The sequence below is a fragment of the Rhinolophus hipposideros genome (genome assembly GCF_964194185.1).
Source record: "Rhinolophus hipposideros genome assembly, chromosome: 26".
Lineage (NCBI taxonomy): Eukaryota > Metazoa > Chordata > Mammalia > Chiroptera > Rhinolophidae > Rhinolophus > Rhinolophus hipposideros.
In genome coordinates, this window is record NC_138072.1 from 12,243,899 (window position 1) to 12,532,256 (window position 288,358).

The 288,358-nt window shown below is 41.2% G+C and overlaps 4 protein-coding genes across 17 annotated transcripts in view; 3 read left to right on the plus strand and 1 right to left on the minus strand.

Moving 5' to 3' along the window:
* Window positions 1-2,333, plus strand: part of BROX (BRO1 domain and CAAX motif containing) — a 26,771-nt gene extending 24,438 nt beyond the window's left edge. For all 5 annotated transcript variants that reach the window (XM_081039226.1, XM_081039225.1, XM_081039228.1 and 2 more), the window contains exon 13: window positions 131-2,333. In XM_081039226.1, coding sequence (XP_080895352.1) covers window positions 131-217 — 87 coding nt within the window. In that variant the 3' untranslated portion in view covers window positions 218-2,333. The remainder of the gene's footprint in view (window positions 1-130) is intronic.
* Window positions 2,334-7,412: 5,079 nt separating this feature from the next.
* Window positions 7,413-10,476, plus strand: FAM177B (family with sequence similarity 177 member B; the record flags this gene model as incomplete). Its single annotated transcript, XM_081039188.1, has 4 exons — window positions 7,413-7,583; window positions 7,877-7,943; window positions 9,475-9,572; window positions 10,090-10,476. 4 exons carry the CDS (start codon window positions 7,413-7,415, stop codon window positions 10,318-10,320), a joined length of 567 nt encoding a protein of 188 aa, XP_080895314.1. The 3' UTR covers window positions 10,321-10,476.
* Window positions 10,477-44,247: 33,771 nt separating this feature from the next.
* DISP1 (dispatched RND transporter family member 1) lies at window positions 44,248-206,860 on the plus strand. 10 transcript variants are annotated; one of them, XM_081039015.1, is made up of 11 exons: window positions 44,259-44,377; window positions 70,197-70,385; window positions 105,300-105,423; window positions 108,774-108,836; window positions 156,150-156,675; window positions 181,552-181,581; window positions 187,639-187,762; window positions 189,109-189,236; window positions 189,593-189,690; window positions 192,098-192,195; window positions 199,248-206,860. In XM_081039015.1, the coding sequence occupies exons 4-11, from the start codon at window positions 108,791-108,793 to the stop codon at window positions 202,857-202,859; spliced, it is 4,662 nt and encodes a 1,553-aa protein (XP_080895141.1). In that variant the 5' UTR covers window positions 44,259-44,377; window positions 70,197-70,385; window positions 105,300-105,423; window positions 108,774-108,790; the 3' UTR covers window positions 202,860-206,860. The 10 variants fall into 10 exon arrangements, with proteins under 10 accessions (XP_080895139.1, XP_080895140.1, XP_080895143.1 ...); XM_081039013.1 differs by lacking the exon at window positions 105,300-105,423 and having other exon boundaries at window positions 44,248-44,377; window positions 70,197-70,291; XM_081039016.1 differs by lacking the exon at window positions 105,300-105,423 and having other exon boundaries at window positions 44,267-44,377.
* Window positions 206,861-260,207: 53,347 nt separating this feature from the next.
* Window positions 260,208-279,919, minus strand: TLR5 (toll like receptor 5). Its single transcript, XM_081039244.1, has 3 exons — window positions 279,822-279,919; window positions 270,638-270,804; window positions 260,208-263,751 (listed from the first exon to the last, which is right to left on the minus strand). Exon 3 carries the CDS (start codon window positions 263,745-263,747, stop codon window positions 261,171-261,173), a length of 2,577 nt encoding a protein of 858 aa, XP_080895370.1. The 5' UTR covers window positions 263,748-263,751; window positions 270,638-270,804; window positions 279,822-279,919; the 3' UTR covers window positions 260,208-261,170.
* Window positions 279,920-288,358: the final 8,439 nt, after the last annotated feature.

The following is a 288,358-nucleotide window of genomic DNA, read 5'->3' on the forward strand; positions in this document are numbered from 1 at the left end:
ACAGCTTCATTAATCTCAGTGTTGTGTAATTTAATGTAGCATCTTTAAAAAATCTGAAGTGGAAAAGATCTAGTGTTTGTTTTCCAAATCTTAGTTTGTGTTCTTACACTGTATTTTTCTTTCTCTGTAGACCAAACCCAAGCCAGAAGAAGTGGTAAAACCTGTGAAAGAACCAGATATCAAACCTCAAAAGGACACTGGGTGCTACATCTCCTAAAATATATCCATACAGAGTGCACTTGGCATTTCTCTAGTAGTAGATAAGATTAAACCATGAACTTTAGTTCACATTTCTTGAAATGATGTCTTTGAAGCCTGTAGAATAATGTAGTACATTCAGAGGGAATCTGCCTTCAGTCTATTTGTTCTTGATTTTTAATATAGTCAATCTTTGTTTCCACACTCCTTTTTCACCAGGGCAACGTGTGAAAGATTTTATTGTGCTTCTGAAGGGCATATTTGAGGGTTTGGGTTTTTTTCCTCCCCCTGAACTCTGGGCAGTAATAAGTCACAGGTTAATATACTATAGGCCAGAATCATGTGGTTTCATTTTTCTGTCTTCACAAAAAAAGTTTATTTTCCTTCTTATTTGATACCAATAGAATGACAGGAGTCTGTTTTTGACAGTTGTTTCCTTCATTTTGTTAATTGTAACAGACTTGTTATGTTCTGAGTCAGTTAACTTTTCTGGGGGGAAAAAGAAAGTTATTTACAGTTAAACATCAGAAAATCATCGTACCAAATCCCTTGCATATTTTTTAATCTATAATTTACTCAAAAATTGTTGTTTACAGGTATGTTGAGACCATATTTATAGGTATGTTATTCCTATATTTTGTTGCCCTCCACTTTGTTTCAGTTTCCATAAACCTGCAATGATTTTACAAGTACCTCTCTCAAGGGCTTTTTACTTAAAGGAGAGAACTTTGTAACAGCTCACAATGTTTCTATAAGAGAGAAGAAAGAATAAAAGATTTTTGCAGATGCCAAATAGTGCATGATGTGAAGACAAAACTTGAAACTTAACGGAGATGGGTTGTCCTGGAATACACTGGTAACTCTATTTCTTTGTTACCTGGTTTCATTGTACATTGTTTTTATATAGTTTTCTAATATCCACTTCCTGTTAGAAATGTATTGCTTTAGGCCGAAGGTCATACAGAAACTTAACAGAACAAACAGACACAGTATCATATTAAAAATAGTTTGTAATATTTGTAACAATTAGTATATATACAAACTTGGCATATGGTGGATGCTTCACACGTTAACAAAAGTCATGCATCTGTACGTTTATCTTCTTTTGATTGTTCTCCTGGGGCATTAGCTAATTTTCCTATTAAAAATGGATTGGTTCCTTAGCAGAAATAATAGTAGTGTATATTAGGAGCTTATAACATGCCAGGGACTGGGCTGAGCACTTAAATAAACAAACCCTTGAATCCACACAGCAACTCCGTGAGAAATAAGTAAAATCTGCATAAAGTGTTGAAATAGGAATAAACACTTCATTATGAAGAATGAATAGATTATGCCTTTCTAAATCAATATTGTGTTCAAATAAATGATTACATAAATCATAATGTACATTCTTGAAAAAAGCTACATAGAATCAGCATATTTTTTTAATGTTACGGAAATGCTACCGAAAATAATATATGGAAATACTCCTGGCTGTAAAACATCTCATATTTGAAGCTGCAGTTTCCAGAATAAGTGGAGTGATAACTGAGCAGACAATTTAATTTTGCTGTTTATGGAAAAAATATTTTAATCAAATTTCACTGTATTTTGCTTACAAAATCATTTGTTTGTTATATGCCAGTTACTGAAAACTTGCAACAGTACTTGATGCCAACTTATTACTCTTGGCCTATAGGGTCTGTTTATCTTAGACACTAGTGCTTACTAACCTAGTTACTAAATCTTCACATTGACGTGGATCACACTACCTTATATGGAATGAAAACATATAACATGCTTAGTGCTTCTGTAAAATGCAGTAAATACTGGTATTTTAATCCATAATTGGCAACTTTGACATAAGCAGATAGTAAATATTCTGTTGACTCAGCAAAGGTGATACTTTGGGACTAAAATATCCCATTTTTATCATATTCTTTGAAATAGTGTTGGAAATTTTGGAAAGTTAACAAATGTAAAGAAGTCGCATGAAGGTTATAGAGAGATGTAACTATTTGTGTTGATTAACTATTGCAGACATTTCATACTTAGTTTGAAGTGGATAATGACAGCTAACATCCTCAGCTAAAAGTGGTGTTTGTATAATGAATTATCTTTTTATTTATGAAAATAAAATAATTTTACTTACAGTTTCGTTGGATTTTTATTTGCTTTTCGATAAATATTTTTACATTTATTAAGCCAGTAACAGAGTTAATGCAATGCAGAATCATAATTGGCCGGTACATACCTTATTCTTAGTATTTATCCAGTATGATCCAGTGTTGTGTTCTGTGGTAGGCTGAGCCAAAGAGCTTGTCAGTATCCCTTGTACCGTCCTCTGTAGAAAACTTTGTACTTTGGAAACTCGAGGTGGCATTTGCAGGGTTCCATAAACGTACACAGAAATAAAACCATATTCCAAAATATTTCCTTATTCTCCAGAGTAATTATGCTTTAGAAAAGACCACATTTCTTATCTCTCTTCATATGTCCTTAGAAATAAACTTGCAGTGTCATTGGCAGTGAATACTGCTCTGTGGGGCTCTGGACATCCCCTCCCTGCTTTATAGAGGCTTGACGTTCAGACCACCTCGGGAAGAGGGGAGAGTGGAAATGGAGTGCCCTGGCGGCCCCCAGGTGAGCAGTGCTAATTAGCTCTTGTGTAGTTACCCAGTGCTCGTTTTTTGCTGCATTTTAACCTGGTTCATTTACAAACATTTTTTGATTTATGAACACTAAAAGAGCTCCACGACATTTTAGGCATTATAACCTTCCTGAAGTTACCTGCCAAGATTAGAACAAGATTCGTGTGTTATTGTGTGGATACAGATTACAATACTGCATTTCGGTGAAGGAGTTAATTTAAACGAAATGATTAGTGCAAATGTAATGAGAAATACATTAAAAAGTAATTATTTTAACAGTAAATAGAGACAATTGCACGTCTTTTTATTTTTCCGATCTATTACATAGTGCCTTACCCCACCCATTTAAATAAACTGAATGTATGATTCATTTATTAAACAAATTTGAGCTCTAGCTCTGTGTCAGGCACTGTAGGGGCAGGAGATACAGCAGGGGGTACACAGGTGAGAACCCCTCCCACTGTGGCCAGAGGGCAGGGTAGGGGGCTAAGGGGCAGAGGGAGACAAGGTAAGTGAAATACTGTGTGGGGTCAGTGATAAGTGCTAAGGAGGAAACGAGGGGTAAGATGCTGAGTGCTGGGGGTGGTGAAGGAAATGGGAAGTTGCCTTCAAAGAAGGTCTCAGAACAAACCATCTGAGTTGAAGACCTGAAGGAAGCCAGGGGACAAAGTCTAAGGGAAGAAAGACTAGTCCAGGGAGAAGCCAGCGCAAAGGTCCCTGCAAGAGGAGAGTCTGTGGTTGGAGTGATACAGGGGCCGGGAGTATAAGATGAGGTCAGAGGAATGTTGGGACCTACAGACGTGGGGGCCATTGGAAGGATGTCGGCTTCTACTCGGTGAGGTGGGAACCCACTGGAGAGTTTTACGCAGAGGAATGACAGGCTCTGATCTCGGATTTAACAACGCGGGCTGCTAAAAAGCAGAGTATAGATTGTAGGAGGTCGCCGCAGTCTTCTAGGTGAGAAATGATGGCTTAGACCAGGGTGGTCACCGTGGAGGGGTGGTATCAGGATTCCAGAAATATCCAAGAGAATTTCCTGATGGGTTTAATGGGAGGAGTGATTAAAGGAGAAGAATCAAGAATGACTCCAGTGTTTGGTCTGAGCAACCGGAAGAATAGAGTTGCCATTTATTGCAATGGGAAGACTGCCAGAAGCGTAGATGTGAGTGTGGTTGGTGATGGTGGTGGGGAAGGCAGGAAGGAAAAGGCCGCACTGAAGGCGTGAGCAAGGATTTAGACATGTTAGGATTGACAGGTCTATTAGATATCCAAGAAGAGATGCTGAGTAGACAGTAGGATCTATGAATCAGATTCAGGGGGAAAGTCTGACCTGGAGATAAAAATGTTGCCTATAAATGTGTGTAGATACGTTGAAAGCCGTAAGGCCAAATGAGGTCATCAAGGGAATAGATCATCAGGGGAGTAGATAAAAACATAAGAGATCCAATCACTGAACCCCGAGGCACTCCAGTATGAAGGATCAGGGAGATTACAGGTCTGTTAGTTACATTGCATACTTAGGAACCATCTTTGATGAACTAGATTTGCGGTTTTTAAGAAACAAGAAGTAGAGGCGCTCATAAGAAACTGAGGTAAAATTAAGCATGTGGTGAGGAGTATCTGGCTCTCTGAAAGATCACTTCAGAAACGGTCATGTCTAGGTACTTGATGTGAGGTTGGCAATGCTCTCAAGATTTTTGTAGATGAAAGTAAGTAGATTCCACACTGGGGAATGTTGAGCCCCGTCTGTGGCAGGTGACTTTTTCATAGCACATCCTAAAATGTCCAGTAGGTGGCAGAAAGCATCCACTAAACAACTGCATTTCTTTCTCACTCTCTTGCTCTCTCGCTCTCTCTCCCCCCCCCACCCTTGGAGCCCCTCTGAATTAAAAGATGTATATGTCTGTTTAATGCACAACATTATTATCAAGAAAAGAAACTGGTATTTCAGAAAGCCAACAGGTCCCTTAGTCTGTAAGATGATAGGGGAGCCAGGTGTTGGGATGGGGTACTTCATTTGGTTTGGAAATGTATGAGTTGGGTGATGGTTTTGAGAGGCGTAGATTGACTATGCTGACACTGTTAGGCCTTAATCTTTTAATATTTAAGCCTTTTAGCTTGGGGCAAGGCAGGGAGAGGGGCTCAGAAAGCAGAAAGCAAAAAACCTTGAAAAAAAATAAATCACTGAATCACAAGTCTCTGTTTCAATTTAGAAGTTACATCCTTTCCCACTCTCCTGAGGCCACTGGTCCCCAAACTTGCCTGCACATTGGCATTACTTGGGCAGCTTCCAAAATAACCAATGCCCATGTCCCACCCCTAGAGATTGTGATTTATGTCATCTGAGATGGAGCCTCGCCTTGGAATTAAAAGGACCAGATGATTCTAACATGAAGAAAAATTTAAACACCACTAGATCTAGTTAATGGTGAATGTGCAAATACAACTCACCTTCCCACAACTCAAACATGTTCCACCCTATAAGTGACACGCAAGAGCACACTTCCACGTCAGCATATCAATCGGAGATCCTGTATGGCCTCAGCCCAGCTTTTTAGTAATTTATCATCTACCCAACAACTTCTAGCACCAAACTTCATACTCCTTTAAAAACCAAACATAACCAATTAAAGCAATGAAAGACAAAGCAGAGGGATTTTTGTAGGTGAGTTGCTTTTTGAATGTGTTTTATTCGCTTTTGATTGTTGTAGAATGTTTTATTTCTCATGGCACTGACAATATTTACTTTTGCAATAGTATTATGCCTAGCATATTGTCGGTCTTCAATTCCTTCCTTCCTTCCTTCCTTCTCTCTCTCTCTCTCTCTCTCTCTCTCTCTCTCTCTCTCTCTCTCTCTCTCTTTCTCTCTCTCTCTCTCTCTCTTCCCCCCACTCCCTTAGTGCAGCTTGATTTAATGTTTTGCTTAATTTTATCCAGCATGTCCGTGTATTTGGAAGAAGTGGAATTTTTCCACATCAACTCAGTCTGCCATATTTGCTGATATAATCTTAAACTATATTAAATATTCATTAAGACAATAGTGTGCTTACCACATGAGAATAGTCTCGATCCATATATATTATTGAGTAAGTGGTAGGTAGTTAACGATAACTAGCTTTCATGGAACACGATTTGCTAAGAATAGTGTTTATGTGTGTTTATATGTCTTCACTCCTCAATTTTATAAGGTTGCTACCACATTCACACAAATAGTCAAACTATATCATTCTTATTTTATAGATGAGGAAACCAAGACACAGGGATAATAAGTAATAGGATTTTGAACCTAGGCAGTCTGGCTCCAAGCTTGTCAACTTTATTGAGATTTAATTTAAAGACAATAAAATCAACATTAAATCTAGAATTCATTTTGACAAATGTATACAATTGAGTACCACCACTACAATCATGTTATCTATTAGAACATTTGCATCATGCCTGAAAGTTCCCCTTTTGTCCCTTTGGAATTAATCTCTTCCCCCACCATCGTCTCACCCCGAGCAAACACTGATCTGTTTTCTGCTACTATAATTTTCTCTTTTTAAAAAACTTCACATAAATGGTATTTTATAATATACGGTGTCTGGCTTCTTTTACTTAGCATGATGCTTTTGAGATTTCTTCCTAGTGTTGCAAATATTAATTGTCTGTTACTTTTCATTGCTGAGCAGTATGTCATTGAATAGCCACATTTTGTTTATTTTCCAATTGATAGACATTTGGACTGTTTCCAAGTCAGGGCTATTACAAATAAAGCTGTTAGATGGATATGTTTTAATTTCTCTTGGGTAAATAAATATCTAGGCATGGAATTACAAGATTATATGGTAAGGATATGTTTGACTCTTCAGAAACTGCCCAATTGTTTCCCGGAGTGGTCATACCAGTTTGCATTCCTAGTAATAATATACGAGAGTTCCAGTTGCTTCACTTACTCAACCCCTCATATTGTTTGTCTTTTTAATGTTAGCCTTCTAGTGATGATGTTATGTTACCCCATTGGGTTTCAGTTGGCATTCTCTAATGACTAGCACATTGAACATCTTCTCCTGAATTTATATGGCATCTGTAAATCTTTAGTAAAATGGCTATTCAAATCCTTTACCCGTACTTTAATTGAATTGTTTGTGTTTCACCTATTGAATTGCAATAATTCTTTATATATTCTGAAAATAAATTCTGTACTGGATGTATACTTGGCAAATACTTTCTCCCATCTGGGCAAAACCTGTACTGTTAACCACTGTATACATTGCCTCTCAATACTTACTGAAATGGTTGAGCAACTTCTGCAGGGCGATGGCCACTTCCTACCAGCAGTTGTGGGTTTTAAATAATAAGGGGTAAGAGAACCGTGTTGAAATTTTTTTTTTAAGACTCAAGTTCCACTACTAAATGACTCTTTCCCGTTTTGGTACAGAAATGAACAGGCCTCTCTTGGATTTGAAGAATTGATGAGATCACAGCTGTGATTACATCTGAACGCTCTTGAAAATAACACCTCTCAGCTATATAAACACTGCCCTGTGCAGCTTGCTCTAAGGTGTCCTGTTTTTAATTTACTAGTTTTTTTTGTTCCTTATGGAAAAAGACAGTTTCCAGCAGTTAGAACTAGAGAAAAGTGGACCTCCGAAAAGGACTACTCCCAAAAGAATTATCCATTTTGTTGATGGAGACATCATGGAAGAATACAGCACCAAGGAGGAAGAGGAGGAAGGCAAAGAACAGAAAACAAATTCAACACTTGACCCTGTAAGCTTAGAATGTCATGTCAATATTAGTAACATGAGGGCTGAGTGGATGAGAGATTAAGCCAGACAAGGTTTGTAGAAAATACAGTTTTAAGGGGACTCCTGGGTCTCCTTGGTTTGCTTTCTAGATCCATGTATAGTCAACTCATAATTTTGATAATCTTAGTTTTCTCATTTATGAGAGAGAAAATGGAACATATTCCAAAGCATTTTGAAATGTCAACATGAAAGACTCTGTAGTCACCATACCTGTTATTCGTGGCTCAAACTTGATTTCTCTTTTTTTTTTTTCAGTCAAAACTTTCATGGGGGCCCTACCTATGGTATTGGGCAGGACGAATAGCAAGTTCCTCATTTTCTAGTAAGTACCACTAAGGTTATTTTTTCTGTCCTACATATAGACTTACAGACCCTCTGAGTTAGAGGGGACTTCCAATGGTTTAATCCACTCCATGGCATTCTGAACAAGTGATGATCTGGTCTCTTCTAGATCTATGCTGGAACATTCCCAAGAGCCTAGACCCTCACATCTTCAGGCAGACCCCTTCCATCTTTTACCAACTCTTGTTAATAAATTCTATCTTATATTTTGTCTTCTTTTACAGTTCTTCTCATTGATCCTAGTTGTCTTAAGGCCACACAAAACCAGTCTACATTCCTCTTCCGTAGCGCAGTTTCAAATATTTAAAAGCAATAGTCAGTTCTCCCTGAATTGATTCTTCACCTAAAGAAACTTCCAACTTTATTTTAACTACTGTGTTTCCCCGAAAATAAGACCTAGCCAGACCATCAGCTCTAATGCGTCTTTTGGAGCAAAAACGCATATAAGACCCGGTATTATATTATATTATATTATATTATATTATATTATATTACATTACATTACATTACATTATGTTATACCTGGTGTTATGTTATGTTATGTTATATCATAAAGACACGGTCTTATATTAAAATAAGACCAAGTCTTATATTAATTTTTGCTTCAAAAGACGCATTATAGCTGATGATCCTGCTAGGTCTTATTTTCGGGGAAACACGGTAGTGTTCTGTGACAGAGTTCCAAGTTCCCTTGCCATAATCACGCTATTGTAAAGAACAACTTTATTGACCCCTCCAAGAGGCATGATGCGTGGCCTAAATGGCTATTTATAACAGATGAAATACTAAATCTTATTTTGCTTCCTTTTCACCAATTTTCTTTAAAACACGATTGGCAACATCTATACTCATTTCCTTCTAACTTGCATATGCTTGTGCATATGAAAGGGAGGAAAATAACTTCAAAAATCTGAGAAATTATTATACAGAATACAGGTCTTCGGAAGTGATCTTCATTCATTCACTAAATAAGCATTTATTGAGCACCAGTATACTCGGTGCTATGCTGCATTCTGGGACACAAAGAAAAATGACAGTCTTTGCTTTCAAGGGACTCCGTATTCAATGGATAATATGGGCCAGAAAACATGCCTATAATGATAATGTGTTGTCACCATTGCCAGGGTAGGAGGAGCACAGGGTTTATAGACTGAGATACTCAGGATGCTGGCATATGGAGGAGACTCGTCAAGAGCGCTATGAAAGTATGTCTGTCTAGGCCAGCGTGGAGACCATGACCGTGACCAGGGTGGGTCTTTAAATTACAGTACATAGTAATGATAGGGGTGATCTAGTCAGATACTATGAGTCTTAAAGGAATAAGTAATTTTACATAAGGGTAGAGGGTTAGTGATTTGGAAGTTACTTTGGAGACCTACATGAATACCAAACTTACCTCGACGATAAGCTAAGTAGGGTTTACAGACCAATTGCAGGCAAGGCAAAACTCTTGACCTCTCAACTGACTCACTGTGAATTCATTTTACCCTAGTGCTTGTTCTTTCTTTTAGCATGTGAATTCCTGGGTGGAAGATTTGCTGTCTTCTTCGGTCTTGATCAACCCAAGTATCAGTATGTGTTAAACGAGTACTATAGAACACAAAATAAGGTATGTGACATCCTGAAGGGGACACCAAGAGCCCTGGAATGGGAACGTTGGTGGCTCCTGCTTGGGGCCACATGAAAGAGTTTTTTCCCACCTGGTACTCATGTACAGCAGATCCTGGAATAACATTTCATTATAACATTGATGAAAAGCAGTAGTGACTCACCTCTTGTTTCTATCAGTTAGCCGCTGGTAAAATTGATTTCTTTATACATCAGTTTGCTTAAAGTCGCAGAACTATCGATGATCTTAAGTGAGGATTTACTGTACTACAATTTTACGGAGCTCCCATGGTTAGACTGACTTATTTTTCTATTGCCCCTTACTCCCATGACACTTTTTTGTATTTGCCTCACTTCTGTGCAGTTAGAATGTCATGCGAGGAGTCGTCGGAGTTAAATGAGTGTAAAGCCTGAGATTGCTTACAGGAGAAGCTTCTCACAAGGATGTCTTTACAAAAGGGGGAGTTCTGAGGTATTTGGCTTACAGTTCAAGTTTTCCTTATTTCTCTCCATAACAGGAAAGTGACAAGGAAAGCAAAGGGAATGAATCAAAGGCCCAGCCATCTAAGGTTCCTAATGAAAAGTGTCACCTGGAAGCTGGGGGCCCAGAGTATGGAACCAGATGGCAGGACAACACAGAGGGAGTTTCTCAGGGAGCACCTAATTCAGGGAGGGCCAGGTGGTGGATTCCAGCTCCTAATGGGAATCAGGGTTGTAATTCCCCTGGATCTCTGTTCTTGGACCATTGATTGCCATGGCAACAGCACCACAGGTAGCATTTCTGAGTCAGTTCTGATCTTCATCTTCTTGTGATACATTCTCCAACATCCAGGAATTGCAATCAGTAAGGAGAATAATTGTGGATCCTGTCTCAATATAAACTTTTATTTATAAGCCCTTAACTCAACTCAACTCAACCCAGTTGTCTCTTGCTGGAGGAACCCCGGCCAGACCTATCTCGTTCCACCCTGGCAAGACTTTCGAGTTCCCCCCAGAAATGCCTTCGGGGCAATAGGCGCCATTGGTTAGGTTACACCTTGGAGTTATTCAGAGAGTGTGGGTCCCCCTAGAGCCCGCACCGGTGATGAGGCCACTCAGGACCCTTGAATTGTTCCGGATCCGGCAACTCTGAACTGCACCGCGCACGCATGGGCAGTACACCCGCCCTGTCAGCAGGCCGTGGGATGCGGGCCCTCCAGGCCTCTGATGCCATAGCGGGGTCTAACCACCTGCATACCCACCTCTTTGGAGGGGCCCACTCGAAATGCAATCTGATCCTGGAGCAGCAAACGTGGCGACAGGAATTCATTAGTTGGTCTTGCTGCTGCGGGGGACCCCGGCCTCCCCTGGAACCAGGGCTCCCAGTTGCCTCTCATTCCTGGAAGCTCTGCTCCTGCCAATCAAAGGCTTCCGAGTTCAGGCTTAATTGGAGCCTTTGTGCAGGTGAGTTTGGACACTGACAGAGTGTTTGTACTAGATGACCTTCCTCCAGCTTGCATGTGACTGCAGCTCCAGCCAACAGCAGCTGCCTACCACCTCAGGACAGGCACCAGCCAGAACCTCCCAGGGAAGCCACTGCTGGATTCCAGACGCACAGAAATTGTGAGGTAATGTTTCTGTTCAGCTGCTAAATATTGGGGTAATTTTTTACAAAGCAATGGATAACTAATATATTTTTTTATTCCTAAAGACTCATAAGGACTCAAGGACTCATCCCAAAATTACCATGCTCTCAGAGAGCCAGAATTTTGTCTTACACCTTCCGGCAAGACTGAACTCATTGAGCTGTATCAACTGTGCCGCCTGCCTTACTGTGTTTTGTTGGGGCCCAAACAGGCAACTATCTCCTGTAAATTCAGTGTGTCCATTTCCTTTGGCACCGCTGTCAATTCCCCTGTTTTCCACTTGCTTATTCACCTAGATGGGTGTACCAGGGAAACAATGTACCAGGGAAACACTTCTCTGTAATACTACTCATGAACATCCCTTTAAAAAAATAATAAAATACAATTCTTTAGTGATAGAACTCTTTTACTCACATATCCGTAGCCATTTTCCCCAAAGCATGATGATAATATCAAATTGATCCTGTAGGAAGGGATTCTACCATTAGCCATGACCAGAACCAACACTCGCCATCAACAATTGAGAAAATGGTATAGTTCTTGTCACCAGTCCAGACTCCCCCTCTTTTTTAGTGGGTTTCCTCTTGGACCTTATTGTCCTTTCATGTCACCTAGCCTTGGTCAGTGTCACCCTAGTCCATCCTACTTCATTTTTGTATCTTTGAACTTGGAGAAGGAGTTGCAGTCCTAGTTCTTTTCATCTCAGGAGGCATCTCTGCCTTTTGTAAACTTATGGATGTTAAACAATGTGTGGAAGTTTCTATGACCCAATGATATGTTGGGAAAGGGGTAACTAACTTCCCCTTCTAGCAGTATTAAGCCCTGCGTTCTTGCCAAGCCCAAAATATCCCCAATGAAATTATGTAGCAAAAAGTCTTTTGAATCAATAAACTAAATTTGTATGAATTTCTGATTCTCGATGTTTTTAGGTTGTCATCACACTTCATTGTGTGAACTGTAGGTAAATTAAAGTTAATTTTATTATTTTTCTTTCTAATGATGAAGTCACCTAAACCTTAATCTTTAGAGTGGAAATTCAGGAAGTCTGAAGTGATCAGAGAAGCTCTTTGGCAAATGCACACAGGTACCCACTCTTTATCTCCATTTAAAAATCATTTGAATGTCTTTCCCTGAATGAGCAACCTGCCAAGAATTGTTTGGGTCCTTTCATCTTTGTAGCCTTGTTGGTGAGGATGCCCTTCAATTATTCCTGTAAAAGTTTCTATCCTCTGCCAAATTGCAACACCTCCAACCACAAGATATAATTATACCTACAGCAAAACTAACCACACCTTTACCCATTTTTTATTCTCAGGGACCTTATGCAGGCTTGCCAAGAGCTAGGAAACACAGTAGTCAGATTTTCTGGCAAAAGAGGGAGAAAATGGTGAAATTTCTTTCGGGAAAAATCTTTCTTGTATGGTCTCGTTTATGTTAGGGACAAGGTGACAGTGACCTGGTTTTATCAATCTGAATTTAATTTAGGTGGGCAGTATTTACACTGAGAAAAAGAAGATGAAGGGTTCCCAGAAAATCACTCAGAAGGTAGTGGACATTACTTCCCTGGCACATTTACTTTGTCATCTTCATGGCTACTTTCAGGTTGACCAGTTGTATAAATCAGGGATAGAAACAAGTTCAGAATCGAGTGAATTTCTGTAGTCCCAAGATAAGTATTTCATGATGTCTTTAGTTGTGTTGGGAAAAAATTAGTTTCACTGACAGAGCAAGATGGCCCCCAAGAGCAAGATGGCGCCCAAGAATGTGTTGATGGTGGGAGAACCTACTTCCTCATCATCAAATTATAAGAAAGGTAGCTCTGGAAACATAGAGTTTATTAATGCTGATTTTAAGCAGTTGATTGAAATATCAATTTTTTCTCCTTGGCTAATATGATGGTTAGTTTTATGTGTCAACTTAGCTAAGATCGAGTACCCAGTTATTTACTCAAACATTTACCTAGGTGTTGCAGTGAAGGGATTTTGTGGATGTGGTTAACATCTACTACGATCAGTTGACTTTAAGTAAAGGAGACTACACTTGATAATGTGGACCTCCTCCAATCAGTTGAAAGGCCTTAGAGAAAAAAACAGTTTTCCAAGAAAGGAAGAAATTCCACCTCAAGACTAGAGCATCAAATCCTGCCTGAGATTCCAGGCTGCTGGCCTGGCCTACAGAATTTGGGGTTGCCAACCCCCACAAAGGCATAAGCCAATCCCTTGAAATAAATCTCTTTGATGCTTTGGTTTCTCTGGAGAATCCTGACTGATACAGCTGGTACCCAACATACATTGAGGAAGTTACCACTACCATATTTAGCTAAATGTTATGCTGGCCAGTTGGCCCAGTATTATGTTATGTTATGTTGTTATGTTATACTATACTATGTTATATTATACTATACTATATTATATTATACCTGGTCTTATAGTAAAATAAGACTGGGTCTTATATTAATTTTTGCTCCAAAAGACACATTAGAACTGATTGTCCAGATAGATTGTCCAACTGTCCATGTTTCGGGGAAACATGGTAGAACAGCATAGATGAGAACTAAAAATCCTCCATTCAGCTGGCTGTGGGACAATGAGTAGATGAAAGACAGGCCCGACAGTTTCCAACGGAGGCTGAAAGTGAATGCTTGGAATCTGAGAAGGGCCCATATCTTGGAGTTTAAAGGAAATGTATAGTTAGTATTCAAAACATTCAAGAAGTGTTTTGGGTTTTATTTAGAAGTTTTGTGATGTTTTTGTGACCAGACATAGGCCATAGGAACTTAACTCTTGTTCCTATCAATGAGCCCAGGGTAACATTGGTTTCCTTTTGCATCATTTTGCTTCAAATATTGCAGTTTCTGAGGACCAATCAAGGACGACGTTAAGTGGGGACTTACTGTGTCAGCCTAATGGATTCTTAAACCCTCTGGCTGATCTTATTTTAGGAAAGATACACAAATCACATTTATATGAATTAGAAACCTGGAGAAGAAGGAAGAGTACTAGATAAGGAGTTGTGAAAACTAAATTCTAGTCCTCACTGCCACTAGAAAGTGATGATTTTGCAAAAGTCATTTAATATCTCTGGGCTTGGTTTTCTAATCTACGAAATGAGGAGTTTGGAATAAATTAACTTTTCCCAATGTATGTTCTTCCAAATGTTATTAGCTTTTCTATTTTAAAAAGGTCTGAGAAATTTAATTTTTTAGAGGAGTTCGGTTAAGTAAAATGAAGAAAGTTTCTTTGCTGCAGGACTTTTCAAGGTGTTTAATATGCTAATGTGCATTGTTAAGCTCCAAAAGACAGATATAATATACACAATATTTCCCAACGTATTTGCTTATAAAATCACTTGTGCATGGAGCATTTCAATAAGTAGCAGTTTGAGGAACTTTCTTTGAGAAACACTAAACCAGATAACCTGTCAAGTGTCTTTTAATTCTAGTATTCTTATTCTACCAAGCTGGAATGGTACCAAGAAAACAGGCATGTGTCAGGTATGTGAATGACATGCTACAGTGGGAAACATTTTTTATTTTTATCAGCATCTTCTGTAGACTTTTCTCTCTTTTTAATGGTGTCACCATTCTTGTTGTCAGCCACGCTGGAAACCTCAGCACTGTAGGGGAAATCTTGACTCTCCACTGCCAATCTACCCATTGCTAAATCCTGACAGTTCACCCTTTGTGTTATCTCTGCCACTCATTTCCATGTCAGTAACCCTGCTTCCAGCCTTTCCTGGTGGGCCTTCTTCTTGATTATTGTTTTGCTGGTGGAAACACTGAAAATCTAAGTAGTAAGGGCGTGAAAAGGCTCCCTTTCTCTGCTTGTCTATTCTTGACCTTGATGCCAGAGGTTTTCCTTCAAACCATACATCTAATCAGGTAATTCCCCTTCTCAAAAATCTTCAAAAGTCCCACAGTGTTACAGCATTAAATTTGAAATTCTTCAAGGTCATTCATGGGTTAACCCTAACTTATTCTACCTTTCTTATCTCTTATGAGCCAAGCTCCCTGCTCCTTAAAAACATCTTATTTCATGTTTTTTTTTTAAATCTCTGTTAATATAATTCTCTCTCTTTGGGATTCCTACTTATCTCTTGTTATTAAAACATTTATCGCCAATAAAACATTTGTACCGTTCAAGACCCAGCTTTCAACCCACCTGTTCTTTGAAACTTCCTTAGCTCTTTATTTAGATGTGCCCCTTCTGTGTACTTGGTTAGAACCTCCCTTATTTAATGTGCCCCTGTCAGTATTACAGTGATTTTTAAACTCATGCTACTCATTCTTCAGATAATAGATTGATTGAACAGGGGTAATAGTGAGTGACTGGACTAGGCGTAAAAGCTCGGCCGCCAGTTCAGTTGTACCTGATTCCATTCATTTGTTGGCCCATTCAACAACTATTTATTCTGTTCCAGGCCCTGGGGAATATAAACATGGATAAGATCTCACAACCAACCCCTTTGTTCCCCCAGTACAGCTCAGGTGCTTAAGGAGAGGCTCGAGGCGAGGGAGCAGTCCATCACAGGTACCCCACATCCTTCCTGAGCAGTGATGAGCAGAGTGCAGGCCCCAAATGCCACTGCTGTGATTGTTCCTTTGGCCCAGGTGCTAAGACCCTTTCATTTGAGATCCTTAATGTTCCTTAAAACCCATTAAAAAAAACACCTGCCCTTTGATCAAACCTCCAAAGCCTCATTTTCAGAGTCATCCTATTAAGGCTGTGGAACAAGCCTGCACTAAACACTCCACAGATCCTCGTGCACTTACTGGAGTGTTATTTACTGTAACCTCCATGAAGTGTGCAATAAACACGGAGAAGTCCCCAAAGCTGCAGGCTGGAGAGATGCAGCAGAAAGATAAATCAGCTTTGATGCTGGTTTCAATGGATGGTAATTTCTTGCTTCCATGATACTCCACAAACACAGCTGTCAGAAGTGCATTGTGTAAATCAGATGCTAATTAAATTAAAGTCCCACTAGAATTAAGGCAGCAAAGTATTTTTCTTGTTTTCTTGCGAACTAGGCCTCTCCATCAAGACAGCTGGAGCACTGGCATTTCAGGTACAGGGAAGCAACAGCTGCAATAAAGCAAAGCAACTGCTTTCATCATTCAATTGCCATCAGTTACAGGAAAATGGATGGCTTTCTGGACAATATTAGTAATGTAAAAATGTGAGCAATCTAGTGGAAACAGGGCATGGGAGAGGAGAACTGGGTTCTGGTGTAAGTTTTGGCTAAATCATTTTACACTTCCAAGCTGCAGTTCCCTGCTTCCTTTCACCCCCCCTTCCTCCCTCCCTTCTTTCTTTCTATTGAATATTTATTAAGTGACAACTACGGCCAGGCAGGGTACTGAGTCCTGGAGACACAAAAATACAAAAGATACTCCCTGCCCTCTGGATCCTGCCCTCTGGATGCTCCTGGTCTTTTTAGAGAAGCAGGAGGTGGGAGGCTGTGATTTCGGCACCTTCTGTGACCTGCAGCTCTGTCATTCCAAAGAGAGACTTGCATGCAAGCAGCATGTGGGTGACACCAGCTCTGTTTTCAGTTTTCCATCCCACCTGTCTGTTGAAGGATACGCAAGACATATCCCTGCCATAGGCCTTGAGTTTTTAGTCTAATTAGAAATAAAAGCACACATGACTGAAACATTTGAAATAGTTCACAGCTATTCTATAGCCGATATAAGAAAATATTACCTAAATGATGTAGAAAAGCATCGAGGCTGAAACTTGGCTAAGGAAGTCATTCAGTGAATGCTTTTTTTCATTCACTCATTCATTCACGAAACATGTAGTAACTACGTACAATGTGTCAGGTTCTGTGCTGTGTGCTGGGGATACCGAACGGACAGTCTCTGCCATCAGAGCTTCCAGTGGATTGGAGAGGCAAATACCTAAAAAGTTAATTACAGTAAAATGTGGTGACAGCCATGATAGAATCATCAGACTCGAATGCACAGGGGAGAGAAGTATTTTTAAAAATCAAACCACTTCAAAGGACTTTTGAAAGTATTCTATCTCCTTTATCCTTTTAACTGTCTCTAGGGTTTGTGTTCACATTTCATTCCCCATCAATTCTAAGACTTAAAATCCTAGTGGAAGGGAATGGTGTGCGGTATATTTACAGAACAGATCCCAGCACAGGGTAGTGAAGTCTCTCACAGATACAGGCTGATACCAGTGATTACTTAAGAATACACGATGTTACAACAATAGAAAAATAGAAAAATAAACCGGTGTATTCCTAAAACAGAATATCACCCAGCAGTAAAAGGAATAAACTACTGACACATGCAACAACAAAAATAAATCTCAAAAATATAATGAGTGAAAGAAGCATTAAAAGAGTACATGCTATGTGATTCCATGATTGTAAAGATCTGGAATGGGCAAAACTAATCTATGGTGGGAATAATCAGAATGGTGGTTGCCTCTGGGAAGTAGAAGAGGGGATGGATGGGGAAGGGCGTGTGAAGGAACTTCCGGGGATCATGGTCATGTTCTGTACCTTGATTGACAGCAGGGTAGACAGCAGGTGTATGCACTGGGTCACACAAGGCATAGCTACAATTTATGCATTTCATTTAATACAGATTTTACTCCAGATGGAATAAAAAACAAATACTGACTCCAGTGAATGATCTGCATGTTGAAATATTTAGAAGGACGTATATTGATGTCTGCAATTTACTTTCAATGTATAGTCTGCAAGTGAATGGAGGTGGAGGGTGATTTTGTGGTGTCTCTTTCAGCTCAGGAACTGTAATTCCACGTGCAAGGCCGTGCTTAAGGGTGGAAATGAAAAGAGGAGAACTGGTTGAGAGGTGATTAGCCTGGCTCTAGGTTTTTGGTGGCTTATTTTTATTCTCTGACTTCTAAGTGGAAGTAAATTCCTCACTCAATTCCCTCGTCTTGCTTTTCGTTTCTCCTTTTCCTGTCCTCTGCCCTTGTCACCTCTCCTCCCTTTTCCTCTGTAACTTTTAAATGCAAATACAAAGCCGTTACATATCTAGGTCTATGTCTCTGTCTGCTCTCTGCCCCTTTCCCTCCCAAGGGGTCTCTGGAAAGCTGTCCTGCTCTGTTCAAGCTTGTAGCATCTGTAACCCCCAGCGCAGGACCTATGCAAATAGCAGGTGCATAAATGAATTTAATTCAAAGGAAGGACCAGGTTAAGGTTGGAGGTGAAAAGTAGATGGGGACTGTTTTCTACTTCATCTAAAGATTGAATGAACATTTTGACAGTTTCCCATGGCTCTGCTTGTCCTACTATGTCAGTTCTTTATTATCAGTAGCTATTTTTATCCCCATATGTCACATGTTTTTGAAGATATAACCACTCGGAAGTTAGCTAGTAGTAGCATTTGGTGAGCTGACTTTACCATGTGAAGTTGGCAGCTTTTTTTCATACACAGTCTTTCTGAGTTTCCAAAAGAGCTGGAAAAAATGTGGCTCTGAGTTGCTATTTTTGCAGGGAGAAACTTGAGATGGTCCATATTACTCTAAAGGAAAAAAACAACACACTAATCTACCTATAAAACCCAATGGAGCAAGCCATGTCCAGTGGTTAATGAGACTCCAAGACCACACTTCCCAGTCCACTTAAAAAGTGTCTTTGCCTAGGACTCAACCTCCAGAAATATTACACACCGTTTCACTGGCCATAGATGGATTCCCGTGGTGAACATCTGGAAACGTGTTCCACAATGACAGGGGTGGGGTGAGGGGACCTTCCATGGCCACAGCAGAAACAGAGATGCAAATCTTTAACTGGGGAGCCATACATGAGAGGGTGAATAATATGGTAGTGTATCAAAGGATAAAGTGAATTTAAGGAAAGGTAAGCTACTGCCAAGAAACAGCAGAATAAGTGATTCCAAAATTACAGATACAGTTACTAACTCCTGTAGCATTTCCTATAGTGTGATCCTTAGAATACCAGTTCCATAAAATGCTCCATTAACACACACACCAGTACCACCATCATCCTATCTTGGTAAGATTGGGAAATGCTGCACATCACAACCGCCTCTTGGAGGTGTATTGTGTCATTTTAGCTCCAGAGATGCCCTACAGTAAAGAATCGTATTTCATTTTGTTTAACTGAGTGTCCCAAACTTATGTGACCACAGGGTAACAGCTATTAACATTCTGTGAAACTAGTGTTCTAAAGCGTTGGTGCTCCACTCTTTGGTCTCATGGCCCCTGTATCATGTTGGATCCAATCAGGAGAGAGAACCCACATGGTGATTTGAAGAAGGTGTGTTTAATAAAAGGAATGATTAACGATAACATGAGACTGGCTGGTAAGAAGTAAAGAGAGCGCTAAAGAACGTAAGAGGAGCCGCTATAAGGAGCAGCCACGAGCTGCCCTGGGTCTGATATAGGGCCTCCAAGGAGAGCCCCACACCTCACAGCTCAGATCCAGACCTTACTCGCTGAGTGGCAGAGAAATCGCTGTGATGGCATGCCAGTGGAACTTGCTGGAAACCAACCCTTTGGAATTTGCTGGAGAACTGCCCTCTAGGGTGCTGAGGAGAGCTCTTCATGGAGAGGTGTCTCAATGGAAGCATTCTGCTCCAAAACCACCTGGGGGCAGGCGTGCCAGCGGAAGCTGTTGTCTGCTGGGTGAGGCTGGGTGCACACCGGAAGCTTGCAGCTGAGAAACTACCTGTGCTGGCAGAGTGGGGTGCTGGGGAAACCATGGGTGTGCTGCAGGAGCAAGTGCTGCAAGAGCTGCTCAGAGGGCAGGATCCTGTTGAGAGATCATATTGGAACCAGGAAAACAGAAAGAGAGAGAGAGAGAACCCTTCTTCTGCAGTGTCTCTTTTGCTTCCTCTACTGGCAGAGGTTACTGCCAGCTGGCAAAGGTAAATTTAAAGGGCTCAGATCCATTTTCAAGTGGGGACAAGGAAGGGTAAATATATAACTGAGAGACAATAAACGGATAACTGGCACAGTTGCAAGATTTTGAAATTATACCTTCATTGGTTACTTAGTCGCTACTGTTCATTGATTATTTGTCATGTGCCAGGCAGGCACTGATTACATCGGCACGTTTAATCCTCACTCAGATCTATGTGAAAGTACTATTATACCCAGCAACCATGTTGCCTATGACAAAAACCAAGGCAAATAAAAGTTAGACCACTTGCCCAGTGTCACAGAGCCAGTGAGCGGCAGATCTCAGATGCAAACTGAGAAATGTGAGTTCTCACCTGAGTGTTTCTCACCTGAGAACAGGGACTAGTTTTACTTTATGCGATGCTGTATCTGCTGTGCTTGCACAAAGGAAAACATTTCGTTAACATCTGGTGAATGTGTGACTCAGGCTTTCTCAACCTTTTGACATTATTGCTCCTCAAAGGAACGTTTTCAGACATTTTTTTTCCTAATCACTTCCACCATGAAATTTTAACACCACAGATATGTTTGATATATATTGATGCCCTGTATGTATATCTGAGCTTTATACATAAAATGAGCAAGATTCCTGCCCTCACCCCTGAACAGCGTTTGCTCCCTTGGGGCCAATATTACCCCTTTGGAGAATGCTTAGTGACAGATGTACAAGTGGAATGAATTCGTCCCATGGGTCAGGAGGGGGACCCATGGGCTCAAGACTGTGCACGTGGGTGAGTCCTGGAATTGAGTCCTGGGTCTCAATTCCAGGACTATCAGAAATAGTGAGTTCCAATGTCTACAGGGTCCAAGTTTGTACCATAAATGTATAAATTAAGCCAGTGTCACAACAACGTGGCAAGCTAGGGACAATTGAACATGGTTGGGTTCATGCGCTTTCCATTTTTTAGTAACATACTGACCGCCAAGCAAAACACTTCTGTGGGCTGGGTTTGTCCCCAGTAGCTGCCCACGTGCAGCCTTTGGACTAAGGTCCCTTTCAGCTCTGACAGTCTCGGTTTTTAATTACATAAATAATGATACATGGTACCACTTAGCCACTTCTCAGATGGCTGAGAAGTTGCATCTTTGTTGTTCGAGCACCTTTAAGCATAATTGCCTGTGCAGGTGATCAGTGCGTTCAGGTGAGCGCGGGGTCAGCTCTCACCTGGCCAATCACTGATGGTTAGGGAGAGTGTGACCTAAATTGCACAGTTTTAAAATAGTCTTATATGGCTTTAAGTTAGTTTTGCTTTTTGTGATATAATGTTTGTATTTATGATGAGCCATTTAAGAGAGAAATAATAAGGAACAGTGATGAGGGAAACATATCAAAATAATGCAGCACATAAAAATGATTTAGTTCCACAGGTTTTTCACCTGGCTCGCCAGACCAGCCGAGCTCTGGGAGTGTTGCATAGCGACAGTGATAACGCCCAGTGGAGATCAGAATCTTATCCATACAAAGGTGGGGACCAGCAGTAAGAGTTTCCACTCCCTGGGAATTGAGGTTGGTAACAGCAAGATGGAATGGGGTCTCAGGCCACAGTGTTGTTTCTTTCCCTTGGGGGCCTCAGTGTGAGGGGAAAGGTGGAGTAGGGAAGAGAGAGAGAGACCTTGGGAACCTAAGGAGAGCTGGCAGAGAGGACTAAGCAATCTGGACTCTGGCCAGGCTAAGTTACTAAAATGCACAGAGATCCAATTTGTCACCCCAGGCAGGCGAGGTGTCTGGACAGGGCAGAGATTGGCACAAGTCTTTGATGTCGTTTTGACAATTTACGGATCTCGTAACTGTCTTCCCATCCTCTTGAAAAGCAAAGTAAAGACTCTGTCTCTTGGTTTATTAACCGCCAGATTTTTAAAAATATGTATGTTAAATCTTCATTCTATGATCCTTGATTGTGTAAAGAGAAAAAGAACTAGAACAAACCTGCCGCTAAAGGTGGTACATAACAACGACAATTGAGAGACTAAGAAACACCACTTAAAGGGAAAGCCAACGCTCAGGATTTGTGTCCTGAGTGTCAAGCAGGAACTGCTATCCTTGGAGACACTGACTGATACATTAGCTTTTCTTAAGTGCCTACTATGTGCAGGCAGAATGGCACAGTGCTAGGAGCTTTCACTGGTGAACGATCACACTTGCACACTGTAACCCTTTGTCCTAACCTCGAGGGAGCAAACAACATACAATTGTCCTCTTCCTTTCCAGTTCAGTGTTTTATTTCTGCATTAGGAAGATGCATCTGAAAAGGCAGTCATTGACTGTAGAGTTCTTCAGCCATCAGGGTCTGGACCCAGTAAGTTCTGAAATTGATTAAACGAGTTTCAACCATCAATTTAAAAAAAATGAAGTAGAGTAAAAAAGAAAATATCAGAGAGTAGGTAGTAAAGATAGGTAGTTTCATGAAAATATTTTTGTTTCAGTTTTATAGAAAAGTGTATATCCTGGACCTCCATGGGAAATAGATTTCTTTCTCTGGGTCAAGGTTAAAAAGTTTGAAGAACACTGATCTATTTCATTATCCTGATATGTGCAGAGGTTTCCCTCCCAGGTACACATCAAGAGTGAATTATGTGTGGTAAAGTCTTGTTAAAAGAGGGGGGTCATCTGCTATATTTCTTTAGGGATGTTGTCAAACATGCATGCAGAACAAAGAGATGGCAGAGCATAAGTAGACCGAAAGGCTTTTCTGATCAGGCTGAGTTTTCCTGAATAATCACTTCCCTGAACGGTGCAGATTATGTGCTAGTTGTTGAAGCTCAGAGTGAACCATTTGTTCAAGCATATAGCTTTCCTTCACTAATTACACCCATCCTCATGTCATTTATAACATTCACTAGTTATAAATCATTTTCTGCCTCCTCTCTCAAAAGACGCCCTCACTATATTTCTTAAGCCCTCATGCAATCATCTGCAAACACATTTTATAAGTCTCTGGAGTGAGGAATGGAGTGGTAACAGATGATAGAGTTGTGCTGTGAATTTTGTAAGGCAGCATACATCATGAGTGCCTGAAATGAGAATTCAATTTGTTGAATGGTAGTTCAAAATCAAAATCCCAAGAAAGGGAAAACATAAAGAATGATCCAATTCCTGTATGAGTATTTTTTCAAATGTAATTCTGACTAGGTTGTTTGACTAAATCATTTTCCAACACAGGAAAGCAACAGAATGTTGTGAAGTGCGCAGAACAATTTCTTAGTCTCTTGGCATGTGCTTTTGGGTTTTGAAGAATGGTACTTTTGCAACTTCAAAACAGGTTTTCAAGATCTTGTGTACTCTGCGAGCTCCAGGAAGCTGAAGTGAGCCAGCCCTCCGTGGAGAGAGTGGAAGGTCCCACCCACCACTGCCATCGTCTCAGAGAAATGGAAACCTGAGGCCTGAAAACTGACTTGTGCCAGGTACCTAATAGTCTTTCCTTTTCTTTTCCCAACTTTTAATTTCAAAATATATCAAACCTACAGAAAAACTGAAAGAATATCACAATAAACATCTACCTAGCCTTCATCTATCTTAGTTCACCAACTGTTACCATTTTGGAATGTATTTGTTTTCCCTCTCATATATAATCTCTACGTATATATCTATATATATCCTTATCTGTCTATCATCTATCTATCTATCCTTGTAGATGGATAGATATGTCTCTATATTCCCTAATTAAGTTGTAGACATCATGACAGTTTACCCCTAAATACTTCAGCAACTGTCTCCTAGAGTAAGGATCTTCTCCTATATAACTGTAATATTTAACACTGAATCAGTACTGTCTCCCTAATACAGAGCCTAATCTAAGTTTTCCCAATTGTCCACGCACCTGGTGTTTTTGACCCTGTGCCCAGATTCTATTTCTCAGCACTTCTAATTCCCAGAATAAGCACTTCACTTAAACCCACAGTTTACCTGTAAGGGGTCAGGCCCGGTAGCCAGGACTATACATTGCTATGGGACAGCCCAACCCCCTATCAGCGTTGAGGGATGGAAGGAACATACACGATGGACAAAATGGAGAGGGGCTATTGCTGGTCCTGAAGGCCTCCTGAGGGGGCAATGTTCTTCCTTTAACCCTGAGAGGATGAGCCCGGGGAGCTTTGAGGTGTGAGATTTTCTTTCCAAACAAGGATTTTCTTTCCCCTACATTTAAGATCTGACACGTTTGAGCTTCGTTTACACCTAAACCAAGGCCAAGTCTACCCTCCCTTCTATGACCTACAAGGCCCTTGATGAGCTGGCTTCTGTTTATCTCCAACTTCATCGCCCTCCCCTTCTCACAATCTACGTGCCAGCCTCCCCCTAACAAATGAAGTTCCCTCTGATCACTAGGCTTTTGCATGTTTCTTCTGCTCAGATGACAATTTCTCCCACTTCACCCCCAATGTCCTCTGAACACCCCTAACCTCCTAATCCGAGGAAGCTGCTCTGTGCTCCCGTAGCCCCTCACTTCTCCGTTCTGCGCCCCCACACTCTGCAACGATTGCCTATTGATTTATCTACACCCCCCACCCGCACTGTCAGCCCATGTGGACAGAGCTGCCCCCTCAGGCCCTACGCGGGCCTGCCCATAGTAACCGCTCGAGCAGTGTTTATTCAATGGGTTTATTACATGTGGAGTGAACGCTCCTTGTGGAGGAATTAGGTCCGCTGTAGTTCGTGCATTCCTTCACACCTTGTTTCATGCTAGGTGTGACAACGAGTATCCTATGATGGAGTGCACATCCTCCGGGAGCTACGCTCCAGATAGGGAGGCACGTCTGACAGGCACAAAGGGCCAAATAGTAGTCCAAGAACAGTGGGTGAGAAATGGCTGAAGCCGTGCATTCCAGATCTGATTGTGCATGAGAGACACCAGAAACTTGCTGAAAACACAGGTTCCTGGTCTCTACACGCAGAGGTTTGAATCAAGAAGGTCTCTTGATGGAACTGACCCAAGAGGTTCTAAAACTTCCTAAGATAGAGTCGTCCCAGATATGGTCTCCCCACCAGACCCTTCAGTGCCTTTGTGTGAATAAGAAAAAGATGCCCTTTGGGAAGGATGTCATCCATGGTACTCGGCCTGATCAGAGGCCCAGAGGTGGGATGAAGAGAGTCACTTCTAATCATGCACCATTTCCATGACAAAGAGCAAAGGGTATCAAACCTCGCCAGCCAGCCCAGACCCTCTTCTCTATATCAGCCTCAATTTTATTCAGCAATATCTATGTCAGTTGACAAATGAGATAAGGTTTAGGAGAATGGTTTGTAAATTATTAAGTGCATACAAATATTAGTTATTATTGTCACTACCACCGGCAGAGCTGGTCAGTTTTTATAACTTTCTTCCCTCACATGTCTGAGTGCTGTGGAAGAAACGCTCTGAAAAGTCCCCATGTTGTTTTTGGAACTGGTCACTAGGTGTAGCTATTTGTTAAGATAACATATTATTAACCTTTTCCCCTGGCTCCAAAATGCCTGTATTTTTTGTGAAAGTACTGGGATTGTTTTTCTGTGTTTGATTTTGAGAATTACCCATTGCGTTTCCCATCATTTACAATGTCATAATTCAAAATCAAGTAAGAGAGGCTAAATGTCCTTAGACTTTATTTCTCCTTTTCCTCCTTTTGTGCCCTTGATTTCATCAAGCACCTATCTGCAATACAGATCGCTGTTGATCCCTAGTTCATCCATTCAAATATTGTATTGAACACTATATGTGGGCCAGGTATTGGACTAGATGCTGCAGATACAAGAGTGAATAAAACATATAAAGTGTCGTCCATTATACAGCTCACTCTGACAGCTCTGTTTTGGGCAGCAGACCCACACTTCTAACTTCCTGTTCGGAAACAAATGAAACAGACTCACTTGTGTTTCTATTCTTCACATTGAAAATCTCCTAAGGTAGAACCCAGGTAGGTCACCTGCATCTCAAACTCATCATACTCATCTTGAGAACCAGTTATTGACTTGAATGGAACCATCACTCATTCTCTGAAGTTACCAAGCTGAAACCTCACTTCCTTGGACTTCCTCTCTCCTCCTCACACTCCCAATCGATTGTAATATCCAACCTTTGGAACAGGTCTTCCCCTTCACCTCCTTTCCCAAATCCACCACTAACATTCAAATTTCAGTACCACTTGCCTGGCCATGGTGAGAGACTCCTAACTGGTTTTCCTGACTCCTTTTTCTCTTACCTCAAAAAGCCCTCTGCACTGTTGACAGCGGTTCTCTTGAAGAGTACTTGCTATCATATGTCCCCAACTCCATTCTTTGTTCTAAAATATGTAAACTTCTCCTTAGCACCTGAAGCTCATCACCTCATCTGCTCCAACCTCCATAATCTATGCTCTACCTCTAAATTAACAAAAAGTGGGTCAAGAAATATTTATGTGCCAGGCATAACCAGACCCCTTCTCTCATGATAAGCAGAAGCAAGTTATTGAACAACTGGGATGGACTGAATTGTGCCCCTAACCCCAAAATTCTTATGTTGAAGCCCTAACCCCTAGTATCTTAGAACATGACTATATTTGGAGACAGGGCCTTTAAAAGAGGTAATTAAGGTTTAATGAGGTCACATTGGTGGGCCCTATATATAACTGGTGTCCTTAGAAGAAGAGGGAATGACACCAGTGAGGTACTCACACAGAGAAAAGGCCATGTGAGGACATAGCAGTTTATAATAGAACATATTGTTTGTTATTTTCTGTTGAAAAACAAAAAACAAAAACTACAGGGTTCTTTTCTATTCTCTTGACATCCTGGAGGAAGATTTGGCCACCTCATTGCTTCTGCAGCTTTCTCAATTCCTTAATATATTCCCTCTCCTGCTCATATAAGAAAATATTTGGCAAAATTTTTCAAAACCACGTCATTGTGGCCCAAGTTATAAGACTTTCGATTGAAAGGGGGTAATTAGAGATGCTGATTCTCCAACATGCTAAGTCTTCAGATGTCAGTTTACCTAAATCTAGATAAAGTTTGACTTACACAGACATACTCAGAGTCAGCCTTCATTCAGTAACTACTCTGTGAGTGTGATCATAAGATGTAGCAAAACAGTTGGTACTAAAGAGTTAACTTGGAAGTTTAACTTCCAGAGAATGAAAACTCTTCCCTAGAAGTTTAACTCTTTCTTTTCTCCTGTCCTCTAAAATTACAGCCTTTGCTTCTGAAGACCTTTTTTCAACCTTTTTTGCTAATCTTTCTTACAATCCAGGCTGCAACCTAAAACTTCAGGGCCTCTAGAGAAGTTTGAGGGTTCCCCCACTTACTCTCAATCACAAACAAGTAATCTCAACCCTACATGTTCTTCTTTTCCATCTTTCAGCTAAACTTGTATTTTAGAAGTGTAATGAAAATCTCCCTGAAGAACTTCAATAACTCAAGCATGAGTAATCCTGGAATTAAATAGGAACAAAACAAAACAAAACAAAACGAAACAAAACAAAACGCTGTTGTGCTCTGTTGTACTGTTAATACAATAGGCTTCATACAAACCTACGCTAGGAAATCCTGTTCTTAATTCAGTGGAATTCTACGTCACAATGAAAAAGAATGAACTACAGTTATCTCCAACAGTTTAGATGAATCTCACAGATGTAATGTCAAGTGGAAGAAACCTACTCAAAATAGTACATACTGTATCATTACATAATAATACATTATGTAATGATGTATTATTACATTATTATGAAGTTCGAGACTGGGCAAAACAAATCTCTAGTTACTGTGAGGATTAAATGAATAGATTCATGCAAAATCCTTGGAACGGTAGATTAATTGAAAATAATCAATAATGTGAGCCACTTCTATTATGATAGGGGACAGTTACTAAAACCTCTCTAAAATAAATTGTACTCATTAAATGGTCTTAATGAAGAAGCTTAAGGTGCCCCAAGGAAAGAATGACAAATGAGCCTCTGCTAAGGTAGCTCAGAGAAGTAGAGTATCAGGGTTTGCAGGAAGAGGTGACTTAGTGGTGAAAGGAGGCTCGTTGAAGGGCAGGAGGCAGAGAGGGGCCTGGGATAACCCAATAGGAACCACTGCCTGGCTCAGGCAAGGGGTGAGATGGGGAGTGGCTAGTAAGATATTTCTGAGAGAAGAATGGGAGAGTGGGAGATTAGGAAAGCACATGTAGTAGAAGCTCCTGAGGGGAACTTAGGGGACACCCCCACACCATAGCTCCATCAGCCTTCCTCAGGCCACCCCAAATAAGTACAACCTAGGGCCAGCACTTTTTTACAGTTTGAGAAGCAAACTACAGGTCTGCCTTGGAAACAGCTTCAGAAAAAGTCCCTCGCTCTGTTCTAACCCAATCACTGCCAAAGCCTCCCCACTTTTTATGGAATCCAGAGCAGCCCCTGGGTCCTTTATCTCTTGTTCCCTAAGGCATCAGCCCACTCACTCATCCTGCCTTAGGCTCTCTGAGGCTGATGTGATGTCTAGGTCTGCAGCCCTTCATCTGGTTCCAGAGCTGTCTGCTCCGTTGTACTCAGCCTGGCTATATACTAAGCCCACAAAAACACTGGTAATGCGTGGGTCTCTTCATGATCTCTAGTAAGAATGTATGCATGCTCAGAAGTGTTGAATAACAAAAATACCATTAAAAAAAATTGGAACATTTATTTCTGCTTATTGTTCTCCCTTTCCACCTACTCTCCTTTACTCAGGAATTTTCAGATTCAGAGCCGCTTAGTAGTTTGGAGGTTTATGATACATGTTATCTAGAAGGCGTTGAAAGTGCTTCTTACAGTACTATATTCCGTATACTTATAGTTCAATATATAAATGTAAAAATGTCTCCATAAAGTGCTAAACTGCACTTAAACTGTCATCGTCAAATTAATGGACAATCATAATTCAAAAGTAATTATAATCTGCAGTAATTATAATGGCACCATTAAGTCCTTTACAGGATCTGTTGTACATGAGAATGATTGTAGCTCCATCATACTTCAACAACCGGCGCCATTACATAATTGCACCCTGAAACTTGTGACTGGTGACACCATAGATATTTAACAAATTCTATTGATTTTCTCATCCTGATCCTATTTCCTTCTTCCTCTTCTCTAAAATAAAATTTTCCTAAATATGAAGCAGGGAAGGTGTGGTTACGGAGAAGGAAATATAAACTCTGCATGAAGTCTTTCAAAAGAAAGGACTAAAGCAAAGTATGGTTTGGTAAGAGAAAAATGGAGCCCTGGGTGAAACGTTGTAGACTGGTTGGCATTCCTCTAGCTAAAATAAGAGAGGCCTGACTTTTTCACTCTGTAGACCTTGCAAACAGCCTAAGGTGATGAAACATTTTGACTTGGCTCGGAAAGCGTGGGTTTCTAAAGACTAGTCTCACAAACTTCGCTCCTAATGAACCATACATTTCAAAGACTTTATAAATATAGGGTTTACAGCAGTCCTTCCCTTCTCCGCGAGGAGATCCATTCCAAGACCCCCAGTGGATGACTGAAACCACAGATAGTATAAAACCCTATATATACTGTACTTTTTCTATGCATACCTACCTATGATAAAGTTCAATTTATAAATTAGGCACAGTAAGAGATTAACAACAATAATAAAAAAGCAATTATAACAATATACTGTAATAAAAGTTATGTGAATGTGGTCTCTGTCTCTCAAAATATCGTACTCGTCTCACCCTTCTTCTTGTCATGATGTGAGATGGTGCAACGCCAGACCTCTCCCTGAATCCGTGTAACCATCCTTTGCTTGCAGTAAAGAGCTCGATGTCACGCATTTCAGGGGATTCCTTGCTGAAGTCTTCCTGTAGGCCAATTGCTTTCTAATATGACATGTTGACGTCAGTCAAAACACATTTTCTGTTCATGTCTTCCACCCATACATTTGGAAGGTCTTTTGCATAAATGTAATACCTTTTCCAACTTAACTAAGCACTTGTCAGGCAATGGCTGTAACGTTTGCAGTTTGAGGTGCGACAGTAAAACCAGCACGAATTCCCTTTTCCTTCTTCACAATTTCATGGACAGGAGATTCGTTCCAACCATCGATCTTAGCATACAGTCTTTTCTTCCTTCCTTATGACGTTGAGAACGTTCATCTTTTCACTTACGGGAGGCATTTTACAGCGTCTCTTTGGCAGATCTGGAATGCCAATATCACGACTCTTGGGCTTTGGCGCTATTGGTAAGTAAACGTGGGTGACTGGAACACAAGACAGTGGCTCCAATAGCCAAGATGGCCACTGCGTGACTAATGGGCAGGTAATGTGTGCAGCATGGAGACCCTGGGCAAAGGGATGATTCACATCCTGTGCAACATGGAGCAGGATGGCTCAAGATTTCATCATGCTACTCAGAAGGGCTCGCAATTGGAAACTTAGGAATTTTCCATTTAATATTTTTGGACGGTGGTTGACCACAGGTAACTGAAACTATGGATAGTGAAACCATGGATGAGTGCGGGACTACTGTACTTGTCTCTAATATATTGGATTCACTTTGTCTATACAAAGTTTCCTAATATAGGGGTTCATAGAGCCAAACCCCAGGATTGTCCATGAGCATAGTGAAATTGTATGTAAAATTGTGTGTGTGTGTGTGTGTATGTGTCTACAGGTGGGGTCGCAGGTGTGTGTGCATACTTTTTCTTGGGGGGATAGGCATGTATTTTTATCATGTTCTCAGAAGTGGCCATGACTGAGATAAGGACCTCTGGATGAGGTCCAGAAAAAAACAAGGAGCTTGAAAGCAAAGCCTAATGCTTCTTCTAAGACAGCCCAAGGGGTGGGTAGTGGGGACCGCATTACAACGGTGCTAGAACATTTTACTAGGAATGCTGCCAGGAGCAGAGAGCCCTTTGTCCCCAAAAGACAGGGTTTATTTATTGTAAATACTCAAGCCCAATTTCCAGAATTGATTTTTTTTGGTCATGCTTGCACAAATCCTTCAGGTCAAGACCCTCCACCCAAGTCCTTTGGAGAAAGGGAAAATGGCCATCGTGGACCTTAGGCAGGTGAATACATCAGCCAACATGCAGAGGGTTGATGAGAGGAAGTGGTCTCGCTGAAGTCACAAGCTTAGACCTTAACTAAAGACAGGGAGAGGGGCTCATTGTTTAGATTGATCATATCAGGCCTTTGGGTTTACGGTTTGGCCAGAGCTCACCCTTTTCCAAAGGAGCACATCATTTTTATACATCCAGTTTCAGACTTAAGATGCAGCTACAGGAACATGGAGCAGCTTCAGGAACATGAAGGTGGGAAGGGAGGAGAGGACAGAGGACAGGAGAAGGGGAGGTGGGCAGAGGGAAATGCAATTAGTTCCCCGTGCTTCACACCAAGCTTCACACTGGGAGTGGTGGGAAGGCCTGGGGCTCTAGCACTGGCCTGGAAAATTGAGGTCCTCCTGTTCCAGTCCACCGTCCACTATTATTGCTTCATGTAGTTAATTCTTGAAGGCCTTTTTTTTTAAAGGAATATTTTTCCAGGAAATAAAAACATCCCTGGAGGATCAATGTTTCAGGCCTCTTCAGCTCACACCTCTGTTATTAGTTAGTACCATTACAAGAGTTGGAAACAAGGAGAAACTTTAGGAGGGCTGATGATTGTTTCATAATCTTGCCTGAGGAATCCCTCTCTCTCAGAATTCTTGTTCCAGTGGCATTAAAAGTTATTACTGGCCTTAATGTCAAAGGTTCAATGATCGTATTTTTGAAATAAAAATGTCCTCCAGTGATCGGGCAAGTCTAAGTGTCCTTACGTGGATAATGGGATAAGCTGGTTGAGATTGTAATGAACGTGTAATGAGCCAAAGGTGGCCGCCTCCCATTCCGTTTACAGGGTCGCACCCTTCCCAGCCGCAATTAGATCTGCTGGCTGGATGCCATGTGAACTGTAAGACAGGGCTTTTTCTTCCCTCTTGAAAATTGTAGAAAAACTACTGCTTTAAAAATGTGGGTGATATCATACCCACATTTATTTGGGCACCTTTGTCTAAAGGATCTCATTTTTTTATTAAAAACCTATATTTTATTTTCATATTGGTAAATTTCAATTTCAGTGGTAAATTTCAAGAAAACATTATCACCGGCTCTAATAAGTTCATTTGAGCTGCTCTGAAATTTGTAAAAAGTTCACAGCACATTGCTCTCGGTGTTTGGAAGGGCGTGTGAATCCCTGGAGTTCTGGCCAAGTACTAAGGGATGTCCAGATTTTCAGAGAAACCAGTGCTTTCTAAGGTACAGAGAGGATGCTATCTCCCTCTGTCAATTGAAATCTCATTAGAAGCTTAAAAAGAAAAGAGAGAAAGTTTATCTTTTTCTTTTAGTCTATGAATAAACAGGAAGACGAAGGAAGGTAAAAACTGAGTTAGCTGGGTAACCCAATATTTTAAGTGTTTTCGGCTGATTTGGCCGAAACAGTTAATAATTTTGTTAATTAAAAACCTACATTTCACATCATACATGACTGATTTTAATATTTGAAACATGTACGTACCTGTTTTGGTAAAGTAACTGAGTGTGATTTTATTTTCAGGTTTATTCTTTCACGCCTGCTTCTACAAAGTGGTTCATGTTACACTACTATGTTAAGTACTCTGAGCCAGGGAAACACTTCTCAAATGAAGAGAGGTATTTTTCAAGCCGTGGGTGCTGTATATTTGTCAAGGAAAAACTAGTGTTTTTCCTGCTTGACTGTTTTCATTTGATGTATTATTTAAATAAACACATTAATTTTAGAGTTAGCTTTTCTGAGTCATCTAAAGCCATTAACTGTTCACCTTACCTTTGAATATATATTTTTTTCTCCTGGTTCCACTGGCAGGTCCTTGCTCTGTCCTTACAACACCTACCTTTGTTCGCCTATCATTTTATCATTCTCCTTTCTCTGTATCTGACTTTCTGTGGTAATAGGGATAGAATAAATTTGCATTTTTCAGCTCTTTGAGTTGGAAGAATGATGCCTTGTATGCAATACAAGAAAAGTTGAATTCTTCCTTCTGTGAACTTTTGAATAATTCATTGGTATGAGAACCAATTTTTGGTATGTCATACGTATAAACCCATCTCTTTTTAGTTTAAAAATTGAGTGGGAAGATGAAATGATAACATTGGAGTTTAATTTGAGTTCATTTATGTTAAGCAAAATATATTAACACACACACAGACTCTTCTGGATTTCTCCTGGGATCTAACCATCAGAAGTTAGGTTATCTGGTCCAAACTCTCACCTAGTTCTCATTAAAGTCATGGTGACAGATGGTCACTCAGTTTCTGCTTGAGGGCCTCAAGTAATGGACAACTTGTTCTGCCTGTTTTGAGTTGCTTTTATTTCATTAATTCATTTTTCATTTATTGAACACGTACTATGTTGATCACTGTGTTAAAGCACTGGTGTGAAAAAGGTAGTCATCTTTTCTGGATATTTCCTGCCCTCCCAGGAAGTCTACATTCCTGTGAGGAGAGGCAATAGGTAAATGTGTGAGATGTCATATAGTGTGGCCATTAACACTTAAGAGAGACGGAGTTTTTTATTGGTCTAGAGGACAAGAGTCATTACCTCTTCTTAGAGGACATAGAGTAGCTTCAGAGAGTCACATCTGAGATGGTCTTGAAAGTTGAATAGGGAGGGGTGTATCAGTTGAAGAACAGGCAGAAAGAGGACATTTCAGATGTCGAGAAAAACACATGCAAAGACATTCAGTAAAAAAAAACCAAAAACTGGAAAGACAGTGGCTGTGGTGGTAGTGCCAGTTAAGGGTAGAGGTCCACCTCATGGAACCTTCTTGCAGAAAAATAGGTTTTGTTAGAGGGGGTGAGGAAACAGGTAATTATGGGGAGAAGTAGAGAGGGAAAAAGTGGAAGATGAGTCTGAAAAGAGAGCTGGAGGCTCTGAATGGGAAAACCCATATTTGCTTAGGAATTGGATTTCATCCCATAAGCAACATGAAGCCAACTAGTGTTTTCAGGTGTAGGAATAATAGCTATCATTTGTATTGCAGTTTTCATGTGCTAGGCATTGTCCTAAGTACTTTAGATATACTAACTTATTTAGACCTTATACCAGTCCTATGAGATAGGTACTGTTATAATCCCCATTTTTAGATGATGAAACTGAAGCACAGAGAAGTTAATTAAGTTACCTAAGGCCACATCGCTAGTAAGTGACAAAGCTGGGATTTGCACTAAGAGAGCTTTGGAAAAAATAGCTGAAAGCAATGTGGAGTGTGGTTCAGAGCTATTGGCAGTAAGTCCAGTCTGGAGGCTATTATAATAATACAGAAAAGAATTTATCGTGAGTCAGTGGCTGGGATGGAAAAGTACATCTTAAGTATTGTGTCTTAAGTATGTTGTGTCAAATGCGCTCTCCTATGCTTGCTATGGGATCCAAAGCAGTCTGAGTTCTCTAAGGATGATTTAATCATGAATTAGAACTTTGATAAAGAATGTCAACAGGAGAGTTTCACAACTACTTATTACATGCTCACTATATGCAAGGAAGTCCTCGTGCAATGCTAGTCAACCTTCAGGTTTCATTTGTGTCCTTTTTGTTACAACTAAATTTCCTTGCAGGAATTTAGCCTAGGATTCAAAACATGGCATGGTATTTCCTCAGTGCACGAGTATTCCCAGAGAGATACTCTTTTATAATGTCTGGCCCAAACTAAATAAGTTGCTCTGTGTCTTGCTATGAATCCCTGTCAGTAAGTGGCCAGTGTTTTGGCAGAGTTTGGATGGGCAGTGGGCCAAACGCTAATGATTTTGGTAAATAATTTTAACCCAAACACTCTCTTCTTGTTTCAAAATCTCCATGGACTAATGGTGGCCACCTAAGGACTGCTTGTTCATGATTGCGTTCTCCATGTGTGCCCTCTTCATTCTGCACAAACTCCCTCTGTGTAGTGGATGGAAGCCAAGGGCGGGACTTGCAGGTCACACAAAGACCCTGCATTTGGTCAACTCTGACAAGGCAAACCAAGGCCATTTTCTGAATACTTAATGAGAAAGTGGGGCTGGAGTCTCACGTGTCCAGGCATTGGTCTCAATTGACTTTCCCAGTGAGTAGATATGATACTTGTTCATGATTCCTCTGACAAATCTGGATTGAGCACTGAGATATGCGAGGTTTTGTTTTAAGTACTTGGAGTCAGAAATGAATAAAACATGGTTTGTGACTGCTAGAGTTACACTCTAGCTCCCTCATCAGTCAAGTTCCAGTCAGAAGAAAGAAACTATACTAGTTATCTTAATAGACAGAATTGAGTGTTGGGAATTGACTAAATGGGTGATGGACAGCTGAACAGGCAAAAGGGAGTGCTGAGGTCACAGAGAGGCAGTAGCTGCAGGAAGCAGCTCAGGCCTTTGGAGCTGTGGAAGAAGAGGAAGCACGAGGTTTGCAGAAATGGGACCTGAAACTTTGAGGTGAGGCTGCATCTCCCTAGCAGGTACTCTGAGGGACCTGATGAGGCTGGTTTGGGGAGTTGGGTCACAGCTAGTAATGTGTCCTCACAGCCATTTCCAGGGTGAAGGACCATCTGTAGGTGATACTGACAGGAAGTAGGAAGGAGCCGGTCTTTCTTTGCCTCCAGGCTTCCAGGCTCCCTCTGTCGCCCCCTATTGGCAAAGCCTAACAGTAATTGACAAAGGAGAAATGTCTGCAGGACTGACAGGTGGAGACGAAATGCAAACACATGCATCATTCTAGCAGGGGGTTCAGGCTGAGCCTAAGCTGGCGTGGAGATGCGTTTGAACGTGTTGCAAACTCAGGAGCTGGATATCCAGAATCTGATTTGCATGCTCCTGCCTCAGGGCCTTTGGCCTGGCGATTCTTTTTGTCTTGGAACATTTTTACCCAGACGTGACTTTGTTTCAGTTTTTCCAAGCTTTTGCCTCAGTGTCAGTTCCTGATTATTGTAATTGCAATCCCCACCCCTGCCCCAGGCCCTTCTCTGGTGCCCTATTTTTTCCTAAAGTACTTAATATGTTAAATAAACATGTTAAGTTATAAATAAACATGTATCATCATAATAAATATATATGTTAAATCCTAACATAGTCAACATATTTGTTTACTGTTTTGTTGTTTTATTTTCCATTTCCCTCTCCAGCCATTAGAAGGCAAACTCCACAAGGGTAGGAATTGTCTCTTTGTTTACCACTGGATCTAGAACAATAGATGTTCTCTGGATATTTGTTGAATGAACAGATGAACAAGGGTATGCTTAGTTGAGGAAGAAAAAGGAACATGTTTGGGGGCAAAAGGCTAATAAGACTAATAAAAAAAGATTAATAAGGACAGTCTGGTGTTTGTCTTAGGTATTATTGAATGCTCTTCCATGTAGAGAGAGGTGCTGCAGGACGAAAACAAAGGTGTTTGACAAACAATATTTTCGAGATGGGTTTCAACAGCGCTCTTCTATGCTTAGATGATAAAACAAGACCTGGGGCCAGGGGAGGACATTCGCAAGTCCTGCACATTGAGTTCTCAAGGGTTGGAAGCTTGGGTGACATATGTAGACAGGTTTCTGGGCCAGGGCAGCAGTGATGTCTAAGAAACTATGTGCCGTTTGTCTCTGTGGGAGGCAATGTTGAAGAGGGTATGGAGAGAGTCCATATTCCTTTGGGGATATAGCCTCAATGTTCCATTTTCCAGAAATGCCTCATAAATTCCTCCAGCATTCTTTGGGCTGTACTCCTCTAATACCAAAATTCCACTTGATTGCCATGAGCAAAAAGAGAATAAAAAATATAGAACATGACTCAACATTAATGAAGACCATGAAACGTACTTCAAAAGTAACTACCGGGAAGAGACTAGTTTGGTTCAATAGCACTTGTCGACTCTGTTGCGATTGGAAATTTACCATATGGAAATCACATCACTTTCTCTGATTCAGTCTTACATACTTTTCATTTAATTTTTAACAATGCCCATTGCAGATCTTTGAGCTTGCTTGTTTTGTATTATAAAATATTAAGATCTGTACAAAAGTGGATAGTTTTTATATGGTATATTGACAGTCCAATGCTCTACTCATACTTTTGTGGGAGAAAAGTTGCATTGATATATTTACGAGTAATGACTCTTACCTTTAGAAATATTTAAGGAATTTTGCTTGTGTGTAATAGTATTGCCAGATATAGCAAATAAAAATGCAAGGTGCTATGTTAAATTTGAATTTCAGATAAATAATAATTTCCTATTATACGTATATCCCATGCAATATTTGGGACATACTTATACAAAAATAATCTGAAATTCAAATTTAATTGGATGTTCTGCATTTTACCTGGCAACTCTATGTGCAAGGTATTTTCCTAGGTGGTAAGTATTTACAATGTGGAGAACGTCCATCTCAGGACAAAAATATAAAGGACTCAGAAATAATCCTCTATGATGCTGTCATGTGTACTCAAAGAAGGTATAATCAACCTGTACTGTATTGTTTGATTTTACAAGTTTTTAAAGGAATGCTATAAATAGAGGAAGAGACTTCTTACTTACTAATCAGGACAGTTGTGTAGAAAAGGCGTATTCCTCTTTAAGGCACACACCCAGTGTTTTTACAAGGGAAGTTTTGCCTCAACCTTCCCAGCTTATAGCTCATTTATTCCTGGGAAATAAGTTTGTGTTGTTGAGACTCAGAGCTGAAAGTTCATTCTATTACTTACCTCCTGGAGAGATTTTTTTTCAAGTTAGATGTAGAGCTGGTGTCTATTTCTGTCACCAAACCATGGAATGAACTTTTTATTGACGAGAAAAGGCTTGTTTTACTAGCCATGTTGGAATTTAGCAGGTGAAGCTCTCTCTGGCAGATCATTTCTGCTCCGTTTTGATTTTGTTGGAAAGAAAACAAAGGGAGGTTTTGCACTAGACATGTGGAATGCCCAATGCTTTTGCTGAAAGACAAACAAGGATTGGAATTTAAAGTTACTAACTTGTATAAAAGTCCTTGGGAGCACACTCACCCAAACTTCCAATGAATGGATGTCATGCCAAGTTTCTCTGCTGTGTTTCTTGTTTACATACGGCATTTCCATTGGTGTAGGTCTTAAAGGGGTCTGAAGCAGAACTATCTGATTATTATACAGTGTGTCCCTGGGGAAATCACATGTTTCGTTGGAATTCCACAGGAGAAAAGAGGGGATTAAGGGCATTATTTTATTTCTATTTATAAATATGTTTACTTCAAGAGGGTTGCAAGTATTTTTATGGGATCTACAAACCTATAAAATTAGACCAAAATTAGAAGGGAGAAATGGGGAGTTATTGTTTAAAGGGTATGAAGCTTCAGTTTGGGAAGATCAAAAAGTTCTGCAATGGTGACACAACATTGTGTATGCACTTAAATATGGCTAAAATGGTATATTTTATGGTTTATATTTATTTTACCATGATAAAACATTTGACCAAAATATCAAAAGTTATGTTTTTAGATATTTCAATTACGTTGAAGCATTTCTGGGGCAGCTCTCCTTTTAGGCAGGAAACAGCACCCTAAATGTAGTAAGTGTCATCTTTTACTTCAGTCTAAGCAGTGTTGGGTCACAGAAGATTCAGGTCCTCATAGAAAATAGCTTGCTGCTGCAGTGGAGTTGAGAAATTATTCATTGGAGAGCTCTGGTCGACCTTAATTGTCACTCAATTCAGAATCTTTAATTAATACTCTTTTCCAGCAAACTGCCAGTATTCCAGGGAACGTGCTGTTGAGATTGCCTCCAACTATAGACTAGTTTATTTTGCCACCAATTACCAAATTACAGCCCAGGCAAAGGGGAGAGATGTAGTTTTAGAAGTAACTGCTAATGATGTTGATGTTTATGTTGGTGGTGAAAAGAATAACTATGGATAAGAAAAACGCAGATATGTGAACTAAAAACATATCAATAAACTTTAAACAGTTAACCATATTAGTTCTGTTTATTGACCCATCTATCTGTCTGAGCCAGTTAGTGAGTAGTGGGAAAAAAAAAGAGGACATTTTCCCTACACATGTTCTCTCCTGGTTCAGGACATGTCAATTACCCACTGTCACTCACAAGTGTTTCCTGAACAGTTGTCGTGATTCTGTGGTCAGGCTGCTGCCATTATGTAAACATGGGTAAACTCCAAAGGGCAGGGGGCAGGTGGAGGGAGGTAGCTGGGTAGTACATTTTTAAGGATGTCACAGTAGCTTCTTGGGGTACTGCACTCTCCACACCAGAAAATCAGGTGACCGGACTAGGGAAAAGGAGATTTTGAACTAATCCTCTCTCTGGGATGATTGAACTGTTTGATCTTAGGAAAACCACTGTCTAGTTGTCCTTGAGTTCCCTCCTCTGTATAAGGAAGAGTTTGCAATACATGGTTTCTGGTCTCCTTCCAGACTTATATACATATTGATTGCACGGTTTGCCCAACCATCAAACCCCACTGTAACTGTGACAGTTTTTCTCAAGGGACCAGCAGCAGTGGAGGATCCTCCTGTCATTGGCCTGGGGAGAGAAGCTGGCTCTACCGCTCTGGTGAGAAGAGACAGATGCTATAGAGTGAGCTGCCAATCTTGTGTCTTGTGAATTGATATCTTGGTGTGTCATTGCTAGGAATAGAAACTTACTAACACTAATGCAAGCGAAATGGGAAATTTACTGGAAGGACACAGAATTTTCATAGAATTTAAGGACAAGACGTTTAGCTGGACCTCACAGGGGTCTGGGAATAAAAAACTGGAAAAATGGAAACTAAGATAACCACCTCTCAGATAACTGTCTTCTGTTTTCTCTTCTTTCTCTCCTCCTTGTCCCTTCTTTCTCCTCTTTCTTCCTTCGAGTTCCATCCCCCTTTTCACCCCACCAGCTTTGGATATCTTGCCCATGCCTCATCCAATTCTAGGTTTATATGAGATTTCTGTATCAACATGAAAGAGTGCCCAGTTGGAGCCCAAAATCCATCCATGAAAGACTGTCTTTGCCTACTTTTGGGGTGTGTCTAGGTCTATTCCAATTTTCTGTGGCGATGAGTTGGATGATTTGGCTCAGTTCCCATTCACCAGGGACCCTGGGAGCAGGTTATCTTAAACAAGGATGGGATATAGGTATATACTCAAGATTATTTTGTTTGCAAGCAGCAGAAACCTTCTTTGGCTAGTCAAACATCAACAACAAAAAAAGGTTTTAGAAGTACACAGGGATATCTCCTGCAATCAAAGGAAATAGGGCAGATCCTGGGTCCTTGACAAAGAGGGTTAATACATCTTTAGGGCACACCATTTATGTGACTCAGCTCTAGTGGATGTCTTTTCTCTGTGTTTCCCTATGCCATATTTAAAATTTCTGGGGGGAAGAGTCTAAGTCGCCAGCTTTAGGATGTGTCCATCTCTGGTTTAATCTGTTATATAGGAAATATGACAGTGTGACAGACTTGTCCCAGTTTTCCCAGACTATCCCAGTTTAAGCAAAGACCCGGTGTCCTGAGATCCCCCTCAATCCTGGGCTAACCAGATGGTTGGTCACCCTAGAACTTGGTCATGTGTGCATGCACATATGGCTCTTTAAGGGACTGTCCTATGTATTGGGGTCATTCCTAAAAAAAGAGAAATTATGGTAAGCTATAGGGAAACATCTCCTGAAGTATCTAGTACATTCTACTTCTTGGTGGCTCAAGATACACACACAGAGACAGATAGACACACACATGCACCACATCACACCACTTATGCACACTCTTCTTCCCATTCTGTAAAAGACACACCTGTCCACTACATGATTTGGTTATTTTATGTCCCACAACAAATGGACTGCTCACCCTCTCAATGGGAGAAAACCCAAAGCTATGTCCTTGTACTGTATCCAGAGGTGACATCGTTCTCTCTAGGCACAGACTTTCTACATGATGTCCGTTCTGTTGTAGTCCTTCGCCATATCCTGCAGCATACTCTGTTGCTGGCAAAAGGAAAAGAAAATGAAGGGGAAATTATTATACTATTTCGTTTTAAAGAGGAAAAAGGGGGCTTGCAAGAAGATAGTAAATGCTAGTAGCAAGCAAGAAATAGCAATAGAAACAACAGTCCTCGTGACAGTAGCTGGTAATGGAGTTTCCTCCTCCTGTGCCCATTTCGTGGTTCTGCTTGGCTTCAGTTGGCATCTCAGTTGATTGGTGTGATTTGCCCAATGGAGCTACCTGATGGGTATGAGCCTTGGTGGTCCTGCTTTTATTGGGTTGTAGTAGTCAGCCATTGTTTTTACGTCTGGGTGTGGCAGTTTGAGAATGCACCCTCAAGGGTAAAATATTGTATCCATGATCTTTTCGAGGTTTTACTTTTCTTTGAGGACTAGGTCAATCACCCTAGTCAACCCCATAACTCACTCTTTTGCCTACCCCCCTGGAGAAGCCCCCACGCCTGCCCTGATTTCCTGTTGCACGGAGTCTAACGTCTAAATTCCTTAGCACCATGCACAGCAGTCTGCATGATCTGGCCCTGCTTCCTCTCACTGTGCTTGCTCTTGCCTCTGTGAACTCAGACCTTGCTAAATTAGCTATAGCACCTCTCCCACCTCTGCCACCACCAGCTCCCTGATCAAGCCAAGCTTTCCCTCTCTGGCAGCCTTCACCTCTGCGTGCCCTTCCCCACCTCGTCTGACCTTTAACTCTTATTCATCATTTATATTAGTCCCAACTGAAGGGCCATTATGTCTGCAGGGTCTCTGTGGGGACAAAGCCCCAAAAAGCAGTTTCCAGGCTCTCGGCCTCACATAGAAAGGTGCTGGCTCGGGTAGTAAATGGCCATCAACTGTGATCAGATGGCCAGCAGCTGTGGCTAGTTGGCCGTCAGCTGTAACCCGTAGGCCATTGGCCACTAATATAACGGCTGTGGCTACGCTAGCAGGAAAAAAGAATGGGGGCTAGCGAGAAGATGGTGGCTGGCAAGCGCGGACTGCTGTTAGGCAGATTATGTAGATCCTGCTTCCTGTGTCTCCAGCCCAGCCGCCAGCGAGAATATATTGGTTTGACTCCCCTACTTATGGCTCCGTGGGTGTTCCTTTTTGGCCTCACCGTGTCCTGCGTTCTTGGGCGGGGAGTGGGAGCTGAGACCCTGCACGACAAATGGCACAGTGAGCAGGGTCCCCTGCGTGACACATGGCGTAGTCGGAAGGATATGGTGCTGGCCAAAGCTTTCCGAAGGGCAGTGGAGCAGTTTGTGCGTATGAAAGCTCAGTCTGAGGAAGACCAGGAGGAGCAGCTGCCGGAGAGCTCGATTCCCGTGGAGGGGTGGAAAGACGTGGATGGTTCCCCAACCAGCAGGGGCCGGAGAAAGCAGAGAAAGCGAAGGTTGTTGCCGCCCTGTGGGCTGGGAACTGCTTGCTGAGGCAGCCCGGATGCAGGACTTTTAGTCCCAGGAGGAAATGCTTGCTGAGTCCTCCGTGGGAGATGAGGGTGAGGTCAAAGTCATCCCTCACCCCCAGGACAGCCCTGGCGAATGACTATGGACTATGGGGAATTGCCTTTTATCCCTGATTTAATGGACGCTTGACTGTTTGGGAACATACCACCATGTAGTGGGACTGGTTTGATGTTTGCTTTTGTGTCTTGACTGGCCGCCATTGATAATATGTAAGCACTTGATGTGAGCCGCTGTTGTTCCAGCACGGTACCCCGAGAGGCCCAGAGAGAGAGTGGCAGTGCCCTGAGAGGCCCTGGCTGTGTCCGGGAAGTCTGGCTGTGTCCAGAGAGAGTGGCAGTGCCCTGAGAGCCCTGGCTGAGCCCAGGAAGTCTGGCTGTGTCCAGAGAGAGTGGCAGTGCCCTGAGAGGCCCTGGCTGTGTCCAGGAAGTCTGGCTGTGTCCAGAGAGAGTGGCAGTGCCCTGAGAGCCCTGGCTGAGCCCAGGAAGTCTGGCTGTGCCCAGAAGTACTGTGGTGGTGCCCTGAGAAAACCTGGCTGTGCCTGGGGAGACAGGTGGTACCCTAAGAAGCCCAGGAAGTCTGGCTGTGCCCAGAAGTACTGGTGGTGCCCTGAGAAACCCTGGCTGTGCCCAGAGAGCCTGGCTGTGTCCGGGATATTGCATTCACCTCCAGGCTCCTCGCACAGGGACCCTCGCAGAAGACGCTTGTCGCGTAGATTGTGAGGCGAGACCCTGTAGGGGTGGAGTGTGGGGACAAAGCCCCCAAAAAGCAGTTTCCAGGCTCTCGGCCTCACATAGAAAGGTGCTGGCTCGGGTAGTAAATGGCCATCAACTGTGATCAGATGGCCAGCAGCTGTGGCTAGTTGGCCATCAGCTGTAACCCGTAGGCCATTGGCCACTAATATAACGGCTGTGGCTACGCTAGCAGGAATGGAATGGGGGCTAGCAAAAAGATGGTGGCTGGCAAGTGCAGACTGCTGTTAGGCAGATTGTGTAGATCCTGCTTCCTGTGTCTCCAGCCCAGCCGCCAGCGAGAATATATTGGTTTGACTCCCCTACCTATGGCTCCGTGGGTGTTCCTTTTTGGCCTCACCGTGTCCTGCGTTCTTGGGCGGGGAGTGGGAGCTGAGACCCCGCAGGACAAATGGCGCAGCGAGCAGGGTCCCCCGCACGACAGTCTCTGCCCAGCTTTCTACACCCCACCATTCCCTAGAGCACTGCCATAGTTCCTGCAATGCTTGATGTGTCCATTGCTCCTTTGCTCACTCCTGCATCTGTTCCCATACCACACTCAGCTTTCGGAGCGACAGGCTGCTGACTGACTGATTCTATACCTAGTTCATTGCGCTGAGCGCCTCTCTCTTGCTCAGTAATATGGGGGCTTTGTTCTGTTTGGGTTGATGGATGCGTGGTAGACAGCCGGTGATGACAACTGGAATCAAGGCATGCAACGATATTGCCTTGTATTGTGATGCTTGTATCACACTTGTCCTGCCTAGTGGCGCAATTAACCTCTGTTTCTATTTATGGCAACTTCCAACTGCACGGTGAGGCCAGGAGTCGGTGTCTGAGCCACCTCGCCGCACGGGCGTGAGCACAGATGCGTGGCCCGGCGTTTGCACGGTGGCTGCTGGCTGCGCTGGAAAGAGGAGCCGGGCAAGAGAGAGGAGACTTGGGGCGCCTGGGCCCTCCAGGGCAAGCCCCTCCACTCCCTTTCAGCTGCCCACTGAGTCCCCATCATTTGCAGGCTCCCAGCGAGACCCCGCGGGGCCGCAGGCGCGAGGGGCGGGACTTCCGGGCCCGCTCGCAGAGGACTTCCGGCGCGAGGCGGAAGCCCGGCTCCAGGTCGGGGTCCGAGTCGGAGCGACAGGCGCTTGGGTCCTCAGTGGATGCCTCTCGGCCCCGCCGCTGCCCCGCGCCGCGGGACGGGGAGACCGGGTAGGGACGGCAGAGTCGGGACGCCCCGCGCGGGTGACGGGGGGGACCGGACTCCTGATTGAAGGGAGGGGACCGTGATCGGGGGCCGGGGGACAGGCAGAGCCCCAGGGGCAGCGGTAAGGGGCTGCGGAGGGAGGCGCGGGGACCCTGCGGCCGCGGAGGCCGGGGGACGGGGAGCTGCGGGCGACCCTGGCCAGGGGTGCTTCTCGCGGGAAAGTTGCCCTGCGTGGAGGAGTGTCCTGGGACGTGGCTGCTGGTGAGGCTGGCACGAGATGGCAAAGGGTAGCTTCCAGGGGAAGGCGACAGCGGGGGGTCAGTCCTCTCAGGGGCGCGTGGAGGTTGAGCAGGACGTGCCCACCTCCCGGATCGGGAAGACGATCAGCCACCCTTTGCAGGTTGAGCTCGTACTGCTCCGTTTTCAATTAAGTGTCTGTGTGTGTGCCCGTGTGCACCCCGTGTGGATTTCGGGGGAATTTTTTACATTCCTGGGGACGCCCGATTCTTCTTGCAGGTTGCAAGTTGTGCTGCGCATCTTTGTCAAACCCGTAGGCAAAGCCCATCCACGGTTTCCTTCTGGAATCGTCTGTACCCTGGAGAGTTTAGGTGGCCTGTTTCCTTTGTCATGGAAGGAACTTCTAAATATGTGTAGCACGACTTTTGATAAGCACCTGGAAAGGCATTCCTGAGAGCGTTTGCAGTTCCAGTTCATTGTTTTTATGCCTAACTTGCTAACCCGTTTTCATTGAAAGTTACCCTGTGGAGTTTAGGTTTTCAGTTTCACCGGTAAGGGCGATTTCAGATTAGGGTGCAGCCAGTTACTAGCAATTACCAAGAACTTATTGCTACTTTTTATTTCGGTTACAAGGAAATAAATATATTTGCCATGGGCAGTATTTTAACAAATATCCGTAACCCAAGGTCCGTTGTATATACGTTAGCGCCTTGAGTTTCCATAATGGCAGTGTATAGTATATGGGCTTGTTTTTATCATTACCAGACATTGTAGTTACTTATTGTCTACATTGTATTTATGTATATAATGTATCACTTCAATGTAATTACAAAGACTGTTTTAGCTTCAAGTAGATGGTAAGTGAATTGGAGTTTTGCCTCAGGCTGGGCAAGGTGTCTTGGGAGGATTGTAACATTGTCGTTGTGGAAGGTGATACTTAATTACTGTTTTGCTTGCTTCAGCTGTTTTTAAGTGTTTAAACGTTAAACTTTTTTATGTTTAAAGTTACTGTATCGGTACAGGTAACTAACTTTCAGATCTGATTAGGTGCTCTGGCTTGCACGAATTTATGTAAACTGTAACATTTTATTTTTATTGGTGCCTTGGTTTCTTGCTGGCTTATAAATTATTTTTTCCCCCTGTAGCATCTTGAGGTATAATTGACAAAGCTTTTATATATTTAAGGTTGATAATATGATGATTTGATATACATATACATTGAGAAACGATTACCATAAGCTAATTAACAGAACAAAACTTCACATAGTTACCATTTTATTTTTTTTTTTTTGGTGGTGGTAACACTTAAGATCTACTCTCTTCCAAATACCAAATATACAGTATTATTAGCTATAGCTCACAAACGCTTGAAAATCTGTTCTTGAGTTAGTTATAGTTTCCTTTTGTTTGTGGGCACAGCTGATACTTACCAGTAGAAAGCAGTGCCTAAAAATAAACAATGCTTTAACATGTAAATAAGCACATTGAATACTTTTCAAGTAAACAAAAAGATGATACTGATCTTTATAGTTATTGAATTAACTGCTTTGTAGATTTTTATATGTCGTGTTTTTTTTAAATTAGACGGTACTGTTTTACTAATAAGATTTGGTCTGATTTTTCCATACACTCTTGGTTTTAAAGTGTGTTCTTTCCCCCCTTTTCCATTGGTTTTTGGGAGATAAAGCCCTTGAGATAGCATGCAGGTCTTTAGAGTTCCTGGTAGAGGAAGTGCTCCTCTTTGAAACACAAGAGCCCTGCCTTCTGTGGCAAGTTTCTAGTTACATATCTGAATGGTATGTTTGAAACCTGAGTGCCCTGTGTTCTGAATAATCTTTGGAATTTTTGTTCTTTGTTCTAATTGTTTTGTAAATTTCAGAGCTTTCTCTAGATAAATTCTATGTGTGATTTTGTAAGATTTAGACGTATTTTAGAGTTTAAGCAATCACACTTGTGGCAACTTTTTTATTAGGGTGCAGCAGATTACTAGTTATTCTTATGGATTTTTTACTTCTGCTGTAGTGAAATATCTTTCTGCATTGGAAGAACTATTAACACAGCGAGAACCAAAACTCCATCTTCATATACACATACTTACCTGTTTTCTTTTCCTTAATCATTAGTTTGTAACATATGAAGTAATTTGCTATATTGAACTTTTTTGGTTCTGTACTCTCTGATGATGAATTTTGGAATATATAGTCCATTCTCAGTTATCGGCGTACTCTAGTTAGAAAGTCATTCCCTGCACTTTGATGGAATCAGGAGAATTTGTTAACAGCTGAGGAATACAGCTTATGGACAGGAAGATACTAAGCAGTGGTGGTCAGCTGCTGCCTTACCATGTAGCTGCTGCATTGCCTGTGATGTAAGCATGGCCCTCAGCGAGACTGGGTAAGGCACAGTCAACCCTTTCTTCTAGTATCACTGTCTGTCCTTTTTCTTCTGCTGAGTTTGACCTTTCTCTCATAGTGACTAAGATGACCTGGCTCTCAAAGGGACTCAAGGGGATCGGAGCAGCCAAAGGACTGCAGTCCTGTTAGTAGAGCCTCGTCCATTCTGTTGAGGCTGTTCCTATACATCCTGGCACATTTTCCAGCTTCCAGGCATGTAGTCATGGCTTTGAACCACTGTTTACATGATGGTTTGATAAATAATTTTACTACTAAATTAGAATGGGTCATATAATATAAGTGGACTCTGTTTAGTTTTGGTTAGGGTGAGGCATCACATTAAATCATAAATGAACTTTTCAAGTAAAATGGTGTGATATACCTCACAATTGCAAATACTATAGAAAATACACGGATGGCCCTTAGTCTTTGTTGTTACTGGGGTTTTTTTTTTTGTGTGTGTGTGTTTTGTTTTGTTTTTAATTTGTGACTTTAAGGAAAAGAAAAACTATCGGGTAAAAGACGTGGGCAGAATGGGGGGAGGCTGACCATTCCCAGTGACATTAAGGAGTGGTGGTGGGAGCCATCTGCAGTGGTGGGAAGGAGTTCCTTAGCACGTCGGTGCTTGGCGATCATAAACAGCAGAGAGACTTTTAGTTGGGTTTATTATTGTTTTAAAATACCTGACAGATGGTGCACTCCCTTATTGTCTGCAGGGGTCAGGGAGAGAAATCTACAGTCAACTCCTAATATTTGAAACCCTAAGTGATGACTATTACATAGTAATTGAATAGTGTTGCAGATATAATTGTGTTTCCCGGAAAATAAGACCTAGCTGGACCATCAGCGCCAATGATGATGGTATAATATAATATATACTATATAATACAATATATAATATAATACCGGGTCCTATATTAATTTTTGCTTCAAAAGATGCATTTGAGCTGATTGTCCGGCTAGGTCTTATTTTCGGGGAAACAGGGAGAAATAATACAAGGCACCACCCATATACCCTTTATTTAGATTCACCTGTTGTTAACATTTTACCCCATTTACTTTGTCACTTAACAAGAACATGTGATTAAAGTAGAACACTTGTGTAAAATATATTCCCAAGTTGAACTGCTAACTTTATTTCTTTTCCTAATAAACAGTTATTTATCGGCTGTGATTTGCAGAGTGCTAGAGCTAGAAAGTACCTTCGGAGATAATGTCATTTGACTCCCTTAGGAAAGGTAAATGTGAACCAATCCAGGACAGGTGGGTTTTGATTTCTATGTAGCCTCTTGGCCTCTTCCAGGGTCTGATCCTGACAGGGAGGAGTTATAATTCCTGTCTGTCGGTTGCTTTGTGGCTTACACATCTCCATTTGGTCTCAGCACAGGCATGGACGTGCGCTTGCTTAGACCTACCTGGAATCTCGCTTGCGTTCATTTAAGCTCACACCTTCTTAATCTCTATTCCTTGATTATAAAAAACAACTGAAAAACATCATTTTTAAGATCACTTCACTTATTCTGTAACATATACCTCGTTAACTTTCCTTGGGTGAGACTATCTTATATTAGGTAGGATGTCTACCTAATACTTTCTGTCTCTTCAGTCAATTCACAAGGCCTTAGCTTGGTTGATCTTTCAAGATTCTAGGTTTTTCATACCCTTTTACAGTGTGGTGAGCAAAGCTTAGAAGAGTGTGACTACTGTAGAATAACAACAGTGGTAATTTACGTCTAAATAATTTACAAAATGCTTTTCGTACAGTCATTTGATCCACAGAACAGGACTTGTACCCCTGTTTCAGGGATGAAAAAACCTGAGCTACAGAAAGTTAAGTGACTAGCGCAGCGCCCCATAAACCAGGCTGTGCTGCAAATGGACTGCAACCCCAGGTCTTCTGACCCTAAATCCATACACCCTGTATCCAGATTCACCTGTTTTACTGCACCTCAGGTCCTTACATGTCATGTGTTTTTAAATGTACCTTAGAATCCCTTTAGTTTTCCCTTCTCCCCTTTCACCAGCCTAACCTGCTATTAAGGAAATAAAGTGTTTGCTGACTCAACTTATTTTTTTCTTCTGCACTTAAAATAATATCACTGCAGAATTAGAGTGAACCTGTAGCAGCCACTTACTATAATGTCCCACCTAATTTGGGTACCCTTGTCACCCTTCCTTTCCCAGAGGATTTACGGCCCTTTCAGGAATACTTAGAGCAACAGGGTATTCACTTCTTTTTATGCAACCTTGGTTCATTGTTGAGTGGCTCTAGTAATGAGGTTATTCTTTTATTTATAACATCCGAATTACCTGTGGTGGTTTTTATGTGTTGGTTTTAGTTATACCATCCAGAGCAACGTGGATGATGTGTGTTTTTTCACTTAAGGTGCCTTAAATTATTTTAAAATTTTGTAATAATTTGTTGTTTTGATAAGTTAATGCTCTGGCTCATCATTTTGCATACAAAATTCTAAGAGCTGGGAATTAGTTTTGGGCTTCTTTAGTCTAATTCCCCTCATTTAAGGTTGAGAAACTGGTCCCCGAAAGGTGGAGTAATTTGCCCAGGTAACAGTGAACCGGAGAACTAGGAGTAGAAGCCAGAGCTGGTTTCCAGTGTCCTTTCTGCTACTAGAGTGACTACAGTTAAGTGAAGGTAGCCAAGGGCAGGTTTTCTGAAGAGAGTTACTTGGAGTCTCTACTTAAGGGATTGAGTATGAATTGATGGTGAAGAGAACGGCCGTGATATTCAGGCCATGTAGTAGCACTGGGAGGAGGCCGGGCAGAGAGCAGTGGGTATACCCCAGTGGACAGCATATCCTCTTAGGACACATGGTGACGTGTGACCATGGGGTTTGAAGAGATTTTCCAAGTAAAACCGGCTACCTGTTGGGTGATTCACAGGGGCTATTCCAAAGGACCTGAAGTATAGACAGTGCGTGGACCAAGAGAAGTTACTGGGAGCTTGCTTTCTTGAAGAGGTTAGGAATGGAGAAACATGGAGTATTGGGACCCAAGTGCTTTCTGTAGGCAGCATAGAGCAGGAATCTGGAAATCCTCGAGGAAGGAATTTAAGGTTTCTATGGGGCACAGAGAAAACATTGTAGGAGGTAGATGGATCCTTTAGAAGGCTGTCAGGTTTCAGGCATGATCTGAGTTTACTTCCTTACTTGCTAAATAAGCATAATAATACCCACTGCACAGTAGTTGTTATAGGGAGTAAAGGAGATAATGTGTATAAGGGGCTTAGCATAAGGCCTGGCACGTGGTACTCAACGAATGATAGTATTTATTATATGACATCATGGCAGCTGGCTGAGGGTCTTATTAGAAGATATCACTAGAGTGAGATCTTTTTTTATTTTTTCCTTCCCTTTCCCTTATTCTAGCCACTTGATGTAACCCCCACCGCTCTTTAGCATGTTTTAGCCTTCAGGTTTATTATTTCCCAGCAGGTTCATATCTCTGACTACATATATAGTACTTTTCTAGTCAGCAGACTTGTTCTTTTTTAATAAGCTAGGCACTTTTGGGGGGCCATATTTCAGTTGCAAATTCCATTTCATCAATTGAAAGGATGTACTTACTACAACACTATCTCCAGACAATTTTATTATCCCTGGTTTTTTTGTTTGTTTGTTTTGCTTTGCAATATAACTATGAAGATGTAGTTGGAAAGGGGAATGGAAGGTACGAGAGGTTGAAGTAACTTTCCTTTTCAAAGTTTCTTTCCTTCAGGTTTTGAGTAAAACACGAAATAAAATATTTCGACAGATGCCAACTCTAAAGAGAACTAGTTAAACCAAAAAGACGTTTTCTGTGATAATTGCATCTTAAGCTATGAAAGCACGTAAGGATGTAGACTCAGGTTATCAAATGACAGGTTTTTTTCCAGTGTATGGGCTCAAGGTCAAATTTGATAGCACTAGATATGAGGCTGCTAATGTCTTCCTCAACTTTATAGTGTAATTATTTCTGAATCAGACCTGGAAACCATTTCACTCGGGTTCAGATGATAGGTAGAATTCACAGAGAGACTTGGTGTGTTATCAGTCTAAGAAAGCTTTGTGATGCTTGACGGTCTAGTAAAGGTTCCTTCTGGAACACTTAGGTGGAAGAGAGCTTCTCTGCACAATTTTGTATGTTAGGTTATAAACTTAAACTGAGAAATTTAAGTTTAAGGAAAACTTAAACTTCAGAAAATTAAATTTAAGGAGTTCAGAAAATCATTTTGAAAAGAGGCCTTTAGGAAAAATAAGTAAGTTTGAATGCTTTTTTAGCAGTCCCTGACTGCTTTATTGTTTTTTAAAGATGCAATTAAATAAACATTAATTTTTGAGAGATAATGATTTTTCTGTAGTTTGATTGTAAGGTAGAACAACTTTGCCTTTTTAGACCCCAGTGTTTCAAATTATGTGGTGTCCTGCTTCAGAATCCTACAGTTGAAAAGTATTGATAATCTGTAGTAGCATTTGATTTTCAGTGAGACACACTGACAATTATTGCCTGTAAAAAAGCCAGAGTAGGAGTATTGGTAAACTGATCATTAGTGTCTTTCTCTTACTCCTTGGTGCACACTCTCTCCTGCAGTCTCTTCCTTTCTCTGCTCTGAATTTCCTCCATTGGATAAAGATGCTTTGTCATCTCACAAATGTCCCATGCGTTAAAATACCCATTTCTCTTTCTTTTGTTCTTTAACCTTTCTCTGAAGTGAAATCTCTATTTCTCTCAAAATAGAGAATCCATAATTATTGGATTACGTTAATTCAGAGTGAGGTGTGGAATGACTGATAGACCTAATACTAATGTGCATTATATAAATTATATTTTTTAAAGTGAAACTTGCAACACTAAAGAAAACCCTGTTGGTCCAAAGAATTAGCAAATGCTTTCATATATATAGAGAGAGCACTTGTGTACCTTGTTACTTCAGACTTGTTTTTTTGGACTCCCAATTTCTAAGAGAACATGTTTCTTCCCTAGAGAAGTTGAGAAGAGAAGAAAGAATAATGGGAAGAGACAGGACCTTTTTCAATTTGACAGACAGGGATAGCTACTTCTTGACATTTTTCCTTCTGCAGGTCCTTCCTCTGTAATCTCACTATATATATATTTTTTTGTTTGTTTATATACTCTTTTTATGAACTATAACTCACCTCTTCGTTTCAGGTTCCTATCTCCCAACTTACCATTAGGTAAATACTCCTAACTTATGTTGTCAAGTTACATATTCTTCCATGAAACTTAAGATTTTTCTTGGTTTTTCAGAACAGTAATAAATTCTATTGACTTTATGAATTTTTTTCACCAGGAATAAAAGTCACCACGAAATGTGTCTCTCTTGTTGAAAATGTCTCTAATAAGACTGGCCTCTATTTATTGGTCATACGTTATATGCCAGGCACTTCACTGGGCATTTGCTATATATAATACATTCAGTCCTCACAGCAACCCTTATATAAGGTAGACATTTGCATTTCCTTTGTATGGATGAGGAAACCCAAGTTTGAAGAGATTAAATAATTTGTCAAAGTTTATACTACTAAATGGTGGAGCTAATTCTAAAGCCTGCCTGCTTTTGATTATACACTGTTTTCCTCTAGATTTCAAAAGCACCTTAAATGTTTTGGTGCCTATACATAAAAATGTTTTGGAGAGTGTGAGCGGCATGTTGTTGATTCTGCAATTTTTTTTTTTTGTATACCCACGCAGTCCTAGAAGTGTTTTATGATCCATTTGTTCCACTTTAAACTTTTATTATTGATCAATATTTTTTCCAAGGATGGCACCATAATTAATGTAGCATCTAAAGTAGTAAGTAGACGCTTGTGATACTTGCTGCCTGGATAAAAACAGTAACAGAGAGGTGGCAGTTAATGTAGGGAGCTAGTCACAGAAAAATTCATTTCTTTTGGAATGTCAACCAGGTACTTTTCTCATATTACAGCATGCTGCAGGGCAGGGCTAGAGTCCAAGCTTTGATTAAAATCACCCAAACACCCAAACTTTTTTTTGGTTTTTGCTTTACAACCACAAGTTATTGCCAGCTGAAAGGATAATAGAGAGTAATGATGAATGCATTTTCATCTGCCAAAAAAAAAAAAAGTTTTAGACAGTTTCGTTCTTTCTAAACCTTGGTAAAAAGGCTGCTTTGAAGTGAAGAGTAAATTAGTGGCTACCAAATAAGTAGTTATTAGATTCCTGCTCTAGAAGCCCGCTCAGTAGCTGCCAGTTAACAGTTCAGTCTCAAATCCTTTCTCCTAGTGGGGGTGGTATAAGAATTCAGGCATTCTTAAGGGTCTTTCCTTTTCATCCCCAACTTGTCAGTTTTAGATAGAGGTTGTTGCTTTCCCCGAGACTACTTAGGTTTTCTTAGGCTGTCAAGGTCAAGTGCAAAACCAAACTTTTAGAATGATCTGCAGTGGATCCTTTTACTCATTGGAACTTGACAGAACTGAGCTGTTTTGAATCGCCTCTTATCTCTGATGCCCTCCTTCCCACCAAGGCTGAAGGGAGGGGCATATTGAATTGCTGTGCTTCCATAATAGTTGATGGTTCTTGATTCCTTTTGACTTTATTATGGCTTTTTTAGAATAGTTGTTTCCCAAGATCACTTTAGCAATATATTAAAGAAAAATTTTTTTAGTCCCTTAATACTGTAACCTAATTATTAGTAATTAGATCTCTGGGCTCAAGTGAACAGATTAGTAGTCACCTTTATGCTTGACTACTTTTGAATGATTTAATTTGTGGTTGTTTGGTGTTGGATCCAGGTTATTGTAGTAGCTGAATGTTGTATGATAGGCATTATGAGTAGCTACTCCTATTAGGGAGTGAGAAATCAAAACAGAATTTCTCTACTTAGCTGCTACTTAGGGTGCTTTTTGACACTTCTGCTACTGTGGTGTTATACAATTTTTGAAAACGGATGATAATTATATGGCTAAATAACAGTTATTAAATACTTATGTACTTACTATGGTGCTAAGTGCTTTACATCTGTTATATCTAATTTAATCCTCACTGCAGTCCCATTAAGGGCCATTATTATGCCAACTTCACAGATACCGAAACTGAGGTATATGGAGGCTAAATAGCTTGCCCAAATGAACAGTAACTGGAGCTGGGATTTGAAGCTGACAACCTGACTCCAGGGCCATCGCCCTTAACTACTGTGCTATATACCTCAGGCTGATGTCTTCTGTTTTATACATCACACAGCTCTGTTTAAGACTTCCACTCATAAAATTCCCTCATGTCATTTTCTATTAGAGTCTGTGTATATGTGCAGGATTTTCCATTTCTCTTCTCATAAAACTTTCATCTTTAGGTTTAGCGGTTGCCAGTTGGTTTCTTGCAAAAACATTTTCAGCTTTTAGCATTTTTATTCCAGGTAAGAGGAGTGTGTCGACTTGCTGACTCTTTGGCATATGTCCTGTAAAGTTAGGGCAGTCAAATCTTTGTACTGGTAGAAATGAACAGTTGAAGCATTTCTTCTTTATTTTGGATTATATCACAATTTGGAGGGCAAATATGTCATTTGAGCTTTATTTTCGACACATATGGAAATGAATTCTTGTTCCGTAAAATATGCAGATCTGGACATTCTGGAAGCATCCTGTGTGGAGGAGAAAAAAATCTTCTCGGAATGTAAAATTGGCCATGCAGAATTTAAAACGGGGTGAAGGTATGGGTAATCCATCTGTGGGTTTTTGAATTAAAATTTTTTCATATTTTTTTGTACTTAGAGTAAACCTTTACAGCACTGTTATTAAGAAATACTTGACTTAGTAAACTTTTACTGAACACTTACATTTTGGGAACACAATTTTTAAATCTATGAAAAAACTCTTCATACACAAGATGTTATATTATTGTATTTTGGAATTATACACTCATTCCTAATTTTAATTAATTTGAATTAACTGAAGTGAGTTTCACATCTTTGAGGTGAGATCATTAATAGTCTTTCTTTTTCTTCCACAACATTTGGGGTTGGAGGGATAGGTAGCTATCTAACATGGCAACAACTGGGTTTTCTGTATCTTACATGAAGTGGTAGCCTTCACATTTTGCTATAGAAGGGGCATTTGCTTCAGAGTGAACTTAATATTTCTTCTGAAAACCTAAGCATAGTTTTGGAACAGTAATAAACTTGAGGTACCACACATATTATCATTTTACTTAAGAGCTTTTTAGTCCTGCATATTGAAGGAATATACAGAAGGCCACCGAGGCGGGTATGACTGAATTCTATGTAATAGTTGTAGTGTTCGTGATTAAAATAGGCTAAAACAATGGCTTACTTATTAGTGGCTGTACTTCAGTGTCATGAAAAGGGGGGAGGACAAAGGTATTTGTGTATCTTTGTGCCAGGCACTGTTAGGTGTCCTGTTCTTGCGTGTTAACTTAAGTCCTAGGCTACAAAGTTGTATTATTATCTCTTTCTTAAAGATGTGGAAACTGGAATTTAAGAAGTAGATGAGTTATCTGTAGTTAGAACTGATATATGCAGAGCTAGGATTTAAACCCCGAAATATCTTACTCCAAGGCCTGAATCTGCCTATCACATCATATGCCTTCTGTCTTCTTCTGAATTTTCTTCTTTTCTCATTCCGTGTTTACCCTTGGACTTTGTTGGAAGTTTTCCATTCTATTTCTTTTCTTTGAGTGGTTACTCTAACAAATGTTAATATTACACTTACCAAAGTCTAAATGCCAATGGTATCTCTGCCCTGCTCCTGAACAATAAGATCCACCTCTTTCTGAAATGAACTGTTTTTATTAGATATGAGAGTTCTGGGGCTTGATCTTTGGACCCTAGAGATAACAACATGTTTAGATTTACCCATATACGTGTGTCCTTTTTTCTTTTTCTTTCTGAACATTTCTTCATGCATATCAACTGTAGAGATGAATTGTTTATTAATTTACCCGCCACCCCCACCCCAGGGCTTTATTGTGGGAGGGTTTTGGTCTGGCTCTCTACCTTGTACAGGCCCTTGTGTTTGCCTCCTGTTAAACTATTTCCTAGTGCTTCCCCACCCCACCCCCAGCAAGTTCTTGCCACCAGACTATGAAGATACTCCAAGAGCATGCTGGCTTCAGAACTAACTCACCTCTTTAGACTTGTGCTTTCTTATTGTTTCTGCCCTTGGAGCATTGCTCTTATTTTATTGCTAGCTCTGCCAGACATTTTCAGAACAATTTAGAAGTATTTAATCCAGCTTGTTTAGGTGATCTCTAGCCATTGGGTCTACACTGCCAGAAATAGAAGTCCACATTGTCACTGGGCTTGACTGGAGTGCGTGCGTTGGACCTGGGAAGTGGGCTTTTGAATTCTTTCATTCTAACGCCCTTTTCTAGTAACTGGCAAAACTCTTTCATCAAGAGTCATAAGAAATACACTGTTTGAAGAATAATGACGGGGTTCAGAACATGTTACCTCACAATAAGGTACCCTGGCAGGTTGCGTATTTTAAGCTGAAGGAATCTGAGAAATGGCAGGTGCAGGAAAGACTTTCTGACTTTCCCTTGAAGCAGCTCCTAAGACCCTTAAGTGATATGAGGGGTGCCCTCCCTATACCCAGAGGCAAGAAGCATTCTTATCTCTGAAGACAGAGACATGCCGAGAGGAATCTGTATGAATAGTTCTTGCTAAGTTTGGGTCTCTTAGCTCATACCCTTATTTGTCTTATCACATTTTCCAATGACTCTACTCATCATACCTGATATAAACACATCGAGCTTTAACCATTTTTTTGGCTTTCATTTCCTTATGAAAGGTCCTGTGTCAGGTAAAACTTACATTCAGTAAATTTGTATGCGTTTCTCTTGTTAATCTGTCTTTTGTTACAGAGCCCCAGCTGAGAACTTAGAAGGGTAGAGGGAAAAGATATTTTTCCTTCCCTACGGTTTGTGGCGACTGTGAAAGGATGGCTGGGACAACCTGCTCACTCCAGAGCCGGCAGATGGAATCTTGGGAAAACTGACAAAAGTCAGTGAAAGGTTAAGAATTCGTAGAAAAGTCAGCTCTCCCAGAACTTTGTCTGTAGTGCCTGGTCAAGAGAGGAAGGTAAAATTTTCTTTCTGTTCTTTCTTTGCCAAATTCAGTTTAGTGGAAAAAAACAAACAAACAAACAAACACCAGCTATAAAAATGAGATCTTTGGATCGTGACTCTTGGGGATTTGGGTTCAGGTAGCCATTAATTATTGATCCTCTCCCTCTCGGACATCCGTCGTTCGTTTTGGGTCCTGAAAGCTTGGCTGGGCTTTCTGCCGCCTGGGGCATTAGGTTACTGGACCTGTGTGTGTAAGCGGTCAACTGTCAGATCGGGGGTCCCAAGAATAATGGCTGGACAGAAATGTGGGTAGCATCGCCATTGTGGCTAACGTCCTGCCCACTGCTGCCACCTCTCAGGGGGTTGTCCTAGTCTGTCTTTCTTTTGGGTATCTTAGTGAGTGGCTCTGGGTCCTGGGAGGGCTCTATCTTCTGCACCCATGGTGGGAGCCTGTGTCCATCGGTGAGCCGGAAAAGGCTTGTTGGTTTTCAGTCATAAAAGACTTATCTGTTTTGAGTCACTTAAACTAGGTAGACGTTTTGTTTTTTGTTTTTTTTTTAAAAAAAGGTGTTTAATACTGCTAGGAATATTTACTGCTTGTCGTAGTTAAAACCTGATAAGCTACTTGAAAGGATATATATATATATATATATTTAAAAGATCTCTGTGGACAGAAGTTGGCCTGATTGGAAGCCCGTATTCAGAGCTTGATAGGAGTGCTTTTTAAAAAAAGATCTATCGGTTCCCTCTGTTTGATCCTGCTCCTCCCATGGGAACATCTGAGAAACTCCCTTCTTGAACCCCTGCTGACTGTACGTTCCCCAGCTCTGTCTACTCCCCTTCTTGTTGGCACGATTTTGCTGAGGATAATTTGGAACTTCACTGGCTTCTTTGGGAAACTTAAGGTCTCACACTGGCTCCTCTAAGACCTCTTTCTTCCCATTGCTTCTGCTCCCCCTTCCACCTTCCATTTTCCCTTTAGTTCTCTTGAATCCTTTGATACGTTCCCCTTCAGATGTCTATCTCTTTCACCTCTCTCTCCACCCCTGGCAGAACTTTTCCCACTTCAGCCCCTCAGTTACTTGAACTTTAGGCTTTCTGCTCTTAAGAGACTCGGGGTCCCCGAAAAGCAACTCTCTAAGGCTGAAAACGAAAAAGGCTAATTGGAAATTGATGGAATATTTTATCACTCATGAGCTTTGGAGATGTCTAGGTAGCAATACATGTCTCCTAAGTCACTTGCCAAAACTGTAGTTTACAGCCTCCATAAGATTATATATCAGAGCAAATGGAAATCTTAAAAGCCTTCTCCACAAATAGTGGTAAAAAGCAAGAGCCCCCACATTGAGTAGGTAACCTCAACTTGTCCCATTGGTCAGAAGGACAATTTAGATAACAATATAAAGTGGATAAAAACTAGTGAGTTTGTTTTACTATGTTTTACTGACACATATAGCTAACATTTTAGAATGAAAACTACTATAACACCTCTGTGTTTGTATATATGGGTCTATGCATGTATGTTAGGTATATGTGATATTTTTCTATCTCTGGAAGGTATTAACAAATTAATTTCTAAAATCCTTAAAGGAGTATGAGCAATTCAGGTATAATTGTTAAGAGCAAGTGAATTAATGAGAGTAGGATAAAAGTTTATGGGCGAACTTTTCAATAATAATTATGTTTTCATAATGTCTACTTAAAAATAGTTTCCAAAATCCTTTTGGGTAACTTGAAACCTGAAAGCAGCACTAGGTTAAGTTAAAAAGTGGATATTCATTGAATACCTAGATCATTTCCAAATAAGATAAAGTACCGAATCATTAATTGCCGAACATAAGTTTATCAACTTTTGGCTTCTTAAATTTTGTAGAGAAACAAGGTATTTGGGTCTGTTAGCAAATGTGTCCTTTGCCACATTAAAAATTGTACTAAGAGGAAGCATATGTCTCTAGAAATTGGGAAATGGTGTATTCATACATTTGCTAGTCTGCTACAGAATGTTAGTATGTGGCAGACAGAAACAATTGCTCGCTTCTTAGTTTTCAATGAAAATTAGGGTTACTAAAGGATTAAAAATTCTTACCAGTTATGTAAATGAAACTAGTAGGAATAATAAGGACAAAGAAGAAAAACCTCTGTATATAAAGTATGCAAGGGAAATAGGCTGTGTTTGTGAGAAGGAAAAGTATACAAGTTACGAAGGAGGTGTTTCTGTTAAGGGAATAAGAAAGTAATTCATCCTAGAGTGACTGGCTGTTCCAAAATGAGAAAGAGGAAGAGTAGGACAAAAACAAGGTAGATATTAAAAAAAAAAAAATTATCGAAGGTTTGAGAGAGGCATTTTATGTGTAGGCAAGCTACTGAGATTGAATAGATTTATTTGCAAGTTAAAAATAGATGATTCTTACTATCAAAAGTATACTGATGCAAAACTAGAATGACAAAGTTTTTTTAGGCTTATTGGCCTGCTCTTACTAAGAAATTGTAAAAGATTTTTCTTTATATTCTAAGTAATCTGCCTGGGGAACCAAGATTTTATGTCTTACCAGAATGATATGCTGTGGTTCATGTTGTTTTTCATCAGGTTTTTGATGACTGAAGAGAACCAAATCTTCTCAATGTTAAAAGCGCTAAGGGGTCATTCATTTACAACCACTGTCACTTTAGCTAAATAGATAATTATTATTTTATAATGATCTCACATGCTTAAACCTTTTGGCATTTTTGATACACTTTCCCAAATCAAATTCTAAATAATTTTTGACCTAAACTAACTTGGAGATTTCCCAGAGGGTTCCATGAAAAATCTCCAAAGATTTGTCTTTGACCTTGTAAAAGAGAGATGTTAAACTAATTAGGTTTGTTGGCTGTCGTAAACTGGGAGGCGTTGTCAAATAAGAAATGATGATAAACCTTCTTTAAGGTTAGATGGATATAGATGTTATTAACATAAGTATTTCAGAATTGTGTGGATTATAGAAATGTGTCAATACCTGTGACGTTCCTGATATGTTAAATGACATGTTATCAGTTATAATTCCAGTTATTATGTTAAACTATTATATGTCACTGAAATAAAGAAATTTCCTTGTCAATTACATTATAATGACCTCTCATCAGATCTTTAACCATGGCCATTTTGAAGTCTTTTGTCATCCACAGTCAGTTGTTTTTTATTCCTGATTTATCTCTGAAAGAGGTTACAGCCAGCTATAGGCCAGAATGTTCAATGAGGGCATCACTTGAGTAACCATCACTTGGGACCATGCCAATGGACTGAGTCGTTTTCTAAACTAATGAAGAAGTTGATGGATACATAAAACTGCTAACCCAAGATCAAACAGAACAAGAATTAATTACATGAGACTGTATGAGCAGTTGGGGATGATTATAATTTTTTTAATGACTTTGTTTGAAACGTTGCTAGTTCTTTAATGTTTTGTGTTTCTCTTTTCTCTTAAGCTGTGTATAACTTACAGCAATTTGGTAAAGTGTACCTTTATGACCAAAGATGAAACAGTTTTCTGCCTCCAGAATTTAGAAACTCTTATGAAGTATTTTTATTTTGATGGCAATGTAGTTATTTGCATAAGTCCAGTAAGAATCTGTTTTCCTTGTAATATGACATAATAAAAAACATTTGTTCTATTACCAAACTTTGACTGGAATGTCATATTTGAGAATGATGTATAAAATCAGATATGCCAGATAGTTTTAAGGAACTAACGTGGTCTTTATTGAGCTAATGCTTATAAAAGTCTCTTGGGAAAAAACTCCGGCCTGGTACCTGACTTACAGGGTTCCCAGCCTTCTAGGTAAGGAAGGTCACTTCCTGGGACACCCAGGAACCTTAAAATATTTTGGGAACCTCAAAAAGAGAGGAATGCAGCCAATTCTATAGGTACTGAAGGCGAAGACTAGTGGCAAGTTTCTGGTTTGGCTTCCCAGCTTCGAGAGACTTTTAAAAGTCTAATTTGAAATTTCTTATTAAAAATTCCAGCAGAGCAAACTTAAAAAGAGTCCATACGGTCAATCACTATTCTTGCTGCACTTATGTAAACAATCAGGCCAAATTTAATGAGACTAGATTTTTTTGCCAACAAATTAGTCTTACCCTCATTATCTTGGATAGAAATGGGGGTAACTAGAGAGAGAAAAATAATGTTTCAACAGGAAATTGTAGCACCCCCTTGTGGGTCTTAAATTCTAGAACGACTCGTGGTCTTTAAGGTTTTGTTATCTATCTGTAAATTGGACTGGATCCTGAATCCTTCTCGTTTCCTCCAGTATCTGGCTACACCCCCGCCAACTTAACGTTTCCAAATGTCTTTCTCACACCTCTGACTTGGAATCATTGAGAACTAAAACAGTTCTTTTTCTGAAGCCCTGCAAGCTGGATAACTTGATTTAAACGTCAGAGAAATCACCACAAGAGATCACGTATGGGCACCTCTCAGGCCTGTGTTATGTGGGCCACCGAGAAAGCTCACCGGGATACCTGACGGCCTCACCAGAGACAGTCCACCTGCAGACCATGAATCTCCGTCAGACTGCCACTGCCTGTCCTCACTCCACCATCTAGAGATGCTTTGAGCCCAACATCTAGAAATCTTAATTGACTGCCCTCGGGACCCAAAAATTGAGTTTATAGTTTGTTCTAACATTCACCTTTTTTTTCCTTTTGTTTCTATAGAAATGCCCCTTATTAAATGCCTGATTGCTGATACTATATCGAGACCTAACGTAAGGGGGTGTCGTCTCCCACCTATACCACCACCTCCTGAAACGAGACACTAGTGTTGAAATTACCCATTCTCAGCACTGAGACTGGTTCTGTGGGTTGTGGGACAATCTACCAACTCATCACTTCTTGGGGAAGTTTCAAATGGAATGACAGCGTTCAAGATACGCTATCCTAAAATATGGCACCGTGGCAGGTTGAATATTTTTGAGCTGAATGAATTTGACAAATGGCAGGTGCAGGAAGGACTTTTTCCCTGAAGCAGGTTGTGAGATCCTCATGGCAGAGGTCCCTCCTTGTGCCCAGGGGAGAGGAGTATCCTTCTCTCCAAAAATGGAGGGACACCGAGAGGAATCTGAACAAATATACCTTGCTAAGTTTCTCCAAGTTTATTACTCTTAACTTATCCCCCTTTTTTGTCCTATCATATTTTCCCACAGCTCTCTACTGTTCATCAAACCTAGTATAAAAACTCACGTTCAATCATTTCTTTGGTCCTCATTTCCTTATAAAGTCTCCTTTATCACATAAATTTACATTAAATAAATTTGTATACTTTTCTCTTGTTAATCTGTCCATGTTATTGAGATCCAGCTGAGAACTTAGGAGGAAAAGATATTTTTCCTCCCCTACAAAGAATCACCAAATGACTTCCCTAAAACCGTTTGCAAACTCCCTTTCTGGAGACTTATATTGACTGCCCTCTTGAGGAAGAACAAAAAAAATCTGAAAACAAATCTTTCAGTGAACAGTAAGCGTTGTTTTATTTTGTATCTTATGCTGAGATAAACAGAAGCGAAGAATTTCTTGATCTGAGCATGGATTGCCCTGTGGGAAGCTCAGGTAGGAGCAAACACTGGGGGAAGATTTATGACAGTAAGGCTGAAATTACTATGTCAAAACTAGCTTACATTGAAATTTTGCAGTTTGTTCTGAGGCTTTGTCTTCAAGGGCCTAAGTCATCTTCAAAGAGATGAACACAGTACATCATCAATTCTTTCAATTTTAGGCTCAAAACTGATTCTTGGTTTTTTATAAAGAAAATTTATGCAAGAGAAGTTTTCCTCGTGTATTTTAATTCATTTTTAAGTAAAGAAAAAACCATGCCTTATCAAAAATGGTGCCTATACTATTTTTTCCTTATTCTCCTTATTTGGAGCAAATATTAGGAGGGCATCTAGAAGTAGAAAATAACTCACAGTAGTGTTTCCTGTTTTCTTCTTTCATATAATCTTGTAATGTGATTACCTACATAACATGTATGTCTTTTCCTTTGCTCTCTAGATAAACACTGTTAAAAATAATATTTTCATTGAAAAGGTGCTTAACCCATATATTTTTTAATGGGTTAAGGTTAAAGTTTTATCAAGTTAGTTATTTCTGTAGCAGGCAACGTTGATTTAGTGGGTTTTGGCAGTGGTGTTCACTTAGCTCTAATAGAAAAGATGAGCATTTGAAGGGAAACAATTGCTTGCTTTGTAAGTGGTGCTGTTGAGTAATGACTAAGTACATTCATTTGCACAGCCAATATAAACTCCAGACAGATTTTTCCCTGCCTTTTCCTCAAGTGGATCATGTGATTTGCTGTTTATCACTGAGACTTGAATATCCTCAAGCCTTACAAACCACATAACTTGACCATGAAATCAAACAGCTGTTTCAAAGGACCCTTTGCAAGTAGATTTTATTTTTTATTTTTTTGTCACTGCAATGAAAAGATTGTGCAATTTTTTAATGCATAGTGGAACTCTTTTCCCTCCTTCCCTTCTGCCTTCTTTAAAGTACGTTTCAATGCAAAGATTTCTGCAGTATTTGGTTGACGTCTGCTGTCAGCACAGTTGGCTGTGTGCTAAGGCCAAGAGGCCATTGCATTTAAAAAAATCAAATAGCACATATGGTACTTGGCTATTGTCTTTCAGAGATGACAGTAAGTCAGTATCTGCGAGATTGTAACCTCTGTCTTTTATTTAGAGTTGCTTACTCCTTTTGTTTTAGGGTTAATGGGGAAAGAGCCAATCCCTTAAAGAATGGTATCTAAGCTTGTGAAGAACCTGCAAAGGTTATTTTGGTGGCGCATATGACTGATGGATTTTTTAGATTTAGATACCTGCATTGTTTTCAAAATGTTTACCATTAAAGTTGTTTCTGGGTCCGTCCGTTCTTTTGCAAGATGCATGTACATATTAGTTATATCCGTAGAACCTTTAATATGCTGACCTTTAGTTGTGCTGTTGTGAAATGCTTCTTTTATGATTCTCCTCTTAAAAACTGGGTTGTTTCAACATTGAGAATTTCAGCATTATTATCTGGTGAGAGTGACTACTCCATTTTAAGTATTACTCAGTTTGGCATTTATATGTGTACACACATACCCATATGGAATTATGAAGTTAATTTAAGCAATGGCATGTAAAAAATGGGAAGATTATTTAAGAGGCAATAATGTTTAGTAATAAAGGTATCTCAGTTTAACAAATATATGCTACATGTCATGTACATATGTATGTTTGATGCTGGAGAGAATTTATGAGCACCTGTAAGTTCTTATCCCTTTTCCTTAAAGATGCTGCATCCTATTGTTGCTGAGTGTAAGTGTTGTAGGAGTTCCGATGAGACAGAGACTATCACAGGACAAAGATTACAGAAAACTTGATGCACATAATGACTTGGGTGGGACTTGAAGACCAGGTGTAGATGCAGAGGGGGAAATACCCAGCAGAGGGCGCCAGAGTGAAGGTGGGAAATCAGGCTGCGTCGGAGGGACCAGTTGGTTTGCTTGTACATGGCACACCCATTAGGGAGTAGGGGAAGATCTTATTGGTGCTGAGACATATAGAACATTCAGTACCATCCTGAGGGAACTCTCAGTCTTGTGCAATAGTGAGATGGTTGATCATTCATTTATTTGTGAGCCAGCTGAATATTAACTGTGTGCCAGGTGCCAACGAGGCAGAAGAGTATAGTGGGTAAGAGCACAGGCTCTGGATGCTGTAAACTTTCAGGCTGAAGTCCTGGTTAACTACTTGACCACTTACTGACGTGCAGATTTCTCAACCCGCTCTCACAGGTCCGGAGTGGTCTGTGATGATAAATTTGTTAAATCGCCATATCATTTGATCAAATTTTCTAATGTTTAAGGTCTTAATAAGAACTTTAAGTTTTGGTTACTAATCAGAAAATAGATAGAAAACTGTTTTATGATCACTAACAAAACGTTTACTATTTTACTTAGCAGTTTTTCCGTTGAATCTTTTAAATGAAGGATTGTTTTAGGTCGTTTTGGTTTCTTTTGGATACTGTTGAATTCATTTTAAGTGAAATTGAAAAAGAAAACACATATAAGTTAAATTAGATTTTAAAATTCAAGCTTAAATTTAAATAAGTTAAAAACAATGTTCCAAAGAAATCACAGTTAACCAGAATAGATTTGTACCTGCCCTGTGGCTGGGGAGATGGAATGGCGGCATTGAGGGCTCTGTGTTGACCTCAGTGAGGAAATGATTTTCACAAAGAAAAAGTAGATTATGTTTGTTTGGTCATTGCTGTCTTTTCTTACTCAAAAAAGGGGAGTTTAGAAAGCGTGCTGGACAGGCAGAATTCGTCCCCGCAGCCTGTTAGAGGCCGAGGGGGTAGCTCTCTGTCTTTGAGAACAGACTTTTCCTGAAGCAGTAAGGTTAGTGGACGTAAGTCAGAAGCATAGCCTCACAGGCTGGCAGAAGTATGCGTATGAGTGGGTCCTTCCCGGACACTTCATGGGCTCTGATCTGGGGCAGTGGTGTTTCACACGTGGACATCCCACAACTACCCTGTAGTCCCCTCTTCCTCACCACAAACTACCTTTGGATCTCCGGCATTGTTGGACAGTTCAGTTACACATTCAGACTATGTGGTGAGACTGTACTGGCGAGTGAGAAGGGGGGTTTGGCCTGCGGAGAAGGGGCTAGGAACGGCTCAGGCCTGCTGCTGTGCCTCATTCATCAGAATTTAGGTCCCTTTAGTTGCTGACCGCTTTCCCCGTATGACCACTGCTTTGCCATGACTGTGTGAAACTTCAGTGCGATGTATGGGTTATGAAGTGTACATTTCAGATGTTGAATTGAGCTCTTCGTTCACTTGACAGAAACCAGACTCATCTTTCCTCAGAGACCAGAAGTGTCGTAGAATTGAAGCCAGAAGACCTGGGCTTGAATCTTGGCTCCTCCTCTTAATATTTGTGTCACTCTGAGCAAGACATGTAGTTTATCTTAATCTGTCTTCTCTTTAGTAAAGGGATGGATGGTTCCTCCTATTGTTGGTTGTTGCACTGAGACTCAAATAAGATGCTAAGAGAGCATTTTATAACCTTCTAAAGAGCTATTTAAATGTAAGTGTCATCGGTAGATTGTGAGTCTTTGGAGGCAGGCAGTGTGTCACAAGTACCCACAAGCTAAGGCTGTGATCTGGAAGTCGTAAGCTGGGTGAGGGCAGAACCTCTTCTGTTACCCATTGTATACTCAGCATCTTTGCAGAACTATGCTTGACTCATTTTCTTTATTTCTAAGTTTAAGAACTTCTAATCATTTTCATTCTATTCATCCCGTTTCCTCAGAAATTTATTTCTCTCCATCTTAGAAAAAATGGTATAACAAAACATAATGCCCCATTCCACAGCTGGATAGATAAACTAACTCTTTGTGGGCTAATCCCAAAAGTAAAGAGGCAGCGGGTTAACAATAGGGTTCTCTGAGTTCTCTGTCTGCCTCAAATAAAAAGGAAGATGACCACCAACAGTGGGAATCTGGAGGGCGCAAATACTGAAAAGAAAGATGTTTGTGTAAAGCTAGACAGACCGGAATACAGGCTTAGCAATTGAATGGAGAGTCCAGAAAAGGAGTTTTGTCTGGGTCCAGGGAAAGATAATCTAAACCATAATGGGGCACATGAGACATTCTTCCTACTGAGACATTCTGTCACAGCCAACGAGTGCACACTAAGCTTACACACCTAACACATTGTCCAGGCTGCACGCTTGCCAAATGCTCCCCTGTTTATATTTTTATGTATTTAAATCAGTATTCGTATACTGATAGATGACAGTTAAGACTTTATAGTTTAAGACAATGCCCCTGTGATTCTTTTTAGTGAGCTAAATTAAATACGTCCTTCAAGCTATTTTTTTGGAAAGGGAATTATTTGACTCGTATCCTGGCTCTGTTGCACGAGCTATGTGATATTGGGCAAGTTACTCAACTGCTTTTGAGCGTTCGTTTCTTAAAAGTCAACTGTAACGTAAAATAATACTGTGCACAGTTGTTGGGATGAAAAATAATAAAATATGTAAAGTAGCTAGTGCAGTGGCAGGTACACAGTAGGGCCTCAATTCATGATGGGTGTTATTTTGTGATCTAAGCTTAATGTGTAACTGTTTGTATATCATTGGCAGTAAGTTCCACTGATAGAACGTTAAGTGTTCCAAATGTTGTTCGTCTTACGAGTTTCAATATTTGATTTTAGACTAAATATATATTATGTACTTTCACGGATTTCTGAGCGCAGATACCATATTCTGTTGCATTATGTGCAGTAACTCAAAAGCTATATATCAGTTGCAGAAGCAGCTTCATTGACAAAAAGATACTTTCAAATTTTCAAAGGGTCACTTACTCTTTAATTTTATTGGGTTATATTTGTATCCTTGACAAGAGAATTAGTAGTTTTCTTGAACTAAACTGTAGTCCTTCAGACTATAGGATATTCCAATTATATCATATTCACTCTGTACTGGAGTTGTTGTCTCCTCACCACCACCCCACCCTCCATCCTTGATAATACAAACAGAGACTGCTAATTGTACCCCTATAGCCATTCTTTTCTTTCTTCTTTTGAGGAGTACAATTCCCAAGTGTGAACTAACTACGAGCACCCAACTAACTGTATTTCCCATCTAGATGCACCTTAATGGGGCCCTGGCCCTAAGTTTGGGACCTTGGGATGTGAAAGGAAGAGATGTGGGCAACTTGTTGGGTCATCTTAAAGACAAAGTCATTTGTCCTGGTTGTCCTTGTTTTCTTTTTTTCTCTTTGGCTGGGAAATGACAAGGATTGAAGCAGCAGCCTTGGATCCAGAGATGGGCACTAAATGATGAAGGTGACAAAACCAACTAGTTGCTCCGGGTTCCCTGGAGTAGAGCTGTTTACCACCCTAGATTACTCACTTACCTTTGAGCTGTTACGTGAGAGAAAAATAAACTTCTATCTTATTGAAGCCCTAGTGCTTTTGTATTTCTTTGTTACAGCTGTTACAGTTTGTTACAGACTACCTCGTGGCCTAAATAATACACTACCATAAAGGGTTGTGGCTGCCTATTGAATGGGAGAAAATATTTGCAAATCATGTATCTGATAAGGGGTTAACATCCAAAATATACAAAGACCTCATACAACTCAATAGCAAAAAAAACCCCAAAACAATCAGATTAAAAAATGGGCAGAGGATCTAAATAGACTTTTTTCCAAAGAAAACACAGATGGCCAGCAGGTACATGAAAAGATGCTCAATGTCACTAATCATCAGGGAAATGCAAATCAAAACCACAATGAGCTATCACCTCACACCCGTTAGAATGGCTGTTATCAAAAATGCAAGAAATAACAAGTGTTAGCGAGGACGAGGTTCCACAAAAATAAAAAATAGGACTATCATATGACCCAGTAATTCTACTTTTGGGAATTTGTCCAAAGAACATGAAAACATTATTTTGAAAAGATACATGCAGCCCTATGTTCATTGCAGCATTATTTACAATAGCCAAGACACGGAAACAACTAGATGTCCATTGATGGCTGAATGGATAAAGATGTGAGATAGACACACACATACACACACAAATATTATTCAGCCATAAAAATCACTGAATCTTGCCATTTGTGACAATGCTGATGGACCTGCAGGGCATTATGCTAAGTGAAATAAGTCAAACAGAAAAAGATAAATACTGATGATCTCACTTATGCGTGGAATCTAAAAAAATAAAAGAAAAAAACCAAGCTCATGGATATAGAGAACAGATTGGTGGTTGCCTGAAGTGCGGAGGGGATGGCAGGTGGGCAAAATGAGTGAAAAGGGTCAAAAGGTACACACTTCCAGTTATAAAATAAATAAGCCCTGGGGATGGAATGTACAGCATGGTGACTACAGTTAATAATATGGTATTGCACATTTGAAAGTAGTTAGGAGAGGGGATCTTGAGAATTCTCACCAGAAGGAGAAATTTATAACTGTGTGGTGATGAATGTTAACTAGACGTATTGTGGTGATCATTTTGCAAAATATACAAACATCAAATCATTATGTTGTACACCTGAAACTAACAATGTTTTGTCAATTATACCCCAATAAAAACAAAAACTTGTGAAGATTAGAGATTCTACATTGCTTAGTTTATATGATGCATTTAAGTTTAGAGATTATACATTGCTTAGTTTAGAGACACAGTGCTCTGTCGGTGTTATTTATTATGTGTTAAATAGTTCATTTCTACCTGTTGTGGGTGGGGCACAATGATAAATATAAAGATCATGAAAATGGTTTCTATTATCAGTGGATTTAAGAAAATTAAAAACAAGTATTTTTTCAATTAAAAAAGCATGTAAAACAACCAGTTACAAAAGTTTTACTTATATAGTATTACATGTAATAGTAACCAAAAATATGCTTTTATCCAGAAAGAAATAAGAAATGGGTAAGAGGACCCGATGAGAAAAACTTACAATTTAATTAAAACATCAAAGAATGTAAAAATGGATGGAGAGATATTTCATGTTACTTAATGTTATAAAATGTTTCTCATAAAGGTTAATTAGGGTTAAAACCTCAAATAATGAGGCAAAGTATGTAATGAGAAACATTGGTCCTTGGACCACCGTTTCTCAATCCTGGGTCATTATTCCCCTAGGCAACTGCTTTGAATTCTTTAAGCAGTTTCTTCTGGTATTTACCTCCATATTTTTCAGTATTATGCATTTAAAAATGTTTTCAGTTTAGTCACCATCTGTTGACTTTTTAATGAGGCAAATGAAGATTTAGCTGTTTTATTCCTCCCTTATCAATTCTTTCTCTCTCCCCCCTCAACTTTCTTCCCCCATCATAGTTATCACAGTTTTTGGTTAGTGTCTTCAGTATTATAATTATGTAACATTCATATCTGAGGCATAGTGATTATAATTACATTCACTTGTTTTTCATAACTTGCATCCATAACTCGTTTTTCTTGGAGTTTATGGGAAATTTTCTTGTACTATCTCTTTGATAATTTCTTGTGCTCCCTTTTCTCTTCTAGAATTTCTATAATGTAATATTGGGTCTCCTGGATTTTTACCTTCTAATTTGTTTCTTTTTCTTCTTTTTCTCTAGTGTCTGGGAGATTTCCTCAGCTTCATCTTCCACTCTTACTGTTACAGGCATACCTCAGAGATAATACGGGTTCCGTTCCAGACCACCACAATAAAGTGAGTTGTAGTCTTGCTGCTGGAGGGTTTTGCCTTCAATTTGTAAAAAAACAACATCTATGAAGAGCTGTAAAGCGAAGTGCAATAAGATGAGGTATGCCTGTAATAATAGAATAGATCACTTATAACAATAGACTGTAATAAAAGGTGAATGTGGTCTCTCAAAATATCTTATTTACTCTACTCACCTTTTCACTTAAAGGGGCACTTGGCCACTTCTCTGTGGCATATCCTAATGGCTAGTTTCACGACTGTTATGTTTTGAGGCCATGATTAAAAAAAATTAGGGTGATTTAACGCAATCAGTGAGACTCCACCACAGTCGATCTGATCCCTGAGATGGACTATCAGGCCCATAGTGTGTGCAGAGTGGATATGCTGGGAAAAGGGATGATTCATGTCCTGTAGGATAGAGTGGGATGGTTCAACATTTCATCATGCTACCCGGAATGGCACACAATTTAAAACTTATGCATTGTTTATTTCTTAAGTTTTCCATTTAATATTTTTCGACCGTGGTTGACCACGGGTAACTGAAACTACAGAAAGCAAAGCCATGGATGGGGGGATTACTGTACTGGTGAAAATTTTAACCATTGTACAGCATGCCAGGGGCTAGTAGTATTACATCACCCCCCTAGTAATGGGGAGCTTTGGATGAGGGCAATTCCGGGACTGAGTTTTGGCTGTGAGCCAACAGTAGCCAGCATTGCAGGCCGCTGGGGGATTGAGTTCTTAGGGGCAGGCTCTGGCCATCCACTACAGAAGGGTTTTAGGTATCCTCGTGTGCAGTATTGCCAGAAATAAAAGCTACCCAAGCATGTAGGACATAAATTCTTGTATGGACTCCTTTACCTAATGGATAACAAGTTTGGCTATGATTTCTTTGAGTCATTCAATCCTCATGTTAGCCATAAGTTTCATTTTCAAAGAAGTGTATTAATCATTAATCAGATCACTGAAATGAGAGATTATGATTTTGAGATAAACCTAGTCATTATTGATTTATTACATTACGGGGTAGATGCTACTTTTTGGTGATGGTGATACAATTTCTGTTTTTAGGAAGTTTTGTAATAAAATGTCATATTGCCAGCTTATTTTTTTTTTAAATCCTTTGTAAAGAACCAAGTCCTGTAGCTTTAACTGCTGACATTTATGAAAAAGAAAAGTTGGGACATGTGCTCAAAGTTAATTTTTAGAGCTGTATTGAGATATATTTCACATGACATTAAATATTTACATATTGTAAGTGTATAGGTCAGCAGTTTTAGTACAGTTACAGAAGCTTTTGCAACCATCATATCTAATTTTAGAAAATTTTTAATACCCCTCCAAAGAAACCCTTTGTCCCCTAGCAGTCAGCCCCCATCCTGTTCCTCACCCTTCCCTCCCCAGCTCAGCACTAAACAACTACGAACCTACTTTCTGTCTTTATAGATTTGACAGTTTTGGACACTTCACATAAATGAAATCATATGAGACCTTTTGACTGGCTTCTTTCATTTAAAACTAATATAGATTTTTTCCACTGTATGTTAATCCTAGTAACATTTCTCTTTCATAATAGGAGAGGATTAGAGCATGACAGAACAAAGCTGAAACTCAGCACAATCTCTACTTCATGCCTCCATTACCCCATCAGCTATGGCTTCGTGAGAAGTTTCTAGATGTGGGGTAGCAACCATATTATATGAGGTGGCTATATTTCATTAGTTCAGGGAATTAATCAGTAATAGATGAAGTCATTTCAGTGATTATTCATTGATTGATTCATTCACTCATCCATTCAACCTGACTGTGGCAGGATAGAAATGACATATCTATATTTTAGCCTGCTCTCAGGAAGAACCACATTCCAAGTAGTAATAGGTGGTAGTTTTGACTTTTTAAAAAAGAAATAGCCCAGTTTATAAAAAAGGACAGTTTAGTCCATTTCTTCTATTGCCATCTGATTGTAAGAGAACAAAAAGTGCTTATCATCTTAGTTGTTACCTTACAACCATTTATCAGTTGCTTACAATGTGTTGAAGGTATGCTAAGAAGCATGTTGCAGGAGTTCTCATTATTCTAACGTCCTTGTCAGGTAAGTGGTTGTATCCCCATACAGAGATAAGGAGAATGATTTCTATGTAGGGGGTGACTATTCATAATAATATAGAAGAATAGTGAGTATATCGGTGGCATTAAGACTTCATGGGTGAGCATGGTTAGGGAATAAATGTCTAAATAGCCACCTTAGTGAGATGATAATAAAATGGTGAGAAACAATGATCTGGAGTATAGATACTTGTAGGGTAGTGTCTAATGTGTAGATACGAGTGGAAAGCAGGACTTACCTGTATCAGATAATCATTCTCTCTTAGTGCCTACATTTGTATTCTGGGTGCTAACATGGTTTAAATGGCAAAATATCTGATAATAATAGAAAGCCCTGCGATTACATGGCATCTATTGATTTCATCTCCCAAATCTGCCTTTAATTGTGTGATTAAAATGTTTAGAGTTCTTAACAGTTTTAAAATTTGTTTTTCTATGCTATGAGAGGATACTTATTATACTTGTCATTTGAAAAATCACTACAGGTTTCTTTTTTTATGTAATAGACTTATTTTTTAGAGCAGTTTTAGGATTATGGAAAAACTGAGTGGCAAGTACAGAGAGGTCCTGTATCCACCACCCTCCCCCCCCCTCCCCCCCGTTTCCGTGATTGTTGACACCTTTCAGTAGTGTATGCATTTGTTACAATTGATGAGCCCATGTTAATATGTTATTATTAACTAAAGCCCATCGTTTTCATTAGGATTTACTCTTCGTGTTGTACAATTCTATGAGCTTTGTCAAATGCATAATTCATACATCCGCCATTACAGTTTCGTACAGAATAGTTTTACTGCCTTACAAATCCCCTGTGGGATGTTAAATGAAAATACGAAGTCCTTTTTTCTACCACCTTCCCAGTCTGACTCTAAGAAACTACTGTTAATATTTTCGCGTGTCTTTTCAGAATTGTCTTGCAATTTGGCTTTTTAATGAAACAATGACTTTCGGATCTCTTTCAAGACAGTACCTGTAGATACGCCCTATTTTTCCAGTGGCGGCAGTCAGCAGTCTTGAACATTCTTAAAGGAAGGGATTATTCAGTGACCATGAGCACCACGTCCACACAGCACTGTGGAGCTGTGCTCCGAGACGGAGGGGACTAGAAAGGAGCATATCTAATGCCTCACAATGGTGCCACTTTGGTGTGGAAACTGAATGTTATAATGTATCATTTAAGGTTTTAGGATTATTGAACACATATTATTAACGAGAAGATGAAGAAAGTGCTCTGACATGTGCATCTGTGTATTATGTTCATTTCATGAGTGCCTTTGTCTAAATAGGAAAGCTTTTACTTAATATTGTACAAGACTTAATAGTTCCTCATTCTTGATATTTTAAACCGTTAAGTAGCTTTCATTGATGATGTGATTAAATGCTTGTCAAAAGCAGCTGTGGTATGTTTTCTCTTTGAAAGATGGAACTTGGGAAAAATGTGAATCAGTCAATGGAATAGTAAGAATGTTTCATGAAAAAAACATTAGGCATCGTTTTGAGCTTTCTGTAACGTTTTAAGAGTATTTGCCATGGAGTTCCAAAATATTTCTGGAGTTCGTGTATGATAAATTCTTGGTATATATTAATTTTAGATACCAAAATTCATTATTGTTTAATTGACCTGATAGACTTTTAAAACTAATTGTGAAAGAAACAGAACTTGGTGACAACTCAAATAAATAACTGGGCTTTTGGCTTTTTTCTATCATTTCACTGAATGGAAAGTAGCATGCTTTATTAGAAAACGAAGTAATACATTTATTTTCCTTGGCTTTTTATATTTCTCTTACCTTTCATATGAATAATTCGGTTAATATGAATTGTATTATTTGAATAATTCTGGTAATATGAACTTTTTACCAGAATTTTGATGTATCATTTAATTTACATGTTCATTCATAGCAGCATTACTGACAGCCCAAAGGGACAAGCACCCCAGGTGTCCATTGACGGATGAATAGATAAACAAAATGTGGGATATACACACAGTGGAATATTATTCAGCCGTAAAAAGGAGGGAGATTCAGATACATGTTGCAACATGGATGAACCTTGAAGACATTTTGCTAAATGAAATAAATCAGTCACAAAAAGGCAAATACTATATGATTCTACTTACATGAGGTGTTCAAAGCAGTCAGGAGCCTAGAGACAGAAAATAAAATGGTGATGGCCAGGGACTGGAGGAAGGGGGTAATGGGAAGTTATTGTTTAATGGGGATAAAGTTTCAGTTTTGCAAGATGAAAAGTTTCTGGACGTTGGTGATACACAGTGTGAATGTACTTAACAATACTGAATTGTACACTGAAATTGGTTCAAGATGGTAAATTTTATATGTGTATTTTACAACAATTTAAACATTTTGAAAATCATATATGTTTATTTCCTTCTGCTGACTTTAGGCTTCATTTGTTCTTTTTCTAGTTCTTTAAGATGTAATGTTAGGTTGTTTATTTGGGACTTTTCTTGTTTCTTGAGATGGTCCTCTAATGATATAAAGTTCCCTTTTATTACCACTTTGGCTGCATCCCCCAAATTTTGATATGTTGTATTTTCATTCTGATTTGTTTCTGTGTATTTTTTGATCTCTACAAACACATGCAACTAATTTTGTCCAGTGGAGTAATCTAGCAAGAATGGAGAAATCTAGAAGTTTGAGAGATTTTTTTTTTCCTAAGAATATACTATCTCATTTCTGAAATATTTAGAAATACGTTCCTAATTTCAATTGCTGAGACAGTGCGGGGGAAGAGAATTATTTTGGTAATTACAGTCTGGTCTGACAAGAATTATAGACTTAAAGCTTTTGAAAAATTCTGAATAAAAGTTTTCCTTTAAGTACCATTTAGCCATTCATGTGTATTGATTAAAGTTTTGTGTGCATGGTTTTAGGATTATTGAACACATAATAACATGTTATTAACTAGAAGACGAAAGTGCTAGAGATTATAAGGCTAGATGGGTAAAGTGGCTGAGTTAGAAAGAAGATAAATCGTAATGCTCAGATGCAGCTTGAAAAGTATCAGCCTACCCACAACAGAAATTTGAGGTTATAAGAGTAACCATAAGTCTGCTTCAGAGAAAAGAGGCAAATCGCTTGCTTCCAAGCCATTCCTGTTCATTTTTCTCAGAGCGATCAAATTATTTGATAACACAAAACAGTACTAGCTCCTTTTAAGTTTAGCCACCAAAGCCAGGGTATCATTTCCAACATTCTTTAATTAGCTACTGAATTCTGAGACAAGAGTGAAGAGAAAATGTGATTAGATATGCTTGTCTGGCCATATCACCACCCATCAGCTTTTATTTGTGGTATGTTTGGAAGGGTTCTTAAAAAAAGATTACAACAACAAAACCACATTTCTGTGTATAGTTATACCATTTAGTTAAATGCCCTATACATATAACTTATTTTCTTTAAGTTACTAATACATGCAAAGGCAAGCAGAATATGTCATTCATCTCGGGTCAAAGATTTCATCCTATTTATCTTTGTCATTCGCACTTAGCACAGTGCTGGGCATATATGAAGCTATTAATAAGTGTTTGAATGAGTGAATGACTAAATCAGTGAATATGTACCAATTCCAGAATTGGGCTAGATATCATCTATAAATCTCTCTTTTATGAATATAATGTTGCATTTGCTAGTACTTTTACAAATATAGTGTCTGGCACAAATTGCTTTATGTTCAAGGTTAAAAACAAGCAATCAATAGTGACCATTTTCTATAAATGTTAGTATTTTCCAAAGTATGTTCCATGAGGCACTAGTTTTGGGAGATAATCTGCTAGAATATGGTTTTGTAATCATAAACTCAGGAATAATTGCAGAAATGCTACCCCTTGCAACATACACAGGCGCATGTGTCCACACACATGTGTTGAGGTACAGTGTGTAGCAATATATTAATGTCACTAAGAAGTCCTATAGTATTACAAATGCTTTAGCTTGGTTTAGGTCAACATTTCCTACATTTCTTTGAACTCATAGCCATTTTTTCCCTTAATGTCAGTTGGTCATCTGATGCCCTTTGTACTCCACAGACGACTCTTTGGGAAATAATGTGATATAATACAACAGTGTAACAGAACAATATTTTGATGAGGTTTCCAAATAATAGCACATCAGAAGTCCATTGTTATTTCATTCATGATAAATGGATTTTTGGGAAAAGCATTTAGAAGTTGTTAGAAACTTAAGGTACAGTGAATCTTCCTTGAATTTACTATAGACTAAAATACCTTGCATTTATAGACAGATTACTTAAAAATACTTTTAATCTCTCTACTTGGTATATAATGATAAAATTAATTAATCCCAACTAATTGGAGAAGTTATGCAAATCCAAGATAGCATAATAGAATACAGAATGGTATTTAAAGCAGTGCAATTTTATCCCTGTAAATACCTTATCTAAAATTATGCTAACAAAATATTCCCAAGTGGAAGATTCTGGGTGGAAATTCTTTAAATAATAGTGACTTGTAGTTAGTTCAGGTGCAAATATATAGTTACATCTGTGGTTTGCCTCATAAAACCTTAGTTATTTAGTGAGCTGTATCTTAATTGAGAGTAGAATGAAGTGTGTAAATAAGGCAAAAGAGAGATCTCTAATGATGAAGAAAAAAATTTCTTTTGAGCTGTGATAAAAAAATAACAAGCAAGAAGCAAAGACTTGACTAGGACAGCTAAAAGGAGTGATTAATAATTGATCAACCAAAAGAAAAGGCGCATGCTTGTTGGGTTCTATAAAAGTCCAGGTTGAAGCCAAGTGTCAAGACACAGTAGCAATCAAAAAACGAGAAAGAAAAATGAAAAGAAAGATGAGATTAATAGTGGTGGTTGCAGCAACCAAGACAGATAGATGTGGGAGAGGTTTGAAAGCAGGTGCACACAAGAGTCTGCAGCAAAAGTGGACAAATGGGCTCATGGCCATGGTTGCCACTGAAGATACTGGCATATTACACCCCCGTGGAGGCGTTGTGTTGGGGCCACGAAAGATACCGTGGAATTGCAGTTGTCTTTGGAGTGCTGCCTTTTTACATGCTAAGCGTTCACATCTAGACTATATCCCCAACAGCCCATTCTCTACGCTTTGTTTTTGTATATTTATAATAGTATGTGCACATTTGTTTCTTAAAATCTTGTCACATCAGTGGTTCTTAACTAGGCTTTAATAGACCTGATGTGTTAAGATTTCCTCCAACTGCTTTTTACTTCCTTTGATACTTTGTTTCTTTGCAGCATAAGAAAGTATAATAAAGCATAATAGTATCACTCACTTTATAGGAATAGGGAAATCAAGGTGAAGTCAAGTGGCCTATGCAAGGAATGAAGGGAAGGAGGCTTTCAAGTGTAGCTTAGAACTAGGAGTTTGGTATTTTTATAGGGAAAAAATACAATGGCTAATTGAGCAGGCTTTTTGAATTTTACTTTTTTAATGCTTGATTCTACACTTAAGTATTAAATCTTTTCAAGTATTATCTATATCGGTACTGACTAATCTGCCTTTCGTTATATAACGGATAGCTGATCCAGCCATTCCTTTTAAGAAAATCCTGGATGTATTAGATCGTTAAAACAAATTCTAACATTTGGTGCTCATTAGTGTTATAACCGAAACAAAAACATTTTAATGGTTGATCCCAGAATATTTTGAAGTTAGTGTAACTTTGCTGGAAAGGTATTTAAACTATCATATCAATTGCAAATAGGCTGTGAGCCAATTTTCAAAGCTGTTTCTATGTAAGACACTGAGTTTTTCAGAATGCAAAAGATACAGTATGTGGCACTGTGCCATGTGGCAAAGAAACAGAATGAAACAATTACAATGGGATTTGTATTGATAATTGTATTTCTAAGTGAGTAGTTTAAGATGTCGTGAAACAGTTTAGAATAAATCCCCAGCGTGCACAACAATTGCTTTATTTTAGTTGTAGACCATGAAAGAGGTGTTTTGAATATAGAAAAGGATGGGGATATCTTGATAATGATTAAAACTTCAAATTCAATATTTAGGGTTTATAGCTATTTGACCTTACTTAAAATGGGAGCCTTCAGTTTTTTGACTGGACATTTCAAGAAAACTGCAAATTATCATTTATCTATTAGGTAAAAATAATGTCTTTCTGTAATCTAGAGATTGAAAAGGTAAAATCTTTACTTGAGATTCTTATTTGTTTTTTGGCTGGGCAACAGAACTTGGCATAGAGAATTTTTCTTTTAAAGAGTACTCAAACTAGTTTACTTTGTTTCTGGTAAATGCAAAAGAAAGGTAGTTCTGTATTAAATAATGTTATATGTGAGTTCGAAATTAATTCAGTGCTTCTTTTGTCATGACAATAATTAGATTGATAATAAGTACAATTTAATGGTTTATATGTGTATTTTGACATTTAACCATAGATATAATTGCTTGCAAGCAGTTTTTTTTTTTAATCTCAGGGTAAGTATGTTTTATTCAAAGTTGTTCTAATTTGTGTAATCTTTTAAACACCTAAAAATTACATTGCTATTGGGTATGTTTTCTTTTTTTTCTTCTTTAAATTAAAGTTTACTGGGGCGACAATTATTAGTAAAGTTAGATTTCAGGTGTACAATTCTGTAATACATTATCTATATCTCACATTGTGTGTTCACCACCCTATTATGTGTGTTTTCAATAAGTGTTTTTGAAATGCGTAGATTTACAATGTTACACAGATAGGGAAAACAAACAATTCTTAACACAGTCCTTTATGAGTTTCTGGTTATTTGGACAATATGTTTAGATTACTTTGAATTATTTTTATAATCACTGTGAACTGATTTATTTTTGTACATGTATTTATGTGGGTTTTTTTTTAATCTGGACCTCAACTAGGTAGTTTAATGACAATTCCATAGCAAGATTATTTTGAAGCCTCACTTTTTACTTTAATCACACTCCGTGATACACAACTATTTGGGTGGAAATATGTTTTAGGGTATAGTGTTTAGAAATGCATGAATCACTTGACATGCTTTAATAGTCATAGAATAATTTACAGTGAAACTGAATTTTCAGCAATTAGTGTTCTTTATTGAATATCTGCTACTTTTACTTAAGTAAAGTATAAATATTTCAGGTTTAATTAATAAAATATCTTGAAAATATAAAGTAAATGTTGGTATCCGACCAGCTTAATATTTAATTTTGAAAAAATTCAATTTGATTAAAAATAAAATTTTAATTTTTAATTTATTCTTTTGTTTGTTTTGGTATATTATTTATTTTGTTCTAGATCCACATGGTAGAATTTGGCTCATGGAATAAAATGTTACTAGCTCCAAATAGGTTTGAATAATTTTTTAAATCCTAGTGATACTTTTGTAATTTTCTGTTGTTTTTTGACTCTGTTGTTTTGGGCGAGTGTTGCCTTCTGATTTTTCCTGACTATGCGAGTGATTTGTGTGTAGAAATAAGAATTGTGAGTATTTCTCAGGCAGAAGATAGAAGGCGTTTTAGAAGGCGAGTAGATTTGTTTGGAAGGCGTTTCCAATGATATAAACAATGATATATTGTGACCAATAAAATCAAAACCTCATTTTTTTATGATGATGAAATATAGATAACAAGTCCAGTGAATGATAGATGAGTTTCAGGACTCAGTGTCAGATTCCGACAGTGTTCAGAGGTGCAGTAGAACCGGGAATCTGTACAGCTAAGTTCATTTTCTAATTATGGCAAATATCGCTGTGTTTTACGGGTGAAAGCTTCCATCTATTCCAGGTTACTTTTTAGAATAGATACTGTAATATGTGTGGTACAGAATTAAAAAGGTTTAAAGGTATGAAGCCTTCGTCTGAGCCTAGGCCTTCAGTCACTCAGTTCTTCTCTTGGTGTCAATAGCTGCTTACCCGTTTCTTCCAGAGATTTGATGAAAACACAAGCATACATGTCATGTGTGCATATATTTTAATTTACTATTTATTATGCAAATTAAGTCGTTACCATTCTTGGATGTTGTGAAAAGTGCTGCAGTGAACTTTTTAATGTACAAATCTTGTTTAAAACATTAAAAAACAATTATTCTGGAGGATGTTAAGCAGAATGACACCTTTGAAGGAGAATTAATGATTTGCATCTAAACTTTGTACTGCCGGATGAAATTTTCAGGTACCCTGAATAGCATGGGGGGCGAGGGGCGGGGTAGTATCAGAAACATTGTGTGACCACTGTAGCCAGTGCTGAATGAACATTTTTGAGCCTCTCATTTTTATTTTCTTATAAAATGAACTTGATTGAGATGTAATTCGGGTGCAATAAAATGTACCCATTTTAAGTGGATAGTTTTAGCTGTTCAATAAATCTATACAGCCATGTAACTACCGGCATGGTGAAGGCATAGAACATTTCCATCACCTAAAAAGTTCCCTTGTACCTTGTATTCTCCTTAGTGCCCCCCCCCAACCCCCCCACGCCACTAGTCCCAGGCAACCACTGCTCTGCTCCTGTCACTACAAATGGCAGCACACAGTCTGTCTTTTGTGTCTGGCGTCTTTTGCTCAGCGTAATATTTCTCAGCTTCATCCATGTTGTATATATGAGTAGTTTGTTCCTTCTGATTGGTGAGCAGTATTCCTTTGCGTGAATAGACCACAACACATTGATCTCTCTTGTATTGATGGGCGTTTGGGTTGCTTCCAGCTTTTTTATTATTATGAATAAAGCTCCCACTTACGTACAAGTCTTTGTGTATTAATGTCTTCATATCTCTTGGGTTCATCCTCAGGAGTTGAATTGTAGGATCATATAGTAAGTTGATGTTTAATTTTATGAGAAGTTGCCAAGTAGTTCTCAGAGTTGTACTGTTTCATATTCCCACCAAGACTATGAAAGTTCCAGATGCTCCCCAACCTCTTCAACACTTGGCATTGTTAGTCTTTTTAACTTTAGCCATTCTGGTGGATGTGTAGTGGTCTCTCATTTGGTTTGAATATATATGTTTTCATGTGCTTATGTTCCATCCATATGGTTTCTTTTGTGAAATGTCTGTTCTGATCTTTTGTCCATCTTTAAATCGGATTGTCTTCTTATTATTTTATTATAAAAGTTCTTTTTATGTTCTAGATATAAGTCCTTTGTTGGATATACGTATTATGAATATTTTCTCCAGTCTGTGGCTTGCCATTTCATTTTCTTGATGGTGTTTTTTGAGCATATACATTTTTATTTTGATGAAGTTTAGCTTTTCAATTATTCTTGTCTAAGAAATCTTTGCTCAGCCTAAGGTCTTCAAGGTTTCCTCTAGAAATGTTACAGTTTTTAACTCTTTTAGGTCTGCAATCCATTTCGAGTTAATTTTTGTGTATATTGAGTATGAGTGTTTTGTGTGTAATCAGTAGAAACCCATTGAAAATGTTTGATCATAGAGGCAACGTTAGTGACACTGTAGAGGTTGCAGTGAAAGGGTGAAAAGACACATGGCATGAGGTGACAGTGACCCAAACTAGGACAGCAGTCACGGATATGGAGAGAGCAAGGAACAGGATGGATCTGATGGCATTATAGAGATAGAATGAATTGGATGGGGAGTAAAGATGAGGCTAAGGCTTATGGTTCTAGGAAATAACATAGTCTCTGACCAGAACTGGGATATAGGACGAGGAAAAGATTTATGATGAATGGCGAAGAGTTCTCTTTTCACACTGTTGACTTAACGTGATAGCAGGACATTTAATCCTTCTCCGCATGCACACATGTTGGGACACAGCCATATGCTTAGTGAAAACATTTTTTTCATTAACCCACTATAACCAATTTTCAGTGTTGTTATACAGTTTCCATTATGGTAGTTTTTAAGGCTTCATAATACTGTAGTTTTATAGAGAAGCTACTATAATATGCTACATAAAAGAATGGTCTTTAAAAAAAACAACTACCAAAATGGTTTCCACTGTATTTCTCTCTTGTTTCCATCACAGTGTAACCGTTAATAAGGATATTCTTTCATTCTTTGTCTAGATATGCAGACATCTCATATCATACTTTTCACGTAAGTAAGATTGTTTTATCTTTATTTATTTTGATACTCAAATTATCCCAGCGTGACCAGTGAAAATGGGATACTTCAAGCTGAGTTCATAAGCCCTATGGTGGTTTGAGCACTTTCTTATATTCTGTCATAACAAGATATCCTAGGCTCATTTCGTACTTTCCCTGCTCAAGCCCTGTATTCAGGCATTTCTCTGAGGAGCTCTGTTTCTTTTTAGTGGGGAATGGTATTCAGAAACAGAGGTCTAGATGCTCAGATGTGCTTACTGCTGCCAAGGCCTCATTGCATTTAGGTCCTATCAGGGGACAGAGCTGGGAAATGATATACAAATGTGTGTGTGTGTGTGTGTGTGTGTGTGTGTGTGTGTCTATAGCTCATACATTTCTATACTTCCATATCCATCTATATAAATAATGATAGGGGTGGCCAGTTAGCTCAGTTGCTTAGAATGTGGTACTAATAACACCAAGGTTGCTGGTTCGATCCCCACGTGGGCCACTGTGAGCTGTGCCCTCCTTAAAATAAATAAATAAATACAAATAAATAAATAAGGAAGGGAGGAAGGAAAGGAAGAAAGAGAGAAAGAGAGAGAGAGAGGAAGAAAAGAAAGAGGAAGGAAAGAAGGAAGGAATAAAGAAAGAAAGGTAGGTAGGAAGGAAGGAATGAAGGAAGGAAGGAGGGAGGGAAGGAAGGAAGAAAGAAGGAAAGAAAAGTTTATACTTATATGAACTTGTAATCCAATATCCTAAGTGTTTTTTTCCTAAGCTTTTCTCTTTCCATGCGAGGAAACCTGCCTCCCATTATCACAATACATTTACTTATTTGCTCAGTTCCCTTGTATATAACTAATCTTCTGGTTATAATTGACCAAATTTTTGCTCCAAGACATGCCAACTCCCCGCTCTCCAGCAGCCTCTGCCCAGTGCAGAAAAACGGGAAAAGGATGAAAAAGAAGGGGGAGGGAGGAAGATCTTCATAATGAATTTGGGCTCAATCATTTCATTGGATGAATAAAAACTTGAGGAAGGAAGGTGCCATATAGAATTTTAAACTTGAGAATAGTCATTTTTGTCAGTATCTTTTAAAAAATTGTTTCTGGCTTTCATGTCACCAGCTAACTTCATAAAAATATTTTTTGTAGTACTTTTTATACCTTTTGTTTTTTTTTTGACATTTTAATCTTTAATCCATCTGAGAGTTATTTGGGGGTTATTTTAGGATCTAATTATATTTTATTTTTCCAAATGGATAACCAGGTATTTCAACATTAATAGTGGCTAATCCTTCTTTGCCACATTGATTTGAAATGTCATCTCCATTGGATCCTGTTTACATTGCTCTGTTTCTGTATTCTTATGGTCCATTTAGCTGTTGCTTTTTTTTTTTTTTCATTGCATGCCTGATGGTGGGGCAATGTAATATTACCTCCTAGGGTACTTGTGAGCATTAAATGAGAAATCGATATAAAATGATTAGTGCCAGCCATACATAGTGTAAAGTAGTCAACCCACATTAGCCTTTATTATCATCTCAATGTAAAAGGAATCAATTTTTAAAACAATAGAGGGAACAAATGAAAAAAAATAAAACAATAGGGGAGTAAATTGCAAAAAGACAAAAAAAAAAAGGTAAAAGGTATAGTAAGAAGTACTGGCATATCTTTTTTCCTATAAAAATTTAGACCTAATTTTCACACTGCTTATAAAATGGAAAGAACTCATGTTCTTTATATATAGATAAATTACATTTAAAAATGCAACAAAGATAAGACAAAGTTTGATTATTTAGAATTACAGGTGTTCTCGATTACAGTGTCTTAGTAGGCAGAGACTATGTCTTATTTCATTTAACAAATATTTATTGAGCATCACAGTGTTGCCAGGCTCTGAGCACAGAACAAGACATAATATCTACCTTGGGCAGCACACAGCTAGTTGGAGATACAGACATATAAACAAATAAATGCCAATAGTGTGGAAAGTGCTGATACATCTGTATGTATATATACCAGTGTTTTTAGTTGTCTTCTGCTGATGTGGAAATATTTCTATCAAGCAGCACACATTCACTGAGACATTTTCCTAAACATACAGATGGGATGATGAGAATATTTTAATAGTGTTTCTATGCTAACTTCCCAGGAATTATATCTCAAAGTACGTACTGGTCCCTCCACCCCCTACCCTCAAATCCTTGTATAAGACCAATCACAAAGAAGGCAAAAAGCCACATTTTTGGAAAGCTTCTTTTGTGTATGTCCTGCTTTTAAAGATGTAACTCTATATACTCCATGTTTAATCCTGAATACTGAATGCATATATTCTACATATTAACAAATTTATGGTACTTTCAGTACCTTGTGCTAATATTATTTTCTCTGAATGCTTCCTCTAGTTCTGTGACTAAGATTGTGTAATTACTTTGTATTTTTATACGGTCAAATCGATGCATCTGTTCTATATATACTGTGCACCTGTGACAAGATGATTTTAACCATTCTCTTATAAAAAAGAAACACATTGTCAGGGGCACCCCAGCTTTGAAGCAGACGTTCTCTTTCTCTGCTTGGTAACCATGTGAAAAATACCAATTACTGAAACTCTGAGAAGAATGAAATTACTTGTAAACCTAGTATTCATACCAAAAAGGCCCTCTAAATCAAAACCATCCTGAGATGCAATAGACCAAATCTGTATAACATAAACCTTTCAAGTTCAATATAAACATATCCTTGATTTGGGAAGGCAGTTTTAACCAAACAGTATTGTTAAAAATAACTAAAGGGAGACAGCTGGCAACCAACCTGACAAACATGTATCCTGGCAGGAAGCTATGCAACTCCAAGTACCTTCATGGGTATTCAAAGTAAACATCAGTGGACTGTCACAGGCCATATTTCTAGTACGTTTTTGATAATATTTTAATGCATACAAAGTATTCTGACAAGTAGAATTACAAAATGTCAAAAATCAAAAGCATACATTAAAATTTCAGTTGGAAGGAAAATCATGCATACAATGTTATGTGTCAATTATATCTCTATAAAGCTGGAAAAAAGAAAAACCAAAATCATGACGATGTCAGATTTTGATGAGAGTGAAACTTAGATTCTAGCACTGTGTCTTTTCAGAAAGATAATGTGTTCCAGTGTCACTTTTCATTATTAGAGAATTGTCTTCAAGAGGAGCACAAATACGAGAGGTCTGGAAGTGCCTCTCAGAGTGTTTGGAAGACAGGTTGTATAGTGGGCGTTGTTGTAAAGACTCAGAGGCTGGCTTTGGGAATCAAACAGTGGGTCTCTGTTTACATTCAAGCTCTGTCACTTACTAGTCTATTGACCAGTAATCTTTCTGTGCCTCAGTTTCTTGAGCTGTGAAATGTGTAAGATATGTCTCCTAAAGTTGTGAGATTTAAGTAAGTACATACGTAAAAAATGCTTAGCATGTTATCAGCACACGAGCAACACTTAGTAAATGCTGGCAGTAAGCTTCAATGTAAGCAGACATTTGTCCCATGCATTTTTCCTCCATGTTTCTTTTTTCCTCGTTTACTCTTAGTTTTTCCTTTTCTCTTTAGTTTTCCAGTCCTTCCGCTTTGTTTCTATCCCACTAGCTCCCTTGTTTTTCACTTTTTCTGTCTTTCTTGAAAGTTAAAACTTCTGTTTTCTCCCACTTTGCCCCCAAATCTTTATCATCTTTTTAAATTTCCCAATTCCTATTATTTTCTCTGACAGGCCCAGTGGCCTGTATCACTGCCTCAGGGGCTCTTAACCTAAGGTCTTTGGTTGCTCCTTGGAGCCCTAAAGAACCCCTGAAATTGTACACAGAATTTTATGAAGATGCATTTTTTAAGGGAAAGTTTCCATAGTTCTTTACCCGGGTTTCAGAGGATTTCACAAATTGGCCAAGGTTAAAAACCATTGCTCCACGGATGTCCCTCCCTCCCTCCCAGGTGATTTGTTGGGCCTCTTTGCCAGTTGCCTCATTGATTAGGGGACCTCTGTGGACATGGAAAGGTGCTCACCGCTGTGCTGTCTCTCAGAGAGTACATGAGATTTGTACCACAAAGGAACTCATTAATTGATGCATTGCTCTGTTGTGCTTTAATATTTGCGTGCAACAGCTTTGTTTTTAAATTTTTTAGTGGTTTTAGAGAAACAACATTATGCATTCCATAAAGTTATTTTCCCCATTTCAGATATTCGTGACAAATGGCCAACTCCATTTAAAACAAAGTAGATATTTCTCATTCTAATCTCTTTTCCATTTCTGTGTGATACACCCAAGCCAACTTGGAAACAAAGCATTCAGTATTTTAGAAACTAACTGTCCAATGAAAAAAACAATGTATTTGGAATTAGTTATAAATTCATTAGAAGAAAATTCCAGTTTGACAGCATTTTGGATTTCTTTTAAGCCTTTGAAGGCAGGCATGTCAACTGTAACAAAACAGTAATGTAGACTTTCAGTATTATTTTCCTAGTTAGCCAAAGAGCCAAAGCTGTTTTCTTAACTAAAATCTTCATTCACTTGAATCCTCATGACAGCCTGAAAAATTTAGAACTCCTCCAGGAAAAGGAGATACACACCGAACACATTCTTCACACATCTTATCATGTGTAAAAGTTGAGAGAAGAAAAATATTCCTTTGAAAATACCACTTCTTTCATCTCTGCACTGATAATTCTGACCTCAAAAATAAAACACTCATACTCAAGGGCCTGGATTCCACTGGGGAGTCATCAAACCAAATTAACAAACGCAAACCCCTCCCCTCCTTTTAAAGAAATAGTGATGATGCACCCTGGCTTAGTGTTTGGAGTTGAGCTAATACAGTGCCACGTACATATTTAACAAAAGTGACCTGAGCGTCTGGCACATGCTAGGCTCTGGGGACACAATAGTGAACATGACACTTAAGGTCCTTGTCCTTGAGAAACACACACACACGCACACATGCACACACGTGTGTGTTCATATACAAAGAGTGACAAGTGACGAAGAAATGAATAGGGCCTGAGGAGAGAGGAAATTTTGCTTTGGAATGTCACCTATAAACAGTTATTTGCTAGAAACAATAAGAGCCCTTCTTTTAGTCTTATTAATCTGTTTTCTGTGTTTTAATAATGAAGTTGGTAGCAGGCCATAATTGGTGGCTGTTCAGAAAAGAAGCTCTGGTCATCTAAAGATTTCTGCACCTTGACACGTAAAATTTGCTCTGGAAATGAAAACATACAGATGTACCTACAAGAGGTGTTGGCCACAGTCTATACCGGGGAGTAAAACTGGAAGAACTTCCTTTTTCATAACTCTCTGTTTCCCTGACTCCACAAGGCTGAAACGCAGCAACTGATGCCCTAGAGCCCTTGTCTTAGAGATAGTGCTGATCTCTGGTCTGAGGAATACAGCTTGGCCACTACCAATCTAATCTGACGCTTTCATTCTTTCAGGAGATGAGGGCTTCCGTGCCCTCTTTTTAGCTGAGTAGAGGAGAATCCTATTGTCAAGCCTACATTTTCTAATTCATTGTTTTCCTGGTTTTTTTGTTTTGTTTTGTTTTTCTTTTTCGTTGGGTCAATATTATGCCTACCTAGGAGACTGTTTGGAAACCTCAGTGCTAAGGAGATAAATGGGGATACCCAGCTGCTTGTGATGAACAAGATTTTAGGGGCTAGGAGAGTGGCTTCTGTATAGAATGTTAACACTTCTGTTTGTGCGTTGGGGAACTGAGGCGGTTCAGTCTAAGTCACTTTCCGACTCATCTGGGGAGTTTCGGGGTCCCTCCAAGGAACCCTTAGGGCTGCCAGTGGGAGCAGGTTTGTGAAGAAGGGAGAGGTCTCCGCCCACCCCACTTTCCCTTACCTAGGGAGCGATTGTACTACTAGATACAAAGCAAAACAAAGAACTTGAAAACAATACATGAATTCCTGCTTCTTTGTCATAGAACCTTCCTGAGTGAGTGTGTTTGTGAAGCAACTCTTAAGGATTTCCTTGTACACGGACAAAGAACCTCATGGGATCTTTCCACCTGGGCTCCCCTATTCTTTCCTCCTATCGACCTTCTCCTCACACAGCTCTTTTATAGAAAGGAAAGTAGGGAAAAGAAATAGAACCCTTGAGTTCCACACTGTGGGAGCCATATACGACCTGTTAGCAATGATAGATTTCAACAATTAATTAACATTTGAAAGCCCTGAAAGTTATGTTCTTAAATCTTCTAACTGAATGGAAAACTATATTATCCTCATTAAGAAGACTATATATGGAAGTAACCAACACACTGAACTATTTAGAAAGCAACATATTTTAGCTAATAACGAGTCTTAACCTTTGTAGGATTAGCACATGGAAATGGTTACTATGTACCAGCAGGTAAATTCTTGTCACCATACTTCTTAAGTCAAGGACTGAAAGTCCTCATTATACCAGGGCATTCTCATTTTCACAATTAATCTCATTTAGTTGCTAAATTCCATGCTTAATGAAACAAAATTTAAAGAGATAACTAGCTTAATTTTGCAGTGTGAAATGCTTCCTCCTTTTTATTTCAAAACATGTTTTTCTCCCTGCCTTTTGAAGATATTTTGACTAATTCAATTTTTGCATACTATTAAAGAGTACCCTAATTTATAAGCTGTAAAGGTATGTGATTTGAATGCTTCCTACCTAATGTGACTGGAATTTTGCTCCAATTATAGGGGAGGCAAACCATCGTTCTCCAGTTTCATAAAAAGAATGCAGCTGCTGGAAGACGAGAGCTAAGCTAACAGGACATTTAATATTGTGAAAAATGTGTCCTGTTGGAGGGGAGACTTTTCTGTTTAAAAAGATATTGAATTATTTAGATTGGCAGTTCCAACACGTGAATATTTTGAGCCCCATCAACTGTCATTTATTTTTCACCGAGTTCAAATGGAAGAATCGAAAACTTTATTCTGACATGTAGTTATTAGATTTCATATAAACCTTTGGCTGAAACTGCCTACACGTTACTATGATCTGTACATTCCACTTTTAGTGGATAAGTGTTTAATTTTCAAAATTCTTAGCAAATAGCAGAGCTGCAGCCAAAAATTCCTCCACTGAGATTCCTTCCGGCCCAGATGAAACTAATAGTTCCAGGCTGTGTCGCTGTCACTCATTACTAATCCAGGTAGGGCTGCTCACTGTTTTTAATTTTCTTCTTCTGAACTTAAAGGCAGGGTTGGCCTTTTTCCCACGAGAAGCCAGTGATAATGGGCCTGAAATTCCAGCAATTGGAGAGCTGGGCCTTTACCACACTGACATAACGAGGCTTTGTTTTAGAGCTAGTCAAGATAAGAGCTTGATGAAAGACGTCATACAATGGAGGGCAGGCATGTAGTAGGGTATTAAGGAAAAATAATGATGCATTAGGCATTTTCCCCTAAAATTTCCAAGTTAGTATCACGGAAATCCACTATTTCCTACCACAAGATATCCATTGATGCCACTTGCCCTTTTGGGACAGAATTTTGAAGTGGACGGACAATATATTTTTATGTTTATTATAATTCGTGTAATAAAAATAATAGAACAAGATTGGGATGTCCTCAAGGGTAGGAATCTGTGTTCTGCTCTCCTTTGTCCACTGTCTGACATATCGTAAAATCTTAACTGTTAACTGAGTGACTGCATTTGTGAATGAATCCATGTTTTGTTTGTTTATAACTTAATTTCGATATAATTTCAAACTTAAAGCACAGTTACAAAATTAGTACAAGGAAATCTCATTCATACTGTTTACTGAGATTTGCCAATTGTTTACTAAGTTTTAAATTTTTTATATATGCATGTTAAATTTTTTATATATACATTTTTTATATATGCATAAAACGGTTCATGTTTTTCTGAACCATTGAGAATAAGTTGTGGATGTTGTGTCCCTTCAACTTTAAATGCGATGCTTTAGTGTGTAGTTCCTAAGAAGAACATTCTCTTATAACAAAATACAGTACACTTTCAAAATCTGGAAATTTAACTTTAATATAATACTGTTTTCTACTCTATCTTCAAATTTGTCTACTGTCTCTGTAATATCTTTTGTAACCTACTTTTTCTCAGTCTAGTATCCAATCCAGGATCACACGTTCCGTTTAACGGTCATGTCTCAATCGCCTCGTTTCATCTGGAATAGTTCTTTCGCCTTTTTTTTTTTTCTTTCTTGACCTTAATATAAAATTAATTAAAAATATATATATATATTTTGAAGAGTAGAGGTCAGTTATTTTGTAGAATACCCTCAGTTTGTGTTTGTCTCATGGGTCCTCATGATGAGATGGAGGTTTTGTAGTTTGGGAAGGAAAGCCGTAGACAGGATGTTGTACCCTTCTCAGTACATCATATCATAGGCGCATGATACCAGTCTGTACACATATTAATGATTTATCACTTGCTTCAATTGTATCCAGCAGGTTTCTCCACTGTACCCTTGTTGATTTTCCTTTGCAGTTAATATGTAATTTGTGGGAGATACGTCAAAACTGTCAATGTCATGTTCCTCACCAAACTTTGACCCCATAGTTGTAACATCCATCATTGCAATCCTTCCATATTTATTAATTGACATTGTGCTCTGAGGAAGAGCTTCCCTTTCCTCTTTATTTTTAATTTATATTAATTAGAAAGCATAGATTTTATTTTATTCAAGGAGTTATATCCCATTGCTATCATGAACTATTTTGATGCTTGAATTCTACCAGATTTGGCCTGTGGTGGCCTCTACAAACTGCTCCTCTTCCCTTTTGATATGTCTTCATCATTCTGCGAGAATTTTTGACTTTCTGGCGTAACAAGATGTTCTAGGTCCTTCCTTGCCCCAGCCTTGGACTCAGCCTTTTTTCTAAGGTGCACTGATTCCTTTTAGTGGTGAATGGTATTTTAACACCAAGACCTAGGTGAGTGGTGTGCTGATTGGTACTCGTGTGTCATTGGTTCTAAATCCTCTTAGGTCTCCAATCTCTCAGACTGAGCTAGGAAATGTGTGTGTGTGTGTGTGTGTGTGTGTGTCTAAATTAAAGTTCTAAATCTAAATTAAGTTCATATTCATCATTCTAGTTCAGATCCAGCACCCCAAGACTCATTCTAGTCTTTCCCTGTATGTATAACTCCCGTCTCCAACAGTGAGAAACTTGGCTTTATGGTACTATTTTATATCCCTAGTGTCTTCTCCAAGCCTTGGCATTACGTGATAAATGCATGTTTTAACGCTTTAATGAATGAATGAGTAAATAAAATAGTTGTGAAAATATCCACACTGTTGTGATTAATGCCTGGCATGAAGTAGGTGTTGAACAAAACTTTGTTGAACAAATGGTTCTCTTCTCTCCAGTATCTCCATTGTTTACTTTTGAACCAGAAGAGATATGACTCTGTATGAGTACGCTTATATTTCTACCATTTAAGGCACGGATCCAGATAAATTATTCAGTGAATATGAACGGTCTCTTGCAGTAAGAAAAAGTCATAAATAAAAATCAAATTGCTCTGTAACAAAAATAGTTCCTTTGTTTGGTTTGAAAACCATTGGATACGGGCAGCACCATTGATAAGGTTTCAGTATTTCTAATTACAAATTTTGTAACTTGCAGAGTTTGTCTGGCACATTGTTCACATTTGTCAGCTCTGATGATGTGAAATATGTTTTTCATCTGAATTCTCTTCCTATACCCCCTGCTGTCAAAGCAAAAAGAATTTCAATTTCACTGCTGTTTATTATTAAGCTGCTATAAACAAGGATACTTGAAGATAATTTATGAGCCAGTGACTAGGAATTTCTGATAACCTTAAGACTTATTGCCAAATTATATTAACTTTGTGAGTAATCTGGGGGAAAACAGTAGGGTTTCATTCACCTATGCCCTCAAAGGTTATAGATTGACCATTTAGGACAGCCATTAATGATGTTACCTCTTGAAGTGGATTTTTTTTTTCTTAAACCTCAGGAAATGTGGTCTATTTTTCTCTCTGATGTAATTAAAACTAACAACTCCTTGCTCATAAACTCTTAGTTTATCCCTAGGAATTTGCTTGAAAACTATTCTATTTTTGCTTTTTCTATTTACCTAAAGTATGTTAAATGTAGCATATGCACTGTAACGTCTAATATAGAAGTCATAATGTGTGATTTCTCATGAGTTATACTACCAGAAAAGTGGGAAAGAAGCAAGGTCTTTTGCTGGACATAAAACAAAGCCTTATGTTCAGTAAGACTTTTCCACAAAATTGACTGGGAATTGATTATTTTTTATTTTACAGAAGTCTGTCTCCGACATAGCTTCTTTAAACCTTTATAGTAACATTGAGGTTTTCCTCCCCATACTTATACGAGGGAGTGCCAGGAGTCTGCATGTTTTAAAACGAATAGAAAAATCAAGACATTTAAAGCACTTGTCTTGAAAACCTTTGCTGTTTAAAGAAAAACTTAAGTATCAGTTTACTTAATAATCGTCTTCTTTTCCAAGATTACATTTTTGAAAGCAGAGCTCTGTGCCTTCTTATCTTTTAAGTATAGACGTATAAAGCGGAAATCCCAAAATCGTTGCTTAAAAAATACTTTGGGGGTGGTGGTGGTATCATATCAGATTCCCTGCTGCCTCATTTGGTTTATTTCTATACATAGAAATTGCTCCAGCATCAGCCTAGTAATGCTGATTTACACACACACACACACACACACACACACTATTAACTACTAGAAGCAAGTATACTTGCCAGATTTCCAAAAATATCTCCGTATTCTGAACCAAAGCCATGTTTCTGTTTTCTCTGAATTTTCACTTAAGGGCCCCCTGTTGGGTTTTGTGATAATGCAGTGTCTTCTTTGAAGAGTATAGACAGTCCAAGAACATAACCCACGTGACAGAAGGACGCCTGGTAAAAGGTACTAAAGGAAAGGAAACTCGCCCCCTCCTCCTACCCCCATGGTCAGTGTTCCCTCAGTGGGTGTGGCTAGCTCTCACCTTTTCCCCCTTAAAAAAAGGAAGAATGTCGGGGGGAAGGGAGAGGGTGAGCTGAAGAAACTGAGAGGATTCTGTTTTTCCAATGTTCTTTTTGTTTTTGCTTTTTTGGATTATTTTTGGGGGGGAAGTGGGTAGGGTGGTCTGGAGCAAATGACTTCTCTCCTTCACTGCCTTTATCCACACCCTCATCTTTTTCTGTGGTTTCTTTTATCTTCATTTCTCTTTATTTTTACAGGAGAATATGACTCAGACCTATGATCAGCATGGTATTCTTCCTATAGTTTTGTATTTCCTTCTTTACATGTTTTTAAAGTGAGACAAAGATAAATTAAAATCCAGGTACATTTTAATATCATGTATTAACTAAAGGTAGTCATAGATATTAAATAGCTCATTGCCACCCTTTCCCATACATTTACAATCTGCCAAGCCTTCTTGCCAGTGGAAGTGAAAACTAATGTGCTTTTCAGTCTTGAAGAATGCAGCAGAATATTTGTAAAAAATAATGTGTGAATCTTTTAAAAGACATCTGAAAATGTAACTAAATTAAGTCCGATTATGGAGAGGGCCAGTCTGAATTAGGAAACGGTGTGAGGGACAGGACCGTAAAATTATACATACCATCCTAGCAATGGGCATAGGCCAGGGTGGCCATGTTTCTTCTTTATCTGCAGTATAGTAGCCATTGTAGATGCTCAATAAAGATTTGTTGAATAAATACTTTTTAAAAATGAAGATGCTTAATCTAGAAATGGATTGGCCAAAGCAGAAAAAGAGCCCAAGTTTCCTGATGACCATTCAACACTTCCTAAATTTTTAGAAGACATTTTATTATTTTCAAGATCTGTGATAATTGGAACTAAGCCAACATATGTAATAATAAGAGATTTTTTTAGGTATACTGCTTTAATAAATCAACCTTTTTAGTTGTGATTAGCATATTATTTGGAAATAGATAATTATCATGTTGTTATGAAGGTATTTAAATAGTTTGCTTTCTTGAGTGGTTAAAATATTTTTTCTTTTAATATTGTTTGTGCTGTTAATTTGTTAGTAAACTCTTTGTGGAAGTTACACAAGGATTGTTTTAGTAAACTCCCCTCTCTGGGCTGCCATAAAGTCTGCATTCACTGAACAATATGGCGTCATTGACTTTAGTGTGAAGGGACTTCAGCAATTATTTAGTTCTAGCAATTCGTTCTTTAGAGGAGGAAATGGACCTCCAGGTACTTAAGTAACTTGTCCCTGGCACGTCACTGATTCGTGGCAAAGCTAGAAGTGGAGCCTGGGTTTTATGGTTCCCTGTGCAGTATATCTTTATGGCAAGTAATGGACTTCAAGCTACCATCTGATATAAGAAGTCAGTGTCTTTTGGTGCAGATCTAGCTAGGCAATGATATATGTTAAAATACAGGGCCTTGAGGGGCAGCCTTGCATGTCAAGTTGGTTTACAGAAGCTTTCTCTCCTCCCTAGCACTCAGGCCACTGTGTTGGTGGCAGAGGGAGTTACTGAGGGAGCCTTCTGGGAAAGGAGAATCCTGAGGTGTTAGGTTACAAACACTTGGAAAGAGTCTGAACGTCTATGAAAAGGAGGGAGAGTGATTATGAGGAGAGTACATTACAGTATGTCCATACTGTGTGATGTTTTTGTAGATATTAGAGAGACCGGGTTAGCTCTAATATGCCTACTGACTGAAGGCAAAAGCAAGATGGTAGTGAAAAAGGCACGGTGCAGTGTAATATGTATCCTCTCATCAAAATAAAAACAAACCCCTGTCATATATGTCTATATATAGGAGATGTAGTAATCCTACACACATACCATGTTTCCCCAAAAATAAGACCTAGCCGGACCATCAGCTCTAATGCGTCTTTTGGAGATAAAATTAATGTAAGACCGGATCTTAATATAATATCAGACCCGGTATAATATAATATAGTATATAATATAGTATATAATATAATATAATATAATATAATATAATGTAATATAATATAACATAATACCGGGTCTTATATAAGACTGGGTCTTATATTAATTTTTGCTCCAAAAGACGCATTAGAGCTGATGGTCCGGCTAGGTCTTATTTTTGGGGAAACACAGTAGATGAGATGTTTATATATATTTGGATGAGCATGGAGAAATAACTAGGCTGTTAGCATCAATTATCTCATGGAGTAGGATTTAGAAGACCTATTAACTGTTTCTTCATTTACTGTTATATTGTTTGATTTGTTATAGGAATCATCTATTACTTTTGTTATTAAAGAAATCTAATAAGTACAAATTAAAATCAATCTATAGCTTTGTGTATTTATTATTATTTTAGTGAAATTATAACAGTGAAGTCAGTTGATAGAATTTCCCATAGAAGAAAAATACAGATTATCTGGATACTGATTGGCTTTGCTCTGGTAGTTTCTAATTCCCTGAAATTCTTGATTAATAACATCTATACAGAAGGGAACATCTTGAAGATAATTTTTAGATGATCTTCCCTAAGATCAAAGTTTTCAAATGCTCATATTCTTGGTTCAAATAATTTTAAGCATTTTTAATTTTTATTTCAAAAATTTTTTGTATTTAGCGATAAATTGATTAAATTAGTATATTCACCAATGAATGATGAATACTTTTTCCATGTGAAACCAAGGCTAATAAATTCTCATAATGCCATAGATTTAATTAGGACTCAAACCTTTCTTTTGCCAAGAAATGAATTGCTTCCTGTAATTACAGTTTTTATTTTAAAAGGGAACAAAATCAACTCTTTGCATTTTGTGAATTTTTGTAGGTTTTAAGAGTCTGAGCCTTCAATAACTCCAAATAAGTGTAAATGTCCTTGTAATTTTCCAACGTTAGGGGTGCCTCAGGCCCTAAGAGGCTGTTTGTTTGTTTTAAATCACAGGTACTAATAAAAGAAAAATATTTTTGAATGTAAATATTTACTGGGAGTTTGTTAATTATAGGCTTCACATAGTACTAACAAAGCAGTACTTCACATAAAATATAAAAACTAGTCAATTTAAAACGTAAGAAAAATACCAGTGACAATTTGAGTGTATTTGGGATAGAGAAAATGAAATACTCTTTTCTTGATTAAAGTCGGTGTGTTAATAATTCGTTGCTCTTGTAGCAAGGTTTCATTTTTTTGTTAAAGTAGCACCATATTAATATCTTTAAAACACCATGAGATTGTAACCAATACCTGATTCAAGCACTACATTTTAACAAATGAATTCTTTCTTTCAGGAGCTAGTAATATCTGATGAACATCTCTGATCTAAAAGCTCATGATAATTTTAAGGATTAGTTGATTCAGGCTACAAAAGAAAAAAAATGAATTATACATCATGAAACAGTGGTAAAGAAAAATAGAGGAATCTCATCTTCTTGATCTTTTCTATATATTGAGAGATGTAATTTACAGGCCACTAAATTTGCATAGTAGCTTTTTAAAAAATTTATTGGGGTGACAATTGTTAGTAAAATTACATAGATTTCAGGTGTACAATTCTGTATTACATCATCTATAAATCCCATTGTGTGTTCAGCACCCAGAGTCAGTTCTCCTTCCATCACCATATATTTGATCCCCCTTACCGTCATCTCTCACCTCCCACCCCCCTTACCGTCTGGTAACCATTAAACTATTGTCTGTGTCTATGAGTTTTTGTTTCTCATTTGTTTGTCTTGTTCTTTTGTTGTTTTTGGTGTATATACCACATATCAGTGAAATCATAGGGTTCTCTGCTTTTTCTGTCTGACTTATTTCGCTTAGCATTATACTCTCAGGATCCATCCATGTTGTCACAAATGTTCCTATATCACCTTGTCTTACCGCCAAATAGTATTCCATTGTGTATATATACCACAGCTTCTTTATCCATTCATCTATTGAAGGACATTTTGGTTGTTTCCATGTCTTGGCCACCGTAAACAAAGCTGCAATGAACATTGGAGCACACGTGTCTTTATGTACAAATGTTTTTTAGATTTTTTTGGGTAGATACCCAGGAGAGGGATCACTGGGTCATATGGTAATTCTATTCTTAGTTTTTTGAGGAATCTCCACACTGCCTTCCATAATGGCCGCACCAATCTGCATTCCCACCAACAGTGTATGAGGGTTCCTTTTTCTCCACAGCCTCTCCAACACTTGTTACTATTTGTCTTGTTGATGATAGCCATTCTGACTGGGGTGAGGTGATATCTCGTTGTGGTTTTTATTTGCATTTCTCTGATGATTAGTGATGTTGAGCATTTTTTCATATGTCTATTTGCCATCAAATGGAACTTTTAAAGTTAACCCTTCATGAAGAATTCTGACCACCTCTTATACCTACTATTATTATAACTCTTAAGTGAAAATTAGGTAATTATCAAGTTAAAGAAAATCATTACTAATTTTTGGAGGGTGTAAGGTGAAGATAGAAAATGAGAGAGCGTTTTGGGTTTATACTGGGATGAGGCTAGTGAGTCTTTTAGGTTGGGCCTTACATTCATATCGGGCCTTAAATTTAAAGTTCTTATATTATCCCCAATTAAGGTTACATACACAATCACATGTTTTTTTGTCTCTGTTACAAACATTAACCTATAAAATATACTGTAAATTGTTTCCACTCTGTTTTGGCTTTTTTCCCCCTTTTCCATATACTTGGAGCCTAAAAATAGTAGAATTGACCAGAGCTTCTCTTGACTTCTTAGAGAGGCGGAGTATTTAAGGTAGGAAATAGCCCCAGAAAACACTTATTAAATACCTGCTATAATGAATTAAAATTAAAAGAGTTCTTGATCTTGCTATTGCACTTGAAAATATGTACATGATTCTGAAGTTTGCCTTGAAGAAAAAAATATGTGAGAAAAGCCAGGAACATTCTGAAAAGAAATTACTAAGGGAAATTTGATCTATCAGATAACACAATAGCATAGTAACATACCTACCTCTTAGGATTGTCATGAGAATGAAAAGGTATTGTTTATTTAAAATTCTTAGAATAGTGTCTGACACACAACAAATGTTTAATACATTTTTAACTGCTATTCTTATTTCCCTGATTTTATTTTATAAACAGTAATTGCTTGCTATGTGTATATGGGGAGAGGTATGGTTGATCAGCCAAGATGTGGGACGAAGAAAATGAGATTCAGCTCTTGGAGTATATAATGTGATGCGTCTTCAATCTTTAATAAGTAGATTAAAAGTGAAACTAGAGTACTAACACTTTCGTGAACCATTTTGCATTTTCTATGTACAAATCCTTACCAACAATTTCAATTCTTAGTGAAATATAGTGGTGAAATTCCTGAATATATACAGGACACGTATATAAATAGGTTCATTGCAGCCCAGTCTGTAATTGTAAATTATCAAAACTACCTAAATGTTCATCAAAAAAGGTAAATAAAATTTAATGTCATCAGTAACTATGGAATAGAATTTAGCAGGTAAGAGTGAAATAGAGTTGTATGTGAACATAAATTTAAAACAGCATTGCACTGAGAAAAAAAGAAATTGCAGAATGATAGATATGATATGACAGAATTTATATAAAGTTCGAGAACATGCAGAACAGTACATGTGTTATTATGGACACATATGTAGTAATAGTATATGACATTCATGGAAATGAAACTCCCCAGTTCAGAATGGTGGTTACCTCTTACAAGGAAAGAGAGGGAATAGGATCCCAGAATGCTGCACAGGGACTCCACTTGACTTGTAATATTTTAGTTTTAAAAAAGGCAAATAAGGCAAAAGATTTTTATAAAGATTTTCATAAAGGTGGAAAGCAAGTCCATTGGTACTCATTATATTAGTCTTCCTTTCTCTTACGTTTGAACACAAATTAAGATGCACACAAATTAAGATAAATACGTGGAGCTGTTGTAAAAGAATGAAGAGGAGAGAAAGAAAATCAGAGGGGCATGGAGTGAGTGGTCCTCTGCTGCTTCTTGCCTCTGTGGCCTTGGGCAATTTGCTTTACCTCTGAGCTTGTGACCTCATCTCTAAACTGGGGATAATAATATTCTCCTCCCAGTTTGTTATTGTGAGGAACACATAGCATGCCTAAAAGGCCTTTTGTAGTTCTTGAGGTGCGGAAGTGCCAAGCACTGGGAATAAACTACTATGAGCAAAAGCAGACACTGTCCCTGCTCTTACCTAGCTTAGAGTCTACTGGGGGAGATCCATGATCTATTAATCACCCAAACAAATGTAAATGGCCCCTGTAATGTATGTCATGAAAGCCCAATGCACGGTACTAAGAATCCCTCTAATAAGGGGCATTATGGACTGTATATTTGTACCCCCACAATTCACCTATTGAAACCCCAAGCCCCAATGTGATGGTATTTGGAGAAGGGGGCCTCTGGGAAGTAATTAGTTCTTGATGGTGGAGCCCTCATGATGGAATGAGTGCTCTTAGAAGGAGAGACATGAGAAATCTTGCTTCATCCTCCCGCTCCCGCCCCCATGTGAGGGAAACCAAGAAGGGGGCTCTGGTAGGGCCCAGGGGTGCTGGCTCCCTGGTTTTGGACTTCCCAGCCTCCAGAGATGTGAGAAACAAACGCTGGTTGTTTAAGCCCCCAGTCTGTGATATTCTTGTTGTAGTAGCCCAAACGGAATTGGGACACGGTGATTGGTGCTAGTTGGGGAGGCCATGAAGGCTTCCATGAGAAGTGCCGAGGAGCAGGGTTTGAAGAAGAGCAGGAGCTGAGAGGAGAAGGGAGGGTGGAGTGGTCCAGCCCCGGGGAACAGCCCTGAAGTGCTGTGGGGGAGCGCAGCCAAGAGAAGGAGCCGAGAGGAGGCCAGTGGGATGGAGTGGACAGTTGCGGGGACGGAGGAGGTACCAGAGAATGCTGAAGAAGTGCGTGCGAGCCAGATGTGCAGAACTCTGCAGGCCCTGTTGGGTCATTTGGGGTATGAACAGAGCCGTGGAAGGCACTGCCTAGTAAACTAGAGTTCCTTAAAATCAGGGCGCACTGAAGAAATGCTTGAAGGGCGGTCTGGAAACAACATTAAACAGTGGGACATCCTTGGGGAGTTCCAGCCATCAATGTGCTGAACTGGCCCAGAGCAACCAGAGTTAGTGTTGACGACTTTTTAAAACAAGACTAGAATTAAGAGACAGAAGCTGCATCCACACATCGGCGGGTGGTTTTAACTTTTGCGCAATTGGAAAAGAGTGTTGGTCACCCATGAATCCTTTTTCCTAATAACTACTCACCTAATGTTCATCTTCTTTAAATATAATAGAATCTTTTGGTGTACAGATTCTAAGTTTAACTACAAATACAGTTAAAGCCTAAAATAAATAGTGAACCAGTACGAAGGAATTTAACAGTATCCTAAATAAATTCCACGGGATATAACCACTGTACCAAAATGACCAGTGATACCCTCCCCCCATCCCACTGAAGTACTTCATACATGAGTGTTTTCAGTGTTTCGCATACATTAATGAATGCCTTAAACAATCACTTGTTGAGGGTTTCCTGCGTCCCAGGCACCATGCTATGTGTTACAGGGCAGGTAGTGATTGGTAAATGAGCTCATTGGTGTGGTGTATCTCATTCTGCAAGGTCACCCCCCTCTCTTTCCCTGCTGTGGGGCTGCCCCCCTTGGTTTCTGAGGCATTTCACGAGTCTCCTCCAGCAATAAAGAGTCCACCGGAAATTGGATGAGAGAAGGAGAAGGGTGGGGGCTGGGATTCAAAAATCGGTTAAAAAAAGGGGGAAAAAAATCTCATTTCTCTTTGGTCACATTTAGAGGGTGCTAAGGAACTAACTCATTCTGAAAACTGGTAAGTGAAGGGAAAGAATCAAGGACTTAAAGTATAAGTTTAAAAACAGAACTACAAAGGTAAACATTTGTAATGGCTGCAGAAAATTCTATTGTGTGAATGGACTTTAATTTATTTAGCTGATGGATAATTTGTTTCTATTTTCTTCTCTCACTTTTTCTTCCTTCCCCTCTTTCTCTTCTCTTTCTCCTTCGCTAAATAAAGAATGGTGCAAAAATATTTTTGTGTATATTGTTTTGATGAATTTTTAGGTTTGTCATAGGGTAAACTGTGGCAATGGGATTTCTGGTTAAAAGGCAAATATTTATAACTGAGTTGTCCTCTAAAAAGGTTAGCACCAGTTTATACTACCCCCCACAGGTGTAACAGAGTCCATTTGCTCACACTTTTGCCAGTATGAGGTAACAGCAAACTTCAATTTAGACTATGTGACAAGTAAAAATAGCATCTGAATGTTTTGATTCGAAGGTAATTTAATTATGAGTAAATTAATATGAATGTATCATTATAAATTTTTGTAAATTGTCTGTTTATATTTGTGACTAGTGCTTTTAAGTACTCGTTTCTAACCAGGAGTCCTTAGGTTCAATGCTTTGTTTGGCTCCAAGGTGCTCACAGACATTTGGCGTTATCAGGAGGCAGTAGGTGTTACAGAAAGGCTTCTAGGGGAGGCATTCTGCTCCGTGATTAGCTTTACGGCGAATAATATTTTCTCAGCATAGATGTCCTATGGGAAAGGTGGGGATTATTATCAGGGATTATACTGATCAACTACCACACTTTATGGAGAAAGCATCTTTGTAAATAAAGTAGTGTGGAAATATAACGTGGTTTTTTGAACAATGTTTGCTTATTTTTGAAAACAAAGCCTTCAAATGTCCTGTGTAATTCTTAAAGATCTTTAAGGGAGCTTCTGTAATCTTAAAAAATTAACTTCAGGGAAGCTGCAATCTGCCATTTAGTATGACTAGTGTTGTGATTTTAGTATGACTGGCGTTGTGATTTTTTTTAGCATTATGTGTAAGGAGACTGAGTGTAAAAACTTGCTTTGGGGAGTATAAATAAAAGCAGCATTTTAATTAATGTATGTTTGTTTGGCAGTTTGGTTTTCATTTTTGCTTCTCTCCTTTTAAGCCATTAAAAACCTTGTCCTGTACTAGATTAGGGGGCTCTAACAGTTTTACCTTACACTGAAATTGGCTCTCTCAGAGAAGGACTTTTGAAGACTATTTAGTTTTTTAATTGTGCTTGATAGTGTAACATTTGTTTTAAGAATATAATTATTTAACATCTTAAGTGACAGTCGATTCTCTGGCAGAAAGACACCTGGCTTAGTTGTTTAAGACCTCCCTGACATATTTTTACTTTTCCATTTCTATTGCCATATAAAATATGGTGAAGTGTTTTAAACCCAACCAACCACACTTGATGGCCATTTATCATACTTGAGTATGTTCAGCATTGGTTGTTAAAAAGTGGCGCGTTCTGTGTTGGTGAAAGAGGTAGGAATGATGAAATGAGTGAAATATGTCTTTTTTAAGTAACCTCACGTGATATCATGTAATGACTTGAAAGACTAGTAAAGATATTTTGGAAGTTATATAAGGAATGTCCATATATTATAGAATTTTCAATTTTGGTGAAATGCAATTATCTACATTTCCCCCATAGATTATAAAGAATGTATTTTAAACTTAAAGTCATTTTCTTAGGACATAAAACTTACAAACAAAAGAAGACAAAAAAGCCAGCTAGTAACACCGCAGTTGCATCAAAATGGGGAGATTGATATCCATGAAATATAAATCGTTAACAATACAGAGTGATAAGGAAAAGACCAAAATCTTAATAGATAAAAAGGCCGTTCACCAAAGAGGATCTATCTATCTATCTATCTATCTATCTATCTATCTATCTATCTATCTATCTATCTATCTAACTATTATATGTATAAAAAGATTTAGTTTCCCTAGTAATCAAAGAAATGTGATTTTAAAATAAGGTACTGTTTTCCTCTATTAAGATTAACAAAATCTATTTAACACTCCGTGCTGTTGAAGATTTATTGAAATGAGCATTCCTGCATTGCTTGTAGCATATAGATTGGCAGAACGTGCAAGAGAACAACTTCATAATCCATATCAAGACTCCACTTCCAGGAGTCTTAACGAAATAATAAATATGCAAAGAAGTCATGTATAAAGTTATCCACTGAGGTATTTTTTAAAATAATAACAAAAATCAGAAACAATCTACATGTTCAACCATAGGGGGAATGTTTGAATAAATTATGAGGTATTTACATGGTGGAATGTTATACAATCATTGTAATTTATATTTATGTAATTTAAATTAACTTGAAAAAGTGATTGCTGTGATATAAGTGGGAAGAAAACAGAGAGCACAACCTCAGTTATATTTTACAAAGAGAAACAAACATGGGCCTATGAAAAAGAGTGGAAGTACATGTGCGAAGGTGTTAAGGGGTTATCGGGCATTGGGATCATGGGTGATTGTTATTTCACTGGTCGTGCTTTTCTGTGTGGTCCAGGGACTCTGCAGTGCGCATGTGCTTCTTTTATAATCAGAAAGAGAGTGAACATTACTTACTTAGAATCACATCTATGATGACTTTCCCATGCCAGGGAATGCAGTGTGCCCAGACCTTGGTAGTAGATTCCTTTTCCGGGATGTGGGCTATTTACCACAGGAAAGAACTTGGGTTTTTAAGAGGGCAACATTTTCCTCTTTGAACTACTCAAGAATAAAGATGGTTCTTTGGAAAGTGTAGCTGAGCGTGGAGAGAGACTCTATGTAGCTTAGTGGATAGTCATCCTCAAATAATAATTTCTTGCTGTGTTATATGTATAGGAAAATTGGTTTTAACTTGTTTGACTGAGAAAATTGATAGGCCTACGATATCCCACTAAAGCAGAATTTGTGAATATCCTTTAGAGTTGTCGATTAAGAAACATTTGTTTACATCAATGGATTTTAAGAAAGGAACAAAATGTTCAGACAAGTGCTTTTATTTTGTTTTCTTTCTTGCAGCTGTCTTTACAGTATTGAGGTAAAAGCCATATTTGCAGCTTTGTAATGTATTTATTGACAAGCTATTGGCATTAAGGTATAGTTTAAGACTGTAAAATTAGCCACATAATATTTTCAGTTGTTATTTACAAGTTTTTAAGGTCATTTATACCTTAGTTTTTGGTTTAAAGGAAAAATACTGCTTTGACAATCTTTAATTCTAGATTTAGGAAGGGACACAAAAGATAGCCTTATTTTAAAAAATTGTGTACCTTTCTGTATATTTATGTGTGTTTGTGTATCCAACATGTACACATAAAAGAAGACTATTGTATCAAATTAAAACATTTAAGAGGGAAGTTAACAAGACTGGACCAACAAAGGAAATTTTGAGATAGAATTTGATTTGAATGACTAACATTCAGAAAACAGCAGATACTTTCTTTTCTATAGAATTGGAATTTTGATAAATCTTTAAAGGAAACACTACATGAACACACAAGGAATTATTTGATTTTTGTCTGAAATTGACATGGAGAAGTTTCATGTTTTCTTAATTTTTTTTCATTATGGCCTATTTGCCATATGTATTCATGTTGCAAGAAAATCAAGAATAAAATAATTGTAAATAAAATGTACACTGCAAATAAAAATAACTTTCTTTTTTAATGATCTTGTCTCATCTTTTAGGATTTAGCCTCTGAATTTAATTCCTTCTTGATGGCATGTGAATTTTTCTTTACTTCTAGAGGGTTATTCCAGTTATCTGCACTGCAAAGGAGCGGTTTCTCATTCTATTTTTAGTAATCTGGGAATGGCAAATATTTAGAAAAACTCCAATACAATGGCAGACGGAGAAGGAAATTAAAGTTTGGTGGACTCTTCTCTTGTCTGCATCAGATTTAAAAGTATCTTTGTCTAGAAAGGAAGAAGAAATATTGCATATTTGTCAGGTTAGTGTAAAGAGACTAAATTTTTCTCATTGTAACTTCATGAATGAATAGAGAAAAATATTCTCTGTATGTTTCCTTTGTTCCAGTTTGAAAATTTCTTACATGTTTTACTTTTAGGCCTTTTCCCGTTTCTCTGCCTTAGTTTTCTATGGAATTTGACAAGACAAAGAAAGCATTTCTTGATGGAATTTTATGAATTCTTTATCTTCTTATGACAGGCTAACCCTACTGGAAATAAAAGGTGAGGAGGACAATTAAGGGGATGTTCAACGTCAGCATATCTGTATAAACATTTAGAAATTAATAGACGTTGAAAAAAGAAATCTTGGGGAAGCTACAAAATAAATTTTGCGAACAAATTTTTTTAGAAGGAATGTTAAGGTCTGTTACATGCAAAGACTTTGGTGAAATATGTAAGGTGATTGGACCAGCCTTTAGAAAAGATATATGTAGTATATATACGTATATATATATATATATATATATATATATATATATATATATATGTGTGTGTGTATATATATATATGTGTATATATATATGTGTATATATATATATACATATATATATATACTATATATATCCATATATCAAAGAAACTTAGAAAGGCAGTTAAAATAAGGTAGGAGAATAATTTCATGTGTTTTATACTAATATTTTTTGGTTTTTTAAATAATAAGGCTTGATATTTGTCACATTATAGGGTGTAGAGGGCAATTTGACAGTGCAATTTAAGCACCGTAAATATATTCATACCCTCTGACCCAGTAATTTCAAGCATGAAAATTTATCATAAGAAAATAATGTAAAAGACTAAGAAGAAGAAAGCCACAACCACCAAGTGTGCACATGTGTACAAAGTTTTTTTTATAGAAACATTGCTTTTTTCAACATTTTCCAAAATAAAGATCATACATTGGTCGAGACAGACTACAAGAGTTACAGGCATAAGCAGCCACAGGTCTGTTCAGTGCGCTTGCAAAGGGTTTATTGGAAATACATACCAGGTGCTGGAAATGGACAGTGTGTAGTGTTACAATTCTATACTTAAACAGGGAAAATTGACAGTGTGCTACATTTGCTTACAAGTAGACAAAATGCGAAATACATCTGTACTAAAATGGAGGGCAATCCCACTTTATAAGATGAGAGAGACTCTGATTATAAGGAAAGCTGCTAGGCTGGCAGCTCTTTTCAGACAAGGACCCATCCTGTCTTACTCATCTTGGTCCCCTAATAGAGTGCCTGTCTTGTAGTTGACTCTCAGGAAATGATAAATGTTGCGATCTGTTCTTCTTTTCTCTAAATCCTAAATCCTGATTGCTGATGAGGGTCCCCAAACTCCTGCCAGGTAAGTGCATCAGAATCGCTAGGGCTGTTTAAAAATACAAATTCCTAGGTCTCCACACCCTGGAATTCTTATTCATTCATGTGGGCCCAGGGACTTTATTTGCATTTCAACTTTTTAGTTTGAAATAATTTTAAACCTTAAGAATTCTTAACAGAGAGCTCGCCTTGACCCTTCATCCAGCTTTTCTTCATGTTGTCTTACATAACTGTAAGAGCTGTATTAAAACAAGGAAACTAACACTGTTATAACACTATTAATTGATCTACAATCCTTATTTAAATTTTGCCAATTTTCCTATTTATGTCTTTTCTGTGGCTCAGAATCTAACCCAGGATCCCACATTGCACTAAATTGGCGTGTCTTCCTAGTTTCTTTCAATCTGTGAGAGTTCTTATTTTTACTATAAGACTGGGTCTTATATAACATAGTATAATATATAGATAGTATATATATAATATGATACAGTATAAGACCCGGTCTTATATAATTTTTGCTCCAAAAGACGCATTAGAGCTGATTGTCTGGCTAGGTCTTATTTTTGGGGAAACAGGGTAATCAGTGCCTCATATGGGGCTGGGCGGTGGGGAGAGTGTATCTGATTTCAATATGTCTTATTACTGTGATGGTAATGATGACCACTTGGTTAAGCTGTCTGCTCAGTTCTTTACTCTCTAAAGGGACTGTTTTTCCCTTTGTGTTTAGTAAGTATCTTGTGGGGAGATACTTTGAACATATCCCGTTTCTCATCGAAAATCACCACTAGGCAAATACCACAGTGATAATTGTTGCAGTCAAGAGCCATCCATGCTTTGATAACTATGTAGATATCCTGTTTCTTATCAAATCATAGCGGCTCTGGCCTGCACCAGTTATTGCTGTGGTCTTTGCCCAGTTTCTCATTTCCATCTTTCGTTCTACGTTCAATAATTGGAAAGCTACTGTAAGGAAAAACTGTCCCTTCTCCCCCTGTTATTTACATCAATATGGCCTCATGAATGTTTGTTTTATGCTACTGGCTTTAATCCAGTACCATTATTCATTTATTTCATTGCTCTAATTGTTCCACCCGTGGCTGTTGTGAGCTCCTTTGAGTTGTCTTTTGTCTCCTTCCCACTTTTTTTTTTTTAAGCATTTCTGTACTTTGAAACCTCACACGATCTTTCAGGGTCATCTTATATTTTTCCTGCAATAGCCCTGCAGTTCCAAGGAGCCCTTGGTTCATTTATTGGAGACTAGTATTTAGAAGTCAAGGTCTGGGTGCTGGACGTGCTCATTGCTGCTTAGCTCCTTGCTGCTCCTTGCTGCTCATTGTTTCTAAGCCCTTCCAGTGGACAGAACTCGGAACTACACATGTATATACTAACACATCTGTAACACATGTATATACTCACACATCTGTAACACATGTATAGGTGTATACCTATTGATATACGAGATCGGACAATTCAGTTTGCGAACTTCCCACCATGTAAGTGCAGGGTGGGAAGTTCGCGAACTTAATTGTCCGACCTTTTCCTATATAGTAAATACCTTGAGTTCTTCCCTCTGACTCAAATCCAACAGGATCGGGTTCTTTCTAATGTTCCCCCTTTTCTTGTTTGTCACTTCTTTTTTCCACCATGGCTCTCATTATCTACAATATATTGACTTATTTATTCAAGCCTCATATACACAGAAAGTAGTGGTTCTAACTGCAGGCAATTTTGTCCCCCGGGGGACATTTGGCAATGTCTGGAGATGTCTTAGGTTGTCACAGCTCAGGGTGGCGGACTGCTAATGGCATCTAGTGAGTAGAGGCCAGGAATGTCCTAAATATCCTATAGTGCCCAGGACAGTCCCCCATAACAAAGAATTATAGGGCCCCAAGTGCCAATAGTGCCAAGGTTGAGAAACGGTGATAGAAAGGAGTTTCAGCATTGCTAGGCTGTGCCCCCATGAGAAATTAATTTGCTAACTCGGATATAATATTTGTGTACTGTTCTTTTTTTCTTTGGTCTTCCAGTATTCAGTCAAAATAGTGTTAGCTGGAGTTTGTTGGGGATCGTTCCTCTCCAACCCCTTCGTCCGATTAATTGTGACTATGTATTCAGTTTGGGGGTTTGTTGATTTTGTGAATATTTTACGAGTATGTGAAACAGCATCGCTCTAAGAGTCAGAGCAATCAGTACACAAGGGGTACTTAGAGAAGTGGGAATCTATTTGTTAAAAGTTATTTGATTCTGATATTCACCTGTTTTCAGAACCACTGGTCTAGCTCATGGGCTTTGAAGTCAGACCTGAATTTAAATCCAGTCTCCTGTCAGGTATGTAATGTTGGGTAAGTTACTTTCCCTCTCTGAGCTTCCAGCTCCTTCTAAGGATTGCTTCTAAGGATTGTTGTGAGGATATGAAACAGTAGATGCCATGTGTATCACGGTAGGAGCCCAGATGATAGTCGTATTCATTCTTCCGCATATCCATTCAGCAAATATTAATTGTGTTGCTACTATGTACTGAGGCACTATATTATTTCCTAATGATACAAAATAACTTAAGACATCGTTCATACCTCTGAGTAGTTCATGTTTTATGGGGCTCATAGTGGTTTTGCAGAAAATACAGTGACCGCTTCTTACATTGCTGTGCAATAATAAGAGACTAAGATATTCATATAAATCATGATTTTATGGAAGCTTTTCCCTAGAAAGCCTAACTAATGCAGACTATGTATGTATTTCTCTGGTGAGCTATCATGGTAAAAAGAAAATCTGGAGAAATAGATAGTTATGTGTCTCTGACTCAAATGTAAGTCATTTCAGGCTGTCTAGATATCAGACCATTTGAAGTTGAATTCTCTAGTGCCTGCCTGTAGACAGGCGTTCAGTGTGCTTAGATACTAGACATTAAAGTGGTTTTATTATATATGGAAATGTTTTAGAATAGTGCTTCTCGGTTTTAATGTACATACAAATCATCTGGGGAGCTCGTTAGAAAGCAGATTCAGTCAGCAGATCTGCAGTGGGGCCTGAGAACCAGCATTTCTAACAAGCTCTCAGCAAATGCAGCTGGTCGTAGATCACACTTTAAGTAGCAAGGGTTTATAGCAATGACTTTGAAATTGTACGTCCTGGCTTTGAACCCTAGTTCGTCAACTTACTAGATACGTGTCTAGACTGATTTCACCCTATGTGCACATTGTACCTTGAGGTATTAGCAACTGAAGTCCTCACTTATAGCATTTTAACATTTTTAATTACACCTAGTACATGAAGACAAATCTCTAACAACTGATGGGTGAAACTGAAAAACAAATGGCATGATTTGGACATGCAGCTACAGATGTGTTTCTTTCATTTGAATGTACATGATATTTATGAGAGTTTTTTCCCCAAGTGTGACGGCCACTAAAACTAAGTACATACATTTTTTAAAAGTACATTAAAAAAAAAAGTTAGAACCAGACTTGCAGATCACTTTATCACAAAGGATTAAATCAAGATTTTTTTTAAAAGCATGTGTAATAACACTATTCTCATTATATGAATGTATAAATTAATAAAATAATGTTTTAGTGAAACAATTTTTGAACCATTAATAAATAAAATAGAATAATATGTTATTTACTTCGTCTGTCCTTATAACATTTCTAATTTGTGTGTATTCAAATTTACCTAATTGATATAAAAGTATATTTCTCTAATTTATATTCCAAATTGGGGGTATGTGCTCAAGATTACTTTGCTCATGAGGGGTAGAAGAAAAAAGTTTCGATTCTGCTGCCATATGGCATAACTGTCTTTTGAAAAAACAAATTGAGGGCAGATATTAATAACTATAGCGACAGAAGGGGGTGAGGAGAAAACCTTCCAGGGATACCTCTCCAACGCAAATAAGGGAGCCGATGCTCAAATTCCTTTCATGTTTCTCCTCTACATTTTTCTGATGCCATGGCAGAGAGAGCAGAGAGAGATGGGCTGTGGGACATCTGAACCGTGAGTGCCGAGAGGACACCAGAGGCAGGAAGCAGAGCAAAGTCCTGAGGTTTATTAGGTGACATTCCTGATGACAGGGGTAGCTGATGGTTTGCACTTGTTTTGTGTGCTATCAGATTCGGATATTCGTGCATGCAATAATGTTTATTAAGCACCTACTACATGCTTTAAAATGACTCTGAAAATGTCAACAAAGCACCCAAACTGATTTTCAGACAAAGGTCCACTGACTGTATGAAGACAATATTTAGCTCTCTCTAGTAAATAATACCTGCATTTCTTCCGCAAGGAGCATTAACTTAGTATGACAGGCCACTGAGCCCCACTGTGGCTGGCTGGGGGCCAGCGCTTTGAAGTTGTTGCTTGCACAGACTAACCCTGTCAATTCCAAAGGTATAGGAAGTTGGAGTGTCCTTTGATGTGAGAACTGCTTTCAGAGACCATCTTATGTTGCGTCTCCTTTGAAGCAGATTGACTCAAGGCAAACTTTGCTTGCATAAGGCCAATCATTTGACCTAGAAAGCCTAGAAAGAAAAATCCTTTGCCAAAAGGGAGTTGAAAATAGCTACAAGTGATCTGAAACATCATGTTTACGGAAAGAGTTTCCAGAGAGATCAGTTGGAGTTAATCTGGTTTACCTAAAGGCAGAGGATTACTTGTTCGAAATGATTCTTTCTGGGAATTTACAGTTCAGTGGAATGCATCTCGTAGAATTCTCTGGGCACTGGCATGTTAAACTGCAGACATTTCTGGGAAGGGCCAGTTTATTGCCAAATGTACAACTATCCATAAACACAAAGTGTGTGGTTGGGATATTTTTAAAAGCCAGCTATAAAGGATTTGGAGTGGGAAGACATGGTCAAAGAAGCTGAAGGATCAGTATCAGAGATTCCATATTATCAGGTTTCTTCCCTGGTGTCAGGTTAATGGGAAACTGGAAACTGAAAGCTGCTGTGTGTTACCCTCTTATACCTTAAAATGTTGCTTAAACACGGGCACATTTTTGAAATATTTGTTTGAATACCTGACCTCCAAGCCCTTATTTTCCTGGCTGCTTGTCATCCTTCGGATTGGCTGTTCTTCTGATCATAGCCAGAGCATCTGGACATTTCTCAGGCAGTTGAAATGAAAAGAAACTTGTCAAGGTATTTTCTACTCCCAGTACTCTTAAATTCATAGTTCAAAATATTTGTTAGTTTCAGGCATAATAGTTTTCTGAAGTTGGTAATTATTTATAAATATCATATTGTTTTTTAAATTTAATCTTGTCTTATTTATTTATTTATTCAATTTAAATTAAAAAAACAAAACAAAACAAAATTTTTCCCATTACCCACTTCCCGCCTCTGGCAACCACCAGTCTGTTCTCTGTACCTATGAACTTGGTTTATTTATTTTTTAGATTCCACCTACAACAGAGGTCATATGGTATTTGTCTTTCTCTCTCTGACTTATTTCACTTAGCATAATACACTTGCGGTCCATCCATGTTGTCACAAATGGCAAGATTTAATTCTTTATGGCTGAATAATACACACACACACACACACACACACACACACACACACACCACACCTCACAACTTCTCTATCCATTCATCCATCAATGGACATTTAGGTTGTTTCCATGTCTTAGCTATTGAAACTAATGCTGCAATGAACATGGGAGTGCATATCTTTTTTGGTCAATGTTTTCATTTTCTTTGGATAAACACCCAGAAGTGGAATTGCTAGTTTATATGGTGATATACTTTTAATTGTTTGAGACACCTCCGTACAGTTTTTCACAGTGGCTGCACCAATTTACAATCCCACCCACAGTCCACAAGTGTTCCCTTTTATCCACATCCTTACCAATACTTGTTATTTCTAGTCTTTTTCATAATATCCAGTCCAACAATTGCGAAACCTCACTGTGGTTTTGATTTGCATTTCCCTGATGATTAATGATGCAGAGCGTCTTTTCTGGTACCTGTTGGCCATCTGTGTGTCTTTGGAAAAATCAGATGCTCAGCCATTTTTCAATCAGATTGTTTGGGTTTTTTGCTGTTGAGTTGTGTGAGTTCTTTATATATTTTAGACATTAGCCTCTTATCAGATACATGATTTGCAAGTATTTTCTCCCATCCAATAGGATGCCTTTTCATTTCGTTTATGGTTTCTTTTGCTTTACTATTTATAAATGTCACATTGGGTTTTTTTGTTTGGTTGGTTGGTTTTTTTGTTCTTAAATATTTTTGTGTTCAGAATAATGATATCTTTACCAATGGAAAAAGAGCTTTTGGCCTAAGTTGGCAGGTTGAACTGGGGTTGGAGATCACAATAGCAGAGAGGTGACACTGCTGACCCATTACCACTGAACTATTTAAGTCACCAATCTGAGTCACCCATCATGGGTTCAGACTGGGACTCTCCTGGATCCTCGGCTGCAGATCCCTGAAATAATGACTGTGAAACTTTACGGAGCTCACCATTTTGGGTGGATTTGCTTGAATGTTAGGAACAAGTTGGCGTTTCATACCCCTTGCTTCATTGAAGACCATTTCTAGGAGATGGTTGAGCTTTATAGAGTTACCCTAAATAGCTACAACATGGCCCTGTTTGAGTTCCCTCCATTCACTTCGAAGTGATAGCTGTGCTTCAATGGAGGGAAAGGCCTTCTAGTGAGTTTGAATTCTAGATCGACTAGCCAATCATAATAGGCATCACAGGTGAAATGTGGGCTGCCTACTGCATGGGCACGAATGAGACGGAGCAAATCCCTACAGACATATATACACATATACATTGGGCAAACTGAAAAAGGAAAAAATTCAAGCTATAGCATGTGTTGGACAAGCCAATCTGAAGAAGTAAAGAATTTTTAGAAGTAAAATTTCCTGTGGTATTTTTATTGAATGGAAAGAGTTAAAAGTTCTACTTTTAGTCATTTTTTTTTACTAGAGCAAGGGAATGCTGAAGGTAGAGCAGTATAAAAATTTATGAAATTAGAACATTCAACATAATGGGAGAGTGAATTGTAACATTTGAGTTTTCAGTGTTTTTATCAGATAACAGAATACACTCTGCTGCACATTGAAGATAACAGACAAAGCAGAAAGTGTTCGAATAATTCTTATTTTCTCTCACACAGAGGGAGAGAGTAACTAAATCTTCCTAAACACCGAGAGTGTTAATTTTTATCAGAATTAATGAAAATTTTAAGGTTTCTTTTCATGTTCTTTTCGTGACAACCTTATCTGGAGTAACTTTATATTCAGTTGTTTTTGTGGGTTTTTGTTTTTTTTCCAATTTGAATGACTTTTAAGATATTTCTTAGTTTATTTCATTTTTTACTTGTTTTTAACCTTGAAACATTTAAAATAAATACTTTTTTCTCAATTTTAACTTATTTAAAAATATATTTTACACTTTAAGAAATGTAGATTTTGTATTTCTGATTATGGTGTATTTTGGGAAAGGATGTTGGGATCCTTTCCGAGGGCAAGAATTTTTAAGTTAAGAATGAGAGAAGAAAAAACCCTCAAAATCTAAGTAAACTAGTAAATAAATTGATGTTTAATCCCTTGAAAGCCGGTTACATTGTTTGCCTTGTCTGTTGAACTGATTGATGATAGGTAAATCTGTTTTCTCCCAATAAGTGCTTTTCCCAATTCCTAAAGACTCCTGCATAAAAGGCACTTTTCAAGAGATGTTCTCGTTAAAGGTGACAGAATGCAAACAGTAGGAGTTGGGATGCTATCTCTGTTGTGATTCTATTTTTCTTTCAAATGTAAGTTTTTCATTGGTTTATCATTTTCCCCATGTGACTATTTTTCTCATAGTCCTACCCACATATTATTACAACTGCATGAAATACATCTTGTTTGGGGCAAAGGCTACAAGAAATAAAAAAAAAATAATAAAATACCTATTACGTTAAAGACATGGGATAATGGGTGAATATAATTTTTTAAAATTTCTTAACCTTGCTTCAGCAATATATATCATGACATTCAAAGAGAGACAATTGTCATTTTTGACAATCTTGAAAGAAACTTCTTTTACACCTTTTCCCTTTTGCTGTTTCAGAGCAGAAACCTTAACAAAGAAAGTAATGAACATTTTGTTCATTCCATGAGTTTAAATCATTTTGAGATCAGTCATAGCTGAGAGCTCTGCTTTTTTGAGTTCTTTTGATGGCAGAAAATCAATGGAGTGGGAGTAGGAATGGGTTAGGGAGAAGAAGATATCCAACAGAAGTGTTTTCATGCGGGATTTGCTTCCTTTTTTTCAGATCCCAAATGATGGAGAGATCAGGAAAACGGAAAGTATTATAATTCTTCTGTGAGAATTAAGGTTTAGAAATCAAGGCAGAGATGGCTGATGCAAAGGAATCCATTGATATCAAGTCCAAAGCAAGAGCAGGAAACTGACACAGGGATTTGCAGGTTAAGATAGACATTTCTGGAAACCTGGACAGGAGCCTGTAGGAGACAAAGGTTCACAATCAGTCTTGCTGGTGGCTGTTGCCATGGGTTGGGGTGTATTCTCTCGCCCTGTCTATTGCTAAAGGAGAGTCATTCTTGCAAAGAAAATAAGTATTAGTAAGTTTCTTTACATAGTATACTTTGTATGATTCCAGTGAGTGGTTTTCCCAGAAATAACAAGTTTTGACGGCAAAATAAATTCTTAAATTGGCAATTTGGACATGGATTCTGTGTAATGCTACTAACCTTGCTAAGAGTTCCAAATGTTGCATTACTGAAATACCTAATAATGTTCACTGGTGGTTTCCAGTGTTTGATATCTGCCATAGGCTATAATTATCTGTAAATTCTTTAATAGTACAAAAGCAAAGAGAAGATGTGAATGTGGCTATGGAATAGTGAAATCAGAAACTGATCTATATAATCTCAATTAGCAAAGCAATATTGACTTGAATAACAAAACCAAAGTCAGAGCACGGAGACAAATAACTTTATTGTTAAAAAAGAAAATGAGCTTAAATGAAGTAAAGTGTACCCAAATGCCCAACTTGGAGATCATACCATCTATGCAAAAATAAAAGAAGTTTTTCTATACTAGTGTATTTGTCATGAATCAAAGATAAAAGACTCTCACTGTTTTGTGTGTTTTAAAATTTCATTTAAAAATGGTGACTTTTATCTCAAATATTTGTGGTATTATCTTTTGATTTTAAAATGATTTCTATTGGACACTAGGTTAATGTTCACTTCACGTAATGTTTTCTATTATTAGATGTCTATATCAGGTACAGATCATTTTTACATGTTATTGAAATATAATCTTGTCACAATATATTTTATTGGTTGTTAATAATAAGCCATGTCTTTATTCATAAATATCTTGTGTTATAGAAAAACCTCTGAAACTTTTAGTATAACCTTATCATGAAGCAATTATTCACTGTATATATAATTCTTGTCACTCTTTATTTAAAATCTTAACAATGAAAAATACAGAATGACTTATGATACTGAGAATTCCTGAGGATTCCAGAGAAATTCCTGAGATTCAGAAGCACTGCCTAAGACACTGGTTTGACCCAAAGATTAAGGACACGGTCGAAAAATAAGCACCTGAGTAGGGATACGTTTCTTCTTTCTTCTTCCTTCCTTCCTGGGAAGGAACAAGGATGCCTAAAGATAATAGAAGAATTTCAATATTTAAAGGATGGTCTCCATTTTTTCTGTAAAGGAGTGAACTCATAACTCTTGATTGTGATGTGCAAATGGCTGACCTAGGATGCCAGGGCTGGGTGGTTATGGTTTGGAACAAATGACCGGGGACGAGCCTAAGGAGACATCATCCAGAAAGCCAGTTGGAGCATATCAGGAAATTCTGAAAGACTTATTCACCACTTTTATAGGCCTATCCCCCCTTGATGCTTTTTTGTTTTTCCTCTGTACTCATTCCAAGTAGTTAACTAAAGAACGGTCAACTTAGGAAACTAGTTCAACACATTTCAGTGTTAGCTTGGCTTATATTTATTGTTTAAAAATAACTGATCATTTTAAAAGAATACTGAATACAAACCTTTGCCATTTTTCTCAACCTGTGAATTACCATTCATTTGTGAAGGGATGCTGGATCTACATTAGCATCAGCAGTTGCCCTCGTTCTGACGCCTTACCCCAAGACAGAGGGAATAACGTACAATTTACCCTTTAAAAGAACATGATTTATAGGCAAATAGATAAATGGGACAAAATAAAGAATCTAGAAGTAGGCCCACACATATCTGGTCAATTGCCTTTTCAGTAAAGATGCCCAGGCCATTAAATGGAGAAAGGTTAGAGTTTTCAATATAAGATGCTGGGTTAACTGGATCACTTAGAAGAGAGGAGGAAATAACCTTGACAGCAAATACAAAAATTATCTAAAAATAGATCATGGACCTAAATATTGTAAAACCTAAAACCAAAATTTTCAGAAGAAAACTGAAGATCTTCGTGACCTTAGGCTAGGCAAAGATTTCTTGGTCTGTTCAGCTGCTGTAACAAAATACGACTGACTGGGTGGCGTACAAACAACAGATTTTATTACAGTTCTGGAGGCTGGAAGTCGAGGATCAGGATGAGAGGAAGATCAGGTGAGAACCCACTTCCAGGTCTCAGACTTCTCATGTGTCCTCACATGGAAGAAGAAATTAGGGCTCTGGAGCCCCTTTTATAAGAATGCTAATCCCATTCATGAGGGCTCCACCCACATGACCTTTCACCTCCTAAAGGCACCACCTCCTAATATCTTGGACATTAGGATCTACCATAATCTTAACATTTTTGGGAGGACACATTCAGTTCATAGCAATTTCTTAGGACAAAGAAAGCACTAGTCATAAGATAAAACATTTTGATAAATTGGACATCAAGATAATTCCACATTTCTCTTTAAAAAATACCATTTAAAAAATGAAAACGCAAGGCACAAAGTAAGACAAAATATTTGTAACACAATGTCTGACAAAGGGATTGTATCTAGAATATTTAAAGAACTTATAATGATACGACAAATAATTTTTTTAAATGGGCAGACTTGAAAAGACACTTCAATTATTTAAAAACCACAAGGAGATACCACTTACAACCACCAGAATGTCTAAAATTTAAAAGACTGAGTATAACAAGTGTTGCAGAGAAAGCAGAAGAAGGGGAACGTTTCTAATGAGAGTGTAAAATGGCGTAACTACTTACAAAGAAGGCAGTTTCATAGTAAACATAAATATACCTTATTCCCAGCAATTCCACCTACATACTTACCCCAAAGAAATGGGAACATGTGCCCACAAAATGACTTGTTCATGAATGTTCATAGCAGCTTTATTTATAATATAAAAAACCTGGAAACAACCTAAATGTCTATTTAGGGGAATGGATAAACAAATTGTGATGTAATCATTCCAGGGAATCCACACTCCTCAATAAAAATGAACAAAAGACTGATACACACAACAGTATGGGTGAATCTCACAGACATGTTGAATAAAAGAGACATAAAACAAAAGAGTACATATCATATGGTTCCATTTACAAAGTTCTAGAACACACAAAAGTAATCTGTGAATATAGACATTAGATCACTGGTTCCCTGATGTACAGTGGGGAAACTGGCTGCAAAGAGGTCCGAGAAAACCTATGGTGATGGAAATACGTAGTTGGGTACAGTGGTTACATGGATGTGTCTATCCATTTGTCAAAACTCATTGAACTGTTTAAAATCTGAACTGCTTAAAATCTGTACATTTTATAAGTTACACTTCCATAAAGTTGTTTAAAAATAAGAGCATGATGTAATTTTTGAAAATATAATTAAAATACCATTAGCATCTAGTTTCGTATATTTTTTTAAAGCACATTTGTCAGTGTAACTTATGGGGAGTTGTTCTATATTTCTAGGATGCTTTGTTGAACTTTGTAGGAGGCGATTCAATGAACCTGTCGTGAATAATTTAATTTTGCTCTTAATAGTTCTGGTTAAATCCAGAAATAATGAGGTAGGCTCCATTCCCTCAGGGAAACATTTCTCAACATCTATAGCTTTCACTTTCATTTGAGTGTTTTATATTATTAAAATACGTACCAGTTTTGTTACATTTACTTTTCTATATTTTCAGAGGCTACAGTACTTGGTGTCTTTGTTAACTTACACATGCCTTAAAAACATGGGTATGTTCATTTTGGATTTACTTTCAAAGAAAAAATTCTGTATCTAATCTGAATCCTAAGAATGCGTCTTCTTCCATCTAAGTCTTAAATCTTCACAGTTAGTAGTACATTTTTCCTGTCATTTTTTTTCCTTCTGCTTTGTGTCTTGATCTCTTGCAGATGAATTGCTGCCATCTGAATTTCACTAGCCATGTTCTTTGAGAAAAAACATAAGCTTTCTGATTAAATCCTTTTATTTGTAAAGTTCTGGTCACTTTCTCGGGGGTTATAGCTTAGAGTATATGGAAGAAATTTAACTTCGGGGATATAAACATTGTTTTGAATGGAAAAAGTCTGCACTAGCTGATGTATTATAAAATTTTAAGCCAGTATCAGAATGTTTTTTTCAGAGGTGGTCAGGAGAATTATTTTCTTTAAACACTGAAGTCATACAGCAGGCTGTTGGGAAAAGAAACACAATTATTAAAGTATCAACTTTGTTTTTATGTGGCATACAGTGTTCTTTAAAAAGTGATTCTGTTGAAAAACAAATGGAAAATTCGTAGATAATTTATAACTCTTGAAATCCTTCCTGCTGAATTTTTAGTTTCATAATAACAAGAATAATTTTTTTCAATTAAAGAAATGCCTTGTGGTTTAAAACATTTTCAAATACAACATCTCATATGACCTACATAACAGCTCACTGTGGTTAGCAGAGAAGGTATTGTTTCCATTTTTAATAGATAGTGTTTGAGGTTGCATTCAGGGTTTGGTTATATTACATGACTTTCATTCCCTTACATCTGTATATCTGAGCGCAGCTTTTTGACTAGTTTAAATTAAATGATCTAGTTAGTATACTGGGTCCTGATCTAGTTTATCTAAGCACCCAACTAACTTGAATTAGTTTAACTTTTGTGATATTTAATCTTTACTGTTTCAGGAGAAAGGATTTAAATATCTTTTTAGAAAATAAATTGCAAATACCTTTTTAAGCAGCTTCTGTTTGAAATAACACTTTCTATGAATATACTAGTTTACTTTCTTCAGTCGATTCCTACAAGGCCCTGAGAACACCAAAGTTCACAGAAATTATGTTTAATACAATCTTTCCATGTCAATGTGCTGTCTCCTGCAATTTTCAAACTGTTGATTTTAAGGAGCTGGGATGGGGGTGGGAGGGTGGGAATCAAGAAAACAGACTCTCAGATTCTAATGCTAAGAGGATGTTTAAAACAGTTTTAAGAGTTATTTGCTTTCAATATCTGCCTAAGAAAAATAGAACATGACCTCTTAGTTGAATTTTCATTTTTGATTTGCAAGGTGGTGAACTGGTTAAGAGTAAGAAAATGAGTGATTCAGAGTATTTATGGGTATTGTGTCCTCATTGCAAAGGGTGAGGGTCTTATTTTACATTGTCTGGTGTAAAGGAATGAGATAATTGAACTAGAGCGAGAGGAAATTTAATCTTAAGTAGTTCTATATAGAGCTATCTGTTAACTTAATCCATTTCTTCCAAAAATAATGAAATGTTAAACACCCCCAAAAGGTTTCTGGCTTCAAGAGTTCAAATAATTTTACTATAAAGTTTAAAAAAGGTATAATATATACTGTATAATCAGGTAAATTAGTAAGATTAATTAAAGCAAGTTGTATTCAGGTAGTTTAGTTCTTAAAATCTTAACAGGTTTCCGTGTTGGATAGTGTACATTTCCTTATAAATATTAACCCTTAGAATTGAAATTGGTACAGTGGTTAAGAGTTTGGGCTTTGGATTCAGACTGCCTGGATTTAAATGTCAATTTGGCTGCTTTCTCATTGTGTAACTTGGGATAACTTTTGTGAGCCTTTGTTTTCTTGTTGATAAAATGGCAATAATCATAGTACTTGCCTCTTCATGTAAATGAGCATTAAATGAGGTAATATATGTGAAGCATTATTTATGTTATAAATATAAACTCACGTGATACAGTTAATTTGGATTGTCTGTAACAGTGGATGAGAAAATATAGTTGGTGAGTAGTTTTGACTTCACTGCAACCTTAATTTGTTGGTTTTCAGTGCTTCTGTTTCCTTTCTTCTGTTGGAGATCCTACTGATGAGTGATAACTTCCTCAGAATGTGGAAAATGAATGTCCCTCAACAAATTTGCAAACTGCATGGTAGATAACTGTTTAGTCTGAAAGGCTGAAGCTTGGCGGTAGTGATGCTTTAAATCAAAACAGCAACAACCAAAATAATCCAGAACATACTTCAAGAAAATTGAGAAGGTACAGAGATCTCTCGTATCCCCCCGCCCCGGCACACACAGCCTTCCCGATTGTCAACACCCCCACCAGAGTGGGACATTTATTACAATGGACCCTGCATTGACTTGGCATCACCACCGCAAGTCCATATTCGCGTCAGGGTTCTCGTGGTGCTGCACATTCTGGGGATTTGGACAACCGTATAATGACATTTATTTATCATTGTAATATCACACAGAGTATATTCACTGCCCTAAAAACACCTGTGTGCTTCATCTATTCATCTTCCCTCACCCCTTGGTCCCTGGCAACCACTGAACTTTTTACTGTCTTCATAGTTCGCCTTTTCCAAAATGTTGTATAGTTGGAACTGTACAGTACGTGCCTTTGAGATTGGCTTCTTTCACTTAGTCACATGCATTTAAGGTTCCTCCATGTGTCCTCATGGCCTGATAGCTCATTTCTTTTTAGCTCTGAATAATTTTCCATTGTCTGCATGTACCATAGTTTATGTATCCACTTATATACTGAAATCGTGGTACCTTCTGGGACATACTTTTAATGAAGGATAATTAGTCACCTGAAAAATTAAAAATAGATCAATATGAAAATAGTGAACTGTGATCTCAATTGATTACTTATGATCCCAATTAAATTAACTATGATCGCACTATAAATCAACTATAATCTCAGCTAATATTATATGAATGAAGTGATGAGTGGGAGCTAAACTTAGGTGCTTTGTCTGGAAATCTAGGCAGTAGTTCAAAGGAGGTGTAGGACCAAGAGAGATTTTATATTTGTTTTGTTGTTATTTTTAATGTGATCCAGTAGATGGGGAATGATCCAATAGAGGGGGAAAATTTCACGAGAAGATGAGAATAGACAGTGTTCTGTAGTAGGTGAGAGGGAATGGCATCTAATACACAAGTGTAGGAGTTAGCCTTAGAAGTGAGAACAAATTATTTCTAGAAACAGGCAAGATGGCAGAAAACTTATCTGCATGCAGATGCTGGTGGGTGAGTAGCTGTGATGGTGAGCGGTTGTGGGAGTTCTCTTCTGATAGCTTGTGTATTCTTTGTAAAATGGAAACCCAGGTCATTAGTCTAACATGAGGATAAAGAAGAATTTGTCAGAGGTTTGAAGAGCCAGGAAAAGGCTTGGAATAGGCATCTAAAAGAAAAGGTATTAACAGCAACTAGAGACAAAAGATAGGTTTCCTACCAAGAATGAAAATTAAGACTGACAGCAGACTTCTTAACAGATGCCAGAAGTCTGGGGAATAATACTTTCAAAGTACAGAGGGAAATAATTTAAGAGTAAGAGTGAAAAGAAGACATTTTGGGACCTACAGAGACTAAGGATGTGCACTATTCATAGATTTTTGCAGAGAGAGCTACAAAAGCATATGCTTCAACTAGAGGAAAATTGACCCCAGATGCAAGAAACAATTTGAGCAAAGAAATGAGTAACTACTTCCATCTATCTACACAAGCATTCATTGTATAAAGTAAATATTAAAATGTGAAGTTATATATTTAATATATCTACTAACGTAGTAATGGGAAGAATTTGGAACACATGTTTTAAGATAACAAATTGTTTAAGTTGTTGTGTTTTCCCCTTTAGGATGAGTGAGAAAGCCAGAAGCTCTACACACTTTTTAAAGAGCTCACATTGTTTAAGTTGCCTTTGTGATCACTGTTTAGAAATTTTAGGTGTCATGTGACTTTACTCTCTGAAATTGTAAGGTAAAATTAGAAGATACCAGAGATATTTGACATGACCTTCCCAATATACTGAACATTATTAGTCTAAATCCTTGACTTATCAGATACCAAAGATTCCCAGGCTCTGAGGTGTTTGCTCAGAGGCTGGAGGAGAGCTCTCCTATCATTAGAAGACTTGAGTTTGGGCAGTCGCTCAGAAAGCTGTAGTAAAGTGAATAAACATCGAATTTGTGCTTAAATACATTAGTATCCTCTCTGCTTCAGTGTTTATGTTCAGATCAAATAAAACCCAGCATATGTGCTGTGTACTCCTACAATTCAGATCCCTTTTATAGAAACGAAAAGTCGTCTGCTTGTTCCTTTCCCTAGTCAGGAAGGATAAAGCTAATAGGTGTTGGACAATAGCTGAAAAAATTCTCATGTCCTTTCTGTAAAGGCTTAGATATCTGTAGCAATCACTTCAAAATCATTTGATTGCCTCTCAATGTGAGGTTTTTAATCTATGTTATTTTTCCAAAACTAAAAAGTAATCTCCAAGATGGAAGTCTGAATTACTTGGTAGATGGAAATATGTTTGTGTGAGCTTCCTAAACCTCTGCTCTTCAGTCATCATCAGCCTAAGATCTATCACATCATGATAAGTCATTACTAAGCCATTTGTTCTGAACTGTACGAAAGATGCTGCTTATATACCAACATATTTATAGACTTTTTCAGTGTCATTTAACACATTACCATTCTTGATGTTCAAAAGAGGCTAAAAGTTCATTTCTGAAACATTTTCTCTTAATATACTTTACATTAAATTTAGAAAGGACAATTTATCTTTAGCTTATTTAGGGACTTGTATTTTGCCTAATAAAGTGATTTCTAGTCACTTGATTATATTATTGCAATATTTTACCTTTTTAAACTATATTTTATGGTGTTACTAGAAAAACAAAATATTCTCATGCTGCATGTGATGCTTGCTGGTAAATGCAAGTCAGATAATTTATTTGGAGACTAATTTTATTGGCTTTTTAGATAAATATTTTAATATTAATATATCTTAAAATAAAAAAAAGAATTAAGCTGTCATAAACCCTTTTAGGAACAAGTTGGAGCATAAAAATGCAAAACTAAGATGAATTATGACATATTAAGTGTTCTGTTGGGTTAACATTTTATTTTACAAGTCGTTAAATAATTTCAAAACTATTTCTCCCCTTCAGTGTTAATACTAAATCAAGCTAGTCTGAGATACATATTAGTAATGTTCAGAATGGAAACTATACACCTGTGGTAGAAAACTATACCATGGTAAATATGTTTATACAGCTGTGTGCTAATGTTAGTTATTACAGAGTACAGTTATGGAATCATGTAATGAGCCTCATTCTCAAACAACCATTAACGTTGGCTTAGAAATGGCTAATTAAAGAATAACTTCATTTTTCAAATGCAGACTGTATAAGCAATACATAGGATTGCCGTAACTATCTGCAAACTCCAAATGCATAAATTTGATCATAAGTATATGTTGGCTAATTTCTGAGGCAATAGAGAGTTCTTCTGGTGAGATTGTTTCTTATTTATAATTTATGCTTTCGTTGCATAGAATGCCTACTCTTAGTACCAGACTGAGTTCCATTAAATTTTATTGCACTTACATGGACTCTTCTGTCATGCTTTAATAAAATTATAAAATTACTTAATTGGGTCTGTGTGAAAGCTTCCTTTATCATTAATAATTCCATTTATTCCATGGGGTTATTAGTTTTGGATAATTTGTATGACTTCATTCAGATTTGTACTAGAATATGAATAAATATTATTCAAAAATTAACTAAGCATGAGTGAAAGCAAATTCTAAAATGTCCTCATAGGACTTTCAGAAGTAAAAAAAAATAGCTCATTCAAAAGAATGAATAAAACGTTACCATTAAACATGTATTACTATAATGTTATCTGTAAAAATTTTATCTGAAAAATTTAACAGGCAGTAAGTTTTCAACCTTTTGTCCAGCTTTTGAGCACCTGTTATGTGCTCTGTTGAACTCCAGAAACACCAAGATGGAAGGCTTATTTCTTGCTTTCAGATATTTTCGTTTCCTTCTATCTGGAGAGAATACTAAGCTTCAATTCGTAATTACCAGCAATTACTTTTTTAAAACCTGCATCATGAGAGGAAGAGACTGCAAATCTAGTCAACAAATACATGGTAGCATCTTTATTGTACCCTTAACTTCATTTAGAACTCTCTAGAATGGATTCTAAGTTGTAAGAGGGCCAGGAAGGAGAATATAGAGATTCACTATACCTCTATTTCGACTCCTGGAAAAAGCCAGGTTGAAGTGCTTTGGGGGTTAGTAGTTTCGGCTTGTTGAATTTAATTTCTAAAGTATAGAGTCATGGGGTGTTTGGAGTTGATCTGAGGTGAATTAGGGAAGGTTTTGACCTCAGTTTTTTCCATAGCACTAAGCGTGGTGACTAAGCATAGGTACTTTGCAAATATTTATTGAATTAATGAATGAGTAAGGAAGGATTGATAAACTAGTACTGGCAGATAGGTAGGGAGAGCCTTTTCGCAGAGGGAGACCTGAAGTGGCAAGAACTGTGAAAAGGCGTGCTAGGCCGGACGAGACGAGGTCAGGATAAATGAGGAATCTAATTAACACAGGGACTCACATGCTGAACTAAGTAGTCCAAGCTTTCCCATGAGACGCCTCGGTTAGGACTTGAATTTCTGCTCTGAGGAGGATTAGTTTAACTCTGTAGGATGGATAGTAAAAAGGGAAAGAAGCCAGAGCATTAGATCTCAAAGTGTGCTTCCTCAAGCTAGCAGCTGCTGTATCCCTCTGGGAGCTTGTTGGAAATGCAAATACTAGGGCTGTACCCCAGAACTACTGAATCAGACAGAATCTGTGCGGAGTGGGGAAGGGAGAGACCCAGCAACCGGTGTCGTAATGGGCCTTCCACGGGGATGATGCTGGTATAGCCAGAATCATCAGGTAATTGCTGGAGGGTAAGGTCATTTCCTACTCTAAATGAATGATTTAAAGAGTTGATGATTTAGTACAGCAATGCCAAAAAAAAATTATTGAATGTACAGGTTTTAGAAGAAATAGAGATGTTTGTACATGGGTGGAGTGACCTGTCTTTCAGCTTTACAGCTAGAAGGACACTTACCAGAAGTAAGTGTCCTTTACCCAGAAGTAACTGGAGACTTACTATTTGTAAAATACAGTTTCAATGTGTTATGTTACAGTGTTATTCTATGTGTTATTCTAGCCAAACCAGAATGATACAATTATGTTTGATGTGTTTTTTTCCTAGAAGATAAAATGATAAATCAAAGCAGTTGTATTATGGATAGATAATTAAATCAAAGGTACTTGGATATTCTTAAGCATTATTTATTTTGAAATCAATAACCTAATGATTTTACTTTCTCCATACCAAGAATATTCAATGTAAAATAGATGTTAGGTTGGTGCACAAGTAATTACAGTTTAAAAGGTTAAACATAATTGCAAAAACCGCAATTACTTGTGTACCAACCTAATAGAAGCCTCTTCCAAAATCAAAGACCATTTTCTCTCCTGATCAGTGCTGAAGGCCTCTGAAGAATTTTAATTCTTTAACCTTTCTCTCTCTCTCTCTCTCTCTCTCTCTCTCTGAGATTTCCTGGGGATTGTTACTCCTCTCTTTGTGATGTTAACATACTACACTTAGCAGATGTATGCTGGTGGCTTCATGAGGTGGTTGGGTACACACTATTCTTCCTTGTAGTATACACTGCCTACAGTGAACCTTCTTGGGATGGGTTACTTCTGAGAATGATGTGGGCTAAATGGATTTTCTTTCTTTCATTCATGTTAACTTCAGTTTCTGATTCAAGATAAACTTAGAATGATGTCACCAAAAATACATTGTAGGTAGAGAACAAAGGAAGTCAGGAAGAGATAGGGCAGGCACTGTGTTTATACCTATTAGCTCACTTGTTTTCTTAAAATTATAAGTGTTTCGATCTCATTATGGATTATATAGGAAACTATCACATTCATGTGGCTGACAATGACATTATGGATATTTTTAATTCAAGCAAATAAAACACGTGCCACTCTGCTTGTTTATGAATCTGTTAATGCTCTTCTATTGTGATTCATGATTCCATTAACATGTTTCATATATGCACATTTACTTGCACTTAACTTGTGAAAGTTATTTATCCAAACCTCTTCTGTATCAGGCGGCATGCTGGACACAGCTACAGATGAGGGATGCAGGAACTTTCTGGTCAGCATGGCACCATAGGTCTTGTTTCAACACCTTCCTCCACATGGCAATGACAGAATGTGAAAGAGAAAACTAAAATGATATAGCAAGCCTGAAAATCAAGACAAATATTTTAAAGACCATAAAGTGATTAGGAGTAGAAAGTTGTAAGTGTAGGATGGGAACTGTGAGCCGGCCAAGCTCCTGGGCAGGAGCACACAGTTGTTTAGCTGTTCCATAACTATATCACAGGAGAAGGGCCTGGAGCCGGGCTCTTGGCTCGAAGGAAGGAGTGAAAGTGAGGAGAACCCTTCCCCCAGCCCGATTTCCATCACTGTTACTGGAAGCTAAAACGTTGCCAGCTCTCTGCCAACTTGTTGCAGCCATAGTGTTATTGGGAGCTGTGAACCAAGGGGAGAAAGTAGGATAAAAATATAGTCTAGTGACCAGACACTGAGTCAAGTTTTCTGGTGGCTCTGTAATAATCTTAATACCACCATAATGCTGATGTTTTAAAATGTTATTATCTGGACTGTCACAGAGCTAATAGGTGTACAAAATCATGCTAGGAAAGGGAGCAAGTGCAGGCTTCCACAAAAACAATTTGCAGGAGGGGGTAAGAAAGAAAAACCAGGTCAAAACAACAAAAAACAATACCTCCCATTAAAGAAGAGCCTGCAGGGGTGGCTGGATGGCTCAGTTGGTTAGAGCATGAGCTCTGAACAATAAGGTTGTCTGTTCAATTCCCACATGCATTGGTGGGCTGCACCCCCTGCAACTAAAGATTGAAAATGGCAACTGGATTTAGAGCTGAGCTGCACCCTCCACAACTAGATTGAAGGACAGTGACTTGGAGCTGATGGGCCCTGGAGAAACACACTGTTCCCAAATAAAAATTTTTTTTTTTTAAAAAAGAGCCTGCAAATCTAATTACCAAAGCACATGTTAAAGAAGACAAAAAGAGAAAAGGAACATGAATTCACTACTGTACAACTCTCTGACAAAGATTATAAAATAAGTAGCTTTGGGATGCTGAAAAAGCAGAGGGGAATAATACCCCAAATTTTCTAGAATTGACAAAAGATAGTCATCAGATTAAAAGAGCACTCCAGGTACTAAACTGTAAATAAAGGTAAATCCACACTTAGAAATATTGCAGTAGACCAACACTAAACATAAAGAAAAAATAGTAAAAGGATCAGGGGAAAAAGACTTTACTTAAACGAATGACATGAAACCTATAATGGACTTTTCATTGGCAACATAGATGCCAAAAGACAGTGAAGTAATAACTTCAAAGTGCTGAGAAAAGTAATGGTGCATAGAATTTTATACCCTGCTAAACTGTTGTTCTAGGATGAGAGCAAAATTAAGAAAATGTCAAATATATAAGAGTGTTTGCCATTCACATAACCTCCCCAGAAGAAATACTGAAAAATGCATTCAAGAAGAACAAAAGTTATTCCAGAGGGAGAAATTAGAAAATAATCCTAAAATGGATTAAATATGTCAGATTAAGGAGTCATTTGTCTTTGAGAGTGTGTGAACATGATATGTTAAACAATAGTATTAATTTACTCCAATTACAAAAATACAGGCTCTTAAGACACTGCAAATATCCAACACAGTGTAGACACTGGTTCTTTGGTAATCAGAAGAGAGAGAATGAGTTCTGTAATCCAGAGTAGTCTAAAAAGAGAAAAGGAAATTTAGCTGTATGTACCTTGAAGAAATAGGTAGGATTCAGCTTTGCCAATCTCATAGGAGTTTGAGCAGTGGAAAGGAATAGTGTGAACAAATTACATGTAAGTAATGAAGTTCAAGACTCATTTGAGGGTAGTTCGGCCAAACTCGAGGATTTATGTAAGAGAGAGGGGACATTCTTTTGAACCTTTTGGAACCCTCTGGTAGGCATGGGGGTATTTCTGTATTGAGAGAAATGAGATGGCATCTTTTTTAGCTGCCTTTTTTTTCTAGGCAAACTCTAGTAATTTGCCTTCTATAAATGAGGAATATACATTTCTTTAAGATTTAAGAGTTAGGGCTTAATGTTTAAGAGTTAATTGATTTAGGGCTTTCTTGTTTTGATAAATGTTTATGTTCTCAAGTTGTGTTCTCTTTTTTCCTGACGATTAGTTTAGATAATTTGAAAGTTTCCATCTCCTTGTCTTATTTTAACTGTTCATGAAAACCTGTTTTTCACTTTGTCCCTTAATTGATCCATAGACTGAATAAGGTATTAGTATAAAGTAAGGGTATCAGAGTATTTTCTCTAAACCCAAATCTGTTGCTCTTTCCACTTTGAATTGTCTAGGAGACAAAGATATCTTTGCAACAAAGGGACTGAGAGAACTTGGATTTACTTTGCTTTGAGTATAAGACTGTGTAGAGCGAGATTAAGGAACTCTTAAAAGGAGGAGTGCCTATATATGGTGCCTTTTTAGCTCTTTTACAGATGGAAGAGATTATTTCAATGAGGGGGTGAGGTGGTGGGTGCCAGCTCCAAAGACTAACAAAGAATGGGTGTATAGTGGCTTCAGCCAGCGCTCAGATGATCCTTGTGCGTAGGCCAGAAGAAGCTGAGTCTTGTCTCTCGAATTCCCAGCAGTCCCTTGTTTTTCATAAGCTCTTACTAGTGTGCTTTAACCAAGTTCCTGTGTGTCCAGAGTTATAATAGCTGTTATGGGATTATAAGAAAAAACTAAGTTGAAATCTCAAGAACTGCAGCGTCCAAGAGTGCTTAATCATATTTTTGCAATAACTCTGTAGGTACGTGTAATGTTGCAATTTTCTCAATTTGTGTTTTTTTCTCCCAATAAATTGTTGTAAAAGCCAAGATGACTACTCTGTATTAGATTACAGCATAGCACACCTAAATTTTCTTCTGCCTTACTTATTTTCAGTGTTATGTTTTGTCCTCTCCCTTCAGTTTCCTAGTCTCCCCTCAGATTGCCTTAGTTTCTGCCTTGCTTCTTTTCTTTTCCATTATTTGACATGTATGTCTTAAATTTATCATGTTGATACTATGGCTGTTTTCCATTTCCCATATTCCTTTTACCATTTGCCTCTGTTACTTCCTTTCCTCATCTTCTCCTCTTTTATCCTCAATTGCCTTAGTTTCTTCAGATGTTGAAATCTTTTTCTACAGGGATTTTTAAAATTAATTATAGGGAGTTGATGCACATATTAATCAAATTGCTCCTTTTAACTTTGATGTATTCTCAGGGCTTCTCAGACAACAAAAAAGTAAAAGCCAATCACACTATATTCATAAGCTTCAGTAAACTTTTGTTGAACTTATTTGGTTATTTTAGGTTTCACTAAAGAATGTGAACTAGAAAAAATGGAGTGATAAGCTAGTGCTTTCATGTCTGAGTATTGACGTATGAGGCAGTGGGAGCAAGAACGGAGCCACCATATGCAGTGATGTGATGTTGAGATATGAGACAATTTGCAGGCCTCTCAACCTGCATGACTATTTTTATAGCAGGAATGTTTTATAAAACTACTTGAAAAAAACTTTTCAACTGTACTTTAAAGTTTGGGAATAAAGTTAAAAATAGTGATTGGAACTTAGTACATTAAAAAGATTTATTTTGATGTGAAAAGTATCACCACCACCCTGTGTTCTTGGGTCTTGGTAGTCACTGGTATGCTCTTAAAATGTTTACCAATGAAATGGTTAGAAATGAAATATAAAATTAAGACTGACTCACTTTACAAAATATTAAAGAATGAAGCAATTAAGTTAATGGATGAAGTTTATTTTTCACAGATAAAATAATTAGCTTTCATATATCAAAATATTAGCTTGTCTGTGTGAGTCTAGAGTGGAGATGTTACTGTTAAACCCATGTTATCCAAATATGAATTTCCAAGTTACTTTATTTTAAAAAGAAGTTGGTTCGTAAAATATATTGCTCAAACTGTATTTTATTTGCTTAGCAATAAGATGTAGCACTTGTAGGTTTCCTTTCCTTCTTTCCTTCTGCTTTTACTATTTAACCTTTTGTCATAGAGACAAAGTTACAAGGCATTAGCATAAACATTCAGTAAAAGAGTAGATGAAAAATAGGAGCCTTTTATTAGCATTGTCCTTTGGGATAACTTTTCTAAAATTTGAGATTTAAACACCCCTTGTTTCTGTATAATTGGAACATCTCAGAGCCAAGTGAGGTAACTTGTTTTATTCCCAACTTTGTACTTGAAAGTGGGAGTAGTTCATTTCTTAAAAATACACTCTAAACAAAAAAAAGGGTAAGGTCCAATGTATAAATAATACTGTTATATGTTTCTCTTCCCCAAGACAGTATGGGCTTAATCTGGTGTCAGGCGATCTGAAGGAAATCATTAAATAAAATCTTCGACACTATCAAATTCCTTGTTCCTCTTTTTGAAGTTATTCTTGATCGAAGGGACCAGGATTTACGTTTTCAAAAGGAACTTTTTAAACATAAAAACTCTTTTAGGGAGACTTGTGCAACTCCACAGATTAACTTTCCAAGTATCATACCAGAATCCAGAAATAAATGTATATTACTATATACAAATGTAGTTGCCTTTCAAAATATATTACACCAATGGGATATTAGTTTTATGCTTTGAAGTTGGGATCAGAAAAAAAAAATTTTCTCGTGGGCTGTTGAGGTCTGTACATTATTATTACTTTACATTCAGGGGATTTTTGTTTTGACCAGCTCAAGGGGCTTTGCTGTCAGACAGGATGACGTGGACACCAGGACCTTACCTCCTTTTTCAGTCCTCTCACCTCAACCCTCCACCCCTTTTTTTTCCCCACTTGCCCTCTTAAAAAGGATACAGAGTTATTTATCACTGTGAGAATAAGACTGTAAACACCATCCCCCTCTTAGTAGATATGCTGAGAGATCTAGTAAAATTTAGTCTTGACAGTGTCAAAAATTTATGTAAGAAAATTAAGATCATAGTAGCAAAGACAGAGCATCTTCCCTGGACTCCTGGCTTCATAAAACCTGAGGTCAGCTCAGCAGTTGTCCTGGACATGGTCTTTGAGTTTCAGTTGTCCGTGTATTAGTATCGACAGTAACCATTGTTGCCAATACAATCAGAGATTAGGAAAAGCAGTTATTGCCCAAAGTGGTGCTTCTTTGATCTATGTGAAAGGTACATTTGAGCTTTCTGCAAGATTGGGAATTATTTCAGAAGTTCCTGACAGTTCTACTTGTGTCTGCATAGGGGGTCTGAGCTTGTGCCTTGATGCTGGATTTGACTCCTTGCAAAGCCAGCAGGGTGTGGATACACATTATTACTAAGGCATTCCACTTGGCAGAGGACGGAATGAACACTGCATTGCCTAATACCCCATAGGGATGACCGAGGGGAGTGTAGAATGTTCCTTTGCTGGACTGAGGGCCCTGTCAACTCTGGACCGTGTTAAAGAATGTGGCTTGAGGATATTAAGTAGAGTGCATACTTAGGAATTCTTGGTTGCTGACTGATATACCCAGGAAAGCAGACTGTTGGGTGACTAAACAAAGCAGATGCTTTCACTTAGGAACAAAACAAAGAACTTAACCAGTTTCATTTCTCCAACTCCTCAATGTATGTTTTCATCCTTCTCCTATAATAAGGATAAGGCACTTTCAGCGACAGACCTTTGCAATGTCTAAACACTGAATATTACTAGTAGCATTGTGATTGATACATCTCTTTTCGGTTTCTTCTTAAGGCAGAGGTCCTCTTGGTGACATAACTTGGAAATCTGATTCAGTGACCTGCTTAATAATTTATTGCGTGAGCTTATTTTGTTGTTGTTGCTTTGTAATCAAAGTAACCAAACGCCCATCTATCTCCTTTGTTGTTCCTTTGCAAAAGCAGTGCTTTGAACTAATGCTGCTACATATTAGTCATGGTAATTTTCATTATACAGTTTTGTATAAAAAAATAATTCCTTTGTATAAAAGAATAGAAATGTTTACATTCACTTTAAGTGATTTCCCCCCCTACATTTTTGTTTTGACATCTTAAGTCGTCTGACTGCCTGGAACAGGTTAGCAAAGAAAGTTGTGGATGTTTCTCCTCTAAAGATGTTGAAGGTTAAGGCTGCCTCAAATGGCTGCTGCAGGTTTGCAGGTTTTCTCTAGCCCCAGTTACAGCGTTCTGCATCTTTGGGGATGCCAGAATCTAGCGGCACACATCACAGCACACACATGGTGGCTTGGTGTGGACCTCGGCACCGCTGCTTTGTCATGGCAGCACTTCCCATCAGTGCACCTGAAGCATTTACCAGTTGGTACCCAGGTCTACTATAGTTACCTACCAGTTGGTACCTATAGTTGGTACCAGAAAGGTCTACTATTCACGGTTGACAATGACCAACGTGAACTTGCCTACGCTTTCAGCACTGGGGTTTGCCGTGAATGAAGCAAAGGTACCTTGTGCTTGGGCAGTCTGATCGTGGAACACACCAATCATTGTGATGGTTTTTGTTTCAATGTTTTTGAAGTGGAGTTTGCTGAACTTTGTGACATGCCGTCTCTAAAGATGTTAAGACAAACTTTTACCTTCTGTGACCTAATTCTGGGTTTCTAATGGACTTCATTTATAAATACATTCTTTCAGCCAGGCCTATGTTTTGAGTCTAACAACACTGCTGTGTGGAGATATTTTCAAAGATTTTACTGAGAGGACTAAGTAAAATATTGTAGTCTGTATCTCACATTCTGAAATTCTGATACAAATATCCCTACTCCTTTCTCATTTGTTACATTATTTCTTATCTTTTAACAGCCGTCTCACAGAATTTTATTTCATACGCACAGCGTTCTGGAGCCAGACATAGCCTGAGTTTCATAATGTTGAACGGCTTGAACTTCTGAATAGTAAATGTGTTTTCCACATATAAAACAACTCCTGCTGCATTTGTGAAATACCTAACTCTAATAATGTCTTCTATCTTAGAGTTTGGGTAATTTAAGGTTCTTTCCTTGCCAAAAATAATATTACCACATATTACAAAAAGTATAAATAAATAAAATAGGATTAGAATGTTCATTTACTTGCTTCCATATAACTTCGTTTTATATCAGAAAATGTGATGTATCACTGTGTGACTTAATTTAATCTAAATCTTTAGCAATGATGACAGGTGTTTCTATGTAAGTGACACATATTTTCCTGTAAAGTCTGAGTTTTGGAAAATTAACTAGCAGGTATTTTTATTTCATGACATAAGGAAAGTTGGGGTCACTTTCTCCATAAATATTAGAAAATTTGACTTACAGAAAATTTCAACTTACCGGTCATGATTAACATATGCATACCACATTCATTCAGATTAAGGTTTGGTAACAAAACAATTGAAACTGTTAAAATAATGTTCCACTTAGGCTAGAGTTAAGACACAGTGGTTTTCATTCTGGGAGTATATCTCATGCCAGGAGTATCTGTTGTAAAAGTAAAACAGCTTATTTTGAAATCCTATATCGCAAACCAGAAATGTTCTGGAAATTCTCCAGAGCCCATCGGTGTGGTATGCTTTGCTTTCAAATCTTCGTGCATCACGAGATTATAGTCCTGCATGATCTATATAGTCTGGTTATTTTGTTATGGCCACAATGATCCAACTTGTTTTTTATGTAAAACTATCAAATCTGGGCCTCCTCTCGTCTTCTGCAACATAACACATCCTTTATGCTTTGTGTGGGAGAAAGTCTCCTGCAGCATGCTCTTTGTGCTGCTTTAGGCTGCTCACGTCGAGACAAAATGTTTGCCAGAATTCCAGTGTGAAACCTACAATAAACTAACCTGCTGGTATTACTTTCACATTTAAAACGTTTTTTGTTTTTCAGTAGTAATTGGTTAGATGAAGGAGGGCTCAAATTTTTGTCTATTTTTTGTATTGCCTAGTAAGATTTTCGTTGTTGTTGTTCATGGAAAAAAGACTACCTTTTCTCTGGAAGTTACTAATCTCTGTGCTTTTTGCTTTAAAATGTATACCCCAGCTTTTGATCTTCATTAACATTTTTGGTAGTGTGTAGCGTAATGGTAAATCTTAGTCTGGATGACCAAAATGCTTCCTGGATTACAGATGATTCTTAAACAACATGAGTTTGAACTTTGAGGTTCCACGTACGCACAGATTCTTTCAATAAATACGTACAGTACTATAAATGTATTCCTCTTCCTTGTGACTTTCTGACTAACTTTTTCTTTTCTGTAGCTTACACAATTGTAGGTATACAGTGTATAGTTCATATAACATACAAAATACATCTTAATCGACTGTTTTTATTGGTAAGGCTTCTGGTCAACAGTAGGCTACTGGTAGTTAACTTTTTGGGTAGTCAAAAGTTATATGTGAATTTTCGACTGCAGAAGGGTTGGCACCCTTCATCCCCACATCATTCAAAGGTCAACTGTATTGACAGTGTTTAATCAAATCAAGCAAAGAATGTAATAAAAATGAAGATTTCCCAGATTCACTTATTTCCACGACACTTTATCACAGAAATTATATTTGCTGCGATAAAATCAATTGGCGATTAAGCAGAAAGTCTATGAAATGTAATGGCTCAGTGTGTGGGGAAACTCTTTTATTTATTTTCATTGTTTAAAAATGTTTCTGCTTATGCCAATGACGATCCTACCTTAGAAATAAAACAAAAAGAATTTTAAAATCTGCCCAAGAGTAAGCTTGCTTCTGGAGTGACCTCTACTGGTTTGGAGAAAATCATGAAAAGCCAATTTACTGACATCTCTTATTATTCAGCAGCAATTTAACATTTAGAATTTAAAGCAGACAATAGTGCAACATATTGCAGTCATACTTAACATATATTAAATCTTGGCTGTTGTTTCCTTCCCACAACCACGGTAGAAGTGGTCGTTGGGGCCCATATATATAAGCAGGAAAATAGGATTTGTGTATACTGAATTTCATTTTGCAGACTACATTCCGAAACTACATTTATTTTGTTCAATAAAAGATATATTTAATAGTAACAAATTGTAAAACATCATTTTTTCAATTAATATTTGTCAAGTACCTGCCAGCTACTAGATCTTCCTGAGGGGTATAAAAATGATAATACAGTAAGAGCTTGTGCGGTTAAGTGTAGATTAAGAGGGTAAAAGAGATATCAGATGACAATGATAGAAAAACTAACATGTGCTAAGTGCCATAAAAGAGACCCAAGGTCATAATACTTAGACGAGGATGAGAGAATTTCTGGCTTAGGTAATCAGGGAAGGCTTCATGGAAGATACGTTATTTGTCATATGTTGTAAAAGAATGGATGGGATTGCGGCCGTTGGAAATGTGAACAAAGGCCATTGCAGGTAGATGGAATAGTGTAAGTGCTGAGGAGGGGTGTGCAAGCTTGTCTGGAGTCAAACAAATTCCATTTGGCAAGGGCACTGGGTAGGAAGGGGAAAGGCCCAGATGTTAGGGGTCTTGCACGCCCGCTAAGGTGTTTAAGTTTTACTTGGTAGGCGAGGAGGAGCTTTTAGTGTTTTCTGGACTGGGCAGCAGCATGATCAGATCTGTCTGTTTTGCTGATGAATGTGGAAGCTCTGTGTTGGTAGGACTGGAAACACAGGACACCGTAGATTAGGTCCAATTATGAGACTGTCGCAGAGATTTGAGGGGAAGCAGTAGGTAGAAAGTGGGAGAGGGAATGGAAAAGACATGATGAGTCTCTGTGACAATGGCTGGGTCTTGAGAACCAATGAGCAAGAGTGTAAAGGTTGTGTAAAGGTCAAAGGTGACTCATCCTAGCTCAAGATGCAGCACAGATCAGGTGTTCAATAAAGAAATACTTAAGTGAAAATTTGAGGTGTAAGTGATGGGAGAGAGTAAATAGAAATAGGAAAAATCAAGAAGTTGTTTGAGGATGAGGAGATCATTTATATTTTAGATTTCTGAGTTTGAGCTGCTGGTAGGACATACATATTAAATTGTCCTTAGAAAGCAAAAGTTGGAGACATGGAACTTAGAAAAGAAGTTGAATGTGATAATGTGATAATGTAGACGGGAACCGTAGAACAGAAAGGACAAAAGCTTTGGATATTATTGCCTAAGAATTCAGAGGATCTGTCTAAAAAAAAGAATAGAGGTTAAAGAGACAGAGTATTTTAGAATAATGGAAACTGAACAAGGAGAAAAGAGTATTGCCAGTGGGGTTGGGAAATGAAGACATGTGAAGAAAATGAGTATTATGAAAGGACCACTGAATTTTGTTTTTGAAGGAACCGCTTCGTTGATGGGGGATAAGATTGTAAGAAGTTCAGGAATGAGAAGAGGTGAGGCTTGAGTATTGTCTGGCAATGAAAGGAAAGGAAGAAGACCAGCAGCCTGAACACTAACTAGCAGGCAAGACAAGGCTTCCTGTTTTTAGGCTGAGGGGAACCAAACATTTTTTTGTCAGTAGATAAAGAAGGAGCTGGCAAGAGGGAAAGCTGAAGATGGACTTGGGGGTAGGGGAGAATGAGGCAGAGTAAAGGGACCTGATCTGGGACCACTGTCCAATAAAACTGGCTGCAATGATGGAAATATTCTCTGTCTGCTCTGTCCAGTTCCGTAGCCCAGGGTCACAGGAATTCGAGTACCTGAAATGGGGCTCGTGCAGCTGAGGCACTAACACTGTCATTTCGTATCATTTTAAGTAATTTAAATGGAAATAGTCCCATGTGCCTCCTGGCTGCCTTATTGGGTAGCCCAGACCTAGAGTGTGAGTTAATTGAGGAAAGAGGGATGGACACTGTAAGAGAGAAGGGATGGGTTCCGGAAAAAGTTTGAGAGAGAGATGATAATATTTGAAGGAAGTCATGGTCCGAGAGTTCCATTATTATCCATAAAATAGGTGGCATTATTTGTGGAGAGGGTAAGGTAGGAGCACGGGAGAGAGTCTCACCAATCCCTGTGGGGTCTTCCGATGAAGAATCTGTGACAGATAAGATGACTCTCAGCCACGCTGAGAGCCCTCACAGGTGAGTGAGGCCGTGCATTTGGTTGAGGTCTCCACTTCCCCAGCTGGTGACTTTTTTCAGTAGATCCCCAAACCCGGGGGAATAAGAAAAGCGGGAGAACAAGTTTAGGGGAGTCCTTTGCAAGGCTGGTACAGTGGAAGACTAGAAAAGTAATCAAATGCTGAGCACAAGGTCTGTATGATGTAATTACAAAGCAAGTGAAAATCCAAAGGGTAAGGACTCAAGGGCTGGAGGTCAGTAAAAGGGGAAGAGCAGATTCCTTAGATGTCAGACTGTGGAAGATAAGCAAAGTCATAACATTTTTCGTTTGTCAGAACTGCAGATTTTGAAGGTAGTGTTTTCCACAGGAAATGGGTTTAAAAAGAAGCTGTTAGGTTAAGAAATGTAAATTGTCAGGTCAGAGGAATTTACAAGTGGATGGAGATATTTCCAAATGGATGGAAAGGGATTTCAGCATCCCCCAATTATTTTGTTTTTGCTCCAGTGTGCTGACAGTGGGCTCTGCTCCAAACTGGCGAACTCAACTTTGAAGGTATTGTCTCAACCCAAATGTGAATAATAAAAACTGGGATTTATTGTATCTATTTGCAGTGATACCCAAAATTCATAAAAACTGAATTCAGAGTTGGGAGGGACCTGTGAGATCATCTCATCTAATGTGTGGATTTTGTAAATAATAACGCCGTAATCTCTGGATGAAGGGCCCTCGTTCAAGTTTACCAAGCTAGTTAGTGTCGGGGCTGAGACTGGACTTCAAGACTCCACTGATTCTTGAGCAGCATAATGTTCTGGGCTGAAGTCTTTAGTGTGAACCTGACAATTTGTGCCAGAAACACTGCTATACATTGTAGAGTATTATCTGCAGAACTTCCCGATGGCTACCTTTTCCGAACTTGTACTTTCAAATGACTAAGCTAAGTGACTTGACCGTACTGAAAGAAAAATCTTGCGGCATTTCAAGGTACTTTTCTGTCTACCTTAGACCACAGTTTACTCATTCATAACTGTTTTGACATTTAACACATACCTACAAAGATAGGTGGGGCTTCTAAGTGTTAATAAATATAACAAAATCTAGAATTACATTTTGAACTGAGTTCAGATGTGAAAGACTTTGTTAATCAGGTGTTTTTTTGTTTTTTTGTTTGTTTGTTTGTTTTTAACTTTTTTAAAAGCACTGAGCCTTATGCCTTCCTGTCAGTTGTCATCCCTCTTTCCCTCTTCCATGCTCTGTTTCTACTAATGAAGAAAGATACCTAAATAACGTGCTCTAAGAAAAGGAATGAATATTGCTTTTGGAGAATATTAGAACTTTGTAAGGTTACTGGCATTTTCTGTTTCACTCTAAATAAGATATTGAGAAATATACTGAAGCGATGGGAAATACTCCTGATTATTCTTTATAAAATAATAATGTATTCCACAAGAAAACACCAGAAGTGTACTTTAAATTGTCTATTTTAACATGGACCCAACAGTTTTAAATAAAGTGATTAAATGTACAAATCAGTAATTTTGCTAAAAATGTAAGTGAGAATTTCCAAGTCATAAACTTGGAGAGTGCAGGTCTTTGGTTTCTATGACATCTGAACTCGTTTAAGGGGTTTCTTGGAGTAATTTATGGGATAAAGAACTCTTGAACCTTTGTTTGTCTTTCTTGCAAGGACAAGCACAATGAAATGGGATTAGTTTCTTTAATAAACTAAACCAAAGTACTGTTCAAATCATCAAATTTCCTTCATCAAAATTCCTTCATTTTCATTTTAATTCTCTGATTCCTTTTGGGGGATTTTTAGGAATTATAGCATTTGGCAGGCATATGGCATGACATGGGCATACCCTAATATTTCAGGGACTGAATTTTTAAATATATTTACTTGTATAAATATATAAATATACTTATAAATATATTTCCCTCTATCCCTCTTTCTGTCTTTTTTCTCTCCAAGATCAGCCTTTCTACCTCTAGGAGCGTACGCATTGTCTTTAATACAGAGGATCTCAAAATGCGGGTCCCAGGCCAGCAGCAGCAGCAGCAGCACCTGGGGACTTTCCAAAAAGCAGATCCCTCAGAATCAGAATCGTTGGGGATGGGACAACAATCTGCCTTCTCATAAGCCTTCTAGGACATTCCGATGCACACTCAAGATTGGAAACTATTGGTGTAATGGCTAGAAATCTATACCTCCTTTTTTTTTGAGATAGAATCTACGTACCATAAAAGTCACTATTTCAAAGTGGGCGATTCAGTGGGTTTTAGTTTATGAACAAGGTTATGCAACCATCACCACTATCTAATTCAGAACATTATCACCCAAAAAAGAAATGTCATATCCATTAACAGTCACTGCATGTCTTCTGTCCCTTCTCTTGAGCCCCTACCTTCTGTCTCTATGGGTTTGACTATTCTGGATATTTCATATAATGGAATCAGTGTATGATCTTTTGTGTCTGGCTTTCACGTAGCATAATATTTTAAATGTTCATCCACATTGTAGCATGTGTCAGTGTGTCACTCTGTCTTATGGCTGAAGAGTCTTCCCTTGTATGGATGGACCATACATTTGACTTATCCATTCTTCTGTTGATGGACTTCTGAACTGTTTTCCTTGGCTGTTATGAATAATACTGCTATGAACATTTGTGTATAAGTTTTTTTTATGAACATGTTTCCATTCTGTTGGGTGTGTACAGTTGATTCTCCTTATTTGTGGTAGTTATGTCCCATAAAATCCCTGCCAACACCGAATTAGTGAATACTGAATCATTGCTCCATAGGGAAATAGAGGATTAGGATACTGGTCACATTTTTAATAACCAATCAATACATGACCTTTTTAAATGTGTGTTTCTGTTTAAAGACACCTTATCTAATACATATTTTTGATTCATTAACACTGAACTTGATATGGGATTTTGGTGTGTTCCCGGGATTGTGATCTCACAGTCACTGCCGAAGAATGGGAATGGGGATCATACGGATCGGAGAACCAAGGTTTAAGCAGTACAGTTTTATTGTAAAGCGCAAGAGAACAGCTCTCTGAAGAGAGGGGGGATCTGAAAATGGAATGCCCCCTGAGCTGCACTAGGCTGGGAACTGTCAGTGTCTCTGAGTCAGAGCTGATTGGTCTCCTAACCTGTGCAGTTGATCTTGGTGGGCTCTGCAGTTTGAATTTGTTTGTTAGCTCTTCTAAAGTTATTTTCTTTGGCTTTGGTTATGATTTCGGCCTTAATGCCCTCCACCATGGCCATGTCCCTGACTGCCTATGGTTTTTCTATCTCAAACTCACATCCAACAGCAAGCACTATAACTCAGGCCTCAGTGAAGCTTATCTAATACCTGTATCTTCTCCATAAGGCACACCACAGCCTTTTTGAGTTTCGCAACACTAGACAGCACCACACACTATGCTTTGCGGCCATTTTAAACAGTGAAATTGCCAAAAAGCAGCAGAAAAATGTGAAAAACATGGCACTAAATAGACTGAAAAGAGCATTTGTTTACAGGTGAGAGCTGGAACAAGAAGGCAGAGTCACCGTGTTCGTCCTCACCTGGGAACAATGTGTTGGAGGACTCGAATTTTTCACCACCGCCCATGTGCGTTTCTGATGACTGCAAAAGCATTGTCAGGAAAGGATTATTGGGGGCTTACAAATAAATTTCAGCAAATTTACAAATACAAAATCCACAAATAATGAGAATCGACTGTACCTAGTAGTGAAATTGCTGTCATATGGTAACTCTATGTTTAATTTTTTAAGGAATTGCCAGAGAGTTTTCCATAGTGGTTACATCAGTTTGCATTCCCACCAGTGGTGTATGAGGGTTCCAGTTTCTCCGTATCTTTGACAACACGTTCTTTTCTTTCTCCTTTTTCTTTCTTTCTCTTTCTTTTCTTTTCCTTCCTTCCTTCCTTCCTTCCTTCCTTCCTTCCTTCCTTCCTTCCTTCCTTCCTTCCTCCCTCCCTCCCTCCCTCCCTCCCTCCCTCCCTCCCTCCCTCCCTTCCTTCCTTCCTTCCTTCCGTTTTGTGATTATAGCCATCTTAGCGAATGTGAAGTGGTATCTCACTGTGGTTTTAATTTACGTTTCCTTAGTGATTACTGATGTTGAGCATCTTTTCATGTGCTTATTAGTTATTTGTATATTTTCTTTGGAAAAATGTCTATTCCAAAATTTTGCCTTTTTTTTGGATTTGATTATTCGTCTTTTTATTATTGAATGGTAACGGGTGTGTGTGTGTGTGTGTGTGTGTGTGTGTGTGTGTGTGTGCAATGGATACTAACCTCTTAAATATATAATTTGCAAATATTTTTCCCATTCTGTGGGTTGTCTTTTCACTTTCTTAATAGTGTTCTTTGATGTACAAAAGTTTTTTTTGTTTTTTTTTTGACAAAGTCCAATTCTAGGCTTTTTTTGATTGCTTGTGCTTTTGGTGTTGCCTTCTTTGATTTTGAAAGTGCTGTCTTATATAATTAATCCATACAGCCTGTTAAAAGTTGTTTACACATTTTTATTAAAGGAGTCACGATGAGTTAGATTACATGGTTTCAGTAAATTACCACTTATTTGCCAATGGTTGTCACATGTAAATGTAAAGCATTTGTTTAAATTTACAAGGTTTTTATGTTGTGGTTGTGGCATTTTAAATACTGGCATCATCAGGGCCACACATTTATAAAAAGCAGTGTCACATTCATTTACCAAACTCTGGTTTTGTTTGGGAAAATTGAACAGATACGCATATAACTGCTTTAAACAATAGTTTCCTCTTTAATAAAGAAGACTCTTCCTCTTTTGAAAACTGTGAACTTTCTGCCCTAAAAAGCAGGGTCTCAAGAGCCATTTGTGAGAGAACACAAGAATCCCCGGAACTTGGAAATAAACACGGGTTGGTGTTTATTTGTGTTAGTTTAAATGTAGTAGCCCCGCGTGTCAGAAAACTGAATGTGTGACACTTATGTTCGCCTAAGCAAGCAAATAATATCAGCTAACATGGCTTTAATCTACTAAGTAACTTTAAATCCAAAAGATCAAAGGAAGTTATAACTAAAAACAGTCCTTCGTGCAATTTCCCTGTAGAAGCAGGAAAAGGCTAGAAATTACATGTCACCTTCATATCCTGGCTTGCTGACCTTGTGGGCAGATCAAGCCCCTCTGTGTGCCAGCTGTTACCATTATTAAGACCTAGCCCCTAGGGGTTAAGTAGGAGAAAAACTCCTGCCCTATAGGAGAGCAAACACTGGAAGTCCCAGCCCCTAACATGCCTAATTCAAAGCAATCTGTACGTGCTTGTCATTCAGTCCGTCCTGCCGCTTTGGGGAGCTGCCCCTGCTCACTTACCGTCGCTTTCTGTTGTGCTGTGTTTCTGCAGCCCGTTCTGGCTTTTGCGACTGCCATCATTTGCAAACCAAACTGAACCAGGCAACGTTCTTCTTTTCACATCAAGGTAATACGTTTCCTCATGCTTCTGTACGGGCGAATGTGTTATTTGGGGAGCATTTATTTAAAACCTGCACTTTGTTCTGTGCCTCTAGGACGGAACGTAAAATTCCAGCTCCCCATTTTTTTTCCCAATGTAAACTTTGAATGGCACCTTAGTGCCTTAAAATCTTACAAAGTTGATTTGAATTGTAGCACAGGAAGGTAAGGCAAGCTGTTTCGTAAGAAGGTTTGTTAAAATGTGCTTTCTTTATGAAGTTGGAAGGAAACCTCAGATTTAAAGCAGTTTATGTTGCTTCATGCTTTGAGGTTTTTCTTTAACCACTATCGAAATCAGAGAATTTAAAAAACATGTGCTTCTCTTATTACCAATTAGTAGCAAAATGGATGCAGGATCGTAGGAATCCCTTTACTTACTTTTGTGAATCAAATGTTGTAAGAAAGTAATACAATCTGAGCATCTTCCCACCTATAAAAGTAGAAGTTTCGTGAAGATATCCACTTGGGAGCTGAGCTTCCACAGCAAGTTTAATCCTTATCAGTGTTCATTTCAAATACACAATTTGGTATACATCCTCAGTGGTATTTGAGTTGATTGCATGTTTTATGTACTGTATATATTTTAACTGTAGCAATGGTTATAATTGGATTTTCTCCTTAAAGTACAAGTCTGAATATATTTGCCATATTTACTTTTGCTTCAAATGAGAACAGACCATTTACATGTGACTGGTCTAAAACTTCAAACTAAATAAACTTGTGAAATATTTGTATGTCTGATACTAAAAGGTAAATTTTAAAAAATAAAACAGAAAAGTTTCACAAACTCTGAGGCAAATCAATGACTGACCATAATGACTTTCTTCAGTGAAAGTGCAAGAAATAAGAGCAGACTTTACAATTTGCTAAAATTTTATTTAACAAGTATTCCTGTTAAAGAAAAAGAATAAAATATGTTCTTTTTACCCACAAAGGGGGTATTATAGAGGATGGTATTTATAATTTAAAAATCTCCAGTTCTCTTTGATGGCTGGAAAGTCTCTAAGCTATGTAAATAAGCTCTAAACTAGACTGTTTCTCTTGTACACAGTGGGTTTACTATTTCCCATGGTTTTAATGTCTGCTAATACAGAAATGTAGAAATACTTTTGAAAATGTTAAAATAAGTCTTTTTGCATTATTTGATTTATTTTTAAATTTTGCATCTCTAATAAACTATCTTAGAGTGCTTTCATTGCCAAAATCTTGAATATTGGAGTATTTTATTGGATTATACTTCATTTGTAACTTTTTGTTTTAGTATACAAAGATAAGGCAGAGTATTTATGTATCTTCCATGCTTCATATAGCTTACATCTTAGACTTGAATTATAGAATTGTGAGGATGAGCTATTTGCATGGATTATGAAAACAACGTGTGATGTTTAAGTGTCTGGAAATGATCGACCTAAGACCAGTTTAGGAAATACATGTTAACCTTGCCTCAGTCTGAGAAGTGACAGTAATATAAAATTGATTCATCCAACATTTTAATCTAACCCCAACTGCCTTTGTAGTTTATACTGAACCAGTCAACCCTTTTTTGCCAACTTTGGGAAATCTGTGCACCAGTTCTTTAACTTTCATTCTGTTTTGATTTCTGGGATTGGATCAGAGCCCTCCAGCTGTACAACTCCTTATAATAACTCCTATCACTCAGTCTGGCTGATGGACTGCCTTGCCATACTAACTCTATGAACATTTCCTGTTTTTTTAAAAATTGTAATTTCTGATCATATCCTCACATAGGAAATCAACAAATGAACTGCTTAGTCTCTCAGCCTTTTGGAAAAATATAAAACAAAGCAACCAAAGTAAATTAGAAAAGTGAGTCTTGGGAAAGAGGGTAGCCTTTGTTCTCTCTCTTAATTTCTGTTCTTTTATCATTTGAATCATTATTAAATGGGCTCACTTATTACAGGCTCACATATTAGATTGCAAGAAAACTATTCACAAGGAACACTGTAGGTGCTTATTATAGGCTTGCTAAATAAGGACAGTCAGCTACTTAACTGGAAAATATGATTTAATTACCTTTGTGAGCAAACAAGAATCCCACATGAACCGTAAATGTAATTTCAGTTCATCTAATATAGATGAAACAGCAAATAGCAGAATTCATGAACATTTATAGTGACATGTAAGTAAGGAATAGAAAAGGATTCCTGAAAGGTGTACCCAGGCTCTTACTGAGAGTCAGTTAACTGATCCAATTCAAATAAGAAAAAAAGTCAAGACTGGATCTTTTCCTAAGCTTAAAAATCTCAGAATCCTTTAAGTACAAGGGTGTCTCTAATTGTGTTTCATACAAAAACTTTGAGAGACATTTCTAAGTTGCTCAGTAGACCAGGGGATCCGCTTGAGATGGTATCTGCTGGGCTGCTAGGCAGAGCCCATCTGGGGAGCTGCTCTAGGAAATCTGACTTACTATTTCTCAAACTTCACCAAGCAGGAGGGAGTGGAGCCCGGTATCAGATGCTTAGCATTGTGGGCAAAGCTGAGGTAATCCTAAGGGTAGTATTAAAAACAACACCTTGCCTTCTAAAAGACTTGTAAGTCCTTTATGATGATTGACCTCAGTTTTGACTTTATGGAAGACATCTTTAAAATTCTCTCACGTTCGTTTGCCTCACACACAATAGGTGGGAATAGAATTTTCCTAATTTGATTGACCTTGGTGTTTTTCCTTTAAGCTGCTAAGTTTTGAGGTTTAAAGTATTAAACATTCATGGTGACTTTAGACATACTTGTGATCTGTTCAACAACATTAGTTCAGCTCAGTAACAGGATTCTGTTTCTACTGGGATGGGAAAGAACTCGAGTGGTGCAGATAGATTGCTCAATTGTGAAGTGGCTTATTTTGCGATTTTAGTTGAGGCAAAATAGTTTGAGATGAAATACTGTGGCTTAAAGATAGGCCTATCGTATCTTGAAGGGCCTGTTTATCACCGAAGCACCTTGTAATTCTTATTTGGCTGGGACGTGAGGCAAGAGAGCAGGCCTGGTGTCTGGAGGCTGTCTCATCCTAGACTCAGAACATTTAAGATGCTTAAGATGTAATTAGAAATCTTTTTCTTTCTTCCTTCCTTCCTTCCTTCCTTCCTTCCTTCCTTCCTTCCTTCCTTCCTTCCTTCCTTCCTTCCTTCCTTCCTTCCTTCCTTCCTTCCTTCCTTTCTTTTTCTTTCTTTCTTTCTTTCGCAAGAAACTTTAGGGAACAAGTTCTTTTCATAGAGGGGATTAGGGCTTCATTTTGGACAGTGACAGGAGTTGGGGAAATATTTTTCTTGAGGGTTAAATAAGCTCATTAAACAAATTGGCTATGTCTTAAACTGTATTCAAACTATCCATAAGTAATTGAGGCTATGTGACAACTTGTTTATATTTCTGCAACATTGTTCCACATGAATCCTTCACTGTTGTCTCTCCAAGTAATGTCTTGTTAAGGGTTTCTCTTCACTGCACACTTGTCCCCACCCTTATAACTTCAAAAGTACTGTAGATGAAACCTCTTGTCATTGTAACTTCCCCCCCAAAACAGTGAACATAATCCAAAAATTATAAAGCACATGTAACATGGAGTACCAGGTCCTTTTTTTTTTTTTTTTAATATACAGCAATAGTCTTCACTTTAAGCAATATTTTCTGAATGTTGAATATTTTGATTGGCAGTTGCTTACTCTTATAAACTGATCAACATTAATTATATAAAGTATAAATCATCAGTTCTCAACCCTGGCTGCACATTAGAATCATCTGGGGAACAGTTCTAAAAATGCTAATGCCCACACCCCATTACAATATGAATTAAATCATAACCTCTGGGACTAGGCCTGGTGTCTGTCATTTTTTTAAATATATGAATGAAGTGATTTTAATGCGCAGACATGGTTGCAAGTGCTGTAATAGACTTGTGACTTTGTGACTGTTACATTTATGGCCTTCCCTTCAAGATTTGCAGCAGACTCTAAATAAATTTCTTGGCTGGTTCTTGGGTTAGTTAACTTCTCAGAGGGCTTTCTAGAACTTTCTTAAAAGGCTATTGATAGACATTTCTGATTATAGAAAACTTACCTAGTTTTATTTTGTGTATTCTTAATTGTACAAAGGAACATAAGTCTCCAGACTTAAGGTTCAAAAGAAATTAGTGCTTAATAGAACTGAAGTCATCTGAAATAGGAACTCAAAGATAGAAGAAGCCTTTCTCTGTCTGTCTGTCTGTCGGTCTGTCACTTCCTCCCTCCCTCCCTTCTTCTTTCCCTCCCCTCTCTTCCTCTGTTCACTCCCCTCCCTTCCCCTCTCCTTCTCCCTCAATCACCAGCATTGATGCTTATGTACACAGCACTTACATTCTAAGTGTGAGGAGAAGTGGTGAAGATTTTGTGGAATGATAATTTTTGTGGATGAACTTGGAAAAGCGATATCTGAAACCTGCTTTAATAACTGCAATACAGCAATACTGCTCTTGAAAGATGTATTTAGGAAGATCAGTGTTTATGCTAAGAAGAGGGTGTTATTGACTATCATTTATCCCAGACTGAAAAAGATAAACTTTATTTTATACCGACATTTTTCTTCCCACCTAGACCTGTTCCCAAAGGCACACTGGGCATAAAATAAATGAGAAAAATGAGACTGATGTTTCTACAGTCTGAAATCCCTTCCACTCACCCCTACAAGTATAAAAATCTGTTTTGACAGCCTAACTCACATCTAGCAATAAGGCTGCTTTCTTCAGATTTGCTACAGCACATACACTGTGATATCTTCCTAAGACTATTTAACTTCTTGTTATTGTTGTTGTGAGTGGAAGGGAAACATTATCTGGCAGTTTTCATTTTTCTTCTATATCATTAAGCTCCTTGTAAATATTATGAATTTTTTTTTGTAATAACGAAAGAACATTTACAGTTTATCTTTATCGTTGCCTTTATCAACATATATCTTGTATATAATCACATTAAAAGAGATTATAGAAGATGTTAAGTATATTTCATTTTCAAAGATGGTGTTTGTTATCATAAGTTTAAACTACCTTGTTGATAAGATGAGTTTAATAGAAAAATAGTAAGTTTTCATTGTAAAAGAAGAGTAATCGTTCCTTTCAGATTTTTTGCTTTTTTGTAGTGTGATGCAAAGCATACCAATAATACCTAGTGAGCTCTTATGAAATGCATGTTTAGTGGTGTAGCATAGATCTTCAAATGCATAGCACGTATCTTTGGGCAAAATGGCTTTGAGTGTATTTCAGTTTATGCTTAAGGGGAATAATACCATAATACCATATTTTTGTATAATTCTTTGCAACATATAAAATATTTATAGGTGATTAAGTGAAGATATTTATAAGTGTTCTTTTGGAAGGAGAGTTTAATGGTAGAAAGTTCATGAACTCAAAGGAAAATAAAATTTAATTTGTCTCAGAAAGGGAGAAGATTACGTTCTTTATTTAAGCCCATTGTTTTCAGTTCCCTAAAAGTGCCTGACTCTTTGATTAAAGATACAGATTTTGCTGTTAGGTCACAATTACATAATTTTGAAATAGGCCAAAAACTCCATGACAGTGAAGATCACTCCATTGCCTTACTTCCCAGATTTTCATAATGCAATGCACGGGTGGATGGCCCCTCTTTTTAATTCAGCGAAATATGTCTCTGACACTCTTAAATGCTGGATTGTACCTTTTAAAACTATCTTGGGAAATGTTGAATTCAGAGGCTATTTTTCACATGGACCTTCAGACTGAATTTTGTATCAATAGCCTCTAGTGGTCCTGTAAAAGCTGGTTAAACTTGGCAATGCCCTAGAAGCATCTTGAGGTAGTGGAAAAGCCCTACTCTTAGAGACATATTGGCTGGAGATTGAATTTCAATCATGTGATTTGGATTAGTTATACTTTAATATTTTTGACTCTCAGTTTTCTCCATAATGGGTTTAATAATATCTTCTTAGAGGTAATGTGAGGAAAGTACTTGACATAGTGAGATTTAAAGCAAACAAAAGGAAACAAAACCTTTTAATAGCCTTTTGAGGGGAAAAATAGTCCTAGAGGTAAAACTGGGCCGATGGCTTTCTGCCATGTAACCCCACTACAGAAGATGCCTAAAATACAATTCTTTGTCAGTTTCTCTGGTGCATTTAGAGAAGCTACCTATGTTCTGGCCATAGCACAAAGTGTTACTACGTCAGTTTAGTACCAGTGATCAGAAATAAGACCATCATTTAGGTTAAGCATCAGCAAGTGTGACCTAACAGCAAAATCTGCTAAGAAGGAACTGTTTCCCATTAAAACATGTTTGGTAAATAACGGATATGGTACACCCCAGATGGCCTACATACCTGGGGTGAAAAATGGCTTCAGGTATCTTTATATACTCATCTTCTTGTATCTAGTACCACCTGAGAGGAAAGGATTATCTCACCCAGTTAACAAGGCAAGGTGCTTTAGTCTGGATGTGTGTTGCTCTAAAAAGATTAAAATTTCATCTGTTGTTATTTCTATGCACAGTTTAGGAGTCATGAAATAAGCCGTAATTACACTTCGTTATCAATTAGAACCTTAATTGTTGAAATGTGTTACTTTTCTCTCCCTTAATCAAAAAACTGGCCTTTATTTCTCTGTCAACTTCAGTCATTTCCCTACTTTTTATCCATTCCACTCTAATTGGGCGTCATTTTTCCATGACGTAGGCCTAATTCCCTTGTAGCCGCCCCACCTAGTTTGTGGTTTTGCCTTGCTGCACAAAGTGTGTTCCGAGGACCAGCGGCATGGGCATGTTGTGGCAGCTTGTTGGCCCACTCCACATGGGCCATATCAGAATCTGCATTTTCACATCATCTCCACGCGGTCCTCAATGTTTGAGAAGCACTGGATTCGCGCTTTGTATCTTACTGATGTAGTGCAATTGTGCTATTTAGGGAGCATCACTCTTTGGAAAAAGATGATTCACTGCGACACGGGATCTTTGGGTGACCTAGTCTTGCCGTGTATCGTTGTTGTGTGGTGTTATGAATCTGATGAAGATGTAGCCAAGGGTTATTCTAGAATACATCGTCTGAGTTTAAGGCATGTCGTTTAGCAGAAAGCCCTCCAAACCTTGGCATCAGGCCTTACCACTTAAGACTCTCTCTGTCTCAGCTTTTCTTTTGCAGAATGGAGTGGTAATGCCTGCCACACCTGTTTTTCTGAGGGCTCTTAGGAGGATCAACTCAGGAGAGATGATGTGTGTGAAAGTGTTTGGAAATACCACCGAGGTGTACTATGGTGACTAGAGAGGGTGATGTCCCTTCAGGCTAGATGAGCCCGTGTTTAAGGACGGCTATGGCTTTGCTAAACCGTTACTGTGGTAACGGGAGCAGCTCTGTGTATTCTCTTCAACATTACATTTAGATTTTAACCTCACAGTTTTCTGGCCACCTAGCAATTCTGACTTCTAATTCCAAAGAGTTACCGTGAAGTTTTTGTTAACGCTCATGAGATATTAGACGTTGAGCCACCTAAATAGTTTGCATCCGTTGGGTAAATTGTGTCATTTAGCATATTTTGGTATGTAATATGTTGATGAATATAATTTCCATAGTTCAAACAGATCTTCCTGTGATTAAATAATAGCATTTTCAATGAGATACTACTTTTTGTCTTTGAAGCATGATAATTTCCTTATATCTTATAAGTGGTAAGTTTCCTGAGTCCCAAACCAAAGTAGGATGTAATTACTTGACCCTTCTGATCACATGAACTCTGATAGCTTTTCTTTCTACATGTCATTCAACATGATTGAAATGTGTCGTATTTCTTCTCTTGTGTCTGCTTAACGCTTACTAACTAGGCATGATACTTTTGGTTCATAGAGAGCTTTGGTACAATAAGCAATAATTTATGGTTCCAAAAATTTGGAAGCTGTGCAATATGTTGAAACCCTTTTTCTGAATAGCTTGTATTCATCTGTTCTTGCTCCTCAGCTCTGTTTATATTTTCTGCTTTATCCAATTATTTGAAATATTGTGTAAGGTGTTATTGTAAGAGAGCAGATATATATGAGAAGGTAAATTATTTAAAATGCATCCAGTGAATAGAATAGATGTGTAATTATCCTCCAAGATAAATAAGTTTGTTTCTGTTTTTGCATTTTAATAATAATTACTTTTTGTTCATTGTTAGTCTCTGTCCTAGGAACCTTATATGTTGTTTTATTCATATTTTATTACTATGTAGGAGACATATTTGTAGTAAAAGTTGTGAGCAGTGCAGAAAGTAAAATGTAAAAGTCTTCTCCACCCTTCCAAATGTTCACACCCAACTTTCCAGCAAGAAACAATGTTAGCATTTTCTGTGTCCTTCTAGAAATTTTTTCTGTATATCCTAACCATGTATGTGTATCGCCCTTGTATTTTCAATGAAACCGATTCATACCAGATAGGCTGTTCTGCAGCTAGGTTTTATTTACACATAAAGATGCACTTTGGACCTCTTTCCATAGCAATAAACCTGATCTAACTTATCCTTTTTATTGTACAGAATACCCAGTGTATGGATATGACAGTTTCATTCCCCTATTGAGAATTTAGATTGTTTCCGCTTTTCATTGGTACAAACAGTGGTGCAGTCAACACCTTTATTTATCTGTACATTTATCTTTATACAATTGTTCAAGTACATCCAAAGGATAAATTCCCAGTAGAATTGTTGTGGGTCAGAGGATGAGGGTATTTTACATTTTGACTAGTGGTGCCTTGTTGCTCAAAACATTGAAGCAATTTGCATTTCAAACAAATTTAACTCTAAGAACAACCAAGACTTAGAGACTCTTAAGACCCAAAGTAACTTGACCAGGTTCTCATCGTTAGTAACGAGTAGAATCAACTTTCAATCTCAGACCCACCCAGCTACAGATGTCCCAGCTACCATTTTAAAACATAATTTCAGCTTTCAAACCAAAAAGCATCATTCCATATTTTTGTATATTCTCACCACTCAGTGAAGCAATAACAATGACTCCTCTACTATAAATGCATAGCCCTGTATGGTTTTCAAAAACATTTTTACATTCTCATAGTAATCCCATGAGCTTGGCATTGATTATTATCCTGATTTATACATGTGAAGAACTGAGGCTCAAAGGAAAAAAACTTAAATTTTAAAATGTAATCAAAAGATGCACTTTGGCCAAAGGCCTGATAAGCCCCACACTGCTAAAGCACTCAGGACTTAACAATGCTAGTAGAAAAGGTGAAATAGGAAAAATGAGATTAGTAGCTTTGAATGTATTGATATTGGCATGTTAAATTCATGAGCAACAGGAAATACACTAAAATGTCTGGCAGTGGATCCCGTCACACCTCAAGCCAGTGCCGCAAGAATAGCTTTCTTCTGGCAGCCCCGGTGCATTATGGCCCTGGGGAAAACAGATGATTTCAACATTGCCGTCTTTGAAAGCTGTTCATTATTTTTGATCCAAAACTGAATTTGAACTTCCACCATAAGTACTATGATCACTGCATTTATAATCACATAGCATTACATTTATGACAATAGTTCCTTTTTATGTTGGCTCTTCCTGTAACTCATCTCCTTTCCTGTTCTATCCTGGGCTCAGATCATTTTTTTTTTTCTTCTCATTTGTCTCAGTTCTAAAGAAGTACGATCTTTCCCTACATGGGCTTGGGTCACCTCTTGACTTCCGAGTGAAACTTTGTCATTCTGGTCACCTGAATTCCCACACAAATACATCCACTGAACTTCGTCCGTAGACATTTCTTAGAACAATTTATTTCGGTTTTGTTTTTTATTATTTTTCACTTACAATTCCTAACTTATTTGATTGTTCTCATTTTATAGTTAAAGAAACGAAATCATAGAAAGCTCATGTGACTTACTTCAAATAAAAGCCAAAGTCAGAGTTCAAATTATTCTTTACTATCCACTAGTTCCGACTTCATTGCAAGAAGTCTCCAAGTTACGAAACAGGTTATGTTCCAAAAATTCATTTGTAAGTCAGTTATTTGGCACTTGAATGGCATTTTACCACAGTGGGGTGGGGGTGGGGGGAATGTTATAAATGGTGATTGGCTCGTTCAGTAGGTCTGCAAAAATCTATTTAACTCTTATGTAACTACAAGATGATGCATTTGCAATAAAAATAAGAGGGAATGATAACTGTAATTCTGGTTACAAAGAAAAAGAAAAATTATTTTTTCCTGAGGAAAAGCAGATTCAATTAGAAGATAGGGTAACACGAAATTGACAAGAGTCTACATGGGATTTCAGGCACTTTGCAGGGTGTTAGAGATTGATGGCGCCGTTTTAAGCCCAGTTTCACTTGAAAACTTAGAAGATTTTTGTTGTTTTATACTTCTCACTAGAATAACTCCCCCGGCAGCTGTGATTAGAGTCACTAGGATTGACTGAAATTAAATACTTAACCGAAAACTAGGATCTCTGAGATATTAACCAACTTGGGATGATAAAACCAAACCAACCTACCAGAGAAAGTCTTCCTTCTTCCCATCCTCCTAAGGGAAAGGTCAAGGGGAGTCATTGACTTTCCCATTCATCCCAGCAGATCCTGTCAGCTGAGGTAGCTTGACAGAGGTCTGGAGAGAAAGCTTGAGTCATGGGTGGAAGGGAGAGGTGTGCCTTCAGTGATTTCAGTGGTGAATTTGCAGTGAGAGTTTCTAGTTCTGGGAAATAGCTGCGTTTATCTAGCATTTGTTTCTTACATTATCTAGACTTGTCTTTCATTTAAGTATACAAACATCTGAAATTTCAATTAACTTTTTTAGAAGTCTAACACCTCTTTGGTTGGCCTTTAATTAATGTGTTTTATTATTTTCAGAGCATTTACATACAATTTTTTCTTTTGTTAACAAAAAAAGGGAGGATACAGTCTTCAGTAAACAGCAACTTAAGTAAGTAAGCAGATCTATCACACATTGAGAAAGTAGTGGAAGAAAGGTTAGTGTGAGCCCATTAGTTGGATAACACATTTAACTATCATTGCTTTGTGTTGAGTATATTATATGAATGTTTTATAAAACTATGTTTTAAAACTGTTTTATAATATATATTTCTACCCAGGAGTGTATTCAGTGAAGGAGAGAGCAATTGTATTTACTATCACAATTCAAAATCCCTCTCAATTGTTATTATAAAAGGAAGTTGGGATTGGCAGACTGCTTTCAAAAGTGATGAGAAAGTTGATGAGAAAAGTAACATCTCCTTGACTTTATATATGTTTTGATGTTTATAAATCTTTATTTTTTCACTTAAACAAGTTTTAAAGAAATTTTTTAATGTCCATATTAATTCTTCCATTTCTTATAGCTTTGATGTTTATGTAACTGAATTTGTGTGTGTGTGTGTGTGTGTATGTGTGTGTGTGTAGTTTAGGTGTTTTATCCGAAAAGTAAATAAATAATGCTAATTTGTACCCTAGTACAGTGAGTATCTTCTGGGTATCAGTATTCAGGTGGAAACTTTATGCGTTGTTCTGTCATGCTCTGCTCAGAAGTGCCCCCGTGGAATAGTTATATATTGAAATGCCATGCATTGGAATCGTCCTCGTGGCTGATCCAAGTTTGTCAGATTCAATTTCCATGTACTCAGACTGAAAAGAGATGATCTCTTTCTGGTACCTGTGTGTCTGCAGGAAATGGGGAGTGACTGGAGAGAGATTTCTCCAGAAGCTGTTTTGTCTATTAGAAGAATGCCATGCCAGAAGGGTTAGTGAGCCAGCCTATGGTTTTCTTTTTTTCTTGTTGGCTCTCATGTTAAGGTTAAATAGACCAATCATAGCATTTGATGGCTTATTTTTTAACTGCAAATTTCCAGATTTTATGTATATGTTGGTCAGAGGATGGTGTGTGGGTGAGGAGAGAGGGAGGAGGTTGTCTGATTTTGCTTTTGTTTGTTGACTGGACAGAAACATGCTGCTGGTAATTTGAGCATCAGTTTTTCTTTTTTTTACATTGAAGACCTGGATCATTTGGTGAAAGGAAAAAAATTAAGAACAAAAGTCTCATTTGAAGCAAATCCTATCCATTGTATTATTTTTCTCATGTCCAAGCAATGCGTGAAAACCAATAAGGTCATGGCAACTTATATCACATACTTATGTCGCAAACAGTAAGATCATGGCAACTTATGTTCATTACTTTTTAACATTGTATTCATTGGTTTAGGGGACAAAACTTTCGTGTCTGTTATCTTGGTAGCCACAATTCTTAGCTGATTAGGGTTTTTTTTTTTGGGGGGGGGGTTGTTTGTATATTCTTATTCTAAGGCCCGAGTGATTTACAGGAAAAATCAAATTTTCTTGATATTTTTACTAAGACATAAAAACATGCTTACCATTATTCACATTATTTTAACCTACAGAACTTACTGCCTTCAGAGTGATCCTTCATTTTGCCCATTACCTTTATGTCAAAACACTCCAAACATGATACTGTGGAAAAGTTGAAGGGTGATATTGGTATCCTCCCTCCCTTCTTCCCCTCCCCACCCCCACCCTAAAATGACCTAATTCTTGACTGATACTGCACATCTGGGATGAGGAGAGAAGAAGGGCCCTGAAAGGAGAGGTGGGGTGGGGAAAAGGAGTTAGTAAGGACAGGAGAGGGTTCTCAGAGTCGCCGGGAGGAAAGACGAGGAGAGCTGGTTCTGTCACAGACGCTTCTGGTTTCCCCCACTCTCTCACAACTCCTGAGGGAACCCTTGTTTTCAAGGCACTGTTTTTAAGAATCTTTCCTGTCTTCTCCACATATTGCCTGCCTAGCTATAACTGGTTGATTTCATATCGTTTTCTTTCTCAGGGTCAAGACACTGGAGCATGGCTACGAGCAGCAGAAACAGCGATTTTGTGATTCTGAGCAATGGCAGCATTGCGGCCAGTGCTGCCAACCCCAGTGCCCTCACCTCCTGTGACGGAGACCTTGCAGCCCAGCAGCTCACACCCAAAGAAGCACCAAGAGCAAAAGTGAGTCCCAATGGATGCCTGCAAGTTAATGGCACAGTTAAGTCATCCTTCCTGCCTTTAGACAACCAAAGAACGCCTCAGATGCTGCCCCAGTCCTGCCACCCTTGCCCATACCATCATTCTTTGACCAGCCATCACGGTCATCAGGAGTGCCATGGCGAGGCTGGCGCGGTGTCACCTTCCGCTTTGGCCCCGTGTTGCATGCAGCCCCCCTCGGAGTACTCTGCCTCTCTGTGTCCGCATCACGCACCTGTTTACCAGACCACGTGCTGTCTGCAGCCCTCGCCATCCTTCTGCCTGCATCACCCATGGCCCGACCATTTTCAGCATCAGCCTGTGCAGCAGCACATAGCCACCATAAGGTGAGTGATCCGCAGGTTTCGCACGCCTTTAGCATTCGTAATTCCACAGGAAGGTGACTGCTTCTGTTGATTTCCCCAAAAGGAGAGAAAAACGTGTCAGAGAAAGAAAACCAGTGAAGATGCCTATTGTGCAGACGGTGGACAGCCTACTAAAATGCAAATGAAACAATAGTATATCTGTTTTATCCATTGACTTCTTAGTCACATAAACCCTCCCTCCTTTTGCCCTTTCTGCCAGGTGCCCATGCTAGGTCTTGCGTTATAAAGTTCAGTAAAAGTTTTTGTTGTTAGTAATTTCTGGTCTTAAACATGGGGGATCTATTTGTGATGAGGCCACGTAAACAAGAGTCTTTGATTTTATATTATTGATAGTGATCAACCTTTATGGGGAAAAAAAAGTTGCTTCTTTACACTTCCTTATGTCTGTACTCACAGTTTCTATTCATGGGGTTTGGGTAACTGCCATATGTTGAGATCAGATGAAAGCAACAATTCCTTTGAATTGTTCAATTCCAATGAAATCTGTAGCACAGGACTTTAAAAACTATTTTTTTTTGTAAAGCATTTTCAGACGTGGTAGATTGAAAAGTGCTAGAAAAATCTCTATCATCTCCAGTTCTCCTTCCCATCAGCCTGTAGTTTCTCTTATGCTTTTCAGCTATTTTTTTTTTCCTATGGGTGAGTTAAGGCACATACAGTACAGGTGAGCACTGGTAATGTATTTTATAAAATACTGAGTAGTCTAGAAAGACCAAGTATTATTTCACAGTTTCAGGTAGTTAAAAAGTTTTAAAAGAGCTAGAAGAGAGCATTCTCTTGTTAAAATTGGTATAATTTACATACAGGGAAATGCATGTATCTTATGTCTACAGTTTGATCAGTTTCAACAAATGTATATGCGAGTGTAATCCACACCTTGGTCCATGTCCAAGGTAGGGCATTTCTGTCTCCCCAGAATGTCCCCTCCTGTCGCTCCTTAGTCATTCCTTCTCTCTTCGCCGGAAGCAATCACTGCTTCTGCTGAGTTGTGCTGCTGTGAGCGTGGATGTGCAAATATCTCTTTGAGTCCCTGTTTTCACTTCTTTTGGGTGTATACCCAGAAGTGCACTGACTGGATCATATGGTAATTCTATAATAGGTTTAACCTTTTAAGGAGCCACCAGGCTGTTTCCACAGCTGCTGTACTATTTTACATTCCCACCAGCAGTGCACATCCGTGGTTACACTTATTCTTGGGTGTGTTTTTTCATTTGTTTATAATGACCACCCTAATGGGTGTGACATTACAGATGTTGAAGCGGAGAAGAAATACTGATTTGCATTTTAGAGACACCCATAATCTGCCCCGTGGGGAGCAGATGGAACAGGGTCAGGACTGTTGGATAGAGAAGACCGTTAGAAGGCACGTTGCGTCATTCAGGTGAGAGGATGGTGCCTTGAGGATTTAGAGATAATTTCATGCTAGACAAATTTATGAGGTAGACTCTACTAGCTTTGCACAATTGCATATGAGGGAGGACAGGAAGAAAAACCAGAACTGATTTTCAGTTTCCTGGCTTCAGCAACTGGGTGGGTAGGTGGTCATGCCAATCACTGAAATGGGGAAGACAGGGGAAGACCTGTAAGCAGGCAGAGCCGAGGCCTTGAGCTCTGTGGGTGCGGGGCAGTACCAGTGAGCTTTCTAGAAAGCATGAGGATGCTGCGTAATTCGTGACAATTCCATTGAGGATAACAATACTGTAGGAGGTTTTCTTAGCGTGAATCCTGACGCCTTTAGACTCAGCCCAGCATGTGTTTCTGTATAGAACTGTGCTATAGGCGCGATGTCCGTCTCACACCAGTAAGATATTCACAGAAGCAAATGCGGAGGTGGATATAGCTCCCAGGTATGGGAGAACAGCTCAGTTTGGGATAGTCCCAAAGGGTGTCCTCGCTAAGAAATTCTGAAAATGAAGATGTCATACGATGCTTTACTGCCTTTTATTGGTTCTTCTGCTCAACACTTTCAGGAAAGGTATGAAAACGAAGGTTCTAGAGAAACTTCTCTCAGACTTCTATCAGAAACTTTCTATCAGAAACTTTCTCTAAATCTTTTTCGTTTCCTTTTGTGATTTACTGCCTGTTGCTTTTTTCATTGATGATCTCAAAAACACTTCATGAAGTATTACTCAATTAATGTTTAAGATGCATTCATGGCTTGGTAGAGGTACATGGTATTCTCTTTGCTTTAAGGATATTGTAAGGATCAGTGGCCTTAGGGTCAAATTGTGTACAGATGGCAGATCCTAAGAGCTCTTTACACTTGTGCCACAGATGGGCCCACCTGGCTGATATACTTTTTAAAAAGGTTTTATTGGTTTATAAAGCACTTAACACCATAGAGAATGTGCTAAAGAGTCAATCAAATAGAAAATGAGGTTTTATCCTAGCTCATTTGCCACTTACTTTCAGTTGTTCGTACACCCATTTCTCTTTTTCCCCACCTTTGGTAACACAGCAGTTTTCTTTCATCCCTTCTTGACTCTTTAAGCTATAATAAATCTCTCTAAAAGATTCATTCTGTCAATCACCTGTGGGTGTGTTTTGTTTTTTGTTTTTGCTTTTTAAAATTCTGTGTTAATTTTCTGGTTGATAGAATTAAGTTTCATTGCAAGAATCACATGTCGTATATTCTGTTTTAATTCCATTTATCACCAAATACTGTATTTCTCTGAAAATAAGACCTAGCTGGACCATCAGCTCTAATACATCTCTTGGAACAAAAATTAATATGAGACCCGTTCTTATTTTACTATAATATAAGACCAGGTAAAATAATAATATAACATAATATAATACCAGGTCTTATATTAATTTTTGCTCCAAAAGATGCATTAGAGCTGATGGGTCTTATTTAGGTCTTATTTTGGGGGAAACAAGGTACTAAGTAGTTTAAATAGCTCTCATTTTAAAGCATCTGGCTTTTTCATTTGTAGATTCCTATCCTCAAACCCATTGCTCAGCCATTAATTAACATGACTCATTGTAACACTAAGGAATTCAAAAGGCAGAAAGTAGTCTCTCCCTACCATGAGACAAGGCCTATACCCATAAGTCCTAACCATAGCTGATCACTAGAATCACCCAGGAGTTGAAAAATGTAATAAGTATGAAAATAATCAGAAGTTTCTTTTGCCATAGAAACAATGAAGAACTCTAGGAGTTCAGAGGTGGGGAATGTCCCTGTAGGTGAATGAGGTTCAGGACAGTTTGACTGAGAACTTGAACTTGAGTGACCCTTGAAAGATGGCCAGCACATGACGTAGGACAGGAGGAGGCAGAACATGGAAGGCGTGGGGAAAGTCGCCAGGGGAAAGCGTGCAAAATTAAAAGCCTGTTTAAGGAAGAGTAAAGAGAACAGGACAGCCAGAGTGAAGGGGTCATTTGAATGGCCACGAGACATAGTTTTTCCCAGTTCTCCCTCCTGAACACGGGCCAGTTGTCTAAGAGGCTGCGAGGTAATGATCTGCTCTCTGTCCTACAGAGATCTGGAAAATGTCTCTCAGGAGCCAGTCACGTTCTATGTGTGCTGGTTGAAGCAAACTATTCATTGGGGATCTTCTTATTGCCATATTAAAGGGAAAGGGTAATGGTTTATGACAATTCATAAGGAGTTCTGCATCCAAAAATAGCATACAAAATTTCTAATCCAAACTATACTTACCTTTTAATTTGGTGTTGCAAAGAAATGTGCTTGATTGTAGCAGAGGACTTTGTAAATGATACTTGGCAACACCACAGACTCATTATCATGGTAAGGAACCTGTGATAGTTTTGGGTACCTGCCAAATGCATTTTTATTTCCCTGAAGGTGATTTCATAGACAGATGGTCACTTTGAATGTTCCCCGTGGCACCCTGGAGGAATTACAGCTGTACAGAGTCAGGAATGCTTGGCCAGAGGGGACCAGGGAACCCTAGCATTAGCTCAGCCCCTCAACGGTTGAATAAACATTGTCCCTGCCTCCCCATACATTGTGATTGTATAGTGTGTGAACCTAAATTTCCTTTCTCCTTTGGTTCTGTATTTTCCAATTTTTGACTTACTTTTCTCAGAGGTTTTCTTTTTGTTTCCCCATAGGACACTAGTTACATTCTGTGAAGGGCTCTTTTTTTCTCAAAAAGTAAGAAATGAGAACTCTTGTCTTATGTCATAAGAGAATCTACCACCCACTTGAAATCTTATTCTTTCATAGGTGTTGTGTCATAACGTCCAGGGGTAAAGTTATATAGCTCTGAGCATCATTTTCCGAAGTGTCTTACTTCGCTGCATCTGGCCTGCAGTGATCCACCCTTTCCTCTTCCCTGCGCCCTGGCGATGGTGTGATTGTATTTAGCTGGGATATTGGAACCCAGAACCACTTTGAACATTTCATCAGCCGTGTACCATAAACCTGGGCCGTGGACACAGATCCCAGAGTCTGTCATTTGCCCAAGTCACCAGACTCAACCCAAACGGCATTTCTAAGATGGTGCAGCAATGAGTGAAGAAATTCAAGATTAGTTACTCACTTATTTGACAAGTATTTAATGAGCACTTACTAAGAGTGGACACAGACGCATGGTCTCCAACTTCAAAGCAGTGGCAGTAATGTGGCCAGTAAGACATTTGTATTGAGCCTGAGCCTGCCACAAGTATTGTCTTCTTTGACCAGCAAACACTGGCTGCAGAGCTGCTGTAGTCTCTGGAGCCCAGAAGTTAAATATCAGTGCTTTTGCAGGGGCACAAGCCACGTTTATATATTAATACAGAAAGAGAACAAGACTGTAGTTTTATAAATTCACTTCCCTTCTTTTCACCCCTTACCATGGAAATGTTGCTAATAGCTAAATAATTATTCATTATTATTTATTGATATAAATGGTAGTCTGTCTAGGACTGTGCGACAGGTGTCTTTTGCAAGAAGAGATGGTTAAACTGCATCCTTGAGACCTGCTGTTCAGTGGGGCCCAGTAAATTACAAATTCAGTTCTTCAGTCAGAGTAGGCACATTTCAGGAGCCCAGGTGCCACATGAGATTAGTGGCTACTGTGTTGGACAGATAGATATGGAACTTGTCCGTCATCGCAGGAAGTTCTATTGGACAGAGCGATCTTCTTTGCGCTTAAAGCAACCGAGGTCCCTTTTTAACCTCCGTGGAAGCAGATGGAACACATATGATGTGGAATAACAGCAGTATTTGACAATGAATACCCTTTTTTGTCAACATAATTCTAGTTAATTGGGGTCCGATTGCTTGTATGTAAAATATAACAAGGAAATGACAATCCCTTTTCTTCAAAAACCTGAAGCCCCATATATATATATCATAAAGAATTGTAGCAGGTAGGCAATATCCTTCAACCTCCTCTAGCAGCCACAGTTATAGCCCATAAAACCACTGCTATGTCATTATTTACATCAATCTGAAGGCAAAAGTATCTGCTGATTTAATTTGTAGTTGCCTGGGTTTTTTGGAGGTAGATCTAAAATCTGAAATCTACAAATGTAAAAATAGTTTTTCTCAAAGGCAGATAAGGACAGCTAGCCCCTGGAAGCAATCTTGGGTGCTACATTACAACCTTCATTTTTCTTAATCCTCTGTCCTTTCCTCACTGCACAACTTGAGGGAGTAAGAGCATGGGCTTTAGAAGACATACAGTGAGTACATTTGAGTCCCGGCTCTGCCATTTGCTAGCTTTGTGATCTTGTTTAAATATTTCAGCTCTCTCAGCCTTACTTTCTACCTCAGCAAAAATGGGGGTCATGGTGGCCATTTTGCACATAGCATAGTACCTTCTTTCTTTGTTCTTCTCATTTTCTTCTCTCCTTTTGTTTTGTTTTGTTGTTCTTTGCTGCCTGTGTTAATTCTGTTAGTATTATTTTAGAAATCAAGTTATTACTGAATTCTGATTTCAGTAAGTATTACTTTTTCATTCTTATAAATCACACATGTCACCCTGTCTCCTTCAGGGAAGAACAAGTGGAAAAGATGGTCACTAACTTGCCTTCTGGAAGAGGCAGAAGGGGCCTCTCCAGCCCCACAGACTCAGCCTTTATACTTTATACTAATTATATAATCGGATTATGATAGTTAATTTTAGCAGTCTGGTAAGATTTAATCTTGATTTCACTGAAAGCAAGGTTTATTTTTACATTCCTTAAAGTAGTTCCAAATTAACTTTTTAAAACAGGATAATGTTTGTAAAATTTAAAATGTTCCAAGCTTGCTTGCCAAAGTCAGTTTGGCAGTCAGACTGAGTGAAGGCCTGTTTTATGAGTGGGACTTCTTTTAGAGACTTCTTTATGTTAGAAATGAACAGATTTTAGAATTTGCTATGCCTCATGGAATGCATTGCACACTGTGTAATACATTTTAGAATATGAGCCTTGGTCATCTTTTACTTTAATAATAAATGTCAAGAAACAATGCCCTTTTTATTTCACAAAATTAATTAATATAACATTTTGCGATGAAGTAATATGCTCTTTACCCCCTTTCCATATTATTGCTAGTTGTTTAGTAGATACTAGATAGTAGGGAGAGGGAAAGAAATGGTTCAAATTTTCTCTTTTTCTTTTTGGTTCAAATAGTTTTAAAAAGTAAAATACTTGGCAAACAATAAAACATAAAAGGCATTGTTATGGATCAGTTACATCTCTAATTCCAGGAAAAGAGCAATTATTATCTGTTACATCTTTCCAATCTTAAGTGGACTGTTAAATGTAATTTAAAAGAATTTATAGAACTTAACATTTATAAGAGAATTTTGATTGCTGTACTATTTATTTTGTGTTCTTTTCAGCAAAATTGATTCTGCAAAATTATATCTTTTTTTAGAATACACAAACCAGATAATCAACTGATTGCTGAGTATCTTGGAGTATGAAATACAGCCTGGGGCATATTTGGAACTTAAATATTTGTTGAATGAATGATTATAAAAGAAATTCTCTGGAATTTTTTGGGGGGAAAATTCACAAAGCTTAAATTTTTTAAAAAAACCTCTCATAAAGTTAGATTGGTTACTGCCATCAAGCAGCTTATAGTCTAGTAGGAAGGAGAGAGATGATGGAGGCAAAAATAACCACCCTTTTGAGTACCAAAGTCAGAGTTTAGAGGGTTATGTGAATCCCAGAGGGGGATGAAGTCATAGGAGAACTTAGAGAAAGCATCATGGGACATGGGAGGGGTCTTTCAAAAATGGCCAGGAATCCAACTGTCTAAAGTATGGGAACAGGAGCCCTGGGGGACAGGAGAGTGGCAGCAAGTGTGAGGTGCCCTGGCCAGCAGTCTCCTTTGTCTGGAGAAGGGACCAGGAGGCATCACAGGGGATTGCACCTACTGGCTCATCTCATTTCACCTTTGAAGAAAAAGATACTGTAGTTAGTCAAAGAAGACTAATCACCAGAGACAGTGGGTTCCGAATGTTATATTTTTATTTGTTTATTTATTAAGTATCTAAGTACTTTACATGCAGTAATTACATAGTTCTAATACCTTTGATTCATTGATATTTCCCTAGGCTTGTGGAACCAATTTCTCTGTACTGATGTGTATGAGGTCTGATAAAAAAATGTGGTGAATTTTAAATTAAAAAAAAAAACTACATTAAAAAATGCATTGCCATCAATCCCCCTCAAAATATTCCCTCTCTCTTTGAACACACTTGTCCCATCGTTCTTGCCACTTTCTGAAGCAGTTCTGGAAGTCCTCTTTCGTGAGTGTCTTTAGTTGTGCTGTCGTGGCTGCCTCGATGTTCTGAATCCATTCAAGGTGTTTTCCTTTCATGGTCATTTTGACTTTGGGGAAGAGCCAGAAATTGCATGGTGCCAGATCCGTGAATAGGGTAGATGAGAACACACCATAATGTTTTTATTTGGCAGAAATTGCCGTACCAGAATTATATAAATGTCTAATCACTATGCTATACACTTGAAACTAATATAAAATAATATTGAATGTCAACTTTAATTGAGACATTTAAAAAGGGAGGGGAAAGAGCAATAATGTTGTGATAATGTGGTACAGTGTCAGATGGTTGTGGGATTTATCATGGTGATCACTTCTTTAGCATAGGGAATAAAATCAATAATGTGGTAATAACACTATCTAGTGCTAATTGGGTACTGTTGAATAACCATGATGTACACATGAAACTAATATAATATTGTATGTTAGCTGTATTTTCATAAAAAAAATCTTAAAGAAAAAAAATTGCCATGTACCAGAATTGATGTGTGACATGGAGCATTGTCATGATGGAGGATGACGTAAAGACACTCACGAAAGAGAACTTCCAGAGCTGCTTCAGAAAGTGGCCAGAACGATGGGACATGTATGTTGAAAGCAAGGGGGAGTGTTTTGACGGGGGTTAATGGCAATGTGTCTTTTACTGTAATAAGTTTTTTATTTAACTATTTACCGTATCTTTTGATCACACCTCATAACTCCTGGACCCAGCAAGGTGCCTGGCATTTAGTAAAACTCAGACATTGATTGTGGAACAAACTGAAGAAATAATTGAGCATTGGTCAAGTCCTCCTTCTGAAGAGCTTGATTTTATGATGTTTTACTTTAATAATGTAAATCAGGCACTGTTGGTCCAGTATAGTGAGATGCTTGCCAGACAGTGGGAAAAGGTTTAAAAGGCTTTTCTTCCTTTAAAATGCTGTTTTATTATTGTTGTTTGAGTCCATTTGTGGGGCTACCTCCTCCTGTTCTTTAAGTCTCCCCCAAAATACAACTGGTTTCTGGCATTTGAAAAACGTACAGCCTTGTTCGTGAGGGGAAAAGAAAGAAAAGCTAGAGGCCCAGTCACTCCCACAGCTCCTAAGCTTCTTTCGTATTTGAATCTGGAGCCCCTTTGAGAAATCCTGGGAGGGGCAGGAGACTGCCTCTGAGAAAGTCAGCCTGGAGTAGCCCTTCTGTTTGCTCAGCTCTGGCCACCTCCAGGATATTTGCAAATCTAGTATAAGTGACTTTATAAGCAATCAGCAGATTGTAAAACTGGTGGATAGAACACATTCCTGAATCAGAAAGAATTTGGACTTATCTTCGTTCCTATGTATTTGATGAACTTAGAAGGCAGAATAAATTGAGATGGTCCTGGACCAAACTTAGTGCTTTATTCTATGTGAATTTACAGTTGATGGTTTAGTTAAATCAGTGTTGTTTTCTCCATTTGAGTGGTACAAGGCTCTGAAAGTTAACCAAGTAGGTTGAGTTTCAAGCAGGATGCTTTCTCCAGGAATGTGAGCAATTTATTGCTTGTAAGCATTATTTTGTGTGTCTAGCAAGCAGCACGGGTGGACAGTTAGCACATTCATTCCATCAGACCCTATTTGTGCATCTGTGGTCACTTGGGGCTGCCCACCGCCCCCTCCCTAAAACACTGCTTTCATTATGTCACTCCTCTCCCTGCTCCGAAATCTGCCACCAGTTCCCCAAACTCCTTGAACTGACATTGAAAGTCCCTTTAAGAGATGGAGTGCGTCTTGTGGGGGAAGGAAGGGCTGTTCAGGAAGGAGGAATCTTCTAGTCCTGCACAGAAACAACGTGGCACATCTCAGTGAATAAGATTACTGTAACAGATTTTTATCCTGCACTGGAGACGTTTAAACAGAAATCTGATTAATGACTGTGTCTTCGTTTCCACTTACATTTCACTGACGTCTAGACTCAGATCATAGTTTCGGTCCTGGCCAACACTAAATATGCTGCGTCTTTGTGCTATAGGTGTTAGTCTCGGACTTTGGTTTTTAGCTGTCAGCCATTGATTGGCCTACCATACTGACTACCAGAAACTAAAACTACTTCAGTGTAAAGCTATTTCTAGGAGAAACTTATTTTAACTGTATTATTTGGTTGTTAAAATGTCCCCCTGTAAGGCAGAGTTAAACCTTACATTAAGTTCTAAATTGTATTGATTTTTGTTTTGGTTTGTCTTTTGTTTTTTACTTCCTATCCCGACCTCCTTCTGTCAAACCTTAAAGTCTAGTGAGCAACAGTATGTCGGGTATCTCAGCTTGAGAACTTTAGACTTCATTCCAGCATTCCATGTTCTTAAATTAGTTAAGTTTAATAAGATTTTTCTGGCTTTCTTATGAGCTTTTCTTGGATCTCTTATTAGTGATTATTATTCACATCTTATTAAGAAAAGAGCAGTCTATACTCTCATTTAACATGTTTTGTACAGGGCTCCCAGAAACCATCTGGCACGGAAAGGCTTGAGTTTAAGGGCAAGTGCTTTATAATTGAATATAACTTTAAAATCTAACACATGGGGCTGTTTGCTTTATAGCCTCCAACTAAACCGTGCAAATTTAACTTCACGGGCTGAGGAAGAATGTATTCTTTCAACCCCAGCTATTTCTCAGCCATTTAAAAATATTTTTAATTAACCAGTTGTCCTTTTCAGAATTCTAATTCTTTAAACCTGTTTCTTAAAAAAAAAAAAAAAAAAAAAAAAAAAAAAAAGGCACTTGTAGACTCCTCTCTTTTGGGGTGTACATTGCACAGGACCAGATCCATGTTGTGTTTTGACTTTTGGTACTGACCCTCCTCTCTCCCCCTTCTAAGCGGCAGACACCAAATGTGTTTGAAAATGAATTTCCCATGACCCGCTTCCCTCACCTTTCTGTAGCTAGCAAATAGCTGCCCTTCAACTAGTGATCTGCTGCGCCTTGGAACTCTGTCATCTTAACAAGAAATAATTAATAAGAGAAGAGGAAATGATACCCCTTCCCCAATTTCACCCAGTTTTGTATAACACAGTTCCGTTTCTTGTTTACCAAAATACCTACGGGGAAAAATAGCATCATTTCTTACGTGCTAAGCAAGACTAGGCTCTCCTAATAAGATAATAATTTTTAACTTAAAGCTGTTAACGTCAAACTGTTACGTGAAAGTCTCATTTGTTCCCAGCATTATGGGGCTCTGAGTCTGAGTGGAACAGATAGAGACTCATGTACGTTATGCAAAAACCACATTTTTCTTTTGGAGCATCACATAGAATTGTCTTCATGGGTTACTGGGCTTGGTTGCTAATTGAGGTAACTGTTAGCAGACCCGGTGAGTGTACGGTCTTGATTTTCAGCATCTCCATTGAAAAGACATCCTTTAAGTGTCTGGTATTTTTCTTTTGCCAACAAGTTTGGTTAAGTTGACATGAGGATTTATAAAGATGTACAAAATGCATGTTTTTATCATTGTTCACTGCAGTCTTTTATCACATCTCTGCAATATTTTTAACGTCTCTAGGAGGATATTGTAAATTATTTAAACAGCTAAATTGGAGGTGAGTTTTTCTCCGCTAATCAGTAGCCACTGAATGCTTCAGTGGGCTTTAAAGTAAATAGAAGTGAGAGATAGCCAAGGAAATTCAGCAGCAAGGTTGCCCATAATCCATAAATATTTCAGCAGTTTTCTCCTGCCAGTTACCAAGAGAACATAAATTTTAGTATTTGAAGTGCTGCAGTCATTCGTTAATTGGAGGTAGGACTGGTCATAATAAAGGGTCTAGAGACCTTAAGAAGGAAAATTCAACATGGTTTTGAGTATGATTTTAGTATCACATAGTTTAGAAATTCTTTTATTTTTCCTTAGTTGAAATAACTCACCCAAGACATTCTGTTTAAAAATCACGATTTAGAAGAAAAGCAATTCCTTCTCTTTGCAAATTAAGGCTACAAAATTTAAATTATAGAGTATATGCAAGTAGAACATTTTAAGTGTCCCATTAAGGTTTTAAAATGGGAAGACATGAAGAACATTCTGAAGATGTGTATTTATAAGCAATTAAAAATATTTAGTTTTCCACCAGCATTGCACTTTAGATTACCTAACATTTAAATTATTTCTCATTCTGCTATCATATGAGTATTTCCTTTATGTAATTTTATAACAAAACGACCTTTCTAAGAATTTTAATACTGTTTTATCATTACTACAAAAATTCTAAAATATTCCAAAATAATGAGTAATAGTCTCTTGAGTGTAAAGATTTTTGAAAGTTATGAATTGGAACTTGGTCATGCATTGTACCTGTATCTTTGGTGAAGACAACGGACTTCAACGGAATAAAGTCTCATTAAATTTACAATAAGCAGTAGTAATGATTTTATTGAACCCTTACTACATGCCAGCCATTATTCTATATTTTACATGTACTCTCTGATTTAATCCTGAAAACAACCCAAGGAATTCAAAGCTATTATTGTCATCTCCATTTTATAAATGCAAAAATTATGCTTTGAAAAAATTAAATCGTGTTTAAGAGATTAATGAAATGGCTAATAATAAGCAGGAGAACCCGGAATTGAGTCCTGGTCTGTCTGATTTTGAAGCCTTCTTCTTAGAGAATGATTTTATTTTATTTTTTTTGCTAAAACTTCTTTTTTTAGTTTCAGTGGTAGTTCAAGAACCGTTCCTGGGTGCTTCCTATGTAGTAAGCACCGTGCAAGCTCACTGTTGAAATCACAGAGCTGAGGTTGCACTGACCACAGGTTGTGCTCACAGTCACCAGAAGCACAGATGACGGGCCTTAGGCTGCCCCAGTCACTTTTAGGTCATGCCCATGGCCCAGGCCTGGGGCTGCCTTGTGTAGGCCCCCGAGAAAGATCCCTCTGGATTTCTCCAATCTGTACCGTCTCCATGTTGTACCTAAAAACCACACCTAATGTGGGATACACAGTGGGCTCTCGGAGATACTAGCTGTAATAAGTGTACTTTACACATTTTAAGAGTAACATTTCCTTTTTGGAGGCATTGTCTACAACTGAATTCTCTAGTTGAAATGTCACGCTCCATGCTGTCATCTTCAGGGTGTGTAAAGCTTTTGCTCCAGGCACCAGACCACCAAACGCTGCTTGCTATAAGAAACTGGAAGCTGTAGACATCACCCCTTAAGATTTTGTGCAGTCTGACGTAACTGTATCACTGCTGACTCCTAAACACACATCCTACAGCAGCTCTTTTCTCGTGCTCCTCTCTCTCCAGGTTACATAAACTGTGGTTTACTCTCTCAAGCCCCAAAATGTGGGCCACATCACCTACTGCTTGATGAAAACAATCGAGCACAGTGATTGTAAAGAGTGTGGGCATGGAGTGGGCTGCCTGGGTTTGAATCCCGCCTCTACACTTACTAGCTGTGTGAGTTTGGGCGACTTACCTAATCGTTCTGTGCCTCCGTTCCTCATCTATAAAATCTATCCCTACCTCACAGGATTAAGAATTTTAAAATGTTCAAACATATGTCAAGTGCTTAGGAGTATTTGGCACATAGTAAAGTTCTGTAAAGATATTACTGTACTTAATGTTTTTACTTTGTGTGACCTCTTTCCTTTGTAATGCCTTGCAATCTGACTTTTACCATGACTCCTTTCCTGGCAATACCCGGTCAGTGAGCTCTTTGACAAACTCATCTCATTTCTTCTCCTCCTTAGTTCTAGAGCATGTTGTCCCCATTGGCCACCCATCCGTAAACCGTTTGCTTTTTTGTGTTCCACAGCCCTACACTTTTCATGACCCTGTGCTTCTCTTTCTTCTCCTATGCAATGTGACCACATCTGTCCTCTGTCCCTGGTGATGAAGCGTCCTCGTCCACCCTGTCACACAACTGTCACTTTCATCAGACCTTTCTCGGGGTTTGTTTCTTACCCCTTCCCAGCTGTTTAAATTTCAGATCTTCATTTCTGCGTCTAGCACTGTCATGGCTGTCCCTGTAATGGATATTCACAGTAGCACGTAGGACATCTTTATTTAAATATTCTACCCAAGTATCAGAGGAGCACACTTACTGTAACTAGATCCTGTTGTCTCAGGCAAGATCTTGAACTTCGGAAGAAACTGAAATATAGGGAAGCAGAATGATTGTTAATAATCTATTCAAAAATAACATAATGACAGATCACAGTACCGGGAATAGCTTTGCTGTAGACCTTTGAAGTTCTGTTGCTCATCAAAGGCCTTTTATTAGGTAATCTAAGATCTCTACTTTTATGAGTCACTTGGACAGATATTTCTAAAACGTCAAGAGAAAAGATGAATTAAGACTCATCTAGGAATTACCCATTTAAAACATTACTAAGATTTCATTTTTATACTAAGGTTCTATTTAAACTTTTACTTGAGGCTATCATTAAAAAAAGGTAGTCCTTTAGGCAAAACTAATCTATGGTGATAGAGCCTAAATGTTGGTTACCTCTGGGGGTAGAATATGATTATTGTTTGAAAGGGGTACAAGTGAGCAATGTGGGGTGCTGGCAAATGGCCCGTACCTTGATCTGATCAGATCAAGAGATTACATGATGTATACAAACATAAAAATCCATCAAGCTGAACACTTACACTTTGTGCCTCTTACTGAAGAGTTGGTGAAACAGGAATAGTTTAAAAGAATGACATAGGGAATTTAAGAATCTCTCCTTTTTAGTCCTAAAATTTCCTTTTCCCATCTTGGCCAGTCCATATACACTTGGAAGGCAGGGACAATATTCTATTAATTTTTATATTCCTGGTTATGCAGTAGGAAGGGGGTTGGAGGCACGAGGAAGGCTTAAGGACTCACATACTCACCTTGTCCTGGGAGAGTTTCTTAATAAACCCAGCTCCACTTTGAGCTGCCATCTTGATTTATATATACACGATTTACTTGATTTATATATACATCTTGTTCATATATACATGTTTATATGTGTTTATATGTGTGTGTCTGTGTGTATACACATGTATGTGTATGTTTTCCTTATTTTGAAACAGCAAAGTTAAGTTGCATTTTTATTTCAAAATCTAAAAAGTAAAATATTTTGTGACATCACCTGCTTACACATATCCTGCTTTATTTGCTTTCCCCCTCGCATGTCTGTCAGCCTCTCAGCTTCCTATTTTGGTACTTGAGAGAAGAAACTGTGTCTTTTACTTTTTACTGTTTAACAAGTATGTGGGGAGTTGGAAATTTCAGGGTAGAGAAGAGGTGACAAAGGAATGATTTAATGATGCTGAGAAAAGAAAGGGCTGTCCTTAGGCAGCCTTCCTTCGGGAAGATAGTAATACATCCTTTCTACCCTTCTGCCAAAGATTTTATGATAGACGTAAGTCAGGATTATAAAAAGATTGAAGTTTTCCATACTGAAGAGCCAGATTTAGAGCCAGGAAGAAGGAACAGAAACAAAATGTTTTTAACATTTATGACAAGAAAGAGTTCTTGGATTCTACCTATGGAAAGCCTTTTCCTCCAAAATACCTCAACCTATGACATAAAGTCGGGTTCTGGCAAAACTTGCTCTTGACTTAGAGTTGAATGTGAGTTTACTTTATAAGAAATAATCTATGCACAAGGAAGCATGTGGGAGTCTTGCTGTAATATTACTGCCCTTGAGGCTGTTGAAATTTCCTTTAGGATCTTTGTTGTAGACTATAATTTAGCACGTGCATGTCATCGGAGAATTACAGTTCTCCTGTTGGGTTGGAGGTCCATTTAATAATCCCTTCCAATCTTTCATTAACCGGAATTGTTCTCAAGTAACAGATGCAAGAATAACACACTAAACCCATTAGTTTCTAAAGGGAATTAGGATTTCCTAAACATATTCTGTCCTGGGGACTTGCCTTTCTTGAAGCCAAAATAACTGAAACAGTGTGATTCTGTGAAAAGAATTGGATCCGTGGATCCATTAGAAGACATGAATCAGACCCTAGTATGTATGAAATCTTAATAAAATGAAACCCCTTCATAACTCAGTGGGCTCCTGACTTCCACCTAACCCCCATTCTCAAATGAGGCCAGACTAACGTTCTTATCTTGTGACAAGCCTGGAAATCATAGGCTTTCAGGAAATAGGAAGACAGAAAGCAGATCTCCCTATTCCCATCCCAGCTCCCCCAAATCTGGCCAACAAAATGGGCACCAACTAACAGAGATTTCTGTTAGCACTATTATAGTCCTGGGAGGACCAGGTCTCAGAATCTGCATTTGTCCCATTGATAACTAAACTCCAGGGAACAACTCTTACTAGATGGTGGCAAACAGGCTGTACCAGGATGGGTTTGGATGGTTCAACCAGACCATGGAAATTCAGTCCTCTAGCAGCACAGCTGCGCCAGGATCGGCTCGTCATTCTCACAATATCAGATGCCGTACACTCCATGAAAATGAATTCTCGGACTCTACTTTCCCCCTCAAAACGGGGCTTTACAGAAGATGATAATTGAAGCATCACAAAATGATAGTAAGTGAAACTGGGGAAAAAAACTGACATCTGGATCAATAACTCTTTTATTGTAAAAGAAGTCGTCGAAATTGCAAAAGAAATTTAAAGTGCATGTCCAAAACATCATGTTAAAAAACATGCCACAAACTAGGAAAAAATATTTGCCACAATTGTGATGTTTCATAGCTTTCAGACAGACCTCTTATAAATAAGTAGGAAATATAGATGGATGCATGTAATCAAGAGACAAAATAATGTATTAGCGTGAGTACACATACAGTTGTGTACATAATATAAATAAATAATGACAAATATAATGGAACGTTATATAGCTACTAAAAAACATATTTTCAGAAGATTTTAATTACATGGAAAAAGCTTATTATCGGGATAACAGTTCAGGCATCCAGTATGATCCTAATTGTGTATACATTTGATGTATATATTTAGGCACAAAGGATAAAATACTGAAAGGAAATAGATCAAAAAGAATTGCAGAAGTTAGATCCCTATAGTGAGAGTAAAGGTGATTTTTTTCTTTATAACTTTCTGCATTTTCAGACTTAAAAAAAAAAGAATGTGTTTTATAATTAGAAAACAAAGCCAACAGTGAAACAATATATATCTCCTCGTTAAAGCAGGGCTCCTCCTTTGAAAATTTCAAGTTCATATTTTAGAGTGGACTAAACATTAACCAAAAAAGCCTGTCAAAGGTAAATATTTTAAATAAATGAGGATTTTTACAGTGCCTTTCTTAGACAGTGGATAGGAAACTCAGGAAAGAGGCTTTTGGAAATTTCAAAATGACTTTTAATTTGATCACCGTTTCATGTTTGCTCTTCTGGTAAAATCCACAAGGTTGGTGAACTAGGTGATTCCTTACCACTTCTTACCACAAGCGTCTTTGATAACCGGGCCCAATTTCCTACAGTGTATGTTTCCTCCTTTGACACAAACTAGCACAGAAGTGTTACTGTCATCTCAGTTCATTAGTCTCCTTATCCATCTAAAGTTCACCGACTGTCCCGTCCTCCCACCAAGCACCTTTTAGCACTTTCTCATTAAACCATGTATCTAGCCATTTAAAACGCCTCTCGCTCTAGCTAGTCACATGAAGAGCCAGCATAATTTTTCAAAGCATTTTCAGACACTAGTTCTTACCCCCCTTGCAGGGGGATTGTTTTTGTTGCTTATTCACATGAAGGATTTCGACATAGAATTTTCATTAGAGAACACTGGCTTCCTAGCTTTTGCCATGGCAGAGGGTTAAAATACTGACGTGGTGACGCATATTAGCTGAAATTCCACAGGAGAACAATAGAATTTCACCACAGACCCTAGAAATAATTTCTTCCAACTCTCTTGGCTTTACAGATGAGGATTGAAGCCAGAGAGGTTAAAACCCAAGATTAACACCCATTTCATAACAGGCCTTCTTCCTTCTCATTGTGGTCTTTTTAAGACATTTTGCTCAGCCTGAGTTCCTAAACTTTGGTGTGGCATTTGGGTGTCATTGGAATATATAGTAAGATTTGGGGTTACAGTTGGCATATGCAGTAGGATGGGAGTCTCCATCGTTGTGAAATGAATACACTGAATTTAAGGTTTCAGCCCAACTGCTCAGCACCAGAGTGTCACAAGGACCTCACTACAACTTCAGAACATGTGACGTCACCCTGGTGGGTGTGTCCTCATTTTTCTTCAGAAAGTTCTCTCACTTGTCCTCAGTCGTATTCTTTTAAGCTCAGTTGATTTTTTTCTTTTTTAACCTCAGACTTTTGGCTGAGAAGAAAACCCTTTTCCATCAGTATTCTTTTTATAAAAACTGTGAACAGAGTTTTACTTTGATCTTTATTTATTAACGCTTTGGACAGTTATTTGAGTTACAGAAATTTAATTTTTTAAGCCAAAGAATGACTATGAGAAAACGTACTTAAGGAAGCAAAATCAATTCCCTGTATATTGTTGTTCTTAAAAGAATAACTAAAGAATTTCTGTCAAAGTTGAGGGAATCATCTATTCTCCTGGCTAGTAAAACGAAGATATCACAACAGCTGCAAGGTATTCGTTACACTGTTGGAATTCATTTTGATACAGTGGATTTTTATTAATTTTTTAACTCACCCCCCCAAGTTGTTTTGTTTTTTGTTTTAATAGCAGGTGTGACTTTTAACCTTCCAAACTGAAACTTTGTAAATTACTGAGTAAATTTGTAGGGGCAAAATAACCCCAAATATATGGGAAATGAATTGAAGAAGATTGATATTTTGTATTAAATGCATTTTTTAAGTTTTCTGAACATTTATGATCTGTGTATAATGTTATCTTTTCATCCAATTTAGTTAGCCAGGGTGCCCAATTCTTTCCAAATTCTGTATCAGTGACAGAAATTTTCAAATAAGATATTTCAGTCACATACCCTGTTTCCCCGAAAATAAGACCTAGCCGGACAGTCAGCTCTAAAGCATCTTTTGGAGCAAAAATTAAGATAAGACCCGGTATTACATTATATTATATTATATTATATTATATTATATTATATTATATTATATTATATTAATTATATTATACCCCCCCCCCGGTCTTATAGTAAAATAAGACGGGGGGTGTTATATTAATTTTTGCTCCAAAAGACACATTAGAGCTGTGGTCCGGCTAGGTCTTATTTTCAGGGAAACATGTTATACATAAATGAATACCTATGAAATTTGCCTTTATAAAAATTCTTTTAAATTCTTAATTATACAACTAATTTACGAACACATTTTCATGAAAATTCAGAAATACAAAGTAAAACTCCGCTTTGATTTCTTCCCCCATGGCAAACAAGGGCTATCAATTTGCTGTGTTTCCTTCTGAATTTTAAAAACACATTCATATATTTTGTATTTATTTTTTCCCATAAGCATAGTATGAATCGTTTTGAAACTTCTGACTTTGTCTTGGCACTCTTTCCATATCAGTACCTATGTGTGTGTGTGTGTTGATGTGTTCATTTTATATAGTGTTCCATAGTATGGACGTATCACCATTTATTTAAGCATCTCTCTATAACAGATGGACATGCAGGTTCCTCCCACTTCTCCTTATTGTAAACCTTGGTGAACATCCTTGCCTAGGCCTTTTGGTGGCCACGCGCCATCTGCTCTGGGAGAAAGCCTTCCTGCTCTGCCTGCCTTTCCATTGTCAGTTCACCAGCCTGCATCTGTGTGCTCTTCTCCGGATCGCAGCAATAGTACAGGGTCAAGTCAGGAAAGTGGCCTCTGCACCTCTCCATTGATTCACTCTGTAGTCTAGACCTTTTGCGCCCTTTTTAATGTGGCAGTGTTAGCTGGGATGTCTTTTAGGGTTCCTTATAGTTCTAACAATCTCTTACTCTAATTAGGCTTGTGGGCATGATGCCATTCATTTTTATTATATTCAACTCTTTGCAAGTGCCGTTTGATTCGTGCAAAGTAAATCATAAAGGTTCGCAGTGCTTATGAATAAAGGGACTTTATGCTTTATTCCACATTAGTCTTCCTCATTACCTCTTAACTGAGGCTTGAATGCCATTTCTAGATGAACTAACAGTCATGTTAGTGGTCATAGTAGTAGGAATACCTTTTTTCTTTTAGCTAATGTTCAACAGTTTGCAGAGACCTGTTACTCACACCGCCTCACATTTAGGTTTTATCCATTCCTCACAAATCCTGAGACTTTAAAGGACTTGCTCAAGGTCATTCAACTAGTGAGTTTGAGGGTCCAGACTACCTCGCATCTTTTGATTCAGTAAGTTCACTCTTTTCTTAAACACGGACTCCTCATACTCAAATATTTAACGTATGTTAAATTTCTTTTTATTTTCTAAATTTCTTTTTTAATATTTAAAAAGTGCTCCGTGTTTATTAGATGGTCTTTAAATATTAGTCCTCCACTCCCAACCTTTGCCTGCTGTCTCCTCGGTTATTTTATATTTTATGTAGTAGTTGGGACTCCGTTCGGTTATGACGGTTTCAGACATCAAGATGACGGGTACTTTGAGTCTGCGTCCTGTGGGCATGCGGGAAATGTGTTACGCCAGTAGTCGTGCTTATCATTACTCGTCAAATCACTTGACACACTCCATAAGCTTTTAGCTCTGGTGCATGAAAGATGAATCAGAGGCCAGACATAGCACGTCGGCAGGGTTTCTGTTTCATCTTCATGATAGAACCCAAGTGTGCCAGTGATGGTTCATGGAAATACTTAGTGATGAAGAATGGTGTTGTTTTTGTTGGAAATCTTTTAAAGCGTGCTCGTCAAAGTGTGGATTCTTTATTGTTAGGCACTTTCTTCCTAACATACCAACACTGAACTGAAGTTGTTACTTGAAGAATATTTACGAAAAGGCAAGATGGTGCAATCCAGAGACTGAAAGGTGCTACCTGAAGCACTTTCTTCCTTACATTTGGTTACTACCAGGAAGCGGAGAGCATATTTGCGTCATAGATTTTAGTTGTTCAGACATATACAAAGCTGTTTTTTCCACAGCTTTGATTTTCCTGAATGCTAAGAAGAGCTATTTGGAATTTGTGAAAGCTGATACTGTCCCTTTGTAAATTGTGATGTTAAGCCTGCAGCTATGTCAACAATAGAGTTCTCTAGACAGCTGACATGTTTTCGTGTTTTAGCATTCCCATTTCCCTAACCCTGCCACTGCCCACTCTCTCCCCCAAAATTATTAAAAGAGAGAGAAAAGGTGAGGGAAACAAAGAAACAGACCATTTACATATACTTTTCCATTTTGTTCTGTTTCTTCTTAACTTTTTCCCTTCTATGCCACTACTTTTTTCTTCTATTACTTTTCAAAGAAAAATTCCCTTGCCTCTGTATCTGCCCGAACCCCCCTTATCATGATTATCCTGCTGTGTACCTCCCACCCTCCCTCCTCCTGACAACTTTACAGTCTCATTAGTTGTTCTCTTGACTGATATATGTGCACATACCAGCGTTCACTGGTCATCAGAGTCCGGGAGCCAAGGGTCTCCACTGCTATTACAGTTCTCCAGTGTGAAGTGCCAGCGGCCATTTATTACTTATTGTGAGCACTCGAGTTTGTAAGTGCCTCATTTTTTTTAAAGCAGAGTTGAGCTTAGCCCAGTAACAATGTCACTGTCACCCACTTTCATACAGAAATGCTTTCCTGAGTAGGAAAGGAAGAGTGACACTCCACCTAGTGCTCTGGGTATTGGGCACAACCCAAGCTCATCTACAGCCTGTGGGAGTGTGTTCTAGAACATGCGAATGTCATCTGCCTTGGGGCTTTTTCTCATCAGAAAAAAGGCTGACCATGAAAATCTAACTAAAGAACAGGCAGATGTTCCCACCTAAAATTATCATTGTTTGTTTTCTGGTGTGCTTTGGCCACCAGAAAGATGGTATTGAAAGGTGAAAGAACCCTAGAAAAACATTGTCTCTCCCTATTAATTGAGGGTAGATTTATTTGTTTTTACTAATTGTTATTTGTCAACACAAGACTGAAGTTAGTGTGAAAAATCATCCTGCAGGTTTATTAGATAGATATTAAAAGGAGCAAATTGGAAAGATTTTTACAAATGGAGGAAGACTACTTCTGATCGATGAAACTGTGTGGTGGATACCCTGGCCTGCTTCCTTTCTCAGATATTGTCCGGTAAGAGATTGCAAGGGAAGAATTCAAGATGGCGAAGTTGTGACTCAAAGAGGTTTCATGTTTTACCTGTAGTTGTGGTTTGGGTGTTTCAAACATCTGTTTGTCGTGTCCATTAGTATAAAAACTTCAAAGGGATCTAATGTTTTCCCAGGAGGTGTCTTTGTGGTAACCTCAATTTTTCTTTTTCAATTGATGTCAACAATCTTTACTTACAGTCTCAAATTTAACATAAAATGAAGTCTTTACACAAGCAGAAAGAATGTGGTGAATCTATAGTTGTTTCTCTAGGGAGTAAACTAGGCACAGATCCATGAATTTCTCCGTGAAAGACAAAAGTTAGTGGGGGTGAGTAGGAAGAAAGAGAATATATTTATCTTTGTTACAACCCAAAATAAAATACAATTTCTTTGCAGCCGCTTGCTGTGATCTATTCCAGTGGCTCTGGGGATCACTTGAGACATAAAGATAGAAAAAAATCTATGAATTTATTATGGAAATCCGAGAGGTAGTTTTGAGCATGTGTAACTTGAAAACTGGGAATAAAAATATTAAGGTTTTGTGTGCAAGTTAAGTGATTTGCTTCTTTGTTCAGTGCCTTACTCTCCCTCTCTGTAAAAATAAATTTTCTCTTACAGCTCAGTAATACCTTCATCATTGGTGTTCAGATAGCATATTCTTTAAAAATCAATAAACGGTTATAATGGTAGATGCACAACTCTGTGAAAGTACTAAAAACCAGTCTTATACAGTTTAAATGGATTAATTATGTGGTATGTGAATTACATTTCAATAAAACTGTTACATTAGAAAAATCAATATTTGAAAATATCATAGGGTTTTGGGGTTTTTTCCTTGGTAGATTTACCCTCAAAACTGAATATTCTTTATGACTTCTTCAGTAGTAAACATTTTTGTTGAAAGCCCCTTTTGTTCACCAACACACTGGTGTTGTCCCTCCCCTCTGTGCTCACTCAGGTGGCCGGGCGGGCCAAGTGCTCGGGGGTGGCAGCCTGTGCTCTACATATCCACACACTTCCACTCCTAGCATTTGACACGTGTGCTTTCCAAACCTATGCGTGCCAGCTCGGCTTGTTTTTGTAATTATGTCATTTAATTAAAGTTTTCAAACAATCCATTCATATATAGATTCTAAAAGAAAGAGTTATGTTTTTGAAAAGAAAGGCATGGGCTTTGGAAAGACTAGATAAAAGTAATTGCTATGAAAAAGTCGACATTGAGTTAGGCACGAGAGAAACACTTGTAAAGGATTTGGGGGGAGATCATTAAAACTGAGATGGGTATTGTAGTCAGTGTATTCAGGATTCTGGAAAGTAGTCTAAGTCCTCCTGAAAACTGGAAATCCTAGAGGATGCAGTGTGGCATGGCTTATGTCAGAGAGGGGGCAGCGGAGGGGCATGCGCGTTCAAGTTACAATTAGATATTTAAGGCATGTATTTGGCACTTCTTTAGAATTTTTCACTTTGATAAACCTTTCTGATTAACTATCAAATCAATAGTTCCTGCAGCACTGAATAAGAGGCCGTGTACAGGTCTCAGAAATACAAACAAAAACTTACAAAATGTAGTAAAGTGGTAAAGGAGCTTTGGATTGATGGAGGAGAATGGGCTGAAGTTACAAAGTTGTGTGTGTGTGTGTGTGTGTGTGTGTGTGTGTGTGTGACAGAAAGAGAGAGAGAGAGAGAGAAACCGAAAATAAAACTAAATTTACCTGTGTTGATATTTATGTCCCCATATTCTTCCTACCCAATGACCACGGAGAAAAGTAACAAAAGATGCTCATTCATTAAGTTAACAGGCTCTGGTCTGACATCTCAAAGGACCATATGTTATCCTAGGGTATGGAGATGTGAACACAAATAAGATATGGTCCCTCTTTATACCTTTAAAGTCTTTTTTCACTTTTATAAATGAATTCTCTTTACTGCACATATATAAAAAGAATGCAATTTTTAGTATTCTTTCTTAATGCTATGAATATTTGGTCTCATACTTGTTCTTAAAGCAAAAAGTTCTCTGATGCTCTTCTTACCGGAAACTTGTAAGGATCCAAAGAGCTTGGTTGTATGTGTTATATCTGATATTTTCCTATAGAGAATATATGAATTATATAGGAAATCTAGACTTGCCCAGCCAGGTATGGAGTTGGAAACGGGAGGCCCTCCAGACCCTGGGAAGGGTCGCAGGAATTCTCAGGGGTCTTCAGACTACACTGTGAAAACACTGTGCTTGGGAATAGCGAAACACGAGTAGTGAATTTTGTTTGTTCACCAAATATTCATGAAGTGCTTACCATGTGCCAGTTAATTGGAAAAAAAATAATCTGGTAGGAATAAAGAGTTTGGACATTGAGGCTGAGTTGGAGTTTGGAGTTTCTTTAGATGGCTTACTATATCTAGGGGGCTCGACTGGGGTACGAAGGATGAGAGGGAATGATAACAGTATGGGGGAGAGTTGATTGAGTACAGAGCCCATACTTGTTAAAATGATGGTGGACTTAGATACTAAGAAAATGAAAGATGGAGATGCAGTTCCTCCATCTTGAAGAGGGAATCGAATACTTCTAGTACAAGAAGGTGTTGAGATCCTAGTTTTTAAAAAAAGGTGTTGGAGAATCCTTGGTACATAAGAAGCAGCTTAGACTGGATACGGATGTTAATTCTTGTAAAAGAGACGAGTGAATGAGTAGCTATAGATTTGGAGAGTGTTGTATAGTATGACTGATTCCATAGGGAGGGTCTGGAAGGTGCGGTCTCCTTACCAGCCATTCCAGCGCTCACCTATCTGGTGTGCAAGATAGTCAACATTCATTGTTAAATCCATGTGTGTTTAAAATCTCAGTTGTCTTTTTTAACTCTTCCGCAATTCTTCCAAAAGGAGAGAGAGCAAGTAAAATGTTAAATACGTATATTAAGCTTTTGTTTATGTTATGGTGCCTTGTTTCTGACGGTTTTTCCTTTGCTTTTTTTTTTCAGACCATCCAGACCTTTCAAGTTACCAAAAAGGTAAAGTTATCTGGGTCATCTTATTAAATAGCAAACTTACTTGCATGCTGTTTCCTTCTAGTGGTTTCTCCACATTTTCTGCTGTTTCCGTTTTCCTCATTTTTTATGAAGGAAAAAAATTTCCCCTGCATTGACTGTTTGAGGAACCCTATATCTCCAAAAGCGGTTTTAATCTCTAGGTAGATTTTGAGTCTTTAAATTCTATTTGTGTTTAATTACTTATGTTTGCCTGATTATTTTGCATTTCTTCCTGTAATGGATTGGCTCCTCAGTGTCCTACTTGTTGAGAAGAAAGATACTAATTCTGCCAACTTCCATGACTTAAATTCATGGCACTTTATGTCAAATAGGTTGTCTTCCCAAAATTTTTGTTATTGTATTAAGATGGAGGTATTCTTTTATATGGAAATTTTTAAGTTTTATCTTTTCAGTAAGAAAAGCAACATTTTTAAATGGATAAAAAGTTTCTGGAAAAAAGCATTGTCTCACCAGATGTCTTTGTATATTGTGATTCCAGATATAATATTATTATATGTTAAGAAACTCTAAGTGATCTCTGAAATTCACTTCTTAAGAAGTGCACATGCTGATAACTAAAGCTTGCCTCAGGAGAGTTACCTCTTTTTGGAGTAAAACTACTACATAAATTTTAATTAGTAAATTCCCCTTTCATTTAAAAAAATACTTGTGGTAAAATATACACAGAATAAAATTTACCATTTTAATCACTTTTAAGTATATAGTTTTATGGCACTAAGTATATTCACATTATTATGAAACGATCTTCACCATTCTTTTCCAGAACTTTTTTCATCTTGTAAAAATGAAACTCCATACCCATTAAACAATAACTATATAGTTTTCTCCCCTATCCCCTGGCAACCACCATTCCACTTTCTGTCTCCTAATTTGATCACTCTAATACCTCATGAGTGGAATCATACAGCATTTTGTGTGATCCTGTGACTGGCTGATTTCACTTAACATAATGTCCTCAGGTTTCATCCATGTAGTAGCATGTGCCATAATTTCCTTCCTTTTTAAAGCTGAATGATATTCTATTGTATGCATTTACTACATTTTGTTTATCCGTTTTTACAGAAAAAGTATGGAAAAAGATAAAGGGAAGAGGTGATACAAGTAAATATGGCATATTAAAAAATGAATTTCCATGTTTAGAAGTAATAGAGCCTTCTCAAATGACTGAAACTTTTGCATTTTGAAAAAAATGTGTACATATATTTTCTGTTATTAGATTGGTATTTTCAAAAGTCCTAATTTCTGCTTTTCAGTATATATACATATAAACACAACTTCTTCAAAATAGCCTTCCCTGGCTCCCCTCTCCCACCCTAGCTGGAACTAATCTCTTCCTTTGTTGAATTCACAAAACGTCTCATCCATATCCCTCTGAAAATACAGCTCTGCTTACCTGGTTTTGTAGATATTTGTGTTCCTGTCTGATTTTATGTATTAGGCTCCAAGTTCCTTGTAGACAAGATCCATGTCTGCCATTTTTATATTTCTAGAATGCCCTACATCCTTACTATATAATGCTAATTGTTGAATGAATTTATTATTTCACAAGAAAAAAAGAATTCTGTATCCTGTTTTCTTTTGTGAAATTTTCCAAATTTCAGTCATTCCTCCCACTAAATTGATAATTGATGCCACTGGGTTTGTAGGGAAGAATGCATAACTCCTGATTCATTTGAAAGGAAATCTATCCATTTAAAATAAAGTATAATGAGTAATTGTATAACTGGAAAGTTAGGATTACTAACATTTTGAAATGCTTGCCTTTAAAGGACAGGAGGAATAAGAAGAGTTATTAAGGGAAATTAGAAAGGAAGAAACTGAAGATGAGAGTTTTTTCGAAAGAAAGGGGTAGCTAAAGTGTTAAATATTGCTCAGGTCAAGAAAGATGAAAACCAAGATGAGTTAGTTGATTTGGGCAGTTTCAGAAGAGCCGTGACAGCAAAAACCCGAAGGGGATAAGGATTGGGTGGTTGGTCAGGAAAAGGAGGTCTCAAGTCCAAGGCACTTAACACTCTCAGTATCCTTGCTTTCTGCTCTGGAGGAAAAGAAAGAAAGAGAGTGTGTTCCTAGAAAGGCATGGAAGGGCAAAGGAAAAAATAATCTTTGTAATAAGCTAAGGGAGGAAAATTTACTGTGGAGGAGTTTATTGTAATACAAATGGCCCCTTTAAAAGCGGCCCCTCCCCGCCCAATGTCACTTGAACATAAGTTAGTCCTGTAAGACTCTGAGTTTATTTATTTTATCAGTTATTTCTGATCTGGTGCCAGAGCAAAGCCCGTGATAAGGTGGCTGAGAATCTCTGAGTATATGTGAGGGACTTCCCACTGGATATTCATGAGAACTTCAGCATGGCAGTGAAAAGCTAGACCGGGGTGCTCAGGCGGCCCAGTAACTCGGATCCACAGGTCACCCACAAACACGTTGTGTTCACGCTGCCCCTTCTGTTTCCTCCTGTAAAGGAAGACGAGCCCTTGAGATCTGTGTGCTATTTGAGACTTACTCTGCTGAGAAGACGCTGTGCACTTTTGTACAGCTGTGCTCGGAACCTAGGCAGTTGCTACAGCAGTAGGGGCCTCAGTGAAAACTGTCACCGGGTCAGTCGTTGGAAAATGACTGCCTGCTGTAACCCAGGTGTTACAGGGGCAGATTCCATTTACACTTACGCTGGGGTGTTGTCTAAAGATTTCCAAAATTCGATCAGGCAGATGAAAGACAAGTAGTACATGATATGCAGAAGAACATATTAGGGTGAAAGGAGTGGTCCTTTGGAAAATTCTTCTAATATACACGTGGTCCACTTCTCAAAATAATGGGCAAGTGCTTTATTCTTTAAACTTAGGTAGACCATATACGTTGAACTCAGACTTACCAGGAATGGAATTAGCGAAAAAACATGGCAGTGAAATTTTATAGGCCATTTTTAATTTCCTTTCCTTCCCCAATTTTCCTGCTTTATTAGATGTTTATCTTAATATGACAACCATTGTCTGAGTTTCATATTATACATGAAACTTTTGTTTCCCACGTGGTGCCCTTTAGCTCTACGGTATCTCAGTATAGAGAGCAGGAAGAACAGAAATATCCTCAGCGATATTGTGGGATTTAGGAGAAATGCTTGTCTGAATCAAATCTACTCAGAATGGCTGGGGCTTTCCCCCAGGCTGCTTTACATATTCAGGATGGTGGTTCCATTTCTTCAGTGGGAACAGTTGTCTGTAGGAAAGGTTAGCACGTGAAACAGCTGTGTGAGGAAATGGAACTGTAATATAGTGAGGTTAAACCAGTGTGGAAGAATTGTATTGAGAGCACTAATGCCATAAAGTCTCCCTATGTAGTCAATGCACGTATATGGTCCATAGCAGTGCTATAAAATCAAAACCAAATATTTTCAAAGGGAAGAAAAGCAATTATTGAGGCAGGTTTCTAAGGTGGTTACTCGCATGTGTGCGGATTTTTTGAGAACACAAAACAAAAAGTCATTATATGGGTAAATGAAACCACAGTATGAAAACTAAGCAATTTGGGGCCCACTGCTCTCTATTGATACCATGTTTGTAGGTAAAAATGAGTGACTTCTGGTTCATTTGAAAGAAAATTGATCCATTTAAAATAAAGTATAATGAATAACTATATAAGCCTGCGGCCATTTTCATTTCATAGGGCTGATATTTTAAAGGTCTAAAAAATAAAGGACTGTTTTTAAGTCTGAAACAATGAAAAGACAGTCTCATGGGTGCTATTGACAAAAGACTTTATTGCTTCACAACCAGTTACTTTCATCTTAGTTTGCATTTGGTGGAGGAGGAAATAAAGTATACAGAATATAAGTATTGGGTGTGTTCTAGAGATTCGAAAGCGTCTGACCGCTTTGTATTTACATACGAACAACCACAATCAGAATCCTGTGATTTATGTTTTCATTATATTCAGAATTATTCTTAATCTATTTTCCCTAGCAAAGTGTTCCTTAATGATTTTTTAAATTCAGAATTTACAATCTAGTGAATGATATTTGGACTTGAAGTCCTATGGGTGTAGGTGGTTTTGCGTGGAGAAATTAACTATTAGTGTGGCTTAGGAATTTAATTTTAAAATGTGAATTTGGGGAAGCACATATTTGTGGCAAGTTGACTTATTCCTGATGTCTTTTGTTTCGCTAGTGTTTGAAGCAAGATGATATCACAGTGGTTAAGATGCCAGACTCTAGAACCAGACTACTGGGTTCCCAACTTTGTGACTTTGTTTTTTTTGAGGTATAATTGACAGTTAACATTGTATTAGTTTCAAGTGTACAACATAATGATTTGATATTTGTATATATTGCAAAATGATCACGACAGTGAGTCTAATTAACATCTATCACCTCACATAGTTACAAATTATTTTTCTTGCGATGAGAATGTTTAAGATCTACTCTTTCAGCAAATATACAATGCAGTATTATAACCATAGTCACCACGCTGTACATTACATTCCCATGACTTCTTTATTTTATAATTGGACTAGTTTTCAGACTTTGAACAAGTTATTTGAACTGTCTGTGCCTCAGTTCATCCCATAAAGTTGTTGTGAGAATTGAATGTGACGATAATCTATATAAAGGATAAGAGCAACTGGAACATCTTGGAAGTGCAAACCATCATACTTTATTTTCCTAAGATTACTTTTAAAAGAACAACAATGAAAAAATACCTGTGTAAATGCTCTTTTAAAGCATAATTACATTATAATTTCCTTATTAAAATTTAGTTTGAAGTAAATATCCCCACAAAACCCAATCTATGAAGTTGAGAGATCAGAATATAAACATCAACAATATCTTGTTCTTACAGATATAAGTAGCTTTTTCCAGAATGACATTTCGAGTCACCAGCTTTATTTCAACTGTTAGCGTCTAGCATGATGTTGGAGAAAAAACTCACAAATACATGAGTAAGAAGCCTATTTCATGAGTGAAGAATAGTCATCATAGCAGCCAAGTGAGCAAACATTGATGAGAATTTGAGAATACTTGTCCACAAGTAATTGTTCCTTTTTTCTCTAATAAAATTTAAGAAATCTGAAGTTGGCAAGGTGGATTTTAAACGTTAGAAAAGTTCAGTGCAGTCAACTTCTATTGAGCGGTCAGTGCATGTCAAGGCCTAGAGGTGTCAAGATAATAAGGCATGGTCCAGGATCTCATGGAAGGGACACAGAAATGGGTCTTTCGGTCAAAGGTGGTACGTGAGGGTGTGGGAAGGGTGTCTGGAAGAAATGGCTTGGTGGTGGGTTTCAGTAACAAAGAGGGTCTCGGATGTTTACTAAGGTACTAAAGCCAGGCTATAGTGGTTGGACGGTGAAGGGAGGGTAGTAGGTACATGGGTGTTTGTTCATGAAATCAATAGATAGTTATCCAGCACCTTTTAAAAGATACTGTTCTGGGTGCTGATACTGCACTAAATAAATAAACCAAAACTCTCTGCCCTCCCGGAACTCACAGCCTAATGGATATGTTCATGATAGTTTTTAGCTAGAAGGAAAGTTACAGGTGTATGGGAAGTTTTGGGGATTCTTAAGATTTACACCATGTGAACCTGATATGGGCTGTGTTCTTTTTCAAGAACTGATAGAGTAAAAGTATGGAGAAAGGGAATAACCAGAGAACCACTCGTTCTGAAAGAGATCGCAAGGAGGATGGATCATCTGTTAAAATACGTGTTCTTTCCACCTGGGAGGTACACGTTGTAGATCTTCTCTTCTCCAGGCACAGTGGGAGATAGAAAATGTTATTTGTCAGAAATAGACAGTATTCTGACTCTCCATAACCTGTGGCATCCGATCACAGCTACTTTATCACAGAAATGAGAGGACACTTTCTGCGACAATTACATATAAATACCTGCCTCGTTAGGTCTTTTATTGGCAAATACCTGGACGCGGTCGGAAATAGGAGGATTGGAAGAATTGTTCTCTGAGGTAGCAAAGAACTCTGTGTTGCTCCTAAGAGGCCTTCTTTGTGATTTCTCTCTGCTCCTGCAGTTATGCAGCCCTGATAGCCGACTGGCCAGTGGTGGTACTGGGCATGTGCACAGTGTTCATTGTGGTCTGTGCCTTGGTTGGAGTATTGGTGCCAGAGCTTCCTGACTTCTCTGATCCATTGCTGGTAAGGAGAATTGAGCCAGTAGAATTTCTCTATTTTCTTTAGCCCCCAATCATCTGTAACAGTGAAGTATGTTAATACATGTTGCCTTATGTTATTTAGTATCTCATATTTTTTAAAAAAAAACCTTCTCAAGCAATCAGGAAGTACCATATTTTGCCATGTGTAATGCACACTTTTTTGCCCAAATTTGTGAGGGAAAAATAAGGATGCGCTTTATATATGGGTAGTATTAATTATGTATTTATAAAAATGTTTTTAATTCTTTTATTTATGCTGATGAGTGTAACTCTAGAAATCAATAACGATATCTGTATGCAAAATAATACCCTGGAATACAATAATCGGTTTTGTTGAGCTTACAATGAACTTGCAACAACGAAGACTTCTTGGCCTGCTATGATGAGTAAATATCGTAAACTTGTTACCGTATATAAAATTTCTTGTACCTTGTATCTGTTCTTGTGTTTTATAATTATTTTTTACATAAAATTTTTTTGTACCATAATATGTTAAAAAAAAGAAATTCTAAAATTCATTTATAATACAAAAAAGTACCTAAATGTAAACAAATAAAAATTTGAATTAAAAAATTAAAGCGAAAGATATTTTTTTCCCTTCAAGTTTGGGCCAAAAATGTGGGTGCACATTATACACAACAAAATACAGTATACAATACTCTTTCTGCAAAGTAAAAACATGTCTCATCAGTATTCTCAGGTTCCTAAAAAGTCAAGGAACTTGCTCACCATCAGAAATCTGGGAATTTTGCTTCTTGGCCACCAGGTTTAAGCTAAAAAGCAACTGGAGAATCTAAATATATGAAAGTGTTTTCATAAAGTCTTTAAGACTGAATATCTCTTTTTTCCCCAAAGAAGTTATAGGAATTTCAGTATTACTAAAAGAAAGCAGAGTCTGTTTTTAAGTAAATGTTTCTCTGGAGTGGAATAATGAGGAAAATATGAACAAGGATAATGACATCTTCTTTGTAAAACACTGTAACATGCACAGCATAATTTAATTTGATGATAATTGTTTATAGCATAAAAATAAGTATTCACTAAATGCTTAGGTATGAATTTAAAAGAAGCTTCTGATACATTTTTTCCCTCTTTCTTGAGACATGTTACATACCAAAGAATCAAACTGTTTTGTCACAACAAATAGGTGATCATTATCATGTCAAGTGATCTTGTTTTAATGAAGTTCACCTCTGGAGTAGCTGTGAGGAGCGTATTTTCGGTTGAAAGCTATACATCATCACCTTGACATTGCTTTCCCAAGCCGCTATAACTATCCTTAGCCTCAAATGAAGTACACTAATGGGAATTTGTACTATTTCGCCTTAGGGTTTTGAACCAAGAGGGACTACAATAGGCCAGAGACTGGTCACGTGGAATAACATGGTGAAAAATACAGGATACAAAGCAACATTAGCCAATTATCCCTTTAAATATGCAGATGAGCAAGCCAAAAGGTAATTGTTTATTAACTTTCAGACAAAACATTGCTTAATGAATTCTACTTTTAAATATCACCTGAGCAGAAAGATTAAATGTAATTAAAATGTGTGGTTGAAAATCTTTGCCATGGAATTTGTTTGAATTGTCATTGCCTTACAAAATTTTGTTATTTTAGGATGAAAAAGTGAGGGTTTAGGAGCTTTGTTTTTCAGAAGTGAGAAAATTAATGTTGGTTGCTTATATTAATCCTTCCAACTTAATTTCAAGTGCTAAATAGGTCATGATTTTTAGGGTGTACTGTTACAGGTATGCTTCTTGACCTTAAAATACCTAGTATTTTACTGAAGATCAAATTGTTGTTTCATTTCAGCCATCGGGATGATAGATGGTCAGATGACCATTATGAAAGAGAAAAAAGAGAAGTTGATTGGAACTTTCACAAAGACAGCTTCTTCTGCGACGTTCCAAGTGAGTGGCATTCATAGATACACAAACCTCTTAGTGGTTTCCTAGCCCTTGAATTTGAACAGTATTAACATCTAGACTGATAGGGTATGTTGCTAGTCACACAGCTTCCCTGTTTCCAGCTTACTTAAAGAAATTTTAGCTTAATTAGCTTGTCATTTGACTCCTCTGGGCCAGTCATCCATTAATCTGAATTTGTTTACCTAAAACAATAATTCATAAGAAAGAGATGATTGAGTTAGATTCAGTTTTGAGGAAGATATAAATCTAATAAAATTCTTGGCTTGGCCCAAAATTTCAAGTCATTTATTTAAGTTCCTTATAGTATTTTAAAAATATTCTAGATCAAGTAACAAGGACATATTGTTGGATCGAACCCTAAAATAACCTGCTATATGATCAAATGTTCATTTTTTAAATTTTGATTCAGTCAGAAAGCATGTATTACTAGCCTTCCACATACCTGCTTTGTCATTAGCCATTAGAGATGGAGCGATGAACACAATAAAGTCCAGTGGTCCAAAGCTTGAATGCCTCAGGGACCAAGCTCATAATATGAGTCAAGCTAGTGGGATGTGAGACACTAAGAAGTGATGGTGGTTTTGGCGAACTAAAGAGCGCCCATGGGAAGAGATCAACTGCTACTTTCCAGCAGAGGCCTTGAAGAAATGAGAGTCCAAATACTGTAAGAACTTCCCTGAGGTCAGGAATCCAGATTTTAATGTTGGCAGCAAATTCACTAAAAATTACTGTTGCCTGGAGTCAGCCTAATCACTGCAGCTGCCACCGAGAGAGTACACGGCCTGGAGGAAATACATGTACATATGTAAGTCATTGATTAGCCCTAGTGATTAGCAGTGAGGAATTGTGGGTAATTACAGTCTCTGACAGTGAATGTCGGCATTAAAGCTCTTTTGATTTCAGCTTTTGTTGATTGTTGTTGAAAATCTCTCTAACATGTATGTATTCCTATCTTATGAGATCACTAGGGGACCTGACTGGATCTTTGATGTTTCTAGAGCGTGCCAAGCCTCAGGTCTTTATTTTGAACACTGTTTCACAATATAGTAATAGAGAGATAGAAAGTAGGAGATTAGGAAGAATTTCATACTGATCCCACAAAGCAATGCAAGTTTCTTTTTCTGTCTTTTATTAGAAAAGTTGAGCTCTGGTTAGTTTATTTCTCTCAAAGTGATACTTGTATGTAGCCTAGCCAGCCTCAGGAAGAACATTAACAAATTCATGAAATATAGTCTTGTTTATATTTCAGTAGTCAACACTAAATATTTGTCTCATAAGTAATGGATTCTGCCCTCATAAAGCCACTTCTGACTCTGCTAGAATGAAATGTTTCAGTTTCCACAAAGCTTATTTGTGTGCAAAACCAGTCAACGTAAGATACGGCCTTTTGATGAAAACAAGAGTTTCCTAAAGAAAACTTCATAATCATGAATAAAAACTCATGTAATCAAGCTTTGTTCATAAATTTGCAAGTTGATTTTTTTTGTTAGCACAATTAGGCATCTTAGATAATGTAATGCTAATCTACTTTGTTTTGCTGGGTTCCAATTTTTTGCAATGGTTGCGGAAGCAGAAACAGTACTTACTGAGCAGCTATTTTTCATTAACTCCTTCAATTCTCACAACTATTTGAGGTGGGCGTTGCTGTCTCTGTTTTAATGGTGAGAATCCTGTGAAGTGGTTAGTTGCTCAAGGTCACCCAGCTTGGAAAGGACAAGACCTGGTTACATGCAGTTCTAACTCTGAAGGCCATGCTCTTTCCGGTATATCAAACAACCGCCCTTATTCAGAAACGTATTTTGTATTAGTGTGACTTTCAAAATCTTTTTCTAGACTGATGTACCCAAGAGACCGTGTGCTCAGCTGGAATATGGAGGGAGTCTGTGATCCTGGCCAGCAGTTATACTTGACTGTGTTTAGAGCTTTCAAATTGATCACCTGCCATCTTTCCTCTCTAGTTAGCTGCCAAAGAGAACATCCTTATAATCCATCCTTGATATTCCCTAGTGCATCGTTCTTTGATTTTATATACCATTATGGTGATGTGTTGCGAAATTAAGAGGGAGGCATTTAATTAACTGCCTGCTGAAAGGTCTACGGATTGTTCTTCCTAATTACAGTCTGATCCGAAATGCGTTTGTTAATGAAGTCCTATGATTTTTAAGATGCACTGAGTAGACAAAGGCTTTCATCTAAGGCAATATTATAGCATTGCTTTTTTTTTTTTTTTTTTAAACATTTGCTCCTGGAATTTCTTGAAGGGAAGGAGCCCCCGCTGCTAATGAACTGTCCATGTGGTTTCCCAGTTTGAACTGCTTCTGGATGCTGAGTCTTATGAAATGCATGAATAATTTACAATCCTTTTTCTTTTCTTTTCTCATATCACCAGGTGACCGATATTCCCGAGTAGTATTTACTTCAGCTGGAGGAGAGACATTGTGGAATTTACCAGCAATTAAATCAATGTGCAATGTAGATAATTCAAGGGTATGTAAAGTAAAACTAAACTGTGTTTAGCACAAATAGGGTTATATGTTTGAAACTCCTCTTACTGCTGAGCCTGTGTCTGATCAGAGGAAAGTCCGTAAGTGGCTTACCTACCGAGGAGTAAACACCACCAGGCCAGCTCTGCGGTCTTGTAGATGCTGGGATCAAAGTGTCTCTGTGTTTCCCCACCTTGAAAACATACCATCTTTCTTAATAAAGAACTCTTTTTCTTCCTCACTCATATTCTCTGTCCATGATAGTCTTTTGTATTCTTTCACAGCATATTTCCTTTCAAGATAATAGTTAAGACTTTTTTTTTCTTTTGTCATATTTTCTCTTTCCTAATCTATTTCCATTGTTCAACACATTTCCCCCTGAGGCAACTGTCATCATCTTAATTATACATTGAAAGGCCTGCCTCTCTAGCAGCCGGTGGGTCAGGTGGGCCTGTGACCTCAAAGGAAAATTTAGGGCACTGGCTGGGAAAGGGGACATCAAAGGGCAGGCATAAAGACATATCTGTGTAAATGGCCAGAGTAATCCAATCCAGGTTGCCCTGAACTCGAAACACCTTGCTGCTTTAGAAGACAGAAGGATGCAAGAAGACAAGCACTTCCTCGCTTAGTCTTCTCTGGACCCAAAATGATGTCAGCATCAGAAAATGGAAAGGCAGCCTCTGGGCTTAGAAGAGCTGTCAATTTCAGGGGTCCTGAGGCAGCTTCTCCAAGTAGAAACTGCTGTCTGATGTCACTAATGGGCCTGTCCGACCACAGTCACCAGGCAGAAAAGGAACTCATTGCATTCTTAGCATAACTCTAAGGTATGAAATCACTGGTTTGTTGAAAGTCTACTCACATGCAATGCTAAGAGCTAGCCTGACGATCCCATGTATCCTCCTGTTCTAACAACAACGTTTCTAACCGACTAGGAGGCAGGCTCATTGTGCTGCTACCTTCAGAGAACTAAGTGGCTTATCCAGCTCACCTCGTTAGTTGGTCCCAGATCTCCTGACTTGATTCTTCATTCTGAGAGGCTGTTCATGTGTTTTGAAAATAACTTCCCCTTTGATTGAGCTATTTGGATTTTCTATGAGTGCCATCTTTTCTCTGTCCACCTCTAAATGGACCAAAGGCACAAACCACCTAGAAACAGACCACAATTTCGTCATCAGTGGTCAGTTTTCATTTGCCACATTTTCTTCCCTTCTGCATCTCTCAGTTCATTATTTGGAAGCTATGTACTTATTTCTCCTTGTCATGGGTTAGCACCCTTCTTACGTAGAAAGTTAACTCCAGAGTAGTAGATATGTAGAGTCCTCGCTACATGTAAGACTGTGCGCAGTACGTTCCATCTCTCACACTGAGACTGTGACCTTGGAATTGACAATGCCATTCAATGGATGAGAGGTTAAGCCAGTCTGATTACTGTATAATCATACCTTGGATGCGCACAGCTCATTAACTTCTATGCCTCTGCGTCTTCATTCTACCTTCGCAGTTGGTCTTTAGACCTTCCTTGCCCTGAAGACCCCGAAGTGACTGAATTCACTTATTTAATGAATAGCTGACATTTGCTGAGTGTTGTTGACATTTGTCAGGAAGTGTTCTGAACACTTGAATGAATTGTTTCATTACTCACTGAATTATTGTTACTCATCCTCATGACAGTGTTATGAATTAAATACTATTATCTTGGCCACTTTATAGACGAGGAAAGTTCACACAGGTGGTAAGTGGCAAATGCAGGATTTGAACCCCGCCACGTATAACTCCAGCCTATGCCTTATGCTTCCAGAATGCAGAAAACAACCCCCTCATTTTGTTTTGTTTTGTTTTACTATAAATGTCATCTCTCACTGAAGTGAACCTCAAAGCGTCATCATGGTCTAGAAGAAGTATCTTTTATTTTAAAGAGCTAGCAATTTATTCTATGTGTACATGTTAGACTCTGAGTGAACTCAGAGGCTCAAAAGCCAGTAAGCCGGGCTGTGCCGTTATAGCTTTCATAATTGAAAGCTGTATATTCTTTCACACATATATCCCATAGTCACGTGTCTTATATATGTGTGTGTATGTATATATGTGTGTGTTTATCTGCATCAGATGATTAAAATCAGCATCAATAGGTAGCTTACAAAAAGGCCTATCGAAAGGATGAGGTAAATAAGTTGAATGAATTACATGAAGGGAAAATAATGGGAGGAAACTCATAAAACTAAGGATGAGATTAAACATGCAGTAACCCACACCCCGCAATCCTGTACATTTGCTGGTGGTGAGCGACATACTTGTCTCTCTCCTCCCTGGCAGCCAAAGCTAAAAGGAATTCACAGTCAGTGACAGAAGCTATGTAAAGAGAATCACCAATTTGTTTTAAGACAGGAGAGGATCGTTCCTCCTAGCCTTCATCCAAAGAGTTGTGCTGTGTACAAAGCTCTACACAGCCTCTGTTTACAGGAGGTACAGTATTGATTCTTAGCTGGTTAATAAACTGTATCTCAGGTAGGTTGGTAGCAGGCACACATAGCAAAAGCATTTCTACAAGGGACTAAGGCAAAGAAATCTAAATAGGTGGCTTTCTAGTGACTTGACGCATTTGCAAAATGTAGACCACCTAAAGGAATGCATGTACTCTGCTTTTTGAGTATTTTTTTCTACTGGGCTCGTAATAAGGGTTGGAGAGCTGTGAGGTCAAGTTTGTAATCTCTGGCAAGAAAACAAGCATTATGATCCTCTTGTGAAAATTTGAGGAACAGACCCAAGACACATGCCTGAATGCATGGTTAGGCCCGTTATAGACCCACAAAGGAACAGATAACCAGGGCCCCCAAATTCTACCTCAGAGAGCATGGTTATAATTTTAACTAGTTAAATTAGATATTATTTTTACCCATGGCAAATGCTTTTGCATTCTAGTCTCAAATTCTTCTATGAATCTGGAATAATAAGCCTTCCTCATAGAGGTAATATATTCAATGATAAGTAATAACTATCGGTTAACAGTTCAGATTTCAGATTATTACTGTATCTTTTCCTCGTCTCCCAGCTCAGGACCCTCTATAGGACTTTCGTTTGTTGTGGTGATTTGAACAAACTGTTCCGAGGCTACACGGCAGTGTTTCCCTCCCCGACCCCCACCACCCCAAATCCTAGCTATTGTACTTAAACACTTGAGTATTAACAACTATTACGTTGACAGGGACACACACCAAATGACACAGAGCAGAGGAGCTTAAGTGTTGGTGGGGTAACTCTAGTGTAATATCTCAGTGAGACCACATGCTTCAGTTGTAACTGCCTGTGTGGACAGCACATTGAGTTCGAACTCCAGATTCCATTTAAATGGCATGCCACTTCAACTCATAATTCAGACAGACCTGTTTTCCAACGTGCAAAGCTTCCGTTTCTGAGGCTGCTGTTTGCCTTCTAACAGGAACGCTGGTTTCTTACACTCTGTCCAGAGGAGCCTCAGCTGACACCACTGTCCTCTCTGTCACTTTTGTCTGCCCTTTGACAGCCTCAGGGACACACTGGCAGTGGTCATAAGTGCCCAGAAGTGTGTTTCTCAAATCTTCACTCTGCTGGAAACCCTTTACCCTGTTTCTTAGTCTTTGCACATTGTACAAGTTGAAGCTGAGGAGTCAGTGGATAAAAGGGATTTCAAATTTGGTCCCTCAGACTCTATTTCCTGGGGTAACTTATAAACAGCTGGAACTCCCTGAAGCATACAAGTCCCAGAAATGTATTACCTGATGCTTGTTTTCAAGAGGACTATGGAGCCCTTGCTTTTTTTTTTTTTTTCTACCGAGGGTCCCCTAAACTTTTCGCACATGGGGAACTTGGTCACATGGGGAAGGAGAGACCAGCGGTCATTGGAAACTAATGTTAGGGGTTAATTTTCTTCCCTTTACTCTTTTCTAAGCCTCTTAAAATAGCTCCAACTTAACCAGTAGTTTTAAAAGTTAAGGTATCATTTAAAACTGCTTTCTCTTTCCTTTCTCTTCCTTTACCCCCTATTTTAAGCCAGCTCCACCTCTGCCACAATCTAACTAGGAAGTGTGCAAAGGCACGTTACAACCACATAAGCAAAATGACTTTCTAAAACACCCCATTTGTGAATACCTAGAGTTCATTTATGTTCCTCATGAGAGGTACAAGAAGTTGCTCTCACTAACCCCATTCTTAGTTTTAGAAACGTCAAAGATTTTGAAATCATTCCTAGAAATTCCTGTCCTAAAAATATGGCAAAAAATAGAGCTGTCTTCTGCATGTAGATACACCTGCTTGCCAACCTCCGTAAACCCCATAGGATCATATATGCTCGTGTATTGAGCTGTCTCAGCCACAGGCAGCTGAGTTATGCCCCTGGCCCATCACACTTACAGGCTTTGGCACTTGCCCCTCAGCCTCACAGAGACCCTTACTTACCGCACGATACGGTGCTTCTCACATTGAATGAGAATTACTGATTTTCTTGTCTGATTTCCCTGCCACACTCTGAGCAACTTGAGGACAGGACCACTGTGCCTTACTCACCTTGTAAAGGTGTCAGCAAATACTATTTTTTTTTTTTGAATGGATAGATGGGGACACACAGCCTTCCTCTCTGAAAACCTAGACACTTCCTTGCACTTCATTCCTTTAGCCTCCGGGCACTAGTTACCAACTTCAGATAAAGTGTACTAGTCACAATGTCTTTTCTCTGTCCTTATTTCTTTCCCTGAACGGGCCCTCAAAAACTGTTTTGCAAAGGTTGTACATCAGCCAGCACCACCTTTGAATCTGAGAATTGGCTCTCCAGAGGCTTAAGAGCATTTATTTTTGATAGCAGCCGTGAAAGCAGTATTTGGTCTAGTGTTTATCATGTCCAACTTTTTAATCTTTGGTCAAATACACACATTAAAAACCGCTGTTATTATCTGAAAAGGTTATTCAAGGACAGATTTCTGCACTTGTGTTTCTAGTCTCAGCTGGCAATCCTGTTTCCTTTATCTTGCACATTTGATTATTTCATCCACTACAAATGTGTTCCTTCTAGCTGATAGTGGTTTCATAATGGGTACAATTCATTGTCTTCCATTTGAAAACTGTCAAACATTGGGGTTGCAGTACTTTTCTTTCAATTCCCCAAGGTATTACATGGGGCTTACATGCTATTTCTTTGGTGGGGGGGGACTGGTTCTCTGCCATGAAAACCAGAGAGTTGCTCTTCCAGAATTTTCTGTTGTTTGTTAGGTGGTTCTGTTTCCCCTAACTTAACAGGTGTCAATGTTTTGACCTTGAAACAACTACATGTGAATTATCCTATTTTATTACTTGAAATGTCAAGTAATTATTGCTTTTTAGAAATGAGCTTAAAAATTAAGGAGTACACTTGAATAATAACCCTTTTGTTTCATTTTTCTTTACTTCTAATAGAGCATCTTTAAAAACAACAACAACTTTTTATGATTGAGATTTTCAAACATGTGCAAAAGTAGAATAGTAGAATGATTTCTTCCCGGGCAGGCCTCCCAACTTCACTTCCCAATATGTGGCCAATTTTGTTTTATCCACACCTCATCCCCAGGATTAGTCCCAGTAAAATATAGTTGACTCTCGGGGGTTAGGGGCACCCACCCTACCCCATGCTGTCAAAAATCCAAGTATAACTTTTGACTTCCCAAAAACTTAACTACATATCTTGGTAGCCAGGGCTTAGGGCTTATAAATAACTTGGTTCTTCGATAAGTCTAAGTTCCAAAGAAGTGACTTGTGCCAACATCTCCTCTACTTTGAAAAGATGTTTCAATGCATGATTGATAAAGCCCACTTTAATAAAAGTCAAGGGTGGTTTTAATCCTAGAAAAAAAAAATTCATGCTCTTCTTGAAGTGCAGAGTTCCAGGGAGGAAACTCTGCAGTTCAAGAGCATGAATTATTTTTTTCTAGGATTAAAACCACCCTTTGGCAAATGGAGATGAGGGAAAGTAATAGGACTGGGTCATCGTCAGTGTGGTACTGACTCAAAAGAAGGGGAATATTTCTTATTCTCACCCTTGGGGAAGAAGGGCCACTCCTGTAATTTACGGATTTTCAAGGCAATGCAATTGTTCAGGCTTCACTAGAATCTAGCAATGCTGGATTTGGCATTGGAGCAATTTTTCAATTTTCTATAATAAGAACAGCCATCAGAAGAAAAGCCTTCTCCAGTAATAATGTTCTAAATGAAACACTGCCCACATGAAATCCAGAATTGTCACACTTGCCCCTGTTTATCAAAAAAGAAAGTTCCCCAAAAAGGGTTGTAGCCAACTTGGATAGACTTTTTAGGATTTGGAAGAAATAATTAAACACCTACTTATTTATTTTATTAATTGTATATATTTATTTAAAATCATATATATATATATATAATGTTTTAATTTAGAAACATTGCCCTCTTCTATTCCTATTTCAGGAAACAGTTTTATTCCAGGCCTTTCATGCAGTTGATATCAGTGCTTCTGATATCACCAGAGTCGCTTTTTGATTCACTGAGTTTTCGACCGAATAAAATATCATCTTTGGTTCCAACTAAGTTGATTGAGATATAGTAGTACCTTTGTCACCAAAAATTTCATGCTGATAACCAGAAATCTTAGGCAAAGCCACAGATTTGTTTTCTATATCAACTGCACAATTGTTCTCATAATCGGTCCTGTAGGTGTACGTACAGAAGCCCACAGCCTGTCCATTTTACTGCTTATTAAAGTGACTCTGAAAAGGCTTCTGTATGAAAGAGGTGTTAATGTTGTCTCCTATTTCAAACCGAAGGAGCATTGGCTGAAGTTGTTTCACACCTGGATATCATCCCCAAACAGTAGTTCGTTGTTCCAAACAAAGCAACCCCAAGAGTACTCTGCCATTTGAGAGCTTTGGGGGGGACTCCCTCCCTGTATTCAAACTGCTAGCTGACTCAAGAAGATGATTCTTTAACTTCTGTAACTTTCCCGCTTCCTCCAGTCCACCTTAATTCAGACCTTTGAGTGAACACGTTTTAAACGCCAGTCCTTCTACGTCTCTGTCTCCGCAGATCAGGGCTCACCCCCAGTTTGGTGACCTCTGCCAGAGGGCCACAGCCGCTTCCTGCTGCCCCAGCTGGACGCTGGGGAACTACATCGCCATCCTGAACAATCGATCGTCCTGTCAGAAAATCGTGGAGCGAGATGTGTCCCATACCTTGAAGCTGCTTCGGACCTGTGCCAAACACTACCACAACGGCACTCTGGAGCCAGACTGCTGGGACATGGCGGCCAGAAGAAAGGATCAGCTCAAGTGCACCAACGTGCCACGGAAATGTACCAAGTACAACGCTGTGTACCAGATCCTCCATTACTTGGTGGACAAGGACTTCATGGCCCCGAAGGCAGCTGAGTACGCCACACCAGCGCTCAAGTCCAGCATGCTCTTCTCCCCCACCGAGAAGGGGGACAGCATGATGAACATTTACCTGGACAACTTCGAACACTGGAACTCCTCCGACGGCGTCACCACCGTCACCGGGATCGAGTTCGGTATCAAGCACAGTCTGTTTCAGGATTACCTTCTGATGGATACCGTGTATCCCGCCATCGCCGTCGTGATCGTGCTGCTGGTCATGTGTGTCTACACCAAGTCCATGTTCATCACTCTGATGACAATGTTCGCCATCATCAGCTCCTTGATCGTTTCCTATTTTCTCTATCGCGTGGTCTTTAACTTTGAGTTCTTTCCCTTTATGAACCTCACCGCGCTCATCATTCTGGTGGGCATCGGAGCCGACGACGCGTTTGTCCTGTGTGATGTCTGGAACTACACCAAATTTGACAAGCCTCACGCCGACACCTCGGAAACGGTCAGCGTCACCTTGCAGCATGCAGCTCTCTCCATGTTCGTCACCAGTTTTACCACCGCGGCTGCCTTTTACGCCAACTACGTGAGCAACATTACAGCCATCAGGTGCTTCGGGGTGTACGCGGGGACGGCTATCTTGGTGAACTATGTTTTCATGGTGACGTGGCTTCCAGCGGTCGTGGTATTGCACGAGCGCTACCTCCTCAACATATTCACTTGCTTCAGGAAGCCCCAGCAGCCAGTCTACGATGACAAAAGCTGCTGGACAGTGGCTTGCCAAAAGTGCCACAAAGTACTGTTTGCCATTTCAGAAGCGTCTCGCATTTTTTTTGAAAAAGTATTGCCATGCATCGTCATTAAGTTTCGCTACCTTTGGCTGTTCTGGTTCCTGGCCTTAACGGTCGGTGGGGCCTATATCGTGTGTGTAAATCCGAAGATGAAACTGCCCTCGTTGGAGTTATCCGAGTTTCAGGTGTTCAGGTCATCTCACCCTTTTGAACGGTACGACGCTGAGTACAAAAAGCTTTTCATGTTTGAACGTGTCCACCACGGAGAGGAGCTCCATATGCCCATCACAGTGATCTGGGGAGTGTCCCCGGAAGACAACGGCAACCCACTGAATCCCAAGAGCAAAGGGAAGTTGACATTAGACAGCAGTTTTAACATCGCCAGCCCAGCTTCCCAGGTCTGGATTTTGCACTTCTGCCAAAAACTGAGAAATCAGACGTTCTTTTACCAGACCGATGAGCAGGACTTCACCAGCTGCTTCATCGAGACGTTCAAGCGCTGGATGGAAAACCAGGACTGTGACGAACCGGCCCTGTACCCGTGCTGCAGCCGCTGGAGCTTCCCCTATAAGCAAGAGATTTTCGAATTGTGCATCAAGAGAGCCATCATGGAGCTGGAAAGGAGTACGGGATACCATTTGGACAGCAAAACCCCAGGGCCAAGGTTTGACATTAACGACACAATCAGGGCAGTGGTTCTGGAGTTCCAGAGCACCTACCTCTTCACACTGGCTTATGAAAAGATGCACCAGTTTTATAAAGAGGTGGACTCCTGGGTTTCCAGTGAGCTGAGCTCGGCCCCCGAGGGCCTCAGCAATGGCTGGTTTGTCAGCAACCTGGAGTTCTACGACCTCCAGGACAGCCTCTCCGATGGCACCCTTGTTGCCATGGGGCTGTCTGTGGCTGTCGCATTTAGCGTGATGCTGCTGACCACTTGGAACGTCATCATAAGCCTGTACGCCATCGTTTCAATAGCTGGGACTATATTTGTTACTGTGGGTTCTCTCGTCCTGCTGGGCTGGGAGCTGAACGTTCTGGAGTCTGTCACCATTTCGGTGGCAGTTGGCCTCTCTGTAGACTTCGCTGTCCATTACGGGGTTGCTTACCGCTTGGCCCCGGATGCCGACCGAGAAGGGAAGGTGATCTTCTCCCTGAGTCGCATGGGCTCTGCGATTGCCATGGCCGCCCTGACCACCTTTGTGGCCGGCGCCATGATGATGCCGTCCACGGTTCTGGCCTACACCCAGCTGGGCACCTTCATGATGCTCATTATGTGTATCAGCTGGGCTTTTGCCACCTTCTTTTTCCAGTGCATGTGCCGGTGCCTTGGGCCACAGGGCACCTGTGGTCAGATTCCTTTACCTAAAAAACTCCAGTGCAGTGCCTTCTCCCACGCTTTGTCTACAAGTCCCGGTGACAAAGGACAAAGCAAAGCACATGCCCTGAATACTTACCATGTAGACCCCAGGGGCCAGAAATCCGAAATGGAGCATGAGTTTTATGAATTAGAGCCTCTGGCTTCCCACAGCTGCACTGCCTCTGAGAAGACCACTTACGAAGAGACCCACATCTGCTCTGAATTTTTCAGCAGCCAGGCAAAGAATGTCGTGATGCCTACGCCGGCAGCTTACAACAGTGAGCTCCACAAAAGCGCCCAAAATGACTCCAGATCCGCCTTGCTACAGCCCTCTCCTGAACAGCACACCATGTGTCACTTCTTCTCTCTGAATCAGAGATGTAGCTGCCCAGATGCCTACACACATTTGAAATATGGCCCACACTCTTGCCAGCAGATGGGTGACTGTTTGTGCCACCAATGTGCCCCTACTGCCAGCAGCTTTGTGCATGTCCAAAATGGCATGGCACCTCTGAAGGCGGCACGGCCAGCCCCTGATGGCTTTGTACATCCCGTCCCGCACATCCACCGCTGTCCCTGCCTACAGGGCAGAGTGAGACCCCCTGGGATGCAGAATTCTCTGCCCAGGAGTTTTTTCCTCCATCCAGTGGGGTCCATCCAGGCCCAAGAAAAAACTGGTAAGACCAGCGTACACAGTCTTCAGAGCACAGAAGACCATCTTCCAAAGATGGCAGAGCCCTCACCATTTGTCTGTAGAAGCACAGGGTCTTTATGCAAAGCATGTTGCCATCCTGAGAATGACCAAAGTGGACCCTATAAAAATAGAGACATCAGGAATATGGAGGGCAGTGGAGGGGCTGAAAACCAGGGCTCCAGTTCAGTCAATCCGACCGATGGGGCGGAAAGGGAAGCTGAGCCCAGCTTGTCACAGACTGATGTCATTGTGAACTCAGAACATTTAAATCAGAATGAACCAAAATTTATATCGAACCATTTCATGGGGGAGGCTGGTTATGGGTCCTGCCCTAACAATCCACCAAGTTGTGGCAGAATTGTGCGGGTGAGGTGTAGTTCTGTGGACTGTCCAATGCCAAACATGGAAGCCAATGTGCCTGCTGTCTTCCACTCAGAACTTTCCGGTGAAAGTTTGTTAATAAAAACACTTTAATAAATACAGTATTAAATTCAGAACCAGCGCCTCAGTTGTTCCTTTGAAATGGAAGTAAAATCCAGACGTTTAGAAAGGGAGCCCAAACACGCAGGAATAAGAATGTTTCACTTTGTTAAAAATCATGGACAATTTTTATATTCCACACGAACAATCGACAAATTCATATCTAATGAGCGTTGACTGATGACTGGATTTTATGTTTTCAAAAATATAGTTTTTTACATTTATACCCAGCTAGAAAAATAATTACGTCTTTCTCTCCCCTCTCAAAGAAGCGAATCAGAGGGTTAGAGTTCGAATGACCCAGAAGTTTCCATTGTCCCTGGGAATAATATTTACCTGACATCTTTATCCTGGGGCACTTGGTCGTCAGTAATTAAGACATTTGATCGTGCAACATAAATACGGATTTTAACAGTGTCACTTCAGTTGGGATCCAGGAACTACACAATATGAAAATTTATATTTTGGGCAAGGCCACATTTAAAAACTAGTTGCCAAGTATTTCAGTAGTATGTCCCACCGGTCTGCATGAGTAGACTTTACATGAAGCCACTGACACATTTATATCCAAATCGGTGTCTTTTTCCACATTCGTCAAGAAATCACTGGCATCATCTTGTGTCAGATGACAGTTATGTGAGTACCACAGAAGGATGAGAATAAAGGATACACTTCTTAGGATAAGTTGCATGTTAACAAAGGTAGACCCAGGTCAGGGGAATCCTAGCCCTTTGAAGTAGAGTAAGGGAACTGGTTCTATGCAGTTTGCTTCTGTCTCTGCCCCCAAGGAAACGTGTTCAGACAGCTGCCTCCTCCTGTGTTAGTGTCTCAAGCTGTGGAAGGATGATTTTATTATGCAACTAACACCTGGAAATGCTAAGCCTTCAGGCGGCATCTTAAATGACACTTGTGTGTCTTGTTAGATCAGTCTACAGTAGTTGAGCTGTTGGAGCATGCTTTCCGGGTTAGTACTTCAGATGACACAGCTGTCCTTCACAGGGTGTCATCTGATACTGACTGTGCATTCCTGCCCTGTCCAGGGAACCCTCCCAACTGCATTCTGCTTCCTCCAGGACACTGCCTCCCGTTGGGTCCTCTGAAGAAAACTGGTGAAGATATTTCTAAATACAGTGTTCTTTCCAAAAGTTATATTCGTTGTTTTCTAAGAATAGTTTTCCAAATTAGATCTGTGTATTATTCGGAGCCTGAAAAAAAGCTTTCAAGAGTTGCAAGGGGTCTCATGTTTCATTGACTCTAACCCATCTCCACCAAACCACATTTTAAGCAGCTTTCCAGCTTTCACTTGACCACTTCAGTGACACAAAACTCACTACACAACTCCCTTGGATGAACCCAACTCTGTTATCCTGTAGTTTTTCTACAGTTTTGGTCCTCATTCTGCTCTATGAAGTAAAAATAAACATCTCTGATCACTTTGCCACATGGCATCCTGAGAGATACTTGGAAACAGTAATTGTCTCCTCCCACTAACATCCCCAGTACACTGCCCTGGTTTTCCTAGGACTGGGTTTTAAGCAATTAAAACCCTGAGTAGGAAGTTATGGTCTCTGGGTAAGTAAGGTTGTTGTATTCCCTGCCCAAGTGTAGGACCCAAAACAGACTGATACAGTGCAGAAAGGAGGGCCAGCCCTAAGGAGACTGGATGGTACTCCTGTGAGCTCACTTCGAGATGGAAATTACTTGGGTTCAAGCATCACAGCTGATGGTCATGTAGCTTAGAGGAAACGAAACCCACCATGGCTCTCTCACAGGTACTGCTGCTACGCTGCCTTTGCAGACCAGTTTCTGACAGCAAAGTTCAAGTCTATATGTCTACCCGCATTGCACTTAATACTGTTAGAGAAATCTGAGGAATCGGGGAGGAGATGGGAACACTTGGAAATAGGATTCACAATCCCAACACTAGATTGTTGGTTTTCCTTATGAAATATGTAACCATAACGTTGGCTAGTGAAAATTTAGGGACACAAATGCACTTTTATTTTTATTTTTGCTGGCATGAACACAAATTGAACTTCAGGGTGATAGGAGAAGCAAGTTTTTTACAGATAGCCCAACCTGAAAGACGTCCACGTGAGTCAAGTGTCACTTAATTTAGAAAATAAAAATTTAGAAAATAATTATCCTGCACCTTGAATGTGGCAGGAACATTTTCACATTGATTTCATCTAGACTTTGGACTTTTAATTATTTTTCATGCCAGAATTTTTAAAAAAGCAATTTATTAGCTGTGACTAGAAGGCTATTTTTTAAAAATCATTACTGGGCAGCAAAATATTATTTCTAGTTGTGTTTCACAAAGAAATTTCATCCATTGGCCCCTTCTAGAGAATTGCAAAGCAGATAACAGGTTAAATTACACAGAAGAGGAAAAAGCCCTTTCACTGTGAAATATTTGTAACTTGGAAGGGTTTTGCTTATGGAAAGGATTTGCAGGCTATCACTACAATAGAACACGTTTGAGGTTTGTTCCTGACTTCTTCCCAGCTAGGTCACTTTTAAATCCCTACTTGATTGAAGAGTGGAATAGGCAAGAGCACAAAGTTTTTCACGGAGAACAGCTGTACTGTTTGAAATAACCACATAGCTTCATCTGTATATATTAATTTCGTGCATGTAATTGCTGTAAAATGCACATCCTCCCCAAACAATATTCTTTAAAGTGATGCTAAGTTGTTATTATATTAAATTTTATTACAATAATCTACGTCCCAGTCTTAATCATTTCAAATTTTAAAACTTTTGCAATGCGTAATGTGAAGAATAGTTTTACAAATGTGGTCTTACAGAAGATTAAGAAATATTCCTGATTTGCGTCGTTTCACATGGAAACCATCTTTCCACTAGCAGTTAGGACAGTTTCTGAATGAAATATGAGGAAACAATCACTGAAAACAGCTGTGTCTTTTCTCTTTAAAGAGGATGGTCATTTTAGAAGAAAAAATTAACCCTAAAAAAAAATTCAAAGACTCAATTGGGTTTTGTGTCATAAGATTCAGACACAGCCAGGAAAGTTGAAATTTGTTGAAATCATGAGGGGATTTATTTTTTTTTTAATGCAGAAGGAACCGTCATGTTCAAATACCCTTTACACTATAATGAATTTTTCCAAAATGTTTCCTGGCATTTAGTTTGTTCATCTCCAATTGTTGTTATATTAATATCTACAGTGTTTTTTGTAAAACAGCCATGTTCATCAATTTTTGATTTTGTTTACTAAGAAGTTCCATATCTTTAAATATGTAGAAGAAAAGAATGAGTAACCATGGTTGATTAGTAGAATCTTGTGTCTTTTGTTCTTAATAGTGGTTTAACTGCCCTAATTTTGGATTTTTCGTGGAAAAAAAAAGGAGTAATTTCTCTTTCCATTCGCTGTAGAAACCACAGTGCACACATACAAGCTCATGAAGGAACTGGGATATTCCTGACCTCTGACTGTCATAGTGAAACAGGAGTTACATACACTTCATGGTCTCCAATCGACTGGAATAGCTAACCTTTGACGCTTCCCCTTCTACTCATAGTTTTACCACATAACTTTCTGTAATGTAATCTACATCTTCCTAAAAAATGAAGGGGGCAGGTTATTTTCAGCAAGACTTTTTTTTTTTTTCTTGGAACCCGGTAAGATTCTTATAAGGTCCTTTTTTTATTCTTATAAAACCATTCTTATGGTTTTAATTTGCGGCAAAGTGACAATCAGTGAAATTTGCTCAACCTGTATCCACTAATTGGACATATTTGGTCCGTGAACTGAACTTTAGCTCTCCACTATTTAAAGGAAAAAGCATTTGCGAGGTAAATCAATAAATGAGATTACAGAGAGCCTCTTTGCCTTCCTATGAAAACAAACCTCTGGAATTTAAAAAGCTAGAATAGTTTTTGCAACATAATATGATCATTACAAAGCTCACTGATAAAGAAAGTTCCAGCAGGATTATCTAGACAAATCTTTACTGGATGTTTCAATACTAGTTGAGAATAAAAAAAAATAATAATAATAATAATAGAAAAGCATCTATTTTTAGTCTTAAATGTGATCTTTCTTGGATGCTCTTTGCTCCCACAAGGGCCATTATTCTACCTTGCAAAGCTCTCTGGTCTGCAGGGTGACTCCGATTCTCTGGATACTGGCAGCTGTCTAGTGCTTCATTCAGTGGAGACTTAAAGGATGGGATATGTACAGCTACAAGCTTTATCCTCCCTCCAGCAAAATTTCTTTTCATGCAGAGATCTGAAGAAAGGCCTTGGGAAACATGAAAATCTCTGGCAACATCCTCTCTCAGGTTGAAGTTCACCAGTGTTTGCTCTTTTCTATAGTTTGATCTCTTTACCTTCAGTTTTTTGAATAGTGTCTGTGCTATTAGTTGTACATATCAGATGGGAATAGATATATACTAAATAATCTTGGATTGTTGAATAATTCTATTACAGATCCCAACTTGAATTTCTTTGCTCTGCCCTGGAAAGAACACTGGGCTCTGATTGGCAGATAAGGGAGAATTTCCTTGAGTGAATGCCTTCCCTGCCAATCATGGCAAATTATACAGCACTTTGATAAATATCTACGTGTTACCATCGGGGATTAAATAGAGGTTAGAAAAGCCAACTCTAAGACAAAATTAATCCTTCCCCTAAATCCTCTAAATCATTCAGAAAACCAACAGGCATAGATCCTGCCCCAGAAACAAGAACTGTGATTTTTCTCATCTGTGGGTTAATTGTTACAAACCACATGAGGGTGGGCGAACCCATCTCAAGCCCCTTCAGAGGGGGAAGGAAGGTTTCTGATATTTTCAGCGTTTCGATGTCATATGTGGGTCTTGAGAAAATCAGGCTGATCAGTCTTTTTAAGCAGTTTGGGTCATCCTGAAGGAAAGTACAGGTCATGTTATGCGCTTGAACTCCACAATTCATAGTAGGGAGTCCGACACCAAGGTTTCCCATCAGCATTCATCTCCCAGTGTTATAATTACCTGTCTTTCTCACATGCTGAGTCCTTGAGAGCAGGCATGCTTCAACCCCTTGCTGAGCTGAAGTTACAAAACTGCTGAAAGCCCATTGCAGTACACCAGCCTTCTGATGACATAGAACCTCTGCCTTCAAGAAAGCGACAGTCCTTAAAAAAGGAAAAGCAATACCCTTCAAGAAAAAGGAATTTGCAAAGCAAGAAATTACACAAGTAAGAACTTCTTTTTTTCTAATCAGAGACATGAAAAATGCTGAAACTGCAATTCCAACAGTTTCAAGCATTTCAGAATCACCACAGTCTGAAGCAGCAAGGCCTTAAAAAAAAGGGTGGTGTCTTGGATTTCAAAAACCAAAGACCTAGGTTGAACACCAAGACCAGCCACTTTCTAATACCTCAGGTTGCTCCACTATAAAGATGATGATACCTATCTCACAGGGTTGAAAGCAATAAAGGAGATGAGACCAGCTAGAGATGCTACAGTGTAGCTATTTCCATCCCAGTACTTGTTCGGCTTTTCATATCATTCTGTTCTACTCCTCAAGGCACGACCTGCAAAGAGGGAGTAGGCCAGCCTTGGTTAGCTGAGCGCGTGTCACACAGATGCTATCTATGTATATGACTCTATTGCAACTAGTGTGTATATTGTATAGTATAGACGTGTGTTCATATGTGTTTTCAGTGTATACATTTGTGCAAATACTTCAATATAATAAAAGCTTTATCTCACTCCAGTCTGTCACTGGGACTCACTGAGTTACATTTACCTATGTTCCAAAAGTTGTGTTGAAGTTTTCATACACTCTATTCTTGGGTACCGCAGAGCATTTTCTACTCCAACTTGATAAGCTGAATATGTTTAAGGTTATCCTCCATATTATGGTAATAGAGTATTTTTTTATAGTTTACAAGTCACTTTTCTATGCATTCTCATTTAAATTAAGTCAGCCTACATTGTAAAATGTCTGCTGAGTTTTGAATAAATGAATGAGTAAAAGGATGAGAGGATGGATGGATGGATGGATGGATGGATGGATGGATGGATGGATGGTTGAAGTAGTCTGAACAGATATCTTTCCCCTAATTTACAGATGATGAAATTCAGGGACTTAACTGATCACTCAGTTGACAAGTGGCATGCTAGGATTCCAGGGGTTTTTTCCGTGATATAAACCTACCATGATTAAGTCATTTTTAAAATGATGAATGATTTCATGATAGTATCTTGATTTTAGCAGTCTGTGTCATCACTGTTATGATACAAGTATTCATTAGCCTGCTAATCTTTATTTAGTTCTTATTCAAGGTAGATAGATACTTATTTTTCTATTTTTTTATTTACTGTTTATACATATGAATACTGCCACATAATATTTGTTTCATATTCATTTTGAGGATCTCATCATGCTCAGGAATTGAAAAAGCAAAACTCATGACCCACAGTTCATGTTTATTGAAATGAACTGAAGATGCAACTTTTCAAAAACAGACACAACTGACATTTTCCAGAATATACATTTTATTTTAAATCCCCTAAGTTTTTATTCATGCAGACACTGACTTTCCCTTGATTTGTCTGCCATCCATGTGTAGATTCACTCATTTATGCAAAAGGTAAAGCACTGAACCAGCTACTTACTGTCTCGGGTATTGGAGCCTGATTAAAATGATAAGACATCCTGCCTTCCAAGAGCCCAAAGGCATCAACAAATCATCACAAAACCAACGACTGCCAAAACAGGTTTACAACACCTATAACAGGATTAATTATCATACAAAACTAAAAGAAAATGAAACCCAGTAGTAAAATGGGCAAATGATATCTATCGACAGGCACTTTACTGAAGGAGGCATCCAAATGGGCCATCTACTTACTAGGTGATTTATTCATTTAACCCATCAGAGTGGCCAGAATTGCAAATATTGATAACATCCAGTATTGTAAAGAACGTGGGGAAAGTAGCAGTTTGGATGAGTGAAAATCCACACAATATTTTGAAAAGTCAGTTTCTGACAACAATTGTAAGTGTTTAAAGTCTGTGACACAACAGTTCCATTTCTAGGAATCTTTCCTGCGGAAATGACAGCATGAGTGTGTCAAATATATGTGCAGGGATGGCAAGAATTTGAAACCAGTAGACCCCTCGTTAAATAAAATGGGAATATTTTGTGTAGCCCTTGAAAAAATGATGCAGATTTATAAGCTGACCTGTAAAGATACTCATGGCACATTATTAAGTGGGGAATAAAGAGTTGCAAATGTGAATGACATACACACAACTTTCAGCAGAGGTTCCCTCTGGGACATAGAGTTGAATGTGGACCTAATTACTAATGAAGGAGTAATTTCACATTACTTACGTGATTTTTTTTCAATGTGTTTGAAATATAGGTAATTTGAACTTTGTTTTAAATATCTGTAAAATAAGAAAACCATTAAATGTCCAAATGACACAATTTAATGTAAGTGCCGTAATCGAGGTGTGTATAAAATGTTATGGGACCAAGAGAAAAGGGGGAAGGAATCCTGAGGGTTTATCAATCTGCATAGCTAGCCCCTTTTCATCTCTTAGCCATTAATCCCTTAACAACTTTCGGAAGTCAGCAATATTATCCCTGTTTTATAGATGTGTAAACTGAGGATAAGAAAAATCAGGAAACATTCATAAAGTCACAGCTACATAGGGGCAGAGCTAGCTTTTAACCCAGGCCTGTCTACCACGCTCCCAGGCCCCCCAACGAACGTTCGGTCTGAGAACTGTAGATGATGAGCAGAGGCGACAGGTATAACCAGCAGAGGAAACTATAGGTAAGAATTCAGACTTGAAAGAATGTAGCCCGATTAAGGGGCTTTTTTTTTTGACAACTGAGGATTATTGTTAAAAATTTATCACGTATAACATAAGAAGACAGAATCTACAGGTCACAACAAAGTCAAAATCTTTTTCTCTACAGACTTCCTCGTATGCTCTGAAATTAAAGGCTGAACAAGGAAATGCAGATCTGAGTCTTAGCATTACTGTCTCACCCAGGGATGAGCGGAAAGGAGAATTTGCAGGCCGTTCATGAGTACTCCGAACTTGAACAGCCCTATTTTGAAAACGTCCCCCATGATGTGAAATCTACTCTCCCCCTCTATTATCCAAAACACTGATTCCCAGGCTCCCTTGCCACAAAGCTGCAGACACGTGACTCAGGGTCTACCAATCAGATGGGTTGACAGTGATGACACAAGGAGGGTTCAGGGCGTTCGTTTGCAAATGCATGTGATTCTGGGTTTTGTACATGGCGGTGGCTCCCTTCCCTCCACCTTTTTTAGTGAAGTGCCTGCGTCAATCCTGGAAGCTGGAAACAAGTGCCTCCAGCCCTCTCAACATTTCTCAGTTTTCTAATATCCCTGAGTAAACCCTCTCCTGCTGCTGAATTCTGTCCTCTGCAACTCAGAACCCTGATCAACAGAACATGGGAACTCTAAGGAGAGAGGAAAATGTTTCTTGTAATCTCATTCGTCCCCACATCGCCGAAGGGATGGAGAAAGGAGTGAAATGAAGGTAAGGTATGTTGGCCTCTCTGCGAACACCGATGCTCTCTTCGTTAAGGTCAGTGAGTTTTAATCACGTTTAGGATTTTTCCTGGAGTTTTAAATTCTACTCAGAAGCCAGTGCATCATCTATTGATGTATAAGTTCTCTGAATCGTCTAGTAATACTGTCTGGACCTTGTAGCCTCTGACACATCCACTTCCCAGCAACAGTGGAATTCACAGTGGAAACTTCCCAATTAACAGTGGCAACAACCCTGCCCAAATGCCTGATTGGTGGGAGAGAGGCCGGGCGGTGCCTAAGCGTCCCAGTGATTTCCCTGAGACCTGCCCATCTGAAAAGAATGTGAACGGGAGCCCGTGGGTGGGTGGGGGTAGGATGAGAAGACAACTTGAAAGTCCTTTGATTTCCTTACAAGAAGATGACCTTTTAATGCCAGAGCTGGGGCATAACGTAATTCAGACAGAGGTTCAGCTGGAGTTCACACAGCCTGTCGGACTCTTCCTAGGCCCTTTGTCCACATTAATATCGGGAGGTGGATTTGCAGGTCTGGCATACAAAGAAGATTCTAGATGTTGCAGGGTGCTGTGCACTACGGGAGTCAGATTTGAAGGGAAAAAACAACCCTGAGATAGCTTCCCATCTGCCCCGGACAGTTTAGGGGCCGGGCCTGTCTGCTGGAAGGTTAGCATTGGGCCTGGCGGGGGGATTAACCCACCCAGGCCACGTGAGGCCAATCTCGTGACTTAATGATGCCCTAGGTCTGCCATCTTTGGAGTCAGAGGCAGAATTATTTTTCGTTAGGTATTGAGCGAAGTTTTGTTAAAGCAAAAGTAAAGACTGAGAGGCCAACAAGCGAATGTCGAGTGGGAAAGTGTTACTGTCCAATAAGAAACCCAATCCATCCAGCTCGGCTCTGGAGGACAAGGTCGGAGAAGAGAAATGGGGCAGGTCTTTGAAGCGGACAGCGTGTGACCTGTCTCGGTGCCACATTCAGAAAGCAAAGCCTGAGAGTGGTGATGGGTGTGAGGCAGGCACTGGGCTGGCTGGAGGAGGCTTGCTGCTGGTAGGCAGACCCTGCGGTGTCCCCCCCCCCCCCGGGGGTCACGGCGGCGTGGCGCCTCTGCTGCATCCAGGAGGTACCGGCCCCGCATACCACCTGGCAGGCAGGTGAGCCCAGAGTCAGCTGGCTGGGTGGCCAGTGAGGTTAGTTAAGCTTCTTGTTTGGGTTCCCATAAAGTGCGGAGGCAAGGGGGCCATGGACAGAGAGAAGGGGCCTGTCTCCTGCGGAAAGGAAAGCGGCTGTCTGAGTGGTACAGGCGAAGCATCTTCCGTCTCAGGCAGGCCTGGGCCCCCTTTGGCCACTGTCCTGCCTGCTGGTATTTCTCTTGGGCTCCCTCTCCCATGCTTTCTCCCAGGCCGAAGGCCCTGTGGCGTCCACTCCACCCCCTGGGAAAAAGTCTAGCTGGGAAGGTGCTGTCTGGGGTGGGCAGGAAGCATGCGCGGGTGCTGGGGGAACAGGGACTGCACTTCCTTATCTGCAGGCCAGAGCAGGTGGAGAGGAGTAAACAGGAGGTTGTCTCAGCTCTGGAAATTCCTGAGTGAGGTATTTCTTTTTAACTGGAAGGAAGGGATATCCTGACATTGATCCGTGAGATGGTCCCCACTCAGCATCTTTTCCAGACCCACAAGAGGAAGGGCTGGGCTGCGTCCTGTGAACCCATGGCCAGGACCCAACCAGGCCTGGGGCAAAGACCTGAATCCTTCTCCCGGCCACGCTGGGAGGGACAAAGGAAAAGCAAGGTCCTGGGAGCCGTGGCTGAGGGGACTCAAATCCAGCCCAGCCGCTCACTAGTGCGACCTGAGGCTGGTCCTTCTGCGTATCTGGATTGGGCTATAGGCGTACTGCACCCTCCGTGGGCTGCCAGGGGTACGTGTACACACCCCTCATGCAGTCCCCTTGGCCCTGAGTGGACATTCTCTAGGAGACGACACAAGCTTTGTCCACCATGGTCATTCAGAACTACAGTTGTTTGTGAGGATGGAAACATGGATGGAGGCAGCCTGTCCCAAGGTGCTCAGTCTTTTGACACTGACCCCTCTTCTGCAGAGACCCAGGAGGACAGGGCCTAAGGAGACAGAGTGGCCACTTAATGACCCGTGTTCCCTGTAAGTGGCCAGGAGCTACAGGTCTGGTTGGAGCCCAGGTGGAGCTGGGGACACCAGCAGGGAGTCTGGCCCATATCATCAGCCATTGTTAGCCGCGTGTAAGATTCCCACCAAATCTGCCATCCGCCAGGCATGCACTCAGTGGTTCTCAAATATTCACAGGCACAGGTGTCACCCAAGCTGCTCGGTGAAAAGTAGACCCTCAGAGACTCGGTTTCAGCAGGTCTGGAGAAAAAGCCCTGAGTCTGGTGTTGGTAAGCAGTCCAGGCAGGTTAAGGAGCCACGTGTCCACCTGCCCCCTCTTCCCTTCTCCTGACTTTCTCCCCTGGCCCAGGCCTTCTTTTTTACTCTCTTTTTCTTTTGTGCCTTTCCCTTCATCATTTTACTTCCGTTCTTCTCTACAAACCTAATTAAACAGATGACTGAGGGCTGAAGGACTTTATAGAAGGCTGCATGGTGAAAAGGTGAGGTAGGGAGGACAGCTGACGTACATCAGCTTAGGGTGGTGGCATGCGACAGACCTGTGAGTGTGCTGCGTCCAAATTAATTCTGTGGCCTCAGTTTCCTCCTCTGCAAAGCAGGGTGGGAACCCTTACAGTGTGAGAAGCCTGAGGACTCAGGGGCACGTGGGGGGATCCAACGTGGCACGTTCCTGTCTGCACCCCTCCGTCCCTCGCTCTCTTCTGTTCCCGTCCAACTAGTGCCCAGAGCCAGACCTGCAAATTAACCATCGCACTCCCTGTCTTTGCTGGGATCACAGACCCACCACCCAGCACCCTCTTTTGCCTCACTGTAAATACTGCCTCTGCTTGCTCCTCAATGTCTCTGAATTCTGAACTTTGGGGGTTTTCCTAAGAAAGTGCTTAGCAGGTAAACTGAACCTTGGCTTGGGAAAGGTCCTGACTAGGGCTTTCTCCAAGAGGTGGGTGCGTGCCCTCGTTGTGGGAGATCAAGGGAGTCTGAATATTCTAAAGAGCCCGGGTGGGGGGGGGGCGGGGAGTGGTCAGCTCCAGCATTTGATGAGGTAAAGTCAGGACTATCAAGGGTTTTCAGAACCTACCAGCAGCTGCGTGGAGCTCCAGGACCTCAGAAATGGCCACTGCGTCTCAGAAGCAGTCTGGACCAAGTTGACGACATACCCATCCAGCCCCTGCTCCGAGTCCCTCGGACCCACGTTCCCTGAGTGAGAGAGAAATCACGCTGGGGTGGGGGGATGACTCTTTAGTCCCAGCACTGCCCCCTCCCCAGGGACACCATAGAAGCCGGTGGTTTCTGTCTGCCAAGCTCTTCTCAGCTTTCTCAGACTGATCTTATGACCCCTGGTGAGTTTCAGGTTTAAATAATGTAGTCCCGCTTTCCTGGAAACTGGGTATTGGGCTATTCCAGGGCCAAAGCACAATTGTTCCCCGATGTTGTGAAGGAGCCGGGGGTGGGAGGTGGCGGCAGGCCTCCTCTCTTCTGAGTTCCTCAGATTGCTGGGAGTGGGCTGAGGTCAGCGGGCCAAAGGAAACCACGGATTCCTGAGGGAGGAGGCAGCTTGCAAGTCTCCTGGGATCCAGGCGTTCCTCCCCCCTCAAGTCAGGACCGAGTTGAAGCCATTCTGTGGTGCCTGTGCTCCTCTCGGCTCACAGGACCCATGTGGGGCCATGACAGGCCACCCTCCAGGCCCAGAGCTGTCCTGCTGCCTGGCCTTGGCTGTTCCCACAGCCTGACCTTAGTGAATTCTGTGTCTCCACAGAATAGAAACCACCTCCATCCATTTTAAATACAGTGGGGAAATGTCTGTGAAAGGAACTGGGGTGCCCCATGGAACCCTAGGACAGACTTCCTAAGGCGTTGGAATCAAGAAACTTGCTCTCCCCCAGTCTTGTCTCTGTCTCTCTCTGGGGTGACCTCTTATGCTCACTTGTCTCTCTCGCCCTCTCTATCTCTCTGTGACTTCATTTTCTTTGCTCTGTTGGCACATGGCCTATCAAGCCTGCTCCAAAATGGCACCCTCCACTCTGAGTCCACATCTCCGAGCTCCAGCAAATCCCAGACCCAGCCTCTCAGTCTCAGGGGCAAAACTTCAAAATCAACAATCTGAACGGCCCAGCCCGCTCTCTGGGTCAGGCGCTCACCTCCTGTCCAGGCAGTAGCGGGAGGAGTCAGGTCACACAGGACATTGCTCTGGCTTCTCCCTGGGCAGAGGGAGGAGGGCGCAGGGAGGCAACTCCAAAGGTGTCTGAAGCAACCAACGCCCTTTCAGCTCTAAAACCAGAGTGGTTACCCACATTCACGTGTTGTGTCGGCACACAGGGCCAGGCCTTGATGGGGCTGGAAGAGAAAACAAAGACGTGGGGTAGATGGTCCTGGTCTCTCCTTACAGGCAGCAGGAAGCTCCCCGGCCCTGGCCTGTTGCTCCCTGACGCCCACCAGGCCCCTGTTCAAGGAGTGAGTTCCGTCCTGGGTCACTGGAGCCCAGCTCTCACAGCGCCAGGTTCTGACAGGGGGCCAGCAGGCATTTCCTCCTGGACAGCAGTTCGGTCAGGGTTCAGGGGAGCCCATCTAACCTGCCTGAGACTCCCCTGGAAGCCGACTTTGCCCTCCCCTCTCCCTAATCCAGCCTCAGCAGCTGATCTGCCCCAGCCGACTCCCTGGCTTGTTGCCTGGCCTGGTTGGGCTCTGTGTCCAGACTCACGATTGTGGGGCTGGCTGTCTCCCCGGGGTCTCCACTTCCCAGGGAAGCAGCTGCTCCTGTCCATCCCCCACCTGCCTGGTCTGCAGCCCAGAGGCCTGTGAAACTCACAAGGGCAGGAAGGCAGAAGTGGGAACCCCAGGGGCAGGAAGAGGCAATAGGGAGAGAGGGGCAGCAATGGGGGCAGACCCATAGCCTCAGGAATGGCTGGGCTAGAGGCACCAGGCTAGGCTCTCCCCAAGTGTACCCGAGCTTGGGGTGTCCCTCCCCTCATTTATCAATGGTTAGACCACAGCAGCATCTCCTGCTGCTCTCCATGGAGCCTTCTGGCTATGACAGGCTGGGATTGTGGCTTGATATGAAAAACAGCTGGAACCGAGGCATTCGCACTTGCTCAGATTTCACACTGTTGTGATTGAGGATTAGCAGGAAGGAGAGGCAGATCAGATGTTGCCAGCATTAGAGGCTTTTCTCCCCAGAGGCCAGCCCCCAGCCCTGCCCTTTCCTCCTTCCCACTCCTCTCCCCTCTCCCAGCTTCCTTAGGAAGCTCCAGGCAGCCGCAGCTGGTGTGCATTTCAGCCTGCAGCATGAGCCTTCCTGAGTTCTGGTAGCCTCCAATCTCCTGGCCCCAAGGGGTCCAGGCACCAGCCAGGCGGGCTCTGGGTTGTCCCCTGGAGAGAACTGGGGTGCTATCAACAAGCAGTAGGCACTTGGGTCTGTTTGAGGTGGGAACGTTTGAAGGAGCATGTATTTGGACCCTTTGCATTTCATCCTATTCATTCAATCACTGCATTCATGCATGTGTGCAACAAATGGAAAAGTGCCTTGTGCTGTCACTAGGGGAAACAGCCGTGGGCGAGATGGTAACCTGGCCCTCAGAGTCCATCGCGAAGGTAATCAGCAGTCACGAAAAGCGTGAGAGGGCCAAGCTGGGGTTGTACAGGGAGCAGTTCCAGAAACCTCCAAATACAATCTGGCACCCTGTTATTCAAAGTGAGGTCTGTGGCTGGGCAGTGGCAGCACCATTTCCGTCCTTGTCTGGAATGCAGAATCTCAGTCCCCATTTCCTCCCTACAGAATCACAATCTTCCTCTAACAAGACCCCCACGAGATTTGCACACGATATGATTTGAAACGGTACTGGCCTGGTGTGTGGGTTCTCGGTCTTGCCTGGGGAGCTTGAAGATGGTAACCATGCCCCACAGAATCTGATTTAATTGGTCAGGATATGGCCTGGGCATTGGGCTGTTTCAAAGATCCTAAGGTGATTCTGACATGCAGCCAAGGAGAAGAACCACTGAGGTCTGGAGAAAACACCTTCTGGAGGAAATGCCATTCAAAATCACTGACTCACCCATATGCTAGCTCACTCCTTCATTCAAACACCACCACTGATTCAGCTTTTAGAGGGTCGAGAGGCTTCAGGACACTCCAACCCTTTACAGCTCAGGCGTATAATACAAGCGCAACCAGTCACACAAGTAGAGAACAGAAGATAGTGACAAGTTTTACAGCACCAGTCACAAAAATGTGAAAGCCCCCCCCCGAATCATGCTGTGGATTAAGGGGGGGTCAGGTGGGAGGTGAGGGTGCATTGGGTCAGAGGGTATGTGTGTGGAAGGAGGTAGGGTACCCCGGTCGTGTGTTGGTGATCTGGGACTCTAGGGGCACGGGAGGAGAGTGGTAGTTCATTCCTCCCAGTCTTCAGAGGCTGGGAAACCTCCCAGTGGGAAATGTCTCTGGGCCTGGCCTGTATGAGATGGAATACTGGGATCCTGGCCTGGGTGTGTGGGCTCATTTCTCTGGGCAGAGTTGGTCAAGGAGTCTCCATTCGTCACCCAAGATATTCTGCCTGGTTGGTAAGGAGCAGCAGACAGAAGAAGCCACCTTCTGCGGAGGCTGTGCCCAGCCCCTGACTTTGATGCCGGGGTGACAGTGGTGTCTGTAGGAGGCTCCTTAGTCCGAGCTGGTGGACGTGTGGCCTCAGGTTATGGAGGTGGTCACTCCAGAGCGCTGCCTCTCTTTGCTCTTCCCTGCAGTCACCCCGACCTGAGCTCAGAACACAGCCGACTCCACCCACCGGTGGCTCCAGGGCATGAGTTAGCCCTGGACAGCTGTTTTGTCATGGACAGCTGTTGACAAAATCCAAGTAGCAGACAGAGTCTGATTACCTCCTTTCCTGTAACTTCCTTGGGCTTTCCTTCGTCCCTGGGGACAGGAAGAAAGTTGTATTTTTAAACTTCACATGCCAGTAGCCCTTCCTTCCTGGAAGGAAATGCTCTCATCCTATTGTGGAAAGTGAAAGTCAAGATCAGCTCTGCGGCTGGGGGAGGGGTGGGGGGATGGGGGGCCTGTGGGAGGGAGAGGTGCTGCTGTGAGCTCTGTACTGTCAGGGAGCAGGGGTGCCCAGGGAGACTCACGTTTTGGGCACAGCAAAAGTGAAGGCAGAAGGTGCCCTTGAGACCTGTGTCGTGTGACTCATTAACCGCCCTCTGGTGTGTCGGCCTGCCTGGGGCTTCCCGCGGGCTCCTGGCTGTCCCAGTGGAATCCTGGGCTGAACACATCGCGGGCCCCACGTGGATGTTCTGGGATCTAAGTTCATGGCCCTAATTGCTGGTCTATCCTCTCTCCCGCTGGGGAACTTCAGATAGCTGGGATGATTCCCTTCCATATTTCCGGAAAACATAATTAAGCACGTTTAGAGGAGGATACTCATATATGTTCAAATTAGAGGCTATTTTGGGAAATTATAGCAGCTGCTGCCAAAAAGAGCCAGCAGGCAGAAGTTGTGCTCAACCCAGATATGAACGAAACCACTTTGGATCAGCAGGGAGGGCATGTAGTCCCGTCTCAGCACCGTTGCAAATTCCAATCTTGTCTCGGGAGAAACAGATCCAAGGGCAACTAGAAGCTCACCCCTGAATCCACTTGGGAATCCTGGGCGTCTCACACAGCAGACAGGGATGGGGGCAGGGGTACAGGCCTGACTGTTCCCTTCCATGGCCAGCCCCCTAATACCAGGGCAGGGTCATGACGCTGAAATGACACCTCCATAGAGAGGTGTTCGCCAGGCACCAATGAAGAGAAAAGTCTCTTCATCTTCCCTAAGGTCCTAGACCATGGAAATGCCTTCCCCAGGCCTCTGGACTCGGAGAGACACACATTGGACAGCTGTGGCCCTGGCAGGCTCTATCCAGGCACCCAGCGCTGGCTTTCAGGGCCTCGTAGGAGTTCCTGCAGTTCTGGGATCCTCGGGGACCCGACCAACACTTGGGGGTCAGGGGAAATGGGTTGTGAGGTCTTCTCTTTCCTCTCATCCCTGCCTGAGGGTGTGAGTGGCAGGCACGTGCTCTGGTGATAGCATGAAGCATCACTGAGTGATTGTCCACACCTTCCAGGCCCTCCTGGGCAGTCACAATGGCTCTGGGATGCTTTCCCCACATCGGCCAGCTCTAGAGCAAGGCCTTGTCAACCTTTGTCCCCAGTGCCAGGCTCAAGGCCTGCTGGCCGAGCAAGTGTCTTTCTGTTAGGTTGGTGCAAATTAATTGTGGTTTTTGCAATTATTTTTAACTTTTTAAAACGCAAGTACTTTTGTACCAACCTAATATATCAATACTGCTTGTTGTCTCATCTTCCCATAGAACCAATAGCTCCTTGAGCGAAGGGACAGTGCTGGATCTTTACACACCTCATTCGTCTCAAGGCCAGTCATGGGCATGCTGGTGGCTACTGTTTGTCCAAAGTCTACAGCAACTTTGACACTTTCGATACATTGCTTGTTATTCAACTAGACACCAAAATTGCTGTCTCCATTGAGGAGAGGGAGGCTCAGAGAGGTTAGTGACTTCCTTAGACTGAGATAGTGAGAGTCAGAGCTGTGCTTTGAAGCTGGGTTTGTCTTCACCACCCATCTGGTTCCCACTCACTCGCTCCCCTATCAAAGCCAGTGGATGCCGCCCTCCCTGCCGCCGCCCTCCGCCCCCTCCCCAGTCTTACACCCATTTCCTGTGCTCACCTGGTCTTCTGGAAAAAAAAAACACTGTAAATATGGTGCCTCAGAAGGGTCACTGGAGGACAAACATTGTCCAGTGCCTCTGTCACTAGGCACCGGGCTGAGATGGGTAGAGGGGCTGGGGGCCCTGGGGCTCCCTGCTGGCAAGCCCCCCGCCCAGCTCTCATGAGTAGGGTTGCCACACTTATCAAATAAAATATAGGCCTTACTTGTACCAACAAAAATATGTGATGTATTTGGATATAGCGGGGAGTCCTAGATTTTTACCTGGCCTCCTGGCCACCTGGCTCAAACCCCCCAGCAAGTAGGAGTTCTGGGGAGGAGGTGAGCCCGAGGGACAGGCAGGGGAGGAGATGAAAAGAACTGGCAAAGGAGAGAACTGGGGAGGGTGAGAGGAAAGAGAGAGGGAAAGTCCTGGCTCCCCGTGTCAAGGTCTCAGTTCCCCAGGTCTTATCTGGGGACCATTTTCCTTCTGTGTCTGTCCCACCAGCAATGAGAGCAGGGGGCTGAAACCCCAAGGCAGGCAGGGCTGGTGGTGGAAAGAGTGCCGCCTCCCACTCCTGTGGTTCTGAGAAGGGCCCGTCTAGGACAGAGGATAGCAAAGGGGGACTCCGGCAGGTGACCTCTGGGATGGGCGCTCTGGGTGAGCCCAGGAAACCAGTGCCACCAAAAAGGAGGGACCAGGACCTGTGTTCACCTCACACCTCCAGTCCTCGGGGCAGAGAGGCACTCAGGAGAACAACGATTGTGTGTCTTCACAGCTCATCATTTCTTGACTGGAGTCCTTGGTCCTTGGCAACTGTCCCTCCCTGCTGAGTGGGACTCACCCTCCGTGGGGACAGAAGCGCCATCTGAGTGTTTCTGGCCTTTACACCCGAATTTTCCTAAAGCGCCCAATTGCTCCTTCTACTGGAAACATGGTCTCTGTATTTTTTTTGTTTTTTTTTTTTTAAGGAGCAATTGCAGGTTTTGCTCTGTGGCTTTTTCAAAGGAGTGTTTCTCCTTTTCAACAAAATTTGGAGGCTTCTGAGCCTGGGGCCATGCCTCCCTCTTGATGGCTGTGTTTGTGGGATTCCTATAACCAAGCAGACCTATTTCCAGATTCAGGAAAGGATGGCAGCCTGCCTGTTCAAATGCCATCGTGTGACGTGGCCCGAGCATTTCCTGTGACACACACAGAGCAGCCTTTGTACGGCCCGTGGCCTCCCCAGAGCTGGTTACAGTGATCACTGGCTGGGGCCCCAGGAGCAGCCCAGTCAGTGGGGTATGGAAGAGGGTGTGGTGTCCGGCAGAGAGCTGTGATCTCCAGGTCGCTTAGTAAATACCAGGCAGGAGGACATAAATACCAGGCAGCAGGACCTCAGTGTCAGATGAAATTGGCTACTGGAGAGGGCGGCAGTGGCAGCATCTAACGAGGAGCTGACCATCCCTCAGGCAGGGAGTCCTGCAGGGGCTGAGTCTGACACTGGCAGGTGGAAAATAAGGCCCCTGGGGAGAGCGTCTCAGGTCCAGTGTGTCCTGCTTGTCAGGGCCGAGATTAGGGGGAGGCAAGTGAAGTACAGGGTGCCAAATCCAAGGAGGCATCACTCCCAGGGCCAACCCTGCACTCGTGGGACCCGGAGACCTGGGAGCAGGCACCTCCTTTCATATTGCACCTCACACACTTCACCCTAACCTGCCCCTGCTGGTGGTGCTGGGCCAACCTGGCTGGTGGCCCCTTTGGTTCCATAGCACAGGTGGGGTGTAGACATGGACTCTGGAATTAGGTGGGGTCTTGGCTCTGGTTTTATGCACCTAGCCTGCCTTGTGGAACCTCTCAACCGTCCCACCGTGGTTACTTCTCCACATCCTGATCTCAGGGAAGGGCAAATCCATTCACCCAATTCCCCAGAACAGATCCTTGGAAGACCTCTTCCTTTCATCTCGCCTGGAGGGAGAGCTGTGTCAGGTTCCTAACTGGTCTCCTTGTCTCCAGTCCTGCCCACTCCAGTTTATTCTGCACACTCACCAGAGAGGCCTATCTAGATCTCAGGTCTCATGGCACTTTGCTGCCATGGGTATTCTGCTTGCAAATGAAAGGAAAGAATGGAGCCAGTCTTTGGGGGAGGGGAGCCATACAATTCTTCATCCAATGTAGCTTCTTTTCGGACTATAAAGGTAGTAAATAGGGAACACTGGAAAGTACAGAAAAATAGAAAGAGCAGGATTACTCATTTCCACCCCATGAAGCTCAGACTCAGGCATGTGACTTACTTTGGCCACTGAACTGTCAATGCAGGTGACATGTCACTTCAGGCAGAAGATTCTAGAGCCAGCACAGGATTTTTCCATGCTCTCTTTTCCACACTCTGAGAATATAGAGCAGGTCTTTGAATAATGTCATTTTGTTTAATGTCATTTTGTTATAATGTTGATAAGATGCCAAAGGCACTTAACTCCTGTATCTATCAATGAGCCTATGGTAAAATTGGTGTCATTACACGTTGTTTTGCTTAAAGTCGCAGAATCTGTCAGCAATGTTAGATGAGGACTTGTTGTATGTGTCTAACAGAGGCAAGCCCTCTCACTGGTACAACCAGCCTGGACGGAGGGTAATGAGGCCACGTCTCTGACTGGCCGGCCTCCTGCCTCAGCCAGGTAGCTTTGTACACAGGTAATGCCGTCCCAGTGCACGCACCCATCCTGATCCAGTAGCAAAAGAATGTGGATGACTCCCTTCATACCATTTCCCCTTCTGGAAAGATAAACATCTACTGTGTTACCAGGCAATATCCCAGCTTCAAGGACACAAAGCTGATCAAGACAAGCAAGGTCAGGTTCCCCAGTTATGGAACTTACTTTCAGGGTCGGGTGGGGTGGGGGGTGGGGACACAGACACGCAGGTAAATAAAACAATGCGTTAACTGCAGACAGTGCTCAGTGCTTTGAGGAAGATAAAATCAGACGAGGAGCAGCGTGTATAGACAATAGGAGACTAGGAAGGGTGGCCAGGGACGACCTTGGTTGAGGAGGTGAGCTGACCTGAGATTGGAATCAGGACAAGGACGCTGCTATGTAAGGAGACTGGGACGAGTGCCCCTGGCCCTGGGACACATTTGGGCCCAGTGTGTTGCTGGGAGTCATACACAAGGACCAGGTGGCACGATGGCAGGGACAAGGTAGATGGAGGCAGCAAGGGCATATCATGGCGGGCCATGTGCACAGTTGGTATTTAACACTGAGTGTTGTTGGGAAGGTATCAGGAACCTCATAACTGGAGAGGGACCTACTCTGACTTACCCGTCTTAAAGCTGAGTGTGGCTATTGGTAGCAGACTTGATTGTGGGGGTGGGGTAGAGACAGAGAGAGGTGGGGTAGATATTGGTGACTTTGGCTAGAGCGGTGGCAGTGAGACGGAGAGATACACCTACCTGGGAAGGACTTTGGAGGTAGAGCTGATGAGACTTGCGAATGAATTGGTGAGACAAAAAGAAATGAAGGATGACGCCTGAGTTTTCACCTTGAGAAGGTCCAAATGCCACTAAAATATCTCCAAATGGAAATAACGAGAGTTTTTTTTTTATTTCCTGAGCAGTTTTTCTAAGAGGTGTTTCTTAAAGAAGTAAGGTGGGGGCTCAGGTCGTTGAGGTTTTCCCTCTCCCTCTATTGTATTTTGACTGGAGGGGTGAACACAGGACCCAGGGGGAGGTGGACAGGGCCGGGCTGTCTGTTTCCTGCCACTTGCCCAGGGCTGTGATTTATTACTGCTGGTTTTGACACTAGTCTTCCTGGCATCTGATCAAGCTTGAGAAGGTCAGGGGGTTAATTTTGCCCTGAAGGCAGGCATTATGCCTGGCATCTACGCAAGAATTTGGAGTATGTTGAGAGCCTCTGATGTCAAGCTTTGAGTGGAAGGGTACCTAAGGCTATGCTGGAAATAGGGCTTGCCCTACTCTCCAAGGCATGGGACACCCCCAAGCTGACTGGCATGGCAAAGGCTGCTCTAAAAATATCCTTAAAGTCCCAAGTGAGGTGTTTGTGTAGGTGGAGCTGCTAAGAAACACGGGGTCTGTGCCTGGTGTGCTCCCTAAGGATTTAAGTCTTATCTCAGCCTCAGTTTCGCCTTCAGCCGAGAGGGAGAGTACCTGTTCTTACTCCTCAAGACCTTGTAGGGAGAATGATTAGAGAACTAACAAATCTCTTGGTAAAGATGCTGGGGTGGGATGAGGGTGGGGCTCAGGCAACCTATAGTTCTGTTGAGATTTGAGATTCGTTATCATTGGTCCTTGGTACCAATTCCTAGACTTTGTTGCTGGCTTTAATGTACGTGACATAGCTGTGGGCCGGCTCTGTTTTCTCTTTTGAGATCTCTCATCCTTTCATCTTTAAACAAACAAACAAACACAATGAACAAAAAATCCTTAGGTTAAAAAGCAGGTATTCCCTTTTTAAAAACCAAACAGTTCCAATGTCCCACAGCTATTTGGTCTCATTACCCAGAGTTAACTACCAGTAATGAAAGTATTCTTCTAGACGTTCTCATGCATAAATCAGTATGTGCGCATGCGCGTGCACGCACACACACACACACACACACACACACACACAATATTTTTAAATGTAGATGTCAGCAAAATATAAGGATCTTCTGCAGCGTGTTTTTTTCCTGGCATAACAACTCCTTAGAACATCCGACATCAGCATATGTAGATTGGTGTCATTTTTTCAGTGACTAAATAGTACTTCATCCAATGGTTATACAATTAACTTAGCGAAAATTATACAATTATACAATTGTATAATTGTACAATTAACTCCCCTACAATGGAGAGTTAGGTTTTTTCCCGTTTTTTGATGCTGTTAGAATCAAATCCATGAACACATATAAAAACACACATAGGTAAAGAATATCTTTTTTTACAAGTAAAATGAACAAAGATGCCATTTTACTCATTCATAAGTGAAAGAACCAGTAAGATGTGGCCTTACAATCTTTAAGAACTAAAGCTGAAAAATGATCAGTGGTTGGTAATGCTCTTGGGGTGTCTGACGGAAGCCAATACATATACCTTTGGAAGGATGATGCTTTGACTCCAGGCAAGTGTCCTCTGAATAAAGCATGTAAATACTCAAAAATTGCACACTACAAAAATAAGCGACCAAGAACAAAAATCAGCAAAAACAATAAACAGAAGAATAAAATCCCCCAGAAAATCAGATATTAAAGTTATCAGATATAGATTTTTAAATAGATATGTTTTATTACAGAAACTTAAACACGAATTTGAAACTATCAGGAAAGAACAAATTTACTATATTGAAAAAATACGAGATCAATTGAAAAATAAAATACTTCCATAAATAAAAATAAAATAGCCAGGGAATTTAAAAGCACCACAGGAAAAATAAATTTAGTTGCAAACAGAAGAGACAGTTGGTTACCTGGAAGACAGGTCTGAAGAAATTGCTAAGAACTTGACGCAAAGAAGCTAGGAGATGGAAAATATGAAAAAGAAATTAATGACATGGAGAATATCATGAGCTGATATAATATGCATATAACTGGAATTCCAGAAAGAGACAATAGAGATTGGAAGAGAGGTAATATTTACAGAGATTTTTTTTTTTCTGAGAATGTTTCCAAACTGATGAAAGACATGAATCCTTAGATTCAGGAAATAACGAATCATAAGCAGCATACATAAAAATAAAATTACACTGAGATACACTGTAGTGAAACTATGTAGAGAACCCTCAGTCTCACTCATGTCTTTTTTAAGTTTGTGTGCTAAATGCATTCACAGCAGCAACTATAAAAATACCTTATTTTCATATTCTATTTTTTTCAAAGTATTTTATACAGTCTATAAAGATGTCAAAGGTAAAGACTTTGACTGATGACAAGTTGCATGTCATAGATTAGGGGAGTAGTTCAAGGCCAGCTTGCTGGGCAGCAGATGGAAGACTAAACACCCAGTCTCTGAACGGAGACCCTTCCTGCTTTGTACTCCTAGGAGAGAGCGTCTAGGGCGTCTACCCTAATATACAGAGAGTTGTTAGAGGTGATTTAATGGGGGCTGGGAACAAGAAGGATTCCTGATGTGGGGTGGGTCCCAGGTTGCAAGGTCAGCTACACCCAAAATTGCCCTTTAGGCTCAGGATAATTGGAGATGGCTCCTGCTTCAACTGGAAGAAGCTGCCTATTGGGGTGGGGAAGGGGCCAGGGGGCTGTGACACATAGATCCTCTTTAGCTACTTGGGCTGTGGGCCTGGCTGTTTCTCTTCAGCCTTTAAAGTTCAAGTAGGATTGAGTGTGTGGACAGAGTGCATGCTAAGTGTCTCTCCTAACTTCCTGAGGCCTCTGCTGCCTCTCTGGGCCATCTTCCTACTGTTGGGGAGACTGGCAGGCAGGAGCATTTATGATTAGAGAAGTACTAAGCTGATGAGTCAGACTTCCAGCTCTTTCTTGCTTTCTGTCTAAGAGATGAGATGTGTAGCTGTGGTTTGTGCCATAGGCGGTGGGACGTAGTGAAAGGACAGAGGTCGATAGGAGTCACAAGTTATGGCTCAGGTCCTGCTTCTGTCACTTGGCGTCTGGGCTTTGTTTTCTTCTTAAAAATGTTGTTTCTAACCAGGAGCAGAGTCTGTGTGTTCAAAGGAGGTGGGGCCGCTTGTAGTTTGCAAAAGTGATCTCAGAGAAGACTTTGAACCTGGTATTGAGGTTGTCACTGAACACTTTAAAATTTCTCTAAATAAATAAAAAATAAATAAATAAAGGCAGGAAAGTGTGAACTTTTTATGTTTGTCAAAATGCAACATGGGTGGAAAAATATTTTTAAAAAAACATAGTAGGAAAATCTGGTTGGTGGCCATGATGGGTTGAATTAGTCCCCTCAAAAAAGTCATGTGGAAGTCCTTACACCCAGTCCCTCAAAATGTGACCTTATTTGGAATCAGAGTCATTGCAGATGGATTTCATTCTGTTAAGATGAAGTTGTACTAGAGTAGGCTAGGCTTCTAATCCTATATGACTGTGTCCTAATAGGAAGATGGCCATGTGAAGAGAGAGGACACGTGAGGACAGAGGATTGCAGTGAGGCAGCTGCCAGCCAGGGAACACCAAAAGTAGCCCAGAAAATCACCCGAAGAGAGGAAGAGACAGGAAAGCTTCACCTATAGTTTTCAGAGGGAGCTTGGCTCTGCTGACACCTTGATCTTGGATTTCTAGCCTCCCAAAGTGTGAGACAATAAATTTCTACTGTTTTAAGCCACCGAGCTTGTGGGAGTTTTCTATGGCAGCCCCTCCCAACCTGGTTCTGTCCCACATTGCCAGCGGCTGTGCCGGCACACATGTGGACCACCAGCCCCCAAGTCTTGGCTCTGCCCCCATCTCCCACAAATGGCTGCCTTTGGGCCACCCCTTGGGAGAGACTGACCTGGAGAAGAGTCGCATACAGGTCCTGGAAGCAGCTCATGGCCATTTGGGAAGGGAGTTTGCGGGTCCTGGTTCCACCGAGCATGATCTGGATTCTATCAGGCCGGTCACGGGCCCCTTAGGGACATCCCATTGATCCAACTGACTCTGCCCCGTGGGGAGGACTGGGGCTGACAAAGCCCAGAGGAGGGTCCCCTGAACCACAAGTGGCAGGGCAGGAACCCCTTTCGTCGAAGGTACTAGGGTCTCTAGGCCTCATCTGGCACGAAGAGAAAGTGGCTGTGAGGTGGGCAGTGGCCGATATCCCTGCAGAGGGTTTCACCCCTTGGACCCATGTCACTAGGAAAACTCTTCCACTTCAACTTCCACCTCACACCGCTTGGTTTAACGCCCTCCTGCGTGCGTTACCTGTGGTGGGGTCTGTGGAATCCCAGTGAGGCTGTCTACATTTGGTGCTGTGGGGCTTCTGACAGGAGCAACAGAAGGAGGAGGGGGTCACTGCCCTTTCTCCTCCCTTGTGTCCCCCTTTAAATCTGTATATATGCCTTCCTACCATTTGTCCTTTCCTTCCACGGACCTATTTTTGAGGATCTGGGTAACTAACCAGGGCTAGGCAAGGACAGCCAAATCAAACCGAGGTTTATCTGCCTCCCCAGGCCATAACCACTGCTTATCTTCCTGCTCCAGGCTCCTCTCTCTCCTGGAAGAATGGGTCCTGTCTTCCTGCTCTGGGCATCTCACCAGAGACAGACAGATGGTGGGTGGGTGCGGCGGAGCCTGAGCAGGAGGACAGCTTGGTTGGCCCTTGGAAACCGAGAGGAGATTTATTCCGTCTCCTAAAATTGAAATATTTTCCCTGGGTTCTCTCTTTGGGAATGCTTGTGAGTAGGATTAATTTATGACTAGAGCCCAAACAAAAACAGTCCCAAAGCCCAACACCCAATAAAGCCCCCGTCTAGTTTCTCCTCACGTTTCTGCCCCACCTGGGGGGCCCAGGCACACCGGCTCCTGGTGTGTTTTCCGGGCGTTCTGCTGGCCGGCCTCCCCCAGGCCTCCACTGGGCTGTGTGTCTGGCTCTCTCCGCGGCACAGGTCTGTGCTATGTTTGCTACCAGGTCAGCTGGTGTCCTGCCGTGTTCACAAATACTCGTTTGTTCCCTGCTCTACACGTATCAGCTAGTTATTATGCTTGTGGGCTTTGATTCTGTGGCTGGGAGGCTCTGAGGGGGGTTCTGGGGAGCCCTGGCTGGCCTTTCTTGTGTGGCAGACCTCAGGGAGAAAGGAGATCCAGAGACACGAGGAATTCAGCCTTAGCTGACTCAGGCTGTGTCGCCTTCACAGCATTCAGACCCTTCAGCTTACACGCTCACCGACTTGGAATGTCAGAACTGAAAGGACCTTGGAAATCACCTGATCTAAGGTCCTCACCTCACAGAGAGGGACAGGAGAGAGAAGTGAGTTGCCTGAGGTCATGCTTCAAATGCTTCCTCCTGTATCTGTTATATGTTTCACTGTCTTTTATAAAAGGCTCACGTAACTTTTTTTCGGTAACTGTTGTCGCTGAACTAAAGCGGGTTCGGGTTCGTTTGCCTGCACACCTCAAAGTCAAAAGAGACGCAACAGGAGTTTGTAGCAAAGAAAGGAAAGGTGTATTTAAGGAAACGGTGCCAAGCCTGGGGACACAGGTGAGCTACTGCTCAGAAGCCTGGCTCTCCCATGGCTTGTAGTTCAGATGACACAGGGCAAGAGCCTTACAAGACACTGTGGCTTAGAGGTTTGGAGACGTGCTGGGAGCTGATTGGTCGGAGGTGAGGTAAGGGTAACGAATCATTTCTTCAGGACAGTTCTGAGGTCTTTTCCAGAGTCCCTCTGTCTGATCTCATAGAAAAGTAGCTCAGGGGTCATTCCACCTTAGGGCTTAGCAACTGAAACATAACTTAGGTGAAGACGTATCTTTATCCTGCCAGAGGGCCGGACTGTGTCCATTGGTCAGGTCTGGGCTACTGTCTTCTGCTGCCTGGAAGGTTGCTGATTATCTGGGGGAAAGGCTAGGTCTCTGAGGGACAGAGAGAGAAAGAGGGAGGTGATTTCTAGAGCTAGGATTTAAAACTAAATTTAATCAAAATCATAGGACTCTCGGTTTCACTTTCTTCTTAGAATTTAGTATTGGGACAGTAAATGCAAGAAAAGCAAAAATAAACAAGTGGGACTACATCAAACTAAAAACCTTCTGCATGGCAAAGGAAACCACGAACAAAATAAAAAAGAAGATCTACTGAATGAGAGACAATACTTGCATATTCTGTATCAGATAAGAGGTTAATGTCCAAAATATATAAAGAACTCATACAACTCAATAGCAAAATACCCGAAACAATCTGATTAAAAAATGGGCAGAAGATCTAAAAAGATATTTTTCCAAATGGCCAACAGGTACATGAAAATGTGCTCATCATCACTCATCATCAGGGAAATGCAAATCAAAACCGCAGCGAGATATCGCCTCACGCCTGAATGTGTGGCTGTGTGAGAATGGCTATTACCAAAAAGACTAGAAATAACAAGTGTTGGTGATAATGTGCTGAAAAAGGAATCCTTGTGCACTGTTGGTGGGACTATAAATTGCTGCAGCCACTGTGGAAAACAGTATGGTGGTTCCTCAAAAAATTAAAAATAGAACTACTATGTGATCCAGCAATCCCACTTCTGGGAATATATCTGAAGCAAGTGAAACCAGTGTCTTGAAGAAATAGCTGCACTCCCTTGTTCACTGCAGCCTTGTTTACAATAGCCGAGACATGGAAGCCCCCTACATATCCACTGATGGATGAATGGACAAAGAAATTGTGATAGATACACATAGGCTTACACATCTTTTGTTAAGCGTATGCCTTGATATCTGAGGCGTTTTTTGTTTTTTTTAAATCTCTTTTTCTTGCCTTATAGTACAATGTTAAATAGAAGTGGTGACAGGGAGTAGCCTTGTCTTTTTCTCAATCATAATGGTTAGAAAGGGCTTTGACAATGAAAGCACTTCTCTTGTGCCAGGTAAAGTAATTGCATTTGACCTCACTCCAGCCTGTCCTTTTTGTACTGAGACAGCAATTGAATCAGCGTTGTTAGGCCCAGCCAAACACTGCATTAGTGTCTTGGATATAGCGAGGCGGCTTTGTCTCCCAGCGAGGAAAGGAAAGGAAGATATTGTTACTACTGTATTCATGGGGAAACTGGGTCACAGCGTTCAATCAAAGCAGAACTAGGACCGGAACCCAAATATCCTGCCAGCTGACCCACTGGCCAGGCTCTCCTAAGACCTTGGATGGGTAGGACTAGGGGAAGACTGTGCTTGGATTCAGGTCTAAAAGTTCAGTTTTGTAATCAGAACTTTGGGTGGAAAGGGTCTTGTTTTCTGTGATGCTCCTCATTGCAGACACTCTCAAAACAGAGCACTGTCTCCAGCAGAGCTGGGAAGAATGTAGACACTATTCTGCCCTCTGACCCCTGCCCTCTGACCCCGCGTGGGGAGGGGGACATCAGTCCTTGGCCTACGTTCTTTGCAGTCATTTTGGTCTTCAGATCTGTAAGAAGGCTGCTCGTCGGTCCTTGGCTCAACTAGGGAGTGAATCCATTTGGACTGTAATAGTGCCTCTACCTTTGTTTCTGCGGTGATTTAATAGTTTGTTGGGAAAATTTAATAAAACTCCGACATCTCATCATTGGTGTCTTTCCAAAGCAGCACCATTGGCCCCATTCACGATGGTGTGGTTGATTTTGCACTAACAAGCTGGACGGAGAGAGACTGACCCTGTTTTTTATGTCTTCTGTCCCTTTCTAGACTAAATTGAGAGCAAGTCTGAGTCATTCCTCTTGCCATCTGTTGGCTCCACGTTCGGCGTCTCTTTGATGTAAACACTTCTCACCACCCCCACTGCAGGACCCAGGTGCTGGCTTCAGCCTCTCCCTGGAATTCCTCTGGAGCCTTCCAGCTTTTGCTGTCATTTGCCCTGCACACAGCCAGTGTGAGAGGCACCACAAACAACCGTGCATGGTCTCCCGGCAGAGCAAAATTCCTTCCTAGAGCCCACCAGGCCTGCAGGAGAGCACCTCCCCACTTCTGCACCAGACCACATCTCCCCACACAAAGGGGGTCTCTTTGCTGTTCCCTGTGTATGCCACGTATTCTCCCACCTCGAGCATTTGCTGTTGTATTGGCCTTGTTCTCTGCTCTTTCCCAGACACTTGCCAGTAGGACCCACTCTCCCGGGTTCTCAGGGACTGCTGGCCTTTCCCTCTGCCCCGTAGATGGTGGGGAGGCATTCCCTGGACCTGATAGTGGCCATGGTCCGTTGTTGGTGATGGCCAAGGCCTCTGGTGCTGGCTCTGTCACACTGGTGCTTTCACACTTAGGCACTCCAGTACTTGAGGGACACAGCTGAGACCCAGTGCTATTCATGCAGCCACCGTGAATGTCACATATGCTGCTGTCTTCGTCCACTCCTGGGTCATTGATATTCCTCAGCAATCATTGTTATTTTGTTCTTATTTGGAAACATTCAAACATTCAAAAGCAGATGAAGCTGAAGTTTCCCTTTGACCTCCACAAATCCTACCTTCTTCCCAGAGATACTGTGGTCAGATCTTTTTCTAGGCACACACCCAACTTACAGAAACACACAAGTTCACTTTACAGAATTTTTTTGTACAAATGAGGAGGATACTATTATTCTGTCATCGGCTTTTTGGTGTCTAAGACTACACTTGAGAGATTGTTTCGTGTTAGTAAAATGGGAAACCACCTCCTTCTTTCTTACTGCTGTACACTGTCTTAGCATGAATATCCCGTGATTTAATCATTTCCTTCTTAGTGGTCCTGGTTTCCAGTTTTCCTATTTTCTCTTATTGCAAACACTGTTTCAGGAAACACCTTTATACATGTGATTTGGGGTACATGTGTTATCATGTCTCTAAGATTTCATACCTTTCAGTGAAATGTCTGGGCCTCAGGCAGTGCTAATAGAACTTTCTATAATGTTCTAAGTGTCCTATTCTGCGCTATCCAATATATAGCCACTTGACACATGTGACTTTTGAACTTGAAATGTAGCCAGTGTAACTGAGAAACTGAAATTGCATTTGTGTTTAATTTTAATTAAGTCATTTTTTAAATTTAAACAATCACATATAGCTAGTGGCTATTACATATCGGACAGCGCAGGTCTAAGCAAACACATATTTTAAATTCTAATAAATGGAGCTAAATTGTACTCCGAAAGGTCTGTCTGAGCATGCCTTCTCGCAAATACTGCCTGTTTTCCCACATCCTTACCCACACTTGATTTCTGCTAACCGATGAACAATAGTGGCTAATTTAGGTTAAATCTGTTCGGTGTTGGTAAAATTGACCACATTTTCGTGTATTCATTAGCCACTTGTATTTCCTCTTCTGTGAATTGACTATTCCTATTCTTTGTTTTGATTTCACTCCATTGGCTTTCTCATGTTGATTCTTGGAGGGCTTTCTGTCCTCTGGGTATTTACACAATTCTGTTAGACATGACAGATAGTACCTCCTTCTGCAATAAGAGCAGGCATACCCCTCACTCCCCACCGTGACAGAGAGGCCAACAGTGGGCAATCTTGATCTGGAAGCCAATTTCAGCCTGCCCTCAGCATGAGTTTTTCACAGAAGTCACATGGCCTGTTTGGCAGCGTCCTTGATGGCCTGTCTTCTCTTTCTTCGCCTGAGCTGTTGAGTGACAGTTACTTTAGACTCAATTGGAGCCCTGCTCCAAAGGAACGAATGAGGACAAGCCCTGTGATGATGAGTGCTATCCAAAGTGGTGTGAGTTGTCTTGTTGGACGGTGATTGTGCAGGTCTGGAATTCTTACACAAGGATGGTTAGGAATGCTTCTGGGCTCAGAGCCCAGGGGATTCCTGCACGGGTGGGTGGGTGGGGATTAGATGGCCTCAGAGGACCTTTTTAATTCCAACGCTCAGTCCACACCCTTCCTTGCTTTGTCCCAGAAAAGTGCTGAGGTGACTGGTGGATTGGGATTTATGTCCCAGATACGAGCTGTGTGACCGTGTGGAGGTCTCTGAATCTGATTTTCTGCCTCTGTAACATAGAGATACAAATATATGCATAGCGTGAACTTGTGGGTTGTTGTGTTGTATGTGTGAAATCCTGGCAAGATGCTAGCTAACTAACCCCAAGCTGTCATGAGTTGTAAGTCTGTCTGTTCCTGGGCCTGGCTCACGCTCCAGGAGTTCAGCTGGGTCTCATGTAGAATTTAAATAAGCTGGAGGCTCACTGTGCACATAGGCAGTTCTCTTCTTCTTTTCACAAGTTCACTCTTATTTGAGCTCCCCAGAGATGGCCGAGTCCCTTTCCACAAGGCTGGGGCGAACTGGGTGTAAGACCTGGGGCATCTCCGTTGCTCCTGCCCTTCCAGGTACATACCGTGTTTCCCTGAAAATAAGACCTAACCAGAAAATAAGCCCGAGCATGATTTTTCAGGATGACATCCCTTGAACATAAGCCCTCATGCGTCTTTTGGAACGAAAATTAATATAAGACCCTGTCGTATTTTCGGGGAAACACGGCAGTGGTCTTTTGTGAAGGTGAAGGGCAATTTTGTGGCTTCCAAGAGGACCATGAGTGACCCACCCCAGGCAGTTCTAGAAGGTTTGGAGGCAAGAGGAGGTCCGGGATATCACTGTTCAATGCCATATCTGGATATTTCTCAGAGCAGGAGAATATTTGTATTCCTACATCTCTGATTCTCCCCCACAAAAGTTTCACTCCCTTTAACTTCCTCTCTCACCTTCCAGATGACATGGTTCTTCATCCTTGTACCCCATTGCCTATAAGATTCCTTTGTGGGGCAGGCCCTGATTTCATGTGGAACATATTTCTTTCAAAGCCAGGTTCTGCCACTTACCAGCTGGAGGACTCAGGCGACTCACTTCGCCTCTTTGACCCTCAATTTTCTCATCTTTGGAGGTATTGACTCTTATGGGCTAAGATTGTTCTGAGAATTCAATACGATCATTAATGTAAACAGCTCACAAAATGCCTGGCACTTGGGAGGTGGTCCATCTTTTTCTTGTTATTAATGTTGGCATAATTATTATTGTACAACAAATGTTTATTGAGTGGTTGACATGGAGCTGAATAAAATATGTTCTCTGCTGTCCAGAGGCTCATAATATGATTGGAGAAGAAATGCATGCATCCACAATTTGAATATGATCAGAAGGGGAACAGATTCATTTTGGCTTTCCAGGAAGCAGGGCAGTCGTATAAAGGAGCCCATGTCTGGGCTTATGTCATCAGAGGCTACTTTTGACCTGGGCAATACAATAGTTGGACTATCCAACAGTTCAATGCCCATCATGCTCATATTCCCATGAAGTTTCTCCATAAATACCCTGGAGGTTCTCCTGGACCCCCATTTCCTTTCCTGTCACTGCCTCTATGAAATCCTTTCAAGCTGGCTGGCTGGCTTTAGATGCTCACTCTGGCTCTGGTTTTCATCCATTGGCCCGAACCCTCATGACTGAACTTGAACTGTACTGTTCTTAGCTCCTCCACCACAACTGTAGTCCCTTAGCTCCATGAGTAACCACCAAAGGTCAGCCCTGGGCTTGGGCAGGAGCAGCAGCGCCTGCTAGTCTGGTAGGGGAGTCCAGCTTGGAATGGCCCCACCCTGGGCAAGGTGCTGTACCCATTCTGGATAGGATGCATCTTTTGGGTTTCCGTTTCATCCAGTTGGAGGCATATGAGAATGGGGACAGGTTGTGAATGGAAGAGTCCCTCAGCTTCGTCTTTGTCATGCAGACATAGGCTGTCCAGTCCTGCCACTGTAAAACATCCCATTATGAAACTAAGCAGTTCCCACAGGTGGCCAAATGGCTCCAAGGTCCAGCCCTGCCCCGTCTTTGGACGTCTTTATTTCTTGGTGGAGGAGAATCTGTGATGTGGACGTGAGTTTGGCCTGGGCTGAGAAGAGAGTCAGTGGGTGGGGAAGATGGAGTTCCAAGGAGATGCAGAAGGGACAATACTATGTGTTAAAAGAAGCACTGAAGATTTTGTGTAAGAAATAGAATTCTCATAAATGATGGTTTTAAAAACTCATTTATGCCTGGAGAGTCTGGCTAAAGTTCAAGAGCTGCCTAAAACGATCAGTCAGTTAATGAGCCGACGGGAAGGAACAAAGAGAAAATTGTGACGCTGTTATCATTGTATCACCATCCCTGGATTTCCACACGTCGAGTGTTTGGTGACCCAGCTCTGCGCACGGCCCAATACAAAAACTCTCTGTACCTCCCGTCAAATTTACCTTCTTTTCGCTCAGGCCTTGGCTGAAATTTTAATTTTTAGAACAAGTTAATTTTAGTAAAACTCTCTTTCTATTGAGTTAATATACAGAGAATTAGAAGTAATTGAATTAAAAACACTGTTATTGAGTACAAAACCAGTGAGACTGATTAACTTAATTGTCTTGTACTCACTGTTTTCAAATCTTCGGAAGCATGTGTTCCTTTTAATTAGGATTTTCTTTTTTAAAGGTCTAAATCAGGCACCTATCAGTGTTTTGCTCATGAGAAAAACAACAACACCTATTGAGTGCTTGCAGGGTAGCATCCAGATGGTACTCAAGCAGGAACAATCCATCGGAGTGTGTGCATGTGAATGAGGGTGCCCCACAGTGGTCTGTGTGTGCTCTGTATCTCCTCACAATCACAAGACTTCTGTGATCTGTTTGGGATGGTAAAAAGTGACAAGAAGGGATGAACTCAAGAAAGGCCTACAGGGGCCACCTCTGGATGAATCTGACAATCTCATGGAGTGGCTTTCAGCCTCGTATGCCCAGAAACTGCAATCGGCACACCAACAACAGCTCTGTGTCTTGTGGCAAACTCCCATTAGCCAAACTCACAGAGGCTGATGTATAGACCAGAATGAAATCCTTAATCAGGAGTCTGCTGACTTCTCTCCCTGTAGCTAGGCTGCTTGGAAAGCTAAATGACAATTAGAAAATAGTATTTAAGCTCAAAAGCAGAGCCAGGTGATCTGCATTTGAACGTTTAATGGCATCAGACCAGAGGTGAAAGAGAGAAAAGGCTTTGATTATGAATTCTGTGTGGCAGGTCCTCAAGTGCTCCTGCAGGGCCCAGGACGTCCCACAACAACGAAGTATCTAGCTCCAAGCACCAATAGTGCTGAGGTTGAGATGCCTTGCTCCAAGCTCTAAAATTCTATGGTTCTCGCCAAGCAGAAAATAATTCTGAACCTAAGATTTTTCAAAATACTTGATTTCTATAAGTTTGACTCATGGTTCTTCTAACACAAGGAGTTTGCCATTGTCTTCCTCAAAGTTGTCACAGGGACCCGACAGTGGTAAATGTGTGTCACCCGGCTGCTGTTAGAACTTCTGCTGGAAGTTCTTCTTAATGTCTAGCCTGAGTCTTTCCTGTTGCAGCAGTTCATCCTCCCTTGCTAGGATCTAAAGTAGCTAACTGAAAATGGGGAAGATGGTGCCCTGGAGTTTTCAGTCAGTAGAAGCTAGACTTGTATTCTCAAAGTCTTGGTAGAAGGGATGGTTTGTACAAAGCCGTCCCGTTCTTTTCCTTTGTCCGTGTGTCCTTGGACATATGAGATGGCACCACAGGAGTATGCTATCTCCCTCCCTCCCTTCCTTCCTAACATTTATTGAGCATCTGCTATGGGCCAGGCACACCATTCCATATGCTGGCCATAGAATAGGGAATAAGACAAAATTCCCAGTGTCCACAGAAACCACACACTAGTCAAGGAACCAAATAATAAACAAATAGTCATGACGTGGTTTATTTTTACAGTCAGGAGCCCTCTTTCTAAGGAAGTTAGTCTATTTTGCCTTAACGTCAGCTAAGGAAATCTCAGATATTCTAGTTGAGCGATCACAGACCATATATTTTTGCTACAGAAAATCACAAAGCATTTCTCCTCTCCCTGCACTGGGGGCCCTCTGAAATATTGAAGACTGCGAGCTTTCTCCTGGTCAGGCTGTGGTCTCAGTTCCCCATCCCTCCCCACTGCCAGCTTGGGGAGCTGACTGTCCTGTAGCCTGCCTGCTGCCAATGGGGTGTAGGGCATTCTGTCCTGGGGATGCAGAGGACAGGAGCATTGTGAGAGGGGAGGCAGGGGCAAAGGAAAATGCCCAGGCCCGGCCAATTCCTCCCAGGCTTGTAAAATTCCAGGGCTGAGTCCAAGCTCCCAAAATAGAAGCGGACAGAGAGCAAACTTCCTGGCTTAGGAGAGGCCGCTGGTGTGTTGAAAGAAGCTGTTGGTCTGCAGGGCCTGGGAGGGTATGTGGGTGGGGGTGGGTGGAGGGGAATCTGAGTGACTAGAAGGGACCATGACCCTAAGAGAAGGACAGCATCTGGATGGGTGACCTCAGCCACAGGGGCAGCAACTGCCCCACACCCCATCTGGGCAGTCACTTCTTTCTTTAGAAAGAGATCATTGGCTTTTGTGGTCTTGGGAAGACAGCAAATGACAGTGTGGTCATGGGGTGTGCAGGGCCTGGGTGACATGTCTGTACCTCGGGGGCAGAGTACTTCTGGACGTGGGCTGGGGTGTGGATGCTTTGTGTCCACCAGCAGCCGGCAATTGAGAAGCGTGTGCCGGGGTTCATGCCTCTGTTCTAAATGCAGCTGCTTATTTATTCAACTGTTGTTAAAAGGCTCTTAGCTCATCAACAATGTGTTAAAAATTTATAGCTCAACAATTAGCCTTTACATGTATTTATTTTTTTGCTCACACTTTGTTAGGTTTGGTGAACACTATGCTTGATTTCTTAATGGTCTCTCATGAAGATATCAGACACAGTTAAATACAAACAAGCACTGCGTTAAAAAAACAAGACAGCCCTGCCGAACCAATTTGCTTACTGTGGTCAGAAAGGAGATGACAATAACTTGAATCAACTGGGCAGATTCATTCCCTCGCGGATTTTGCAGATTATCTGTGTGAGCTTGTGATACACTCTTTTTCCTACGTGCCTCAGTTTCCTTCTTTGCCAGTACTTCCCATAAATATGGTTGGAGTTGAAACATCCTAAGAGAATTGAAACAAAGCAATTAAACAAGCAAAATCTCCATGTGCGATATTTACACTCAGAAAGAGCCTTCTGGTATTTAACTAAAATTCCCTCTAGTACTCTATTAATTTTAACTCAGTTGAAAGGCCCACGCTCAGTAGCTAAGGAAGAGCTGAGAGATTGTTCCTCCCAGGGGTGTTGGGTTCCAGGGAAACAGTCACATTCTCTTTTCCTGATTCCCTTTGTGTGTCCAGACACATTGCCAAGGACGCTACCTGGGGTGGGGGGTGGTCAGCTCTCAACCAACACATCTGGACTTGATCTGCACTGAGTACCCATTGTGGGGCTGTGTGGGGACAGTCACTGCACCAGGCAGAGGCCACCATATTAGCACTGGCTAAGGGGATGAGGGTCTTGCTGGGTGAAACCAATCAGCTCACAAGGAGAACTGGTTCAGGCCTCGGACATATTGCCCCCACGTGAGATCTCTTCTCCCACTGGAATCTCCGTTCCCTTTGCCTCTTTTCAATCCAGCCATTCTCTTCTCAAAAGAAATGAAGTTTGTACCTTTAGCCGAGGTGTTTCTTCAAGTTGGCTCAAAATGGTTCGAGGGTATGGGCCACATGAGTCATGCACACATATGAATTAGGTGTTATCTTCGTCTTAGAGCTGAGGAAGCTGCAATGGAGAGAAGCTGTGTAGCTAGTCCAAGGCCTAACAGCTGGCGAGCTGGGGCTGTGATTTTGAACCTGGGCTCACACACCTTCTGCTATTCCACACTTCTTTCTCTTCCTGCCCAATGGCCCATTCTCCCCAACCCTGGAGGGTCCCTTGGGCATCCAGGGGTGTCCCTAAGGCATCCCCTCAGTGGCCAAGTCTTCCAACCACAGCTCATCATCTGACCACAACAACCCACAGTCAAACTGTGCCCCATCAGGCTTGGCAGGCCTTACACAAACAGAGCCATTTTTGATACTAGTAATGTTAACATATCATGGGTTTATATAATTATTATTGTTACTTTGGTCTTGATTTCCTCTTGCCAGACATGATGTCTAAACAGGAAAGACCAGCCTTCCTGTCTGGAGATCAGTGACTTCCAGAAACAGTTGGCTCATGGCGTTCCTCTCATCTCTCCCCCCACTTCTTGTGGTTTCCAGATTTGTTTTCACTGTGGAGGATGAGTGGGAAATACCAATAATAGCTTCTGTGAAGGGAAGGAAAACCACAGTAGGCCACGTAAGTGGGCGCCACGACAGCCCAAGAGATGGGCTCCATTCCAGGAATCTCTCCCTCCCATCCCTCTGTGCAGGGCGTTCGACACCCACAGGGGGCAATGGTGGCCGGTCCTGCTCGAGGGCCTGGCACAAGCAGGGGGTGGCTGCAGATGAGCGTCCTGGCGCCCCCTTGTGGCCTTTCATCGTCACCTGTGCCTCATACAGCATCCGCTGGTCACAGTCACGGACAGTGGGACTAGATGTGGACGAGACCTCTGGCCTGGAGTTCCACTTTCTGGGTTTCAGGGAAGATCGAGGTCCTTCCTCCATTAACTCTGTACCAAGAAGCTCTAATTCGTTGTATGTTCATTTAACTTCTCACTTCCTGAGCAACTATTATGTGAAAGAGAATTCCCACAGAAGGGTCTCTGAGAGACCAAAATGGATATGAGTCCTGTCCTAAGAAAGCCATAAACATGGGGTGATGAGAACAACATAGATACAGAACTAAACTGGGCACAAAGACCAGGGCACATGGAGGAGAAGTGGGACCAGAGGTGCCAATGGACAGCAAGCGCAGCCCCAAAGGGCCACCGTGCGTCCCCAGCAGGCCAGGTCTGGCTCTGATTCCAGGGGTCCCTTTCTCTGGGGCTTTGGGAAAGGGGTCCAGGCAGATTCTACGTTCTCCCACGAACACCCCTAGACCACTCACTCTGCCCTTCCAGGTACTCCCTGACTTCCTGGCTCCACACAGGAGCGGAGCGGGGGGAGCAGGGTGAGGAAGGAGGGGAGATACAGAGACTCATTTTAGGGAGATGAGGTAATGTCTGTAACTGCTCCGAAGAAGATGGGACACGTACAGCGACGCACCCATCAGACTCCCTCCCGCCCTTGCATGCTTGTGTCTCCCTCTGGAAGGCCCCCAAAATGCTAATCCTGCAAGAAAGAGAGAAGGAACAGGATCAATATTCATGAGGCCTTCAGGAAACCTGAGGGCTCCATCCATCAAAACCAATCCATGACCTTGTTCAGACGTCTCCCTGCTCTGCCTGCCACCACTGTGCACTCACTGGGGCCTGGACCGTGGGAGGCTGAGGAAGGGAGGCCAGAGGAATGAAGGAGGCCTCAGATGGGCCCGACCTGGGCACGCGCTGGGAAGATGGGCTAAAGGGCAGTGAGGTGAGGGCCGAGGCCTGACCAGGAGGAGAAGCCTGGAGGGTTGGGCGGGCACCAGCCAGGGCAGAACGAGACTGCGGATGGGCCAGGGGGAAGAGACTTGAAGCTTCTGTCCCACAGGGGGTCTCATTCTTCAGAGACTAGTCACAGCTTCTTTACAGCATGGTGGCCGGAGTCCCCCAAGAAGACAGTGGAAACTGGCAGGCCTTGTAAAGGCTAGGTCACTTCTGCTGTCATCTGTAGGTCAAGGCCGGCCACAAAGCCAGCCCAGAGTCTGGGGAAAGGGAGAAAGCCACCACCTCTTGAGAGTGGCTGGCAGTGTGGACAGGTAGGAGAGCAGCTGTTGGAGGCCGTGCTCAGAGACCGTCTACGCACGGCTGGCATGAGGGTCCAGGTCCGGTCTCAGGAAGTTCAGTGCACCAGCCCTTCCACATGGGAGGGTTCAGCCCCAGGAGTTGTGAGCTCTCCTCTGAGCCTGCAGGCTGTGGGACCGTTTCAATCCACAGAATCAGAGAAATTGAAAACCCTGCCCTCCACCCCGGCCACATGCTCTGGGTGACATTCCAGGAACCATTGTGACAGGTGACTTTGATCCAAGCAGCTATTGGTCCCTCACCAGCTCCTCTTGCAGACAGTGGTCGGTCCCCGAGATATGGGTCAGCCTGCCTTTTGGGAAGAGGAGAAGGCCCTTCTGTGGAGCTCCTGAGGTGGAACTCAGACCAGCGGGGAAAAGTTCCCCAAAGCAGAGTTTACATCAGTATAAGAATGAAGAATGGGCTCCTCGGTGATGGAAGAGGCTGATTTCTACCAGGGAGCCTCCTGTTCCTGGAAACATTCAAGCAAAAGCTGAATCACTGCAGCCAGAACATGTGGAACAAATCCCGATGGTAAAAGGGAGATGGAACTCTTTGAACTCTCAAGATTCTGTGCTCCTTTAATCATCCTGCTAATGTCCAGACCCCATTCAGTGATAGCTGTCATTTTGCAAGTCTTGGCAACCCTCATTTTGGGGGACAAGCCCTAATCACTATTGAGAAATGGGCTGGCAGGTCGAACCCTACTTCCCTGGGCACCAGGTTAATGACCAGCTGGTCAGTTGGGCCCAAGTGGCTTTGCGTACTTCCACTGCACTGTGCCTGGGCAGGATTTGCACATTAAGGTATGCCTTGTGCAGAGCCATTGAACCCTCTCTGCCTGGGCTTTCGGCTGAAACGGGTAGAAAGGGCACACAGCTCAGAGATCTCCATGGGGCATGTTGGCACCGGTCTCGTCTCACATTTCCATTTACCACTGTCCCCAGCCACAAGCACTGGGCTCGGGCCTCCCAGTTCTGTAAGGAGCCCGCTGCTGGCAGGTGGCCCATCTCTCTATCTACCTCTTCTGTCTGGTTCCCACTCCACCTTGGCAATAGTGAGCAGCAGCCAGGCCTGGAGGCCAGTGGTCCTGACCTTGACCCGCACACAGTGCTTGTCTGGCTGACTCTCTGGGGTCTCTGGCCTCTGGGGTCCCAGTGATCGCGTGGCCTCTGCTCTCAGCTGGCTGCCAAGCAACAATCCTGGCCTTGAGCTCCGAGAGGGAAGGAACCGGGCCAGGCAAAGTGCTATTCCTGGGTCACACAGGCCCTTGTCCTACAAGACAAGGGAAGAAAACCCTCCCTCAGTAGTAACCCAGGGTGAGGACCAAAGAGGTTGCTTAATGTGTGGGGTGTGGGGTGGTGAATGTATGTAGTGTGTGTGAGTGGTGTTTGTGTGTTTGTGTATGTGTGGTGTGTGGGGCGGAGAAGTGTATATGTGTGTTGTAGAGTATGTGATGCTTGTGGGTGTGTCGGTGGTGGTGTGTATCTGTGTGGGGTGTGTAGGTATGTGTTGCAGTGAGTCTGTGTGTGGGGTGTGTTTGTGGGTGTGGATGTGTGTGGTATGTGTGGGGAGTCCCCCCTCGAGTTGGATGGAATTGCAGAAGGAATGTAGGTGGAGGGAGGGAGCTGTTTTCCCTGCCAGAAGGCTCCATCTGTGAAGCCTGGTGATTTTGTTTGTTTTTGTGAGTTTGAGACACGGAGTCTTTCCTCCCTGAGGTCAAAGCATGTGTAGATGTGGTGTTGGTAGGGTTTCTGGAGGTGGGAGAGGCACAGGGAAAGGCGGTCCCCCCGCTCTGGGACAGACAGGGTAGATGGCAGGTGGAGCAGCTGGGGACTGGCCCAGTGTGAATTCCAGCAGCCAGGCTCTCAGCACTGTGTCACTTCTGATAGTCAGGTGGCAGGGACACACTAGATGCCTTTGAGTCAACTGACTTGGAAGGCTCCAGAAAATACCGGAGCAACAGGGAAGGTTAGGCCTTGAATTGAAGCTTCTATCAGTCTCTTGGTTTCTCCTCCCCAAGGAAGGGCTCTGGGGGAGCCCTGGGCTGAGCATGGCTCAGGGCTGTTGTCCTACAGCGCCACCTGGGCGTGACAAGGAGAATGGCCACCGGATGATGAGCCAGAGGGTCCAGCCAGCCTCCCCTCTGAGGTGGTCCTCTGGGGAGAGACGGGGGTTTCTCTAGGGTACTAACTCCACAGGAGACTCCCCAGTCCCTTGGGAGACATTGGGGATCTGCTTTATGTTTCCATCAATAGACAGGAAAATAACTCACCCTGAAAACCTGGGTTTTCATTGGGATTGCCTTGCTGGGGATCCCAGAACGACCAGGAAACACCATTTCTCACCCTCCCAGCCCCCTGTGGGTCAGAGATTGTTGACTCTGCCTGCCCCATTTTATAGATGAGGAAACCGAGGCTCAGAAAGGCTGTGTCCTGACGTCTAGCCACGCTCTTCCCAATCTTTCAGCGTGTGGCCCACCCCACCGTGTGCGTGGGGGCTCAGGCACCCGCAGAGGGACGCTAGGCAAGAGGCAGAACAGAGGGACCTACCATCTGAAGGGAGAGAGGCCACTCCGAGAAGAATACCAAAGAAACACAGAACAGAATGTTGCTGAAGGGGAGCTGTGGGCATGAGGTGGACCGAGTGACACCAGGTGGCACGGAGGCAGCACACCTGCTGTGAAAATATTCCGACTAAAACCTGGGTCCCAGCGAAGTGAAGCGAGTCTTTGTAGAGCCCAGAGGCTGCTGCCTACAGTCTCTGGAATAAAGAGGGAAGTGTGGACAGGTGCAACCCGTGTGTAGACAGTCTCTGAGCACGGCCTCCCACAGCTGCTCCCCTACCTGTCCACACTGCCATTCCTGTCCATTCCTATCGCAGCCAAGTCCACGTGTGAACCCTGCCGCCTGCCCACCTTGTTGTTGGACACTCAGCACGTCACCCTTCTGGCCTCCCTGCATGTTCTGTCGCCAGGCCTTGGCTTTCACTGTTTTCCCAGCTGGGACCCCTCCAGGCCCCTCTCCACTGTAGCAGGATGAGCTGACGACCCCCTCACGCCACCAGGGGCTCCTGGACGGGTGTGTTAGTTTGCCAGAGCTGCTGTAACGGAGTGTCACTAAGTGGGTGGCTTAGACAACAGGAACTTATGGTCTCACAGTTCTGGAAGCCCGGTATCCGCAGGGTCGGCTCTTTCTGAGGGTTGGGGAGGCGAATCTGTGCTTTGCCTCTCTCCTTGGCGTGTAGATGGCCGTCTTCTCCCTACATCTCCTCACATGGTGGTCTTCCTGCATGTGTGCCCGTCGACCAATTTCCGCTTTTTATAAAGACACCAGTCACATTGCTTCAGGGCCCACCCTAATGACCACACGTGACCTTGATGGCCTTTCTAAACCAAATAAGGTCCCATTCTGAGGAACTGGGCATTAGGAGTTCAACAGAGGAAATTCAACCTAGTGACACAATCCAGCCCATAACAAAATGTAGTTCTGGTCTGGCGTCGCTGGGCTTTTCCTTCTGGTAACTAGGATCCGAGAGCTGAAGGGACTGGAATTCTCAATGGGAATTCTGAAATGGAAGGTGACTTGGAAGGGTATGGAAGAAAGGGGTTCAGAAAAGTTTTGCTGTTTAGGAAGTGAAGAAAACTTCTCTTCCATCTCCTTGGGAAAACTTCAGAGAAGATTACCTTATTATCCCTAGACTGGAGTTAGATTTAAGTTGGGAAACAATGTGAGAACACCCAGTTTGGTTCAAGGGCCAGAGCGAACACTGCCGAGGGGCCCAGTGGGAGCCCCAACAAATCAACCTCCTCCTCAGCCTTTAGGGACCAGCTCACAGCCCTCTTCCCTGCACACCTGAGTTTGTTTTATTCTAGAAAAACAATTACTTTCCAGTATATAAACGGTCTGCATCATTTCCAGCACTCCCCGGCTGTTGGTCGTAACCTCTGAACTGGTTCTCGCATACATATTCCAAATGCTTGGCAACCTGCACACAAACGCATCAGTATTCCCTACTGCACGACATACAGCAGACACTCAAAGCTATAGACGGCCGGAAAGCCAGGCCTCCTGACCAGTGTTGGCACAGTGCTGGGTGCGTGCCCAAGGCCCCCCAAATACCTGCCGAGTACCTGGAGTGTATGTAGGAAGTGACACCCACATACGGTATGTCCTCGGTGTTGGAGCAACTCACGCCAAGTCCTCTTTAGACTTTCCCCATCTCGAATATGTTGGACATGCTCTTGGAGGGTTTGGAAGTTACTAGACGAGCCCTATATTTAACATGGTGCTCTGACTGCTGCTCCCTATGATCTCAGCCTGCCTTCTGAAAAGGAGAAGGCAGAGGCGTTTGGCACCCTTGGTTTTCTTTAGGTGCCAAAGAAATGCAATTTGCCTGATAGTGTCTGAGAATCTCTTCCCACTTAATAAATTCAGTTTGAAAGGCATGATAATAGTTTCAGGGACAACGGGTTTGTAGATGGATTAGAGAACAACAAGTTCATGTCTCCCAGATCTGCTGACACAGGCTTCGAGTCTGGCCAGGCTGGGAGGACACATGGCCTGTCTACGCTCTGGGAAGGTAAAGACTCAGGGCTGGAACTGGGCCCCATCATGAGCTGAGGGATGTGAAAGGGAAGCTGGGGCCAGAGGACATTACAAAGGCAGGAAGGCAAGTAGGGAGATGATGGGGCTCTTTGGGGCTGTTCCAGGATATCAAGTCTTGAGAACCCCTGGTGGCCAGTGCAATGGTGTTGATAGTGGGCCGATAACTAGTAATGATGGTTTGCTGCTGCTTGCTGCACTGGGGAGTTGGTGCTGCTGGGAGCTCTGGCCTCAAAGGGCCTTCTGGGGTGCTCACGTTCTAACCAGGCATCTGGGCCTGATGGGAGAGAAAACGGTTCTTGGCACACTAACATCACTGGGAATGTATAAATACTCACGCAATGTGTTTTACATTGTTTTCATCGAACATGTAATGCTAAAGAATACACTAACATTTTAAGAATACTTTGCAGCTTACAAATTCTTTTGTGTATTTATTAGTTGATTCCTGACGCTAGAATAGGAAGCTGCCCCAGGAACCATCTGGGAATGTATGGGAGCAAATGAGTGTCGTTTACAAAGAGTAGGTATCATCATTATCATCCGTCATGTCCATTTTACGGATGAGAACATTGAGGCTCGAAGAAGTTGTGGCTGCTTGTGGTACAAGAGGTTAAATAGCAGAGGCAGGATGTGTGGCTCTGGGGCCTTGACTCCCCTGATTTCTACTCGCAACGTCTGTTTATTGAACACGTACTATGTGCCGGGCCTCCCAATAGCCTTGCAAAGAAAAAACGGAGACTTGGCGAGTCCAGGTCATGTTCAGTGCTGAGCTCTGAACTTAGGTCTTCTGACTCCAAATACCATGCTCGATTTACTGCCTGGCCCCTCCTGCCCTCAGGGTGTAGCCCATTCAAAACCCTACTCGTAAGAGGAGAGTCCCTGCAGCCCCCTGGTTGGAGAGGACCAGTACATCCCCTGCACCTTAACAAGGCCAAGTCTGACTTTCTCTTGTTAGTTCGTCGTCATCACAGTGTGTCCCTGGCCACAGCCAAGCCATTTTTAAATGGGAGATCCACCGTGTTTGAATTTTCTGGTGTACTTTGGGGAATCAAACCTACTGTCCTCCTTATTTCTTTCATGGGTATGATATTCAGTCTCTGGGTGCCTCGGATGTCACTGTTTATGCTGTTTATGCAGCACTGTTTATGCCTTCAAATGCAGGTTTAAAATCAGTCTAGAAAGTCTCTGGCAGTGGTCTTCAGAGTCAGCTAAGGTGTCTACAGGAGCTGAGATCTTTGAAGTTCAGGTTTAGGAGTTTGTCACTTTCTTATGCTAGTGGGCAATAAATGGTGCTTTGCTTTTGCTCTTTCTTCTTCTTCTTCATTTTTTTTTTTTTTTGAGTTTTTCCAGGACCCATCAGCTGCAGGTCAAGTAGTTGTTTCAATCTAGTTGTGGAGGGCGCAGCTCACAGCGGCCCATGTGGGGCTCAAACCAGCAACCTTGTTGTTAAGAGCACCGCGCTCTGACCAACTGAGCTAACGGGCTGCTCCTATTCCTGACTTGTTTTAATGAAAAGAAATGGCAGTTGGCAACATCGCGGAAGCTTTTTAGTGGGCCTCCTGTAATGAGGTTTGCTGAAATTCTGGGTAGGAAATGATTCCTCGGTAGGCTCACGTGCAGGATTTTCAACTTTTGTGATGTCTGCGGCCTTTTTGCCTTTGAGCCAGCTGGGTTTGCCTCTTCAAAGAAGTCAGCCCTGGCCCTGCTAAGTTTGGAGTTTACAGCTCCACCATGAGTGAGTTGTGTGAGTGTAAAAATAGGGCAGCCATTTTTCTTCCCTCTCTTTTAAAGAAGAAGATGTGTGTGTGTGTGTGTGTGTGTGTGTGTATGTGTGTGTGTGTGTGTGTGTGTATTCCTACATCCCATCCGTCAAAAATACTTGAGGCTGTTTTAGCTCAGTTTCCCCCAAAAAGATTCATTCCAGAACTGACTCACGTTGTGGAACACTTCAAGGAAAAAATTTTTCCATGAAAGTTAGGCGCAATTAATGAAGGAGCTGTTGGAAGAAAGAATTCCTCAGTGTTCCCTGTGATGTCAAGTATGCCACTGGTGACAAATATATAAAACAGGTGACAGGTCTGCTGCCTGTGCCCCTCCACATTCAGACTATTATGAGAAGTGAACATTTCTTTCCATTACAAATCTAAATGGCTTAATTTTCCCAGCTGAAACTTGAAACAAGATGAAATCACACACACACACACACACACACACACTCTCTCTCTCTCTCTCTCTCTCTCTCTCTCATTATCATCATCTCTATTTTCTTCTTCTTTATATTCTTCTTTGAAAATACTGATGAAGAAAGTTTCCTGAAAACACATGAGACAAAAAGTCAGTTCAGCCATGAATAAATTTGCTGTGTGTGAAAGGGGACGGGATGGAGGCGTCAGGGAAAACAGCTCAAGTGCTTCTTACTGACCCAGGGAGTCCGTCCGCTCTTTAAAGCCGGTGAGTTTTATCCTATTCATATCTGGCCTCTGCTTCTTCCGAGTTCAACAGTATCCTTACGGCCTTGTCTACAAGGATAGCCACGGGGATTTGCATAGAGGCTTATGAGTTTGCCTCGTCCTTCCTCTCCTCCCCTGGCCCAACACTTGTTTGCTTCTAGTTGTTCCCCTCCTGCTTCCCATCTGTGCCCATTTTCGTACCACCACTAATCAGGGACCCCCTCTTTCTCCCTGGTCCTCAGCTCTCCCATTACTTCTTTCCATGAGCACATAAACACCCTCAAGACTTTTCCATCTTAAAACAGAACAAACACCTCTGCTCACGGCATCTCCCTCCTAAATATCCTCTGACTTTTCTGCCCATCACAGCCAAGGCGATAGCTAGCACAGTCTGCACTTGCTTTCTCCACTCTCTCACCCATTAGTCATTCCCCAAACAACTGCCATATGGTTTCCTGACACTTCTCGGAGTTCATCACTGACGTCCACATAGCCAACATCTGGCCTGCTCTTATGGAATTTCCATATAGCACTTAACAATGACCATTTGTCCATCCATCTGTCCGTCCGTCCACCCACCCACCCACCACACTTTTGTCTGGTGGGTCTATTTTTGGAACCAGCCTCCTGATTTCTGTGTTGCTGCTCTCCCCTGGTCTAACCCCCGCCTCTCAGTCACCCCTCTGTGGTCCCCTTTTCCCAGCATCTTTTCTACTTGCTCCTTTAAATATCAGCCTATTCCAGAACCCTACCCTGGACCCTGGGGTTGCTCACTTTCCACACTCTTTGTCTCAACTTCTCCCTTGGTACTGATGACACCCAAAGCTGCATCCCCAGTGTGAGCTTCTTCCCGAGGCTCCAGAAGCCCCCTGAGCCCCTCCTGTACCAGGGCCTCTGATTCTCCATTGTTATTATCTCTCTGTGATCAGTGAATGGGCCCAGAATCCTGTGTGTCATCCTTGACTGGCTTCCTCTCTTTTTGGTCACCTTCAAATCTCTCCCTTCTGACCGTTCCCTTAACAGCTCCCTTGTGTCTTCAGGGAAAGGGGCCCAGCACGCCCTGTGGGAGTGTCAGAGCTTCACCCAGCTCCCCCTGCAACCGCCTGCCCCAACCTGCCTGCTTCGGACTGACCTCCGCTATAGCCCCGTTTCTTTGAAATAATAACGGTTAAGGTTGTAATGAGTGCCTGCTGTGTACCAGGCACTGCGATAGGCGCCTTATAGGTATCATCGCATTGAATCCTCACAAACCTTGTGAGCTGGGTACTGACACCCCAATTTTAGAGATGGGAAAAACAGAGGCCCAAAGTGGTTTCTCTTGGGCCTTCGTGTGAATGGCCTCAGGCTTCCAGCCTGCCGTGGCCCCTTCGGGGCTTTCGGCTGCCCCTGTGCTTCACTTCACAAACCCAGAGCAACCACCCCCCTTCCTGTGTTCCCAGAACCCAGCCCAGTTCAGAGTCCTATTTGCTGGGGCCTTATTTCCTCTGTCCTCATCCCTTTCTGCCTGAGTTCCTTAAAAAAAAACACAGCAAATCAATCTATTAACTGAAATCTTCTGCCCTCAGGTAGTGTCTTTCCAACGTTTCCTCCTCATTGCAACAGACTTATTTCTTCAAAATACTGACCTGGTCATGTCCCTTCTAGCGTAAAACCCTTCCATGACACCTCTTTGTTCTTAGGACAAAGTCTAACCTCTCAGCTTGGAACTGGCCATGCTGGTTTCTCTAACCTCTGCTCTCCCACTCCCTAGGAAGCCCGAGAAGCACAGCAGAGGTGTGCACTCCAGCCCTGCCATCTACACAAAGTTGGCCTCTCTGTGTCCCTCTTTCTTCCTTTAACACGCATTTCTTGTATGTGCCAGACAGGCACTGGGCTGACCACTGAGAATACAGAGACAAAACAGACCCACTGGTAAACGGCAGCCTCCCTCCTCTTACAGCTTTGCCAGACGAGTGGGGAGAACCAGCCATCCAGAGGAACTTTAATATAGTGCGACAAGTGTTACAATGATGTATACACTGTCCCAGGTTCCAGGTCAATTCACTCGCCAAGACCTGGGATATCGTGGGTCTGCTCCTTTTGCCTCTAATGCCCTCCCTGCCTCAGCTGCCTGCTTCCTGGTTTACTTTCACATCCCCCGGGGCAGGCCGGGGAAGGGCTCCCCTCCAGGATGCCTTCCGGGCACTCCTGCTGGAGGCTGATGGGTACCCTGGATGCATTTCAGGAACAGTCTTGGAAACCAAGGTTCAGATTCTGAATTTTATCCTAAACTCAGTAGGGTCCCATTGTAAGATTTTAAGCTGGAGGGTGACAGGATTGGATTTGCGGTTGCACAGGTCCTCTGGTTGTTGTGTAGAGAAGGAATGAGAAGGCAAGAGAAGCACCCAGAGCAGTGATGCCAAACCCTGAGGCACTTTGGCGTCCCCAGGTGGCGAACAAAACACCCAGCCCTGGGTCCCACCCTAGGACACCTTCGTGCAATTGGTCTACCATGTGACCTAGGCCACGGGAGTTTCAAAAGACCCCAGGTGACCCCACTGTCCAGCTGAGGTTGAGAACAGCTGAGTTGGAACAGTGGTCTTAATTCCTGAATCCAGGTTCACATAAGAACTACTTGGGGGGGCTCATAAAGAATGCCCGGCTCCTACCTCCTGGTCTAGGGAACTAGATGGGGGCATGGCAGAAGTTGAGTCAGAGAATTTTAAGAGGTAGCACGAATGGAGCTTGGTGGTGGGTCGCACGGGAAGACCTGAGGCAAGAGAGGAAGGCCAAAAGGCCCCCTGCTTTCCTGACTTGATCAAGGGATGAAAGGTGGCAGGAGATGACACCCCAAAATATACTGCCTGAGTATACTGATTATTTTGAGCTGTAGGCACTTGAAAACCAGCAAATGCAGGAGAGGCTTTCTCTGAGCTCCCCTTATCTGCCTAAAGACTGATCCTCCACAAGGAACTCAGTTGTCACAATCCCCTCCCTGGAAGTTTCATCAGCTGGGGAAGATTGACTCTCATCACAGGAGAGGAGACTAAAAGTTGACACGACACCCAGACAAACTTTGTCACAAACTATCATACCTCCCATCTGTTCTTCTAAGGGCCCTTCATCTTTCTAAAAACCATTTACTCTCTCCTAAGAGGCTTACATCCACCCTCTCCTTCCCTATTAAGATGGTATTAAAGCCTGAACTCCATGCCACCTCTTTGAGTTACTCATTTTCCCCTCAGTATGTCCCATGTATACATGAGGTGTACATGTTAATACATTTCTATTTGTTTTTCTCTTATTGATATGTCTTTTATTACAGGAGTCTCAGCCTAGGACTCAGAAGGGTAGAAGGAAAATTATTTTTCTTCCCTGACAGGGACAAAAAATGGTGGCTCCTCCAGACTGGGGCCAACTCTCCAGCCTTTGCCCTGATCCTAAATCTGCTGCTGCTGCCTACAATCCCTTCAGCTGAGAACCAATCAACTACTGTCTTGCATAAATTACAATATTCCTGTTGTGTTCCATTTTTAAGAATGTCAGGTCTCCTGATGTTTGAGAAACTTGCAGAATCTCTGAAAAGCTACCCCAAGGTACTTCCTCTTCCAATAGGGGGTGAACTGAGCTTATAGAAAACACTCTGAGCCTCTCATAAGGAAGGCATGACACCCAAATCATAGGATATGGGAGCAGAAAGGGACCTCAGAGACATTCTTCTCTGTCATTATGGGGGGGGGGCGGGCTCATCTACAAGGGTATAGTTTCTACTGCTGCATCTCATCAGTTCTAAAACACTTTTTTCCATATTTAACACTGAACAATCAGGTTGCATTATATAATCAAATGTCATTATTTAAATGGCAGTTTAAAAAATTTATCAGTGGTACATCAAATAAAGGAGCATCTTACAATCAATGAGATGATGGCATTCTTTTGCTTTATTTTTATAACCGACTTGGAAATTCATTGACCAAGATGGCCCATTGGTCAAGTACACTGTCATCTGGCTTTACTGAGATAATGAAAAATCTGCCACTTTAGCAATTCCTTTGGGAGGTGATGCCCTGAAACTGAGCCTATGAACTGCTTGTGGAGATGATAATCCTGATGATGACAACAATGGCCACCCTATTCCCAGGGTTCTGGGGATGCTTATATTCTATTGTTGCTTTTCCTTCTAGTGTGTGGAAAATTACTTTATCTCATGGCAACTGAGGACTTGGGTAGTTTGTGGACTTTACTGTGAAACAATGTAAAGAGGCTAGGCAAACGTGTTCTGCATTCTGTCTACTATTTGTTTTAGGGCTATATTGTACAGATGGCCCTGTGTAGTGGCCATCTGTACAATATACCCCTAAATCGCCCTGTGTAGTGGCCCCTATGTTGTTTACTTCTTCACAGTGGGCTAGAACCATTAGCTCCAAGCCCGCCAGCACCAGAGTCAAATTTTTATACATCCAGTTGCTTTAAACATAGCCCAAATGAGTATATTTGTACCCATTCAGAACCTACCTGCTCTGCAAAACTTATAACTCAGAAAAATGGCCCCAACATCTGCTAGCCATAGATAAGACAAACCCAAGAGGTGTAAAAGCTTCCAAACCATGGCTGCCGTTTGGAGCTCTCTGCAGTGACTCTATTTCCAAATAAGGTCACATTCTGAAGTACTGGGGAATAGGACTTCAACACGTGACTTTGGAGGGACATAATTCAACCTATAACAATCCATAACTCATAATTTTTTTCTTTTCTGTGGTAGTTCCCTTTGGGTCATTGGCTGTTGTGCTTGGAAAGGCCCCTCACATTCACAAACCAGTTCCCAGCCTTGCCACATTGTGGGGGGGTCACGGGCTGCTATGATGCACGTTAGTTCAGGACACGTGCCCTCTCAGGCTACAGAAGCTCCATTGCAGGGCACAGGCTGCCTGCAGAGGACACAGGATGGAGACAGGGGGTCCAGCCCAGTGTGAGGCCTTGGGCTGCAACCTCTCAGAAGCTCTGGACATTCTCTCCTTCAGAGTCTCGTTCTCCACTGGCTACAAGCATTCGCTCCCTTGCTTCTTTTCTTCACCATTCAGGTTGTTGCCCACCATTATCTTTGGGGCTAACACCTTGGTTCTTATTCCTGGTTGCCCTGGCTGCTTTGAGTCATGTCTTTGAAGCACCTCGGCACCTCTCCTGTGGGGATACAAACACACCACTCCCCAGATTCGTGGGGGCCTGAGAACGCTGCTCAGAGCACACCAACTCCACTCATGGGCTGGAGCAACTCTTCGACTGAGTGTTGGACTATCTGAGATCACCTTGGCCCCAGCTTACCCCACCCTCAAGATCTCTTCTGCAGAGAGAAGCAAAGCCAGGACCATTTCCTGGAACCCCTTCCTGCCTGGTTCCTGGTCAGAGTTAGGAAATGAGAGGCACTCCTAAAATTAGGAAGAAGAAAAAGAAAAGGCCATTCTTCTTCAGATACAGTTGCAGCCAGCCCTGTGGGGAATTGAAAATCAGGATGTCTTCCTACAGCGCTCTCGAGAACCATCCCTTTACTGCTGCAGAAAAAACCGGTGGGAGCCTCCTAAACGCTCTTGACAGTGCAACTTCCAGGGTCCATCTGCTTGAGGGATGCAGGTCGAGCAGCTTTTGGCATTGGCGTCCCTGCCCTTCACTCTCCTAGGTCTTCCGATTTCATTACACCCCTAATTCTCTAAATTAAAACTTCAGATACCTGGAGTACATAGAATGGCTTCTGTTTTCTCCGTTGAATCCTGACTGAAATAGAGAGAAACAGCAAATCCCTGATGAGGGGATATGTCTTACACCTCTGAGAGCAGGGGTCCTCTGGTGGTTTGCTGGGACTGAGCAAGGGTGCCTTGGCAGTGAAGGAAAACCAGGCAGATCCCAGCAAAGAGGGCAGTCTCGCTGAGCAAGCCACAGTAAGGAGAAAAAGGTCATTGCAGTGGCCCAGTAAGGAGAAGCAGAGCCGGAAAACCCCAGATATGAATCACTTACTAGCTGGCACGTTGCTTAACCTTTCTGAGTCTGAGTTTCCTTCTTTGTAAAGAGTGGAAGATCACGTAATAATTGGGGATCACTGAGTAGGGATGTACCCACTCAGTGCCAGGTCCTGTGTGACTTAGATGAGATGACTTCCGTAAATTCCCTAGCACGGAACCTGGTAGTAGAAGGTGCCCAATCAGTGTTTAATTCTTTTCCTCCTTCTTGGAGAGACAGCACATTTGCTTAACAAAGATTCTACCAGCAGCCTTCCTATTCTACTTTCAGGAAGAGGCTACAGTTTCTAACTCTTCCTTGCTATTCAGAAGGAAGACAGATAAAGAGGCAAAGAACAAATCCTGAGCCCGGTGTTCCCCTCTACTAGGGGGGCAGTCTCATGCTAGAACAGCTTTTTAAGGCTGTGCACAGAGCTTCCCAAAGCAGTGTGGGGGTCATAGATTTAAATACAAAAGCTAAAACTAGAAATCCCCTAGAAGAAAACATAGAGGAATATCCTTCTGACCTTGATATAGGCAAACATTTCTTAGGCAGAACACAAAAACACGCATCATGAAATAAACCAATAAGTTGGACTTCATCAAAATTTTAAAATTTTGTTCATTAAAGACACTTAATAAAATATAAAGACAAGCTGTAGACTGTGAGAAAATATTAGTAATGCATATGTCTGACAAAGACTTCTATCTAGAATATAGAAAACATGCCTACAAATCAATGGTAAAAATGTAACCCACTTAAGATGGACACAAGATCTGCACACACACTTCAGGAAAGAGTATCTGTAAATGGGTAACAAGCACGTGAAAAGGTATTCAATATATTAGTCATTAGGAAAATGCAAATGAAAACCACTCTTGAGCTACCACTTCACACCCACCAGAAAGGCTAAAATATAAGACTGACCATATCAAGTGCTGATGAGAATGTGGAGCTACTGGAACCCAATTCATCGTTAGTAGAAGTGTAAAATGTTACAACCGTTCTGGAAAACTGCTGGACAGTTTCTTTCAAAGTAAAACCTATACTTACCCTATGAACTGGCAATTTCATTCGTGGCTATTTACCCAAGAGAAACAAAAACATGTCCACCAAAAGAGCTGTAAAAGAATGTACATGGTAGCTTTATTTGTAGTAGCGAATAACTGGGAACAATCCTGTTTTTGTAAACAACAGACTTCAACGGGAGCCTGGATAAATTGCAGTAAATCCATACAATGCACTGAAAAGGAACAAACCTGATAGAGGCAACATCTTAAAGAATCTCGGAATTGTAAGAGAAGCCCGATGTGAAAGATTGATTGAATGGTTCTATTTATGTGAAGTTCTAAAACAGACACAATTAATCTACATTGATGGAAATCACGATGACGGTTATCTGAGTTGGGGCAGGGGTGGCCACTGGCAAAGGGTAAGAGGGACCCTTCTAAAGTGATAGAAATACTCTATATTTTGATTGCGGTCGTGATTACATGGGTGTAGACAACTGTTGCAATGCATTGAAGTGTACACTGTGGATCTGTTCATTTTAATGTATGTTAAAAAAAACACCACAAAACAACAGCACAGGGATTTCCTTCTCAGAGTTCCAGAGGCATTGCCTCGACCTCCAGAGAGGTCAGACGCACCCCAGGGACAAGGAACGGAGTGTCCAAACCCAAGGAACTGAAAGCAGAGTGATGGAACCCAGGAAAACGTGGATGGTCAATACACTCAACACAGCTTCACCTCTATGCACCCTCCAACCAATAAGGTGCATTTTTTGGTGCAAGAACATGCTACTTGTTTCACATACTTTTTAATCCTGGGGGGAAATCAATAACAACAACAACAACAACAACAACAACAAAACAATCCCAAACCTGAAGCTCTAAGCAGTTAAACAACGCACAGCTAGCTAAGCCGACGACTCGAGTCTTCTGATTCCAAGGCCAGAGTGTTTTCTGCAGCTGTGTCTGGAGAGGATGCTAAGTGGGGAGCTCTTGTCCCTGGCTCATTTGGGGACTGCAGCCTGAGCAAAGCTAGAGGTGGCACTTTCATCAGCCAGTGGCTCTCACACCAACTTTTCCTCCTTTGTTTGACATCTAAGCCTGAAGCACCCCTGGTTAATCCTGGTCCCCTCTCCAAAAACTTTCCCTTGTTTCACATGGACCAACCCACAGAAACATTACTGACTTATTTTTGCAAATCCCTTAGGGTTTGGCACAACTTACAGGCCTGGAACATGCTGGCCCTATAACACAGCTGCAGATGGGGAAAGAGCTGGGAGCCAATTAATGGCCAAGGTCATTGGAAAAACCATGAAAGCGGCCTCAAGTGTTAGGCCCTAAGGGCTACTTGAGCAGCAAACCCAGGTCAGCACGGCAGAAAAGTGCCCCCACCTCCACTCTGCCAAAGCACCTGCTTCCTGAAGGGGTTGAGGCCCCGATGAGACATGATGTCATGAGTTTTTATCACGTCTCAGTGAGGTGACCTTCCAGGAGAGGAGACAGAAAAACAGGGCCCTGCGGAGATGAAGTACCTGAGCTGGGAAAAGAAACAAGATTTCTTGTTGGATCAGGTCCCCAAATTTCAGGAATAAAGCCGCCTTGTCATATTCGCCTAGACTGTGGTCTCTGAGAGGACCATAGGACGCTTGGTGAGTTCCTTCCATGGAATTGTCTGTAAAATAAAAACGTTTCATTTCTTAAAAGGCCTATCTAAATGGAAGGTATTGTGGCCATGGAGAAATAAAATATTTAACTGCTAAGTAAAACAGATGAAAAGTTCCTTTAATCTTAAGAAAAAGAAAATTCAGCAAAATTTTATATATATATATATCGTTCACCTGTCGAAATAACGTTGTTTTTCTTTGTTGGTAGTTTAATTTTGAAATTCTGGCTAATTCTATTTTCTCTGTCTTCTGCCAGCGGCAGATGTTAAATCCATTTTATATATGCATATTTGATTATTTTTGTCTACACATTAAAGTATTATTAATGAAACACATGCACAGAGCTAAGCATTAAATAATGCCAACGACTCATAATGAAAGCTTCCAGTTCCCTGTCCCACCTCAGTCTCCTTTAATCTTTCTAAGCCCTCCAGCATAATCACTTGTGTGTTTTCCTTGGGTTGGGGCTGAGAAAGAAATATATTTAGACCAGAAGCCATTGCTAAGAAAGATAAGGTATTGAGGGAGAGAATGTCCTATTAGGTCTGCACGAATTGCTCTACCACATGTCTTTTGTTCCTTTCATAAAAAAATTTGCCCCCTTGGTAACATATTTTTTCAATTGAAGAATCATACTATACAGATAAGCGAACAAATTAATCTATACAGATAAAATGTATTGTTGCAAAGTGCACATGCCCATGTTATCATCATTCTGGTCAAGAACTGGAACATGACCAGCATTTCATTATCATGATAGATGAGTTTTGCCTTTCTGAAATTTCTGAAAATGGAACCACCCCGCAGGTAATCGTATGCCTCACTTCTTCGGCTTAACACTGCTGTGAGATTTACTCCGGTGGTTACATGTAACTATAATTGTTTAGTTGCCATTCCTGCATAGATTTCAAGGACCATAATTTATTCAATCCATTTTATGATTGATAGACATGTGGTCTGTGTCCTGTGTTGGGTCCTACAAATAACGCTGCCATAACCGTTTTTGTCTTCTGGCCCGTATGTACATGCATTTCCGATGTGTATATACCTATGAGTAGAACTGAAGTGTCATAGGGTACATGTGAATTCAACTTTAGTAGATAAATGAAAGTGGTTTTTTTTAAAAAGTAAACCATTGTACCATCTCGCCAATAATAACATAGTTGAGTTTGAATTGCTGTACACCCTTGCTAATATTTGACACTGTCAGTCATTTTAATTTTAGCCATTCTGGTCGACGTGTAGTAGTAACACAATGCAGTTTTAATTTGCATTGCCCTGATGCCTAAAAGAGGTTGACTATCTTTTCACTTGCTTTTGGACACTGGGTGTCCATTTGTGAAATTCTCAAGTCTCTTGTCCAGTTTTCTTTTGTGTTGCCTTTTTCTTCTTGATTTATAGTTCTTTCATATTTTGGCTCTGAGTTCTTTTCAGATACATGTGCTATTTTTATGTGCCATGGTTTGCCTTTTTTACCCACTGATAGTCTTTTCTGATGGTAGAAGGTCATACTTTAAATCTCTTTGTTTCCTTCTTCTCCTGATCTTGGCCCTATTTACTGCCTTGTAGCTCTCCAATGCCTTTAAATGGATTTAAAAAATAGTTTCTTCAGCTTTTCTAGATGTTCCCAATGGAAAAATTGGACAGAACTCCCTTAGGCAATCACTATTAACTTGCATCGTTCTTTCTTCTGGCATTTCCTGTTTCTCAATGCACACTCAGAGTGCTATTTCTTGATATAACATTCTAGACATTTTATATTGATTTTATATTGTGGCAGGTGAGCTTTTATCTATCTTACACTTGTACTTCATATTCTCCTGTCTTCCCAGTAGAGTTATTTCATAATTTCGAACTTTCAACCACATTTACTTTACATTATATCAGGACTATCTGAAATATTAGTCACTGCAGATTCAAGTGGTTGACAAGAAATCTTCACAGTCAGTTGTGTTTGGGGTGATGAATCAGATTCTCTCTGAAGTTTTCTGTAGCCTCAAACATATTCTAGATTTTCCAGAATAGTCATAGTTTCGAATATAGTCTAAGCGCTTGCCATTCTTAAACTGAACTGTCGTGGTTCCTCCCATGTAGGAGTGACCCCGGAGGATCCCACTCCGTGGAATTTGTCAGTTTACCGAGGCCTGACTTGGAATGGCTGTGAAGTGGAATACAGGAGAAGCTGCTTAGCAAGTAGCATCTCCGCTGCCCACTGACACCCACATCTCAACGTGGCACTGCTAGTCTTTGCTTTTGCAGCAACGTTTGTGAAGTGTGACTTGGAAAATGGCCTCAGCAAGAATTCCCAATGCTGGCAGCAGGACACAGAAAAAAGGGTCTTTCCTCAGGGAGCTTATAGCCCAGAGGCGTGGGTGGCCAGGCAGGCTCACATGCTGAAAGGAGGCAGGAAGTAGTGCTTGTTTGAAACGAACAGCTAAAGTACCAGGAGTGTGCACAGAAGGAAGAGAAGACTTTGGGTTGGACGCCTCCCAGGAGGCGTGGTGGGCTGGATTTTGAAGAACGGGTAGGATGGATGTGCAGACATGGGAGAACATTCCATAAGGAAGTGGGAGAATAGGGGGTGTGTGTGCTGTACATATGAACAATGTTAATGCCTGCAGCCATTTTTCAAACATAAAAGCAATAAGTGCAGGGCAAGCTCAGTCTCATGAAACAGAGGGGGCCCGAAGAAGCCAGGATGAGAACAGCTGGTGTGTGTGTGTGTGTGTGTGTGTGTGTGTGTGTGTGTGTGTGTGTGTGTTGGAAGAGTTAGGATTGGGGGGGCACAGTGAGGGGAAGGGAGGGACATTTTGGAGCGCTGAGTCCCAGGCCTCGATGTGCTCCACAAACAGCAGCTGCTGACCTGGAGCTCTGCTGGAGTTGGAAGCTGTCGTATGTGAAGTCACAGGGTAATTTTGGCACACCTTCCTTGGTTTAAACTTTCCTCATGCTTTTTCAGAAAAGCATTTCTATATCAAAGTAAACATGAAAAACGAAATAGAATGCAAAACATGTACAGATTTATTTTATGATAAAAATACAATACAACCTGAGAGAAATTTCGACTGCCTCCAGAAGGCACCCTCTTGTGGCCGTTTGGGGCAACTAAGAACAAGACCTGAGAAGCCCTGACATCCTCGGCCAATTTAATTTTCACAGCAACTCTATGAGGTAGATACGATCAGGCCTCCAGGCGAGAAAACAACGGCCCAGCAAGGGTGTTTAACATGCTCAAGGTCACAGAGCTCGGGGTCACGATTCAGCAGAATCAGAACCCAAGCTAGGATGTGTGTCCACAGGCTAAGTTCTTTCCACAACAGCCTGCGTGGTGGGTGAATGATAAAAAAGAAATAAAGCTGAGATAGTTTGGTGCTAAGTCATGGAAGGTCTTAAATGCCAGGCTGAAACAATAGTTATCTGCAAAAAATAAAAAATGTTCCTGGTCTACTGGGGTTAAATCTGCAGGAGCTGAAGGGAACAACAGAAAGAGTGCGATGGCCACAAGAGGTCCAGTTATTCTCATCCCGGCCTCTTTAGGGCCACCTCTTAGCGCCATGACTGAGGTGACCTGCACCCAGCAGTGGCATTGTACCCAAGGCGGAAGTAGGACACATGCCTCATTTTCTGTTTGTTTTCTACCTAGTAATTTCCTGCACCGCACAGAGAGCTCGGACTCCTTGGCCAGCTCCTTCGTGTCTGCCATCTGTAACTTCTCTTGAGGCACCCTTCCCACGACTAGGAAATATTCTGTAGTATTAGTAGCATCTTCCAGATCCATTCCCTTCCATTTGGAGGTCAGTGAGACAAAACATCATGTTGCTACGAAAATCAAGAGCTTTACGTTGTTTTCATAGTAGGGGGGGGGGGGGGAAACAAACCTTCAAAAAAGACCCCCAGAAGGTAACGTAGTGCAAATAGAAAGTGAAGAGTTACCTGGGGCTTGCCATTAGCTGCATTTGCTCCTCTGACTAGGAGACAGTTGCTATAGTCTGCAACTGAATGGCATTGTCTTTCTTCTTTTCCTTTCCTTTCTTTAGTATGTGTTGAGAGAGTTTATGGAGAAACCAGCCCATGTCCTGGAGGTCCTCAGGCCACCGCAGGTACTGCTGTTTCTGCACAAATCCTCTGATGGACTCATGTTTCATCAGCTGGTATTGGGACAAGGACCCGACCACCACCATGATGAGGGCACTGTTGAGGTCAACGAAGCTCCTGGTCTGGGCGTAAGTGAAGGCTTCGAGGCACCACCCGTCTCTAAGGAAGTGTCTGCTCACAAGACAGACAATCTTTCTGCTGTTCCACACAGCACTGTGGATATTGTCGAGGTGGTTTTCCCCTGGCACAAAATCTCTTTCTTCAAAGCACAGGTTCAATCTGTTTCGGTCACTGTACTGGGCGTCCAGGTGTTTAAGCAAAGCGCTCTGCACCCATTCAAAGTCTTTGCCACTGAAGCACAAATAGGCATCATATTTGTATGTGTCGTCGGGTCTTTCCTCGGTTTGGTCCCTGAACATCAGACGCTGGGCTCTCTTATAACAGTTGAAACAAAACCCCCGGAACTTCGTGACTATGAGGATGGTCACGAGGAACAGAGTCAAAGTGACAGTGAACAAGACAAAAAGGGAAAACTTCAGGGACTTGAAGATTTCCTCTTCATCACAACCCTCCACAGACAGAGAGTAGAGGGAAGTCCCAGAGAGCGACTTGGGGTACATGCAGTACACGTCTGCATGAGACCCAAATATAGTGACATTGGTTTGATTGAGCCACCTGATGAAAGTGCTAAGTTCACACTCACAGATGAACTTGTTATGAGTTAGGTCCACGGATGCGAGTGACGCAAATACATTAGGATCAGGAGATAGGAGCTGGTTTCTGGACACATCCAGGACCTCTAAATTAGGAGGTAAGTCGCCAGGAGAAAGAGAGGACAGCCTGTTAGAATTGAGGCTGAGACCTCTTAATGCAGTCAGATAGCTAAATACTCCTGGAGGAAGGAAATTCAGGTAGTTATTATTCAAGTACAGGACTTGGAGACGGGAAAGCCCCTTAAAAACATCCCAACAGAACCCACTCTCCCAGGCAAGTTGCAACATATTTTCTCCAAGGAAAAGTTTTTCTAAGGTGAGACTCACTGCAGGGGCACGTCCTTGGTTACAAAACGAAAGGCGATTTTGATTTAAAATGAGAATCTGGAGGTGAGGTACCTGGAGAAGGAAGTAGAGATTATCCAGACTTTCTAGCCTGTTATCTGATAATTGGATCAAGTTGGCTGTAAGGGCAATGTTTGGCAAAGTCACCAGTTTATTGCCACCCAAGTAGATATCTGATATGCTTGGGATAAAATAAATTGTTTTCAGAGCATTATCCCGGAGGTCCAGGGCATTTAATTTCCCCAGGAATTTGAATGTGTTTTCCTGAATGATTCCAATGTGATTATTTTGCAGATCAATATATTCCACACGAGGTAGTCCATAGAAGTTAGAATTGCAAAGTTCCCCCAGAAGGTTGTATGACAGGTTGAGAACTTGAAGGTTGTCCAGTCCACGAAACGCCTCATCTACAATCTTGTTTATCTTGTTGTGGGCAATGTTCAGAAGCTTCAGCTCCTTGAGGGTCTCAAAGAGTCGGAAATTCAGGGAGAAGATAGATCCGTGTGAAAGGTCCAAGCGTATCACTGAGCTTCTGGCCAGGCCGGCAAATGTACTCTGGTCAGGATCTTTGATGTTGTGGAACCCAAACCCAGGACCCATGATGTGGTGGGCAAGAACCAAAGAGGAAATCTGGCTTCCATTGATGGCATTGCTAAAGTTTCTTGTGATGTCCACGGTCCAGCCATTGTCAGAAACGTCTAGGGTCTCCAGGACCATATTTCTGAATGGGTTCATACACTTCCCCCAGTCTATGGAGACCCTGCTGTATAGTTGATTAGATGCAAGGCGTAAAAGGGAGAGTGTTTTCCCTTGGAGGGGCTTGAGCTCATGCTCACATACAACAGCTATGTTGTTGAGTAAAAAATCAATGGACTTCAAGGAATTCAATTCCCCGAATGAAGGATGAAGGGAAAGGCTATGAATCTGATTGAAGGACAGGTCCAGGCGAGACAAGGAACGCAGATTTCTGAAATAACCATTTTTTAACACGGCATCGGAGAGACCACAGGCGAACAGCCTAAGTTCAAACAGATGTGGGAGTCCCTGAAAAGCATCTGGATGCAAGAAGTCTATCTGACTTTTGCCCAAGTCCAAGATTCTAAGATTGGGCAGGTTGCTGAAGGCTTCTTTGTCAATAGTCAAGGAGGTAAACTGAGCTCCGAGTTCCAGCAGTTTCAGCTGCTCCAGGAAGGGGAATGATGTGGCTGTAACCGTCTGGATATAATTGAAGCTCAGCAGGAGTTTCTCAGTGCTGTTGAGGACCTGGGGAATCTGGGTGAGGTTGCAGAAATGATACAAGGCCATCCGACCATCAGAGGAGCAGGAAGAAATTCCAAGCACAGGACTGGCCATGAGTACCACTCCTAAGAGAAGGTCAAGGTGAAATCCCATGATCCTGTGGAGAAGAAGGGAGAATGAAAACACAGGCATCTAAGCTTGAGGCATTGCACAGGGGTCCTTAGAACTTGGGGGATTCTTTGTGCTTTAACGTGATGTGTCTGCTCTCTTAGACCCGTGGTTCCTCTGGCTCCATGGACATCGCTGTGATAGATATTGTCTGGTGTAGACAGAGCTCTTCTCATTCTCTTTCTATCACTTTTATTGCATTTTTCTATATACCACAGTGGTTCTTAACAGTTCTGAGGTTATGGACTCCTTCGAGAATCTGATGATAGCTCTGATTCCTTGCCCTCCAAAAGTGTATATTTGCATCACTGACCAAGTTTAGCACTGAATTTCAGGGGGTTCACTGACCTCCTGAAGCCTGCCCCTTGCAACCTCAAACTGAGAATCCTTAGTTTACATATAGCAGCCACCACACTTTATATTTCACAACAGGGCTTGGAAAACTTTCTGTAAAAGGTCAAATGGTAAATATTTTAGGCCTTGCAATACAAATGCCATAGTTTGCTGACCTCTGTTATAGAAGAAAAGAGAATAGGAACTCTGATTTCATAAACAAAGAATTTAAGTGACTGTCAGATAAACATGTTCTGATATTGAACTGCCCGTCTTTGGGGGGAAAGAACTAACATGGCTCCCTACTTGCTGACAGTTTTGCGGCTACTGTAACCATATAAAAATCCCGGGAGACATGGGCGTGAGAACATCAGCTGAGAATAACAGAGTCAAAATTTCTAGTTTCACTCCTGTCTTTTCAAAGATATGACTCAGGGCTGGCCCCCAGTGTATACACTGAACTACGTAGCTTGACCTTGAATTTCTGGTAACAACAAATGATGGAATACGTCCCCCAAACCACATACGTTCCAACATACTGAATTTTGAAACCCATAATAGGGAAGTTAAAATTAAACTAAGGTGGATAAAGTCAGCTGAACAAATAGACCTGAAAGAAAATTATTTGGGTTTCTGTTGTAGTACAAAGATACCATGTAGATCTATGTGACATAACTACATTTTTATCTCTGAAGCAGACCTCTATAGGTCAAGTGCCACGACAGGTGAGCAGAGGAACCAGGTGAGCTGGTGAGCTGACAAGAGGCTAGAGGGGCAGCTCATGAAGACAGAGCAGGGAGGACGGACCACCCAAGCAAGGGTGTCCTGGAATGGGAGCCAGAAGCCAAAATGGGTTGAAGTAAATATAAATGAGCACTGATATTGGGCAAATCGAATCTACAGATGAGAACCAGGCAATGCAGCTGTTTTAGGCCTGATAAAGCCTCAAAAAGATGAGAGTCCAAGAGAGGTGTCCAGGCAGGGAGCGAGTGGGTCGGGCACAGGTGTAGACATATGGACATCCAAGAGAGACCAAGTAAACCTAAACCCTAAATGGATTGAAGCCAGAGGGAGCAAGAGGAGAGAGAGTGTTTGGAGTAAGACCCACAGGAAGCTTGTCCAGCCTGGGCCACTTCTCCCAAAGCTGATGGTGGTGCAGAGAACTGCTTTTGACCCCATCAGAGGAGAGCGCCATCTAGTGGTGTCAAGAATGCAGTTCTCTGAGAGCTGGAAAAGGAAGAAAACGGAGGGACGGGGCAGTAGCTCCTAAACCATTATTAAAAAGATAAGAAGAAGCAACCCGTACAATTATACTGTTAGTTCTGTCATCAGGTGACAGACGGATTCCTTTTTAAATATCACCGTGCTGTGCAAAATTACAATAAATACACAGGGCTTCTGGGGAAAAAGAGGTGAGGAAGCAACAATCAAAATCTTCGTCAGTAGCACATGAAAACCCTAATGTAAATAGTAGCACCGTTTTGAACAGGTTACATGGTTAAGAAGTACATAAACACTGCAATAAATATCGCTTTACCTTGAAAAACACATGAGGGTTGCTTGTGGGAGAGGGTGTCCGAGGGCCGCGGCTTGTGAGCTGTTGTGAAGTAGGAGGGAGGGGGTGATTTGGTGTCAGACAGAAAGATGTACTTAATGCCACTAAACTGTACACTGAAATTGGTTAAAATGGTGACTTTGATGTTAGCATATTTTACCACATTAAAAAAAATTAAAGGGAAAAAATCCCAACACAATTGACACCCCAGCCTAAGTCCTGGAAATTCGGGTTCCATAGGTCTGGTGGAGCCTGGAAAGTGCATTTTCATGCCAAATCCAAGGCCCTTTGAAGCCAGTGCGTCTCAGGCCATGGTTTGAGAAACACTGGTGGAAAGGGGGTCCTCCACTCAGGAACCTCGTGATTCTCTTAGAGGAAGAAGGGCTGGTGAGAGCTTTAGAGGGTGGTTGAGTATTGGGTTTTTATTACAGAGGCTGGGCTGACTTGTATCCAGGGCTTTGAGGGGGAGCAGAAGCAACACATCAATGCAGCCTCAATACTCCGCCAAGCGCTGTTAATTAAGATAATGAGACCAGAGGGAGAAGGGTCAGCATCTCTTTCATTTGAGTTGAATTCATTTAGCTTTAATCCCAGCCATTAGCGGAGCAGGTTCCCTTTCTTGACTTAATTGCCCGGACAGCACTGCCGCTTGTCTGAGCTTGGGTGAGTTCTGGGCGGTGGTGTCTCCCCAGGAAACAGGCAGGCCTGTGCTTCAGGGGCACCTCTGTTCCCCAGGCACCACCGTTGGCCTGCAGACCCCTCTGGCTGGAGCCAGAGCTGCTCCTGTGCTAATTTACTGCTTGATCCTCAACAAATCATAGCAGTAATGGGTTCCTTGGCAGGACCTGGAATTCTGAGTTGGGCTGCAAGGCGGTAGAGACAAGGTTTCTCCTGGTGGTAGCCCACATCTGTCAGGTAACCTGGACGACTTACGGTCCGAGAGGAACACTGAATCCATTTCCCAATGGGTGCATGGGAGAGAGACTCCAAAGTTCACGTAGCAATACAAACCCTGGACTGAGTCCAAATGTGGGTGTGGAATACAAGGCTAGCCTTAGATAAAGACTCATCAAGGCCAGTAGCCAAGGTGAATGTTACAGAGCAAAGGCGTTTTCGAGATGTAGAATACAGCACCCCATTGGGACAAGCCAGCAGATGAGCATCAGGAAATCCGAAACGTTGGTAGGACCACACTCCTTCCAGCCCAGCATCCTGCCTCAGATGATAGTTCCAACAAAACATTGCAGGTGACAGTACGGCCATGAACTTGAGTTTGCGCCCTGGGTGCAATTCTATCTTCCTTCACAAACCACCATGACTCTGAGGCTCTTCTGGAGTGACCTCTTTTTCTGTCAGCACCACCTTTGCTCGTGGTGACTGGCTGCTGTGGTTAGAATTTGGACTTGTCCTGAGTATTTCCTAGGCTGAGGCTTCTGCTATGCGGGGATCACTCTGCCACAGGCTGACGAGGCCCTGCCTGCACGGGGTTCATGGTCCCAGAGACTCCGGAGCAGTGATGCTCAAAGTTGGGTCCTGGCCCAGCCAGTGTCAGCATCGCCTGGGACTGGTGAACCCCACCAATGCCCAGGCCACACCCTAGTCCTACTGAATCAGAAGTTCTGGAACTGAGGCCCGGCGGGCTGTGGTATCAGCCCTCTGGGTGACTCTCATGCCCACTTACATTGGAAAACCACCCGGCTCAGGTCTGGAGGGAGGACAGAAATATTCTAATGACCACAGTATCATACAGTGAGCCACCTATATGCTCATCCTTTCCCTCACCCTCCCAGTCTTTTCAAGGTACTATTGTTATCCCCATCATACAGATGAGGAAACTGGGGCCCAGAGAGGTTACGTAACATGCCTAAGACCACACAGCCCTGTCTACTGTATGCTGCCCTCTACTGTCTCCTGTAAGTCGAGTGGCCCTGGTGTGGCTGCACTGTGGTTCAGTACGGGGTGCTGCTGTTGCCCACCCCCATCATCATCTAAGCCTGTGCTCACTTCCCTTCAGTCGTCAAGGGCATTGGGGTGATGGTGGGGGTAAGGTGACAGCCCACCTTACTACCCCCACTCTCACTCGTTCCTAAGACAGCCCCTCTGAAATGCTGGCTTCTCTGCTCCTCTCCTCACAAACGTCCTCCTCAGGTCTCTCATGTCCTTACCTCTGTGACACTGACCCTCCGACGGCCTTGTAATTCCCCTTGAACCTTCCCTGCCCTGGAAATGTAGCCACTTCCTTCTACCTTCCCATCATTCTTGACCCCACAGACCTTCTCCTCAAACCCTCTTTCAACACCTTCACCTCTCCTGCCTCTTCGTTCTTCTACTCCATCTGTCAACACCGGCTGCCTGCCTGTGTGCCTACACTGGGTGGCTGAGCTGTCAGAAGTACCCGCACATGGGGCGTCGGGGCTCACCCAGCTGCGCAGTGCCCGATCACATTACGATGCCCACACACCCCAATCTCCCTCTCCTACCCCCTCAGGAGTGGTTCCAAAGCTTCACTGGTTTCCCTCACCCTTGCCTCGGTCCTCTCAGAAGCCGTCAATCTGGCTTCCCATTTCCAGGAGCAAAAGGAAGGCCTGACTCTTGATCTGGAGCGTGCTGCAGCCATTGGGGTGACCCACTGTGTTAAGACAGCAACACCCAAGGAGGACTCACTGGCGGTCCTCGGGGCAGCTTCCTGCACCCTCATTGGGAGGTGGGCTCTGGGGTCAAGAGGGTTTGGCCAGGCCAAGGGCAGCTCACACTCAGGTTAGTGCAGTCAGAGAGGGTACTCCAGTGCCAGGAACAGGCCGTCCATTCGTGCAAGCCAAAAGGAAAGCGTGCTCCTCAGCCACTTCTCAGACCCATCTCACGCCTGAGCAGCAAAGGTCATTAGAATCTGTGAGCACCACCGATTAATGTGGTAAAAGTCTGACAACCGGTTACTCTTCCCCAAAAAGCAGTCAGAAAATCGGCATATTCGGTCTCGGCACACGGGCACGTTCTCAGGAGGCTGGTTTATTTACTTACTGATGCCTGGGGGTCCATTAGGGTCTGTTTGCATTTCTCGGTGTGTGTGACTCCATAATACAAAGCATGTCTATTAAGTCAAGCTAATGAGAAATTCCCCTTTTAGGAGTAGTCTTTGTTCCATTAGCAGTGTAGTGGGGGGCGGGGGATGTCCTGAGAAACTCTGTCTGGGACCCTTGCCAAACTCCTAGAGATGCTAGAAGCTAATGACTCCATCAGGATGGAAAGGAGCTGAGTCCGCTATGACCTGCAGTTTAGGTAGCTCTCCTGAGACACAGGGGTTCCCACTGACTTTCCTAGAGCTGCAGACCACCTATTAAATGTCTTCTAGAAATGTGTCCGTGATGGCTGTCAAACACACTGGTTTGTAGTTGAAAAGCCTACCTGTGTCCCTTTTTGTAAATTAGAGTCTCATTCCCCAGGGCAAGTATTGTTTTGTCTTCTGGTTCACAGTCACACGGCTGGAACCCAGAACGTGTCAGCAAATATCCGCTGAAGAAATGAATTTGTGACATCCCGCCTCTGGGTCCTCCCATTCTTTCCGTGGCCCTGCAGGGACCACAGCCATGTCCTGAGGGCTCGTCTGCAGGTGCTCTGAGTCCCTGGGATGGACAGGTCTGGGCGGGAGCCTGGGCCTTTTCAGCGCAGCCCCATCTTACTTGCGTTCTTCCCTCCTCCCTGGGCGTCACTTTCCTCCTACCAAGGAGCGCTAATCTGTAGGTATTATCCCATCAGCTTCTGAGTGACTTTCTTCATCCTCTTCTGGACACACCTTGAAATATCCTTTTGGGCATCTGCAGCATTTCCCCCAAATTTAGAGCATTTGGGGCTGCAGCCTTTTCGAGCCCCTTTTAACTGGTCCAGCCCTGCCTCACCTCTATTTCCACACTTCAGTGTATACGTTCTTCAAATCTAACTAGGTGGATGAGGTCCTACTGGTTTCCTTAATTCTCCACTGGAAGAAGCTTTAAGTACGACCTGGAAGTGTTCTGTGAATTTGACCTCAGGACACTGCCAGCATCGATTCACCTCCCTTCTGATTGTTTAGCTTCCTGGCCCCACCCCCTCCTGTGGGGACCATTGCAGTGACCTCCTAGCTGATACATCCCAGTAAGCCTTACCCCGACACAGGCGTCTCTCAATCAGCTGCCCACGGGGGCTTGTAGAGCACAGCTCTGATCAGAATCCTTTGTTGGCTCCTTCTGCCCACGAAGGTCAGACTCTTCAGGGCATAAGAGTTCAGGGTCCTCCACTGAGGATTATCCTCTAATCCTGGGATGGGTGATCAGAGGGGGCCCTTAGCGCCTGATCCCTCTCACTTAACAAAGGGGGAAAGTCAAGCCAATCTACCTTCCTGGCTGTATCTATAGTCTGCCCTGTGCTCCAGGAAGTTTGCTTTCTCAGAACTTGGCCTCCATCTGATTTCTCTGCTTAGGCTGGTCCCCGGGCTGGAATGCTTGTATTTGTCTCATCTGCTTACCGAATTCCGACTCACCCTTCAAAGGCTATCTCAGAGGTCAGCTCTTGCGTGAAACAGTTCTCATATTCCTACCGGCACACTTTGTCTCCCTCCCTTAATATTCTGTCTACATCTCCACGATAGCATTTTTATTATACTATATGCCTTCCCCCCAAAGTTGTAAATTTCGTGAGGGTAGGGACCCTGAAGTATGTAGCACAACTTAAGCACCCTAGTAATATTTTCCCCATTAATATTTTTTGTCATCATTTTATTTTTAAAGTTTATTTTTAATTAATTGACTGACAATATTATAACAGTTTCAGGCATACAACGAAGTGATCACCACGATAAGTTTAGTACCCATCTGACACCACAGGTAGTTATTACAATATTATTGACTATATTCCCTATACTGTACTTTACATCCCTATGACATATGACTGGAAGTTTGTACTTGTTTCCCCAGTAATATTTTGAAGAAGATTTATTTTCATCAGGAGTACTTACCTCCCAGTCTGAACACAAGGAGCTTCTAATATGTTCTTCTTATTCTAGAGGCACAGGTCCCCTGGCTATTTCAGGATGTCAGTTCCTGAGACTATAGGAATTTTTTCACCGTGATGATGGTGGTCAGCGTTTGTTCGGTGAATCCCAGAGCAAGAGCTTTTGTTTTCCTAAGGGAGAATAGGAAAGCCAATTAAGGGGGAGAAAACATTACATAGGTGTTTTTCTATGCCATACAGCAATTTTCTTTCTAGAGGAATTTAAGACCTTAGGGGTGTCTCTTAGTGAGTGGAATTTTAATTGGAAAGGATCAAGGCCTTTTTGTCAATCAAGGCGTGTGGCTCAGAGCTGAAGGGATCTTGAGAAATCTCAGGCCCAACCTGTGGTTCAGACCGTGGGTGTCTAAGCCAGTCAGACTTTTTTCCTTGTAACTCCAAGAAGGGAAACCCTGTACTTTTCCAACTCATAATCCAACCCATTTTTATTAAATGGTGGTGGTGAGGAACAGTGGTGGTGAGGAAGTATTCCCTTGGACCGAGTCATCCCCGGAACTTAAGCACCAGGATGAGTACAATCCACCGTCCACTCCACCATGAGCAGGGAACTAACTTGCAGGTTTCTAGGGAAAAACACCTAAGTTCGCCACCACAGTGTAACATTGCTAAGCAGCGCAGCTAGGTACATTATGTGTGAGTTAGGAGACGGTGGGTAAGTACCAGTCCTCAGATTTCAGATGAGAAGGGTCCTGAGAGTTGAACTGATGTGTAGTACTTTACATTATTTTATAGATGATTACATTGAGGCTCGGATAGGTTAAGTACTTGCCTACATCTACTAACTTGTGAAACTAGGCCTTGAATCCACCTGCAAACTTAGTGGTTATTTTCATCTTTCAAAAATAAATCAAAATTGAATATACCATGAAACAGACAGAGCCGCAAAGGGCGGTCTGCACATGACTCACCTGTTGCTCTTGCTGCTTGTTCTGATTCAGCCAGGCTGGGCTGGGCCCTGCGATTCTGTGTTTCTAACAAGCCTCCCGGTGACGCTGATACGGCTGGTTCATTGATCACAATTTGAGTGCTAAGGACTTAAGTGACCTGGTGTTTGCATCATTGCTCACTACTTAGGCTGCCTCGTTTTTCCTGGAAATGAAGTATCGCTAAGATGTGGCATGATCACTTTTGAGAAGGGGGCTATGTTAATGGTCACCCCTAATTCTTCTCAACCCTGAAGGGTGAAGCATCAGATGGTTGCTCAAAGAGGATTCATTTGAGGCGTCTGAGGAGCTGGACTGGACGGGTCACGCTGTTTTACTTGGATCTATGGAAGTAGGAGAGCTTGGGCACAATCTCTGATTCCGGGACAGGCGCTTCTCCTGGACACCAGCAGGGGGCGCACCAACGGCAGAGCGAGGGGAGGAGCCCGCGGGAGAGGCTCAGGTGGGGGTGTGGAGCCCACCAGCTTCTCCAAGCTGAGCTCACTGGGAAGTGCGTCTTGCCAGCTTACATTTAGACTGCACAAAGGTGCTCCTGACAGGCCAGCCGTTCCCAAAACACAGGAAGAGGAGCTCACGACTGGATTTCAAAACAGGACAGTGACGTCTTTTCTTCCTGAGCATGCGCCTTAGAAGGAATTATCCAGCCTCTCCCCACGCACCCTTTGAGGCTCTGTATCTGTTTTTGTACACAGTTTTGATTTTTTTTTTGAAAGGTCAAAATAACAACTAAGTTTGTAGTTGGATTCGAATCCCAGCTCCACAATTTAATAGATGTGTGACCTTGAGCAAGTACTTAACCTCTCTTTGCTTCAGTGTGTCTTCTGTACAATAGCAACAATAACAGTGTTTACTTCCCCCCAGGAGGCATCCACAGTGGCTTCTGAGAACCCATCAGGGCCTGAACCAGAGAATCAGTTATCGATGCACAATCCTCTGTTATTTCTTGCTTGCTTAAGTAGACAACCATCATTTATCCAACTGCACCTCACCAGAAATGGATTCCTTTTAGGAACCACTGAAGGGGAACAGTGAGAGAAGGAAATGAAATGTCTCCAAACGCTGGGATGATCTGGTATTTCTCTTTTCTACACTCACAGGAAATTCCGTAAAAGCTTCTCCTATTATCTTGAATATCTTCAGGTGGTGGTCCCCCCAAACCACAAAACAAAAACAGCAGCAGCCAGAAGCATTGAAATTCTAAAGACAGTGTGTTGAAAACCCAAATGATTTGGGTACAGACTGGCTTCTCTTCTGTCTGCTCATGATAAACTCTTTAGCAAGCAGTTTTAAAGCATCTGATGGAAAGAAAGAATTCCATCCGAGCGATTATTAAACACGAACAACTAGCACAACACATTTAAAATCCTTGGGAAAAGATAGCTCACCAAGGACTCGTACTTCTCTCCCTGCCTTCAGGTGCACGCAGCACCAATTTCTCAATTAGAAAAGAACGTCTGAGGGTCTGATGGCCTCCCTGAATGCACCTCAGCTAAAGCTGGCGTGTTGATGGGCAAAGCAAATTGCCAGGAAAAATGGGCAACGGCAAGGTCAGGAGCCAGAGCAGATGAGAGCTGGGAAGCCCGATATTACATCCCCTGAAAGTACTGACACAGACAATCTGCTGAGAGCAGCAAGAATCATTTGGACTGGGATGCAAATTGGAAGCACTTGCAAAGGGACGGGGGGCTGGGAAGAAAAATCTTATTAAACTGTGATCCGTTAGACACAGAGAATGGAAATGTAACGGGAAAGAATAAAACACTTGAGAACTGTACTGGGTGGGATCTGGAGTCTGTGCTGGGCTAGCAAAGCATCGATAGAAAACTTAGGCGGATAAAATCAAGTCCACTCAGCAGCTGATCCAGATGCCCTTGCTTCGGGGTGAAGGAGAGAGAGGGGGTAAGGCCAGCAGGAGGGGGCCTAGGGTCTCCAAAGTGCAGAGGAAAGGAGACTGCATTAGCTGCACCATAGGGTCTGTCAGCTGGGACCTGCAAGGGCTGGGAACCACACCCCTGCCCCAAGCAGCTCCAGTTCGTGCCAGGGGCCCAGCTTCCTGGGCCCCCAGGTTGCTCACAGGGCATGGAATCTGCCCTGGGAAGGCTGCCCAGGGTGTCTGCGCTCCATCTGAGTGGGGCGGAGTCACCCTGAGACTTGGTTCCAACTTCCTGTGGGTGGGAACTTCCAGGATGCCAGAGATCAGAGCGAAAGCACTGGGCTGGAGGGGGGAAACCTCAGTTCTCGTCCTCCCCACCCCCCAGCATCTGGGCATCCTGACAAATTTAACTTCCTTCGTCCTGTTTCTGTATGTGTAGAACGGCGAGTGTGAACTGGAAACATTTTCTTTCCTATCCCTGTAATCTCTGCAAGTAGGTATCTAGTAAGATTTGCTGAGTGTCATGACAGCAATGAACCCATGCATACCCTGGCCTTAAATAGTGACTTTTCCCCCTCTGAGGATTTACTCTCAGAGGGGATTGCTTCTGGGTCCAGATAATCTTTTGAGAGTACAAAACTATTTCCCCTCCTTGAGTTCCAGCCACCTCCATATCTCTAGCAGTCTCCCCAGGTCATTGCCTCAGGCCAGGGGTGTGGCAGGACTGTACCCAGAAGTAATGTGAAGGTTCTTCAGCTTTGCTTTTCCAAACATGGCCTTAAGTCAAGGACACAGAGGCTTTTCCAGGGTGTTCAGAGAGGAGGGGAGGCAGTGAGGAGAAGAGAGGAGGCTTGGAAGAAACAGGGAGGGAAAACAGGTCTATGGATCCCAGTAGGACAGGACTCTAGCAAGGCCCCAAGTCGAGCTGTGTGGTCCAGGAGCAACAGCGACCAGGGAATGGGGACATGGGCATGGTCACTTGTAACTGGTGGGGACCAGACTGGGGAGCAGGACCACCCCCACCTCTGCTCCGAAGGTCCTGACAATGCATAACACCGGGAAGTTATGATACAACTAAGGGGTGGTTTCTATTCTTACCAGCCTGATAAGACAAGGGCTCTAAACTAACATGAAGTTGATATCTAGAAACGGAGAGGCAGTGTTTCTTGCAAACCTAAGCGTGTTAGAGATTCATAGTGGCTATCCCTTCATTCTGCACATTGGGAAAGAAAATAAAGTTAGCCTTGGAACTACAGATGCTCCTCAACTTAAAATGGGATTACATCCCAATAAACCCATCATAGGTTGAAAATATCATAAGTCAAAAATATGTAATACACCTATCAAACACCACAGCCAACCCACCTTAATCATGTTCAGAAGACTTACGTTAGCCTACAGTTGGGTAACATCACCTAACACAAAGCCTATTTTATAATAAAGTATTGAATAGCTCATGTCATTATCGAATACTGTACTTGAAAGGGAAAGCCAGAATGGTTGTGTGGTATCGCTTTTACACCCTTGCAAAGTCAAACAATCGTCAAGTTGAACCATCGTAAGTCGGGGACCATGTGTATCTAGAACCATGTCTCTGACCACGATGAGGAGGGAGCTCAGATGACAGAAACTCAGGGCTGACAGTGGCTTAGTTCTTGCCTTTATTATGGCTGCCCGAGTTCAAGTGTGGGCTCAGTTTTCCTGTCTACAAAACAAGTGGTTCTGAAGATTGAACGCGATGAGACATAGAGCTCTTATTTTGGGTCCCTTGCAATGCCTTGCACATAGTAGATTATTTGTTGACTATCACATTACTTATTGACTATTAAAGCCAGTCTAACCCACAATGAAACTGGGTCCAGGTAGATGATTGGTTTGGTGACCTCGGACACGTCATGCTGCCAGCAGTGCCAGGACTCTGAATCACGTGGCAACGTCAGGAACATGAACTTGCAGTAAAGCATGAACTTGCTTTTTGTCATCTGAAAAAATAGAATAATAACACCCACCTCATGGGTACTCAGAACAGTGTCTGGCTCAGTGTCAACGCTATTTGTGATTGCTATTATCATGGGTGTTAGTAATTTGTGCACAGTAAAGGAGAAAAACATTTGGCCAGAACCGTTATGAAGGGAAGTAAAGTTTGGGGGCATTTGAGATAAGTTCACCATGAGCCAGGGAGGTGAGACCCAATCATTTCAGCATTGCAACATCCTAGGGCTGGATTCAGCAATACCACAACGTTGGAGATTACCCAAAAGGAAAGTTCTCTGGGACATTTGTGGGGAAGAGAAGAGAGGGGAGGGAACTTGACATGAAATACAATCAATGTGGAGAGGGGACATTTATCCAAATGTCTTAGCATAACTGGTCTCCTTCTCTCCTGGATTCAACTGCGCTCATAAAGCATACAAACGAATAATCTTCTCTTGACACGACCACTCCTCCCTTCTTGCTGAAAGATAATCTATCCTTTCTTTCATGGCCAAATTCCTCAGACATGAAGTCAAAAGACTGCACCCAATGTTCCCACCGCCCATTAACTTGCCTCTTTTTTGACCCCATCTGAGTTTCCTATGGGAGGTCGCCTCTTTCTCATCCATTCTTGTCTGAGGTTCCCCATTCTCTTTTTTAGCAAGGACAGCTTTGGCCTCCTATTTCTTCGTGAAATATCTTTTCCCTTGGTGTCCTTGATTTTCTTCTTATCTTTCTGTCATTCTGTTTTCCACCAGGTGGTCTCCTTCTCCAACCCTCTGGCTTGTTGTTTCTCCCCAAGACCCTGATCGTGGCTCAGGCTTCTTTCCTCAGTGGTCACATTTGCTTTCACAAGTTGGACCATCCTGACCATGCTCCCCAAATCTACCTCTAGCCCTGACACCTCACCGGTACTCACAATGCGTGTCTACTTCAGCTGATTAAAGGGCATCCCCATTTGGCTATCCTATTATAACTTCAGGTGCCATATGCCCCAAAGTGACCTAATGATATTTTGAAGTTTAAAAATTTGCCGGCAAACAGAAACATTTTTGCACGGCACTCAGAAGCATAGAAGCAGGCCTCTCCCTGGGCCTGGGACCCAACTCTTACGTGACACTACCTCCAACTGCCTTGCGGGTAGTAAGCCAACCTTCTCCTTTCCCCTCTTTGTAATCACCAAATCCTATTTGTGTCCCTTCCAACTGTCTCTGGAGTTGGCCTCCCGTTTCCATTTTCATCGCCCAGGTTCAGTCTTCCATCTGATACATGCCTGTTGGGCACGATCTCTCAGGAAAGATGTTAGTGGATGGGGTTTCCTCAAGGAGACCCCCAGTCACTGCCTTTGGAGGGCTAACATTCACGAGCACAGAGGCAGCCACAAGAGGGCACAGACTGATACTGTTGGAGAAGTACCCGTGTGGCAGAGGACGACACACACCCAGCCTGAGGGACTTCCACGCCCAGGGGACGCAGACACTGAGTCCTAAGGATCTGGAGGAGGAAGCTAGAGATCGCATTGGCAGTCTTGGCAGAGGCTACCCAACAGCATGGTCAAGGGAGAGGAGGGAGCCGAGGCCCGAGAGAGGCTCAGAAGGTGGAAGTGTGAGTTCAAGGTGGGAGGTGAGGCTGGAAAGGATACCCTGGGGCCCAATCCACAAGGGCGTTGCATCCATTCTGAGGGCAGGGGGGGCTGCTAAGGGTTTGAGTATCGCTGCTTCATTAAACTCAGACTCCTGAAGGCCTCCGAGATTTAGCTCTACCACTTATCCAGGCTTAAATTCCCAATAATAACGCTTAACCCACGCCTTCCGCTCCGAGCAAGTGAGGTGTTTCCCGGTGCCCTGTATATAGCTGAATTTCAATCAGGAATCATTTACCAAATGCCTGCTGTGTGCCAGCCACCAACTTTGGCTCAGAGGACTATGAGACAAGTGACAAGCAGCCCGGCCTCAGTGAGTGGGGCAAAGACTTCCCAACTCCAATGGGCAATACAGGGTGTAAGAGCTTCAGTAGAGGTTCGTGCAAGGAACAGTGGAGGGCAAAGGAGGAATGCCCCACTCTGCTTGAGGACCAGGAGGTGGGGGTGGGGTAGGGGAGCAAAGGAAGTCTTCAGTGGAGAAGACGCCATTTGAGATGCTTCTTTAAAAACACAGGGGATTCTCCAACCGCATTTAGCACAGGACAGAAAGGTGTGCAAAAAAAGGCCTGGTCAGACCTTATGGCAAATCAGCATGGCAGGGGACATGAAGAGAGGCAGTAGCTGGAGGGAGAGGGAGGCAGGGTATTTGGGCTGTATCTGGTGGGTAGTGAGTCCTGTGCTTCTTGTGAGTTTCACATTAGGCTCCCACTTCCTTCCCTCTTCCTGATCCTGTCAGCCTGTCGTTTCTAAATGTGGCTTAAAACCAAGTAGCTTCCCAAGCCCTGCCTGCCTTCTCCAGCCTACACTGGCAGTCTTCTTTGAACTAGCTGATCTTCCCACGCAGTTTCACACTTAATGGCACTCACAGGTGCTGGGTTTGTCTCTTCACCTAAATCTGGAAGCTTCTGAAGGGCAGGAACAGAGCCTCACACTTGAGCTTGTCCCACAGAGCTGAGCACACTTGGCCCACACCCTATGGGGCTGCAAAACCAGCCCCGGGGAGCCCCGAAGCTTGAGGCCTAATCGAATGTTTGGATCTGCCTTCTGCATCCATTTCCACAAAGCTAAGAGTGAAACAGACACACATCTGGATTCAGTAACCATATATATTCCAGGGTTTTCTTGCAATCCGAATCTGAGAGCACGCAGAGACAAAGAAGCAGGCCTATTGCGATTTCAACACTCAGCAAAGCCAAACTTCCCTATTTGAGGCTGGACACAGCTTCCCCAGTTGTCTTCCCTGCTCAGAAACAAAACCCAAAACCTGGCAGGGTTGGCTTTGCATTCAGACAAGGGAACCTAAAAGCTTCCTGCTTTGCTATAATGCCCAAGGGGGCAATCCTGTGTCATCAGTGAAGAGAGAAGAACCAGTCAGGCCAATATGCATGGGTGTGGGTATACTGATTGTTAAAATAGGCTTGGTTATTCCTTTGGACTGGGTCCCTCATATGGGACCCCCTAGGACCTCCCCCAAATCCCACAACTAAGGGATTAGCATCTAATACCACACACCTTCTCCCAGGGTGCAGCCCCAGGGTTTCCCTTCTGACTGCCTATGCCTGGCACACGAGGAGGTTGCTGGCCATTGTCTTCTGCCCTCAAGACCAAGGAGGTGCAAGTCCCAGGAGACTGGGACAGACTTGTCAGAGCTCCGGCCAGCTGAATAAATGGAGGGAATCGTGATCAGACCATACACGTCAGGCCGGGGCGTGGCTGTGCCCCAGGGCAGCATTCGCACCTCATCACTAATGCCCTCTTCCAGGCCCAGCGATGGAGAGAACAGCGTCCCAGGTGCACTGGATACCCAGTAGAACATGGCATCGACTAGGTCTTTGCTCAGCAACCTTATCTACCTGAAGGACACCTGTGTGTGGGTCACAGTGCTAAACAGGTGTGTTCCCACACCCGGTGACTACATAGGTAATACCCCGGAAGGAGGAAGCCCCACCATCACTTCTCCCTCAGCCTGGCCTCAGCAGCCTTCCTGAGACAGCACTTCTCAGCCCCAAGACGAGCAACCTACCCCCTGCCCTCACTCCTTTGAAAATGTAGTCTCAACTGTGGTTTTCCAGGGCCGTTGTCACTATGCTCTTACCTTCACGGGCAGATTTTTTTTTTTTTACATAAAAGCCAACAATATTTACCTTGGGGCCTCTGCCAGGCTGCTCTATCTGGTACTATGGGGTGGGGGTGGAGGGGTTCAAGGCCTTTTGTTGAGCGGCTCAGGAATTCTGGGATTTCTACGACTCTGTTGGAGGTGGCCCACTCTCTCCTCCAAGGAACAGTGAAGCCACCTGCCCCTTTCCAGAGTGGAGACAAAGTGAAAACGGTACGTCTAAGATTGTTCCAAGGTGGACATGCAGAGACTTCCTCACAGCCGGGTTTCTTTGCGTCCCGTTTGCTGGGCACAAGTTATCCACAGGCTCCCCTCCATCGCCATCCCCGGGCAAGAGACCCCCAACACCGCCAACGGACCCCTCCCAGCGCCGCCCAGGGACCCCCTGCGGGGCAGAGAGCGCGGGCCAGGGCTTGGGCCGCCGGCGCGGGGAGGGGAACTGAACGGAGTCCAGGACGCCCCTGGAGGGAAAAGGGCGCCTGACCGCCGCAGGCAGCCTGGTCCCGGTGCTCCGGGCTCCACCCTGTCCCCGGCCAGGGGACGCGGGCCCCCGCCTGCTCTCGTGCACCGCAGGGCTCTCACCTCCGCGGAGGTCTCCCCGCGCCGCACGCGCCTCGGCTGCCGCTCGCTCCTCGCCACCCGCGGGGCGCCCCAAGCCGGGGCGCCCTAAGCCGGGGACCCCGCAGGCCCCACCCACACGGACAGGGCCCGCCCCCGGCCGCCCGCTCCCGCCCCTCGCCAGGTAACTCGGAGCTCTCGGGTGCGTTGGGCAATCTTCTGCTTCAACCCTGGGGCGCCTGGGTCGTGCCCCGGGGCCCTGCGGCTGCGGGAACCAGGCAAAGCGTCCGTTTGCCGAGGAAGAGTAGGGGGGCCTGTGGGCTCTGTGGGCGGGAGGCTGGGACGCGGGTGCGGGGTGCACCGGGCGCCCTGGATCCGAGGGGAAGGAGCGGGGAATAGCGGGGGCGGGCAGGGCTGCAGCCTCTGCAGGGTCCCCAAATGACCAAGGGGTCGTCCAGGCCGGCGTTTCCCCTGCCCTTCCTCTCCCGTCGCACCGAGGCGTAATTGTCCAGAGCCACAGCCAGAAGCTGGCAAAACAGTGACTGGACCCGATGCCCAGGGCAGCACTTCTTCAACTGTACCACTCCTCAAACGACATTTTGAAGATCTTAATGATAGATTCCCGACAGCAAGTGCTACTGTGTACGTTTGGGAGCTGGGCTGGTTTGAGCAAGAAGCCCCGAGTTTGGCTGGAGAACCCAAGAGATGACAGACCCTTACTGTCCTATGAGCTCCGGGTTCCTTCTGCTCTACCTTCTCTTTTCTTCTTTCCCACCTCGTGTGTCAGCTGCTGGGGTTTGCAGGGAAAAGGACCTGTCACAGGAAAGAAACCAGCTCCCCAGAGGCAGGGGCCACCAAAGAGTTAAAGAGAGGTGACTGTCAGGAACTGGAGGAGTGGCTCTCTGGGGCGGAAACCCAGTTCAAAGACAGAAATGGCACTGTCTTACATAAGACTGGGTGTGAAGGGAGCGTGGGGTGGGGGCACAGACTGTGCAGGTAGCTGAGCCCCACCCCCACCAACCTGCCTCTGGGTATTGGGGGCGTAATCCCAGCACAGCTGACACTCCCACTCACCGGCCAGCGAAGCTTGGCGGTCTGACCAGGCAAGGTGGGAAAGATACGTGTAAAACACAGCCTGGCACTTAATTACAGCACAAGGATCTCATTATAGAGTCTTCTCGGCTCCCCTCCTTGGCTGGCAGCTTGAAGAGTGAGTGACAAATTGCCTCAAGTAGGTCTCCAAGGACTGCCTGGGGAGGGATGAAACCACCTCCTCACTCAACGCCAAGCCCATTGTGGGGGCTGTGGAGATGGAGGGGTGCTCCCCCTGCAATGTGCAGGGTGGAGTGGGGGAGGGTGTGTAAGGGAGTGCTGAGAGCAAGGAGCCAGGGGCCAAAACCTGACCTTAAATAACCTTGCTGGGCCGGGCCTAGGGGTTCTTTCTCCTCAGTGGAACCAAGAGCAAGTAGGGAAAGCTTGATGCATGTCACCCTTTGACCCGGCTTCACCCTGCTCCATAGGTGGACACTGTAAGAGCTCTTTGCACATCATAGAAGCAGGAGCGCATTTCAGAAGGCATTATGGCCTCTCCAAGCCCTCCCCTGGTTGTCACCTGGCTTTGGATATCAATTCCAGTCACCTGGCTCCAGGCACTCATGTCAGACCTGGAGAATCCTGAGGACCTACCTACCGGGCCCTGTCTTTTGTCAGATGAGGTCACTGGGGAGATGACAACTTCCACCTGAATGGCCAGGACATCTTAGGGTCCTCAACCTATGGCCTTTGAAATGAGCTCCATGATCTCTCTCCAGTGTGGCAGGAAGGGGCTGGTGATCAGAGACTTTGCAGGTCAGGGCTGAGGGGCTGTCACTTGCTTTTTGTCCATTAAAATCCAGAGTAGCTTGCCCATCCTCAGGGGACTCCAAGGGCTCACAGGCAGAGCCCTCTTACAGGTTTGTGCCATTCCCCTGTTTAAAGCTTCAGTGGCTTTCCTGGGCGATGAGACTAAAATCCAGACTCCAGACCTAACTCTCATCAGAAGAGCTGTGTCTCATCTGTTCACCGCTTCAAATCCAGTCACTGACAAGTGTCTCCCAGTAAATATTTGTTGGTGAGTGAGTGAGTGAGTGAGTGAGTGAATGAATATGTTAGCTGTCTTCATTTTAAAGGAAAAAAATTAGAACTCAATAAACGCAAACATAAACATTAGTGACTATTTCCATTAAAAAAGGTAACAACCAAAACATGATTCAGGGAAATACCAAGGTGTAGTACGTATTTCTTAAAACTAACCAAGCATTTAACCATATATTAAGCTTCTACTATAGACCCTGTGCTTCTTGCCAGGAATAAAAATCTGCATAAAATTTAGTTTTCGGTATCAAGGAGCTCGCAGCCCAGCGGGGAAGGTGGACATGTAAACAAAGGGTTATAATATAACTTGACAAGTGCTACAATAACATATGTATCTAACTGTGCCCTGAAGTCCCTGCATCTGGTACTTGATGATGTCCTTGCTGCAAGTAAAAAAGATCATTTAGTCAGCTGAACAGGGCAGGAAGAACACTCCAGGCAGAGGGGACAGCCTGCAGAGGAACTGAGGGGAGAAAGAAGGTGGCTCATTGTGCAAACTGCCACCGGTTTGGTGTAAATGGAGTGCAGCTTGTGTGAGGGGGTGGGGACCAGATCTGGGGCCATGCCTGTGTGCTTTGCTAAGGAGTTAGGATTAGCTCTGGCTGCTCATTGGGGGTTGGGATTTCACTGGATAGTGTTAAGCAGTAGAGTGACATCATTCTATTCTATTCTATTCTTTTCTAAGTACTGGTGGTTAAGAAGTAAATGAAGGGGCGGCAGGATGGCTCAGTTGGTTAGAGCGCCAGTTCTGAACAACAGGGTTGCCGGTTGGATTCCCACGCTGGCCAGTGAGCTGTACCCTCCACAACTAGATTGAAGACAAAGAGCTGCAGCTGAGCTGCCAGAGGGGCGGTCAGACAGCTCAGTTGGTTAGAGTGGGAACTCTGAACAACAAGGTTGCTGGTTTAATTCCCGCATGGGATGGTGGGCTGCGCCCCCTGCAACTAAGATTGAAAACGGTGACTGGACTTAGAGCTGAGCTGCGCCCTCCACAACTAGATTGAAGGACAACGACCTGGAGCTGATGGGTCCTGGAAAAACACACTGTTCCCCAATAGTCCCCAATTAAAAAAAAGTAAATGTATTCCCTAGCTTAAATTTCGTACCCCCGACCACTCTGCCCCCACCATGCAGCCCTCAGGTTCCAAAGGCCAGACTCAGAGCATTTAAGAGTTAGTTTTAACCCCAGGTGTCCCTGTGGTGCACATTCTGGGCCCTAGATGTTCCGCAATGCTCTAGAGCTCTCATTCTGCCATTGCAATCTTGCTTTCCAAAATTATACTAATGCCCTTTGCAGGAAGGCACCCAACTAAGTTGTATATATTCACTGCCTGAAACTCCTTTGGCAGATCCTTTCCTTATGCTTGCTTTACAAACGAGCAGGAGGGGTGAATTAACTTGCTAATACGTAGCAGAACTGGGACTTGAAATCAGCTTGACCCTAAAACCTCCGATGCTGTCAACCACTGCATTTTGAGGGTTTGAGGAACAAGAAATCAGGAAGTCAAAGAGAGAAGATTGACTGAGGGTGAAATCAAGTACACCCTGAACGCTCTCAAGGAAGCTCAAGAATAAGAGAAATGGAGACAAATAGAGCAGGGCACAGGTCATGTCAGAGTGTACAACACAACCGAGACCTCAACTCCCAAAGAGTTTTAGTGTTTTCAAAATGGCCATGTGTAAAAATGGCTCCTACAAACGAGAAGGCAAAAAGGCCAACCCCTGCTACTCCCCCAGTCATGGCAATCCCTCAGAGCCCAAGCCCGGCATGGCCACCAGAGCCAGCCTTTGCTGCGGGCTCTCACTCAGGCAGGTGGATTTTTCATAAAGACTGTTTTTCATCCAGAGAAGGGTGTAAAATTACAGTCTTGGGGTCTCTGACAGCTCGGTGGACCAGGAAAGAGTCTTCATCCACCCCATCTTGTGTGCATGGCCAGGTCACTGGGAGCCTGTAAGCCGAGGGAGGAGATTGGGGAGGAGGGTGTGCGGCTGGAGAGATGGCAGAGGCTTTATAAATAACTCTGCCCTCCCTCTGCCTTGAAAGCACAGTACCGTGACAGGCCGTGAAATTAAATGAAGATCAGGCGGGGCCCGGGAGAAGCTAAAGCATCAGTGAGGAGAGAGAGTGCAGGAGCGTGATAAGCTGGAGAGGCAAGTTGATGATAAGACAGGTAAACAGGTGGTCCCTGAGAGGAGTCAAGTAGCCCTGGGGTGGGTGCAGGTCTTAGTGTGTGTGTGTCTCTGTGTGTGTGTGTGTGTGTGTGTGTGTGTGTGTGTGTGTGTGTGTATGAAAGAGACAGAGAGAGAGGAGCCTGTAAAATCCATTTGTATTTTAGCCCTCCCTCCTTTTACAAAATCTAATCAAATTGATTTTTTTCTCCTACATACAGGTTTGTATGTCCCCCCACCTCTCACTCTCCCAGCTGGTCAATCTCTACTCTCATCCTCCAAGGGTACTATAAACTACTTTGCAGTGAAGGTCTCTTTAAAATGTTATACCCTACAACCCCTGGCTAGGAGTGGAAAGATGTCTAGGCTTCCTGGTCCCAAAAAAGGGACACCAGAAATGACTAAACCAGATCTTCTGGGGAGAGGGACAGCCCCCACCCCACCCCCACAGAGCCCAGTTGCCCCCCACTGAACTGCCTCAGGAAGTCAAGGAGAGGTACTACAAGTCTACTCCCTCAGATTTCTGTCCCTGAGGCAAGGAGATGATTCCTGGAATGCCTGGGATAGAAAACTCTCCTTGGGAGATGCGTGCCCTTCTTTTCAAAGAGGTTAAGCGTTTCCTTCACCAGCTCTACTCTGTGGCTGTTTCTTAGAGTCCCCCCTTCTGCAAAGCCCCCTTCTCCACTGAAGCATCTCATTTAGACCTTCATGGTCCCTCTCCCTCTGGCCCCTCCAACCCCCGTAGCCTCGCTGGTCTGAAGCGGACCATAGGAGTTAATATAGAACTCTGGAATGTACTGTGTCTCCCCAGATTCCATCTGAAAGTCCTAACCCCCAATGTGAAGGTGTTTGGATGGGGCCTTTGGGAGATAAGTAAGAGTAGATAAAGTCAGGAGGGTGGGATCCTTGTGAGATTTAGTGGCTTTAGAAGAAGAGGAAGAAAGAGTCTGGTATTTTGTTACAGCAGCCTGGCTGACTACTACATTCCACAAGTAATTCTCAGGCCCTTTCAAGTTTATGTAGCATTTCTTGAGCCCAGCACTGAACTAGATCCTAGAGAATGTTGAAGTTGAGATGCTGTCTTAAGGAGCTTGCCTTCTGGTTGGTGATGTAAGACTCACCGTAAGGCTTGTAATAAGGTTTCTGAATGGGAGCAAGTCTGTCTGCAGAACAGCAGATTCTGGGCACATTTGGCCCAAGAACATGCCTTACCAAGTATACACACTCTGACCCATACATACACACTTTTCTTCTCACATCATTGGTAGCGAAGCTGTGTGACCACATTGGAAGGAAGTAAAGGGAAGTCTGCAGCCTGAATAGGTTTCTTTAAGAGCTCTCCATGTGATCTTGACAAATGGCATCATGTGAATTAAGCTCATAAACTAATACCAGTGGCTTTTGCCCAGTGGTCACTGCAGCCACATGGGGAAGATATACGTGGCCCTGAAAACTTGCTATCAACTTGACTTAGATGGAGTCCAGCCTCTTTCTTTGGATGGTGTTGAAGCCAGAGTTGATTTTCTCACTCACTGCCTTTCATTGCTTGCTTAAATATTTACCTTCTATTTTTCCCTACTCCGACTAAGGGAAGAGCGTTCCTAACTTGAGGGTGATATTTGAGTGCAGTTGTCCTCCACCATCCCTTCTAGAGATGCGAATTTTCTCCAAAGCCCTAGGATTGAGATTTTATAATAGTCATCTCTTCTGGGGTTCTCTTAGAGAGCGAGGCTTTCTCCTTCATCCAGGAGCCAGTTGTTACAGAATTATGGAAAGCTTTCCAAAGAACAGGCTGCCCACTCATAAAAATCTGCCCGAGCCACACAGATTCAGCAAGAGTCCATTTATATAATGTGAAATGAGAATTCCCCACATACAGAGAACTTTAACTCCCCAGATAAACAGCTCTGCAAGGAGAAAATGCAAATCGTGACTTCAAGTGGGTCTCTGTTTTGCACAGGGCATACCAATGTGGTTTTACCTGTTAGGGAGGGCAAGGTCACCCCTACTTCTTTTATGAAGATATAGGACCTGCGTGAATTTGTTTGCTGACTGTTAGAAAAATAAAGACTATTGGCTATTTGGTTTCCCCTTCAGAAACCCAGCAGAAATGACGGGTAGAAACGTGGGGTCTGTGGATGAGAATATCTTATCAAATCACTCTGAGCAGGACTGAATAGTTTAAAGCAAGGCCAGAGAAAGGGCGCCAGCATATCTCAAATCAGTGAGCTAAGCTCCACCTCAAGCACAGTATCTGGAAAGTAGTAGAAAAACAACACGTGAACTCCATCTTGGTCCTTTCCCCTGGTCGGTACATCCTAATTCTCTCTGCTTCCAAAACAAAATGATGGCTGAGCTTGGGATATTCCTGCAGAGTGAAAGAGGGGCTCACATCTGTCCTGTTCTATTTCGCTTGTCCAAAACCATGTCCAATGCAACATGTATGCTGAATAAATGTTTGTTAGGAAGATGGCTGGCTGGCTGGCTGGAAAGGCAATAGCTATACACCCTGATAGCAGACAGGAGAGGGGTAGAGGAAGAAGAAAAAAGAAAAATCAGAGGGAGAAAAAAAAGCAGAAGGAAGAGAGGGGAGAGGAGGAAGAAAAGGAGAAGGGAAGAAAGAAGTCAGGGCAGGTGAGAACCTCAGTGGGTTTAGGCACCGGAGCTGTGGGCAAGCAGGAAGTATGCCCGCAGGTTTTCCTGAGTGGCCCATGGTGAGCGGCTGGCAGACACCCCGACTTGCTGGTAGAACTGTTCCATCCCTCCATCCTGGGAGTCCCCTCTGCCCCACGGTGGATCCCTCACCTGTGCTGTTCTAGCTCTCCAGGCCCTCCCCCACCCAGCCGAATCTGAAGGCCTGCAGACACTCAGGAATGTGGGAGGAATTGTCCTGTTGTTTTAAACCAGTGGGATCTTGCCTATCTGGGAAAAATTGCAGATGAGGAGGCAGGGGAAAGAGGGATGGCTTTCCAGGAATCTACACAGGATGGGAGGGGGGGCTCTCTACACACCTCCCTCGTCACCTCTTTCCCTGAGAGGAGTGGATAACTGGCAGGACGGGCAGTGAGGGAGGAAAAGCAGGAAAGACCCTGGTTTACGTGGACCCACCAACTGAGGACTAAGGGTCAGCAGTAGCCATTGAGGTGCGGGGTTGGGGTGGGTAGGAGCCATTCTGGCTGGGGGTTGGGGATGGTTTTGTCAGAAATCCTCAGGTCAAGTGTTCGACTTTGTGCATCTTTGAGTGCTGGACATGTAGACAGGGCCATCATCCTCTCTGTAGACATGCAGACAGGGCCATCATCCTCTCTCGCCACGTGGCACGTTGGGCGATGGGCATCAAGACTCTGCCCTGGGGCCTCAGTGGGATGATGAGACTTAGGAAAAAGTGCCACGCATCTGTCTGCAGCCTGCAGGACCCAGGGACAAGCCTCCTGGCAGCTCCGAATGGACTAAAAGGCTTTGTGAGGTTTCTGTGTATTGTGGGATCTGACTTACTTCCACCGCCCTCCCGGCCAGTCAGAGACTTTATTTACCAACCTAACAGCAAATGTGACAGCTGCAAAGATACCAGATTGTGTCCCATCGCTGTCACATGCTCTGGCCTCCTCTTCTGCCTTCTCCTTTCGAACCTGCCAACCCTTTCTGGGACACTAGATTCTTCCATACTTTCCCTTTGCCTCATTCCCCGTCTTGCTCACCTTCTCCCTGCCACTCACCTGGACTCATCTGGACGCCCACCATGTGGGTTGTCTTTGGGCTATTGAGCCCTGTGGTCAGCAAATGCATGGTGTGTCTAAAATATGTGGGGCTTGTGACACTGCAGACACCTTGATTTTGGACCTCCAGAACTGTTGGAGAGTAGATTTCTGTTATTTTAAACCACCAAGTTGGTCGGAATTTGGTACTGTCGCTCTGGGAATTGAATACAGTATGAATAACTGAGATAAAATAAAAATAAGAAAATTAAAAATAGTAATATAATAAATAAAACAAAATGAAATGCTTGGGGAGCATGGAGTGCACGGCCTGAACCATGGATTCCACGAAACAGTGGGATTGGGGTTTTTCTAAAATGACCTGAGTTTTCTGTTGTTTTAAATTTTCTAACCACAAATAATTTATGAGTTTCATACTGCTGCAGAGAAAATAGAAATGTGATTTATGCCACACCATTTAGGTAGCCAATTTCATAGATATTTGGTAGTTCTATCCTATATCTGACAAGGACACATTACTTTTTCCCCTAAGAAGTTGGTGAG

What these genes read in the sequence shown, in the direction of transcription:
- DISP1 (XM_081039011.1), top strand. Translation starts at nt 44,329, where the DNA reads ATGCCTCTCGGCCCCGCCGCTGCCCCGCGCCGCGGGACGGGGAGACCG. An exon ending in CAGCACATAGCCACCATAAG is followed by an intron (nt 156,676 to 181,551) that starts GTGAGTGATCCG and finishes TTTTTTTTTCAG; the next exon opens with ACCATCCAGACCTTTCAAGT. An exon ending in ACTTCTCTGATCCATTGCTG is followed by an intron (nt 187,763 to 189,108) that starts GTAAGGAGAATT and finishes ATTTCGCCTTAG; the next exon opens with GGTTTTGAACCAAGAGGGAC.
- TLR5 (XM_081039244.1), bottom strand. Translation starts at nt 263,747, where the DNA reads ATGGGATTTCACCTTGACCTTCTCTTAGGAGTGGTACTCATGGCCAGT.